Raw genomic sequence first — 288,358 nt, forward strand, 5'->3', positions numbered from 1 at the left:
TTCTGTGACTTGCTTTTTTGACTTAACATGTCTTGAAGGTCTATCTGTCAGTATATGTAACTCTATCTCATTGTGTTAAACTGCAGGTCAATATTGTGGTAAATATACATATGTATATGTTCATTTAGACATTTCCCTATTTATAGATATTTAGGTGATTTCTGATTTTTTGCTATAACAAATAATGCTATAGGTATTAGTGCTTAGTCTCCAAAGATGGCTCTCAATAAAGTACACCTCCAGGTTTTCATGTCCTTACAAAGTCCCCTCCCACACTGACTCTGACATTGTGACGTACTGTACCCAATAGAATGCAGGGGAATTGGTGCTGTAATAGCTCTAGGATTAAGCCTTAGGAAAGACTGGCAGCTTTCACTTCTGTGGTCTTTGGAGCTGGCCTCAGTGTAAGAAGTCCAATACCCTTCTGAACAGAGAGAGGCCATCTTACAGAGGCCTTGGAGAAGGACATACCCCACACTTCCCCTGGAGACAGAGGCCAAGTGGAAGAACACAAAGGTGCCAGACATGTAAGTGAAGAAGCCACCTTGGATGTTTAATCCAGTTGAGCCTTCAGTGTCCTACACCCCAATGGAAAATCATCCAGCTGAGCTCAGTCAGACCCATAGAACCTTGAGGGCTAATCATGAATTGCTGCTTTAAGCTATTAAGTGTTGGGGTTTATTAAGTGTTTTAAGCTATTAAGTGTTTAAGCTATCTATGTGGCAAGAGATAAGTGAAATTCTGTAATAAACAGTACAACTCCCCTCCTTAACTCTGTATACAGAGAACTAAATGGCTAGGTCATAAGGCACACACATCAAATTTTAATAAATCCTGCTGAGTTAACCTTCAAAATGGCTGAATACCACCATGATTGGGAGTATCATTTTCTCCTAAAGTGCTTGCCAGATCAAAAATGAGATTTTAGGGCTTCCCTGGTGGCGCAGTGGCTGGGAGTCCGCCTGCCGATGCAGGGGACGCGGGTTTGTGTCCCGGTCTGGGAAGATCCCGCATGGCGCAGAGCGGCTGGGCCCGTGAACTGTGGCCGCTGGGCCTGCGTGTCCGGAGCCTGTGCTCCGCGGAGGGAGAGGCCACAACAGTGAGACGCCCGCGTACCGCAGGAAAAAAAAAATGAGATTTTACTTCATTTTGCATTTCTCTGATTATTAGTCAGTTAAATGTTTTTCTTTATGTCATGAAGAACCTAGGGGTAAGACAGGAATAAAGACACAGAACTACTAGAGAACGGACTTGAGGATATGGGGAGGGGGAAGGGTGAGCTGTGACAAAGCGAGAGAGAGGCATGGACATATATACACTACCAAACGTAAGGTAGATAGCTAGTGGGAAGCAGCCACATAGCACAGGGAGATCAGCTCGGTGCTTTGTGACCGCCTGGAGGGGTGGGATAGAGAGGGTGGGAGGGAGGGAGACACAAGAGATATGGGAACATATGTATATGTATAACTGATTCACTTTGTTATAAAGCAGAAACTAACACACCATTGTAAAGCAATTATACCCCAATAAAGATGTTAAAAAAATGTTTGTTTTTCTTTGTGTACTGGCCATTTATGTTGACTTTTCTGTTAACTGCCTGTTATAGGAGAGACCATCAGGATTGTCTGCAGTACTTCTCTCACAATTACCCTCCTAAGGCGATTCTCTGCCTCAACTTCCCAGGGTTTCCAGGTACTATTGACATTGGTATGTAACTCCAGCTGACAGACAAGGTATTTGTCTTGCTGCCTTGGCAAGGCCACTGTCATGTCCACAAGAGCCCCATTGTCATACATTCAGGTGGGTATCACTGATGCCCTCCCAAAGTCTCAGTGAAAAAGGAGAATGGGGCTTCCCTGGTGGCGCAGTGGTTGAGAGTCTGCCTGCCAATGCAGGGGACGCGGGTTCGTGCCCCGGTCCGGGAAGATCCCATATGCCGTGGAGCGGCTGGGACCGTGAACCATGGCCGCTGAGCCTGGGCGTCCGGAGCCTGTGCTCCGCAACGGGAGAGGCCACAACAGTGAGAGGCCCGCGTACCGCAAAAAAAAAAAAAAAAAAAAAAAAGGAGAATGGCTGTGTGCCATTCTGGGATGATGAGAGACTGCACACTGTATACATCATCCTGCTGTTGGTCTTCTGAACTGTGAGGGAATTATGACCCTCAGCTCCTGTTCCAGCCACAGCACCCCATCAGCTCACATTTGAGGACTGCCTAATCCCAGAGACAGCCACCACATCTTTCAGCACTGAAGTACCAGGGTGGTTTCATTTGCATCTCTGTTAGACCTGTAACACCTTGTGGGAGGGGTTGCAGAGCACCCATCACATCTAGCACCAGAGTACCAGGATTTCCTAAGTATGAAAACACTGCTCCCTCCAAGGGGCTGCACGCTGCTACTCTACTCGCCTAAAGTTGGAAGATCAAGTCTTTCCCGGAAGCTCTGAATCTCGCTCTGATGACAGCCCTTGGAGTGGATCCAGTTCTGGTTCTCCTCCCCGCCTCCCAGAAAGCAAGATCATCCACATGGATGAAGCAATCACTGAACTAGCACTCACTCCCTCATGGAGGAGAAGGCACTGTGGTCTTCTTCGTCTAACACAGGAAATGTGTGTGTGTGTGTGTGTGTGTGTGTGTGTGTGTGTGTATTTCATCTAGTTTAGATACTTTTATATTGGACAATCTTGTGTTATGTTTAATACTTTTATAATTAATAGTAAGTAATTTGAAAGGACTACCTCTGGGCTGCACCCATTTATTACATTATATTAGCGTCCTGGGACTGTTGTAACAAACCACCAGGACAGGGTGGTTTAAACAAGAAGTTATCGTCTCATAGTTCTGGAGGCCCAAGTCTAAGATCAAGGTGTCAGCCAGACCAGGATCCCTCTGAAGGCCTCACTCCAGCTTCCTTGGCTGTGGCAACATAACTCCAATCTCCCCAGTATGTCTTCCCTCTCTACATGTCTGGCCCTCTGTCCAAATTTCCCCTTTTTAGAAGGACACTGTCATACTGTATTAGGGTCCACACTGATGACCTCTTCTTAACTTGATCATCTGAAAAGATCCTATTTCTAAGTAAGATCACAGTCACAGGTACTAGTGGCTGGAATTAGTACTTCACCATCTTTTAGGGGACACAATTCAACCCATAACATACACCAAAACCAATGGGCTGAATGTAAGACAGCTGAATGTAGGTCTTAGGCTTCCAGAAGCTTGAACTAGTGGAATCAGGACAATTTTCTATGTATTCCAGAGACTCTGTTACATAGGAGAGGAGCTGGATATATAAGCACAGACAATAAGACTAATAACTGTTGGCTCATAAGGGATAGAGATTCTACATTTGCTTTTTTTTTTTGTGGTACGCGGGCCTCTCACTGTTGCAGCCTCTCCTGTTGTGGAGCACAGGCTCTGGACGCGCAGGCTCAGCGGCCATAGCTCACGGGCCCAGCCACTCCACGGCATGTGGGATCTTCCCGGACAGGGGCACGAACCCGTGTCCCCTACATCGGCAGGCGGACTCTCAACCACTGCGCCACCAGGGAAGCCCTCTACATTTGCTTTTAAGACTGAGAAATAAATTATTTTTAAAGGGGATTTGGAAGATATTTTAGCCATGGAATATTGTTGAACAAGAACATTAGCAATATTAGTACTTTCATCCAATAATCCTATTGTTGTGACCATGATGATTTAAATACTTCTTGGTTTTACTGACTTTTCTTTTCAAAAAAAGAATGGACTATTATTTTTAATTGCCCTGTTAGGAAAAATATTCTAACCACACGTATGGTATAATTTGGTATAATGTGGTATAACCTTTGTCTCTGGTTCCTGGCACAGAGCTCCTAGATCCCTTGAAATCTGAGTGACAGAAGTGTCTTTTGTTATTCACAACGAACCCCTCCAACCATACCTGAATTTATGTTAATGAGGTGACTGACTCTCGGAGGGGTCTAGAGAGCTTTGGGATGGGGGCTGGTCACCAGAAAGACCAACCAAGCCGTGATTAGTCACCCACTCCCAGCCCCCACCTGCCTCCCAACCCGACGTCTACAGAGGGAAGAGGGGCTGGATGTGGAGTTCAATCACCAGTGGCCAATGATTTAGTCAATCGTGCCTATGTAATGAAACATGCATAAACCCCCCCCCCACCATGAAAGGGCTTGGAAAACTTCCAAGTTAGTGAATACGTGGAGGTGCTGGGAGGGTGGTGCCCCGAGGGAGGGCATGGAAGCGCCACGCAACCCCCGTTATACCTTGCCCTATGCATCTCTTCCATCTGGCTGTTCCTGAGTTGTATGCTTTATAATAAACTGGAAATATTAATTAAAGTGCTTTCCTGAGTTCTGTGAGCCATTCTGGCAAATTATTAAACCTGAGGAGGGCGTTGTGGGAACCTCCCCGCATTGTAAGCAAGTTGGCAGAAGAGTAGGTATCTTGAGCACCCAATACCTGAGACGGGTATCTGACGTGAGGGTTTCTTATGGGACTGGGTCCCTAACCTGTGTGGTCTGATGCTAACTTCTGGTAGTGAGTGTCAGAATAGAGTCAAATCATGGGATTCCCAGTTGCTCTCTGGATCATTGAAGAATTGGTGTTGGAAAGACACCATGAAGTTGCTATCCTGGGAAGAAAAACCTTCTCAGCATGATTAAGGAGATAAAGGCTTGAGCTTCAACCAGTAGTGGGCCTTCTTGAGATGACCCCCTGCCAGGCGGGAGTCACTGCCATGCAAAATGATAAACTATAAAGGAAGAGATTAATTCCTGTCAGTCTCTTTCTGCTGCCCCCATTTCTTGACATAAAGATTGGAAATTTAAGATAAAGTTTCTTTGTTTTAATGATTGTGGTCAAGATTTAGAACTTCTAAAGCTTGTAGTTAGTGGTGGAAACTGGAATCTTTGTTTCATCGTACCTGAATCTGAGCTTTTGGGAACAAAAAAGCCTACGTAAGCTGTACGTAGACATAAATGGTTTGAGATAAAATATACTTTATAAAACCACTATAGTTTGGGAGGGATGTGTACTTTTGGGATAGATCCATAAAAAAATTATTCAGTCATTTTAAGTGTGAAATGGCAAAACTGCTAGCATTAATTTTATAAAGATTTGCTACACATTAGAGAGAAAGGCAGTAGGCTGGTAAATGAAAGAATTTATTGTTAAATCAGCGTTCAACACATCAGGGTTTTTCTGCCTTGCTTCCTCCTTCCTTCGTTCCCTCTCTCCCTCCCTCCCGTATACGCTGCTATCACATCTCAGGCATTGGTGAAAATACACCAGCCTGTTCCTTATGGAGGTTCAGATCAATAGGAAAAATCGACCTAATCATGTCAGCTTGCATCATATGGGTAAGATTATAACTGTGATGTGTGCCTGCAGGTGGGGTCCTAGGTACTCTGTCTACATAGAGCCTTGATCCATCGTGAGATGATGGTGATAGAAGGGGTGTCCCTGAGGAAGTGACAGCTGAGGGAGGAGTAAATGCTACCTAAGGGAAGGAAGTCAGGGAGAGCATGTTCCAAGCAGAAAGAACAGCTCGTGGAAAGTCCCCATGTGGAAGGGAGCCTGATGCTTTCTGTGTTTTTGAGGAAATGAGAGACCAAAATGGCTGGAAAGTAAGAGCAAAGATAGCATGGTGCAGAATGAGGCTGGGCATTTGTGTGGGGTCAGGTCCTTTACGTAACGTAAAGGTTTCAGTCTTTGACTTAAGAGCAGTAGCAAGCTATTGGGCAGCAACTTGGTTAGACTTGAGTTTGAAAGATCTTTTCATATACATGTGTGGAAAGCATACTGAAGCTGGGTGATAGTAGAAATGGGGAGACTGGTATGGAGGCTCTTATCAAGGTAAAGATGTTATTATCTTGAATTATGGTGATGGCAATGGTGATGGAGGACAGCAGACAGAAGGCATCCAGAAGGTAAAACCAATAGGATGTAGCAATGGGGTGGATGTAGGGAGGTGTCAAGGACAGGGCCTAGGTTTTTATCTTATAGAGATACATGGATACCTTTGCATGAGGGAGGAAATTTAGGAAAAAGACTAGGTTTGAGGCAGAGTTCAGGGTTTGGGGGACGTAGATCACAAGTTCAAGTTGGATAACTTTAGTTTGAGGTGCCACTGGGACAGCCAAGTGGAAATGCCAAGGAGACGGTTGAAAACGTAGGTCTGGAGGTCAGGGGAATAGTTCAGGTTGAATGTGTACATTTCGGAGTTGCCAGGCATATAGGTGGCAGCTGAAGCCATGAGCTTGGAAGAGATTTCTCATTTGGGAGTGTGGAGTGAGAAGAGAGTATGGTCTAGGACCGTGCCCAGCATAACTGCCAAGTGGAGAGGTTGAGTAACAAAGGAGAACAGGAGGAAAGCCTAAAGAAGTAGCAGTGGAACCAGGAGAGCTTGGTGTCATAAAGCCAAGGGGAAACATGTGTTTTCCAGAAGGAGTGGTCCAGGATAAAGTGCTGCAGAGAGGCTGAGAAAGAGAGAAACAAAGATGTCCATTGGGTTTCATAGTCTAGGGGTCCCAGCTGACCATGGCTGAGCTGTTTGTGTGGACTCAGTGTGGAGTGAGGAAATGGAACCATCTTGTTTTACAAGTTTTGTTATTTATCCTGTTTTGTACTTAATTTTTGTATCACATGCTGCTGTCAGAGACGTGTACAATTCGGTTGAGAATTTCCCAAGTGAAAAGAAAAATGAGCAAGTGACAATTTCACTGCACTAGTTTGCATGTGCCCCCCACAAAAGCCCAGTGGGCGGAAGGCTGTGAACTGTAGTTATCAACTTTTCACATTAGGGCAGTAAAGTTTGGTATGCTCAAACACTCCAGATTCTCACTGATTGTTTTGGTTGGAGCTAGCATCTACTGAGACTCAAAAAGCACTACCCATAAAAGCAAAGAATTGATTAAATTGAATTTCATCAAAATGAGAAACTGCTGCTTATGAAAAGACATTGTAAAAAACATTAAAAGACACATCAGAGGCTGGGAGAAAATATTATCTATGTCCAAATCTTTATCTTCCTGAAATGGGCTTATATCCAGAACATATTAAAAAAACACTTAAAACTCAAAAATAAGAAGTTAAAAGATGAGCAAAAGATTTAAGCAGACATTTCACAAAAGAAGGTATACAAATGGTCAATAGACTGTTCTTCAGATACCCCAGGACCCCTTGGTCTTGAAGCCTTCACACTGGCCCATTTCTGCACCTGGAATGCTTTCCCCCAGATATCTGCATAAAGACAGGCCTAAATAATTTGAACAGATTCCTTGCTCATGCTCTTCAAAGGGTGCCTGACTTCTTCCTGTTACTCTTGCTGGCTCACACCACGATCATTTCCTCTCCCTGTTGCCTACTGCCTGTCCTGGGGACAGCATGGCTGTGTTCAAGGTACTTGATGTGATAATCAGTTTCCTGGTATACATGCCTCCATATAGTTTCCTCCTACAACAAAGGGGTCTGGCCTGCAAAACCAACAAGATACTGTGGAAATGACTGCACATGACTTCCAAGGCTGAGTTATAAAAGACTCTGCTGCTGCCACCTGGCTCTCACTCTGGGGGAAGTCAGGCGCCATGTTGTGAGGATGCTCAAGGAGCCCTGGGGAGAGGTCTGTGTGGCCAGGAACAGAGGCTTCCTGCCCACACCCTGCATTAACTTGCCAGGCATGTGAGCAAGCCACCTTGTGAAGACCTTCCTGCCCCAGTGAAGCCTTCGGATGATGCAGCCCTGGCTGACATCCGACTGCAGCCTCATTGCAGATCCTGAACCAGGCCTAGCTAAGCCTCTCCTGAATTCTTGACCTATGGAAAGTATGTGAAATAATAAGTGTGTACTGTTTTAAGCTGTTAGGTTTGAGGGTGACTTGTAATGCAGCAATCAATAGCTAATACATGTGGGAGGGAATAAGTAGGCCCAATCTGGCTTGGGATCTAAGCCACATTCTGCCAACTATTTAGAAAATGCGTATTTCAACCCTACCCATTTATAGGTGTAAACTTATTACGTTTATCCCTCAGTTCTGAACCTGTAGAAAGGGGAGAAAGGAGGGAGTGAGGGGGGAGGTTGGGGAGAGCAGGTCAGAGTTATAGGTAGGGATACTTTGGGGAAAGAGAAATCCTGAAAAGATGATTTTTAAAAAGATTTAAGAAATTATGTGTGATATAACCCCCATTTCTGACCCCACCCAAGAAACCGTCAGCAAAAATACATGTCACTGTTTAAACTGTTGGGTCAGGTGGGGAGCCCAGTCATGTGAAAATTGCAGACAGATGGGGGGCTGAAGCATGATTAGGTCATTTCCCCAAAGTTCACACCCAGAATGTGGCAGAGCTGCTCACCCAATGGTTCTGGAAGGACAACCTCAAGCATATGCAGTGGAAAGCAAAAGGGGTGCAGGTCCATGAAAAGGACAAAGCTTTGCTGATTAACCGGTTTTTGAAGGCAAGGCTCATAGGACCTTTCTCTGCCCTCTCTGTCTGTTTTTCATTAAATCCAGAATGGACGAGTCTGGAACTCATGCTTCAAGACCAACTCTTAAAGCCTTATTTACTCTAAAAGCATCCTTGAGGGCCCCCAGGGGAAGAAAAGGGAGGAAACACCCAAAGATAAACACCTGGCAGTCCTCACAGAACACCGGGGAGAGCGGCCCGCGGTTCAGACCCGCAACAGTGGTGGCCGGAGGAGCAGCTGTCTGCGGGCCGCTGCAGCTGGATAATGATTTTACCATCTTCTCCCATTCTGCCTTGGATCCCTGGCCGCCCCTGGCCAGTCAGAGTTAGAGTCCTTCGTCTGCTTTAGGAACGAGAACTGTGTGGGATATTCCCCCAAATAGATTCGGCAGAGACAGACAGGCCTAAATAATTTGAATAGGCGTAACGGGCGGGGCTGGCTCAGTCACGTTGTCAGCAGACCACAGCAAGAGGACTTTTATTTCCTGCCATGTGTGAGGCGGTGGAAGGGCATTTCCAGGGGGCCGAGCTCAGGGGTCTGCGGGCCTGGCACCCAAGGCCGGGTCTCTCCCGAATTCACGCCAACTCGCAGGAAATGGTGTTTGAGCAAAAGCGCCAAACAAACTGTTCGATAATCAGTTAAAAGATAAATCGCACAAAACAAACAACTGAGCCCCTGGAGGTTCCGAATCCTTCCTCCAAGAGAGCAAAAACAAAGAAAATTCCTAAGTTACAAACAGGAGGGTCAGGCCTTCCAATTCCAGACCTTTGCATGTGTTAAGCAAAACCAAGAATAAGCAAGAAAATATGCTATTTGAATTGCGTTCAAAATGTCTTTTACAAGTGAAGCAAATTACTTCTGCATGTTCTGAGGCTCTGCAGAGAACAAATAGTGGCCTTTAATGGGTAAAATTACACAATTTGCTTTTAACAGTAAACCCAAAGCCGCGGTGGCTTCAGATAGCATCGCACTCCCGAGAGCTCCCTCCACGCAGCTCTACTCTTAGCAGTTTCTGAGCATTTTGGAGGGACGAAGTTGTCCCCACCGGGCGCAGCGTGGCGAGGAGGGGCCGGGAGTCCCCGGCGGGGACGCGGCCTGTTTCTTTCCTTGAACGTTCTGCTTCTCTTCCTCCCGCGCCGCCAGTTTCTGGGACTGGGTGGCTCTTTGGTTTGCCCCAGTGTAGGCTGGCGGGGCGCAGAGTCGTCCTGAGTTACAGATTTATGACCAGGCCCCCGGGGGTCCCGCCCCCTAAAGATGGGTGCCAACTGCCCCGGGCGTCTCTTCGGCGAGGGGAGCCCACCCCGAGGTTTGGCTGTACGCCCCCAAGGCTCCACCTTTGGGGCCAAGCGTCCCGAGGAGCAGGCCCGAGGGAGGGAGCGGGAGGCACGTCCGGGGACTGAGCTGCTGCCCCCGGTCCCGGCCCCCAGCTGCCCGCGCGCCCCGCCCGCCGCAGGCGTGTCCCTCCGGCAGGGGGCGCCGGCGCCGACCTCGCTCTGCCCATCGGGGCGGGCGAGCCTGGGACCCTGCCTCCCTGCTCGCCCGCGCCCGCCCCCCGCGCTTGTCCAGGCGGCCGGAGCCGAGAGGCGCATCCCGGCCGGGAGAGGAGGAGGACCACGAGTTGCTCGAAAGGGACCAACTCGCAAAGTGCCCAGGAGAAAGGGCAGCGGACGCGCGGCCGACAGGGGTGGTGGCGCCCGGACCCCGCGCCGCGCCGGTCCCAGCGCCCCGGCCCCTACGGCCCGCGGCATGGCCCGGGGCTTGGCGCTGCCGTTGCTGTGCGTCCCATCCGTCTGGGCGGCCGCCGCTCTCCTGCTCTGCGTGTCCGGGACCTCAGGTAGGACCAGCCGGTCCGCGCCTGCCTTGGCGCACCTCCTCCGTGCGCGAGTACGGGGCTCGCGGCTCGTGCGTGTTTCCCTTCCTTCGTGATTCTGCCCTGGCCGCCGCGCCGGCGCCGCTGCTCCCGAGAGAGGGGCGCCTGACTGGGCCCCTCCGCACCCGCCTCGGCCCCGTTCCCCTGCCCGCGTCCCGCCGCGCGAGGCTGCTTTTAATAAGGCGCGCTCTGGGGACGGCTAAGTGTTTCCAGAGGCCGGGGCGGGCGGCGCCGGCGCCCGCGGGGAGCCCCTAGCCGGGGGTTTATGAGGGTCGTGAGTGTGAATGCGGCCGGGCCCCGGGTCCGCAGACGTGTCCGAGGTTCTCAGCACCTTGACTCGGCCCTGCTCCCCGAGGTTCCCTTCCAGGGCTCCTGGCCCGCGGCGCCCCCCTCTGCGCCGAGGTCTCCCCAGGGCGGGCGCCGCGGTGGGACAAGGCTCGGGGAAGGGGGCTCCCTATCCCCGCCGCTTGGTTGAAAGGGGATTTGGCTTCCCTTTTGTTGGCCCCTCACCCCCTCCCCCACCGCCGGGAGGTGGCCGAAGCGGCATTTCCTGTGCCTGGGGTCCCCGGGCGGCCTTTCGGCTGATGGGGACCTGGCCTCCTTCGGGCAGGCTGGAGGGGCGGGCCCGGCTCCCGGGTTGCGTTTTCCTCGAGGGTCGAGCGATCTTGGGCGGCGTGGACCCCGGGGCGCCCAAGAGCTGCCGCCAGGTTCTGGGGGAACCTGGGGGGACCGGCCTAGGGGGCCAAGCCGTCCCGATCCCCGGGGCACCCCTGGCCTGCACCCCTCGCCAGATTCCCGCACCCTGCCGCGGCGGGGGAAGGCGGCGGGGCCTCCAGGTTTGGAGGCTGAGGGGGTTCGCCTCACGTCCCAGAAATCCGTGAGCCTCCCCTTACACGTGAGTGGGTCTCAGTGTCTCCACTCCACGCATTGCTTCCTCCCCCCCACCCCCCGCTCCATTTCTGTAGGAAGGTGAGAGTTAGGCAACAGGCGCGAGAAGGGGGCTCAGCTCTTCTCGTATCCTGCTGCCAGCTGCGCGCTCCAGGGACCAGTCCTCAGATTTAGGAATGCTGGGCAGCCTTTCCTGGGGGGCGTTTGGGTTTAAGCAAGGGCCGATTACGTCACACATCCCTTGTTACTTGATTTGGGAAGGGGGTTTGCATTTATGTCGCTGCTCCTTAAAGCATAAGCCGCTCAGGGTGCAATGTGCAATGGTAGGTAAACCAGACCTTCTAAGTCAGTCTTTGGGGTTTTAACAACATCCCTGTGGGTTTCTGAACCCCTCACCCCGCTAGAATCCCTCTCGCCTTTCGAGTCTGGGGATGCATTTGCTGCGCTGTGGGAGGGGAAAGAGGGGGCTTATCCTGGCGACTCGACGTGCTTTTGCACAGCGTTTGCGTGGTGGCCTCGTGGGGGTTAATTGCCCTGCAAAAGCCTACCTTGTAAACTTATGCCTGGCGGCGGTTTAAGTTGCATTTGTCAGGGAAGAGTTGGAGGTGGGTGATGTGAGAAAAGGTGATGGGTCTGTTGCTTAAATAAAGGTTGTAAGAAGACTGGAAAGACTGCTCGCATTTTAAAACAGCAGAGTAGTTTAAACATTGCCGTCGTTTACAGTCGAGTTTAAGAAATCTCTGAGGAACGAAGCCATCCAATATCATTTTCATTAATTTTTGAACCCTGTGTGGAGGTAATTTTCTTTTTCCAGTAAAATAATAGTAATCTCTATAGGGGAGGGAGTAGGGAAGCTGTTTATAATTCTTTTCCTTCTGGAATGCTAGGCTAGCTGGAAATTCAAAGAATATGATCATATTCAAAACTATGAATACAATTTTATGATTACAGGAGATTCGAGTGTTTGGCATCTTTTCTGCTGTAAAGAAGAATCCCTGTAATTTGAGTGTATTTTATACACAAAACATAAGTTACTATGTAAAAACATGGAAAAGTTATTCTAAAAGGATTTATAAGTTCTACATTTTTATAGAAGACTCTGTTCCTTAACGAGACAAATACCTGATTTGGGACCGTGTGCCCCGCCTGAGTAGGTTAGGCTGGGAGTTTTGGGGTCCCCCACCCCAATTTTGACAGTGCAGTGTTTACTTCTGGCCCAGATCCCTGGAGTGATGGTGGTAATAAATAATGATAGTGATCCATTTGGAAGTAAGTAAATGAAAACATCTTGAATAAGAAGACTTTATGGAAAAAGAAAAGTTTTTATATACTCTATAGTAAGGAAGCATGTTTTTCTTATTATGGCTGTGTACTAAGCAAAGAAGAATCACACATTTGAAAATTTTCAATGTTTAACAGTGAGAGCAAGTTTAACCCTCACGTCTACTTGATAAAAATGCCATCTGGAGAAAATGACCACCACTGACCCTGTGTAACGTTCCTGTGAGCTGCTGTGCTAAACTGTTTATAAAAATGGCGTTAGGTGACCGAGGGGCTCTAGTCAGTGAGGCTGAACTCTTGATTAGTAAAGCAAGTCATAGTTAGAAAACTTAACAAGAAATCTGCTTAATATTTTGCAAGCAGAAAAGCAACATGGGTTTAAAATGGTGCGTTTACCAAGAGTAGTTTTTGGTGAGTGATCTGCAGATTTACGAGGCAATGTGAAATAACATTTGTATTATTATTGCTAAACCGTTTTTGTATTGTTTGGTCAAAATACCGCCGTAATTATTGTTTGTATGTCAGTCTCTGTTATGGTGTGATTTGTAGTGAATTACTTGTTCCCTGAGAACGTTTTGTCTCTTTAGCCTCGGTTTAACCTCTGAGACATTTAAGCCTGGCAGAGTTTGGGTTTAATGCCTATCCTTTGGAATCTTTTTCTGAGATCAATGGGATAGAAATGCCGGAGTAGGGGAACAGCCCGTCTGACAGGTAGGGAAGATTAATCCCCTAAAGGGGGATTTCTACAGCAAGGTTTCAGCCAGAGAAGTGGCGCTCCTTTAAAATGCATTCCACGGGAGGCCAGGATGTGGAAAGTTATCATTATCATTGAAATGGAAACTGGGTGTGAAAGCCTTGGCCTCCCTAATCTGCAGAACTCTTGACTACTCTGATTAAAAAGTGTAGGAAATTTGTGTACTCTGTAACTCTTTTCCCAGGGAGAGCTGTAATTATACAATTCCAAGTTGTCAGGGAAAAGAAAGTGGGCTACTGTTATCTGAACCCATCTTCTAAAATGCTCGTTGATGTCAGGGGCCTTTTGGTGTTTATCTCGTCCATTCCCTGGGAACCTGGAGGGGAACCGGCAGCATCCTGTGCTTACCACCTGGAGAAGGGCTGGGCTGCGGACCTTTGGGTTTACCCTGCTGTGCCCTACGGGGAGCTCCCTATGGGCTGTGACATATTTCTGTTCATGGTGAAGAAAGTTGTCATTAAGATATTTTCTTCTTTGGGGACCTGTGGTGACTGCCAGGTGGACTCCATGAATACCATACGTGGAAGGTGTCAAAAGCAGAGTAACCAGGGGGGATTTGCTTTGCAGAGGAAGCGTTACCGGTTAAGTCTGGATTTTCCATGGCCAATAGTAGTTTCGTGAAAGGACAGTTGGGCTGAAAGGACTGGTTTTGAAAACATCGCTTCTCAGTGACTCTGGGTTCTTTGGTTTTGTATTGTTGGACTGCATCACTGTAACAGAAACACTAGGAGTTCGGTGGGTAGTGCGGGCTTCTTGAGTTTTGAAGTAAAAATCTAAGCAACAAGAGTAGCTCTGGCTCACTAATTATGGCTGCAACTGGCTGGGGTTTGTACCAGCCTCCTTTTTCTAGTATGTATTTATTTGGTTTTGCCGAGGAGCTTGCCAAGTTGGAAATGAGGGTGGGACAGCTCTGCTTGCATGTGCTGTTGTCTAAAATACGTCTGGGGTGTGATCTGTTTAAAATCATATTAGCAGAGTGGCCAAGGAATTGTTGAACATTAGGAAGGCTTTTCAAAAATAAGGAATTGCGTCGGTGTGGTTTGTGTTATTTTGGGGATTTCTGGGTTTTTTTTTTTTTTCCCTCAAGTTCTATCTCTGAAAGAACCAAAAAAAAAAAAAAAAAAAATCAAAAGCCAAAGGGAAGGAAATAATTACAGAAAAATTTAGCCTAATTAGACTAAGTGGCTTGTCCTCCAGAAAGTCTTAAGTTCCAGTGGGATGTGGTGTGTGTGTGTCTTTAATTGTCACTGGAATGAGCTTCAGTAAGCACTCTGTCACTTTTGAGATGTTATCCGGGGAGAATGTGGCTGCTTCTTCAAATCCTCCTGGAGTGGGGGAGGGTTTTCCCCAAGTCCCCAAAGCTGCCAGCCTAATAGTTTCCACACACCCAGTGCCCTCCTGGAGGGCTAGTTAACCCAGCGCGCACTTAAATGACAGAAATCCTCATGGTAGACTTGTGCTGTGGAGTATAGTAGCCGCTAGGCACATGCAGCTATCTAGGTTAAAATTAATTAAACTGAACTGAACCGAAAGATTCATTTCCTCCACCGCACCAGCTGCATTTCAGTGGCCGCGTATGGCGGCGGCTCAGATGGCCCAGGTACGTAGAGGACATTTCCAGCATTGCAGGAAGCTCTGTGGGCCACTCTCCTGTTTGTCCAGGGTCTGTGTGTTGGTCACTGTTGCTTCAGGAACAGTGTTGTGGAGTCCAGAGCCAAAGAGGAGCTTCGCCTTGTTTGCTTAAGAGTTCTGTTTGTTGACTGTGGGAGATTTGAAGGCAAAAATGAAATGGATTGACTCTAATCGGTGGAACTAGAGGGCCCTGCCCCAAGAGGGGCTTAGCAGAGGTGTAATGATGACCAAGGCAGTAAAACCTTAGCGTATATGCTTGCATACTGCACAGTGCTGATATGAGGGAAATGTTAGCTTTAAAGAATTTGCATGTGAGGGGCTAAACGAGATTATGTGAACACGTGTGTGCACACTCACGTATGTGTTCGCGTGTTTGGGAGAGGGCACACCATGGCTTCAGTGCCATTAAAAAAGCACATGCAATGGTGATAGTGACGACTGTTTCCTCAGATTAGGCTGTCTGACGAAATGGGAGATCTTCAAGTGGTGAAAGGAAACAAATGTCACTGGAAGAAGGTTTAAAGTGCAGATTCAAAAGAATCCCAGCACAAGAAAGGCGAAGGAAACCTGCCCCGTGCCTGGCACATTGGGGGCATGCAAAAGCAGTTTCCCACGTGGGGAACGAAATCACAGTAGGGGAGGAAGAGGGAATGGGGAGATGACATCTGAGGCCATACTTATGGACGAATTCACAGTCCAATCTGAACTGAGTCTTACATGCATCAGATATGATTTGCCAAAGACTTCCTGGAGCAAGCATATCTGTGATAACGCCTGTTAGCGGCCAACCCTCGCAAGATCTTCTCCTTTACCTCTGGTAACCCGCCATGTGGGATGTGGTGGAATGTGTTTGTGGAATGTGTTTGCAGACCGGAAAGGGCTGAGAGAGGAGGGCAGATGTGGGAAGAGGCAGTAGGAACCAAGAGCAGCCAGAGCACCGTCCACAGAGAAGGGGAAATCGTGTGGAGTCAAGAGTCTGAGGATCTTAGCTCCCAGGCAAATGCAGGATGTGATGCGATAAGCAGGGCAAGGCATGGCGAGCTGCAGCCACGTTTTTGGAGGATAATTTGGCAGCAGCCGGGGGTGGGGGTGGGAAAGCTAAGAGGGTAGTGGTTGCACCCAAGAAAGGAGGTGCATGAAGAATCAAGGGGCTTGGTCTTGGATTTGTTGGGGGAATTCCCAGGAATTCCTGGGAGGAGCATCCTGGGAGAAAACTGATGCAGAAGGGAAAGTTCAGTCATTCCTTAGGGGTCTGGAGCAGGGATGCACACAACATTTTGGCTCCTGGAAGACAATGGGCATTGGGAAGGAGAATGAGTAGGATTTGTGGGATGATGAGGAATTGAGTGAGGACTTAAGAGTTCCATCTAAAATAGGGAGCAGCCCACAAATGAATGGCAAGACGGGTGTAGGAAGGGAGTGAGGGGTCACAGGCTGAGAATGCTTTTAGGCACAACCTCTGGGTCATATTCAGTTAAGTGTCCACCTTGCTGTCCTTTTGTAGGACGTTATTTTATGTTTTCAACTCTTATAGAACATTTGGAAATAACATATGGAAATTGGGAATTTTCCTCCCAACAGTGAAATAACTCCCAGGTCACCATAGTCTTTGTATAACATTGGATACGTTTCTAGAGGAGCTTAAAGTCTACAGGAAGAGTGGTGACAAGGGGGGGCTCTGTCTTAAGTGAACATGAGATGTGGAGGGAGGGCAGGAGTGGAGGGACTGGCTGGTTGTGCATCTGCTTATTTTGCAAAAAGAAACACGGAAAGGGGAAACCATAAAGTGACACCTCAGATCTTTTCTTAATTAAGGGAAAATATGCATAAAAGAGACCTTTTAAGCCATTTTTAAGTGTACAGTTCACTAGCATTAAGTATCTTCACACTGTTGTGCCACCGTTGCTACCATCCATCTCCAGAACTGTTTTCATTCCCCAGACTGAAACTCTGCCCCCATTCAACAACAACTCCCCATTCCCTCTTCCAGCCCTGGCAGTCACCATTCTACTTTCCATCTCTATGAATTTGACTATTATAGTATCTCAAATAAATGGAATTATATTATTTGTCCTTTTGTAACTGTCTTCTTTCACTTAACATAGTCTTTTCAAGGTTCATCTGTATTGTAACATGTGTTACTACTTTTTTAAGGCTGAATAATACTCCATTATACACACACGTGTGTGTGTGTGTATACATACCATGCATGTACCACATTCTGTTTTTCAGCTTTTTCTGTCTTTCAGTTGACATTTGGGTTGTTTCCTCCTTTTGGCTCTTGTGAATAGTGCTGTTATGAACATGGTACACAGATATCTGTTCAAGTCCTTGCTTTCAGTTCTTTTGGATGTACACCCAGAAGTGGAATTGCTGGATCATATGGTCGTTCTATGTTTAACTTTTTGGGTAACCGCCATACTGTCAACATTTGTTATTTTCTGTTTTATTGATAACAGTCATCAAAATGAGTGTGAAGTGGTTTTAATCTCATTGTGGTTTTGATTTGCATTTTTCTAATGATTAGTGACGTTGAGCATTTTTTCATGTCATTTGTATACATTTCATGGCCATTTGTATATCTTCTTTGGATATGTCTGTTCAAATCCTTTGCTCATTTTTTAATCATATTGTTTGGGTTGTCTTGGTTGAGTTGTAGGAGTTCTATGTGTTCTAGATATTAACTCCTTATCAGATATATGATTTACACATATTTTCTTCCATTCTGTGGGTTGCTTTTACACTCTGTTGATAATGTCTTTTGATGCACAAAAGTTTTTAATTTTAATGAATCAATTTATGTTTTCTTTTTTTTTTTTGGTTTTACCTGTGGTTTTGGTGTCATATCCAGGAAATCATTGCTAAGGTCAATGTCATGAAGCTTTTCCACTATGCTTTTTTTCTGAAAGTTTTTAGTTTTAGCTTTTTTTAGGTCCTTGATCCATTTGGAGTTAATTTTTATAGATGGTGTAAGGTAAGGGTCCAGCTTCATTATTTTGAATGTAGACATACAGTTTTCCCAGCACCCTTTGTTGAAAAGTTTGTTCTTTATTCATTGAATAGTCTTGGCATCCTTGTCATTTGCTACATATGTAGAGTTTATTTCTGGGCTCTCTATTCCATTGGTCTATGTGTCTGCTCTTAAGCCAGTGTTTTGATTATTGCAGCTTTGTAGTATGTTTTGAGATCAGGAAGTATGAGTGTTCCAACTTTGTTTTTTGAGATCAGGAAGTATGAGTGTTCCAACTTCGTTTTCTTTTTCTAGACTGTTTTGGCTATTTGGGATCCCTTGAAATTCCATATGAATTTTAGGATAGATTTTCTATTTCTACAAAAAGCGTCACTGGGATTTTGATAAAGATTGCACTGAATCTGTACATTGCTTTGGATAGTACGGACCTCTTAACAAGTCTTCTAGTCCACAAACACAGGCTGTCTTTCCTTTTATTTAGATGTTCTTTAATTTCTCTCAACAATTTTTCAGTGTACAAGTCTTTTATCCACTTGATTGAATTTATTCTTAGTATTTTATTCTTTTTGATGCTTTGTGGATGGAAATGCTTTCTTAATTTCATTTTTGGATTGATTTTTTTTAGTGTATAATAGTGCAGCTGATTTTTGCCTGTTGATTTTGTATCCTGCAAATTAGTTTAATTAGTTCAAATAGATTAGTTTAAATAGTTTAATTAGCTTAAATTAGTTTAAATAGTTTAATTAGCTCAAATTAGCTCAAATAGAATTTTTGTGTATCTGTATGTAGGATCATGCCATCTGTGAACAGAGATAATTTTACTTCTTTCTTTCCAACTTTGGATGCCTTTATTTCTTTTTAAATTTTTGTCTAATTGCTCTATCTAGAACTTCCAATATTATATTTAATAGAAGTGGTGAAAGCAGACATCCTTGTCTTGTTCCTGATCTTAGAGAAAAAGCTTTCAGTTTTTCACCATTGAGTATGAAGTTAGCTGTAGGCTTATCATATATGGCCCTTACTATGTTAAGATAGTTTCTTTCCATTCTTAGTTCATTCTGACATATTTTTGTATGAACATGTTAATGTTCTACATGTTCAAAAAATAAAATTAAATCACTGAAAATGGCAGGAAACTAAAGCTGAATACAAACAAGTAAGTCCAACTATAAAAGAAACCTGTTGGGTGGGCCAAGAAGTGCCTTCGGTTTTTTAAGTAAAAATAAAGGACACATTTTTCATTTTCACCAAGAACTTTATTGAACAGCACATTCACCCTTTTGTTCCACTACCATCTGCCATTTTTCAGGCAACTGCATAATTCCATCTTCCCAAAACTTTTTATCTTTTTGAGCAAAGAACTGTTCCAGGTACCTTTTACAGCCTTCCAGGGAATTGAAATTTTTTCCATTAAGAGAACTTTGTAAAGACTGAAATAAATGGAAATCCAAAGGTGCAATGTCTGATGAATACAGCAGATGAATCAAAACTTCCAGCCAAGCTGTAACAGTTTTTGCCTGGTCATCAAAGAAACATGGGGTCTTACATTATCCTGATGGAAAATTTTTTTTTTTTTTTGACTAATTCTGGATGCTTTTCGTGGAGTGCCACTTTCAGTTGGTCTGATTGGGAGCAGTACTTGTTGGAATTAATCGTTTGGTTTTCCGGAAGGAGCTCATAATAGAGGACTCCCTTCCAATCCCACCAGAAACACAACATCACCTTCTTTGGATGAAGACTGGCCTTTGGTGTGGTTGGTGGTGGTTCATTTCTCTTGCCTCATGATCTCTTCTGTTCCATGTTGTTGTACAGTATGTACTTTTCATCGCCTGTCACAATTTGTTTCAAAAACAGAACATTTTCATTACGTTTAAGTAGAGAATCGCATGGGGAAATACGGTCAAGAAGGTTTTTTTCACTTAACTTATGTGGAACACAAACATCAAAGTGATTCACATAACCAAGCTGGTGCAAATGATTTTCAATGCCGGATTTGGATATTTTGAGTATGTTGGCTATTTCCCGAGTGGTATAACATTCATTGTTCTCAGTTTATGTCTCGATTTGGTCACCATCAACTTCAGCTGGTCCAGTTGACCGTGGAGCATTGTCCAGCGAGAAATCTGCAGCACGAAACTTCGCAAACCACTTTTGACACATTCGATCAGTCACAGCACCTTCTCCATACACTTCACAAATCTTTTTTTGCATTTCAGTTGCATTTTTACCTTTCTTGAAATAATAAAGCAGGGACTTCCCTGGTGGTCCAGTGGTAAAAAATCCACCTTTCAATGCAGGGGACACGGGCTCCATCCCTGGTCGGGGAACTAATATCCCACATGCTGCGGGGCAACTAAGCATGCTTACCACAACTACTGAGCTCGCACACGTCAACTAGAGAGCCCGTGTGCCACAGACTACAGAGCCTATGTGCTCTGGAGCCTGTGCCACAACTAGAGAAGAGAAAACCCGCACGCCACAGCTAGAGAGAAGCCTGTACGCCTCAATGAAGATCCCACGTGCTGAAAGGAAGATAGGGCCAGGATAGGTAAAAATATAAGATGAGCCAGGAGCGTAATCTTATGATAGAAAGTGAACAGAAACAATGGGAACATATCAAATGTACAGTTGCCAGCTTGGAGGCGTTCCAGCGGTCAAATCTCCAACAGGTTAAGTGTCAAATAAATAAGGACAAGCATGGATTATACGTGGAACAAAATAGGAATCTATGATTCAACACCGATAAGTAAATAAGTACAATTGCCCCTCTGTATCTGTGGATTCTGCATCCTCGAATTCAACCAACCATGGATCAAAAATATTTAAAAAATTCTAGAAAGTTCCAAAAAGCAGAACCTGCATTTTCTGCACACTGGCAACTATTTACATAGCATTTACATTGTATTTACAGCCTTTTACATAACATCTGCATTGTATCAGTTGTTATAAGTCATCTAGACATGATGTAAAGTATACGGGAGGATGTGTGTGTAGGTAATATGCAAATCCTACTGCCATTTTGTATAAAGGACTTGAGCATCCTTGGATTTTGGTATTTGCAGGGGGTTGGGGGTAGTGGGGTGGCCCTGGAACAATCCCCCACAGATACTGAGAGACAACTATATAGTTAAATACATGCATTATTTTCCTAGGGCCGCTGTAATAAAGTACTACAAACTGGGTGACTTAAAACAACAAAAATTGTTTTTCTCACAGTTTTGGAGCCTGCAAGTCCAAAATCAAGGTGTCAGCAGTCCATGCTCCCTCCGAAGGCCCTGAGGGAGAATACTTTTTTCCCTCTTTCAGTTCCTGGTGGCTCCCATTGTCCCTTGGCTGTGGCAGCATCACTCCAATCTCTACACCATCTTCACATGCCCTTCTTTCCTAGATGTCTCTCTGTGTCCATTCCTCTTCTTATAAGGGACAGCAGTTATTGGATTTAGGCCCACTTTAAATCCAGGATGATTTCATCTTGAGATCCTTAACTCATTACTTCTGCAAAAACTATTTTCAAATAAGGTCACATTTGAAGTTTTGGATGGATATGAATTTTGGGGGACACTATTTAACCCACTACATTACATAAATGAACAGAATAGAGAGGGAACAGAGGGTACTTCCATACAGTAAAATGCAGGCTAATAAAATTGAGGTGACTTTAAAAAATTATGATTTGCAGCAATAATTGTGCAAATTCATTTGGGCGATGAATGTTGAATGCAATTAAATGGGGCCATGTTTGATGGGGAGCAGGGAATGTCCATGGCTCAGAGTATTTCCCCACAGAGCCTTTATTTGCAAGGGGACAATTAGCAGCTACAGACTGGAGAAAGCAGACGTCATCTAACTCTGTGACCAAGGCTTACATCACCACTGTGGGCAGGTGGACATAGTCCTTCCAACAAGGGCATTGATTAGCCTGCATTCCAGCTGGGGATGCAGAACCTGAGTCTCATGGTGACAAAAACCAGCAAGCCCGGGCTTCCCTGGTGGCGCAGTGGTTGAGAATCTGCCTGCTAATGCAGGGGACACGGGTTCGAGCCCTGGTCTGGGAGGATCCCACATGCCGCGGAGTAACTAGGCCCGTGAGCCATGGCCGCTGAGCCTGCGCGTCTGGAGCTTGTGCTCCGCAACAAGAGAGGCGGCGATAGTGAGAGGCCCGCGCACCACGATGAAGAGTGGCCCCCGCTTGCCACAACTAGATAAAGCCCTCACACAGAAACGACAACGCAACACAGCAAAAATAAATAAATTAATTAATAAACTCCTACCCCCAACATCAAAAAAAAAGAAAGAAAAGTTAACTCTACAGGCAAGAAAAACCAATCCTTCCTAAAAAAAAAAAAAAAAAAAAAAACCCCAGCAAGCCCAAATGGAGGGGCATTTTATTAAACAACTGGCCTGTAGTAGAAAACCTCAGTGTCGTGAAGGGAAAAAAACAGCCAAGAAACAGGTCCAGCTTAAAGGAGACGACAGGAGGAGACAAGTAAATGCAGAGTGTGATTCTGGACAGGACTGGGTTAGAGTGAAAACTGATGTGCACATCATTGGAACCTCTGATGAAATTGGAATATGGAGGTAAAGTATTTAAAAGTGTTGTCAAAGTTCACTTTCCTGAGTTTGTCAATTTACAGAGATACCGTAAGAGGACATCTTTGGTCTTAGGAAGTATGTACTCAGTGTTAAGGGGTAAAAAGCATGATGTCTGCAACCTACTCTCAGACAGTTCAGAATAAAAAAACAGTGTGACTATGGAGACAGAAAAGTGAAGTATATGGGTGAAATGTGAAAAATACGTGAATCTGGGTAATGAGTATGGAGCAGTTTCATGTATGAATCTTCCAACTTTTAGGTAAATTTGAAATTATTTCAAAATAAAGGACTAAAATCATGTTAATTGATACAAATGTATGACTGTAGCCAGTGGAATCAACAATAGAGTTGAGCATATTCTCTTAAGAGAAAGACTCAAATAGTTATAATTTTATGGGAAATGGTGTCAGACCTCATCCAGGGATGGGGCAGGGCAGGTTCCATGTGCCTTTCAGGCCAGACAGAGTTTCATCAAGGAATGAAGACAATTATAGGACAGATGAGGGGGTCTGTATCCAGAATACATAAAGAAGTCATAAATAAAGAAAGTAAATGTTCCAGTTAAAAGAGGGACACAGAGTACAGCAGGCAGTTTGCAGAAAAACAAATACAAACAGCCCAAAACTTAAGAGTTTGGCCTTAGGATTCAAGAAAATGCAAATTATGAGGCAGTTATCCCAATGTTCTTCTGACTGAGCTTTGCCTGAAGTCAGAAGTGGGTATTAAGTAGCAGGTTAGTAATGATGCGGGGAGGGTGGGTGGCACAGTGGTGTGTAAGCTACCACTTTGAGGGCTGTGTGACATTTAAAATACACATATTCTGTGGTCTGCTCTAAAAAAATACATGCATGCCTGAGAGGCATCCTGTTCACAGCTCCACCATTTCTAATAGTGAAAGTTGGAAATATCAACATGCCTTTTAATGGGAGCCAAATAATCGAACCGGCACCATGTCTCAATTGTGGATTATTGTACAGCGGCTAAAATGAAGATGGAAATCTGTGGATGTCAACGGAGGGAGAGTTCAAAGCAAGATTCTGGATAAGGAGAAAATCAAGTTGCACAGGGATATGTGCTGCATGGGATTGATCTAAAAATCCCACCTCCCTCCCCCATTTCTGCGGATATAACGGTCTCTAGAATAAGGTCTCCAATCTACACGTCAGACTGACAACAGTGGTTACCCTGGGAGAGATGGGAAGACATAGGAATCTTCAGGATCTTTGATTCCATCATATCTCCTGTGCTAGGGATTACTTTACTGGATCCTGTCTTTTAGCTCCTGGGGGATGACATTTATGTCTACACATTAACATACATTAGCAGGAACTGTTACACAATGACCTCCTCCCTCCCATCATCTTTCCCTTTGCTTTGTGAAAAGTTCTTGTCCAGCTCTGGCCAGAGGGGAAGGTGAAGGGAAAACATGGAAAGTCAGTTTGTTGAGGACATTGTGGAAGTTCGTAGGTAATTCATAAGCTCTTCAGGGGTGCATGTTGATCTTTGGGGTGTTCTATGAGCGGGTAAAGAAATGGAAGTTTGGGGATGCAGGAAACTCACGTCAGTTAGTTCTCTGAGTTGTCAGATTCTCTTGGCTTTACAAATATTTGATCCAAATTCCATCCTGAACATATTTAACGGTTTTAGAGCTGTCATGAAGAATACCCCTAAGGTCGCTTCATACCAGCCCCGTGGTGTGTCAGTGGGCATCTTTGGGTCGCTTGTTTTGGTGCAGATAGGAGCAGCCGTCTCTGTTTAAGCCTAGAATCCTGAGTTTGCTCCGAGCGCTGCTGAAATACTTTTCCTTTGTGTAAATGCCCACAAGAGTCAGAATTTTCTTGATATTCTGAAACTAAAGCAAAACACAAGAAATATAAAAGGACGTTGAGGTAGAAATATGATTGGAGCTGTCTTTCAAAATGTACAGTTTCAAGTTTTTATGGCTATTAAGATGAAGTTCGTTGCTTTCACTTAATGACTGTATTATAAAGAGAATATTATACAGTTACAGGTTGAATAGTGTTTTCCCCCAAAAGATACAGTGTTGGAGTCCTAACCCCCAGTACTTCAGAATGTGACCTTATTTGGAGATAGGGTCTTTACAGAGGTAACCAAGTTAAATTGAGGTCATTAGGGTGGGCCCTAATCCAATATGACTGGTATCCTTATAAAAAGAGGAAATTTGGACACAGCCCTACGTACACAGAGGGAAGACCATGTGAGGACACAGGCAGAAGGTGGCTGTCTGCAAGCCAAGGAGAGAGCCCTCAGGAGAAACAACCCTACCCGCACCTTGATCTTAGACTTCCAGCCTCCAGAACTGTGGGAAGATGAATGTCTGTAGTTTAAGCCCCCTAGCCTGTGGTGCTTTGTTAAGGCAGGCTGAGCTGACTCATACATACACATCTGCACGTACCTGCGTGCTAATCAAGTACGGCTTTCTATTGATCTTCTTTTCGGAGCATCTGCATTGGAATTTATTTGATAAAAATGTTCCACTGCTAACGGACACTCCTGTCAATGAGCCCATCGCGCCTGGGGTGGTAGCTAACTGGCTTGACCCCACAACTGGTTAGTATTGTGGTCAGGGGTCAGTGTTACCAGGCCCAGCATGGACTGCAGTCAGGGTGCCTGTCTATGCCTATGGCCTGACTCAGGCGAGTCCCTTGGCATCAGAGGGCAAGTCCTGGAAAGCTTTTTGTCTGGGGCTGCTGCTCTGGACAGCGCTGCGGCCAGGCCTGTGTGGCCTCTGGAGCACCTCTGTGTAACCAGCCCTGTGTCCAGGCCTGCTCTGTGGACGTCACTGGTCCCCTTCACCTTCCTCCAGCTGCTGGCCTGGCTGTCAAGAGAGGCTTTAATGGGGACCTCCCGGAGGTCAGAGCAGAGAGAGGTGGCCCGTTGAGGCCCTGAGATCCCAGGCACCCATCCTTTGTTTCCCTTGGGGGAACCTGGGTAACAGTGAAAACAAAATTCATCAAAAGCATACATCCTCAGGCACCGGGATGGTGTGGCTGTCAGCATGGGTGATTTATCTGGCCTGGAAGCCTTTGAAGCAGGAGGTGATTGGACTCCCTGAAGGCTGGCCCCGTGGGAAGGGCCTGGAAGTGCCAAATGGAGAGGAAGGAGCAAGTGGGTCCAGAGGGCTGGTGAGGGAGGGAGCCCTTGGAAGTGTATTTCTCTGTCCTTCGGATCAGAGGCTCCTTCCTTCACCCTTGTCCTGTTCCAGAGCACAGGGGTAGCTCTGGAGGCTGCAGGAAGATCCTGTGGACAGAAAAAAGCGTTGACTTTGTGCTGGCCCTAAACTCTGAAAACTTTGCCAAGGGGGACCCCCAGGCTGCTCCCCAGTAGCTTTTTGGAGACCTCAGACAGGGGCGCAGCGGGATGAGGCCAGCTGCTTCCCGGAGAGGCACCTGGTGTAGGCACCGTTGGGTGTTAGAGAGCGGGGGGCACGCATGGAGCTGTGCAGAGGATGAGAGTTAGCAATGAGCACACGTAGGGGTGTCAGCCTGCACCAAGTGGCTGCTGGGGCTTCTGATCGGAAGGCAGCTTTATAAGAAGGAGCCCAGAGGATGCCTTCTTGAGTGGAAACAAGAGGTGTAATTCTGATATAACCTTCTGATTGTATCAGTAATGGTCAAGCACATAATTGTTTCATTGTGAAGATTCAGCTAACTTTTTTGACATGTACATACTAGGTTTCCTTCACTATTTGCTAACTTCAGTATGTCTTTCTCATTTTATTTTAGAAGAAGGAAAATCCTTTGTTTAGCAAGGCAGAGAGAGCCCAGGCACAATTAACCTCTAATTAGTGAATTGTTTTCAGAGTTCAGATAAGGTTCACCTACTTTTTTTTTTTTTTTTGGCTGCTCTAAACTTTGAGCCCATTTATTTTCTTTCTCTAAAAAAAAAATAATAATTAAGAAAAAACCCCAAGATAGTCACGTTTCTTCTAGTTGACTAACCACAAATTTCTATGGGGTCTAAAAGCCAAGCTGATTCAAAACAAAACAAAGGGAAAGAGGGAAAGCCAAGTATGGGTATAAGTAGATCTGCCTGGGATTAAGTTTTTAAAAATGCTCTTTATAATTCCTTTTTTCCCCATCGGTGGAATGGGGCCTGCCCTGAGTTTTGGGTGTGTGTGGGGCGTGGGTTGTCCTCATGATACTGAGGGAACTTTGGCTTCGGCCCAATTGTCTTTTTATAATTGAAGGTATTTATTCAAAAAATCACTATGTGAAAACTCCCACAAAACAATACTATATACTTTCTATCTTTTCTGTGAGCAAATACTTATAAGAGGGCCCTCCTGGCACTTGGGTGTGATTCAAAGGGACTTCATGTAGCTTCCTCTGGGTTGTTTTCATTTTATTATTATTTTTTACATTAAACATTTTTCAATTGGCCCCACCGCGCCACGCCGCGTGGCTTGTGAGGATCTTAGCTCCCGGGCCAGGGATGGAACCCGGACCCCTGCAGAGGAAGTGTGGAGTCCTAACCACCGGACTTCCAGGGAATTCCCTATTTTCATTTTAAATCAGGGGAATGCATTTATTCCTTGATTAAGTAATAATCACGAAAAACAAAAAACCCAGTAACAAATGCTTATGGCTTGAAAAACAAAACTGAGAAGGTGTAAAATGAGAAGAGCCTGTCACTTCTCACCCTACCCCTGCCACTCTCTCCCCTGCAAAGGTCCCAGATAATCTCAGCCCACAGTCTTTGTACTTCTTTCCAGACATTTCCTAGGCTCATGTGCTTGTCGGTGCATCTCTCTTGTTAATTTTTTTTTAAAATTGTGGTAAAAGGCACATAACATGAAAGTAAGCATTTTGAAGTGCACAATTCAGTAGCATTTTGTACATTCACTTTATTGTGCAATCATCACCCATATCTAGTTCCAGAACACTTCCATCACCCCCTACTTTAGCAGTGACGCCTCACTCCCCTCCCTCAGTCTCTTGTAACCATTACTCTACTTACTGTCTCTCTGGATTTACCTATTCTGGAAATTTCATATAAACAGAATCATACATGCTGTGGCTTTGTATCTGGCTTCTTTCACTGAGCATAATGTTTCCAAGGCTCATCCTTGTCGTAGCATCCTTGATTTATTTTTATATATATATATATATATATATATATATATATATATTTAACATCTTTATTGGAGTATAATTGCTTTACAATGAATTTGTTTTTATATACAATGAAATTATACCATGCATACTGAACTGAGGTTTGGTGTTTTCACATAACAATAGTTCTTACAAATCTTTCCATCTTAGCGCACGCTGTGCACCTCATTTTTAAAAATCTTTGCTAATATCTGTCATTTGGATACACATCATTAATTTCACTGGTCTCCTATGGATGGATACTTCTGATTTTTAGCTATTACAGAAAACAGTGCTGCAGGGAACATCTGTACATACATTTTTTGTTCTTCTATACTGTGTGTATCTGTAGAGTCAGTTCTCAGAAGTGAATTTTTTTTGTCGAAGGTATTGATATAGATTTTTGATAGATTCTACAAGGTTAGCTTCCAGAAGGTGGCAGCAATTTATGTGACAGCAAAAGTGTGTGAACTTCTCTGGTGTTTCCAAGCCCTGACCAACTCTGGAAATTATCAGGAATTTTAATCTTAGTAAGTCTTCAACAGAGAAATGGCATGTTAATTCTTTCTGTTGACATTTAAAAAATTGTCCATGAGGCTGAATGTTTAATAAGTCATTTATTCATTTTTTTTCTGGGAAATAAATGTTTGCTTTCTCTACTACTTTTCTACTAATTGGTCTCAATTGTTTCACTGATTTCTAAGACTATTTAGCTGTATTCCAGATCATATGAAAAGATTTTTTCTCAGGTTATCCTTTGACGTTGCTTATGATTGTTTCCATGCAGAAAGTTTTATTGAGTCAAACTAAGCTAGCTTTTATTTTATGTATTTTGAGTTTTGAGTCAGACATTGGAATCTCTTTTCCATTCCAAGATTATTTTAAAAAATTAACCTTTTTGAGGGGGAGTTTTAGGACTTTTTTTTGGGTTAAATCTTTCATTCACATGGAATTTAGATCCAACTTTAGTTGTTCTCCTCAGGAAAATGAGTTGCCCTGAACTCCTTTATTGAATAATCTGTTCCTTTTCAATTACTGGAAAAGCAGCCTTTTTTTTGGTATTATAAATTCCATGTTTGTTTGGTGTTATTTCCGGATCATTCAGTGTCTGTCCTGCTTTTAATTAATTACCATAGCTTTATAAGTTTTAATATTTAGTAGAATTAGTCTGTCCCTTTGCACATTTCCCCCAGAACTGTCCTGGCTATTCACACTTAGTTTTCTACATGAATCTTAGAACAATTAACATTGTTAATTATAAGTAAGGCAAGTTCTTAAGGGTATGAATTTTCTTATGAGTGTAGCTTTGGATACAGCTTTTAGATTGTGTTACATGTTGCATAATGTTTTAGTTGTTATTTTCCAGATAGTCTTTAATCTCAGTTTTTATTTTCTCTGTGATTCAAAAGTTAAGAAGAACATTTCATACTTCTAGGGACTCATTTTGTAGTTTCATTGCATTTTGTTTATACAGAGTGTGGTCTACTGTATTTGGGTGTTGGGGAATTTGATGGTTTTTAATGGCTTAAAATATGGTTATTATTTGTTATGTACAGTGGGGACTTAGATGTAATCTCAGTTTAGAGCAACCTCATTGATTATGTAATTTCATTTTTCTTTATCTTTACTTACTTTTTTTTTCTTTATTTGCCTAAGGCAAAGAAGTGAATTCAGTATCCTATGCTATTATTTCTGTCTATCTCTCTAATTTTACTTCAGTTTTTGTGTTTTAGACACTGTGTTATTTGCTACATATATCATGAAAGTTCCTCATCGAGGATTGTAACCTTAATAATTTAAAAGTGTCCCTTTTGCTTTTTGCTTCTAATTAAATCATGTACATTAATATTATGTAATTTTTTTGTTCTTAATTATGGCATTTGTCTAGTAAGTCTTTGTTTCTAAAGATGTTTCTGCTTCCTCATTGTTTGGTTTTAGATAGATATTTTATTTTATTTTATTTTATTTTATTTATTTATTTTGTTTGTGGTATGTGGGCCTCTCACTGTTGTGGCCTCTCCCGTTGTGGGGCACAGGCTCCGGACACGCAGGCTCAGCGGCCATGGCTCACAGGCGTAGCCGTTCCGCGGCATGTGGGATCTTCCCTGTCCAGGGCACGAACCCGTGTCCCCTGCTTCAGCAGGCGAACTCTCAACCACTGCGCCACCAGGGAAGCCCTAGATAGATATTTTAAATATTGATATAATGGATAGCTTTATTTGGGTTTTGATCCTGATTGTTTTTTTCTTCTAGATAATAAGTGTTCCTCAGTCATATTTATTGAGATATGGCCTTAAATCTATTGCCTTTTTTGGGTTATATCTTCTACTTCTATTTCCTTTTTCTCTCCCTTTTGTTTGATTTGTTTTCTTTGACTTTTCTGTAACATAGCTATCTAAATCCAAGTTACTAGAAGGTAAAAAATAAAAAGAAGGGCAAAGATGTACCAGGAAAATATTATGAATTCTTGAACTTGAGTGATTTTACCAGTTTGTGCCCCGACAATGGCTGATCTGTTTCCATTTTTCTTGGGACCCATTGTGCAAATAAATTGTCTTCCTTTATTTCAGTTCATTTTCATCTGTTATACCTTTGAATATATTTTTTTGTTTGCTATATTCTCTGGGACAACACTCGTGGGTATATTGTGTCTCAGCTTCTGTAGTCAGCAGCTCTACCCTTTTTCCCCTCAACTCCCTCTATGTGATTTTCAGCCTTGCCCGTGAGATGGACTCACTGATGGAGCTCTTCATTTGTCTATAGTGAGATCCATGTCAGGTACCAACGTTTCCAGTGACTCTAATGAGAATCTCTGCTTTTCTGGGGAGCCTTTCTCCGAGGCCCTATGGGTGGCTTTTCTGCCCAGGCATCCATCACTGTTGAACCCAAAGTGGTGTCCACTTCAGGATCTGCCCCCCAAATTCTGTGGAATGAACAGGTTCAGTGAGCAAGGTTTCATCTCTGACCGGCACTCCTAGTATAGGATTACTGTTATTCCAAGTTTGAGTTCCTGTGGATTGCCTGTCCGTAGATTTGCCGACTTCTAAGCAACTTAGTTATGTGTGAGCATTTGGGGGCAGGGAATAATCATGGAGAGGGAATTGGGAATTGAGGCTTGTGCAGAAACGAGTCACAAGGTCAAGAAGTGGGTATTTATGCCAAGCACCAAAAGCAAGCAAGCGCATGCATGTGCACACAGACCAGAGGCCGAGAGCATCTCTGGAGACCTGGCTCAGTGAGCCCCCCTGCCCTGGGTGAGGATGGAGCACACCTGGTTGGGGGGGGCTTTGGTCTCATTTGTGGAAGGCTGTATCTTGGGGCAATTCGTTCCTGAGGGCTGTTGTCAGTTAACGTCTGCAAGATGAACAGATGTTAGGTGCTACGAGGGTATCCTTTTCCAGAAAACAGGAACCCCATGGTAGGGATTGTCTCAGTTTGGTCCCTGGACCAGAAGCACCAGCAGCACCTGGAATGCATTAGGAATGTGAGTTCTTGGACCTGCCCCAGAACCTTCCGAATCAAAAGCTCTGAGCTGGGGCTCAAAAGTCTGTGTGTTAACAAGCCCTGCAGGGCCTTCTGAGGCATGCTAAGGTTTGAGAACCACCAGTTGTGATTCCTGTAGCGGGCCTGGGACAGGGGCACGCTGGCAGAGGCCACTAGCCTTGAGGGTGTCACTCAGCACCAAGGGATTAAAACTGACGTCAGCTTCCTTCTGCCTTTTCCTCCTTCTGCCCCACGGCAGGGACCGGGCAGTCCCCAGCCTGACTGCAGAATTCCTGGGGTTTCAGATGGGACAAAGAAGAAAGGAAAAGGGGCTCTGTGGTCAGCACCTACCACAGAGGAGCAAAGCCCTCACCCCAAGATGCCCCTGGGGGCATGGAGTGCCAGGCCATTTGTCCACAGTGCGTGTGGGCAGCGGGGCAGCGGTTTGGGGAGAACTGGAGGGGATTATGATCAGTCAGTATGGCCAAGAAGCATTGCAGGGAAAAATTAAGGGTGTCAGCATATAGTGGATCGAAGTGTGGCCTGCAGTGGGAATGTGTGAGAGCAGACCCTCCTGCAAAATCTGGGGGAGAGGAAGGCACCCATGTACCCAGAGGCTGTCCTCAGCTCTCTCAGTGGGAGTCACATAGGGCAGTTCATCTGACACTTTTGCCACCTACAGAGTCCTAGGGTCCCTCCATCTCTGTGTCCACAGGGGCCTGACTCGCCCAAATTGTAAGGGTATACCTGTTGGATAGGTATACAGTCCAGAAAATGTACTCCTTTGTATGTATGTTGTTTTTAACGAGCCACAAATTTATAAGTGCTTTGATAAAATTGTAGGTCAGGGTTAAAGTATTAAAGTCACTGCTGTCCACTTGAAATAAATTATAAGACATTGGTTACTTAGGAAGAATATAATATTTGTGGTCCTCCCGTGTGCCATCTTCAATGCTTTTAGTGTAAATTTTAGAAAGAAAACGTTCAGATCTTTTCCCCAGCCTGGGGTCTCCATAACTGTTTTCCTCCCCAAGACCTAAATTCACTAGCTGCAAATTCTCTTATTTTGGACATTTCTGGAATGTAATTTCAGGATGCCTGGGGTGTGCATTGTTCTGTAGCTCCTCTGTCCAGTAGGTAGCCACTAATCGCGTATGGCTACTTAATTTAAAGTCATTAAAATTCAGATTACAGACGGAGTTCCTCAGCCAAGCATTAGTGCTAAGCAGCTGCAGGTGGCTGGTGGCTACTGGCTACCGTGGTGGGTAACGCAGATACAGAGCATCATTATCACCACGGAGATTTCTGCTGGCTTCTGTACTGTGTCCTCTTGTTGCCATCGTTTTAACCAGCCAGTCATTGAACACCTGCTGTATGCCAGGAGCTGCTAATTTGTTGATTTATTCAACAACATATACTGGGCATCTCTGTAAGACATTCCCTTTTACTGTTATTATTAGTGGGTTTTTTTTTTTTTTTTTTTTTTTAAGTTGGAAAAAGCCTTTGACGTGAAGGAGTGGCTTTATGTGAAGGTGGAGGTGTCTTGGGCAAGAGTGCTTGCTGGGACTGAGGGAGGTCATGCCCACAGAGCCCTGGAGAGGTGGGCCCGTGGGGGACAGTGTTTGGAGGGACTGAGGGCTGTTCCCCAGGAAGGAGGGGTGGGACCGGGCTGTGCAGCTTAGCCACAGGGCTGGTTTGCCCAGCTAGCTGGGAGAAGAAACACTAACACAGGTGAGTCGACAGGCTTTGGAAAAGATTCCCATCCAATGGTTTTTAAAACATTATTTAAGTCTACTTAACATAAAACATTTAGTATGGACATCACACAGTTAATATTTAAACTGTTTCTCACTGGATTGCAAAGAAGAAGATGCGATCTGTTGGAGAAGTCGGTGTGGATTCCCACAGTCACATTTCCTTCACACAGACCATTTTCAGCTCTCCTGGGTACACCTAGGAGTAGGATTGTGGTGCAAGTCCAATAGGCATCTGATGCTGGCTAATGTTTGCAGCATCTGGCTGATTTCAGTCTTAGCTGGTTCTATATTTTAGCTGCTAAGGAAGTACTTTATATAAAACCTCAAACCTCAATTATTTTTTCCTGAGAATTTGTTTTAATTTTAACTTACACATTTCAGTTTAAGCCATTAAATTTTTAAAAATGTTAAAGCCTAATTATTCTGTTTTTCAAAACTTTTTTTTCTTCTAGTTTTATTGAGATGTAATTGACATGCAGCACCGTGTGAGTGTAAGGTGTACAGGGTAATGATTTGACAATCATTTCGTAAATTTAGCAAATATGCATCATCTCATATAGATACAAAATTAAAGACATGGAAAAAATATTTTCCCTTGTGAGCATTCTTAAGATTTATTCTCTTAACTTTCATATGTAACGTACAGCACTGTTAATTATATTTATCATGTTGTAAGTTACATCCCTGGTACTTATTTATCTTATAACTGGAAATTTATACCTTTTGACTGCCTTCAACCAATTCCCTCTCCCCCCACCCCTGCCACTGGTAACCACAAATCTGATCTCTTTTTCTATGAGTTCGTTTTTTTTTTTTTTTTTTTTTTTTTGCGGTACGCGGGCCTCTCACTGTTGTGGCCTCTCCCGTTGCGGAGCACAGGCTGCGGATGCGCAGGCTCAGCGGCCATGGCTCACGGGCCCAGCCGCTCTGCGGCATGTGGGATCCTCCCGGACCGGGGCACGAACCTGTGTCCCCTGCATCGGCAGGCGGACTCTCAACCACTGTACCACCAGTGAAGCCCAAGTTCGTTTGTTTTTGAAGTATATTTGGCCTACAACACTGTTAGTGATTCGATATTTCTGTGCATTTTAAAATGATCACCATGGTAAGTCTAGTTATGATATGTCACCATACAAAGATATTACATAGTTACTGACCCTGTTCCCCACACTGTACATTTCATACCCATGACACATTTATTTTGCAACTGGACTCAAACTTCTATTTTGTTACAGACCAATGAGGCACATCCCTTGGCTGATTGCGGCCACAGTAATTGAATTATGTTCACTTCACATCTCTCCTTGGTGCCTTTACTGGGGTTCCACTTCCCATTTTGTCTTTGGTATGTTCCCTTTGAACATACCATCTACTTGATCTATTAATGATGTGTTTGTTTTTTGTCTGCTTCCCAGCCCGAGGGCAGAGATCCTCCTTCCCTTTGTTGATGTATCCCCCAGGGTCCTGGAAGGGCATCTGAAGCATAGTGGGTGTTCAGGACATGCCTGCTGAGTGAAGATGTCAGCTTCCTCCACTGAGCTCTGCCCCTTCTCCCCTCTCTGCACTCTCATGCGGGAGGATAAAGCACAGTGCTTATTCTCGAATACATACAAAGGCCTTAAGTTAAAGAAAAAAAATGTACATCGTAGTCCCAGAGTTTTCGAGTCAGACAGTATGCTCTATATCAATATTTGGGTCCTAATAAAATCTCATATTTAATTCACTAAGGATTAGATTCTTTTCTAACATTTTACGAGTTACTCCAAAGGGGAAAGAAATATCTCTTCAAACTTTAATTTAACACAGTGTCTTCTTAGGGGTTGTGGATTTCTGGGCGCTGGGGAGGGCCTTTGGTTACTTGCAGACAGTCGGGATAGGTGGCCTCGGTGGGGCAGATGTAGGGGGGGCGGTGCTTGGCTGCTCAGAGCAGTCCCAGCCAGCTCGTCAAACACGTTGCAGAAAAAGGCACGGTTGGAGCTGACAGTCGGTTCTTCTCTCCCTCGATTCCACCCCGTAGTGCACAACAGACACTCTAAGGGGTGCAGAAGAACCTTTCCAGTGAGGTCAGAGGAAGCAGAATCTAAGACTTGGGGGGGGGCCTGGGTCCACCCCTTCCACCTTCCCACCTCCACCTGGTGGGCTTAAAGACCTGTGCATGCTGGTGGAAGCAGCTGGAATGAGAATTTGTGTCGCCAGCTGTCAAAGGGAACACGTTTGTCTGGAGACTTGGCTAAATTGGTATTGTAGGAACCCAGGTTCATGTTTGGTAAGAAGAAAAAAAATTAAATGAGGCCATTAAACATGTGAAATGATCCTCTGAGATTTTTCAGTGACATTAATACTGGAAGTGAGGTGGAGGGTTGGAGGGGGAGGAATAATATTTGGAAGGCTATAAATCTCGGGTTAGTTGTTCAGATAGTCCTGTGCTCAGAGACAGAGAGGGATCTGTGGGTTTATTGAACCGTTATTTTTACAAGCTGGCCTTTGCTTTAATATGAATTTATACTGGTATTGGTATAAATTCTTTAAATATATTGGTATTTAAAGAAAGAATGGACTCAGAGAAAATAGGCTCATGTACAAATCCAGAGCACATCATGTTACACAGTTTGGCTGAGGAATTTTGATTGCCTGAGAAATCAGCTGTTTAAAAGCAAGGGATCTTGTGTAAAAATCCTAATTATGTTAGTAGCTATAAGGAACACTTATGAGTGCCCGTTTAAGAGCAAAGTGTTGCCTTGGGCACGTGAAGAAGTTTGTTCACAATGTAGTATTTGTCCTTAGAGATTTTCCAATGTATTTGGGAAGCTGGCCTACATACATTTTAAAATGATGTAAAATCCTAGACAGCGATTGTGTCAAGAGGAGGGGGCTGGAAAATCAGGTCAGCAGGGGATGTAGACTCCAGAAAGTGACCACTGTGGTGTCTAGGGGAGATCTGGGTATGGGATCTAGGGGAGATCTGGGTATGGGATCTAGGGGAGGTCTGGGGATGGGATCTAGGGGAGGTCTGGGGATGGGATCTAGGGGAGGTCTGGCGATGGGATCTAGGGGATGTCTGGGGATGGGATCTAGGGGAGATCTGGGTATGGGATCTAAGGGAGATCTGGGGATGGGACATAGGGGAGGTCTGGGGATGGGACATAGGGGAGGTCTGGGGATGGGATCTAAGGGAGATCTGGGGATGGGACATAGGGGAGGTCTGGGGATGGGATCTAGGGGAAGTCTGGGGATGGTATCTAGGGAAGATCTGGGAATCGACAGAAGCTCAGTGTACAGGCCTGACAAGGGCCAGAGAAGGCTAATTGCTAATTCTGCCCTGTTTGTTCCCTCAGCTTCATTCATCTGTAATGAAAGCAGTTTTTGCTACATTTAAGCAAGCCTCTTGGATTTGACCAGAAATTATGTGCTCAGGACATTTGCAGGTGCTTCTTGCCCCTTTTATTTCAACAACAGAATTATTGAGATGATAGAGTACACATACCATAAAATTCCCTTTCAGCATGTGCAAGTCACTGTTTTTTAGGATAGTCTCAAAATTGTCCAGCCACCACGACTATCGGATTGCAGAACGGTCCATAGCGTGTGCCTGTTTTGACGAGATAGAGGAGGTTGTACCATACAAGATTGACTGCCTCGGACCATTTTCAACCTACAAAGATGGCAATCTCCTATGTTCCAGTTTTCAAACATTGTCTTAAAAGAGTTTCTCCTGAAAGCTAGCATAAGATTTTTCCTCCATCTTAAACTACCCTAAAAATGTTTGGGCATCAGGAACCCTGTGTGTGGAGAAGAGTTAAAGGGGATTTATGGGCAGCCCACTCTTGGGCCACCCTCAGGCCCTTGAAGTCTGTCACATGGGAGAACTTGCCCAATGGCTCTGTGTGCTTTGGCTTCTAAGGGAAACAGTAGTAGGGGGACAGTAGGGTCACTGGGAGGAGGGATTGCGACACAGATTTCAGCTTGATACAGCAATGAGATTTCTAGGTATAAAGCTGCCTAACCAACCAGCTCTGTGCTGTGTCCTGTCATCGCTGGGTGAGCTTGAGCTGAGATGGGGGATGCCTGGGCTGGGGCACAGGTGGGAGGTTCCCCCACTGGCCTCTCTGGCTTCTTCTCACCTGTCCAGGTGCTCTCCTGAGCACCCCACATGGGAAGCGCCCTCAGCATCCTCAACCTGCAGGAACCACCTCTTCTGTCCAAGAAGCCCCCCACATTTGCCTGGTCAGTGCTGCTCCCAGAAGATGCCAGTTTCATTGTGTCTGTGTCCTCATCTGGGGTCCCCCAGGCTGAGGATGGTGTGACCCCACTCTGGGCCCTGGCTCCCCTGCTGGACCAGAAGCTCCCTGGGGACAGGTCTGTGGCCACCTTTCTCATTGCTGCACCCCTGGCCCCCTCTACGGTGGGCCCAGGTCCCAAGGTTTTCAGTGTCAGAAGAAATGATGGGACTTGCCTTGTAAGCAGGTGTGAGAGTGTGCACACAGATATGTGTGTGTGTGTGTTTTATTTTGTGTATATCCAAAGGAAAATAATTCTATTAGGTTACAATGAATGGTATGAAATCACTGCCTTTGTGGGTTGAAAATGGCTGAACATTGAGTGATAGCAGACAATCTGAAAAGGCTATGCACGTATCCCAACCATATGATGTTCTGGAAAAGGCAAAACTATGGCAACAGTAAAAAGATAAGTGGTTGTCAGGGGTTAGGGAGGAATGGAGGGATGAATTTTAAGGGAATTTTTAGGGCAGTGAAACTGCTCTGTATGATACTATAATGGCAGGTACATGACTCGGACATTGGTTAAAACCCCTATAACTTTCTAACAAAAAAGAGTGAACCCTATTGTAACTATGGACTTTAGTTAATCATATTTTATCAGTATCGTTTCACTAATTGTAACAAATGTACCACAGGTTGAATAGGAGCCGTTTTTATGATTCAACCTTCCCTCTGTTAGATTCTTCTTAATAATAGTAATAGCTTTATAGGATTCATATGTCATAGAAGTTTAAAAGTATACAATTCAGTGGTTTTTAGTATATTCACAGAGCTGTGCGTCCATCACCACAGCCAATTTTAGAACATTTTCATAGCTCTGAAAAGAAACCCTGCACCTCCGGCCCTGAGCCATCTGCTTTCTGTCTCTATGGATCTACCTGTTTGGGATAGTTTCATGTAAGTGGAATCATACAATAGGTGGCCTTTTATGACTGGCTTCTTTCGTTCAGCATTATGTTTTCAAGGCTCATTCGTGTCATACATCGTATCAGTACTTCATTCCTTTTTAAGATTAAATTCTTTATTTAAGAGCAGTTTTAAATTTACAGAAAAAATGCCAAGATAGTCCAGAGAGTTCCCATATACCTCACACTCCATTTCCCTAATTATTAACATCTTACACAAGACTAGTTCATTTCTCAAAATTAGTGAATCAGACTGAAGTCCATAACTGTATTTGTATTTCTTAGTTTGTACCTAATGACCTTTTTCTGTTCTAGGATTCTACCTTCCGTTTAGTTGTCAGGTCTCCTTAGGCTCCTCTTGGCTGTGACAGTTTCTGAGACTTGTTTTATTTTATTTTTTTAAATTTTTATTTTTTTTGCGGTATGCGGGCCTCTCACTGTTGTGGCCTCTCCCGTTGCGGAGCACAGGCTCCGGATGCGCAGGCTCAGCGGCCATGGCTCACGGGCCCAGCCGCTCCGCGGCATGTGGGATCTTCCCGGACCAGGGCATGAACCCGTGTCCCCTGCATCGGCAGGCGGACTCTCAACCACTGCGCCACCAGGGAAGCCCCTGAGACTTGTTTTAGATGACCATGACAGTTTTGAGGAGTACTGTTTGGGTAGTTTGTAGAGTGCCCCTCAATTGAGGTGTGTCTGCTGTTTTTCGTATAATTAGACTGGGTTTGTGGGTTTGGGGAGGAAAACCACAGAGGTTAGGTGCACGCATCCTATTAAGGGACCACGCTATCACCATGCCTCGTTACTGATGCCGTCCACCTGGCTCACCACTCTTTCCTTGTTGTTGCTGAATGTATTCCATTGTATGGAAGTATCACTGTTTATTTATCAGCTGATGGACATTTGATGTATTTCCACTTTTTGGCTATTGAGAATCATGCTGCTATGAACATTTATGTACCAGCTTTTGTGTGAACACACATTTCCCGTTCTTTTGGGTATCTACCTGGGAGTGGAATTGTGGGGTCATATGGTAATTCTATGTTGAACATTTTGAGGAACCTCCAGACCGTTTTCCGTAGTGTCTACACCATTTTACATCCCCACTGGCAGTGTCTGAGGGTCCCAGCTTCTCCACATTCTCATCATCACTTGTTATTGCCTGTCTTTTTGATAGATTCTGTTGTTGTTTAAGAGACCCAGTCTAACTCCTTGAACTTACCTCTGGGCATTTTCTTAGTGTCACATGCGTCTTCCATGCTGCAGAGTTTAGCTGGCCCATCTATCTTGCAGCTCAGAAGCAGCAGAGAGTTGGGTCTGTGCCTGCTGTGGAAGAAGGTGGGGGGCGGGTAGGCAGGTATTGGGTACTCAGGCCCTCCTGGGCAGCTTTCTAGTGTTTTTAGCTCATCTGTTTTAGCACAGAGGGCTCTTTGAATCAAAGGTCCAGGAGGTTGGCATGCCACTGCCTCTGATGGTGAGGGCGCAGGCCTTCCCCCCTGCTGCATAATGAGCAGTGCCATTAGCCTCAGCATTAATTATACTTCCCCAGAAAACCTCTCTCTTGGTAGCTTCTCCCCAGGTATCTTCTTCCCTCAAGAATCTGGGCTTTGGGTTCTTTTTCCTGAGTAGATTTTTAGATAGCAGTGGCTCAAGAGTTTAGAAACGTACAGACCAGTGGAGGGGGGACATGACAGCATGAAAGACAGCACACAGATTCCGTTTGCAGAGGGAATTTGAAATCCACGCCAGACCAAAAACGGCTGAGCTAAAGTGTTGCTCTTAAACTGTTCAAGAGAGTAGGAGGAATGCAGTGGGGTCAGGAGGAAATTAATGACCGTCGACGGATGGTTGGTGATGAAACAGATAAGCGACACTTGAATAAACACGGGGAATTAATTTTGGAGCCACTGGGAAGAAGTAAAGCTAAAGAATTATGGAAGACACAGTGTCTTGTGGTTTTATTTGTTCCCCGAGACTCAGAGGCGGCAGATATTTTCCATCTAAGCATGGGAAAACCTTGAGCAAAGTGAAGCTTTGTTCTTTTTAAAGACCTTGAGAGGGTCTTTCTACCATGCTGGGGGGCACCTGAGTTTTTTTCCCTCCTTTGCCTGTTTTCTTGTGAGAAAGCAGTAGTTCAGTGCCATTTATATAATGAGGTTTCACATTCTAAAGGAGTGTTGCTAAATTTCTCTTCTTTTTTTTAGTTGATTAATTTATTAATTTATTTTTAATTAATTATTTATTATTTATTTTTGGCTGTGTTGGGTCTTCGTTGCTGCACGCGGGCTTTCTCTAGTTGCGGAGAGCGGGGGCTACCCTTCGTTGCAGTGTGTGTGCTTCTCATTGCGGTGGCTTCTCGCTGCGGAGCACGGGCTCTAGCCACGCGGGCTTCAGTAGTTGTGGCTCGCGGGCTCTAGAGCACAGGCTCAGTAGCCATGGCGCACGGGCTTAGTTGCTTCGTGGCATGTGGGATCTTCCCGGACCAGGGCTCGAACCTGCCTACATTGGCAGGCAGATTCTTAACCACTGCACCACCAGGGGAGCCCTAAGTTTCTCTTCTTAAAAATTTTATGAAATACTGGGCGTCAGGGCATGGGAAAGGCCCCCAAGTAATTGTCACTTATTTGGATGTTTTGCTTGAGATCTGAATTACCATGAGGAAAACCGTGACCATAATGCAAACAGATGAGATCAGCTGGCTCATAGTTACAATTTTTATTTTAAAGAAGGGTTTTTGGATTTGAAGTCTAGTGAATGTTGGCATTTGGGTGGAGGAAGGGTAGTGAGGAAACAGGTGAGGGGCAGGTGACTGGAGGCCACGGTCCCTCAGGTGACCAGTTGAGACTTTGGGGAGGGGGCAGGGAAGCAGTGAGATGGGGCTGGCTGCTGACTGAGCACAGGCAGGGCATTGCACATCGGAAATACTTGTCTAGATTAAAGAATTCATCGACAGAAAAGTCATGGAAGCTTCCCCTGAACAAAATTAGCTAACAGGACTTAAAATTCTTCTGAGATTATTCATGACTTCAAGTTTCTAATTTCATTCCAGAGTTATGGACATCTGGCAAGACCATGGAAGAATTCCAGGTGCCAAAATGATTAGTGGCCAAGGAAACCCATTTCCATGATTTGATCAAGTCAGCAGTGGCTCCTAGGAAGAGTCACCTTGCCCTTCTGAGTGGAGCCAGTTGTAGCCAAGCCATGACTTCACATCCATCCCAGAGGCCACTGGGCACAGTCCTTTGTGAGACTGAGCTCTAAGAGCCTCTGTTCACAGATGCTGTGATATGACTGAGGAAGAGACATTAAGGATTGCCAGACACTCAGTTCTAGAACCTAAGCTAGCAGCCTGCCCTTTACATCTCCTGCCTCACTTCCCCAAAGGGAAACAGAAATGTACTCAACTCCTCCCCTGAGGGTGCCAAAAAGATGGATTCTAGTTAGAAGGAGCCACCTACGGCGGACCACGTGTGCAGGCCGTCTGTTGGGGGCCACATGTGGCAGTCAGAGTCCTGTATTCAGTTCAGGATCCTGTGTGAGGTGGAGGGTGTGGAACCTTGGATTCGTCCTTCTCTGTCACAAAGGGGCCGACACAGGCTGACTGCTGAACTGGTGTTGAGACCTCAGCACCTGGAAATACCAGCTGTAGAAAGCCACTGCTGCTGTTGCTAGGATGGTGGCCCCTGGGTTTGAACGGCCAGTTGCTGACCCTAGAAGCAGTCCTGATGTCAGATGCTACACTAGGGGGATGGGGATGTTCTGACATGGGTGGTGGAGCCTCCTGTGGAGGTAAAAGTTGGCCGATTGGCTTTTAAGTGGTGGTCTTGAGTAGACTTGTGATGTTTTAATCCAGAAACCAGCAAAAGAAGCAGAAAGATTAAGCCCTATGTGAGGGCTTCCCCGACCTTCCCTGAGGCCTTCCTTGTTCACCTTCTTGCAGCCAGTGTTCAGGTGTCCTGGAGCTGGCTGAGGCTCTGAGCTCAGACACAGTCCATGGTCCACCTGACCACTAGTCATGGTTGGCCAAGACCTGTCATGGCAATCACAATCTTCTTTGCTAGTAATTGGTCTGGGGCCAGTCCATCTCCTGGTTCTGACCAATGAGATGTGAGGGAAGGCGGGGCTTCTTCCAGGAATAAGGAGAGTCTGTTGGAGAAGGCCTTTGGCCACTGCCCCTCCTTCACTGCTGATAGCTGGTGTGATCCCTGGAGCTGCCATCTGTGACTATGAAGTATCCAACAAGAGGGTGGAAAGCTCATTGCTAAACATGATGGGATGGACAGATAGAACCTTAGGCCTCTATGATGTCACTGGATCCCTCCCTGAAGACCTCTTCCTAAGTAAAGACCCTTATGGTTAGGATTTTTTGTCATACTTAGAGTCCCAAACATCCTAACTCCTGGACACAAATATAGATTTGTATTGTATGCATATCTCTCAGGAATTCAGTTTCATTCTGGTGATTGATTTGCTGAACAAAATTGAACTGAGCTTTTTTTGGAGGCTTAACCTCTCTGCAGATACATTTGGGATATTGTCATGTTATGTTTGGTAGGAAAAATAAAGTTTATGAAGCTATAAGCCTTACCTAATGAGCTAAAATGAGGCTAGTTGGTGGCTGAGTTCTTAGCTCTTGAACTTGAAGGTGACTTGATTCTGCAGAGCTCTGTCTGCAGCTTCCCTCTTTCCTAGGGCCCGGCTGTGGTCGAGGCCTGCTCTGACGACGTAAACACACAGGTAGGCACCTGGGCTGGTGGCAGTGGTGGCATTAAGTACATTCACATTGTTGTGCCAGCATCACCACCATCCATCTCCAGAACTCTTCTCAGCTTGTAAACTGAAACTCTAAACGATTAAACACTAACTTCCCGTTCCCCCCTCCCCTCAGCCCCTGGCACCCACTGTTCTACCTTTAGTCTCTGTGACTATTTAAGTTACCTCATATGTAAAAGCTTTATGAAAATCAGATTTCTTTTTTTTTTTTTAACATCTTTATTGGGGTATAATTACTTTACAATGGTGTGTTAGTTTCTGCTTTATAACAAAGTGAATCAGTTATACATATACATATGTTCCCATATCTCTTCCCTCTTGCGTCTCCCTCCCTCCCACCCTCCCTAGAAAATCAGATTTCTTAAACTCTCAAGACTTGTGAAAGCATTACTGGCCAGCACAGAGTAGGATTTGGGGATAGCTTGGGAAAGAAATGGGGGTTAGCTTCCTGGGAAGCAGAGCTCATGACCTTGGGGGAATTTTTATAGAGCAAGAAGTGGGCATTGCATTTGCCTGATATAGTCATTCTGAGTTGAGTCTCTGCCTCTCACTGTTATTCAGAACTTTCCTTGGGCATTTTAATTCTTGCCTTCCCTTTGCCAACTAGAGGTAATTAGCTTCCTCTCAACTGATGTCATCTTTTTAAGTAATAGTGGGTCCTGGGGCAGCTATTGGTAATTGTCTTCCCCTTGGTCAGCTTTGGCCATTGAGTCTCTAGAAGGCAGATGAAAAGTTCTAGTGAATTCTCTCATCTCACGCAACATAGAATTCCATGTCCTTTTCATTGACTTGAAAGGCTGGGATCTTTTTGTAGAGAGAAAAGAGACTAATCTTTCCAGTGTGATTCATTCCAAAGAATAAAAGTCTGCTCAGCCTGTATCAAGTGACGATCCTCGTTACCAACGCATTTGAAGGCTTTCTATCATATAGTGTCATCTGATAGATTTTTGTAGTCAATTTAAATTTTAATAAATGTTATCAATTTTTCCCTTAAAAAGATGTACCATTTTATATTCTTTGCTGGCTTATTACTTAATTAGTTATGTCCATTTTTATGATCTTATGAAAATATTAACTAAAGATCTAATTACTGTATTCACTAATACAATATAGAAATACAATATTAAAGAAATATTATATTTAAACATTGCTTAAAGAATAGAGTTATAACTGATAAATCAAGAAGATCCTAAATTTTTACCTATTGCTTGTTTGATGGATTTAATAATTTTTTTCTGAAAAATTTATTCTTCACATTCTTTCAAATACATTGATTTTTTTTTTTAAAGAATCAAGGGTTATCTTTTTTTTTCTATTATTTTTGTCTGTGTTGGGTCATCGTTGCTATGCGCAGGCTTTCTTTAGTTGTGGCGAGCGGGCGTTACTCTTTGTTGCGGTGCGTGGGCTTCTTATTGCGGTGGCTTCTCTTGTTGCAGAGCATGGGCTCTAGGCACACGGGCTTCAGTAGTTGTGGCACGTGGGCTTCAGTAGTTGTGGCTCACGGGTTCTAGAGCACAGGCTCAATAGTTGTGGCACGCGGGCTTAGTTGCTCTGCGGCATCGGGGATCTTCCCGGACCAGGGCTCGAACCCGTGTCCCCTGCATTGGCAGGCAGATTCTTAACCACTGTGCCACCAGGGAAGTCCTTGATTTTTGTTTTGACTTTAGAAGAAGGTGCATCCTAGCAGGAGAATACACACGCACACATGCGCATGCACACACAAATACTTTTATTTTGAAGTAAGTTTGGATGTATAGAAAGGTTGCAAAAATAGGGCAGTTCCCTTAACTCTTCACCCAGCTTTCCCCAATGTTAATATCATATGTTGAGGTGCACATTTATCAAAACTAGGAAATTAACTTGGTGTGATACTGTTAATTGAGCCACAGACCATATTTGAATCTTGAAGTTTTCTCATTAATGTTTGCTTTTGGTCTGGGATCCAATCCAGGATTCCACATTTCATTTGATTCACACCTTTCTTTCTTCTTTTTCAGTCTGTCATAGTTCCTCAGTACTGCCTTGTTTTTCTTGACCTTCACACTTTAGAAGAGCACTGGTCAGTACTTTTGTAGAATGTCTTTCAGTTTGGGTTGGTCTGTTTTCTTATGCTTAGATTCAGGTGATATATTTTTGGCAGGAAGAAGACAGAAGTGATGATGTATTATATCAGTAGGTGTGTTATGTCCACATGTTCCTCTGGTGGGGAAGTTAGCATGATCACTTGGTTAAGGTCGTGTGAGCCAGATCTCTCCGCTGTACAGTTTCTATTTTTTTCCTTTTTTATTAGTACATATCTTGCAGGGAGATACTTTGTGAGTATGTAAAAATCCTGTTTCTCGTCATGGTTTGTCCAATGATTTTAATAGCCAAAATAATTCCTGTGGTTTTCGATCAAGTGGCTTTGTATTTCCATCATCCGTTCTACATTTAGCAATTGGAATATCTACTTTCAGAGAGAGCTTGTGTTTAGAGCACTGAGTTTTGTCTATTTTTCAAAGGAGCAGGTGACAGGGTTGGGTGGAGTCATAGTGATGAGACCAGCAAGGGTTAGTTCCTTCCTTTGTCCCAGATATGTATTTGAAAACATCATCTATAGTGAGTGCATAATAGTATTCTTAAATACTAACAAAATGAAGAATAAAAAATCATATGATCATCTCAATAGATGCAGAAAAAGCATTTGAAATAATTCAACATTCATTCAGGATAAGAACTTTCAATGAAGTGAGTATAGAGGGAACATATATTAACATTATAAAGGCCATTTGTGACAAGGCCACAGCTGACATCATACATGCTCAACACTGAAAAACTGAAAGCTTTTCCTTTAAGAGCAGAACAAGACAAAGATGCCCACTCTCTCCACTTTTATTCAACATTAGTATTGGAAGAGATAGAACAATTAGTCAAGAAAAAGAAATGAAAGGGATCCAAATTGGAAAGAGAGAAGTAAAACTGTCACTGTTTTCAGATGACATGATATTATATACAGGAAACCCTGAAGACTCTACCACAAACTGTTAGAACTAATAAATTCAGTAAAGTTACAGGATACAAAATCAGTGTACAAAAATCTGTTGCCTTTCTATACCCTACTAACAAACTCTTAGAAAGAGAAATTAAGGGAACAATTCCATTTACAATTGGATCAAAAAGAATAAAATACCCAGGAATAAATTTAACCAAGGAGGTAAAGGACCTATATATTGAAAACGTTAAAGAAATCGAAGAAGACACAAATAAATAGAAAGATAGTCCATTTTCATGGATTGGAAGAAGCAATATTGTTAAAATGTCCATACTCCCCAAAGCGATTTACAAATTTCAGTGGCATTTTTCACAGGAATAGAACAAACGGTTCTAAAATTTGTATGGAACCATGAAAGACTCTGAATAGTCAAAGAAATTTTGAGAAAGAAGAACAAAGCATGAATATATGCCCTGATTTCAAATGATATTACTGTAGTAATTAAAACAGTGTGGTATTGGCATAAAAACAGACATAGATCAATGGAACACAGTAGGGAGCCAGAAATGAACCCATGCATATATGGCCAATTAATTGACAACAAAGGAGCCAAGAATATACAATGGGGAAAGGACAGTCTTTTCAATAAATGATGCAGGGGGGCTTCCCTGGCGGCGCAGTGGTTGAGAGTCCGCCTGCCAATGCAGGGGACACGGGTTCGTGTCCTGGTCCGGGAAGATCTCACATGCCGTGGAGCGGCTGGGCCCGTGAGCCATGGCTGCTGAGCCTGCGCGTCAGGAGCCTGTGCTTCGCAATGGGAGAGGCCACAACAGTGAGAGACCCATGTAATACAAAAATAAATAAATAAATAAATAAATGAATGATGCAGGGAAAATTGGATAGCCTCATGCAAAAGAATGAAATTGGACCACTCACTTACACCATACTCCCAAATTAAGAGAAAATGGAATAAAGACTTGAACTTAAGACCTGAAACCATAAAGCTCCTAGAAGAAAATATAGGTGGTAAACAGTTTGACATAAATCTTGGCTATGATTTTTTTGAATCTGATACTAAAAGCAAAAGCAACAGAAGCAAAAATAAACAAATGGGGCTACATAGAACTGAAAAGCTCTGCCAAAGGAAACTATCAGCAAAATGAAAAGGAAACATACTGAGCGGGAAAAAATATTTGCAAATCATATATCTGATAAGGGGCTAATACCCAAAATATATAAAGAACTCATACAACTCAACAGCAAAAACCCAAATAGTCCGATTAAAAAATGGACAGAAAATCTGAATAGACATTTTTCGGAAGAAGTCATACAGATGGCCAGCATGTACATGAGAAGATGCTCTACATCATTAATCATCAGGGAAATGCAAATCACAATGAGATATATCACTTCACACCTGTCAGAATGGCCATTATCAAAAAGACAACAAATAACAAGTATTGGCGAGGATGTGGAGAAAAGGGGAACCTGTGCACTGTTGGTGGGAATGTAAATTGGTGCAACCACTATGGAAAACAGTATAGAGGTTCCTCAAAAAATTAAAAACAGAACTACCATATGATCCAGTAATTCCACAAATTACTTTACTTTGGATAAAGTAATTTCTTTATCCAAAGAAAATGAAAACACTGATTTGAAAGGTATATGCAGCCCCACGGTCCTTGCCTCATTATTTATGATAGCCAAGATATGGAGACAACCTAAATGTCCAATGATGGATGAATGGATAAAGAAATTTATTCACACACTCACATACATATATATATATATATATATATATGTATATATATGCATATATATATACACATACATATATGTTATTTAGCCATAAAAAAGAATGAATTTTTGCCATTTGTGACAACGTGGATGGACCGAGAGGCCATTATGCTAAGTGAAATAAATCAGAGAAAAATAAATACCATATGATCACTCTTCTATGTGGAATCTAAAATAAATAAATAGTTAGATAGGTAGATAGAGCCAAGCTCATAGCTACAGAGAACAGATTGGTGGTTGCTAGACACAGGGGGTGGAAGGTGGGAGAAATGGTGAGTTTTTTTTTAGTTTAAATAAACTGAATAAAATTATTTTCTTTTGTCCTGTTTTAATTTGCTTCTATTGTGCTGTATCATTAAAAGGGTCACATATTTTATGCATTAAACATAAAGCCAAATTTCTTTGAATATGGGCATCTCTCTGTATTCAAAGCTATTTCTTAAACGTGTGTTCCCACATGTGAAGCTAATAGGTCCTCACCATATTTTGGGGGTGCAGATATTAGCAGTCATAATAATAGGTCCAGGTATTTTGAAGTGGTGTGATTAATCTGACCAGATGGCCTCTAGCACACATTCATCAATCTGCTCTCCAGTTAGCAGTGTCTGTTAGCAGTGTCTCCAGTTAGCATAAAGCTTAAAAAAAAAAAAAAAAAAGCAGATGATTTGAAGTAAAAAAGCACAGTATTTCTTTTCTTTTGAAAGAAATAAAGTTTTTTCAAGGGATCAAAATCCACAGATGGGACAGGAGGGAAAAACCAGGTCTGAGATACAGTTAATTCATGTGTGTCTGAGAGACAGAAGTAGGCGAGGATACCTGTCGAGAGTTTGGTCTTCATTCTCGTTTCCCAATCAGTGGGGATAAACCTCTTCTTTCGGCAAAGAAGAGGAGCTTCCCTGGTTTCTGAACTGGGAACCAATGTGTACAGCCTCATGTATACTGTTGTCATCTGCTTGTTTGGGCCACTTCCCTGCGAGCACTGGCCAAGGAAGCAGCAGCTGTGTGGAGGGACTGGACCCTGGCCCCCGGGGTCGAGGGTGTACAGACTTGACTCTACCCTGGTGGGAGAAGCACACCCAGGCCCAGGATTTGAAGACAGATTGCAGGATAGGAAAAGCAGTTAACAAGCAATTTAAAATTTCTCTTCTGAAAGAAATTCTATAGGTTGTTTTTGGCAAAGTGGCGTGTTGCGTTAGGCTCCGTGGACTCTGGTGCTCTGTAAGTTAAAGAGGTTGGAGTCATTGTGGTTTCTTCTTAAATTCCTCTTGTTGGCTTGATGCCGCCAGCAGCTGGATCCACCATGATGTGCTAATTTGGGGGGATGGAAGAGAAACTTTCCCTCCTGGTCAGCAGATTCCAACTGCCCAAGGTGTCAGCTTTATGGGTTTCCATAATGAAATTGTAAGGGGGTTGATTTCTAGGAATTTGAGTCATTTTTCTTAATTGGCATCTTCCACTTGAAACTCAGGGCTGTTTCTTTTGGCTCTATTGAGTGTTTTAAAATCTCGGTGGGGCTCATTTTGGATAATCTCTTAATGGCATTAATTTTATTTGTTATTCATATCATTAGTAATCAATTTTGAAGGAACAGTGGAGGGATGTTTAATTTATTTTAAGCATCTTTCTTTGGGACTAATATTGTTTATTTCCCCATGGTAATGATGTCCTCTGGATTCCTATGTAAACACCCCTTCCATAGGGTAAGTACCAGCACCGACCTACCTCACAGGGTCATTGTCTTGGGGCTTAAATGATTTAATAGTTATAAAACCCTTCGGGCCATACTTGGCTTGCAGAGTGTGAGATTGGTGCTTTTTAAGATAACTTCTATAGAGCCTGTTTGTGCTTTTTGTTAAAAAGTTGTTAAAACCTATATTTTCCCTAGCTAAATATTCTTTTTGAAAAACTGTCTTTGTTCCCATTGTTGGGAGACGTTTTGGTGGATGTTTTCCATAGATCCATTGCTACAACAGGTCTCGCACTGGATGTGCCGGGGATGCCTCAGAGGCTACAACTCCAAAAGCAAACTTGTCATCAGCCTCCTTTGGGGTCTACCAGCCTGTCCTTCAAGGCACGGAGTGTCCCCTCCATTCCTCTTGTGACCAAGACAGAAGCCAGGGAGTTGCTCCCGACTCCTCCCTCTCTTCACATCTCTCCTCTTCCTCCCCAGTTGATAAAACAGCCATGTGTTAGTTTCAGTTCCAGACTAATTGTGGATTCCCCTCTCTGTCTTATCCCTCTCACCCAGCCTGTCTTTGCCTGCCACCTCTGCTGTGGGTGCCACTGAAATCTGCGCAGCATCCTCAGATTTATTTCATGGTGTCCTTACTGTAAACTACAGGGTGCTCTTCAGGCTCCTCCTGGTGTGCACAGGTGACTCACACGGCTGTAGAGATGTGGGCAGAGATGCCGCCTCTCCACAGGCACTTTGAGGTGCCTTTCAACAGAGCCTCGCTGACATCCAGGCTGCTGCAGAATTCAGGACTGGCTTCTAGAAGCAGTGAGGGTAACCAGGCTCCTTTGTCATGCCCTCTCTTCAGGCTGCACTCCTGGTGGCGGGTCTTATCTCCCTCCGCCTGTGATGCCTCATTTAAAAGCAGTGCACAGGAGCTTTTAGGATGGTGGCTGGCTTTATTTCAGGGTGGACGGACCTCCATGCTTGTTTCTGCTCTCTTCAGCCTGGTGACCCTCCGTTCTGACCCTCCTCATTTTGTCTTCACTGCACACATTTGGAGGGAGCCCTCTGAGACTGTCATTGATCGGAAGAGGCCAGTTTCTGGGAAAACAACAAAATTTAGGGTGGAAACCAGAAACTTCTCTGAGAGAAAAAAACAAAGGCCACCCATGCTTTGTAAGGCCCCACCCATGAACCCTGGTATTAATTAATTAATTTTGATCGGAGTATGGTTGCTTTACATTGTTGTGTTAGCCTCCACTGCACAACAAAATGAATCAGCCATACACATACAGATATCCCCTCCCTTTTGGACTTTCCTCCCATTTAGGTTACCACAGTGCATTAGGTAGAGTTCCCTCGGTATTTAGAAGTATCTTTACAAAATCTAGAATCTGCGGTTTTCAGGTACATAACCTAGCATGTGTCTGTGTAAGGAGCTGCTTAATTCCCCGTTTATTAACCTGGAAGGGGGATGGGCCCTTGAACCTGTTTCCCCATTGTATCCCAAATGCCCAGATGCGTGGAAGACACTTCATAACTAGTCTCGGGTTTTAAAAAAATCTTAAAATTTTTTTAATCGTGGTAAATTATATATAACATAAACTTGACCATTTTAACCATGCAGCTCAAGCAGTGAAACAGTTCAGTGGTATTAAGTACACTCCTACTGCTGTGCAACCGTCACCACCATCCACGCAAAGAACTTCTTTTCATCCTCCCAAACTGAAACACTGCCCCCATTAAACACCAATTCCCCGTTCCTCCCTTTCCCCAGGCCCTGGCAACCACCATGCTACTTTCTGTCTCTGAATTTGTCTACTCTCTATACTTCATTTTTTAAAAATTGAAGTATAGTTGATTTACAGTGTTGTGTTTGTACTTCATATAAACGGAATCAGGCGGTACTTGTCCATTAGTGATGGGCTTATTTCACTCAGCATAATGTGTTCAAAAATCATCCATGCTGTAGCATGTGCAGACTTTCCTTCCTTATTAAGGCTTAGTGTTCCATTGCAAGTGTAAACCTCATTTTGTTTATCCATTCATCTGTCCACGGACACTTGGGTTGCTTCCACCTTTTGCCTATTGTAAATAATGCTCCTGTGAACACGGGTGTGCAAATACCCCTCTGAGACCTTGCCTTCTGTTCTTTCGCTCTCAATTCTTTTCAGTACCCGGAAGTGGAATCTCTGCATCGTAGGGGAATCCTATTTTTAATTTTTCATCGTGGAGTTTTTGCATCGTGACATTTGCAGTCTCCAAGGAAGTTATTTGTCATTACAGTTTAGTTTCATCACAAATCCCAGATGTTTCCTGAAAGCCAGACTCTTTCTTTCCCTTTACTCTGAGACTTTGCCCCGCCCCCACTGGGGGCAGTGTGTGTGGGGTGTCCAGGGCTCCCTGGATGCATCCTAAGCCTGGGGGCGGGGGTGGCCCCCAATCCTGCACTGAAGAGGCTGGTAGGAGGTAAGAGGCTCACAGTTCATTTCACTCCATTCGTGGGTCCATTTAGCACATGAGACGATGACTTCTATTTAAGGAATGGAAGCTGCCCCTTTAGACATTAAAGTGTGTGGTGTGTTGGCTGAGGAGGCCCGCAGTATAGCTCTTTAGAGTGTGGTTTTCTCAGAAAGATGGCTTAATTGATTCATTTTTGATCCCTTCTGTTTTCAAATCCCCTTTCTCAGCTCTTTATTTTTTGGTTCCTCAATTTGCAGAATCTCAGGTCACTTATGGATTAATAAGGTGATGCCCTGAAAGAACTTGGGCTGGGCAGCCGCACAAATCCTCGTGCCCGGGGAGTGCAGGAGAGTCCGTTCTTCCCTTCCTTTCCTTGTGGATTTTGGAGAAATTCTTTGCATCCATTTGTGTTTGGGAAGGGCATTCCCATGTGTGTCAGCTCCTGTGACACAGGCACTGTCCCACTGGTCATGCAAGGAGGGGCCTGGGGGCTGTGGCACCGCTCGGCTGGGAGAAAAAATGCACGCTGGCTCCTGAGAATGTGAGGCTTGACCCCCTTGTAGGGAGTTTGTAAATAAATGGCTTCCTGTCTAGGGTTTAAAGATAATTATGCAGATTTCTCACTTGATGAGGTTTTATTTGCTGCTGTGATTCAGCCCCTGCCGGTTTATCTCCCTTGATTTTAAAAATAGATGAGATCCAATGGGGAGTTGTTGTGAATGGGACAGAGTTTCAGTTCTGCAAGATACAAAAGTTCTGGAGACGGAGGGTGGTGATGGTTGCACAGATCTGTGAATGTACTTAATGCCACTGAACTATGCACTGAAAAATGGTTAAGATGGAACATTTATGTCATGTGTTTACCACAATTTAAAAAATATATTTTTAAAAAAGCCTGGAAGCTTGAGTGCACTGGGCTGGATGGAAAATGTGTACAGCTGAAGCCCGGACAGTTTGTTAACAATCTTCTGTGCTCCTCAGACTGTCAGGGAAAGAACTGGTTGGGTTTTTTCCCCAATCATTGCAAATTGGTGCTTTTCTAAAACATAACAGAAAGAATTAATAGAAAAATAAAGACAAAGCAATTAGATGAAATTCATTTAATAATGCAAAGATCATATGACCATAACTGAAAGAAAAAAACAATAAAATAAATAAAATCTAAGGGATTTTCCTAAACTCCGTGAAGGAAGCTGGGAGAGACTGTCAGTCTTCATCTCGGCAGGTCAGACACCGAGGACCATCCCTGGCTGCAGTTAGGTGGTCCCTTGTCTGGAGGAGGGACTGTACATGTGATCTCGACCTGGTGATTTCTGTGGCACCTGCCACCACATGCCGGTGGGAAGGCTGCTCAGGGTTTGGGGGGAGTACACGTGCTGAGCCATCCTCGAGGGGTTCTTTTCCTCCAGATGCACAGACTCTCAAAGGTTACGATGCACAGACCTTGTTCTGTTGGTCAAGAAAGAATTTTCCTTATAAAATGCAAGTTTGTCATGGCTGACATCCCAGGTCGGCACCCAGGACCTGAAATGTCAGTCTGCAACTCATAACCCGTGCCCCAGAGCCACCTGCAGCCCGGGGACATACAGGCTCCCTTGAACTCAGCCCCTGCAGTCCAGGCCAGAGGGGTGCCCAGGATGGCTGCCATCTGTGGGCATCACACGCATCTCCTGCAGCCAGAGCTGAGGTCACTGCTGGGACAGCAGGAGCTTCAGGGACAACTGACGCCTCTCTGGGGTTGGTGTGGTTTAAAAACCCTCCCCTGAATTTAGCAGTATTATGCCTGCTCAGCAATTATTACTGTTTTTTTTTTTATTTAAAAGAATTCTCTTCAAATGAGCAGTGTTTCTGCCTCTTCATTAATAATAGTTTCTCAAAACCAGCAATTCAGTGTTGCACATAAATCTAGCCTGTAATTTTCTACATTTTCTTTAATATGCAATCTTCTACTGGGATCTAGGATTTCCCAGGAGTGCTTCTACTCTTGGCTCTTAAAAGAAAAGAAGAGTATGCTGGTCGGCTCCCTTTCTTCATTCTTGGACTGTCTCCCCCATTTCTTCATATTTGCCTTCATTTCCATTTTCTTTTCTGAAAAGTGTGCTGTTTCGCTCCCTCTTCTCCTCCCCTTGTTCATCTACCATGTGGAGCAAGGGCTTGTGGTCTTTTAAAAAAAAAAATTGGAGGTGTGTGTGTGTCCGTGCACATGTGCATGTGTGTATGTGCACGTGTGGACGTGCATTCTGCAGCCGTGAGCGCAGTGCAGTCCCAGGTAGCAGATGGTATTGAAGGCGGTGAGTAATAAGCAGTTTGATTTTTCCCTTCTGGAGGCTCTGCCTTGTTAGCTTGGAAGCAGGGGCTCTTAAAGCCATAGTTGGCATCAGAAATGAGGAGCCATCCCATGGCTGGCTGGGGTATCTGGTTTTGGAGACAGGACACTGTTAGGCTGGAAGGGCGCCGCAGCATGCCTGGTTGCCCTCCATCCTCGCCTTCCTGTAAGGCTGGTGGCTACTCTCCTCACGCAGATAGGGGGTCCCCCTGCTCTCATATCTCAAGGGCAGCCCCAGGTGGTCAGCACTCTGCCTAGACCCCTGCCAGTCTCTGCCTCCGTCTCCTTGCTGGGAAACGGAAGGGGTAACGACTTTTCTCCAAGGTGAGGGCATGTCTAGTTTTGTCCCAGGTCCTGCCACTCAATTCTAGACGGAGGTCTAGAGGAAGTCGGTGCCCCTGCCCCAGGCTGAACCCGCCTGATGGAACATTCTTGGACCCTGGTGACTCATGGGCATCCTTGGGTCGAGTGATGGCAGAGTGAAGTTGGGAGGGCTCTCGGGTTCTGACCTGGGGAATCTCCTCACCCCAGTATCCTGTCGTTCTCCTGACTCTCAATAAGGCTCAGGGTTCACATGAGGCTGCCACTCACACAGGTAGGGCAGTGCTGCCTGGGCTTGTGGATGGTTCACCTCTTATTTCCTCTGAATATGTACAGCCACTCTCCTTTAAACATAGTTCAACCATCATCTGATTGTGTTTTTGAAAACCAAAGGGATTTTTTTCCAATCAATAAACATTTATTTATTTAACCCCCCTTTTCCCCTGTGGTATCAGTTGATATTTCTCCTCTTTTTTTAATTATTTTATTATTATTTTTTGATATTTCTCCTCCTTGATTTCTTATTTTATTTGAGTCCTCTCTCTTTTCTTCTTGGTGGGATTAGTAGATACAAACTAATATCTATATCTCTCTCTATATATATATAGATAGATAGATAGATAGATAGGTAAACAACAAGGTCCTACCGTATAGCCCAGGGAACTATATGCAATATCTTGTAATAAATTATAATGGAAAAAATATGAAAAAGAAAATAAATATATCTGAATCACTTTGCCATACACCAGAAACTAACACAACATTGTAAATCAACTATAATTCAATAAAGAAATAAAATAAACATTTATTGGGCCCGTACTATGTGCCAGACTCTGTCTTAGGAGCTGGGGATATAGCAGTGAATAAAATAAGGCAAGTCCTCGCTCTCGTGGTGTATCCACTCTAGCGCCAGGCCCTTCGTGGGTCAGGAGGAAGCCAACGCTTCCTGCCTACCCAGGACCCTGCCCAGCCGCCCCCCTTACAGCCCCACCTTGGCCCCGCTAGGCAGTGCTCGCGCAGATGCTGACCTTGTGTTTGAAACAGAACAGATGGGCCACCTTCCTCTTAGGACACTTGTCTACCCCATTGTTGACCGAGGAAGGGGCCTGAGCTGGTAGGAAGCCAGGCTCTGGTGGCCACCACACACACTCACCAGCCCAGTTAGTTTCCACTCTTAAGCCCCCTAGACACTCTCATATTTGCCCCAACCCCCAATTCCTGCCCATCGCTCCCCTTCAGAATTGTGTGTTGAGAATGTGCAATAGCCCTTTAAATGCATAAAACAAGCGTGGGCCTTAATTGCCATATACTTCCTAGTTACCCTTAGTCTCAGGCATTTTTATAAGCTCCTGGTAAACTTGCTCTGGAAACCGACCAAGTCCGTTGTGAGCCCCCTTTGTCTGCAGGGCTGCTCGTGTTCTCGCTGAGCCCAGGGGGACCCGGATGACCAGGGGGACCGGGCAACTGTGCCTGCTGGGCGAGTGCTGCCTTGCCTGACACTGAGAATGTGGGGAAAACCCATTTCTGGGGAAGGAGCCGATTTGCTGGCTGCAGGGAGAAAGTTGTTATCTTTACAGAGAATACTTAGGTTGACATGTTTGTTCTGACCTGTGCCGTAGAAGAATTTGGAGACGTGGACCTGGGCTTCATTCTGACTTGAGAAAGTATGGAATGACCTCTTGGGGTACATTTGTTTGGGGGAGCTTGTGTTGCAGAAGTGAAAGGGTGCCCCGGGGTAGGAAGGACTGAACCAGACCCCCTTCTCTTGGCTTTCAGGGCCGGGAGGGTCCGCAGTCCAGCATCCACGTAGGCTGGCTGGGAGTCAGGCCTGCCCTTGGGTCCTTCCAGGCAGGAGCACGGAAAGATCTGATTGCTCTTTGAAGTGGCGGTTTTTCTTTTCCTCGAATTCACACTTTAGGGGAGAATATTCTTTTCGTTGTTTTTATTTTTGAGTGTATGGCCTTTTTCCTTTTTAAAAAAATGACGGTAAAATGACACACCATAAAATTAACCGTTTAAATCATTTTAAGTGTACTGTTTGGTGGCATTAAGTACATTCGCATTGTTGTGCGGTCATCATCACCATCCATCTCCAGAACGCTTTTCATGTTGCAAAACTGAAAAACTGTTCCTGTTAAACCAACTCCCCATTCCCCCTCCAGCCCGTGGCACCTACCATACTACTTTCTGTCTCTATGAATTTGACTGCTCTAGATTGCTCATGTGAGTGGACTCATACAGTATGTGCCTTTTTGTGACTGGCTTGTTTCACTCAGCATAATGCCCTCTGGGTTCATCTGTGTTGTAGCATTGTCAAAATTTCATTCCTGAAATTTTTCATTATGAAAAATTTCATACGGTTTTTAAACAGTCATTTTTTTTTTGCCAGTGCCGATAAATGTTCATATATTAATTCTACTCTGATGAGCCAGGTTCATGTTAAAATAGTTCCAACATGTTCTTTTGTTGTTACTGATGGGCTGGTGTGTCAGTGAGGGCAGCCCCGCCCATGGGGTCTGGTGAGGGTGGGGCCCTGGACCTTATGCCCTGACCCACAAGCAGTTAGGAGGCCCCAGGACATGTGGCCCCCATCAGGAACTGCTTTTGGAGATACGCTTCTAGTGAGGGTTGCTGTAGGCTGAGGGAGGAGGGGCTGGGGGCACGGGAAGGCCTGGCTTTGTGGCTCTGGCAAGTCAGGTGGGCCCGCTGGAGAGCTGATACTGGAAGGAAAGAAAGCAAAGGGCTCTAAGAGGGAGGGGAAGGTTTACTTCCTTTGGGGATAAGTCAGGAGAGAACATTGAACATTTTGCATTGGCTTGATGCTTTCTCCCATGTAGGAAAGAATTAGATAAAGAAAACACAAGGAAAACTTTTGGAATGATTGCTTCTCCGTCCTTCTCCATTTTTGTGTGTATCCCAATCTCTTAGTTGTTTGCAGAGTATGTAGGATGCCAGTCAACCACGTTGGGATTGCTTCCCCCATGACCCTGGGAGGCAGATTCCCCAGTTTGGAGGAGATCCTGTCCTGTTCAGGTCTTGGCATTATCATTTGTCCTGGAGGAGAAAGCACAGAAGGCCTTGGAGTTGGGATTTTGAGCTGGGTGGAGCCCTTGTGAGTTATTTATCGCCCTGAGCCTCAGATTCTGCATCGGCAAAATGGGCATGACAACCCCATTATGTGGATTAAAGTGTTGGGACTTGTTGACTGAATTGAGGGAGGTACTTTGTGCAAATGGTCTTTTTTCAAGTGCCTTTAGCGCTCTTGGCCTGATTCTCTAGACCCAGGTAGTGGCACCTGGCACAGGTACAGATGGCCTCTTTCACGCAGGAGCTTTGGAAGAATAAACCAAGCTCCTCCTATGCCTCAGGTTTAGAAACGTCAGAGCACTTTTATTTTTAACCCTCTGCAGAAGGAGATAATGTACTGAGCCAACATTTGAAATTACACGAGATAATGTACTGAGCCAACATTAGAAATGACACGGAGCTTTTCCGCCTGTTGGAGAACCTAGAACATAGCTCTAAATTGGGGGGAAATTAAGCCAGTGAGGTCATTGAAGGTTTGGTTACATTTGAAGCAACTTTTAAACTGTCTCTCCTTAGTTGCATGTGTTTTATGACTTCCCAGAGAGATCTGAAACATGCCCACAAACTGTTAGCATGCAGGTTTACATTTCCAGTGGATATGGTTGGATAAAGTATAGTTTATACTGGATATACTACATAATTTATCTATTTATATACACCATGTATTTTACACCATCCCTATTTATAGTATAGTTTTGCATTTCAGATGGGTATAGTTGGGCAGAGAAGCAAAAAAATTTGATGCTACAATTCCTGTTTCTTTAACTGAATTACAAGAGAAAGATTAGAGAAATCATAGGCGATGGTGTCGAGAGCCCTGTGATCAGCCTCTGTGTGATCAATAAGGCAGAGGGGCTCATGGTGCAGCTTCCCAGCTTGTACAGGGAAAACCCTGTAGCTTTTCTTTCTCGTCTGCCCGGAAAAGGAATTTACAATCTAGTACCTGATTAAACTGTGTTTTTTAATTTCAAGAGTTCTGCTTCTTAGTTGCTCTTTAATTAATAACGGATTCCTTTCTTAAAAAAACACATGTGCATTCTTGACTTAAAAGTTTTTTTGCGGAGATCGAGCAGCTAGCTGGAGCGCGGAGCGTGAGTGAGGGAGCAGAGCAGCCTGCCCGCCCGCCGCCGCCTCCCCTCCGTAAGCAGGAGCCCGGGCCGGGGCCCGGCACGCAACCCCAGCCCCTCCCTCGTCGTCAGGCCGCGAGGGCAGCGCGCGCGAGCCAGGGGGAGGGAAAGCGAGCGAGCGCCGGGAGGAGGCGGCCGGACCGAGCGAGCGCCCGCGCGTGTGGCGTGAGGGGAAGCCGCTGCCCGCCCCCTTCGCCTTCCCTTCTCTCCCCCTCCCCGCTCCCCCCCCGACCGCGGAGAGCACCATGTCGGCGCCGGCGGCCAAAGTCAGTAAAAAGGAGCTCAACTCCAACCACGACGGGGCCGACGAGACCTCAGAAAAAGAACAGCAAGAAGCAATTGAACATATTGATGAAGTACAAAATGAAATAGACAGACTTAACGAACAAGCCAGTGAGGAGATTTTGAAAGTAGAACAGAAATATAACAAACTCCGCCAACCGTTTTTTCAGAAGAGGTCGGAATTGATCGCCAAAATCCCAAATTTTTGGGTAACAACATTTGTTAACCATCCACAAGTGTCGGCACTGCTTGGGGAGGAGGATGAAGAGGCGCTGCATTATTTGACAAGAGTTGAAGTGACAGAATTTGAAGATATTAAATCAGGTTACAGAATAGATTTTTATTTTGATGAAAACCCTTACTTTGAAAATAAAGTTCTCTCCAAAGAATTTCATCTGAATGAGAGTGGTGATCCATCTTCAAAGTCCACTGAAATCAAATGGAAATCCGGAAAGGATTTGACAAAACGTTCAAGTCAAACTCAGAATAAAGCCAGCAGGAAGAGACAGCATGAGGAACCAGAAAGCTTCTTCACCTGGTTTACTGATCATTCTGATGCAGGTGCAGATGAGTTAGGAGAGGTCATCAAAGATGATATTTGGCCAAATCCATTACAGTACTACTTGGTTCCAGACATGGATGATGAGGAGGGGGAAGGAGAAGAAGATGATGATGATGATGAAGAGGAAGAAGGATTGGAAGATATTGATGAAGAAGGGGATGAGGATGAAGGTGAAGAAGATGAAGATGATGATGAGGGGGAGGAAGGAGAGGAAGATGAAGGAGAAGATGACTAATGGAACACTGATGGATTCCAACCTTCCTTTTTTAATTTTCTCCAGTCCCTGGGAGCAAGTTGCAGTCTTTTTTTTTTTTTTTTCTCCTTCTCCTCTTGTGCTCAGTTGCCCTGTTTTTGAGGTCTCTTTTCTCCTTTATACCATGGCTCACAACTTATTTTGGGGGGAAATACCTTGAGCAGAATTCAGTGGGAAAAGAATCTCTACCCTTTTCTGTTCCAAATTCATTTTTATCCCTTCCTGTCTCAACAAAAACTTTATGGAATCAACACCATCATGCTCTGTGGGAAAAAAGAAAAACCTTCTGCTCCCTTAGCTCTGCTGGAAGCTGGAGGGTGCTAGGCCCCTGTGTAGTAGTGCATAGAATTCTAGCTTTTTTCCTCCTTTCTCTGTATATTGGGCTCAGAGATTACACTGTGTCTCTATGTGAATATGGACAGTTAGCATTTACCAACATGTATCTGTCTACTTTCTCTTGTTTAAAAAAAGAAAAAAAAAAACTTAAAAAAATGGGGTTATAGAAGGTCAGCAAAGGGTGGGTTTGAGATGTTTGGGTGGGTTAAGTGGGCATTTTGACAACATGGCTTCTCCTTTGGCATGTTTAATTGTGATGTTTAACGGACATCCTTGCAGTTTAAGATGACACTTTTAAAATAAAATTCTCTCCTAATGATGACTTGAGCCCTGCCACTCGATGGGAGAATCAGCAGAACCTGTAGGATCTTATTTGCAATTGACATTCTCTATTGTAATTTTGTTCCTGTTTATTTTTAAATTTTTCTTTTTGTTTCACTGGAAAGGAAAGATGATGCTCAGTTTTAAACGTTAAAAGTGTACAAGTTGCTTTGTTACAATAAAACTAAATGTGTACACAAAAAAAAAAAAAAAAAAAAAGTTTTTTTGCCTCCAAGAGGGGATTTATGTTCCTCTGTTATCACAGAATCGAGGTGCAAAGTGGGTGCAGTTGTAGTGACAATTTGGGGACCGTGGTTTTACGAGAGAGACAACGGCTGGTGAGAGGGACCTCCCTATCCCCGGCCCTCCCTAGCCTCCATCCCATCCGAGACTCATCATAGGCACTCGGCAAAATGGGCCCCAGATCTCGAAGCAGCTGTGTCTTCCGGCCATGGGGTGCCTCAGCCTGCACAGAGCTAGGAGCCCCTGGGGAAGCGGGGTGCAGCCGTGCCACACAAGCTCTCCTCAGGGGGTCTGTGGCCAGACCTGATGGCGCTGCTCAGCCCTGCCATCTTACCATTTTCTAGGGGATGCTGGCATCTCGATGACCTGTTGGCCTCTGTCACCACTTCAGCACACTTCTTTCTTGTTCTTCAAGTCTGCATGGTGCGGGGCCTCTAGGCCCTGGGGCCCTGTTGCACACATGTCCTCATCTCAGCTCTGTGTGTCTTCCGGCATCTGGAGCCCAGGCGGATAAAGTGCTGAGGCCAGTTTCCTCCTCTCCAACTGTCTGTTGCTCAGACTGACTAATCTCCGTGGTCGAGAACCGCCGGGTTAGGGGCTGGATGCTTTTGGTCCCTAGGTACTTAGAGGTTAATGTTTCACTAAGTTATCAAGGCTGCATTCACAGGTCACTAAAGATTCTATACCTCTGTAAGCTTAATTCCCTCACTCTTGGTTTCCTGGTGTGTGGGTGTGCGTGTATGTGAGTGTGTACCGCATGCCTGTAATGTGTATGTGTGTACATGAGTGTTTGTGTGGTTTCCTGGTGTGTGTGTTTGGCATGTGTGTGGCTGTGAGTGCGTGTGTGTATATTTGTATGTGTGTGTGTGTATTTGTGTGTGTGTGTGTGTAGTTTCCTGGAGTTTGCGTGTGAGTTCGCGTGTGTACGTGTGTGTATGTGTGTGCAGTTTCCTGGCCTGTGACTGTGTTGGGGTCGAGGTGTCGCTGGGTAAAGGCAGAGTTTTGGGGACCCTTTGGGGGACCTGGTCTCAGGTGGATACCTTAGCCCCTCCTCCTCTCCCCTCCCTGAACGGGAGAGGGTCTTCCCAGCCGCCACACCACCACCACCCAGTCCTGCCTGTCCTGGCTTCTCTGCTTCTAAGGAGGCCTGTTTCCCAGGGGTAACCTAACCATTTACACTCGTGTGCACCTGACCATGGGGCAGGGAGGGCGAGTTGCACACGGGCACGGGCATGGGCAGGAGGAGGCCTAGCCTCTGGTCACACGTGCAGTGAGCGCCTCAGCCCAAGACCCTGCTCTTCCCGTTGCACTCAGATGTTTACAGAACCCCAGCTCCATCCCCCCCAGCCATGGCGCATGAGCCCTCTTAGCTGCCTCCTTCATTCCAGTGGTTCCTTCTCCACTGTCACCTGCACCCCAGGCCTTCCTGGTGGCACTTACCGCCCAGGTCTTCTCTCACAGCACGTGTGCTCTCATGGACTGATTTTGGGGGATGCGAGTGTCCCACCCGCTGACTCGGCCACAAATCCCGGAGGGAGCTGAATGGGACGAGCCCTCCTGGTGTGGCCTGGGCGGCTCCTGGCAGCTGTGTTGCCTGGACACACGGAGAATGAGTGACAGGGCTGCCTTCTCAGCTGCCCTCCTTGTTCAGAAAGCTGCCCCTGCTGTTGCTTCTTGAGCAGCACAGAGCGACCAGGGGCAAGACAAGGGCAAGGTGCCTTGGGGCATATGGTATGCGGGGGTCCCAGCCCTCCCCCAGCCTCCTAGAGGCCTTGGGTGGAGGCAGGACAGCGTTGGCCCTACCAGGGGAGGCCAGTTAGGTGCTGGTCCCCTGCGGTCTCTGCTAGCTGACCAGAAGCTCCGCCCTGAGAGGGGGAGTAAATTCAGCTTTGTAAACAGGACTGTGTCCTTTTAAACTGATGCAGGAATTTGTGAGTTAAGGGCACCTGGGTGAATGGTCCGCTTGCCAGTAGGTCCCTGGCCCAGACACCCTGGTAAAAGGGTGTCTTGCATTGTTCTGCTACACAGGTGAGTGTTCGTCACACCCAGCCGTGGGTCCACATTGTCACATGTAAATTACACCTCAGTAAAGTTGATGTGAACCAAAGTGTGGGCTCTCTGGGACCTCTCCAGCGTCAGATCCTGGCTCTTTCCACGTGTTTTGGGCAGGTCATTTAATATCCTGGGTCCCACTGTCCACCCGTAAAAGGGAACACCACTTCTTCCCTCACAGGGGTGTGAACAGGTCGCGCACCAGCACACTGCTGGCCTCTGGTGTTGTCCGGGTGACCGCTGTCATTGCTTGGGGTCTTTGAGTCGGCCATGGTCACTCTTCCTCTGAGGGAAGCTTGGAATGGACCATTTGTGGAGAAGAAACTCACCAAATGCACACAGATAATCATTTGGGACATGCTTTCCAGAAGTAGTGACCATGATGGTGAGGCCCAAGGGGTCCAAGGGTCTGGGGACCCAGCCGTGGTTGGGTGTCCATTTGGCCTGTCTGTCACGTTTGCTCCATCTTCAGGCATCTCCAGTCTCACCCTTTGTGGCTCCCAGGCATCAGGGCTGCTCCCTTCGTAACACAGTGATGCAGCCTAGGACGCTCTCAGAGGCTGATCCGTCTTCAGGGTGGGAACTCTGGGTGTCCCAGCTGGGTCCACCCCTAGGATTCCTGCCTGGCCCCTCTCTCGGAGCCTTGGAGTCGACGTCCCAGGCCTCGAATGTTTTCACCTAGAAGGAGTGGTGAGGTTCTGAATGAGCTGGTCTCTGCAGAGTCCCTCCCAGGCAGGACCCAACAACTACCCAGCCCAGGTGCTCCCACCTCTGGGCTCTGGGGAAGCCTGTTGTCTGCCCACTGTGGGCTTCTCAAGCTCACCCCACATCCAGGCCTCCGCACCTTTGGCCAGGTAGTTCCCTCCACCTGGAACACCTTCAAAATCCTGCTTTTGCTGGACTGAGTTCTGCTCCATATGACTTCCTGCTTTCATTTCATGAAAATTTCCTGAAGTGATGGAATTTTGCACTACTTTTTAGGGGGGCCCAGCTGTGGGACTATTTATACCATTTATTAGCTCCAAGAAGTCTGCAGTGCCTTAGAGTAGGGTATGCCAGGAGATCTCGGTTACCTTCCTCCCTCTATGCAAATGGGATGAGACTGTCTACCCTGGATCCCTGTGCGATTATTTTGACCTCAAACAAGAGATCGTATTTGGATGCACTTTGAAAATTAAGTAGTATAGTTTTAATTGCTAATATTAATAATTAGCTTGACTCTCAAGTCTAATGGGACTTGAAAACTCCTCACTTCCCACTTAATGTGGGGGTATTGATTCTGATCACAGCACCTTGCTGGGCTGGGTGGGGGCTCCCCCAGTGCCCTCATCATGTCCAGGGTATACCCAGCTCCCGGTGCCAAATATAACTGACAAGAAAGAGGAACTTTTGTGGAGCAGAAACACACCCCCATCTCTCCCACAGCTCATGCTCCCTCTTTAAATGAGCTGTGTTACCCCAGGAGAGGGTCTGAGGAGAGCAGTGGAGGGCGGCGGAGCCCAGCAGTGTTTGCTGGGGCCTGGCCAAGTGGAAAGTGGGCCCGTCAGGAATGATTAAAGAGCCCAGTGTTAGAAAAGAACAAGCCTTTATGTTGGTGGTAAAATGATTAGGAAGTAATAAGAAAAATGCAGGTTTGGACAGAACATTGTTTTGTTTAATCAGTTCTAAGTCCAAAAGAAAAAAGAAAGGACCCTTAGAAGTCATTTAAAAAGAGATTACCACATACACGTGAATGTTTTTTCCACCTAGCTTACAGGTTTAAACTTTAGAGGGAAGGGGCCAGACAAGTCTCTATTCCTGGTTGTGTTCTTCATTCCTCAATCAGATGAGACAGTCTCTATAATGGGAACTGGAATCAGAGGGTAAGTGAGAAACAGACTGGTGTGAGAAGAAGATGTCACCTGGTGCTTACAGTTCTGTCTGCTGCACAAAATCCAGATGGATCAGATTGTCCCAGAAGCTGAAGGGAGAAACCTGGAGTTTGATCACCTTGCAAGGAGAAATGGGAGCTGAAGGAGAGTGAATTCTGTTGGTTTTAAAGTAGTGTTGTTTCTGAAGATAAACCTGATGACAGAATCGTGGAGGAGCAGGGGGTCCAAGGTTCTGTCAGAGACAAAGTCAAGTACTATGAATATGCCCAGGGGAGCAGCACTGGCAGAGCCTAACAGGGTAGCCTGATGCTGCTTTTTCTTATAGACTACAGGATATAGACTGCTTGAGTGTTGCTTCTCGAGGGAGGAAGGCAGACAGATTTGAGGAAACCTTTTTAATAATGAATCCTAATTTCACTTGGATCCTTTGGATTTTGTTATTGCTTGCAACACTGTGTCATTTGTAAAAACTGGAGGCTACTTGAATATTCTTAAGTGATTTGACAAGGGTTAATACTTTACTGATATGCTAGCAGTCTCAGAGCTTCCCTGGTGAGAAGCACTGGCACAGGGCTGTTGTAGATGGACAGGGCTTCTCTCCATCACCAAATGCCTGAATCATCAAGTAAAGGAAGAGTGTTTTTTTGTTTGTTTGTTTTAGGTGCCTTTATATTTTAGAGCAGTTTTAGGTTCACAGCAAAACTGAGGGGAAGGTACAGAGATTTTTCATATACCTCTTGCTCTCACTTATACATAGCCTTCCCCATTGTGAACATCCCTCATCAGAGTGGTACATTTGTTACAATTGATGAACCTGCATCGACACATCACAAAGTCTGTAGTTTACATTAGGGTTCACTCTTGGTGCTTCACATTCTCTGGTTTAGGAAAATGTGTAATGACATGTATCCACCATTATAGTATCATATAGAATAGTTTTGCTGCCCTAAAAATCTTCTGTGCTCCACCTATTCATTCCACCCCCATCCCCAACACCTGGCAACCACTGAACTTCTTACATTCTCCATAGTTTTGCCTTTTCCAGAATGTCATAGAGTTGGAATCATACAGTATGTAGCCTTTCAAATTGGCTTCTTTCACTTAGTGACATGTATTTAAGTTTCCCCCATGTCTTTTCTTGTCTTGATAGCTCATTTCTTTTTAGTGCTGAGTAATGTGCCGTTGTCTGGATGGACCATAGTTTATCTGTCCTTTTACCTACTGGAGGATACTTTGGTTGCCTCCAAGTTTTGGCAATCATGAATAAAACTGCTATAAACATCTGTGTGCAGGTTTTTGTGGGGACGCGAGTTTTCAATTCATTTGGTAAGGTACCAAGGAGCGTGATTGCAGGATCGACTGGTAAGAGTATGTTCAATTTTTTAAAAAACTGTCAAACTGTCTTCCAAAGTGGCCAGACCATTTTGCATTCCCACCAGCAATTAATGACTGCTCCTACTGTACCACATCTTTGCAGCATTTGGTGCTGTCAGTGTTTTGCAGTCAAATGCTCTACCCCTGAGCTATACCCCCTGCCTGTTTTGGATAGGAAGAGTTTTCAGTGAAGACTGAATATCCTAAAGGGACTGGAAAGGACAGACTTTCTTTTCCTCCCCAGGAATCACAGTGGAAATGCTCGGGACATCCAGTGTTTCTCACCAGGTTCCTGGGCATATTTTGGGTACGTACAAGGTCCCTATGAACACTTCCAAGTTTTGTGCTTTTCTGTTCAGTGGCAATCTCATCTAAAATTGGTGCTAACCAGTTTAAAAATGACCATATTGTGATGTGAGTGGAGATCAGATGAGCCTGAGTGAGGCACACTGTGCAAATGAAATGAAGGTAGAAAATGAGGGGCAGAAACTCTGGAATGTATAAGGAAGTACTTTCATGGTAGAGGGAGTGGCTGGTGCAAAGGACCTGAGGCTGGAACAAGCTTGGAGTGTTCGAGGAGCAGCCAGCATGACTGGAGGTGGGTGCTGGGGGAGTAGTGCCAGGGCTCCTAGGGCCTTGCAGCCCACAGTGGGGATTTACATTTCATTCTGCGTGTACTGGGAAGCTTTTGAGACTCTTTGTGCAAAAGAACGTTGTTACCTTGTTTTATGTTAAAACACACCCTCCCAAAGGTCAGCCGGAAGATGGAGCTCAGTCCTCAGCATCTGGCTTCATGGCTAGGCCTTTCTGCAGGTGGTGGACAGGACGCTAAGGTGCCCGCAAGCTTCTTGCTCCAGCCTCCCAGCCTGTGACTGTGATGGATCTCTCTTTCGTCACTAGGTTATATTATGTGACACAGTTGACTTTAAGAAAGGGAGATTATCCGTCTGGCCTGGCCACGTCACATGAGACCCACCTGGGCCTACAGGGCAGATAGGAAATCAGAATTTGAACTGTGAGAAGGATTTGGTGTGTGTGTCTGGCTTTGAAGATGGAGGGGTGCCTGTGACAAGGAACGTGGGTGGCTTCTAGAAGCTGAGAGCGGCCCCCCAGACGACAGCCAGCAAGGGAATGGGAGCCTCTGTCCTACAGACCCAAGGAATGAAATCAGAGGACAACCCAAGTGAGCCCAGAGGCGCTAGAAAGGAACACAGGCCTCGTTAACAACTTGATTTCAGCTTTGTAAGACCCTGAGCTGAGAACCTGCAGTGCCGTGCTTGGACCTCTCATCTACACAACTGTAAGCTCATTAGTGAGTGGTGTTTTAAGCCTCTAAATTTGTGGAACTTTGTTGTGCAGCAATTGAAATATACTGAACACAGATGCAAAAATCCTATGTAGAATTTAGCAGATAAGACCTGGCAATATGTTAAAAGAGCAATAATAAAAATAGTTTATCCTAGGAATTCTAGGATGATTTGACATTAAAAAATCCACATTTACAGAGTAGAGGGAAAAGTAATCTCAATGGATGCTACAAATGCTTGTGCTAAATTTCAGAATTCTTTGCTGATGAAACAATTAACAGAGTAGGCTTAGATAACTCAATAAAAGGAATCTTTTAGAAACCATGCAGTGAGTATTACGTTTCAAGTACAACATTTGAACGTCAGAGACAAGAAATGGATGTCTGCTATCATTGTTATTCTGCAGTGCTGTTTGGGAAGTCCCAGCCAACATGATAATTGGAAAAAATGAGAGAAAGCTGTCATTTGTAGGTTATATAAATGTTGGCTCTGGAAAATTCAAGAGACTCAACTGACAAGTATTAAAACTAAGGAGAGTACTAGGCGAGGTGACAGGATATGAGTTAACAGAAAACCCATTGGCTTCCTGATGCATCATGAGTGACGCTATTAGAACAAAACCAAAAACTGTAAAACACCTAGAAATAAGTCCAGTAGGAAAAGTGCAACATCCATGAGAAGAAAACCACAAACGTTCTTAACAGACCCCAAAAGAAGATCCAAATGAAAGGAGAAACTGCGTTATTATCTAGGAAGTCTCAGTTTTGTTCAAATATCAGTGCCCCAACAGATACTCTATAAATTAGTGCATTGTTAATCAACATCAAAAGCCTTTTTCATCAAACTCAATGAGCTGATTCTAAAATTCATGTAGAAGTACAAAACCTAAAAGCAATCAAGATCATTTTGAAAATTAGCAATAAAAGTTGGGAGGTTATCTTACTAGATATCAAAACCTAGTCTAAGGCTGTAATAATAGGAATTGTGTGATGTTGGCATAGGAATAGACAAGGGCTATGGGCTGAATTGTGTTGCCCCTGAAATTCATATGTTGAAGTTCTAACACCCAGGACCTCATAATCTGACTGTATTTGGAGGTAGGGTCTTCAAAGAGGTGGCTAAGTTAAAATGAGATCATTAGGGTTGGACCCTAATCCAGTGTGACTGGTGTCCTTATGAGAAGAGGAAATCGGGACACATAAACACACAGAGAGAAGCCCATGTGAGGACACAGGGAGAAGACTGCCATCTGCAAGCAAAGGAGAGAGGCCTCAGGAGAAATCAACCCTGCTCATGCCTTAATCTTGGACTTCCGGCCTCCAGAACTGTGAGAAAATGAATTTCTGTTTTTTAAGCCCAGCAGACCATAGGACTTTGTTACAACAGTCCTAGAAAACTAATACAACAACCAAATAAGAAAACTGAAGAATCTAGAAACTGAACCATGTCTGTGTGAACTAAATTTAATATAAAGATGTTGGGCCGCTGGGTATTCATTTGGGGGAGAATAGCTCTACCCTCACCATTCACAAAAATTAATTTCAGATGGAATAGTCATCCAAAAAGTTGAAGAAGTGCATATAAGAGGTTAAGTTTGTAGTCTTACTCTGGAAAGTCTTCTTAGTGAAGAAAAAAAGACAAAAAGCTACGTGGGAGAAGATTCCAACATTCTTTATGTGAAACATTATCATTCCATAGTGAAGATATCTTTAAGTGAGTGATTTCTTCTTTTATTTTCCTGAGAAAATCTTCCACTTTCAAGCCTGATGCAGTGGGCTCTTGTTCTGGAAAAAGGAGGCCAGGCTAAATGGGAAGGGTGGTGGGACCCTGGTTGGGAGGGTGGAGGTTTCACGCAGTGCTGTGAGGGGTGAGGGGCTTTGTTCGAGAACCACTAACATCCAGGCACGTTTACTGCCAGGCCACATTCATGGTACAGCCAGTGTCGGCGTTTCCTCATAAGTCCTCATTTTAAACCATGTGTGTCAGGCATTGAATCGTGATGTTTACCCCAAAACATACAAGAAAAATGGCTCTGGATTGAGGGGATCCTATTTCTGTTGGAAGAGCCGTGGCATCGTGTTAATGGACTCAATGTGTGTGAACATCCGTCTCTGAACAACATTCATTTGTGCTCAGTATCTTTTTAGGCCTGTGAGGCCCAACTGTGTTCTGTGAGTTGTACTTACAAAGTTGGTTCAGAAGATCTGGATCGAGGGGTGAGCACACACAGGGGTTTGGGGGAACCCCTGGCAGAACCTTGGGAGGCTGGAGCACTTGGGCTTGCTTTCTGGATGGGGGTGCAGAGAAACCAGTGCTGGTTCTAACAGCTTGTCATGAGAGAGGTCTTGAAGGGTGCGGGGGCACACCGCCCCGAGGAGAGACATGGCACCGTCGTCCCAAAGGACAGGCTCCCTGCTTGAGGTTGAGCACAGCTCCCGGGGGAGAGGATCTCTGCTCACAGATGTGTCCTTGCCCGTCCTGTCCGCGTTCCCAGATGTGGCCTTTGAATTGCTCTCTGGCCCCTGATTTTCTCTTCTGGCTTTTCTTCCAGGAAACTGAGGAAAAAAGTTTGTTTCCATTTTCTAAGAAAAGAACAATCTGGGAAAAGACCGACAGACCTACTCTGGGCTTTCACTGCTCACACAGCTGAAGTCATTGTCTCCCCACCCCGACTCGGGGTGCAGCCTGACCAGCCAGCTTAGGGAGCAGAGCCAGCCAGGCCTGTCTGCCCTGCCTTGGGCTGGCTGGCTTGGAGCCCTGGCTGTGGGAATGGTGACTCCCACCCCAATATCCATCCAATATTCTCAGGGGCTCAAGCCAGAATTATTCTGGAGCCTGTCCTATGTGAGGGGGTTTCCTGTGTGGGTCAGCCATAAAACACCCATTTCACACTCTGTAGGCCCCTTAAAGAGGCGAGGTACATGAATGCAGATTTTAAAGTTAAGTGCTATGTTTTCGGACCTCAAGAAATTTCTGAGTCAGCCTTTCTGAAGCCCATCTCTGGGCCCAGTCTCAGGGAATCAGCATGTTCTGTGCAGTGTTCGAGTCTGACGTTGGCCATGATGTTTGTAGTAAGCCTGTCTTCTGGTCTGTTGCATGCACTGGTCGGTGTGGGTGGCTAGGAGGCATCGCAGAGAGGTGGGGCGTCTGTCCAAAATCTTGGAGCAGCAGTTACAGAGCTCAGGCCTCCTGACCCAGCCACGCCAAGCACATCAGCTACATATCGGGACATGTCTCAGTTCTCCATGGGATGACTTGCATGATGTAGCTTTGAGACGGTGACCTTCACGGTTGTGTCCAGCTGCAGACCTGATGTGCTGGGCGGCCCAGCAGTTTGCCTGACCCCTGTGGCTTGGGCGTGGGCCCACCATTGCCAGCTTCAGCCCTGCAGGCAGGGGCTTCGTACTTAGCATCAGGTGTTAACAGGCTCAGGAAGTGCCCTGGGACCATTGAGTCACTCCGCCAGTCTTGCTGGAGAGCTTTCAAAGTTTAGTATTGGCTAGGCACGGGGGAACGAAGCGCCCATCTCTCTTTTATTACATGGTCTCTCTTCCAGACGGCGTTACCTGTGATGGATTGTTTTTCGGAGGAGTTGTTCAGACCCAGTGAGAGCGCAAACTAAAATGGACAGTTAATGTTAAAAAGTGGAAAAAGAAGCCCAGCAAGCCACTTGGTGACAGCCTGTGGGCAAAGAGTAGTGGGTAGGGGCTTGGCCTGGAGCACACAGCTCTTCCCATAAACGCTGGGAGCCAGAGACGCCTTGGCCACGAGGAGGCCCTTTTCTGTCTCTGGGCTGCAGTGACTCCTCTCCTGGTGGCCAATGGTTCCTCCTTGTTAATTTAGCCTTTATTTTCATGGCCAGGCACGCATCTTGTCCTGCTGTTTCTGAGCAGTGGCCTCGGCCTTGACCAGCCTCCTAGAGAGCAGTGTGGTCCAGCATGCCTGGGCAGGAAGGGAGAACTGTTTACTTCTGTTTCACCCCATCCCAACACTGCCACACTTGTGACAGTGTAGACAGAGACGTTAAGCAAAGAGGGAGCCTTAAGAGTGTCTACTGCTAGCTGGCTACAGAGCTAGTATCAACAGGTGTTTCATCACGTCTCCTGGAGGGGTGTCAGCATGGGGGGAGGGGAAGGAGGTTGATTACTGCCCAGGTATTTCCCTGGATACAGCACGCTTCCTTCCCATGGGTCAGTGTGGTTTGTGGTTCATTGTTCATACCTCTAAATCTGTGTGAATATCCACATTCCCCTCTACCTAAATCAATGGAACTAAAAAATATTAATAGGCAGCTCACCTATGAGGAAACCTTCAAAAGACTCATAACCCTGGAAACGCAAGTTAAAACCTCGAAGAGGTACCACTTTGCCCCTGTCAGAGACAAAAAAAATGAAGTCTGACAATTCCAAGTGTGGGCAAAAATATGCTGTGAGAGAAGAAACTGGCAGAGGGAGTTGATTTGTTTTCAGAAAGAAGGATGTTTTTTATTTAAAATAGTACGCAGCATATTCTGATGTTAAGATCTTTTTAAAAAAATTTTTATTGGAGTATAGTTGCTTTACAGTGTTGTGTTAGTTTCTGTTAAACAGTAAAGTGAATTAGTTATATGTATACATATATCCTCTCTTTTTTAGATTTCCTCCCCATTTAGGTCCCCACAGATCACTGAGTAGAATTCCCTGTGCTAAATAGTAGGTTCTCATTAGTTATCTTTTTTATACATAGTGGTATATATATGTCAATCCCAGTCTCCCAATTTGTCCCATCCCCTGCTTCCCCCCTTGGTAACCGTAAGCTTGTTCTCTACATCTGTGACTCTATTTCTGCTTTGCCATAAGTTCATCTGTACCATTTTTCTAGATTCCACATATAAGCGATAATAGACGATATTTGTTTCTTTCTGACTTACGTCACTCTGTATGACAGTCTCTAGGTCTATCCACGTCTCTGCAAATGGCACTATTTTGTTCATTTTTATGGCTGAGTAATATTCCATTGTGTGTGTGTGTGTGTGTGTGTGTGTGTGTGTGTGTGTGTATACACCACATCTTCTTTATCCATTCCTCTGTCGATGGACATGTAGGTTGCTTCCATGACCTGGCTATTGTAAATAGTGCTGCAGTGAACATCGGGGTGCGTGCATCCTTTCAAATTCTGGTTTTCTAATATTAAGATCTTTATTGACCTGGTTATATTTGACCTAATCTGATGTAGGTGAAATATTTGTGTCTGTATTCTTCTATCCTTTTCCTTGTGTAACATGAGTATTTTTGATTTGTAAGCTTCTAAATAAACAGAATTGCTATCTTAATAACAATCTGTGAAATACAAAATATTTTCTCTTCAGATTACAACCTCACATTTTCTCTGTTAAGTCATTAAATTCTGTGGATAATTATGTGGATAAATTACAAATTATAAATAGGTTATTTTACCCGCTTCTTAAAATGAATGTGCATATTTGGATTAGCATGTCTTATTCTTAGTCTCCTTTTAGTTTTATTTTTTTCTGACTAGCCCCTGCTTTTTTATTATTTTTATTTAAAAACTTTTTTATTGTGGTATAGTTGATTTACAATGTTGTGTTAGTTTCAGGTGCACAGCAAAGTGATTCAGTTATACATATATATATTCTTTCATATATGTATTCTTTTTCAGATTCTTTTCCATTATAGGTTATTACAAGATATTGAATATAGTTCTCTGGGCTATATAGTATGTCCTTATTGGTTATCTATATCAGGCAGCTGAGCCCCAGCTGGAAAAGTTGGATCCTGCCACACCATGAGGCAGGTACCAAAGAAACCCTCACACAGGGCGAAAGGGAACCGCAGCGGGGGTATTCACAAAAACTGCAGACAACTCAGATGGTTACAAATTGTGATGTATTTATTGAGTGGAGCCACAGGTTCTAACATGGATGGCTCTCACAGCATAGCTTGAGTAGGAAAAGCCAGTTGTAAGAGGATCCAAATGGCCCGATTCTATTTATGTAAAAGTTAAATCTATGCAAAGCAATCTTATATGTTGCTTTGGGATAAATGCATATATGGTAAAAGCGTAAAGCTATTTATGAGAATACTAAAATAATATAAATTCAGGATAGTGGGGGCCTTTGTAAGGGGATTGAGAAAGGAATAGGACTGTAATTTGGCTGTTGTATTATTCATTCACTTTTTCTGGATACATCTGAAGTAGTACCTCTAAATTACTCCAAACGTGAAAAACAAATGAACCCCGAAGACTGTGAATAATCGCATGTTAGAAATGGAACTCTGATCTTCCCTCAGTGTGCCCTGTGCCTGGGATGGGAGATTGTCCCCTGAAGCAAAACCCTTACCCAGCGGGTCCTGCTCGGCCTTGCCTTTGTGGGACTCTTCTGGGGAGCCAGAGACGTTAAAAGCTGTTTTGCTCCAGATGCTTGAAGAGGTTGAATTTCCTTAAGATCCTGGGACCCTGGATAAAAGAAAGGCGGGCTGTCTCTCCTGTTGTCAGGGGAGCCCCTCTTGGGTCTGTTTTTATATATTCATAGGATCCTCTCCTGCAGGGCTTTTAAATGGTGAGTAATGGGTTCATGACCCTTGGTGAGAAGAAAGATAACCCCAGCAGGTAATATTATCTTTTCCTTTCATCTGCTAATCTCCCTGCTGCCGGCCAAACACCCCAGAGTGCTGGGTCTCTGTGCTCTCCAGAACCCTGCAATTACACCCTTTGCCACTCACCCCTCCCCCCCGAAGCTGGAAAACCTGATTTTCCTAAGGAGAAAAGAAAAGAAACCTCATCCTGGGAACGGAATTTGGTTTGTATTTCCAGAGAAGCATGGGGTGGTCAGGGATCACTTCCTAACCCTCCTGCATAGCCCCCGGAGCAGGAAATCGGAAGACCTTTGTCTCAGCGTTGGGTGGTGGTGGGGGAGGCAGCTGCTCCCATCCTGGCCCCCCTGCCCAGACGCCGAGGTGTAGATAGTCTGAGGTGTAGACGGAGTCCGTGGTGTACATGTCATCATTCCAGCCCAGGTCAGCCTGGACTTCTGTCGCACCCTCAAAGTGGGGAGGGGGAAGGATTGCTAGGAATGATAGGAGTTTTCTTTACGGAAAATTTCCGACTCCTACAGAAGTAGAGGGAGTAGCACCCCTCTAGCACCACCCTCCCTCCCCGTGGACCCCACCCCCTCACTGACTCCAATAATAATAGTCTATTCACACCTCCATTCTCTCCCCTTCTGCTCTTTGAATTCATTTCATTCATACTTAAACGTCTTATTATGTGTCTTAAACAGATAAGGACTCCTTGACAAAGGAACTGCATTCTGCCATTATCACACTTGAAACAGTGAACAATTGTTTCATAAAATAAAATATGCAATCAGTGTTCGCATTTCACTGTTGATTTCATGATTATTTTATTTTTTATTGTTCAACCAGGATTGAAATAAGGTCTTACACCTTGCAAATGGTAGATTGACTTAAACACATTAAATTAAATCTCACTAATGGAGACAATCACAAGCTGGGCGGGGAGGGGCTTTGGAGGTTTCATGTTGGAATTACATTGTGGTAACTCTCCCCTTCCTTTCTGATCCCAGCCTTGCCCAGGCATCTAGCCCTGTCCTTTAATTCCATCCTATGTCATACTCACCTGGTGCAGCAAGGCAGGCATGGGGTCACACTCTGCTTCTGGCCACCGAGAAGCCCCTCCCCTGCCACCCCAAGGGTGGGATGAAGGGATCGTGAAGCACTTTAAGGAGGACAAGTGGTCATCCTGATGTGACAGCCTGTGTTGGGCTTGATGACACAGGAAGTCTGTGGAGGCTGGTTCATTCCTGTGGAGGAGGTCCGCGAGTGGGCCTCCAGAACCAGAGACCACTCCCCCCAAACTTTTGCAGAGGCTGTCTTGTTTGTTTTGTTTTTAACCTCTCCGAGGCCCTCTGCTGCCCCCCCCACCCCACCCCCCCCCCCACCCCCCCCCCCCCCCCCCCCGCCCCAGTCCCTTTGTTTTCCGGCCACCTGTAGGCCATGCTGCTGTTTGGAAACCGGGCTCTCTCCCTGGGTCTGGCTAACAAATGGGAGAGAGCTGGGGTACAGAGGCTCGCGCCTTTCAGTGGGGGAAAGTGGAGGTAGAGAGGGCTGCCAGCTTAATCACCTTGGGTTCTGGACTCCTGAGCTCAAAGGCACGTTAGCTTTCTTGGTAGAAGGCTTAGTGAGCTCTGCCAGGTAACACAGAAAATTCTGAGTTAGGGCAATAAAGTGTTTCCTACATTGTCTCGCCCACCAATTAATCACCTTCTCAGCACACGAAATCGATGACTTAATTTAGAAAATATGGTTTCAAAAAGTTGGTCCCAAAGGTTCTTTGGACTAAATTCAGTGCATGTTAATATCTCTCCAGATTATATCCTGACTTTCATTTAATTAAAAAAAAAAGGACTCAAAAGTTTTGCCAAACTGGAAATGGAAGCGTGCTCTGTGGATGCATAGATCAGTCTTGGACGTGCTTGGCAGTCCGAGGGACGCTTTAGCTGCTGCTCAAGCCAAAAATCCAATAGAGGAACGAGTTTGTTAGATAATTGTCAGATCAGGGAGAAGACTGAGATAAAGCCCTGCAGCATTAATATTCTGACAGTGTTAAAAACTGTCAGGAAAACAGTCATGGTGAATGGAAAATGTACAATATAGAAGCTGTGTGTACCTAGAAGGCCTGCCTTTTTTTTTAAAGGTGATCAAGGATAAGTGGAGAGTAAGTAATCCTCTTTGTAGGTCAATTAGGTAAATTGCACCTGAGTTCTCCCCCAGTGATTCCTGGAGGGGTGACTGTCTGTCACACACACATCACTGTGAGGTGGAATCCGAAATGCTAGCGCAAAGGGCCTCGACCAGGGTGTTTCTGCTTGTGTTTATTTGGATTTAGTTGGGCAGAAACTGACATGTGGACAGGTGAGGCAGGCTTTATTGGATGGTGTTGAATGAGGAACGATGGAACTGAATTGAAAAGCACTGACAGACAGAGTAGTGAAAAGAAGGGGAAAAGAAAGGGATTAGGGCTTAAGCACCTCAACTTCCCAGATCGAGATTCCTCTGGCGATTCTTCCAGTTTCCTTTTGGTTGAGTGGCATGGTGGTTCTAGCTACCCGTGGGCTGGTGAGTGTTTTTTCTCTCTGGTTTTTTCCTCATGTGGCTTTGGCAGTGACCATAACATGCTTCCCAAGACACACATGTACCCTGGCAAGAACCGTGTTGGTGTGACATCCCCTGAGATTTTACCCCCAGCTGGGACTGGGGTGGCATCTCCTTAGGAGAAGGGACTTTGGCGGGATTTCCGCTCAAGCGAGTGCTTTGTTAAAATTGACCCAGCAACTTCCAGAGGCAAGGGCAGTGCGAGGTAGTTGTGGCTGCCAGAACACAGAGCAAAGGGAGCTTTCCTGTTGGGAGTGAGAGGATTCTAGTCCTCACGTGTCTCATTCTGAGGCCGCTTGTAGGTGAAATCGTATGGAGCAGCAGTGCCCAATAGAATTTTCTGCCATGATGAAAACATGCGACATTCATGGTGTCCAAAATAGTAGCCACCAGCCACGTGGCTATTGAGCACTTGAAATGTGACTAGTGCAGCTAAGGAACTAAGTTTCTAATTGTATTACTTGATTTTAATTAATTTAGATTTAAAGAGCCCCATGTGGCTAGTGGCTTCCATCCTGGATGGTGCTGTGTTGAGATCCAGCTCCCTTTCACCTTTAAACATTTTATATTATCATGCAAAATAGTATAGAAAATGTGAGTGTACAGTGTGAAGAGTGATAAAATGAGCAGTTGGGTACCTACCACCCACTTTAAGAAACTGAGCTTCATTCTCGGTTCCTAAGAAGTGTTCTGGGTCCCATCGGTTTCCTAGGTAACGATTGTCCTCTTATTCTGTGCTAATTGTAATTTTACCATATAGTAGTGTGTACCCCTGGATTAGTTTGCTAGAGCTGCCATAACAAAGTGCTTGGGAGGCTTAAACAACAAAGATTTATTTCCTTATAGTTCTGGAAGCTGAAGTCCAAGATCAAGGTGTGCTCAGGGTTGTTTCTCCTGAGGCCTCTCTCCTTGGCTTGCAGAGGGCTGTCTTCTCCCTGTGTCCTCACTTGGTCCTCCCTGTGTGTGTGTGTCTGTGTCCTAATTTCCTCTTGCAGGGACACTAGTCATACTGGATTAGGGCCCGCTTCAACCACTGCATGCAAACTTAATTACTTCTTTGAAGACCCTATCTCCAACCGTAATCACCTTCTCAGGTATTGGAGGTTAGGAATTTTAGGGGGGATACGGTTAAGTCCCTAACACCCCCTAAATGGCATATGGCTTAGTTTTGCTTGTTTTTGACATTTATATAAGTAGAGGCATGTTATGGATGCTTTTGCTGCCTGCTTTTTTCACTCAGCATTTTCATTGCCTCTTCGTGGTCACTTAGAGACCAACTTACAACTCTCTTGGGGTGTGGTTGCCTTGGTAATGGGCCAGTTCTTTGGGCTGAGGGATCAGTTCTGGGTTCTCTTTCGGGGTTGAACGGGCCAGAACCAAACCTTACTTGCTGTAGAATCAGTAGGCTTCTGCCCTGGATTGACAAGGAGAGGTGGCTCCGCCCGGAGCCTTGCACCCCCTCTGCCCAACTAGATGGGGACACACTGATGCCCAGCCTAGGAGAGGCTACTGCCCTCCTGGCCCATTAATAGAACTTTCTTCCCAGCCTCTGCTTTAGAATTTTAGTCTCTCTTTTTTTAATTTTTATTGGAGTATAGTTGATTTACAGTTTTGTGTTAGTCTCTGCTGTACAGCAAAGTGAATCAGTTATACATATGTACATATATTCCACTCTTTTTTAGATTCTTTTCCTATATAGGCCATTACAGAGTATTGAGTAGAGTTTCTGTGCTATATAGTAGGTCCTTATTAGTTATCTATTTTATATATACTAGTGTGTATATGTCAGTCCCAATCTCCCAGTTTATCACACCCTCCTCCTTACCCGCTGGTAACCATAAATTTGTTTTCTACATCTGTGACTCTGTTTCTGTTTTGTAAATAGGTTCATTTGTAACCTTTTTTTTGGATTCCACGTACAAGCGATATCATATGATATGTGTCTTTCTCTGGCTGACTTAATTCACTCAGTATGACAGTGATCTCTTAACACCTCTCCCCAGCATCCCCCCGCCCCTCCCCCCTTTTCATCCTCTCTTCACCCCGCAAAGCTCCTTGTCCTCTAGGGACTTTCCTTAGAAGCCCTTTTTCTTTGCAATATTCCCACATGGCCTTGTTTTTGCTCTTTGATAATGGCCTTGGCTGACAAGGCTTAACAGCCCAGTGGTGCTCACCCGCCTCCTAAATTTTTCACCTATAAAATGGGTGCATGTATGTCAATATTTGGAAGGAAAGTAGTATAAAGAAGAAAACAAATTATTTGTAATTACGCCACTGGAGATAATGCACTCTTAAAAATTTTGGAGTATTTACTTCCATTTTTCACACATTTGTAATCATATCAATGTGCTTTCATTACATGAACATTTTTTCTTCTTGCCTATTTAGTCTTTTTATAACCACCACTTTTAATGGTTGCATATTATCTAATCAAGTATGATATTCCTATCAAGCACTCCAATGTGTTTAGTCGTGTAGAGTTTTTTTTGTTTGTTTGTGTTTTTTTTTTTTTTTTTTTTTTTTTTACGGTACGCGGGCCTCTCACTGTTGTGGCCTCTCCTGTTGCGGAGCACGGGCTCCAGACGCGCAGGCTCAGCGGCCACGGCTCACGGGCCCAGCCGCTCCGTGGCATGTGGGATCTTCCCAGACTGGGGCACGAACCCGTGTCCCCTGCAACGGCAGGCGGACTCTCAACCACTGCACCACCAGGGAAGCCCGTGTAGAGTTTTTTGATTTTTCCATATTATATGTACGAAGTTCAGAGCTTACTGGAAAGTTGCAGGTACAGTACACAGAACATTTTTCCCCTGAACCATTTGAAAGTAAGTGGCTGACAGGATGCATCATCACCCCAAATACCTTAGTGTGTATTTCCTACAAACAAGGACATTCTTATATGTAATCCTAATTTTACCACCATCAACATCAAGAAATTAGTATTGATAACATAATTACCATCAGATCCCATCCAGGGCACTTTCACTGGCGGTCCCAGGGATGTCCTTTGCACAGAAGAATCCAGTTCAGGATCACATGCTGCATTTGGTCTCTTCCAGTCTGGGACATTCCTCAGCCTGTTCTTGATCTTTGCAATCTTGACACTTGCGAACAGAACAGCGCACTTTTGTAGAAAGTCCCACAGTTTGGGTTTATCAGGGTTTATATATTCGGCAGGACTAATGTAGACGTGATGTTATGTATATCTTTCTCACTGCCTTCTATCAGATGGCACGTAGGTCCAATCTGTCCCTGACTGATGAGGTTCACTGATGAGGTGGCATCTGCCAGGCTCTCCCTTTGAAATCGATCAGTATTTGGTATTTGGTGGGGAGGTACTTTGAAACCATCTTGTTCTTCATCAGACTCTCACTTTATTCATTAGTTTACTTATGTTAGTATGTTTTATTCAGTGGATTATCATCCTGCCATGGGAGCTTGTGATTATTGTGTCATTACCTAATGTGAATGTGTCTACAACCGCAAACACTTTAAGTGTATTTATTACTATATTAGCTTGCTAGGGCTGCTATTACAAAGTACCACACACAGGGTGGCTTAAACACCCGAAATTTATTTCCTCACGGTTCTGGAGACTGGAAGTCTGGGATCAAGGTGTCGGCAGGGTGATTTTTCTGAGGCTTCTGTCCTTGGCTTGTAGATGGCCATCTTCCCTGGCATGTGTATCTGTGTCCAAAATTCCCCTTTTATAAGGACACCAGTCAGATTGGATTGGAACCCACCCTAATGACTTTATTTTTATCTTAATCACCTCTTTAAAGACCCTTTCTCCAAAAACAGTCACATTCAGAAGTACTGGGGGTTAGGGCTTCAACGTATGAATTTTGGGGACACCATTCAGCCCAAAGCAGTTATTAACTGGGCTTTTTTTTTGTATTGACGTTCTATCTGGCCAACATTTGCTATGATGAAATACTCAGTTTTGCCCTCCTTAACCTTGCTAAGAATCTTCTCAGACAATGTGAGTGCAAACAGAGACAAAGGCTCTGAGTTGAAGAGGAGTCGCGGGCAAGGGCAGGGGTTGGAAACTAAACCCTCCATAGTCCTTGTCTAAGTTAGCAGGACTCTCTTCATACTTGGTGAGGTCTTCACTTAGTCTTTGGGGCCCAGGCTTTGGTCATGCCCCAGGGCTTTCCTAGGATTTGTTTTTTGGTAGGCATGTTCTGACCATCATAAATGCCTGACTGTACATCAGAAGAGATCAAAGATTTGTGGATACTTAAAGAAAGCTGAAGTTGTTGCCTCTGCAGAGTGGGGGGATGGGTGGCTGGGGGTAGGAGTGGAAGAAGACCTTACTTTCCATTTCTTTATAACTTTTGAATGTTGATACGTTTCGTGTGTATGTATATATATCTCTTATTCAGAAAATACATAACTAAATTTATCTTAAAAAAAAAAGGAAGTAGAGTGGTAAAGAGGGTCAGTTCCTCTTCTCATGGCCTTATCCTTTGTCCTTAAATTTAGAAGGATGTTGTCACTTTCCCCACTGCTCCTGTGGCCCAGGATGCTGGGATTCCCCATCTCCTTTCCTGGAACAGAGCCCAAGTCCCATTCCCTGGTGACGTGAGTGAATATATGCCACGTATTAAGAGTTCCTTTTTGATCAATTTCCATGACCTTTGGGGGTGCCTTTCTTTTGCATTTGTCTTTTTAAGAAAACTGGAGTTTTGCAGGAGTATTCTAGAAACATGGTTGGCTTTTAATTTTGTCCTCTAGAAAGTGAGAACCCTTCTCACATTTATGCTTCTTAGAAGATGGTGGGCCACAGTTTGTTTGAAGCCTCTGAGTGGTGTTGCAAAGAGACTAATTTGCCACATTCATTCAAAAAAAAAGGGTATCAAGCCCAAGAGAGTCCTGAATGTGTAATGAGGAGCTTCTCGGAAGGTTGACAATGAATAAACAGACTCTGTCCTTAGGGAACCCATGTTTTACAGGAGGAGCCAAGCAAGTGAATAATTGTTCAGTTTGGTAGATGCTATGAGGTGGTTGGGTCTGTACGAAATACCAGTTGATGACCTATAAATAAAGGACCTGCTTCTGCCAGGTGAGGCCAGGAGAGCTTTGTGGAGAGGATGTGGCCTCTGGAGCTGACGGTGAGGGGCAAGTCATTTTCACAGGTGGAGGAGAAGAAGAGCCGTGGAGGTGTGAAAGAACACAGGACCTTGAACCCGAGGAGGGGAGGGGCTATCATGGTCTGTTGAGGCAAGATTCATTCATTCTTACTACCCTCCACCACCCCGTCCTATAATGGTCTATAGAATAAGAGAATTGAATGAATGGGCACAGTTACAGTGCACTGTGGTATTTTTCTAGCCAGAAAGGGATTTCTCAGATACTGTAAATATTCCATTTGTTGGAGAAAACCAGAGGTGGTACTGGGGCCCTGTGAAGTTCTAAACACTCTGGAAATCTTGTTAAAGCTAGAGGCTTAAACAAATTAAGGGGTCTCCATCCTTAAAGTCTTTCTTTGTTAGCTTCCTTTTGATGAGAAAATAATTGATTATCTTTGGGGATAATAATACCTTGAGTTATTTATAGTCCTTCTCCTTGGGGAGCTCTGGGACAGTTTGCAATGCAATCTAATTATAAATCTTACAACCTCCTACTGAGGTAAGAGGCAAGTATTATTACCCCTTTGGCCCCTTTCCCCTCCTGTTTTTAGTTTAAATCTAACCCTGGGAGATGAAGCGACTTGCCTAAATATAATGTAGTCTGTCAATGGACATAACAGGAATAACTGGTATATAAAAAACTCCAGCTGCAAAATGATTTGATAATGTCATTTGCTATGGTTATTCAGAATTACTAAGAGACTGAATAAGAAACGAGTGAACGTAATAGAGTTATCTGGCAACACTTAATATGTTTCCTGGAAATTGAGTTTTTTGCAAACATCTAGGTGATAATTTTGCCTTTATACGTATCTCTTCTTTTCCTGACACAGTAGTCTTTGTCTGACCTTCTTGGTCCTTTATGGTCACAAAAACCCTCAATCCCCTGGAGAGCTTATTCTGTGTCTTTCTGTCTCCTGTCAGTCTAGGCTGGATACCTGACATAGGGATGGGCATGCTCCCCACACCAGGCATCCATGGGACTTCCTGGTCTTCTTCTTCTTTCAGGAAGTGTGGATGAAACCTTGAGTGTGTGGTGGTGAGTGAGGTTGGAAGGAGAGTGAAGAGAGGCATGGGAAGATGAGATAGGAACTTTCTAAGAAATGGTATGTCAATGGTAAGTTTTCTGAGTCCTTGTAAGTTACACACACACACACACACACACACACACGATAGTTTGACGGATATCATTCTCAGTTGGATGTCATGTTCCCTGGAACATCACCCACAGTTGCCTAGCACACTGTGCTGCCTTCTGAGAGGTCCACTGCCACTTGCAGCCTGATTTCTTCTCTGGTGACTCGTTTTTGCTTGGAGAGATTTGACGATCTTCTGTTTATCCTTGGTGTTCTGAAATTTCATGATGGTATATTGTACATGTCTTTTACATTAGTATTAGGTGAACAACAGCATGGTTTGTTGTTCTGAGTGCTGGCTTGGCTCTTTTAATATGGATACCTGAGTCTTTCAGCTTGAGAATGTTCTTTGTATTTTTTTTAATCCCCTGCTCCATTTTTTTTTTTCTGTTTTATCGTTCTAAAACTCCCCCTTTCCTTTTTGCTCTCCTTGTGAAATTTCAGCTTTATCTTCCAGTTCTTCCACTGAATTTTGCTTTTAACTTGGGCATCATATTTTAATTTCCAGTAGCTCCTCCTTCTCTAATGATTCCTATTTCATTGTTTTCCGGTAATTTTCAAAGAATCCAATACCATCTCTCTACTGTCTCCAAAAGTTTAGTTTTCTTTCTTTTGACTCCTCTGGAGTCATTTGTTTGTTTGTGCTCTTATCTTGGTACCTCTTTTTCAAAATGGGGGCTTTCTTCAAATGTGTGGTGATTCTTCGTTGATTCCTGATTAAAGCGGTAACATGATTTGTGGGGCCCATTTACCAATATGGATGGGTGGACTCACTTCAGGTTAAGTGTCAGGGGCTGGGTACTTTACAAGATGTACAAGTCTGTTCCTAGGTGGTCTGTTTTGCTTTACTCTTGAATGACTGGCACACCCTTTTTCTTTGGTCCCCTGTGGGGATTAGAAGAAAGATAAGAAATGGATACCTGAGCGCCAGGCCTGCTCTGGGTTCAGATGGGAAAGGCTTGTGGGCCCAGTAGGGATGAGAGTTGATGGTTTGGGTTTCTGCTTGTCCATCTATAGATTTGCAGTCCTGCTGTTATTTCACCCTTGCCTTGCTCTTGGATAAACTTGGTCAGTATTTCTGAATTCTGAGTCTTTCTACGCCTGTGCTAGCCACTTGGACCCCCTTTATACTGTTTTATTTTTCAGTTGCATCCCCCCTAGCTCCCCTAGGCTTTGGGTCCTCCTACCTGTTGTACCATGAGTCTGCTGACTTGCTTTCTTCTATAAATTTATGGAGCTCTCTCACCTCCTGTGATCTTTCTCTTCTTCTCTTTGTGGTTATGTGTTTATACCTTATTTTGTCTCATTCTTATTACTTTGTGGGGCTTTTAGAAAGGAAAACAGAAAAGCATGAGGTCAATCCAGCATTTTTTCACTTCTGGTTGCAATAATTTGAGAAGCACTGCAATTGGCCTCTCCTATTTTCTACTGACTCTTAAACATAAGAAAATGAACCAGTTACTTTCTTAAGGGCACTTGGTGATTCCTTGAAAAGAATTTACATTTCTACACCTTTCTCAAGTGGATTGAGTACTCTACTAGGATTTCTACATATACTTCTTGTTGCCAGATATTTGTTACTTCTGATTGAGTCAAATTCTTATCCATTTAGAAAGTTGGTATCAACAAAAATATGAAAGGCTTTGGAGAATATCTATAGGCATTACACTGATAGCATTGCATATTGAAATTAGAATAGAAATCTGCTTACCATCTGCTGCCAGGACTTGTAATTGGGTGGGCTAATCAAAAAAAAGTCTTTTAAAATTAGTGAAACATATGAAAATAATAATCAATGTATTAAACATTGTATTCCACTTAAATCACATAAATATACATGAAGCCACCAGTGTTTTGATGTAAGCCAAGGTCTTTTGCGAGGGTCACCTGATAGGAGTCCTCAGTTGTCTTCCTTGCATAGGCTACATCCAAGGTTTTGAGTTTGGTTTCTTTAGAAATGAAATGAAAACTGAAAGAAACCTGTGAAGCAGGCCGAGGTCAGATGTTTATAATATCTTCTTAGTCATTTATAGTTTTATCTTCCACACCTCATTCTAAAATAGTTTTTATTCATTGTATTGAGTCCTTTCAAAACCAACTGAGCTTTCCTAGAGAGAACTCTTTTTACCCTCATATTTCCTCATAAATATTACATATTTAAATAATATTTAATTATGTATTTTAATGACCATAAGTGCCACTGACATAAGCAGGCCTGAGAACAGATGTGATTGAGTCCTGGCGAGGGTGTGTGTCACTTCATGGAGCAAAAGTGGAGTCTGGACTTGCTGTGATTGGTCAGTGTGTTTCACAGGGGCCATGAAGAACCTCCCCTGACTCCCAGAGGAGTTGACTTAGTAGAAGTTGCTCGAGAGCCTTTTGCTGGAACAATCCTGCTGGGAAGCAGATTGATTTTCCACCATCAGAGAGGAAATGAAGAGTCTTCTCTCTTTCTCTGAGTGTAAGCCCAAATTTAATGGTTCCTGGAGGGCCTTTTTGGGAGCGGGGCTTTGGCAGCCCCCTTCCAGGTGGCTATCATTCCTGCATGTCCTGACTTGATTTTCTATGGACAGACACTGAATTACGGCTGTAAGTCTTTGTTGAAGCAAAAGAAGCCCAACTCCCCCAGCCAATCCAACAGACCACCAGATGGAAAAGCCTTTAATGTACTCTGGTAGACACTCTCCTTTTAAAATCTATCTCCAAGGAGAAGTGAAAGTTAATTTGTCAAAGGTAATTTACAACCTGAATTTTCAGAGGAGAAAAAGTTTCCCTGAAGGCATCTCTTTATGGGAGAATTTGGATGTAGAATGAGACGTTGGACTCTGGTATTCAGCTGCTCAGCGCTGGATAAATTACAGTGCTGTCAATGCAGCAATATTTATTGCTCTGGGTACAGTATGTTACTGTAGAGGTGGTATGTTCATCTGCCCTGGTTAAAATGCACTTCAGATGTCCCTGGGACTGTAACAAAGAGGCCTTATTGCACCCTGTGTTCCCTTGGTGGCATTATGGTGTTATTGCCAAACACTTTCACTGGCTGACAAGGGGGATATGGGCCAGAGGCACACAAGCAGTAGTAAATGAGTCAATTTGCAGTTTTCATAAATGCAAAATGATGGGATTGGGGCAGTGCGAGGAGTGGGTAAAAACCAACCTTTATGATGTTTCATCCAGAGGAAGGAACCAGACCCACAGGGCCAGGAGTCATGGGGACCAGCCTTATCCCATTGCTGTCAAAATTGGAGGAAAGTACGATGATGATGATAAAATGAAAATGTTAAGTCTCCGTGAACTTTAAGAACTTTTGAAGAACTGTACTCACGTTCTCCTTCAGAGTCAAAAACGTGAATTAAGGGGACATTGGGTCTGTGGACCTTTGTGGGTATAGTTCCTTAGTTTTAGGCAAAGCACCCCAAGGTGCTTTAATTTTTCTCACTGTGAACAGGACCATACTGTCCAGGTCCCTTTCTGTCCCCCAACGTGTGTTGTTACTTTGGCTGTGGGCCATACCTTCCTAATTTATATTGAGGGACTGCTAAAGGAGTTCTTATTCTGTATATTTTTATATCTCTAGGCCAGCCTCCTGGAATACATAGTAAAATGCAGGCCCTGTGTTTTGACAGTTGACAGTGCTGCCTGTTGAGCACCATGTAGTATGAGGGGGCCCATGGAATACACCGATCTTTAAGCACAGCAGCCCAAGAGGAGGAGTTGGGAAATGCTGAAATGAAAGAAGAGTTAACTTACTAGCAACCTTACAAAAGTCTGACTTGACAAAAATAGAGTTGATTCTGGCCATGTGTAAATGCTGCCTGATCCCCCCTCAAGGCCGAGCAGGAGAGGGAGGAAGAGTTGTTGGGTGTATTGGAAATCCGACATCTGTTGGAAAAAAAAAAGTAGCTTTCCTTGAGTGATGCAATTATTCATAATTAACGTAACCGGACGGATCAAAGGGTGAATAGTGCCAACCTGAAGCTATAGCTCCAAATGCATTTACCTCCAAATGAGGGAGCCAGGTCAGAAAACTTTTCACCCCCCATAGACTCACTTTAATTATACCAAAGATGGGGAATCTCTTTTATGCTGATGCTGACTTTTCCCAGAAAGCATGAATGAATGAATGAATAAATAATTAGAAAGAAAGAAAGAGCAAATGAGGTTAAATAGACAATGTAAACTTCTTTATTTAGAATTATTTATGGAGAAAATGAAATTCTTCCACAGATCTGTTTTGGTTATCTGTTGCTGTATAACAAAACACTCCACAACTTACAGGCTTAAACCTGTAGTTTATTATTATGCTACCCAGTTCTGTGGGTTGACAGGGTTCCTACTTGGGGTCTTTTGTGAGGCTGTGGTAAGGTGTCATCTGGGGCTGCAGTCTCATCAGAAGGTTCAGTTGGGCTGATCATCCAAGATGGTGCACTGACATGGCAGGTGGTTGATGCTGATTTTTGGCTCAGAGCTCAGGGGACCTCTTGTCCTGAGCTCCCATATGTAACATCTTCATATGACTTGGCCTTCTCATGGTGTGGCAGCCAGTGTCCAAGAAGGACTCTCCCAAGAGTGAGTGTTCTAAGGACAGAAAGTGGAATCTGGCTAGTTACAGGCTTCATACAGACTGGCATATGGTCATTTCCTGTCTATACTATGGGTCAAAGCAATGCCAAGGCCCACCTGGATTTTGGAGGGTGGGCCCTCCAAAAGATAGGCATATACACATTTGTATTATTACAGTACACAACCACATTCTTCAAGTCTGCAGGCTGATTCATTCATTGATTCATCAGACATTTATCTAGTGCATGTTGCGTGATGTATCAGGACCAATAAGTGACAAGATGGAAGAATGATAGAAAGAGAGAGTAAAAGACACAGATAATGGTTTAGATAGAGAAAAACAAACAGTGATATATCAATCAGACAGCTGCTCTACACATGGAGGGAACGCAATGCATAAACAGAGAAAATGAGACTCTCCAGGGCAGAGGCAGAGGGGAGAGCTGCATACTAGAGTCGAGGAGGGGCAGCACAGCACAGACCATCTCAAGTTGTACTTTCTTACCTCTGAAGAAAATAGTGGACTCTCACCCTGTGAGCCATGTTGAAACAACCAGGAGTTTCTGTGGTCAGGAGAGTTCTTAAATCTGGATGTTAGTGCCTCTCTCTGGAAGGTGCCACTTTAAAGAGTAATTTGATTTACCTGTGGAACAATACTATTTTTAATGTTTGTATTAACAATATTTACAACTGTATTTTTACTTAATATGAACTCTGCTAATAGCATTCTGGAAACTAAAGGATGATCATGAGTGGAGTTTTCTTGCTCCTGTGAGTGTCATCAGAATAAATATTTTCCCCAGGTATATAAAAATATTATACACACTTACTCAGACTCTCCTTAAAAATCAGTTCCAAATCTGTGGCTAAGGGCCATTTGCAGGCTGCATGGAATAATGCAGTCCAGATTGGTTGAAATGTAAGGGCGTTTTTTGTTTCTTTTGACGTCTGCATTTTCAGCATTCAGTATTTTATTCAACATTAAAAAATCATTTTTGATCCTGAGTTGCTTTCAACATCACAAGGACAGATATATTTGTATAACCACCACCAAAATCAGGATACAGAACAGTTCCAGCGCTCCCCAAACTTCCTTGAGGTACCCCTTTATAGTTGCTCCTCCCCCCACCCAAAAGCTTTGGCAACCACTGATCTCTTTGTTCTCTGTCCTATATTTTGTCTTTTCAAGAATGTCAGGTAGTAGAATCATAAAGTATTTAACCCTCTGAGTCAGCATAATGCCTTTGTGATTCACCCACGTTGTTTCAGGTATCAATAGTTCATTACTTTTTACTGCTGAGCAATAGTCCATTGTAGGGGTGAAGCATAATTTGCTTGTCCATTCACCTGTTGAAGGGCATTTGCGTTACTTCTAGTTTTGATGGTCATAAATAGAGCTGCTTTAATATTCATGTACCGGTTTTTGTGAGACCATGAGCTTTCATTTCTCTATAGTAAATGCTAGGCGTGGAATTGCTGTGTCGTATGATGTGTATGTTCAATTTTTTAAGAAACTACTAAATTGTTTTTCAGAGTGCCTGTAACTTTTTTTTTTTAACATCTTTATTGGGGTATAATTGCTTTACAATGGTGTGTTAGTTTCTGCTTTATAACAAAGTGAATCAGTTATACATATGTTCCCATATCTCTTCCCTCTTGCGTCTCCCTCCCTCCCACCTTCCCTATCCCACCCCTCCAGGTGGTCACAAAGCACGGAGCTGATATCCCGGTGCTATGCGGCTGCTTCCCACTAGCTATCTATGGCTGTACCATTTTGCATTGTCACCATGAATGTAGGAAGGTTTCAGTTTACCAGTTTTATTCTTCTTCCTTCATTCTTGATCATCCAAGTTTTTCTTCGGATATTAACTCTCTTCTGTATGAAGTACTTCCTTTAGTAGTTCTTTTACTGCCAGTCTGCTGACAATAAATTCTATTAGTTTTTCTGCATTTCAAAATATTCTAAAACCTTCATTCTGCAAATATGTTTTCGCTGAGGAGGTGTAGAATTCTGGGTTGATAGTTTGCTTCTTTGAACACTTTAATATCTGTTCCACATCCTTCTGACCTCCATTATTTTTAATGAGAAATCTGCAGCCATTAATGTAGCTGTTCCTTTAAAATAAATAATTTGTTGTTTTTCTCTGATTGCTTTTAAGATTCTTTTCTCTTTGTCCATGTTTTTAGGGTTTTTTTTTTAGTGGTTTGATTATTATATGTTTGAGTGTAGATTTCTTTGGGTTTATTTTTTGTGGGGTTCACTGAGTTTCTTTGTTTTGTGGGTTTACATTTTTTGCCACATTTAGGAAGTTCCTAGCCATGATTTTTTCCATTTCCTTCTGGGACTCTGATGATACAAATGTTAGACTATTTATTTTGTCTCACAAGTCTGTGAGGGTTTGTTCATTTATTTCTCAATCTTTTTTCTCTTTTTGTCCAGATTCTATAATTTTTATTGACACCTCTCTATCATCTCCATACTAGTTATAATCTCATCCAGTGAGATTTTCTTCCATTTATTGTATGTTTTTTACTCTAAAATTTCCTTTTTTTTTTATACCTTCAATTTCTTTGCCGAGACATTCCTTCTTTCTTTTGGTTTCCAAAGTGCTTATTCCTTATTGGAGCATTTTTATAGTAGTTGTATTAAAGTTTCTGCCAGATAATTCCAGCATCTATGTCACCTTGTTTTTAATGTCTGTTGATTTTATTTTCCTGGTTCTCTGTATGTTGAGTACTTTTGGATTGCATCATGGAGATTTAACTTATTGTATTTTGGCTACGAGACTCTTGAGTGTTGTTTAGCCCCTATGGGGAATATTGATACTGATGTAACAGGCAGTTGATCCGTTTGGTTCAGTCTGCAAACTCCCAACAGCCTTCTGTATTTGTGGTTCCAGTGACAGTTCTGCTTTCAAAGCCTTTGTAGTGCTATTTGGATCTGTCTTGCATGTGTGCCAGGCTGTGGCCAGTCTGGGACCTGAGTGGTGTTCTATTTTTCAGTTCTATTCTAACATCTGTTTAGGGTCAAATCCACACATGCACAGCTCATGGGTGGTCTCAGGAGTTTATAAACAACTTTAAGGGATCACTTTTCTGAATTTTTTCCTCCCGTGGCCTCCCTTGTACTTTCTGATTCCTTGGAACGTCCATTTTAAGTCCCCTGGCACAAAACTTTGTGCTTTAGTTACATGTTCTGCTCCATACCCACCTTGACTATGCTTATGTCCAGGGCTAAGCAGTTGGAGGACAGAAAGAGAAAAAGGCAATGAGTCTGACCACTGCTTGGGACCCCAACTCCTCTAATTGCAGAAGTAGGTTCTTCTCCTTCTGTATTTTAGGCTCCTGCAGTCACCTGTTGCTACCTGCAGTACTACCTCCATATCACCCCATGGGGCTGGGGGTGCAAGAGAGTGAAAAAAGGAAGAAAATATTAAAGAAAAAGCTGGGCTGCTCTCTGTGCTCTTCTAGTAGGGAAGGATATATAGACCCGACTTATGATGGTTTGACTTATGATTTTTCAACTTTACAATGTTGCGAAAATGATACTCATTCAGTAGTAACCATACTTCGAATTTTAAATTTTGATTTTTTTCCTGGGCTAGCAATATGCAGTACAATATTGTCTTGTGATGCTGGACAGCAGCAGTGAGACACAGCTCCCAGTCAGCCATGCAATTGCAAAGGTAAACAGCTGATACATTTACGGCCATTCTGCACCCGAATGACCATTCTGTTTTTCACTTTCATTATAGTATTCAATAAATTACATGAGATATTCAACTCTGTATTATAAAATAGGGTTTGTGTTAGATAATTTTGCCCAACTGTAGGCTAATGTGTTTTGAGCACGTTTACGGTAGGCTAGGCTAAGCTAGGGTGCTTAGTAGATTAGGTGTATTAAATGCATTTTCAATTTCTATAGTTTTTTCAACTTAAGGTGGGTTTATAGGGATATAATCCCATGGTAAGTCGAGGAAGATCTGTACTTATCTTTATACTCCTCAAGAAGAGCTAGAAGGTGTCTCCTGGCACTTTCTTCTGTGCTGATGCCCATATGTGATTCTTTGGCTGTTAAATTCAGGTCTGCGAGTACTGCAGAAGCCCCAACCAGCTGTTCCCTGCATTTATTCAGTGGGAGAGACAGGTACAGTGTGCTTACACCATCTTGTCCAGAACCACAACCTTTAAGGTGTTTTGATCATGGTAAATAATTTGCAGATTTTATTTTCTTTTTTGTCTTAAAACACAATAGCACCAACTTCATTTTGAGGAGGATTTGCAGATTTCAGTTTGTTTCGAGATCCTATCCAGTTTTTCTTCCAAGGCACTGGTTTCTTAGATTTCTGTAAGTCCTGTCCCATAGAACTTTTGGGGATGATAGAAGTATTCCATGTCTGTGCATGGTAGCCATTCGCCTCACGCGGCTCTTAACCACTTGGGATGTGGTTGGTGAGACTAACTGAATTTTAAATCTTCTTTAATTTTAGTTAACTTAAATTTCAGTAGCCTCATATGGCTACTGAAGGAGCCCTATAGTGTCTCCTTTACTGTGCAATGCAGCCCTAAAACATGCAGCTGGCAAGCCTGGATTTGGGTCCAAGGAAAGGACCTCTCTATTTCTTGCTTTGTTAGTTCATATGAAAGCATCTTTGTTGTGACTCCACTATTGTAATACAACACCTAGCTGGAGTGTTTTGATTTAGGTAATTTGGGAAGTGGCTATTTTTCAACATACGTTGCTAAGCTTGGGTAGTGTCTGTGTTTGAGGCATATCCTGTGGAGCCACTTAAAGAAAAACATCTTCTGTATTATATTTTTGGGCGTGGGGCTCTATTGTACAGCTCTGGTAACTCAGCTGTTCCCCTTCATTTAGAAGTCACCTTAGGCCAGATGACCTGGCCCCCCGAAGAAGCCAGCATTTTTCACTGTACCCCCAACCCACGCTTCCAACTGAAAACCAAAGTAGAACTTAGTGATCTCATAATTGTGTTTAAAATAAACTCGTGTCTTGGGCCCATATTTTGAAATATTATCATGTCTTTGTTTAATTTTTTTAAGGAATGACAAAGGACTGACCTGCAAAAACGTACCTCTTTCTAGCTTAGTGCTTATATTTACCAAGTTGCTTTCTGGTTGCTTTGTGTGCTTTTTTAAAAATGGAAGGGCTCTTCTGCCCTCCCTAATTTTACTCCTGCAAAGTCAGCGTTTTGGTATTCTGATTTGGAAAGAGGTAAAGAGGAGGAAAGTTAATGTGATTAAAGTCACATTATTTTTCAGTTAAGAAAAAAGGCTTCGCAGATGAGTCGTTTGATTCCATGATTCTCTAATTGGGGGACTGTTCTCCAAAGCTGAGGTGTCACTTACAGAGAGGTGTCACTGTCAGTCGCAGGAAGAGCCTGCTGGTTGGAAGTGTGCAAACTGCCTATTTACTGGGGGTGATGGGCTTAAGAACAGTGAGTGCCTTCATGTGGGTTTTCCTTTTGTTGTCCTATGAAAGAGCTGGTGGAGATCTTTTAAGCATTTTATTAGCATCTAGAATTACTGTATTTGAAAACTATACTAAAAAAAAAAAGCTTTTGTCTTAGCTCTTACCTTGGGAATGTTGTAGATCACAGAACTGAGTCAAAGACTTCGCTGTTGGGGGAGAGTATTTTGCAAAGCACACAGATTCCTGGCTAAGGGAAATACTGTGGCCGTGTGAATTTCCCTTTTGAGGAATGCTATGGCTAAAGTGATGTAAATGAACTTTATCTTTAGGAACCACCATCTTCCACCTTCAGAGCAGACAGAAGGAAGATATATTGGAGTGTATCATCAGGAGAAATAAGACATAGTACATTTGGATTTACCGAGTTCTGTTTATCTGTTCCTTTTTCTTTGTTCAGTTATGATGAAAAGGATCTATTTTTTAAATAACTTGTTGTGTAAAATGAGCACATCCTGAATATATCCCAGCCTCATCGACTCCTCTGGCATGTCCTCATGAACATAGGAAACAGATTCTTGGGACTTCTGTTTGGAAGGACCAACTGTGTGTGTGACCACGCTGTAAAGTGGGCCAATGTACTGTAGACCCTCTTAATTCATGTGACTTTCACAGTCCAGGCGGGTGCCTTCCACACACTTTGATCTCTGGTGGTGTTTCCCTGCAAACTTTGGCACGAGAATCATAACGTCTCTAAGTCATAATTAAGATTGTATGACAGGACTGGAGGGTCCCCCCTCCCCTTTGCAATTGACGGTGCTTCCTTATTCCCCCCCCCCACCCCCCCCCCCCCCCCCCCGCCCCGGTACTCCCCATGCCCATGGTTCTGGTTCTCAGCTGCCAGGGGAGGGGTAGAGAGGGGACCGAGGGTGGTTTGTCGACTCAGAGGGAAACGTAGATTTTTCTCCATTGCCTTGTTCTGGTCAAAACTACCGATATCTGTGTCAGAAACAAGAGGACCCCTTTCCCAGCGCAGTCGTCTGATAATATAACATAAGTGCTGGGTCTTTCAGGTTGAGTTTAACTTCTAGGGAACACAGAGGTGTGTGGTGGAAAGGAAAATTGGCTGTACACAAGGATAAGGTTGGAAACCTTGCACATTGAAGGGATTCAGGAGTTCATCCCCCAAACTGAGTCTACCTCCACCTTTTCCTGAAACGACCTTATTTTCCACTTCTTTTCTGCTTATTGTCTGAGCCTTTCCTTTTTCCCTTCCCATTTCCAGCATCTCCAAATTAGTCATTCTTATTGATGCACGTTTATTGAGACATAATTCACATACAAATGCAACTCATCATTTAAAGTGTACAATTCAATGATTTTTAGTATATTCTCAGAGTTGTGCAACCATCTCCACACTCAGTTTTAGAACTTTTCATCACTTCAAAAAGAAATGTTTCCTTTAGCTATCATCCCTCTCTGCCCATCCCCCCACCCACCTCCCAATCCCCAGCCCTAACTGCTCACTAACGTACTTCTGTCTCTATAGATTTGTCTTTTCTGGACATTTCATATAAATAGAATCATAAAATATGTAGCCTTTTTGTCTGGCTTTTTTTCCCCCACTTAGCGTCATGTTTTCAAGATTCATTCATGCTGTAGCATATATCAGAACTTCATTCCTTTTAATGGCTGGATAATATTCCATTGTATGGACATACCACATTTTTTCAGTATATGGACATTTAGGTTGTTTCTGCTTTTTGACTATTATGAATAATACTGCTGTGAACATTCCTGTGCAAGTTTTTGTGTGGACATATGTTTTCATTTCTCTTGGGTATATACCTAGGAGTGGAATTACTGGGTCATGTGGTAACTCTATGTTTAACATTTTGAAGGACTGCCAGCCTATTTTCCACTGCAACTGCACCATTTTATATTCCCATCAGCAGTATATGAGGGTTCTAGTTTCTCCATATCCTTGCCAGCATTTGTTATTATATATCTTTTTGCTTATAATTATCCTAGTAGGTGTGAATTAGTATTACCTTGTGATTTTGCTTTTAATTTCATGGATGGTTAATGATGTTGAACATCTTTTCATGTACTTATCTGTCATTTGTGTATTATCGTTGGAGAAATGACTATTCAGACCCTCTGACCATGTTTGGATCGAGTTACTTGTCTTTTGTATTAGTCAGCTTGGCCTGCCATAACAAAATACCACAGAATGGGTGGCTTAAACAATAGAAATTGATTTCTCACAGTGCTGGAGGCTGGGAGTCCAAGATCAAGGTGCTGGCATTGTGGGTTCCTGATGAGGATTTGGATCTTCTTGGCTTGTGGACAGCCACCTTCTCACTGTGTCCTTACATGGCAGAGACAGCAAGCTCTGGTGTCTCTTCCTCTTCTTATAAGGACACATCCCTCATGACCTCATCCGAACTGAATTACCTTCAAAAGTCCTCACGTCCCAATTCCATCACACTGAGTGTTAGGACTTCAATATGTGAATTTGCAGTGGGGGTAGGGCATACACATATAACAGTCTTCTTTATATATTCTAGACACAAGTTCCTCATCAAATATGTAATTTGTAAATATATTCTCCCATTTTGTGAGTCTTTTCACTTTCTTGATGAAGTCCATTGAAGCACAAAAGTTTTTAATATAGATGCGGTCCAATTTACGTATTTCTCATTGTTGCTTTCTTTTTGGTTTCATATCTTAGAAACCATTGTCTAGCTCAAGGTCATGAGGATTTGCACCTGTGATTTCTTCTAAGTGTTTTATAGTTCTAGCTCTTATAATTATTTTGTTTCATGATTGATTTTGAGTTAAGTTTTATGTATTTTGTGAGGAAGTGGTTCAACTCCGTTCTTTTGCATGTGGCTATCCAGTTGTCCCAGCACCAGGTGAATTGTCATGGTGGCCTTGGCAAAAATCAGTTGACCACAATGTGAAGGTTTATTTCTGCACTTTGAATTCTGTTCCATTGATCTATACATCTATCCTATGCCAACACCACACTGTCTCAGTTACAGGGACATGTGAGGCTTCCAACTTCGTTGCTCTATTTCAAGATAGTTTTGGTGTTCTGGGTCCCTTGCATTTCCATATGAATTTTGATGGAAGCTGGTCAATTTCTGCAAAAAACACCAGTCAGGATATTGGTAGGGATTGTGTTCAATCTATAGAAAAACTTAGGGAGGATTCCTATCCTAATACTGTTTTCCAATCCATGAGCATGGGATGTTTTTCCATTTATTTAGATCGTCTGTCATTTCTTTCAACAATATTTTGTAGTTTTCAGGCTTTAAATGTGTACTAAGCATTTAAGGTTTTGGATACTGTTATAAATGGAATTGCTCTCTTAATTTCATTTGCAGATTATTTATTGCTAGTGCATAGAAATACAATTGCTTTTTGTATATTAGTTTTTGTATTTATATTTTATAAATTGATCATCAGAATGCTGATAGATGGGTTAAATATCTCCCCTCTCAAGCTGGCTCTTTTCTCTGACTCCTCTGTTCCTGGTAAGGTCCCTTCATTCGTCCAGAGAGTAGGAGGAAACTCTAGGTGGGATTTGACTTCTTTCCTAATCAAGGAGTCAATGGAAGTTCCCCTCTCCTGCTTTGCTTCTGCAGGAACCCGCTCACAGGGAGGAGAGTGGGCTTGACTCCTTACCCTTTCCCTCTCCCAGACGTTGAAGTTCTCTGTAAGCTGGTCAGGGGTCCACTTTTCCAGAAACCCCTCTTGGGAAAGGCCTGAGACCCTGAGCCTTTCCTGGGGTGTAGGGGGGTGTCTCCTTCTTCCATCCGGTGTCTTCTTAAACCATCCCAGTAGATCACAGAACTTTCCCAGAGAAAGGCCTCCTGCCCCGCAGCTGTTCTGGATAGCATCCTAGGCCTGCAGAACCACACTTGCCCTAGTGCCCCTCAAGAGTGGGTTGGCGCTGGGGGTGTTTGGATCTTCTTGGTGCGGTTTTCTTTGTGATGCTCCCACCTGCTGGAGCTGTGCACACCTGCTGGAGCTCAAACACGCATCCAGATTTTACGTTGAATATTGCCAAAATGCTCTTTCTTGAAAATGCTGACTTGCCCTTTCTTTTAGCGTCCCTTTAAAAAAATATTCATAATGTTGAACACTTCAAAGTGGACTTTGAAATGTGTGCTGCTTACTACTTTAAGTTCTGTCTTCCCCACTCCCCAGTCTTTTAACAATGGGTGCTGTTTACTCAGCTATCAGACCTTCAAGATGGCCTTTCTGAAGTGTTAGTTTGGTGTAACAGTCAAGTAGGTGGGGTGTGTGTTCTGATTACCTGGATATAATAGATATACATCAAAAGCTTTACAATATCTTACTGTATTCCTTATAAGATTGCAAAGACGGAATTTTATCAGCAAGGTATGAAAATGCAGTTACAGATTTTTAAAAAAGTCTGTTGTGGCTCAGACTTTCAAATGCTCTGTCCAGTCAGGGCTGAGTTACCCCCCTGTTGGGACCTTCATGTTCCTCAGTCTTCACCTGGGGCAGGGTCAGCACTGGATCTCCTTGTGGGTCACCAAATTTCTCCTTGACTGACCTGCCCCAGCCTGGCCTTGGCCTTGGACCCAGGGCTGTAGGCTCCTGAGCCCCCTGCGTCTCTGGCCTCTCTAGCATCTGTCCTTCATCTCTCCTCAGTGGTGACACTGGGAGGCAGCACTGTGTCCTTCGCAGTGCTCACCATAGTTGTGTGTTTAGGAGGTGGACACTGGGACCTACCCAGTGGTTCTGTCCCTCACTAGCTGTGTGATCTTGGGCAAGTTATTCAACCTTTCTGTGCTACAGTTTCCTTACCTGTAAGGCGAGATGCTGGCACTAGCCTCAAAGGGTCATTGTGAAGGTAAATGAATTGGAACGAGTCAGTGGTTAGGACAGGCATGCTGTGGGGAGGCCTTGCGGAAACACTAAGTGCTCTTGTTATCATTACTGCCTGTGAGCAAAAAATGTGTTCTTCAGGGAAGTCATAAAATCGCTCTCTTATTTGTTTTGAATGTAAATGGACTTTGTTTTTAGAGCAGTTTTAGGGTCACAGATACTTTGTGTGGAAGGTTCAGAGATTTCCCATATACCTCCCGGCCCACCGCCTACAGTCTCCTCCACCATCAATATCCCCACCAGGCTGGTGTATTACAGTCGATGAACCTACAGTGACACATCATCACTCAAAGCCCATAGTTTACATTAGGCTTCGCTCTTGGTGGTGTGCATTCTGTGGATTTCGATAAATGTATAAAGACATGTATCCATCATTACGGTATCATACAGAGTAGTTTCGCTGCCCTAAAAATGCTGTGCTTCACCTGTTAACCCCTTACCCACGACCCCTGGCAATCACTGATCTTTTACTATCTCTATAATTTTACCTTTTCCAGAATGTCCTATCGTTGAAATCATACAGTACGTAGCCTTTTCAGATTGGCTTCTTTTACTTAGTAATGTACATTTTAGTTTCCTCCTTGTGTTTTCATGGCTGGATAGTTCATTTCGTTTTATGCTGAATAATATTCAGTTGTGTGAATGGCTCTATTGTTTTTTAAACCAGTACTTTGCCTCTGTATGAATAAGACCTGCTCTACAGAGTGGTGGTTCTCAACCTTTAGCCTGGAGGCTTGTTAAATACAGATTGTTCAGTCCTGCCCTCAGTGTATTGGATTCTGTAGGTCTGGGGGAGGGGCTGAGATTACGCATTTCTAAGGACTTCCTGAGGCTGCTGCTGGTGGCAGGCACTTTGGGAGCCAGTGCTCTGTAGGCTGTATGAACACAGACACATAACCATGAATGTGTTCAAACGTGTGCACACGTACCTGTGCAGGTGTGCGTGCATGTGTGTGAATGTGTACATGTACATACGTGTATGCAAGTGCAGTTGCGTGTGTGTGCATGTGAGTGCGTGTGCGTCCTTTTCCATTGCCCAGGGGGGCTGCTGACAGTCGCCGCCCTCCCCGGGTCAGCCCTGGCGGGTACAGGAGCCCAGGTTGGGGGCTGTAGGAAAACAGGTCCTCCCCTTAGGTACGGCCTAGGTGGACGTTGTCTTTGCTCCCCAGTGCCGCCATCAAGTAGGGCTCAGACTGCCTTTGTTTTCTCTTCCTGTGCAGGATTAGGGCTGGGTTCTGAGTGGGAACCAGCCTTCGTTTGTATTTACTGGGCTTGGCGGCTACACGCTGGCTTCCTCTGAAATCCAGAGGATCTGTGGGCGTAGCATCTACCCCCCTTTTCCACATTCACCCCTTTATTTTCTCATGTTCATTTCAACAGGATTTATGCTTGATTAAGTTACTCTCTTTTATCATAATTAAAGAAAAATGTGGTGGGAGAGCCCTCCAAACTCCACTCAATGAAAACCAGATTGTTGAACCTGCAGGGAAACAAGGACGGCCCCGTGCATCCGGCGCCCGGCCGGGAACCGGCCTCCAGAGGGACAGATCGGCCGCAGTGGGGATGTGCCTGCCTGGTGCTGCCCGGGATGACCCAAGGCCATGGGCACAGCAGTCTATCAACCCACCGGCCCCAGCCCTGCCCCGAGGCACTATGCCCACGGTGTTAACTCAGTCACAGTGAGCCGCCTGTGTGCCACAGCCCAGCTCATAAAGACCCTTCCCCGTGGGGCCCGCCAGCCCCCTTCTGTGTCCGCGTGGACGTTTGTGAAGAGCGTGCTTCTAGCTGACTCAGAGCTGGCCAGGCTGACTCATACAGGTGACACTGCAAGGGTCGCGATGCCACCTGGGAGGTCACAAAGCCCTCACTTCTTGCAGGGACCAGGAGCTAAGGGGTCCCTGAGAACTTGGCTGAGCGAGGTCAAGACTGCCAGGTGGGATGGTCTCGCAGCAGAAGGGAAGACGAGCTTGCTGACGCTCATGAAATGGCTTCTGTGATCTGTGTGGGGTGCTTAGAACACTGAGACACAGAGCCCTGAAGTCCCAGACCTACAGAGCCAGACGCGGGGAGGAGAGGGGCGTGCCTGAGGAGGGGTGATGGTCACCAGTGAAGTCAGGAGCAGGGTTGGGGGCTGTGGTCCAGTCCCCATTCTGCCACAACCACGCAAGAGTGTGCCCTGGGCCCCCTGACTGAGGGGCCGTTTTAGGGGCCAGGTGTGAGCATGCGTTCTGGAGCCTCGCAGCCTGAGCCCCAACCCTGGCCCTGACACTTACCCGTAGGCTGAGCCTGGGTGAGTGCCTTCAGCAGAGAATGGCTGATTTTCTTCCTCTGTCTACTGTGGATAATAAAAATAATACCCATCGCGGGGAGTCGTGGCAGTGATTGAATGAGTGAAGCGCTCAGAACAGCAGGCACCCATCATATGTTGGGAATTATCACTGTTGTTATGGGATGCCTGTTTTAGGGCTGTGAGACCCCAGACTGCGGCATTATATCAGTCAGCTCGGGCTGCCACGAAAGGTACCACAGACTGGGCAGCTTAAACGACAGACATTTTTTGTCTGAGTTCTGGAGGCTGGAAATCAAATTATCAGCAGGGCTGGTTCCTTCTGAGGCCTCTCTCCGTGCCTTGTAGACCCTTCTCCCTGCGTCCTCAACCTGGTCGTCCCTCTGTGCGTGTCTGTGTAAACAGGGTCTGCCTCTGGACCGGGGAGGAGGCCTGGGTCAGTGTCCAGGGAAGGGCGATACAGGGAGCGGGGAAGGATGTCGGGTTTGTCTTAGCCAATGCTCCCTGCGCACTACACGTGCTGGCACTGGCACGCAGTGCCTCCGCCCTGATGCAGCTGACAGTTCTGGGGTCCCGTCCACCTGTTAGCCTGAGACCCGCCTACCTCTTAGACCTTCCCCTGCCATCTGGTTGCAGGAAACTCGTGGGAGTGCAGTCACAACTTCTGAGGGAAGGTGCCCATTCCAGTGCTGTGGGAGACGAACCTTCTCCCTTTCCTTTCTTAAGGAGGGAATCCCTGCCAGCCTGAGTGTTTGGACTTCAGGGTCTGCATGACATTCTGACCATGGCCCGGGGCCTGGCGGAGATGTAGGGTGGCCTGAATACCATGCCCTGGGGCAGAAGGCCTCTCTGGATTGAGTCCTGTCCAACAGCTCAACTCTGCACACAGGGACGTTCTCCGTGTCTTGGTCCAGAAGCACCAGCGGGGAAAAAAGGCCCAGGGATTTTTATTGAGCCTTCTGGGAACATTGCTCTCTCGTCACATGTGAGAATGGGGTTGACTTTAAGATAAATTTTTAGTAATCTAGTAGGAGCTTCCTGGACCCAGAGGACAGCTGACAGCACTTCAGAACTGAGGGGCCAATGTAAGTGAGGGCCCAGCTGCCTCCTACCTGGTAGAAAGGTAAGCCCTCCTTTGGGGGATGGGAGAGTGGGTGATAACTTACTTTTAAAAGCAGTTGAGCTCAATTTTGTGTTCTCAAGGAAGGAATGGTAACTTGAGGATAATTCTGTTCTTCTGAAAACAAGGTTTTAAGTATTTTAGAAATATCAGTTGTGATTATAACCTATTAATATGTGTTTTCATTTGCCTCTTCTAAAATATTTGAGTCATCACTACTAATTACAGTTTTTAAAATAAAGCCTTTGCTAGTTCTTGTTGGAGGCCACAGAGGATCAAGTGCCTTTAGATTATGAAACTTGCAATTCTGTCATGTGACTTGGGTTCCTTAAAAGAGGACGCTTGATCTTAATTTCTTGATTTAAATAATCGGGAAGTGATATGAAGCCAGATCACCTTCACTGAGAGATTAAAGTGAAGAAAAATCATCGCTTTATTACTCTGCAGTCAAGACTTTGCAAATGAGTAGCATCTTCATACAGAATGTCAGTAGCCACAGAGCATATATGTGACAAGGAAAGTGCAAGGCCAGTAATTATGTAGTAGCCAGTGTTGCCAGTTGGTATCTGCCCTGCCTCCCTCCCATGTCACGCAGGCTGCTGACTCCAAGCCCTTGCGACTCTGCCCTAGGCCTTTTCTGGCCAAAGTCACCCTGGCCCACAGATAAGGTGCCCTGGAGGTGTGGGGAGCTAGCACATACACCCGGCCTCCAGCAGCCCTCCACCAGCAATGACCAGGACCTAGTAAAGAAATATGCCAACTGCCTTACCCATTAGGTGGGTCAGTTCCGTCATGTATGATTGCACAGCCTCCAGGGGTGTAACCTGCTCATCATCTCACCTGGGTGGGCTTCCATCTGGTCTCCCTCTTTCCTACTCCACTACCAGGATGTGATACAACCGATATAGATTTGGTCTATGCATCTGGTTCCTGACACAGAGCTCCTAAAACCTGGGTCATGTCCTGAGTGACAGGGGTGCTAGGAGCATCTTTTGTTCCAGTATTTGGTCTTTGAACCCATTTCCTGATACAGAGCTCCTAAATCCCTTGGAATTTCCTGGGTGATAGGAGCATCTTTTGTTCCAATGAGGTGACTTGTGGTGGGCTCCTGGATAGCTTCAGGATGAGGGCTGGTCACCAGGAACACCAAGCGGTGATTAGAAGTTTGGAAATTGCAGCCTCACCCCCACCCCCTGGGGAGAGGACAGGGGCTAGAGATTGAGTTCGTGATTTATCCTGCCGACAAGATGAATCCTCCCTAAAAATCCCTGAACTACAGGGTTTGGAGAGCTTCTGGGTTGATGCACAAATCCATGTGCTATGAGGGTGGCATACCCCAACTCCATGGGGACAGAAGCTCCTAGGCTCAGGTCCCTTCTGGACCTCACCCTACGTGCCTCTCTTCCTCTGGTTGTTCACCTGTATTCTGTATAATACACTGGTAAATGTGAGTAAATATTTCCCTGAGTTTTGCGAGTGGTTCTAGCATATTATCAAGTCTGAGGGGAGGGTTGTAGAACCCCTGGCTTTGCAGCCAAGTTGGACAGAAGCGTGGCTACCCAGGGGACCCAATACTTGCGACTGGCAGTCTGAAGTGAGGGTATCTTGCGGAGTCTCTAGGCAGATGATGTGAGAATTGAATTAAATATGGGACACCCGGTTGGTGTCCAGAGAGTTGGAGAATTAGTTGATGGGGGGAAGATACCCCCCACACATTCTGTGTCGGAAGTATTGTGAGTAGAGAAACAGTTTTCCCTTACAGGGCCGCCTGGGGTCATTCCCCAAATACACCACTTGCCCTCAAATTCTTGTCTCTGAGTTGGCTTCTCGAGAAACCCAACGTACAATAGAAACTGCAGATTTTGGCTAGGAGGTACCTTGTTCATCCGCATGTCAAAAAATCCTTGTTTTGCTCACATTTACCCTTTCTATCATCTTCTATGTCTCTGTCCTTTTACATATTCAATATGGGCCCCACGGCACTGCCAGACCGAAATGCATATTAATGCGTGGAATTTGACAGAACTCGGCTGTTCACGCTTTCCTGACACAGTATCAGTTCATGTGTCATTGATTCATGTGACAGAATGTCGAGTGGGACACTTCCTGTCCTCTTGAATCAGCAACCAGGACCCCGGGCTGAGGATAGATGGGGGAGGACCTAGGGGTGGTCACCACTCTGCAGAGCTCCTGAGTGGGCCCTGCCACCCCTAACGCTACGCCCCCCTGAGTCTCCTGCTTCTGATGATTAGAGGGTAGTGGAGGGAAGGAAGGTGGACTGCCGTGTCTTCGGTTTTGTCACTGTGTCACTTGTCTGCAAAGTTCATCCATGTGGATGGCTCACCTGACATCCTGATGTCTGGGGCCTGGACTTACTCATCTCCAGGGACCCTGTCCTTCATCTACCCCAGGTGCTGACACCTCTGAAGCTGTCTTATCTGAGAAAAGCCTCCTTTCCTTCTGCCTCACAGGAGCTTCTGGCTCACCCTACCTATTCATGGCATGGTCACCACTTACCTGTTCACTGAGTGACCACCATCCTACCTGTTTATGGCACATGGTCACCTTTCAGTACTCTTTCTCCAGGTCTTCACACTTGTGCCCTCTGCTTTTAGTCCTGGCATCATCTGGTGAGACCCAGCCCTGGAGGAGCCCAGCTGACTGTAGTCTTTGAGACAGCTGGAGGGCATCCCACAGGGTAGCGTGGTCAACCCCATTTGCTGGTGATCAGTGCCCCCAGCTGGGCTGTCACGCTTTAGCAGACTCACCGTTGGCTTGAGAGCTCATCCTCCTGTGCTCCCCAAAGTTTAACCATTGACTCAACCAGCATTTCTCAAGTGCCCTGAAGGAGCTCATATTCAAGAGGGAGTGAGAAAGGCAATAAGCAGGTGGACAAATAGTAGGCGGTGTGAAATGATGTGCTGCAAATCAAGCAGGCTGTTGTGATGGGTGACTGAGACCAGCTTCACTTTGATGGTAGAAATCTCCCTTTCCTTTCATCTCTTCAGGCGTTCCTGCCTTTTAATTCACAGACACTAAAGAAAGCTTTAGAAGGGAAATCCCTCCAGTTCTTGGTCTACATCCTACCAGCATCCTGTCCTCTCTCTTCCTATTAGGACAGGAGTGATTTCTTTTCTTTTTTGAAGGACAGTTCCTCCACTTACTTCATGGCTCCATCCCTTTCTGCCTTCTTATGGACCCTCATGTCTTCTTGCATTGATTTCATTTGTTTATAACCCTGCCCTTTCAACTGAATTCTTCTCACCTCCTTTTAGATGTGCTCACATTTCCTGCATTTGGGGATAAAATTCTCCCTACCACACCTCTTCAAGGAAATCATCCCATATTATTGGGATATAAATCATCACGATATACCTTGAATTTACTCCCCCTCCACCTCCTGGGATGGAATTAGTTACTTTACTTCCCATCACACGTGGGATGGTTGTATGATAGTCATATCCACTATTGTGAGAGGTGAAACTAGTGTCAAGAACACTAGGAGGTTGTAAAGAGGCTAATTTCTCCAAGACAAAGTTAAATGTAGCAAACAATAAGTATACTTTTTTTTTTTTTTTTTTTTTTTTTCGGGTACGCGGGCCTCTCACTGTTGTGGCCTCTCCCGTTGCGGAACACAGGCTCCGGGTGCGCAGTCTCAGCGGCCATGGCTCACGGGCCCAGCCGCTCCGAGGCATGTGGGATCTTCCCGGACCGGGGCATGAACCCGTGTCCCCTGCATCGGTAGGCGGACTCTCGACCACTGCGCCACCAGGGAAGCCCCTAAGTATACATTTTTTAAGTGATAAAACTGAAACTAATTGCAGTTGGTTCAATTTTCTATGTATAGAAAATGCAAGGAATTCAGTTGAACATCTTAGAACTAATAAGGGGAAATATGGCAAGTTGGCTGGATTCAGGATCAACTTAGAAACATCAGTATCATTTTTGTTTACTTGCAGAAAACTATGAGAACACGGGATGGGAAATAATCCTGTTCACAGTAGCAACAAAACCAATCAGATACCCAGGAATCACCTTAGTAAGAAATGTGCAACAGCTCTGACTTCACTGAAGGGTATGAAAGATTAAAAGAACTGGAAAGGGAAATCCATTTGTTTGAATGGGACATCAGTGCTCTTGAAATTAACATATTAACTTAATGCAGTTCTATTTAGTACCCTGGTAAGTTATTTTATAGAATTTGGCTTGCTGTTTCTAAAATCTGTGTAGAATTGAAAATTAGTAAGAAGAGCCAAGGTAATTTTGAAAAAGAAAACCTAATGAGATCCTTGCTCTATCTGATATCACAATGTGTTATAGTGATTAACTAGACAAATAGATCAAAGGAAGAGAATAATCAATTAACAGACCCATGGAATATATGGAAATTTATTAGACGATAAACGTGCCTTTTCAAATGAGTGGGGGAAATAATGATTTTTTAAATAAATAGTGTTGAAATAATTGAATGTGCCTTTGGGAAAATATCATATGAGACACCTTCTTTACACCAGTCACCAAAAAAACGATATGAGAATTTGTTTATGACAAGTAGGGAATTCGTAAGTCAATGAAGACCATAATAGAACGATTGAGAAATCTTCATAAGAAGCTTTATTGGGCAAAGGATATGAAAAAAGGAATTTATAGAAAAGAATATAAAAATAGCCAGTAAATTTAGAAAAAATGCTTATCCTCAGTAGTTGTATTATTTTCTTATTGCTGCTGTAATAAGTACCATAAACTTAGTAGCTTAAAGCAACACAGATCTATTCTTTTTTTTTTTCCCAATAGATTTATTTATTTATTTATTTATGGCTGCATTGGGTCTTCGTTGCTGTCTGCGGGCTTTCTCTAGTTGCAGCGAGCGGGGGCTGCTCTTCGTTGCAGTGCGCGGGCTTCTCATTGTGCTGGCTTCTCTTGTTGCAGAGCACGGGTTCTAGGCATGCAGGCTTCAGTAGTTGTGGCACGCGGCCTCAGTAGTTGTGGCTTGGGGACTCTAGAGTGCAGGCTCAGTAATTGTGGCACGCGGGCTTAGTTGCTCCACGGCATGTGGGATCTTCCCGGACCAGGGCTCAAACCCGTGTCCCCTGCATTGGCAGGCAGGCTCAACCACTGTGCCACCAGGGAAGCCCCAGATCTATTCTTTTTTAGTTCTGGAGGTCAGATATTAAAATGGATCAGTGTGTGCTGTGCTCCTGCTGGAGTCTCCAGGGGAGAATCGGTTTCCTTGCCTTTTCTGCTTCTAGAGTCTCCCACATTCGTTGGCTTGTGGCCCCTTCCTCCATCTTCAAAGCCAGCAGTAGAGCATCTTCCAGTCTCTCTCCCTCTGGTTCATCGTCTCACATTGCCTTTTTTAACCCTCTTATCTCCCTCTTGTAAGGATCCTGATTATGACACTGGACACCCCCAGATAATCCAGGATCATCTCCCCATCTCAAGATCCTTAATTTAATCCCTTTTGCCATGTAAGGTAACATATTCATAGGTTCTGGGGATTAGGCTGTGGACATCTTTGGTGGGCCATTATTCCATCTACTACACTAGTACTAGGAAACATAAAATAAGTTATGATCTTTAGCCATCATTTTGGCAAGGTTTAAAGAGTTCACTAAGGGCTAGTGAGGGTGTGGGGAAATGGGCATTTTGATAAACTGGAGTATAGATTGGTGCCTCCATTTTGGAGGGCAATGAGCCATGTTTCTTAAAATCAGCACCGTGTATCCCCATGGACTTGGGCTTGCCTTCCAGACTCACTGAGCCTGGAGCACAGAGGAGCATGTACGGGATATTCATGGCAGTGCTGTTGAGGAGAGAGAAGAAGAAACATTAACTGTTTATTGTTTTGGACATGGTAAAAAAGCAAGAACAAACTCACAAACATGGCATATTCATATTAGGGAATATTATACATCCCCTATGAATGAAATGGAAAATTGGAGGTGGCTCTAACCTCAAAGGTCATGGCTCAGTGAACAGAAATCATATGCAAAGTAGCATGTGTACAGTGATGCTATTTAGGGGAAGAACTACACTCAAAACAACATATTTCTATAGGTAGAGAAAAACTTGGAAGCATAAAGCACAAACTGGTTGTGTCTGGGGAGATGGGCTTGAGTGGACTTCATTCAGCTTTATCTACCAGCGTGACTTGGGGTGGGCAGCGTATTCACATACTCCTTGAATAGTGTAAAAGAAAGTTAGAAAAACAAGGGCATCTTCTTTGAAGCAAAAGGTCAAATATTCTGTGGTGATCACCCAGCAGTGTGGGTTCTTGAAGACAGTGAACTTGGTCCTTGGACTATGGGTTCTTCGTGAACTCGGCTGTGTGGCTGGGGTGGGGACCCAGGCTGGAGCTACAGCTCTTTGTAGCGGGTGGGTTTCCTTGCAAACATTAGTCCTAACTGCCGGGTTGAAGAGCAGAGCCTGGAAGCACTTGGTCACGCTCAGAGATTTGCATTGCGTTTTCTCACCGCCAATACCAGCTGGCTCGTCCGTTGAGGTATTTTTCATGTCGAAATTTATCTCCGTCTCCTGGGTCCCTGCGGCTGGTCTCTTGTTCTCTTTCCCTGCCCTGGGACTCTCAGCATTGACATCAAGAGAAGCCTGGGAGTGCTGCGTGACTGTGCTGGGGATGAGAAGGGGAGGTCATGTCATGGGCACGGTTTCTCTGATGCTCCTGAAATCACATGAAATCACAGTAAGGTTGACCGAAGTGATCTCCTTGCGCAGTGAGCAGCCGTCCTATAATCAGCTGTGTCTCCTTGAATGTGGACACGTGGGTGAGCTTGTGGACGGTGGTGGCTGTGGACTTGAATTCTCAGTTCTCAAGGGTAGAGTGTTAAGACTTCTGATTTCCCTAGAAAAGAATACTTCTTAGAGTTGCAACTGCTTTAAAAGTCTTGGAACACAAAAGTATTACATAATGCGTTTCTTTCCTTCATGTATTATTTGGAGATTATTATAAAAATGTCCTCAACTGTAGGCCAACACGAGTCCACATGATATTATGGACTACAGCCTTATGTCCTGCTGTTATTGAGATAATAACTCTTCAGGGAGACTGGTGAGGAGAGTGGATGGCCACCCTGAGCAGAGGCCCCATGTATCCGAGTCCGCATCTCCTCGAGTCTCGGGATGGGCAGACACACAGATGTCCACCCCTTTCTGAAAAGCCAGCAGAGTTTCGATACAGCCTACCCCGCTGGTTTAATTACCTGAGCCACCTCGCTCTTAATCTTGACCTTCGGGGGGATTCTCAGGAAAGAGCCCTTCTCCGGGCTTCTTGAATGGCATTTTCCCTTGATCGTGAACACCGACATGCATCCATTAATGGAAAGAGAAATCAAGAAATAGAATCAAACCAACACATTTCCGTGTTTTATTTTCCATAAAACACATCTGCCCGTTCACTGTGAGAAGACTCGAGTATCACTGGTTTTGTACCCCAGGTGATAAACCTCAGGTTTCTGCTTGCTCTGAATGATTCCACAATAGAAATAACTTTTTCTTTAAAAGACTCATCTGTTTTACATTTTGAGGCAGTTTCGACACTGCTTGGGGGGGCGGGGGTGCTAGCCTAGGAGTTCTGCTGAAGCCAGTGCCTATGTACTTCCCATGCTGGAGAGTGAGTCTGTGTGCTTCTTTCAAGATCAAAGACCGACTTGCGTCCAGCTGAGCGGAACTTGAGCTCTGGGGAGTGTAGTTTTTGGTGGCGGCAAAGACATGAAGGATGTCTTCCTGCTCAGCAGCAGCCCCTCGGATGGAAGGAGCAGGGTCCACCCTGTGCAGGGGGTATTCTCACCTGATCTTCCACCCCCACTCTCAGCACACCTGACAAGGAAAGGAGAAAAGCAGCTCTGGAGGACAGATGCGATTTAGCAGAGTTGGGTCTTGTCTGTTCAGACTTATGTTTAAAGACTGGACTTGTTGCTTTGTTTGTTGCCTCTCACATAGTCTCCTCTGGCGTCCTTGGAGGCTGCCTACAAGGGGGTGCTGTGGATGGAATGTCTGCCTCCCCAAATCCACATGTTGAAGCCCCGACCCCCACTGTGATAGTATTGGGAGATGGGGCCTTTGGGAGGTGATTAGGTTTAGATGAGGTCATGTGAGTGGGGTCCCTGCAATGGGATTAGTGCCCTTAAGAGAAGAGGAAGAGACAACAGAGCTCTCTCTCCATCATGAGAAGACAGCTGTATGGAAGCCAGGAAGAGAGTTCTCACCAGGAACTGAATCTACCAGCACCTTGGTCTTGGACTGCCAGACTCCAGAACTGTGAGAAGTAAATGTTGTTCAAGCTGCCTATCTATGATTTCTGTTATGGCAGCCTGAGCTGACTGAGAGAGGGGGAAATAGGTTTGGGAGCCCCTTGCAGGGGCACATTTGGGCTTCTAAGTGGTGTGAAACACAGCCTTCCATTTTGGGCTGTGTTGCAGAGAGGCATAGGGTCACAGGTACTTAGCAAATATTAAGTACTTAGCAATAGATTGGTCCCTGAAATGACCTCTTGGAGCTCAGAGAGACGGTAGCCCTGCCTGCTGAGGTTAACACAGGCCTCCGGATGAATGAGAGGGCCCAGGAGGGAGGCACAGTGGCCTCCCACAGCGGTCAGGTACGGTGCCTCCACCACTGGAGCCCTTGGCGTAGAGCCCATCTGGGTGGGACAATGCTCCCTTCCAGGGCCCAGCACACCCCTGCTGTTCACAGGGCTGGCTCTTGCTGACACCTTGAAACTCATCCCATTTGTCTGTTCTGGGGCCTGGGCTCATGGGGCCCATTGGGCCATAGTAACCCCCGTATACTTTTGGGAAGGAAGGGGGCATGCCCACTTCAAGTTCAGACTCTTGCATAGCTTCTGCCTCCTTGCCTGGACTCACCTCCCACCTTCTCCATTCCCTGCTCCGACCCCATGACATTTTGTATCTTGGTGCTTTTGCACATGCTCTTCCCTCAGCTTGTGCTGCCCTTCCCTCCATCTCCTGGGAAGTCCACTAGGCTCTGCCCCATGGCACCTGCACGCTGTGTGCTATGGTTGGCCTGGTATCTGAAGGGCACTTTTTCTTCAGCAGGTCTTTATGCACTTTGACCCATAGTTTCTGCCACATTAGTTATGTCCCCAGACTAGTTGATATTTGGATCATAGGATTTCCAGGGCAAGGTATCTCATCTTCCTTAGAAAGCAGGGGAGCAAAAACTACAAAGACACTCCCGATCCCGAAGACTTCCAGTGGTGGTCTCAGGAGCTCTGGCTTCAAAGGAGGTTCAGCCACGGAGGGGACAGCAAGACTTGAAACCGAAGCCCCACACCCACGTGAATAGAGCAGATCCATCATGTGTTTTTTTTTTTAAATTTTTATTGAAATATAGTTGATTTACAATGTTGTGTTAGTTTCAGGTGTGCAGCACAGTGATTCAGTTATACATATGTATGTATACTCATTTTTAGATTCTTTTCCATTATAGGTTATTACAATATTGAGTCAAGTTCCCTGTGCTATACAGTAGGTCCTTGTTGTTTATTTTATATACAGTAGTGTGTATATTTTAATCCCATCCTCCTAATTTATTTCTCCTCCACCCCTTTCCCTTTTGGTAACCATAAGTTTGTTTTCCATGTCTGTGAGTGTCTTTCTGTTTTGTAAATAAGTTTCTTTGTATCATTTTTTTAGATTCCACATATAAGCAATATCATATGATATTTGTCTTTCTGTCTGACTTACTTTACTTAGTATGATAATCTTTAGGTTCATCCATGTTACTGCAAATGGCATTATTTCATTCTTTTTTTATGGCTGAGTCATATTCCATTGTATATATGTACCACATCTTCTTTATCCATTCATCTGTTGATAGACATTTAGGTTGTTTCTGTGCCTTGGCTATTGTAAATGGTGTTGCTGTGAACATTGGGGTGCATGTGTCTTTTCGAATTAGAGTTTTCTTTGGATAACTGCCCAGGAGTGGGATTGCAGGATAATATGGTAGCTCTGTTTTTAACTTTTTAAGGAACCTCCATACTGTTCTCCATAGTGGCTGCACCAATTTACATTCCCACCAACGTGTAGGAGGGTTTCAGATCCATCACATGTTGAATAGTGAGGTTTGACTTGAGATTTCCTGTAAGGAGAGGGTTTTACTGCTGAGAGAAAGTCTGTGTCAGTCAGCTTGGGCTGCTATAATAAAACACCACAGAGCTGGCAGCTTAAACAAGTGACATTTATTCCTCATAGCTCTAGAGGCTGGATGTCCCAGATCAAGGTGCCAGCATGGTTGTGTTCTGGTGAGGGCCCTCTTTCTGGCTTGCAGACGTCCTCCTTCTCACTGTGTCCTCACATGGCAGAGAGCTCTGGTGTCTCTTCCTCTTCTTGTAAAGGGCACAGTCCTATGGGATCAGGGCCCCATCCTGCAGGCTCATTTAACCTTTATCACCTCCTCACAGGCCCAATCTCCAAATACAGGGACACTGGGGGCTAGAGCTTCAACATATGGATTTTCGGGGGGACACAGCCCAGCTCATAGCAAAGTCAAAATCCACTATACAGCATTCTTACTTTTAAGACAAAGAGTCTGAGTCTTAACTTGATCCAGCTACTCCAGATATGACCAGTGGGCCTAGGCCTAGGCTCCTGTCACCTCTACCACCCTGGTGAGCTGTTTTCATAATTGCCCAGCCTGGAGCAGTTCTCAGAGACTGACTGTGCCAGCTCACTGCGGTCACTTCTTTTGCCACTCGCTTCTTAGGGCTGCTTGTCGTGGTGCAGTCTGTATTTGTCGACATACACCAAGATGTGCTCCTAAAATGGGTGTGTTTTACTGTGTGTAAATTATACCCCAGTATAGTTGATTTAAGAATCCTTCATTGTGACATTATTTTGTATTTGATTTTAGGATAAAATAGATATTTATATGTGGACTAATTTTTAAAATTTTGAATGAGTTTAAAACCTTCAGAAGAGTTATAAGAATGAGACAAAGAACTTTTATTCCTCCTGACCCTCCCAAGAGCAAGCTGCAGGTATAATGCCTTCTGACATTGTTTGGAGACATCTAATATAGAAGAAGCTGTATGTGTTTTAAAAAGTCTGATGTATGTAGTTCTTGCACTTTGTGCTTTAAATTAAGAGCATTTGCTTTATTTTGTTAACATAAAAGAATCCTTCTTTGGTGGTTGTATGTTCATTTGAATCTACCCCATCAGAGTTTTGGGTTAGCACTGGAAGTATACTCATCAGGAATTCCTGTATGTTTGTCAAGTGGGTGAGCTTTGAGTAAGAATTAAATTGTGATGAGAAGAAAGATGGATGGATATTTCCATGAACGTCCTCTGGGTTCAACACTGCTTTGAGCAGAATTGGCCTCAGGGTCACCGACCTGAGGGGAGGCCTGGCCGTGTAGCCCTGGCTGCTAGCCGCCCAGAAGAGATTCCCAGGAGAGTCAGGGCCTGGCTCCCCCGAGACTAGCTCTGACTCTGGGCTCGCAGGCTGGACACCAGAGGTGAGGGATGCTGGGGACACAGTGTCCAGAGCCCCCCACCTTGTGTCCTCGTGTTGCTGGACAGAGGGCCATGGATGAGAAAGTGATCCTTGTCCCGTCTTGAGCACCTTGGAAGTGGGAGGGCAACTGCATGTCTTCGAGAGGGCAGAGAATCAGGAATCATCCCTCTACTGGCAGACCACGGGAAATTCCCCTAGTTTTGATTAGATTCATAATTTTAAAGTGTGTCATGGATGCATCTTGCTTTGTCTAGCAATATTTCGCAAACCATGAAATGGTTGCTTTAAATCAGGACACATGTGTGAAAAATGCAGGAATTATTCCTTCCCCCTTCTCCCTCCAGCCCTGACCCACGGGGGAGACGGCTGAGGTTATGGAAATGAATTCCTAAATGCGGCCTTTTGGGCCCCAGTGATTTCACTTGGGTTCTGGTTTTCCTTTCAACCTTCCCAACCATGCAGGTTCTGGTGGCAAAGAGCTGTAGTCCAGACACAGAGAGAAACTGCAATGTTGCAGACAGCCTGAGGATCTCGAGTAAAACCGCAGCGTGTGTGACAGCGATTGGCAGAGAGGGAAGCGTGGAAGCGCCCTGGGCAAGGAACAAGTGCCCGTCTGTGGAAGGAGCACAGCCCGGAGCGCACAGCGCCTTCCTGGAGGAGGCCTGGGACTTGCCAACAGTGTTTCTTTGTGCTCTGGGCTCCCGGGACTAACAGCCTGAAGCTGGTAGCTAGAAGTCTAGCCACCAGGCAGTGGTTTAAATCAAAATAATCACTTTAAGAAACGGTAGGGAGCTTAGCTGGAGAACCATTTCCTCTGCCCCGAAATGCTAAAAACACGTTCTGATTTATGCTGTTGGCTCTGGGCAGCTCACTGAAACGTTCAGAGTAACGCTGACCCCTCCCCTCTTCCTCCCCCTCTCCGGGGATGAAAAACATTTCAGAGGGAGAGTTTGCGGAAGGCCTTTAGTGCCAGAGAGTGGCTGTTGAAAGGACGCAGGTCTGCAGGGAGGAGGCCGTGGGGCGAGATGTGTGGCCAGCCGGCTGGGAAGTGCATGCTGAGACTTGCTTCGTTTTCTTCTGAACTGAGAGTTCTAGGAAGATGTGCTCTGCCTCTCTAACTCGACGGGGTTCCTTGAATTTGATGTTGGAGACTCTCATTCCTTAAGCAGGGGCGGCGCCAGCCTCTCAGGGCGCATGCTGGCTGAGGCTTCGTGGTGAGGGTGGCCCTGCACCTCGTGACCCCACCTCCGTGTCCAGTTCTGGGCTTGACTCAGTGCTCCCCCGGGGGTGACGTCACGGCTACTTCTCTCCACGGGGGGTGAAGTCGTCTGAATTTCTTACGTCAAGCAGGTGTGGATTTGGGGCTGGAGGCTCATTTCCTCCCCGTGGTGGCAGGTAGGCAAGCGCCACACCAATGGGGTGGAGGGGCTGTGTGACCTCCTGGGCCCCCGTCTCATCCTTGGTCCAGCACGAGCCTTCTGCTCTCCTCCCCTTAGGTGGGGTCTAGTCTGTTGGCTTGTGGTTTTTATCCAGGGAACACATGCTGCCTGTGCTCAGCGCGAGTCAGATCTGGTACCTTCTTTCAGACAGCTCCGTCAGTGGGCAGGGATGACCTCCCGGGCCAAGTGGACTCTGCCAGGTATCTTGGCGAGGCTGGGGTTTCTAGGAACAGGGGCAGGAAGAGAGAAGAAGGATGGTGATGGGTGTTCCAGGCTCCCATGTGCCCTGTGGATTTATGACATACAGACATTGACTCACATGTAGAAAGACACAGCCTTGTGGGGCGGGGGCGGGGATGCATCTATGGACACAGTAATCGCTAAGTGGGAGCAAGCTTATGGAATGGGGCGGAGCCCTGTAGGGGAAGTCCATTTCCTCCCAAGAAAGTAGGGAATTTCAGTAATAACATCCCCTCTACCCCAATCTAGAGCAGCATTTCTTACAGGGGCTATGGGCTTCCAGGATGTATTATGTGGGGTATTAAGAGCAATCAGTAAGTCTAGAATAAATGGGTTGTCTTGATGGGGCCATGTGGGCCTTTGACCCACTCCTGCACCCCTGCCTCTCCCCGGGAAAGTGTGGAGTGCCCCCCTCGGATGGGAACCGGGTGTGTCCCCGGGCCTGTGGTCAGGGTCTTTCCACCAGTCCACTGGCCGCTTCCTAGGCCCCAGCCATCCTCTGTTTGTTCCCAGATTCCCTGGGTAACTGCAGCTGCTCACTCCAGTTCTGACACATTTGTGCTCACGTAAACACAGTCAGGATGGTCCCACTCTCACCCCAGGTGGTTCTCTTTCAAATTCATATTCTCCCCACAAATGTTCCTCAGCATCGATCAGGAAAGCATGTCCGGAAAAAGCCTTCTTGGAGGGGAGGGTGGGTTCCACCAGTGGGTAGGTGGGCACCTCGGTCCAAGGGACGGGAAGAAACGGGCCATGAGAAGATGCTGCCCCACTGACTGGGGGGCTGGGAGCCCGAGATAACTCGGTGACATCCACGCCTTTTCCCTCCAGCCACGTGTGGGTAACTCGGGGGCCCTACAGACCGAGTAGACACATGGCTGGCAGCACAGGGCCCTGGGGTCCAGGGGTTGGGGTGGCAGTGAGAGCATGGCACCTCTGCCCTCCCTTGAGGCGCTGGGCCCTCCCGGTCTCCTCACTCGAAACCCTGCTGGGTACTGGGTCCGTGTCCCCTCCCAGCTCCATCCTGGGCCCCTCAAGGGGGAATGAAAATGTTGAAATGTTCAGAACTGACTGGGCAGAATGGGCTGTTTCTCCTTGTTGTCTTGGATTCAGGAAGCTGCAGGCGATTAGAACTAAGCTGGCTGTGTGTCCTTAGGTGACAAGGAAGGAGAGGGAGATGGTGGGGACAATTGTGGCTTGAAGCTGGGCCAGCTCAGCACGGCCCCAGGTGGGTTTCTCCTGCAGGAGACTCGCGTGCAGGGTTGGGAGCGGGCATCCGAGCGCCAGCCTGTGGGCATGAGCCCCAGTGTTCTCAGCTGACATGTGGGATAACATTGGGGTCACCAGGATTATATGAGATGACATCAGTTCTGGCGTTTGGCACACAGGCCATATGCACTGGCCGTTCCTGAAATGTGTAGCAGCAAGAGTCATAACTACAGGAGATATTCAGAGGGTTTAGGTTTGAGAATTTGGAGGAGGAAGAAGATTAAGAAATCCTTCGTGGGCTCCCCTGGTGGCGCAGTGGTTGAGAGTCCACCTGCCGATGCGGGTGATGCGGGTTTGTGCCCCAGTCCGGGAAGATCCCAAATGCCGCGGAGCGGCTGGGCCCGTGAGCCATGGCCGCTGAGCCTGCGCGTCCGGAGCCTGTGCTCCGCAACGGGAGAGGCCACAGCACCGAGAGGCCCGCATACCGCAAAAAAAAAAAAGAAATCCTTCCCAACACCCACCATCCATCTTGCGAAAAAACTTGTTTTATGACAGTCTCTCCTCTCTGTGCTTTTCTTCACCTTTTGTTTATTCGTTCCTACCCTCTCTCTTCTGTGTTCAGCACTGGCTGAGCAGATTTGGACTGCACTGGGGTGCGGGTCCATGGCCTGTTAACGAGCATAGGGCGAGAGGCCTGGCCCAGCGGGGACATTACTGCCGGGCCTTGGAGAAGGTGCCCTATCCTCTCTTTGGGAAACACAGACAGAGATGCTCTGAGATGACTGGTGCCAGGTTCTGGACAGAAGGTGGAGGAAAATGCACAAGCTTCTGGCGGTTGAGGTGCCCTTAATGTAAGAAGAGAAAGTTCAAGAAGAGGCAGCCTGGTGGGGATGGCATCAGGGCTTCTCCTGGGCCGAGGAGGAGCTGCCAAGGAGCTGGAACTCCAAGGGCCTTGAATGCCAGTAGCTTTGGAATCTGAAGAGTGGAGGAGCCACTGGCCATTTGGAGAGCTCAGGCGGTGATCTGGGGGCCGAGGGGAGGAGGGAGGCCACATAGGAGCCCCCTACACAATGCTCTTGTGGGGAAATAAATAGGGACGTTTGCAGATGTCCCTGCAGACCCACATCCGCTCTCATATTTAGATCACCTACCTAGCAGGTGAATTTAAAATCTTATCACTTTAAATAAACCAACGAGCACAGTCTTTTAAAATTAACTTCCTTGAAGAGCTTCTGACCTCAGCTGGTCCTGGCGGGGACCACCTTAGGGCCTGTAACTGGGTTCCAAAGTTGGACCTGCCCTACATTCTGAGCCCTAGGGAATTTATTCACATCTGTTGGGTGGACGAGCTTCTAAAAAGCATTGATGCCCCAAAGAGAAACATGTAGCTTAGAAGATTGCTTTACATCACCAAGGCTTTTTGTGAGCAATTGAAAGAAATGTGCTTGTGGAGAAAGAGGAATATGGTTCACGTTGCATCTTAAAATAAAAGGTAGTGGGGAGTAGGAAATTTTATTACACCTATCTTGATCTCCAGGTAGTGTTGTGGCATCAGCTGAGAAAAGTGGCTTCAAGCCCCTGATGCCACTCCAGACAAACAGATACACACAGACAGACAGAGACACAGAAGCAGATACATATACTTACATAGGCACACAGGCAGACACATACTGACACAGACACACACTGACACACAGACTCATATATCAGAGAGACACACAGACATACAAATGTCGCAGGCCCTGGTCTGGCCACACTGGCTATTGGAGGAGGTGTTTTGGTAAAGACAAAGTAAGCCTAACAGCTCTCCGCTCCCCCATGAAACCCTTCATCTTGTCAGATCACTAAGTTTACTCCTAGTCTCCCGTCATCGTCGTCTGCGTTGTCAGCTGTGTGCAGCGACACAGAGGGCCTTGGGCCTGTGCAGTGTGAGCGCCAAGTATCTTTATTTTAACGTCCTTTTGACTCTTTGCCCAGGATCAGTTATGAGGTTTTCCTTTCAACCAAAGTGAAATGTGTCCACTTTCCCTTCAGAGATCACAAAGAAACCTTCTCTCTGGTTTCTGCTGAAGCAGACATCCACCGTATGCTGAAAAACGATTTTCTTGTTCCTTGTGCTCTTTTATTGAAAACTCCAGAGTGGAGCATTTGCTTTTATGAATGCTGGGTTTCAAGAAAATTCATAACATCTGTAATGGGTAAGTGCGTAAACACACAATGCCTGTTTTACTCTTTTAAAAGGCCCTGGTAAGATCGATCACATTTTCTGAACGCTTGGGGTCTCTGGCCCCAGAGCCCAGCTCCTCCCCCTCCGGAGAGGATGCAGCCATGCTGTGGGTGACTTCCTGTGCATCCAGTTGGGGAACAGGCCCTGGGCTGCAGCATACCAGCTCAGAAATGGGGCATTTTTGAATTCGAAGTCCTAAATCAGAGTGGAACCGCCCCTGGGTTTTGATCTGTCAGTGTTTTTTGTCTTGTTTTATGAAAAGGTGAGTTATGATGAAGGCAGATGAGGTAGAGGGCTGCAGAGCAGGGGGACTAGGTGGTTCTGGAATGTTCTGGGTGCTAGGAGAGGGGGGAGTCACTGCAGACATGGGGGGAGGGTGGTTGCAGGCCACCCCATGGCCAGGAGGCACCCTTGGGGATAGAGGGGCTGTTCCAGAGGGGTTTAGAGGAGAGGCCTTGAAGCTCAGTTCTGCATAGCTTGGGCCTCCCGACCAGTGGGAGCTCCCGATGGGTTCGCTCACCCTCATACCTCCTCTCTGGGCTTCAGGCTAATCCAAACTTTTGGTTTGGGTGGCTTGCTCTGTCCCCAGATGGCTTCGTATCGCCTGGTTGAATTTGCCTTTATGAGCTCTCAGGCATAGCTGAGCTTTTCAAAAGGATACTCTTTTCCTCTCTTATGAGTTGCAGTGGACATATCTTTCAGGGTCCAAAGGGAGAATTATACACATCAGGTGTGCTCAGGTTAAGGAATATGCTAAAGATGTTAACTGCCTCATAAACTGTAAATCTCAAAATAAACTCGTGAACAAGGCAGGAAAAGCTCCAGGTCAACATGCTTACATGAAACAAGTCTTGTGAGGGCAGTGGGAGTATGGATCATTTCTGTTTTTCCTAGAATGTGTATTTAATGTGGCAGTTTGACAATGAAAGCTATCATTTGAGTTTGTGTTTTCTTACACGTTCCAGTCAGAATGTGTCAGCAGGTGGCACGTTACATCTCTTCCTCTTTAACTTCTACTTTGTAGTTCAAAGTCAAGGTGGGGGAACATAAATTAAACCTACAACAGTGCTTAAAAATTATATTTTTTCCTACTTGCCAAATGTGTGTAAATCAAATCTAAGAACCCTGAGCCTTAAGAAAATTTCTTGTGCACAAGTGGAATCTTTCCTCTCCTTTTAAAACAGTTTTAACATCTTGAAAATGAGACAGCTGGGAAATAAACAATTTATGAGGAGGCTTTGAGAATAACTGCTGACCCTTTAATTGATCGGCCCCCTCCCCAAACCCCTCAAGATCTCTCACCTTTGGGTAATGCTCATAAAACATGCAGGGGTGGAGGGGTTTGTTGTTAATATGGCCAGGTTTTTGTTTTTGTTTTTACTTCCCCTCTTACCTATAATATTTGGTGATTTTTTTAACTGTTATAAATTATGGTTTCATTGTAGTGGATGTGATCTCATTATATATATATATTTTAAGACCAGGAAACACTGCCGAAGAGAAATTCTTAAGGAAAGATTTAAAAACGTGTGTGTGTGTGTGTGTGTATATATATAATTTTTTTAAATCTGAAATGAACTTTTAAAATAGTTTTTCTTGGACACACATTCCTTAAAGAAAAATGACTTATGGATTTCCTTCTGATGGTTCTCTAATCCAATAATCTTAAACTATTGTAACTTCTTTCCTTTGGAAATAAACATTGACCAAAGTTGCAAACAAAAATCACCCCAATTTAAAATATTGCATTAGTCCAGTGCATTAGAGCAGACACACTGAAACCAGGGACAGGGCTCAGGTGGCCCGAGGTGTCCTCACCTGGCACCTGGGCTGGGAGGCTGGAACCCCAGACTCACAGACAAGGTCTCTTCCCAGGCGCAGGGGAGCCTGGGGGCAGGTGGTGTCTCACCTGGTGGTTCTGGCTCCTCAGGGGAGTGCTCTGGGAGACCGGAAGCCGAGGTGGCCAGGCTCATGAGACCTGCGCCTGGGAGTGGCATGGCACCACTTCCGCCTTATTCTTTGCGTCACATGGCCACGGAGCCCACCCTGATCCTCCCAAGGGGAGGTGGGAGAGGACCAGGGCATTTGTTCCACCTTCATTCAGCCCACCATGCTTCCCCACCTGGGACGCCTGTGATTCTCCCTTTGGATCATCTCAGTGGTCATCATCTTCAGCGTTTGCTGAACCCGCCTGCATGCCCAGAGGCTCTGAGTTCATTGGTCTGGGATGTAGTCTGGGAATATGTATCGTTTTAAAGTCCTCTCAGGTAGTTCTGAAGTGTGGCCAAGGTTAAGAGCCACTGTCATGATTGAATAGAAGTAGGCGTTTGGTATGCAAGTTGATGCACATAGTAGGGCCTTAGTAAATACCTGCTAGTGGGGTGGATTTTCCTAAGGTAGCTGCTTGGGCAGTGGGTGGATTGTTATGGAGATGACCGGCAGATTCAGAAGGCCTGCATGCAACTTGGGGCTGTTGATGTGGACCATTTTTAAAGTCTTTATTGAATTTGTTACAATATTGCTTCTGTTTTATGTTTCGGTTTTTTGGCTGCAAGGCATGTGGGAACTTAGCTCCCCAACCAGGAATCAAACCTGCATCCCCTGCGTTGGAAGACGACGTCTCAACCACTGGACCATCAGGGAAGTCCCAGAGTTGGTTTTTTAAAACTGACAAACAATGTAGGTGGCAGAAGGATGCAGAAAAGTAGGGAAGTGATTACTACAAAGCATTGTCATAGCATCGAGAAGTAGTCACCTTTGAGAGGGGAAGGACACACAGAGGAGACATCCGTGGAGAGTATTTTTGTAGCGTCTTTTTTTTTGCAGTATGTGGGCCTCTCACTGTTGTGGCCTCTCCCATTGCGGAGCACAGGCTCCGGACGTGCAGGCTCAGCGGCCATGGCTCACGGGCCCAGCCGCTCCGCAGCATGTGGGATCTTCCCGGACAGGGGCACGAACCCATGTCCCCTGCATCGGCAGGCGGACTCTCAACCGCTGCGCCACCAGGGAAGCCCTGTAGCGTCTTCTTGAAAAACAGGTTTCACAAGGCATCCTTCCTAGGCTGGTGGGTGGTTTTGCCCCTGCGGGGTCAGGCTCAGTTCCCACAGGTGTGTCCTTCTGCTTCCTCCCGCAGTGGCAGGTACTTTCATCTGCAGGCCTTTCATTCCCCTGCCTCTGTGCATCTTTCTGCAGAGACGCTGTTCACTGTTACTTAAAGATCTTACCGAAAGATGCCCAGCACCGGTGCTGTAGGCTCCTGAGTCCATGGCTGTGAGTTAGGAGTGTTACTGGGAATATCTTTCCTGGTCGGTGATGGGGGAGCCACGGAGAGACCTGTCTGGCACTCTAACCTGAAGCGTGCCAGGGCATCCCCAGTGGTCCTGGGCCTGCTGCTGCTGCCTTTTCAGGATATGGAATGAGGGCTGGGGCTGTGGGTGTGTGGAGAGAGTGATGGAACCCTTATACTGATGCCACTATCCAGTGAAATTACAGATGTCTTAAAGAAGCCACTGAAATCGGAGTATTTTACGAAGACAGGACAAGGCTATTTGTTACACATTTGGTAAACAAGGCACATCTTTGTTTTTGTTAGCAAGCAGCTCTCTTTGAAGCAGCCGGTTGGCTGGGCTGGTGAAAAATGGTTGGAGAAGAGGGAGGCATTGGCAGAGCAAGGCTTGTCGGCTGCTTCCAGCAGGAGGGTGGTGTGAAGACCGAAGGGACCTTGTTTCTGGAGGGCCTTCGGGCATCTTAAATTCTGTCACCGTGTGTTTAGACCTGTGCGGGCCCCGGCCCTCCTCCTGGCGCACCCGTTTGCCTGACGCTTGTGCTCAGACATAAGGCAGAGCACATTCTTGGGCTGGACTGAAAAAGCAATCATTTCCTGGCAGAGGGCTTGGTCCAGTTATAAAGTGGCCTCCCTAGAGCAGAGCCCACGCTATCGGGTTTTTATTAGGGCTGTGTTTATCTTGAGCCCTGTGAGAGTCAGAGCCGTTACTCCAGCGGAACTTTTAGGCGAACCTTCGGGCTGAGTCTGATGGACCTCATCTCCCTTCCTTTCAGGACTCAAGAAAAGTTTTTCTCGGCCTTAAAATCACATGGGCTTTCACTTAGGACCCATAGCTTTTGAGAAGGCTTTAAAACTTCAATTCCACTTCAGTTTTTCATTTTGGAATTTTAAGTGTTTGGATAGATGGGTCCATTACCCAACGTCATGGGGTTTTTGGGGGCTGGAACATAAATCTCGCCGACATTTGCTTTGCTTGGCTTTAAAGAGCCGTCCTGCTGACGTGTGCTGGGGGACGTTTTCTCCCCATTACTCCGTGTGTGAGGCTTGGCCGAGAGGTCTTCCACTTCCTCTAGAGTTAGATGTAACGAAAATTCAGACAGGGCACACGCCAGGACCGAGTGAGGATTCACATTTGCTCTGTGGCTGGATTAAAAAATGAAGCACTAAACACAATGGCCCTTCAAGCAGGGCTGGCTTTAAGAACTCGCAGCCCTCCAGTGAGCTGCGGGTGGTAGGTCCAAACTGGGGGAATGCTGGTCCTGGTGGCGGCAGAGGAGCTGATGAAGTGAGGCTTCTGGACGTCTGGGGGTGCGGGGGTGGGGAGAGGTGTGCCCTGGAGGCCTGCCTGCTCTGGCTCCCACACCCACTGCCCCCATTCCCGTTCCCTGAGCCAGGGCTGTGCCTGTCTCTCTGAGTAACAAGATTTACAAGTTTTTGTCATGGAAATCAATTTGCAACCTGAGATGGATTTTTTACTTTCCATTCATCAGCTGCAATGGAGCCTGGATGAAATTTATAGCCCTGCAGTCCAGGAGGATGGACCTGTCCCTCTCCTTGCCTTCTTGGACAGTTCCTGACCTCAGCCACCAATGCCTGAGGCTGGGGGCGAGACCGCGGGGAGGAATCATGCTCACAACTGCCTTGGATTTTCCAAAAGCTGGGCTGGGAAAAAGCGGTTCTAATCAGTGCAGCCTATGCAGCAGGGCCCAAGGAGTTCACTCGCAGCTCATGGGGAGGAGGGAACTTGAGCTCGCCCTCCCTGCAGAGTGCACCCGGGGAAGGCTAACAGGGTGGGAGTCGACGAGGGTGGTGGTCGGGTCACACGGGGTCTGCAGGCCAGGGTGGGACTTGGGCTGTTCTCCTAGTGAAGGGGAGGCACCAAGAGATGTGCACAGAGCGTACGTGTGGGTACCACTGCGGGGACCGGAGATTCCAAGCACTTGGAAGATGTGACCTCCCTGTACTGGGAGGGGGAGTGGTTGTTGAGGCAGGGGGCTGTGATGTGGGCTTGGTGCATGTGCCCACCTCCCCTGTTCCTCTTCTGGGCTATTGTGGGGTCTGGGGGAGACTCCACCTGTGGAATCTAGAGGTGCTGAGGGGCTCCTAACGGGAAAGCTGTTTGCAGCAGGGCCCCGAGGGCTAGCACTGCACCTCTTCTCGGGGACCTCTCCTCACCCATCCTGGGAGCCCTTTTTCCACTGAGGTTCAGGCCTGCAGGAGGCGCCTGTCCTCCCCCAAGATGGAGATCCCATTTCTGTTTCTCTTGTTTTGGAGTGCTTTGGGGTTCAGTCAGGGTTCAACAAGAGAAACAGAACGAGTATGAAGAGCTTTATCATGAGGAATTGGCCTGTGGCACCACGAGGCAAGTTGGAGACGCATCGTCGGGCAGCCCGCGTGGAAGGGCTGGACTCTGGCTCCGGCTGCTGCCCACACACGGCGGAATGCCTTCCTCCTCAGGGGACACCCCACCCTGCCCAGAGTCTGGTCAGCTGATCATCCAGGCCCACCGAGATCTTCTAGAGTGACTCCCTTCCTTAAAGCCAGCTGGTGATGGACGTTAATCACATACAACTCATACCTTCCTCTTTGATGTAATGGCCAGGCTGTGGCCAGCACGTGGATCCGGCCATCACAGGGGCAAGGGGTGTGAGAGGGGATCACATCTCTTTTCTCTGCCATCTTAATGCTTTGTTTAACATGTCATTGATGTTTTTTAAAAAATTTATCAGTGCTTTCATCTGTAGCTGACTCAAAGTTTAAATTTTAAAGTAGAAAATAGTACCAATGTCAATCTAAAGAAAGACCCCCCTCCTGGAAAGACATGGACCGGCAGCCCGCTGTGTCCTGGGCACCGTGTGCGCCTCTTTTGGGCTCTCTCCATTCTTCATCTGAGTTCTGCAAGGTCAGCGTTGTGGTGACCGGTCAGGATCACCAAGTGGTCAGCTCAAAAGTCCAAACAAGACGGAAGCCCTGCTCCCAGCCCCGTGTGGGCATCTTAGGTCTGCGGAGTCTTGAGTCAGGGACGTGATCGGTTTGTACTTGGCGTCACACAGATCATCTTTTTACAGGGATGGGAGGTGGGGCCATCCTCTCTGTTGCTACAAGCCTGGTTTGCAGTTCCTTTGCCTGCTTTTCTTAAAGGGAGCAATCTTATATAAGTGCACAGCCGCCTCTAAGAAATAGTAGCATGAAATCCTTGATTCATTCCAACCAGACTCTCCTGGTTCCTTCCAGGAAGTCATTTGATTCATCCATCCCCCAAACTGCACTTCCTGCTCCCATTCTTTTTCTTTAAAACAAACTTATGTTGCAAAACTAATAATATGAATTAAAACAAAATTTCAAATCCAAAACAATGCGTCATGTTAATTCTAACCTTTCCATTTCTCAAAGACCAAATGTAGTTACTGGTAACAGTTCGGAGTCTATCTTTCCAACCTTTTTCCTCTGTATACAAACTGTGTGTGTGTGTGTGTGTGTGTGTGTGTGTGTGTGTGTATTTAAAAAAATGTTCATATTAACTTTTTTCAGGAAACTCTTTCTTCCCTTAATACTGTAACATACACATCGTTTACTTCAAGGATTGGTTGTATAATTCTTTCTTATTCTTTTTAGTGGCTGCAAAATAAACTAGAAGCTCCATTTCCTGTGTTAATAAACTGACGGTTGCCCATGGCACGGCAGCACCGGAGGCTGCTGGCTTCCTCTCCCCTAAGTCTCCACATACCTGCTTCCACAGTGGGGCTGTGTATTTTTAGCCGAGAGTCTTCCTAAACCTGCTTATGGGAGCCTTGTTTGTTATCACACATACATAATTATGTAACTCAATGTAACTGTAACCCAATGGGATACAGTATGCAAAGAAAGGAAAACTCAAGGTGAATGCTCTGAAAATACAGAATGAGAAAAACTTGTTAAAACTTAGCTGTTGATTTAGATATGTCATAATGAAAATTGATTAGGGTTTTGTATTCAGTTTCATAGGTGTATGTCAACATGTCACTTTTAAGAAAACCAAACCAGGAAATAGATGATATATTTATGAAGAAATTAATGTAAACAAAAATCAGTAGATTTTTCACTCCCAAGAAAGGGCCTGGGCTCTGCATCAGTAGGTTGATTAATGATGGTTCATTTCTGTGTTTTAGGCTAAATTAAACTATTTATTGTAGGGGTACATCACTTTTTATGATTTCCCCACTTCATGTCATTGGCTTCCGTTAATCAACCATCTATAAATCACAATCACGTTGGTAAGAATGTGTCACCTGACCGGTATTCCAGAATATGGCTGTGCCTTCATTTCATCACTCCCTGCTCTAATTATTTAAATTTTTCTTTCACGTGGTTCCTGGTACACGGAAATACTCACGGATTATGCCTGAGCTTCCTGCCTGCTGTGAAATGCCTGTGTTTAATTACAGATGTGCATGTAAATGTGGCCCTATGTTTACAAGGATGGCCCAGAGTGTTAATTCATTTGTCTCCCTCCAAATGCACTGCAGGGAAGTGACCGCACTTGCAGTGTAGTTTATTTAGAGATGGGACAGTGTGACAATGGTTAGTTAATGTATACTTACGCTATATCTTGAGGTCATTTGAAAGTGGAATTCTCCCTCCTTCTCAGCTTGTATTTACTTTCTGAGGTCTATAATCATTTAGACACTATAAATAGGGAGATTATGACATACCCGAAAGGCTTTTAAGAAAATTAATCACACGTTTCTCATTTTACAAAACTGTAGGAAACTAGAGATGATAGAAGGATACCTTTTTATAATGTTAATTAATATCTATGCCAAACTGAAAACAAACATTAGTGGCGTAACCTAGATATTCTCATTAATATCAAGGCCGGTTAAAAAAGACTTAGGTGACGTCACTCTGTAAGTCTTGCCAACGTATTAAGACATGAAACAGAAACAAGGGGAGATTTATGGATCGTACAAGGTGTAGCTATTGTTTTTACGAGACTGTGTATCTTAAAAATCCTAGTAAATAGACGAAAAACTTTTTAGAATTAGTGAATTCATTGATATAGTTGGAAAAAATATATTGGAAAATCTTTCCTGTGTATCACCAAAAATCAGAAGCTGTATGGGGGACAAATTCTACTGCAAAAAGCAAAACCAGATAAACTATACCATCATATCATCAAAAAATGTGTAGATTCTATTGAAGTAACCTAAAAACTTTACCAAAGGATATGAAGTCATGTTAGAATAATGAAAATTTAAAAAGGCCAATAGTTTATTCATGCTCTAGAAGACTAACTGTTTTAAAGATGTCAGTTCTTTTCGGAGTAGCACACATTTAAAATAATCTCAGTCTACATCCCAGTGGGACTTTAAGGTGGGGGACACTGGATAAAATGACTCCAGGGATTATCTGGGAGAATAAAGAAATGGTTAAATTGCCGAGAAAGTTTTGAATATGGAAAGTGATAGAAGAAGATCTTTACTATGTTTAATAATATGTTGTAAACCTGCAGATGCCGAAACGGTATGGTGCTACCTCAAATGATGACTAATAGGAGGGTAGGCAAAGGACACTAGTAAATTCACAGAAGAAAAATACTAATGGGGGGCTTCCCTGGTGGCGCAGTGGTTGAGAGTCCGCCTGCCGATGCAGGGGACACGGGTTCGTGCTCCAGTCCGGGAAGATCCCACATGCCGCAGAGCGGCTGGGCCCGTGAGCCATGGCCGCTGAGCCTGCGCGTCTGGAGCCTGTGCTCCACAACGGGAGAGGACACAACAGTGAGAGGCCCGCGTGTCGTAAAAAAAAAAAAACAAAACTAATGGGGGTACAGAAATGTCAATCAGAATCCTTCAAAATTCAGAAAGATATTAAGCTTAATGATGAGCTACTTTTGGCTATCAAATTGTAAAAAGTCGTAGAAAATTAGAGTTTTATGCACTGCTGATAAACGTGTAGATTGGACCAGTCTTTGACCCAGTACTCTCACTTCTAGGAATCCTTCCTGAGAATATGGGGAGAGAAACAAAGGTTTACAGATGGGGATGTTTATCATAGCTTTATTTGGTCCAGCTGATGATGAGAACCAGCGTTCGGTAGCTGTAGAAGAGTTAAGTAAACTTGGTAAGCTACCTAGAGAAATGTTTCGTAGATGTTTTTAAAAAATCACATTTTCAGAGAATAATTAATAGTACAGCAAAATCTTCATGATACAGTGTTATCTATAATGATATGGAAACAATTTTACAATGTAATATTCATCTGTTCAACTAAGACGTATAGAATGCTTAATATGCACCAGGAAGTGCCCCAAACTCCCAGGATCTGTCTGAATTATGTAGCAGGATTCCCTTCCTTATAGGGTAAAGAGTCCAGGGAGGAATATAATAATGTAATATTATCAGTGATATTAATAACAAAAAGCTCAGTTTGGGAACTAACTCTAACCTTGTAACAAAAAGTGTTTGTATCCGTATGTAGAGTGTGTCTAGTTTGGGAAGCCAGAAAGAAAGGCACCCAAATTTTAATACTGGCTTTGTCTGGGTCAGAGTACGACAGGTGATATTTTTGTTCTTTCCTTATGCTTTCCCAAATTTTTTATAAAAGCTGACTTAGATTTTTAGTAATCAGAACAAAGTTAAAAAAGAATCACCGCCCCCCCCCAAGGCTCCCTTTCTCAAAGTACACACGCAGTAGTGATTTACAGACACAGTAATTGTTGCTTATTCTCATTTACAAAAGGTCGTTTGCTGAACCCATGAATTGACCACTGGATTCTGCCCAACATGTTACTCTGTACAGTTGCACGGTCATGGAATTTAACCATGATATACTCTGGGTTTTTCTCTGGGTTTTTTGTTTGTTTGTTTGTTTAGGAACACGTTGGTTATAACACAAATAAAGATGTGGGTACGTCAGCGTTAAAAATAGCATGAAATTAGAAATGGGGCCTGGAGAGTATGGGGGACACAGACTGTACAAAAATAAAATAATAAGGTCAGTGTGGGTGGACTGCTTACTGCTGTTCTGTGTCCTGCCCTCATGCGTTTCACCTTGTGAGGCATCTTCCCCCTTTTACGGACGGCCTGGGGCCTGCATGCTCCCTGGGAGCGTCTGTCACCCAGTTCATACTTGGCCGAACCGGGATTTGAAGCTAGGGAGCAAAACCATAAGACACCTACAACAACGACGTCAGCATTCCCTCCGGAAAAGCAGTTATTTCCCAGTAGCTGGGGGCCAGAACCTTCCCGGTTTTCCACCCCGTTAGACTTTCATAGAAATCACGAGGGAGAGGACCTGAAAGGATCTGTCCCTCATGCCTGTGGGTCACAGCTGACTAATTGAGCCATAATGCCTGTCACTGGTGTATTTGCTAAAGCAGGGACCTTCTCTTTCTTTTCTCTGCTCGGAAATCAGAGTGTTTGTCTAAGTCAGCAGTTTGTGGCCATGGAGAAAATCTGAGGATTCTCTCTGTGGCTTTGCTAAATTGATGCTTCTCCGTTCACAGTCCAATTCAAAAGTCCTGTGATATAGAAAAATCTGCCATGTGATTGGTGGCCCCAGTCCTTGGCAGATGCTTCCTAAAAGATGGGATTTGGGATGTTTCCTCAACCCCACCCCACCCCCTGCCTCCACTCCCAGGACTCAGGCAGGATATCCCTGTAGAAATCTCTGTAAATAATTTGGGCGGTGGCAGCTCTCCAGATCTTCTAAGGGATCGTTTCTCGGATACTTTGCTTTCTGTTTCACGTTTTCACCCCAGAGTCCTTAGAGGCGAGTTAAATGTGAGCGGGTACCTACTGGTTGCAAGTTTGAAAGGTCTGACCCCTCCACACCGGATACCCAGGGTGGGAATGGGGCCTGGGCCTGTCCCGAACTCAGCGTCTCACACCTCACAGCATCTGCTGTTGTCTGGGGGCAAGTGGCCCAAGAACAGTTTTTAATATATTGCTGGTGCCGAGTCTTCCAGGATTACGAAGGCTTTCTTCCACATCCGGGGAGGCGGGCTTGTTTGAAGGGCTTCTGTGTATTACAGACTCGTTGCCAGTGGTGTAAACAGATGTGTGTGTTTTTCTTATTGTCCCCCATGTCTGAAAAGATACATGTTATTTGTCACTGGCTTCCGTAAGGCCACAAAGAAACATTCAGCGGCTCAGCCATGTGGCCTGTCTGACTTGGGCACAGGACTGAGCCCAGAGCTCCCTCTTCCCTTCATTTGCTGGAGGCCAGAGGACTGGGCTGCCCTGTGGGCAGTGTTCTTCACTAGGTTAAGGGGCCTTGTTTTGGCAGAGAAGAAATTACCGCTGGCAAGAGGCCTTGCTGGGCCCTCCCCTCCTGCCATGGCGGGCTGCTTCCTAATCGCAAACACATGGGCTAGTTGGAGAGAGCGGGGACAGATTTCAGGTCCTGCCTGGTGAGAGCTGTGTCTGTTTCACCCGATGCCCTGTTTCTCTTCAAGGGAACTGGGGCACCACATACCAGGGACAGCGGACAGCTGCCTTGGCTGGGCTGGGCCCTCCCAAATGTGCCTGCCTCGAATGTTTTTGGTGTAAGTTGGTGAACATTTCAGTTATCCTCTATTTCCTCCTGCATTTTTAGGGAATGATTTTGAAGACGTTTCCCCTTTTCTTTCTCTTGGTATGAACGTACTTGCTGTTATAAATAGACTTCTTGAATGCAGAGTGTCCCGCAGAGGGATGCCCTCCATGCACGTTCCTGGCTTTTAGCCAAGTTCTGTTTCCCTCAGGGATTGGCAGGGACCCCATCTCCCAGTGCACAGGCGTCCCCGGGGTGGCTGGTGTCGCTGTGCTCAGGAGCCTGGCTTAGAGTGGGGAGGCTCCCTGCGGTTACAGCAGAGGGTTGTGGGAACCTCACAGGCTCATATCAGACCCACCTGCTTTCAGTGCCCACTTCCTTGTGGCCCTGCCATCTGGTCACCTTCCTGAGGTCTGATCTTGCTGCAGAATTCCAGCATCAGTGTCTCTCCTGCAGGGGGTCATGATGATGACAGAGAGCAAATGAAGTAGAGTCTGCTTTGAGCTCATAGCTCATTGTGAGAGACCAGCTTTCTAAGAGCTGGGCCTGAGAACCTGAGGGCAGCGGGGAGAGAGTGGCCACAAGCCGTGGGGGTCTTAGAGGAGCTGCCACAAATCCAGCGTGTACAGAATTTCAAGGAATTCAGGAGACTGAGAAATCTCGTGCATCGGGAACTTTGGGGGTGTTGCATATCCGGGCTTTCCCTGAGAACCTGACCTAAGTGAGCAGAATCCTGTTGATTCATCACTACCCTGCCACTGTGGGCCTCTTTATTTTCCATCACCTTTTGATGCTAAAAGTTTTCAAGTATGTAAAAAAGTTGAAAGATAGTACGGCAGACACACATAAACTCTCTACCCACATTCGACAGCCAGTGATGTTTCTTGCTCTTTCTCTCTGCCCCCAGCACATGCATTTTATAAAAATTGTTTGCAGGGGTGTGCTGGCTCCTCCCCATGGGTCTTTTCAGCTCTTCTTGCCTCTCAGACTTCTTTAAACACCTGTGTCTGTTCTGCTGAGCTCCACGTACCCCTCGGTTTCCCTCAAGGAAGCTGGACCCACCCTGAGCCATCCTGAGTTCCAGCCCCTGACCCTATGCCGCTTGGACTGTGCTCAGCTGGGCCAGCCGTCCCAGGAGCACCCAAAGAGCAGGTGCTGCTGCTGGGGACCTGATTGAGAACGTGCAAGTGGACGACTCCTGCCCAGGCTCTAGGTGGGCAGTGCCTGGGTCTCACCTTGTCCTGGGATGCGTGTGCAGGTGGCTGCCGTCTCCATGGTAAAGGCTGATGCGTTGGCTGCATGGCTTCAGAGGGTCTGCATCTCAATCCTGTCACATTTCTACCGTGTCACTCCAGGACACAGCAGGATCTCACAGGTAGCCGAGGCAGCTCGATGCCATCCTGCTCGTGAGGATACCTCAAAGGGGGCCTGCTCCAGCCTTATCTGCCTTGATTGTTCCCAGGGACTGAAGCTTTAAGGGTGCAGAGCAAGGGAACTTTGTTTTCTGATTTCTTGGGCCAGGATCCATGCCTTCTGTTTTGCAGACAAGACTCCAGGAGCCTGTATCACGTGGCTGGGGTAGAGTGAGAACTGGGCTCCTTGGGTGATGGTGGGAATCCAACGGCCACACCGTACTGGGCTGCCTTGGGGCCGAGTGCGTGTGTGCACGTGTGGCACTCAGCACAGGGCTGGGTCGGGAGATGCTGAGTAATGATGCCAACCGTGCTAGTGTGTGGGCTGCCGGAGCTACTGGGGTCCTTGCCGGAGAATGAGATGTGCGGGTCTCCCCCGCGGAGAAGTTTGGGTCTCAGAGTGAACGGCTGAGCCAAGCTTATGCTTGAGGGGCTGGGAGACCGAGGGTTGGACACAGGCAGGTTGGCCTGTGTCCAAATGAGTGGACCGTGGAGGGTGGGGTGACAGGAGCTGTGACCAGAGGGGCAGCCGGACCTGCGGGGGCTGCTGAGGGCGCAGGCTGCTAGGAGATCAGGCAGTGGGCGTGGAAAGGAGATCAGGACGGTGCCAAACGCAGAGCACTGGTCCATGGTGGAGGGGAAGCATTTCTCAACTGAAGGGGAAGTTGGGCAATAATAACAAGCAGTAGGAGAGCCTGTCACGTGCTATGTGGGTCGGCTCGGGCTGCTGTAATGAAGCAGCACAGACCGAGCGGCTTGAACACCAGACACTCACTGTCTCACAGCTCTGGGGGCCAGACGTCAGAGGTTAAGTGTCCACAGGGTTGGTTTCTTCAGGGGCCCCTCTCCCCGCTGGCTTGCAGGCGGCTCTCATATCCTTGTATCTTCACATCATCTTCCCTCTGTGTGTCTGTCTCCAAGTCTCCCCTGTTTATAAGGGCTCTGGTCATATTGGACTAGGGCCCACCCTAACGACCTCATTTTAACTTGATGACCTCTGTAAAGGCCCTCTCTCCGAATTAGGGTCAGCTTCTGAGATGTTGGGGGTTAGGGCTTGAGCATATGAGTTTGAGGAACACAGTTCAACCCAAACACGTAGGTAGATTGTAAAGCCCTGGGCTACATAATAACCCATTGTGCCTACATGGACGTGGGGGTGGGGGTGAGGGGAAAGGAGCTTGGTGACGGACCCTCCCCATGAATGGATTGCAGCTGCTCCCGTGACTGTCACTCTTGGGACGGTGTTGAAGCCACCATGCCTGTTCTCAACTCTGGGCTGGGGACAGGACCACCGGGCTCTTTTCTGGGTCTCCAGGACACCTCCCTGCAGTGAGTTCTGGGCATTCTTCCTTACCGGTAGCATGTTAGGCCATTCCCAGGGAACACCTCCAAATTTGCTTTTTCCAACAGTTTTCACCTGCTGTGGCCAAAAAGGGCAAGCAGGCACTCCGCTTTTCTTGGGTCAGTCGGAGGATGGCTATGCGGCTGCTTGGGCAGGCACCCTCTGTGGTTAGAATTTCTGAACTATTATTTCTTATTCTCTTATTGATAGGTTTTCTTGCATAGCTATTAATAAGTGGCAAAATCTAAATAAAATTTAGAGGTCAACCCCCTGGTCGACGGCAGTCGTTTCTCTTCCATTTCTCTGTGGGTCGATCCGCTGCGTGTTGCTTTTCAGGTGCCTCCACTGGGAAACATACTCCTTCCTTCCCTCTCACTGTCACCACCCCCGTGTTTTCCCTCCTGGCTTTTCTTTCTGTGTCCATCCTCTAAATGCCAAGGCCCAGGGCCGGCACTGCTCCCTTCCTCAGCAGATCCTCGCCCTCAGCATCTTTTGGAAGCCGAGAGTTCCCAGACACCCACCTCTAGTCCAGACCAGGTCACAGCAAGGTTTTCCTTTCCCTGTGAGAGTCTCCTTCGGGTCATCTCGGTGTCTCCAGACCACTTCCCTGAAATTGCTTTTGCTGCCCAGGAGGGGCTGCATGGCACTTGTAGGTATCAGGAGCTAAGAGCCTGTGGACTGGAGAGGCTGGCCTTTTGAAGGGAAGGACAGAGACCCTCGGCATAATGGGTTCTATCTGGAGGGGAAGAGGAGGGAGGGAAGGGGGTGTTGGTTTGGGGGTGGATTGCCAGGAGAGCCAGGGTCCGACTGGAAGCCTGGAGCATTTGTGCAAAAATCCCAAAGTGGAGAATAATACACATTCCAGCCCTGGTACCCCCAGGTACCACAAGTGGCCCAGGTGTGTGAACACGATGGAGGTGGCCTGGCTGAAATGCTGGCTGCCCGACCCAGCGAAACAGAACCTCAGAGGACAAAACTGGAGCGAAGGGGATAATGGTAGCAGTTTATATGGTCCAGTGTGATCCCATTTGCACAGAACACTTCCAAATCTGTTCTGTCTTTTCAGCCCTGGCAGCATGTACTGGAATTTCCTTGGGACCCAGTCCCAGAGGTTCTGATTTCATTGCTCTCTGTGGGGCCCTGGCGTTGATCTTGCTCAAATTCCCCAGCTTATTGCAACATGCAGGCAGCCCTCTTCTGATCTCATCTACTCCCCTGCCTTTTACATGAAGAACCTGGGGCTTAAGTAGCTCAACAGGCCCGTCCAGAGCCAACCCCTAATTGGTGGCTGGCTCAGCTGTGCTGGTATCGACTTCCCAAAGGTGAGGCGATGGAACCCAGGTCAGGCACGCAGACCTAAGGATGAGAGTCGTCTTTGCAAGTTTTTTTCTTTTTACATAAAAATTAACATGAATTTTGTATTATCCTCTGTTGCATTTCCATGTTTGCTTTGATATTTTAAATCTCCCCCCAAGTTTTGAGTTAAAAAAACAACCCACTGTCTGGGAAGAGGGGCTTGTTTACCCTGTGGCTCCTGACTCATCTCGCTGCAGCCATATACACAGGCAAGTACACACACACATACAGAGACCAGAGACATACACATACATAGACACACATAGACACTCAACACAGACATATATACATACACATACAGACATGGACATGCACACAAACACACAGAGGCATACATACGAATACATAGACATTCACAGGCACACAGAGACACATATACAGACATATACACACAGACACACATATAGACACACAGACTCACGCACAGACTTCACCACTCACTGCCTAGGGGCCTCTCTGGGAGGAGACCGAGAAGCATGGCCATTCTCTGTACTGATAACCCTGCGAGGTGCCCAGTGGGTGGAGGAATCAGAAGCTTGGCAACAATATGGAAGAAGACGGGCAGTGACTGAGGCTTCTGTAATTGTTTTGTTCCTGTGCTTTTAAAATTCTTGCCCCAGTAAAGGCATAAACTGTGCTTCAATGGGGAATTAAGCCCTGGGCCATGGCATCCTCACCTCCCCGGCACCCCAGTCCTCTGCTCCTTGTTCTTCCCTTGCCTACCTGTCTGTGGGCTGCATTAGAAGCTGGTCGACTCATCCTCCAGGCTCACCCCTGGCCTAGTTGATTGCCCAGTGGTGGGCATTTCACCAGAGGTGGACTGTCAGGCTCCTCGCTGGAGTTGAGGTAGGGAAGGAGGGGTGACTTCTTTAGCGTCTGCTTGGGCAGAGCTGTGGGAGCACTGGGGATTATGTTTTCTTCATGGAGCAGAAAAAGACAGGCACCATCCTTCAAGAGCAGATTCGAATAAGCACACAGAGAAGAGCAGAGAGGAGAGGCAGACAGGAGATTCTGCATGCCCGGCAGGTCCTATTTCCAGAACAGGATGCTCTGCTGTTCATAGGTAGGGAAATGACCCAGAGTCCACAAGTCAGAGTTTGCTGGAGTTGACCTACATTGAGTTGATGCATCCACTGCAACTAAGAAAGACCAGAGTTCATTCTCCTGCAGCTCTGGGTAGGTCGGGTCACCACTTTGGTCAGTATTTTGTGTTTCTAAGCTGTTCTGGTCCATTTGACCTGCTTTAACAAAATACCCCAGACTGGGTGGCTTGCAAACAACTGACATTTATTTCTCACACTTCTTGGGGCTGGAAGTCTGAGGCCAGGCTGCTGGCAGGGTCAGGTTCTGATGAGCACCATCTTCCAGGTTACAGACTGCTGACCTCTTGCTGTGTCCTCAAGTGGTGGAAGGAGCCAGGGAGCTCCGTGTGGTCTCTTTTATAAGGGCACTAATGCCACTCAGGGGGGCCCCACCGTCATGACTGAAGCACCTCCCAAAGGCCCCACTTCCTAATACCACCACATGGGGGTTAGGTATCAACACATGAATTTTGATGGGACACAGACATTCAGACCATAGTGCAAGTCCGCTGGGGCAGTTGCTAAGTGCCCCTAAGTTCTGCCCCATTCTTTCTGTTTTCTTCTGCATAAAAGGGTTAAGCTTATCTATAACCAGAATAGGCAATTGTTCCAGATCCTTCTACAGGGAGCCACAGTAGCTTTCTTTGTAATAAATTCTTCCTTCTTCTACCCCAGAGGGCTCTGTTAGGAAGGATTCAGGCTTTCAGTGTAGCCGGTTGTCCAGGCAATTAGGGTGGCTCAGTGGGGGAAGGCTGGCAACACCACGTAGCGGGTGAGTGACTGTGATGGAGGAAGGAGGCTCGTGGGGTCTCTGGCCTTTTGTTCCAGTTAAAGATGTTAGGAGAGATGCTAGTGCACAGGGAGTGCTGTTAAGAAAAGTTGAGTGTTTCTGCCTGATGTGAATGAAAAAATTTAGCTGTGCATATCAAAGAATAGAAATCTGTCATCTTAAAAGTCACTAATTTATAGTTATGTGACACAGATTTGAGTAATTAGAGGATTTGATCACCAAGCATGTGAAACCTATACAAATGTTGGTCGACATTCTTGGAAAGAAGTCAAACTCTGAGACTGTTTGAGCGAGTCATGACTCTTTAAAGGTTGCCACAAGCTGAATTGATTTAGTTTGGCAGAAACTACAAAAACAAACATGGAGTTTAGAAAAGCAAAGGCTCATGTGATCACAGCTCTGGCCCCTGAGAAAAGGAAATGCTTCATAAATTGCACCGTGGACCCGCTCGCCTAGGCTCCCTCTCCCCCACCTGATAATTTTAAGATCATCTGGAACAGCTATAAACAAAAGCTGGAGACACTGAAAGAGCCTCGGCGGCCCCTCCCCCTCCCCTCTCCTCCTGCTTTCTCTCCCCCCTCTGTTAACAGCCCGCTGGGCTTGTGGTTTCTTTCTGCTTTTACTCCCTAAGTAAATCTTCGTCGTGGTAGTTAAATGCGGCCTTGATTGTCTTCCGTTCCCATGGATACCAGACGGGGCCTTGGCTTGGCAAGATGGTCATGGGCCAGCCTGATTCAGAGCGGCCATGGCGCTGCATCCCTGGGCGTCAACGTCTGGACCACGGGGACCGGACCAAGGGAGGCCCCTTCTTGGGGCTGGGCTGGCGCCTGCTTGGTATGCAGAGGTAGAGTGACAGTTGCCAGGGTGCGAAGCATCTTCTCTGGCTCCTTCTGGTACCATCTCTTCTCAGACACGTCCACACGCCCCGAGGCCACAGTTACGCTGGTCCTGATGTGGCCTCACGCATTTATGGTGAGCATGTGATCCCGTCAGTTAGCCATGGGGCAGCGTGGCCCTGCGAGTCTGGGCAACCACCACGACCTCTGGATGCCACGGAAGACGTCCTGCAGTGCTAGAGGCAGTTCACTGTCCTGGACTGAAGCTGGGGAGGTGGGGAAATGAACCTACCCAGGTCTGCGCCCACAGCTGGGTCCAAACATCCCTCCCCGCAGCTCCACCTCAGAAGTGAAGTTGGCCAAGACTGAGGCCAAGGGCCTTGCCAGCACCAACCTTCGAGGGTATGTTGCCTGTAGTGTTTGAAGTGGGGGTGTCAGCTCTCCCCACTGCTTGAGGGAAGGAATTGTCCAGAAGGCAGGCAGGGCAGGGGGTGCCAGAGGCCATGGGGCTCCCTCCCAGGAATCCATGTCTCCTTCAGAAATGCATGGTAGCTTCAGAGTAATCCAAAAACAGGTCATCAGTGAAAATATACTTTGTCAGGTTTTCAGGATAGTTAAGATAACATCCACTTAAAATAGCACAACTTGCTAGTGAATGGTGATGAGTATTTCTCAAATTCCATTTACAAGTGTCTTTTCTTTTTGAAGCTGGGCTCAAAACCAGTAACGAACGGTAAATGACAGTCCTTGCCCTCCTCTCTGACGTCCTTGCTTCTTTAGCTCACGTTTAAATCCTCTGTGGATTGTCACGTCCTTTCGCTTGAAATATACAGAACCCACCAATTCTGGAGGGGACTGGAGACAATTAACAGCTAAAAAATAAGCAAGGGGATTTCGGATAGAGGCAAAGGCAATGAAGACAATAACATGAGAAGATAAGACTGAGTGATGGGGGCGGGGGGAGCAGGGGGAAGCCCAGGGGAGGTGGGCATGGAAGGCCTGTCTGAGAAGGAGCTCTGCATGGGAGCCAGGCTGATGAAACACATGTCCATGTCTTAGGGCAGGAAAGAGCTTTGGTGGACCAGGACCAGCAGGGAGATCAATAGCTACTCTGGAAGGAGGAGGCCTGGCAGAGTGAACACTGGCCTTTGCAAGGGATGGTGAGGATTTGGGCCTTTAACTGAAGTGGGTTGGGTGCCCCCTTGGAGGGTATGAAGCAATGAGGTGAGGTGATAGAGTTTATCTTTTTTTTTTTGCGGTATGCGGGCCTCTCACTGCTGTGGCCTCTCCTGTTGCGGAGCACAGGCTCCGGACGCGCAGGCTCAGAGGCCATGGCTCACGGGCCCAGCTGCTCCTTGGCACGTGGGATCCTCCCGGACCGGGACACGAACCCGTGTCCCCTGCATCGGCAGGCGGACTCTCAACCACTGCGCCACCAGGGAAGCCCGAGTTTATCTTTCGAACGGACCCTTCTGGCTGCGGGCAAACAGCTGGGTGTGTGTGCTATGGTGGTTGAATGTGGAAGTAGGGAGCCTGGGTGGAGGTCAGAACAAGGATGGTGGGGGCTGGTATTAGGGTGGGGACAGGGGAGGAGGAGAGAAGGAACTGGCTTCTGACCTGTTCTGGGGGTAAAACTTGACTCCTGACTTAATGACTGCCAGCAGCAAGGTGGTGACTGGTGTTTGCCTTGAGCTACTGGGTCCGAGGTGGGGCTGTTTACTGAGGAGGGTTTTCTAAGATGGGCAAACCACAGGCACGGGGGTTCTACAAGGCTGTCTGTATGGGTGACCGTGAGCACACTTAAGAGAATGGCCATGGAAAGCATATTTAAGGGCAGCCCCTCCCCCATTGCTAGTTGTTGCCTTTACCTTGCTGTGGTTGTTAGGTTTTTGAGACATACTTATCTTCTAGACATCTGGGCATTGCCTAGGGAGTTGATGATTTCCTCCTAATCAATTAAAAAGGGCCTCCAGACCTACTCTGCATTGCAGAGTGGTCTTTTTAAATTTCTTTGGCATCCCATCAAATAGTTTTGGTTTGCAGGGAATTTACACGAAGACCATCAGTTTCTAGAAGGTTGACAGTTGAAGTGCTGTCACAGCTCCCATCAAAAATACCCCTCGATAGCCAGCAGGCAATTTCTGAGCTAAGAACAGTATTTACTCTGTTTATTTGAGGATTAGTGCAAATCCTGTAATTCCCTATGACCCTGTCAAAGCAAGAGGAGCTTGATTTAATGCCTCAGTCTTGAGCAAAATGCACTCATTTTACCTGTAAATATTTAATGTTCTCTTTTAAGCACCTTTTCAGACATATGTATTCTAATTGCCTTAAAGTTTATTTTTCAAACCATGTGATAACTTTAATTATGAATGAAAATGCCTGTGGTTTCTTTGCTACTGAGTGGGAGCTATACTGCTCTGTAATAACTGCTTATCAGAGAAAAATCATTTTATATAGGCCATGAATCCGTAAAACGGCATGCTGGAAGCCATTGATCATTTTAAAACGCAATGCATATCATTTAGTATGGAAAAGGGTATTTGACATTATTGGATTTCTTTCTTGAAACATCATCTGTAACCATGAACTTTTTCATGAACCCATTACATAAGTAGACTTTCACGATTCACTAGAAGAGTTAAATTGCCTGTATTCGGTGATCTTGACTTAGAACCATTATCATTTTTCTGCATCCTGTTTTTTGAGGGGGTAATGAGGGGGCACTCTGCTGGTGGCAAACATTTGACCAGATCCTTTGCAGGAACAGCTCATTTGTCAGCTCTGCCCGTGCCTGGCCAAGGGAAGCGGAGGTTTGTCGCTGAATGTGTTGGTTCCGTGGGCTGATGAGAAGAGAGCTGCCCAGTGAGTTTAGCAAGTAGAAGCCAGCAGAGCCTGTATTTGAACTCGGTTTTCTTTGTTTTGTTTTTTAAATTCCAAAGCCTAAGTTCTCATTTTACAGCCATACTGTAGATGAGTGTTAATCAATACACTCCATTTTCTTGGGAGTTGAGTTGTTTTCCCACCACTGTTCAGATCCTTGAAAGGTGGGAAGGAACCCTGTCGCTTTTATCTTACAGAGAAGGAATTAGGAGCATGGAGGGAGCCCCTAAATCTTGCGGGGAACTGAAAGTAACTTTAAAAAAATGTGGTCCAAAGTGCAGTTTTTGTTTTAATATCCAGAAGTCAGCTTGTGGGCAGCGCTGCAGTCCCTGAGGGAGAACCCAGGAGGGTGATGAGAATCGAGGGTGACTGTCATGCCATGGCCCTTGGGAGGCCTCCCAGCCATGACCTGGCCCCCAGGGCCTGTGGCATCTGCAGGCCTTGTGTCCCGTCTCCTCACCAGAGTGGGCAGAGGGCTACATTAGAGGCCAGAGTATATGCAGGCTTTGGGAGTAGTTTTCTGTTCTCTAGGTGGCTGACAGAGCTGGGCTGTTGGCCTCCAGAGATGGAAGATGCCTTCCAAGAGTAGAAGTATGCCAAGGTTTCTTTCGCTTTGATTTTTTTTTCCTTGAACATTTTTCTTCCTGACAGAACATCTTATTTTGCAATTTCTTTTCTTTTTGGAGAGGAAATGCAGTACCATTCAGAATTGTCACTGAGTGCCTGCCATGTCCAGCAGGTTCTCAGATCTCTTGTTCTGCCATCTTCAAGTTTTTCCAGTGCATTCTGGTCATTTCTGGTGTCCAAGGGCCTTCTCTTCACTTCGGTTTGGGGAAGCCTCCCATTCCTGGGCCGTGAATGCTCTCTCCTGAGAAGTGCATGGTTATGATGGGAAGTCTTTGGAAAGGGAGATCCAGAAAGGCTGTTCAGAAAACTTTCTAGAGTGGCCCTGAACTTGTACTGAATGGCGCAGTGCAACCTAAGAGATGGGGCACGACAGAGCCTTCTGGAAGGCTGCTCTGGGCTCCCGGGCCACAGAGTTGGGTTTCTGTGGCGGGATGTTTTTTGGCATCCCTTTGCTGTGTGGTTACTCCAGAAAGCAGGCCACACAATGTAGGCCTATTTACAATTCACAAAGACCCTTTCTCGCATCATAATTTCCCTGCTGCCCATTTATTTGGCTCCTTTAAGCGTGTACGTTCTGAGTGGTGCTCCACAGACGGCCTCCCCACCTCAAGCCAGGCGCGCCAGCCCTAAACAATATGGTTACTGTTTAAGCAACCGATGTAAATAATGAGCACCTCCATTACCGAGAGTATAAATACATTGAGACAAGTAAGAGTTCTGTAGAGTGAAAGTTTAGGTTATGCGAAAACATCAACAGCTGTAATTTGTAGGCCCTTGTAGAGAGAGGGGTGTGAGTGATATAAACTGGAGAAAGCCGACGTTTCGTTTATGTATATTTTGTCATTGTGCCAGGAGGTCAACTTTGTTACATTTCTTTTGCTGTGAATTCATCTTGAGGGGGCAGCACCTGCCAGAAAAAAATGTTTTGGCCAAAAGTAAACGTTGCATATTCGGTTAGGTGGCTTGTGTTAAGGAGTGTCCTGGCAAGGCTGGGCCGGGCCTGACTGTCAGCTTTGTACGGGGAGCTGCAGTTGGTTTGCTCCTCTTTTCCTGGTGCTGAAAAAAATAATTAAAGGCCAACCACAAAGCCATGTGATTAAGGTGAATTCAACAGTAAGTAGACAGAGGTATTGGGTTGGCCCAAAAGTTTGTTCGGGTTTCTTGTAAGATGTTACACGTGACAAAGGACCCCAATGTTGGCTCCAAGTACCAAACCTGATGTTTCTCTGCTTTCGGAGCACAGGAGGCTGGTCTGTGTAAGCCAGTACAGTGTTGGCGGGGCTTCTCTTGGTGAATGGGTAGAGTGAAGTCTTCCTCTTTTAATTTTTTGGCCAAAACTGTAACTTGACTATAAAATTAAGTAGTTTTTGTTTTTTTTTTTTTACAATGAGAAACAGGCGAGGCAGAGAGTCACTTGGGTGTGAGGGATGACTGGGTTTTCTCCTCACCGATGCACAGTTCATGCATGTGAACCGGCTCCAAACCAAGGCATGTTTGAGAGGGTCCCAGTGTGGGAGACCACCACACACGTGTGCATGCCTGACCCTCAGAGGTGCTGATTCTGCCTTACGTTTGGAAATGACATTTGTGTTGATTTTCACAGTCACTGTGAATTCGTGGATTAGCTTCTGAGACCTTCCCTGACACCCCAAACGCTCAGCCCAGCGTGGGGCCTTGAGGACATATTTGTATTATGATCACCTATTTGGGAAGATGTACAGATCGGGTGATCTCAACTAGCTATTTGCTAACTCTGTTCCTTTTCTTCCATGTCTCCACTTCCAGGAGAGGACCCACTGATTCATTCCACACGCACATATACACACACACACAGCTGAAGGGATTGTCTAAATTTTAGTAGAAATGAGAATTGAGTGAACTGAACGCCAGGCAGGCCAAACCAGAGTCCAGAGTCAGAGGGAGGTGGGTGCTTGAAGGTATGGGGAATTCCCCTAGCAGCAAGGCCCTGTTTTAAAATATGTCTGGGATTTGTTTTAATCATGTCTGGTAAATACACAGGCTTAGAAATGATTGCCATGAAGCGAGAAGTTTTTGTCCTCATGGAGCCCTAGAAACAGGAGGTGAGCCACACAGGGCCACACAGGAAAGCACCAGGGTCTGGCAGGAGGCAGAGGGGAAAGTGGGCAGGAGCTTTTTTTTTTTTTTTAATAAATTTATTTATTTATGTGTTTATTCCTGGCTGCGTTGGATCTACGTTGCTGCGCGCGGGCTTTCTCTAGTTGCAGTGAGCGGGGCCTACTCTTCATTGTGGTGCGCAGGCTTCTCATTGCGGTGGCTTCTCTTGTTGCGGAGCACGGGCTCTAGGTGCGTGGGCTCAGTAGTTGTGGCTTCTGGGCTTAAGTTACTCTGCGGCATGTGGGATCTTCCTGGACCAGGGATCGAACCTGTGTCACCTGCACTGGCAGGCCTATTCTTAACCACTGCACCACCAGGGAAGTCACAGGAACTTTTAATGTGGTTTTCACAGGAAGAAATGGGCGAAGCAGGGTGAGCAGGCTAAGCAGGTGTAAGGTGTAGGGGCTGCCCTAGGTGTCTGGTCCAGCCCTGGGGTGGTGAGGGCAGATGTTGAGGGTGTGGGAGCCTTGCTTGGTTTGCATATTGTCCAGCCCAGGGCATGGGGGTGGGGGGACAGCCTCTCCAGGGTCAGCAAGACCTCAGATGTCAGAAATATAGAAAATAAAAAGGAGTGATTAATATAGTCCCTTCCTCAGGGAGACCCCAGGTAGAGAAGGGCTGGAGGAAGGACCTGGGGGAAGCAGCCAGCTTTCCACAGGGCCTGAGCACAGACTCCCAGCCACACCCAGGTCCATGCATGGTCCAGGTGCCCTGGAGGGCATCCCCAGGGTCAGCATTCCTACCATTCCCCATGTGACTGCCCCACGGGGGACTGGTTGGGGGGCTAAAAGCGGTGCAGTGCTGGGCAGGGGATTCTGTAGGCTCTTGAGGGACAGTGCGGGATGAAGTGGATCAGTGTGGGTGAGTGTGTCCTTTTCCACCCTGAATTCTACACTGAAGCCACTGCCCCAGCATCACCAGTCCTCCCAGCCACCCCTCCTTCACCCCGAAGGCAAAAGGGATGGTGAATGCTTCTCTCCTGCTTGTCACTGAGCTCAGTTGAACTTCACTAGCTCCGTAGTCCTTGATGTGAACCCACACGTTGTACTTCTGCCGGGAAAAGAGCTGAGTGACGCGCCCAACACCAGCGGTCCTCACCTTCCCCTGAGAAGCTCTACATGAACATCTTGTATGTTTGTTCTATGAGAAGATAGCCCCTTCATTCATAGTCCATTACCTGTTAAATTGCCAAATCATAAACCTGTGTGCAAAGATATTGATTACAGCCTCGCTTGCAGTAGCAAAACAGCCACATGGAAACAAAGTGGATGCACAGCTCCAGGGGAAGCAAATCCTGGTGCATTCATACCGTGGACCTGCATTCATACTGTGACTGTCAGTTGCTGCTAAAAAAATGGAGTAGAGCTCTGTCGATAGCTGATACTTCTGGAGAAGAGAATGGAAGGATGCTCACCAAACTGTGCAGTGGTTACCAGATTATTTGGAATGAAAATGTGAGCCAAGGAGGAGTGGAGATGTATGTCTCTGTATCTATCTATCTATGTAGATATAGATAGATATACATGTATAGATATATACACATACAGATACATATATATAGATAGATATGTTGCTATCTGAGGATATATAACTATGTATATATGTTACCACAGAAATTCACTTTATTTGGAGTTTTAAGTTTATTTATTGGATTTATTTGGATATTTTAGTTGGATCACAGAAATGTCTTACCATACTGGGCGTCAGAGTTTATTTACTTTACATGTATGTGATACTTATGCAGAGAAAAAACAAGCAACATCATTGTGAGAAGAAAAAGTGGTGAGAAAAATTTCAAACCACACGTTGCCAGCAGACTCTTTAACTGTGTGCACCCAGCTTGACACACACAAGGCAGAGAGATGGTCCAGGTAGTTATGAGATTGTGATGGCTCTTCGGTGCATCTTAGTGCATCCCCCTGCCTTTTACACTACTATGGTTCTGGACAAACAAGTCATCTGGGGATGTTGTGCTTTCTCTTTTCTTGAACTTGAGATGCCATAGTCTCACATTTGCATGTGCTGGAAACCGGTGCCCAAGGCGGCAGCTTGGGGGACGGGCTCATGCTCTGTTGTTTACTTCCTGTGGGTCTTACCTTCAAGTCTCCCAGGCTAGGGGAACTGAGTATGCAATTCTATGGGAAACGGGCTTCATCATTCACACTCCACTATGCAAATAGTTTATATGCTGTTGTCATTAAAGGCCCTGACTTCGGAATTCTAATTGGACCTCAGAAACGTATTACCCGATGGGGTCTCAGCATTCCTTACCTGTCTGCATCCTCGTCCTAAGAAGGAGCTGATGGGCATAGTGTGGAAAGTTGGGGCTGTTGATTCTGCGTGTAGCAGGACTTTAGACTCACCCTCAGGCTGCTTCCTGTTGACTTAAAAAAAAAACTATGGAGTGAACAGCCTCGGGGGCGCTGTAAGACTGTGGCAGGGCTCGGGATTCAGCCCAGCACCCCCTCCCCCTTCCACCATCTTCACTGTGTACTTTTTCCCACCTGGTCCAGGCCTTTCTGTATCTGTCCACATGGTTTCTCTGTGCCCCACCCAGCCTGCCTCCCAGGCTCATCACCCTCCCCCCTCCCCCCCCTACCCACCCCCGCAGAGGACCAGCCACCTTACAGGCAGGGTTTTATGGACCTTGGTGCTGAGCAAGAGCTGCAGGAGGGTGGGGCTCCTATGTGGACATCCTGCACCTCTAGGCCCCTGCAGTGTCACGCTTGGGATTCGCTGAGTAAACGAAGGAATCCAGGTTCTTGTTATTGTGGGTGGGATCTTACAACAGCCTGGAGTCTGTCCTTGGAGGTACCTGTGAGTTTCCTTCACCTACATAAGTGGCTAGGTCCTCTGCCCGGCAGGTGTAAGAAGGACCAGCTCTGAGATCGTGCAACAGGGGAAAGAGGATCCCTGGATGGCACTCTTCCTCTACTTCAAGTACCCTCTTTCCATGCGGAGTAAGGGCTAAAAGCAGATTATAAAGTTTTACAGGAGTTACAGCCTGGTGAGAGTGAGCAGGGGCTGCCCAGCAGGAGAGGACCGGCCTGCTCTTTGCTCTCCTACAGGAGATGAATGCCACCCCCCAGACAGTGGCAGTGGTCTCCTGTCTGCACCTCCACCTTGCTAGCACTTAGCAACTTCTCTTCTTTTTAAAAGATACTGTGTTCATTTGCTAGGGCTGCAGGAACAAAGCGCCAGAGCCAGGGGGCTTAAACAACTGATGTTTATCCTCTCACAGCCCTGGAGGCTAGAAGTCCCAGATCAAGGTGCGGGTGGGGTCCGTTCCTTCTGAGAGGCCTCTCTTGTTGGTTTGTAGACAACCACCTTCTCCCTCTCTTCACATGGTCTTCCCTCCGTGTGTGTCTATGTCCTAATCTCTTCTTATAAGGACACTAGTCATGTTGGATTAGGACCCACCCTAAAAACCTCATTTTACCATAATCACCTCGTTAAAGACCCTACCTCCACATGCAGTTCCATTCTGAGGTGCTGGGAATTAGGACTTCAACACGTGGGTTTGGGAACACAGTTCAGCCCGTAACAGATGCCAACCTGAGAGAGCAGGAGAGTGAGGCTCACACTACCTTGTGGCAGACTGAATGCTTGTCCAGGGTGAGAAGTCCTGGACTTCTAAGGGTTGGGCTTCTTTGGCCTCACCTTCTGTTGTCCCCACCACTAACACTTTGGAGAGGGCTCTGGCCAAGGTGGGGGCCTCCCTCCTCCCTGTGCAAAGTGGCCAGGCCATGTGGGGCTTAGGTAGCCCTGTTCAGCTCAAACATACTATGCCCACCCCACCCCCTCACCTCCCCACTCCTCCCAGGAGAAGTGAGGTCATTGCCAAGGCCAGTCCTCACAGGGACCTTGTTCCATGTGTGTGCCCCGCATGACAAACAGTACTGGTCAGGCGATTCCAGCCTTCCTGGACACTCTGGCCCTGCTGTGCCCTCCATCACCTCCTAAGCCTGTGCTGTGAGCACAGAGAGTGTGGTCCCCGCTTTCCAGGCCACCCATGATGCAGGTCACAGGGCACCACGTGGCAGCCTTCATTCCTGGGCACACAAACTTCTGTCGGGAGTGCCTGGGAGGCACCTTGTGTTAATGCCCTGTTGGAGGTTGAATTTACCCACGTGTTAGCCATCTGTGGGCTGCAGGATGTCACATGTCAGGGCTTCCTCCTCCTGGTGTGGCTGCACCAGGGCTTAACGTGAAGTACACGGTGGCCTGGGGCTGGGGCACGCCTCTGCCTGGAACGTGCCAGAGTGCAGAGCAGGGAGGGGCTTCAAGTGTGGCTGTGTGTCTCGGCTTCTCCTGTAGAACTGTTCGACCGTGTATCACAGGTAAGTAATACCTGTGAAAACATCTGCTTAAGCATCATGCAAATCCACACCTGTCAATCCGGCAGGCCCTTCGGGTCTTTCCAGTCGCTTCTAAGAAGGCATTTGCCTTCTCATGCTTCTCATGTTTGTGACAGATACCCTTGTACATGAATGCTTTGGGATGAGCTTGGTTTTCACTGTGAAATAGGTAGGGTGGCTGTGAAACTTTCCCAGAGAGGTGGGAACGGGTGCCAAAACACTCTTGAACTTCAGGAAATCATTGTGCCCCATTCCAGATTCTGTCACCGGGCAGCCTCAGCAATGATGGTGGAAAGGCTCTGCCCAGAGTGGTGGGTGTGGCAGCCTCGCGAGGTGGGAGGGGGTCACCTTGTGCCGCTCCCTTGCATTTGGTCATGTCAAGGGGGGGAGCCCAGCTGTCTCCTTGACTGACTGTTGCCAGGAGTTAACAGCACAGCTTGGTTGGTGTTTTTCCTCTTGGTGCATAGTATCAGTTTTAACTAAATTGCCACGCATTGGGTGTCTGAGAGAGGCACACATTGTCAGTTACAGCTGTCCTTACTTTAGACACTGTTTGGGGTCAGGAATGTGTTAAAGCCAATTCCTAGTGATGTTACTCCCATTCCATTAAAGGCTAGCGTTAGCCCTTGGGATGTCACAGTGGGGTTCACGGAAGCTCCTGGGCCTGGTCCGGGGGCACATGTGCTTTCAGACACACGCAGTAGTGAGGATGCCCACGACCTTTGCCCTCCCTTGCTGCCCACCAGTCCTCAGAAACCACATATCAGTGGGTTGTTAGAAGTGAATCGCGCCGGCAGGCTGCTGACCAGGATTTGGTTCTGGCCCAGGACTACCCCCTTAGAACAAGCTGCAGACAGCCTGGCTCCTCCCTTTTATAGCCCCCTCCGCCCCCTTCCCCCACCTCCCCCTTCTACCCCTCCCCTTCCCCTCCTCCCTTCCTTTTTCTCTCTGGAGTTGGGAGGGGGTCAGTGGTTTGTCAAAAGGGATCCAGAGACCTGTGAAGCAAAATCGTCGCTTTTGCCAGAAGAGTGACTGAAAGTGCGTGTGGTTGCTTATAAAGAAGCAGAAATAATAGGAAGCAGAGAAAAGCAGGCGCCCGATTATTGCTCATAGGTCACAATGACAGAGGGCAGAGGAACAGCCCACAGATCCTAGCCTCGAAGGACCATAAGCTCTATGTGGTTTATGAGCAAAATGATAGGTTTCGTACCAACATTCCCACTGAGCAGATTAGCTGCATTTTTTTTTCAGAGAATGTCGGCATAAAAGAATACCTGCCAAGGAGGGAGGGAAGAAGGAAGGGACTTGTAGACAATCTGGGGACCCCTGAAGGAAGCAAACCATTGAGATGGCAAGAAGGTGTTGAGATTCTCAGGAGTGCCTGAACCTGTCTTCCTCTTAGGGCATGTGCAGTTTCTAAGTGAGAGAGAGCCCTGAGATTCAAGTGAAGAAATAGTGTTACACCAGTGGATTCTTTTAAAGGAGTTGTCATTTCTGTAAATGGACCTGAATTGAGCATCCAAGTCACAGATCCTGTGTCTGGTGTGGCTCCAGTGACATGACCGTGGGCAGAATGTCCAGAGCAGCTGTGGCTGATGTGTGGTCCCTGGACCCGCAGCATCAGCATCAACTGGAAACTTGCTGGAATTGCAGATTCCTGGGCTCCACCCCAGACCGGCTGAGCAGGAAACCTGGGGGTGGACCCAGTGCTCTTTCAACAGGCCCCCAGGTGATTCTGATGCTGGCTCAGGTTTCAGATCCACTGGGCAAAGGGGGTTGCCCCGCTGTCCAGGGACAGCCTGTAGGGCCACGTGGGGACCTGCAGCGCCTCTCCCTGGCAGCCATTGGCGTCACCCGGGGAGCTTGGGCTGCAGCCTGATCGTAGGATATAAAAATCCCCTGTGGTTCTGGAGTGCCCCCAGGGTGGAGAACCAGCTCTTCCCAGTTGTGTGGGGCACTTCTCCATTAGAGGTGCTCCATCATTAGGTCAGAATGTGAACTGGCTCCATGGCCCAGGCAGGTGGTCTTCCTGGCTGTTTCTTGAGCTCTGCTTTCTCTGTATGAGATGCAGAAGGGCAGATGATGGATGTTCAGATGACTAACTCACCAGTGAGGCATTTAGGAGTTCTGAAATATGAAACCACTTTTCATGTCTTTTCAGGGAAGAAGATGTAAGCCGTCTCGTTTGTCAGCAAGTATTCCACAAACTTGAAAAGTGGCCTTTCGCATCCACTCAGCACACCGAGATGTTTCATGTGCTGATGATGTGAGGTTTGGGGCCGCAGCTGGAACAGGGTGTCCTGTGCCCGGCCACCTGAGGGAGCTCTGTCTGTGTGTGACATGTGATATGTCCCGTGTTGGGGACCACTGGAACAGAATCCTTCCTCAGTCCCCCCACGTGGTGCAGCAGCTCTGCTTAGCTGCTCAGACCACAGCCTGTCTCCTCATGTTTAGAGCAGAGTTTTGTCTGGTTTCTCTTGCCCTGCCCCCTAAATATTCTGGATATCGAATATGGCACGGGTCTTACCCCAAGTTCTGTTCTCCTGCTGTCCCTCTCATTGGGAAGCAGGTGTTTGCGTTTTTGGTTTTGGTAAGCTCCAGCTTTCTGTACCAGGCCCTGAGCTAGGTGCTGGGGTGAGGTGCTCAGCAAGTGGTTGGGAAGATTTGGTGGTCTGAATTCATGTGTCGGGCGTAAGCAGAAATCTCTCTCTCTTTTTTTTTAAGAGAGTTACTTTAAAATTGCTTAATGTGTATCTTCCTTTACACTTTCGTTTTTGGTGGCCTTGTTATCATCTGAACGGTTTCAGGTAGAAGTCAGTGGAGTCTTCTATGCAGATAAATCCAGCTCCTAGGATCAGAGGCCCCACCTCTCAGCATAACTGTTCCCACACCAGCTGTCAATGGGAAGACCTGGCGAAACCTTGGCGTGACCTCCTGTGGATTTGGATAAATTGCTTACTTCCTCTTTACCTCAGTTTACCTGTCCAAAGCATGGATATAATAATGACTACTTCATGGGGTCATTGAAAGGAATAAAAAAGATAATATTGTAAAATTCTTAATACATTCCCTAGCGTGCGATAAGTATTCAGCAAATGAGAAGCTTAGTAGTTGCTGATGGAGTTAGAGGTGGATTCCTTGCTTATGATGCAGTGAGAGCTGTCAGTTGAAAAAGTAGATTAAATCAGGAAACATTCAAAAGACTCCTACTTCGCACATTTAATTTTAACTCATTATGTGCGTTAATTTACTGATACTTTAATTGAGGGGAGCTCTGCATAAGTGCCATGTCATCCTTCTCTCATCAACCACACCCAAAGCACATTTTCAGTGATTTCCAGCTTTTGATTTCTTTAAAATGAAGTAAAAACTCCTAGATATTTAGAATGTGCAGAATCCTAATAGATTTTCACCCCCACCAATGTTTTATAGTTGTCATGTGCACAAGTACCTGATTATTTTTTAAGCAGACACCTTTATTTATTTCCTAAAGTATTCATCTTAGTTTTTCTAACAACAACTTTCTTCTTGTTAACAGTTCTGTGTCATCACATTTAGTAATAGTTAACTAAGTAGCACAGTATAATAACATTACAATGGGCATAAACAGGTTTGGTCCAAAGAAGACATACAGATGGCCAATAGCCACATGAAAGGATGCTCAACATCACTAACTAGAGAAATGCAAATCAAAACTACAGTGAGGTACCACCTCACGCCAGTCAAAATGGTCATCATTAAAAGTCTATAAATAGTAAGTGCTGGAGAGGGTGTGGAGAAAAGGGAACCCTCCTACACTGTTGGTGGGAATGTAAATTGGTGCAGCCACTATGGAAAACAATGTGGAGTTTCCTCAAAAAACTAAAAATAGAGTTAACATATGATCCAGCAGTCCCACTCCTGAGCATGTACCCAGACAAAACTATAATTGGAAAAGATACATGCACCCCTGTGTTCATAGCAGCACTATTCACAATAGCCAAAACATGGAAGCAACCTAAATGTCCATCGACAGATGAATGGATAAAGAAGATTTATGTGGTACATATATACAATGGCATATTACTCAGCCATAATAAAGAATGAAATAATGTAACAACATGGATGGACCTAGAGATTATCATACTAAGTGAAGTAAGTCAGAAGGAGAAAGACAAATACCATATGATATCACTTGTATGTGGAATCTAAAATATGACACAAATGAACATATCTATGAAACAGAAACAGACTAGACATAGTCTCTAGACATAGAGAACGGACTTGTGGTTGCCAAGGGGGAGGAAGGTGAAGGGAGGGATGGAGTGGGAGTTTGGGATTAGCAGATACAAACTATTACCTATTGAATGGATAGACGACAAGGTCCTACTGTATAGCACAGGGAACTATATTCAATATCCTGTGATAAACCATAATGGAAAAGAATATGAAAAAAGAATATACATATGTATAACAATCACTTTGCTGTACAGCAGAAATTAACACAACATTGTAAATCAACTATACTTCAATTAAAAAAAAAACAGGTTAGGGACAGCAGCTGACCCTTGGTGGCGTAGGGCTTGGCTGGTGCAAGCGGGGACACTGAGAGGACCAGGCACCAGCCAGGGGTGGAACTCAGGCATCCAACTATTGGCGCCTTCTCAGAAAAAGTGGAGAGGATCTTATGGCAAATCAGCCCGGGCTTGTTTGGCAATAGACATACTTCTGTCATATTATCATAAAGTACAGTGATCTCATTGACCTCCCCCATCAGGTCTAAATGGAATTTGTCCTTCTCCCTCTCCAAACCACCACTGCATCTTCTCCCTAATTCTGTTCATAAATCACTGCTGGGCCCTTTCTCAACTCCCTGCACTCAGACACTTAGTCACAGAGCAGCTGGTTCTACCACTGAAATGCACATAATAGGCAATTTTACTTTTTAACATCCAATAAAACTGAACCCTGTACTGAATTCCACCAGGGTCTCAGCGGCCTCAGTATAGTTATTGTGGGGTGATGTGTGCTCCTCGGCAGTGCGTATGTGTTGTGCTTTCCCATTAGTTCTATCCCAAGAAGAATGTTAGCTGAGGATAATGTGTACCTTTATCCTTTCAGGGTGGACAGTATTGATGATGGGATGGGATTCAGTTGAACGTTTCAATGGATTTTCATCATCTCATCTCTTTTCCTTCTTCATTCAACTCACAGAATGCTTCCCGTGGAGGTGAAAGGTGTGTGTGTGTGTGTGTGCGCACGTGCTCACATGCCCTCGTGAGTGCTGCTTTCCCTGAAGACACAGCCAGAGCACGTTGGTGTTTCTTCCTCTGCTGCCCCCTTTGCTTGTGTCTGCATTTTGGATTTCCAGTTCTCATGCCAAGGGCGTGTGACTGTCTAGTCAGGAGTTGCAGCTTCTCTGGGCTTCTGGCTTGAGGTGAGAATGGAGAGTATCATTTAGGGGCGGAGGGAGAGAGGGAGGGGAGCTAAATTTGATGGAGGACGAGGGCAGATGGGAGAAGGTGGACCTCAGGGGCAGCTCCAGCTCTGCCACTGACTACCTTGGGCTGCCTTTGGATCCTCACCTGTGTACCTGGGTCCCAGGTGGGGGGACTAATGCCGGATGAGGAGCCTCTCAGGTTTGCTTCTCTTTCCTCCTGCAACTCAGTGCCTGGGAAGGGGGTGGATAATCAAAGCATGTCATCCCATGACCCTTGTCAGCCTAGTGTGGGTGTTCCGAGATCAGTGTTGGTGCTGTGTGACTGTCTGTGTGGTGGCAGCAGGCCTGTGTGTGTGCTGTGTGTCACAGTGTGTGCCAGGGATACCGACAGAAGGATTCTGAGGGGACTGGAGAGCAGTCACGTGGCTTTTGAAGACCAGAAGCCCTTTAATAGGTTGTAGCGATTAAACACTATTCATGTATTACTGTGAAGTACTCTGGATAAGTAAGAGCTCTTTTGTGAGAAACAGGAGGATTAAGGGCGCATACCTTATTCCTGCAGAGCATTTGGTTTAAGCTTTTAAATCATAAAAGAAAGAAAAAGGAATTTTCCCGAGGTGGGTAAAATACTAACAGAGAAGGCTGGATAATGCAAATGAAGCTTTCAAGTGATCCAGTTCGTTAAAATAGAGGAAAACAACTCAAAAGTCGAGGGCTAAAGGAATTTAACAGCTGTTTTCATTCATACTTCTCATCTCCAGAGCTCGGGACTGCAACCCTACTCTTAATCCATTGCTGTAGTTTCATCCCTAAAGATTTGCTTTTGGTGGTGGATTCCAGGACCTGGGGTGGCCTGGGAACTTTGGGGATGTCTTCAGGAATCAGCTCCCTGCAAGAGCGGGCTGAAATGCAAAGCAACGGCTTGAAGGCAGGCCCAGGAGCACAGGTAATTAGGGGTTTTAGGCACTGGGAATTAGGCTCTTGCCAAACTGCCACATCCTGACGCGGAGACGTGAGTGGCCTTTCTGTCTCTGTGCCCAGGCTGGGAGAGAGCCTTGGTCCTCTCTGCCTGTTACTTCCTGTGGGCCAGCCGCCAGGGTGGAAGCCATGGGCCCTGGGAGGCCCGCAGCTGGGCCACAGGTTAAGAAGAGGCTGCCAAGCAAAGGCCCTCCAAGGACATCTAGGTGACTTTGCAGCTGTAGGGGCAGGGCTTTGCCAAGACAGCTCCTGGGTTATAATGACGTGTAAATTGGCCCAGTTTCAACTCAGGCGGTTGTAGGAAGACAGAGGACAGAGCAGGCAAAGGCAATGTTGACCTAAACAAAGAGGTAGACTGACGCCAGCTCAAAATTGTCAAAAAGATGAGTTTCTTTGGGAACAGCAGAGGAATTGCAGTTTGGCACACAAATGCCACAGCAAGCTACAGACGAGTCCGCTGAGGGTTTGGGGTAGGCTGTATTTAAGGGCAGGGAATGTAAAGAGGAGAGAATTCAGAGTCAGTTAAAATCAAAAAACAAACAGAGACTGGCTTGGAAGTTCCCCGAGCAGACAAAACCAGTCCAGTCATACAAACAGGGTTCAATACAGCTTAGTTTTCCAAGACCAACTCGACGTGGGTCACTTTCTTGTTGGTGTCTCTGGAAACAGTAAGCAAAACTTCCCGAGTTTGGTGATAGGAGGCAACCCCTGATCAACTCCCTATCATTTAGAAAACGGATAGAATCTACCTATTTATCTATCTACCTATCTATAAATAAATAATGTATCAAAATATAAATATAGAAATAAATCAGGCATTTCCGAGAAGTCAGCCCCTCATCCCTTCAGTTTTGTTTTCTTAGGGCACAAGGGTGAGATTTTCCAGTTTAGAATAAAAATCTTTCACAAGACAAAGATGTTATTAAGTGCTTTCCACCATGATCACTGAGTTAGGCAAGGCTCACAGTGGGGTCCAGCCCTGCTCCGCACGCTTGCAGAGGTGGGTGCAGTTGGTATTGTTCCCATTTCCAGATGTGCAGACTGAGCCACAAGGAGCTCTCCTGACATCAGACGTTTAGAAATGAGTGTGTTTCTGGTGGTGGTAGCCTCCATGGGGTCAGTCAATTAAAAATAAAATCTAAAATGTTTTCACCCAGAGAAGAGATCCCAAACAGTGTATGACATGGGCCCTGAAGCCCACTCCCTGACTCGGGGAGATTCTAAAGGCATCTGTGAAGCCTTTAGTCAGAATAATTCTTGAAAGTGACTGAGGCTCCATGGAAAGTACAGATCACTTAGCTTTGTGTGCAAGGCTCCAGACGGTCCTGAGTGGATACACATTCATGTTCACCCAGGTGTGGCGTGTGGTCCCACAGAGGACATGGCATGTAGGGCGTTTCTCCACTTGGAGCCTTCTATGTGGGTGTCCCTCCAGCAGCCCATTGGGTCCTTCTCTGGAGTTCTCATCTAGCTTGCGTGGATTTTTTTTTTAATTGTGATTAAAAACACAACATAAAATTTAGCATCTTAACCATTTCTGAGTGTACAGTTCAGTCGTGTTAAGTATATTCACATTGTTGTGCAACCAGCTTCCAAAACATTTTCATTTTGCAAAACTGAAACCCCTTAAACAACTCCCCATTTTCCCCTTCCCTGGCCCTTGGGAACCATCTTTCTACTTTCTGTTTCTATGGATTTGATTGCTCTAGATACTTCACAGGAATCATATAATATTTGTCTTTCTGTGACTGGTTTATTTCACTTAACATGATGTCCTCATGTTATCTATGTTGTAGCGTGTGTCAGAATTTCCTTTTTAAGGCTGAATAATGTTTTGTTGTATGGATGTACTACATTTTGTTTATCCATTCATCCATTGATGGACACTTGGGTTGCCTCTACCTTTTGGCTATTGTGAATAATGCTCCTGTGAACACAGGTGTACAAATATCCCTTCAAGACCCTGCTTTCAGAAGTGGAATTGCTGGATCGTATAGCAATTATATTTTCAATTTTTTGTAGAACCACCATATTGTTTTCCACAGCAACTGTACCATTTTACATTCCCACCAACAGTGCACAAGGGTTCCAATTTCTCACATCCTCGCCAAAACCTGTTATTTTCTGTCAAGTGGTATTTCGTGGTTTTGCTTGCATTTCTCTAATGATTAGTGATCTTTGCATGTGTCTGTTGACCATTTGTGTATCTTCTTTGGAGAAATGCCTATTTTTGTTCTTTGCCCATTTTCTGGTCAGTTCCTTCAAGTCTTCATGAGTCAGCGTCCCTGCATGGCCCTGGAACACTCTGAGCTTTTTCCCTGAGTCATTGCTCCGGGTGGTCCCTTCGCTTCCCTGGTGGTCAGGGAAATCAGGAAAACCTCACATTCTTTCCACCTGGGCTCTCCTGGCACACATCGCCCACTCGGGCTGGACTCAGTCCATTTCCCATGGGCAAAAGGGGAAGTGTTTCTGGCGCTATTTCATAGATGTTCTGTGAGCCCTTCCCTCTCTATTGCCTCTCTCCCTTCTTTCTCTCTTTGCCAAGCACCATAGTTGAAGTTGCCTGTGTTTTGATGGCCTTTGAAGAAGCTACACAGCACAGAGAAAGTGCTGCCCTTACATCCTTGGGCTAAAAAAGTAGTTTCTTCTGCTCCTGGGTGAGTCTCAGCAGGGGTCTCAAACTTAAATGCCTGCAGGGCTCAGGTGGGTAATATAAATGCCGATTGTGTGCTCCACCTAAAACCCTCCAAATTAAGGGAAGGTTTATTTGTGATGGGCTTTGTTGACCAGTCAAAGGACCTGATGACAGCTGCCAGTCTTTTTTTTTTTTTATAACGTCTTTATTGGAGTATAATTGCTTTACAATGGTATGTTAGTTTCTGCTATATAACAGAGTGAATCAGCTATATGTATACATCTATCCCCATATCCCCTCCCTCTTTCGTCTCCCACCCACCCTCCCTATCCCACCCCTCTAGGTGGTCACAAAGCACTGAGCTGATCTCCCTGTGCTATGCAGCTGCTTCCCACTAGCTATCTATTTTACGTTTGGCAGTGTATATATGTCAGTGCTACTTTCTCACTTCGTCCCAGCTTACCTTCCCCCTCACCGTGTCCTCAAGTCCATTCTCTACGTCTGCATCTTTATTCCTGTCCTGCCCCTAGGTTCGTGAGAACCATTCTTTTTTTTCTTAGATTCCATATATATGTGCTAGCATATGGTATTTGTTTTTCTCTTTCTGACTTACTTCACTCTGTATGACAGACTCTAGGTCCATCCACCTCACTACAAATAACTCAATTTGGCTTCTTTTTATGGCTGAGTAATATTCCATTGTATATATGCGCCACATCTTCTTTATCCATTCATCTGTTGATGGACACTTAGGTTGCTTCCATGTCCTGGCTATTGTAAATAGTGCTGCAGTGAACAGTGTGGTACATGACTCTTTTTTTATGGTTATGGTTTCCTCAGGGTATATGCCCAGTAGTGGGATTGCTGGGTCATATGGTATTTCTAGTTTTAGTTTTTTAAGGAACCTCCATACTGTTCTCCATAGTGGCTATATAAATTTACATTCCCACCAACAGTGGAGGAGGGTTCCCTTTTCTCTGCACCCTCTCCAGCATTTGAGCTGCCAGTCTTAACTTCCGGTTACCTGAAAGGGCATCCTGGGGCACAGCCCTCTCTGCCTGGAAGCCAAGACCTCATTGCTCTTAGTGGCCCACACACCAGCAGCATCACATCGCCTGGGAGCTGTTTGGAATGCAAAAGCCTGGGCCCCGCCCCACAGAGTCAGAATCTGCACTTAAAAAGCTCTTTGGGTGGTTTGTATGCTCATTAAAGTATGAGAGGGCTGGTCCAAAGGGATTACCTCAGAGTAGACACTCGGGCTCCTGGCTGCTACCCAGAGAATGGAAACTTAATGTTCACACAAAAACCTGTCTACAGATGTTCTTAGCACTTTATTTGAAATAGCCCAAAACTGGAAATAGCGCAGATGTCCTTCAGTGAATGAATGGATAAACCAACTGTGGTCCACCCATACCATGGAATACTGTTTTTCAAAAAAGAGGAAATAACTATCTCTACAGGCACCAAATTAGATGACTCTCAAAGGCATTCTGTTGAGTGAAAGGAGCCAGTTTCAAAAAGTTATGTAGGGGAGGAAAAAAACTTCTTCTACTCTCATAGATTCGGTGACTGGAGCCTGGGAATTAAACTGACAGAAGGCAACAGGAGAAAAGGCATACTGACTTTACTGATGTTGACATTTTTATGTGCACGATGACATCACAGAAAAAAAGTGAAAACTCAAAGATTGGTCAGGCTTGGGTTGTTATATACCATATAAACAAAGGATGATAAATTGTGGAGACATGATTAGACAAAGGAAAGCGGTTTGGGTTTCTAGGGGTGGTAGATTGTGAGGAAGTGACTAGGAAATATATGTGGGAAACCAATGGTAGGTAAGGGTTATTTAGTAAGATTTGTTTATGCAGATTCATCTTGGTGCCACCTGTATCTATGGTGACAAGGGTTGTTCTTCCCTTCATGGTCTGAGAGATGGGGACAGCTTCACAAAGAGAAATATATGTCCTGCTTTTAGGCAGATGGGGAGGGCAGAGAGCTCTTCCTGTCTCTGCTGTTTCCCAGTTATCTTCAGCTCAAAATAATTCTTATGCCAAAGTGGCATATTTGGGGGTGGCATCTTCTAATCCCCTTCAGGTACATACTGTGTGATTCCATTTTTCTCAAAAAGATACAACTATAGTGATGGAGAAAAAAGTCTGGTGTGTGTGCGTGTGTGTGTATGGTGTGGTGTGGGTGTGACTGTAGAGGGAGAGCATGAGAAGAGTTTTTTGGGTGATGAGACTCTTTTATAAATTGACTGTGGTTGTGATGAAATGAATCTATTGTGTTAAAATGCATAGACCTGGACACCAAAAGACAAAAGTCAGTGAAAATGCAAACAAAACAAAAACCAAAACCCAGTGCTTCAATGAATAACCATGTCCACGTATCATTTCACATACACGTGAGTTCATTTTGTAGGACACATTTCCTACAGGTGGAATTGTTGGGTCACAGGTATGTGCCTTTGTTAGTGTCAGATCTAGGTCACGGTCCTGTGTGGAGTTTGTCCCAGTTATACACCTCCTGCCGTGTCTCCACCCTCCCTCAGCCTGGCCTGGCCATTGGGTGACGTAGCCTCGTGGTCTTTGCCAGGTGATGGGGAAAACCATCACAGTTTTTTTTTTTTTTTTTTTTTTTTTTTTTGCGGTATGTGGATCTCTCACTGTTGTGGCCTCTCCTGTTGTGGAGCACAGGCTCCGGACGCGCAGGCTCAGCGGCCATGGCTCACGGACCCAGCCGCTCCGCGGCATATGGGATCCTCCTGGACCGGGGCACGAACCCGTGTCCCCTGCATCGGCAGGCGGACTCTCAACCACTGTGCCGCCAGGGAAGTCCCCATCACAGTTTTTAAATGTCAGGTGAGCTTTGTTTTGTGGGCCACTCACAGGACGGAGACAGACAAGTGGACCATCATTTTCTGGGATGGTTTTCTACGGCAAAGGTTCATCCATTTGACCTTCAGGTCAACTGAAAGAACTAACTCCTTTCAGCAGCCTGTCAGCAGTAGTTTAGCTCTTTTTGTGCGCTTGTCATTCAGGACTTGGTGGTGGAGCCCCAAGGCCCCGCCACCCCTTAGGACCTGGCGACACTCCACCTGTCAGCAGGTAAGATGGCTTCGGGGATTTTGGACAAATCACAGCAGCACTGGATCTCTGGCTTCTTTTTCCAGTCCATCTTTTTCTAGCCCTCCTGCACACCACAGGGGCCCTCACCTCTGACAGGCTTCTCCGGTTGGCCTGTTCGCCCCTCCAGTGCCTTCCCCAGCGGATGCTGCCTCTTCTCCCCGTGTGGGGCAGCAGCATGGCTTGCGAGAGCACCGTTTCTGTCCTCAACGAGGAGAGCGTATCCACTCCGGGAGGCTTGCTGTCATCTTTCCCTCATGACAGCTGCCATCTAGACTTTCTCAGGGTCTCTCTAATTCACTTCCCCTTTTAGCACAAAGCCTTGGGGACAGTCACGTCCAAAAGGAGCTTGGAGAGAGGATAACCTGAAAGCTTTTCAGGCCATATCCGGCACCTTACGGGGTGCTTCCTGTGTTTAGGCCATCCTCAGCATCCTCAGGGAACGCACCCTGGGGAGGCAGAGCTGCGTGGGGACCCCATGGCTGCCTAACCTCCTCTAAGGGATGTGTCTGTGCTCAGTAGACTTGTCATAGATGCCTGGGCCCAGTTTATCTAAACTCTTCTGTGCTTTACGTTCTTTACACGTGAGAGTAAAGATGGGAGGAGCAGCGAGGCGGGTGGGAGTATGATCCAGTTTCCTGTGTAGGCTGCTGGTGTGCAGAGTTTCAGGAGCTGCCTCATTGGATGCCTTGGTCCGACATCTCCATTTTGGCCAAACTTAACCCTCCAGGATGGAGAGATTCCAGACCTTTACTCCCCTCGACTTTTACATGGTGTTAGACTTGGCGTCTGTTTTGGTGCCTATTTTAAACAGGGCTGTGGCCCGTTATGAGCTCCTTACCGTTGGCAAGCCAGTGCACCTGGAAGAAAGGCTTGTTTGCGTAAATAACGAGTCTCTTTGGAAACATGGCTGTGAACTTTACGGTGGCCTAGTCACGAAGTATGAAACCAGCTTGGAAAGAGTTTGCAGGTTGGGGTTGTGTGTTGGAGCTGGTGTGTCCACAGCGTGAGCCCCTGGCCCCTTCGCCTCCTTCTGTGTCTCCTTCACTGTCCAGCCTGCGTTGCAGTCTCACTGACCTTCCTTCTGTTTCATGTTTGCATTTTTATTGCAGTGGGAAAACACAGGAAGGTGAGAACACAAAGTTTTTCCTGCCCTTGTGTAAGGACACGTTTCCTCCAGTAGTTCCAATATCTGGGTAACTCAAGTCTCTGTAGCCAGCAGTACCGTCCCCACCTTTGTCTGTAACCATAGCTGGGGTACCAAGAGGGGGCTAGCCCGTGGGTGCTGTATAACACACTGATGATGGCAACATCTGCAATGATGTCACTGTCTGAGAAGCCAAATGATTATGAGAAACAAATAGAAACATGGCCAGTGTCACAGAGAAGGAAAGCGAGGCCCCAAGATTGGTCCTGCCCGCTCCTTCCCTTCTCAGTTACCACCTCTCGCTGCTGAGGGGCCCCAGGTCAGGAATACCTGTTGCTGGGTGCTGGTGCTGGGTACTGGTGTGGGTGCTGGTTCTGGTGCTGTGCTGGGTATTGGTGCTGGTGCTGGCACCAGGTACCGTATGGCCGTCTCATGGAGGAAGGAGCCGTGACCTTGGCCTAGAAGGCATTCACGGTGACCCACAGGCTTCGCCTGGCCTCAGGCGATATCTCCCAACTGAGTTGGAAGAGGAGGAAGAATTAGAAAAAGGATGACAGATGGAAAAAGAGAGTAAGCATTTATTTACTTACTGATTTTTGTTAACATCTTTATTGGAGTATAATTGCTTTACAATGGTGTGTTAGTTTATGCTATATAACAAAGTGAATCAGTTATACGTATACATATGTTCCCATGTCTCTTCCCTCTTGCATCTCCCTCCCTCCCACCCTCCCTATCCCACCCCTCTAGGTGGTCACAAACCACCTAGCTGATCTCCCTGTGCTACACGGCTACTTCCCACTAGCTATCCACTTTACGTTTGGTAGTGTATATATGTCCATGCCACTGTCTCACTTTGTCACAGCTTACCCTTCCCCCTCCCCATATCCTCAAGTCCATTCTCTAGTAGGTCTGTGTCTTTATTCCCGTCTTACCCCTAGGTTCTTCATGACCTTTTTTTTTTTTTTTCTTAGATTCCATATATAAAACTGCAAATAGAACTACCATACGACCCAGCAATCTCACTACTGGGCATATACCCTGAGAAAACCATAATTCAAAAAGAGTCATGGACCAAGAGTAAGCATTTATTGACTTCTGTGTAAGGCATGCAAAACACAGTCTGAGAAGTTCGGCATGAGTCTCGTCAAATCGGCACCCCAGACAGTGAGGCCTCCTTACTTGCCATCCTGCATTTAGGGAGATGGAGTTGCCTGTGAGCCATTTCTCTTGCCCCCGGTTCAAAGCTCATAAGTGGCAGGGGCAGGATTTGCATGGGCGTCTGACTGTAAGGTTGGGCTTTTCTAAGGCACCAGCATCTTTTGAGGGCTCAGTTTCTGTATGTGGAATGGGAACAAGGATGAGCAAGGCTGGATGAGATTTTCTCTAAATTTTATTTCAGCTCTCAGGCTTGCTGACTCAAGACTGAGAACCTGCAGGAAAATAGAAGGTAGCCTGGAGTTGAGCAGAGCTTCTCAGCATCACACTGTTGACATTTGGGGCCCAGTAAATCTTGCGGTGGTGGCTGCCCTGTGCGTTGAGGATGTTCAGCAGCGTCCCTGGCCTCGACCCCTTAGACGTCAAGGGTGGCCCCCATCTGACAGTCAAAAATGTCTCCAGGTGCTGCCAGATGTCCCCTGGGGGCAAAATCCATTTTATCCACTGAGAACTACTAGAGTAAAGGAAAGATATAACCTCTGGAAGGGTGGAAAGGGAATTGGGATGGGAAACAGAAAAGAGGTTCGTTACAACTTCCTCTACCCCTCGCACATGAGGGCCTCCAAAATGAAAAGGAAAAATACAAAGTTATCGTGAGAGAGGAGGGGTGTGTGTGTGTGTATGCGTATGTGTGTGTATTTGGGGGTGTGTGTGTGTGAGAGAGAGAGAGGAATTGATCTTTTAACTTGATTGTTCTGTTTGAAAAATTCTTCATAAGCAGATCTACCCCCTAAAATGTGTTTTGTTCATGTGAAATTAACCACGGAAGAGCAGGGAGGGGATTTTATTTTCTCTGGCTTGCAGTCTCTCTCTCCTTCCTGTATCCCAAAGTCTACCTAGCCTCACAGATACATTATGAGAAGAAATAGGATTTCCTCTGAGTTATGCTTGAGGAAAGTAGAACACAGGGCTAGATTTGATAGGAGGCATCTTGTGCTCCCATTTTCCTGGACAAGGAAGGAGAGCCAGGGATGTCAGGCCCCATCTGTGTGCTAGGGGATGTGTCAGCCTACCTTGTTCTCTTCATCAGGTCACATTTTCCTCCAAATCCAACGGTTTAAGATTACTGTGAGTGTAAAGCTGTGAGGATGGAGCTGTGGGGATCCCCTGAGTCCCTGAGTCATGTGTGTGTGACTGTTTCCTGGGTGTCCTGCATGTGTACCTTCATGTGTATTTCTGTGATAATGATGGAGAGAGAGGTTCCCTGGTGCCATTTGGTTGTTAAAGCAAAAGTGCTTTAAAAATACCAAGCTGAGAGACACCTGGGGCCTCTAGAGACAGAAAAGGCAAGTCACCCCAGTGGTAATTACCCATGACATTATTCCATGATTGATTAGTTTAGGGCTTCTGGCTGTGAAAATAAAAAAGCCTCAAAGAAAAGCCTGAAACAACCATGATTTATGAGTTTAAGAGTCTCAATTAGGTAAAACAATGTATTGAAAAATGTCCCTTTTTATAGGGGCAGGGGAAATAAGTAGTGTCTGGTGATATGATTGCTAACTTAATTCTTTCAATAAATTCTTTCCTTAGAGGAAAAGCTTAGAAAAGACAAAGACATTAATTTATAGAAAAGAATCACAGTTGGCAATTATGTGCATTTTTATGATAACCACTAGCAATGGTTTATATTGCTTTAATCTGTTCAATATTAATACTACAATATGCTGACTATAAAATACAAATGTGTACATTGATGTTGCAGAATCCTTCCTTTTTTGTTGAAGAAGTTAGACATCATGCAGTGGTATCCACTGCAGTGGAAGATATTCAGGAAATAGAATATAAAGGCTCTATCTTCAAGTTGTTTCAAATGCATGGGGGAGGGGCATGCAGGGAAATTCTCAGTACAGCTTCATCCCTTTTTGTGCAGTAGATATTTTGTTATAGAATTTGTTAAATTGTTAACATTCTTTTAAAAAACCAAAGAATTTCCAATGTGAAGTATTTTGTTTTACTCTAAAAAAAATAAGGTGTTTTTTTTTGTTTTTGAAAAGGAGAAGGCTGAGTGTACTAAAACAATTCAGACACAGGCTCACCCTGTTTCCCCCTCCAAAGTGATCTGTTTCTTATGTAGCTTCAGCAACTGTAAATAGGTCAGCAGCCTGTGTGTGATCAGGAGTGGCTGTGTACAGTCAGTTTTATCTTGCTTTGCTCACACCTGAGTCTGTCTTCATCATCTTTCTGCATCTTATACACAGATTTACTTCATGCTGCAATCCCAAAATACAGACATTTAAAATTCTTTATCAATGATTGGGGGTGACCATAGGAGCTCATAGGGTCCTTTGAGGGTAAGAAAAATAATCCATGAGAGGGGGTTTGGCACCCAGCACCGGTTAAGGGCTTAAAACTTGTGACAATTGCTGTCATTATTATTTATGTACCATGTTTATTATTACCAATTACATGTAACCATTCTGTGTCAAACCAATACTGGCTCGATCAGTATTTGGGTATCTCCCATCTTCTGCTGTGACAGCAAGGGCTGGAACAAGCATCCTTAGAGTTGTGACTTTGCACCTGTAGAGTACCTGGAGGATAAACTCCTGACTGTGGAATTGCTGCACAGGGACCTGATTGGTTTGGGGAGATGGACCCCTGCTGTGGCAGAGATTCTGAGGAACTCTGCATGCCCTAGGCCAGACAAGGAGTGCCTGCTTCCTTTCCTTTCCAATGTGACACGTGAACATAAGTCTCCCATTTCAGTTCACCTCTGTTAACACTGTGGTGTTGAGTCTTTTCATAGACTTATTAGCCATTTGAATTTATTTGCAGACTCTCATGTTCTTCAGCGCTCCGTATTCTTGAGCAAATACTTGACTCTTGGTTTCATATTTTATGCTTAAGTCTTTGATCAGCCACAATTTACTTTTTCATGAAAGGTTACAGAGTTGCAGCTTTCAGTGACTGTCCTATCCCAACCAGTTGTGGATTCCTTCCCATTTAGTTGAAAAACCGCCTGTTTCTAATCGCCGTTTCCATATATACTTGGGTCATTTCTGGATTCTCAAATTCCATGTGCTAGTGGGAATAGACAGCTCTCCAAAGAAGATATGCTGTATTTTGTTGAGAACTTTTACATCTGTATTCATAAGAGATATTGATGTTTAGTTTTGTTTTCTTGTGACATGTTTTTCTGGTTTTGTATCAGGGTAATACTGTCTCATAGATTGGTTTGGAAAGTCTCCCCTCCTCGGTTTTCTGAGTCTGTGAAGGATTGGTATTAAGTCTTCTCAAAATGTATGGTAGAATACACCAGAGAAGTCATCTGGTCTTATGCTTTTTCTCTGTGGGAAGTTTTTTGATTACTAATCAAATCTCTTTACTTGTTATAGGTCTATTCAGATTTTCTCTTTCTTCTTGAGTTAGTTTCAGTACTTACGTTTCTGTAGGGATTTGTCAATTTCATCGACATTCTCTAATTTGTTGGCACACAATTGTTTGTGTTTTTATTTATTTATTATTTTTAATTTTATTTATTTATTTAATTTAATTTAATTTTTTTTTTTTGGCTACATTGGGTCTTTGTTGCTGTGTCCGGGCTTTCTCTAGTTGCGGCAGGCGGGGGCTACTCTTCGTTGCGGTGCGCGGGCTTCTCATTGTGGTGGCTTCTCTTGTTGCGGAGCACCGGCTCTAGGCGTGCAGGCCTCAGCAGTTGTGGCACACGGGCTCAGCAGTCATGGCTTGTGGGCTCCAGAGCACAGGCTCAGCAGCCATGGCGCACACAGGCCCAGCTGCTCCACGGCATGTGGGATCCTCCCGGATCAGGGCTCGAACCCGTGTCCCCTGCATTGGCAGGCGGACTCTCAACCACTGCGCCACCAGGGAAGCCCTCTTCAAAGTCTTTTGTTGCTGCTGTGGTTTTGTTTTTGTTTCATTTTGGATATTGTTGGTGTTTTTTCTATTACTGTTCATTTGTTTGCAGCTTTCCTTTACTAATTCTGAAGTTTCTGTATTCCCTCTAATGTATGACCACCAAGTTATGTATTATTTTTTAAGTTATTTTCTTTTTTTTAAACCACTTTATAGAGGTATGATTGACATTCAAAAAGCTGTACATATTTAATATATACAACTTGCTAAGTTTGGAGAGAAGTATAAGCCCACAAAACCATCACCACAATCTATATGCCATAAACATGTCCATCTCCTCCACAAGTTTCCTCGTGCCCTCTTTATTTATTGTTGTGGTTATAATTATTGTTATTGTGTATGTGTGTGGTCAGAACACTTAACATAGATCTCTTACATTTTTAGAGCTTGATTCCTAGGGATGACATGTGAGTCAGTATAGTTGTGTGATTAGCCAGCCACTGGCCATGATATTTTCTTGCACTTTTGGCCCAGGGGATCTTGTGAGAAGGCATGCCATCAAACATCAGCCTTAGCTGTCACTTCTTTTTTTAAAAAATTTTTTATTGGAGTATAGTTGATTTACATTGTCGTGTTAGTTTCAGGTGTACATTAGCCGTCAGTTCTTGTTTGCACCAGAGATGAGGGACTCGTGTCTTCTCCTTTTGCAGGTCTTCCTTGGGCATGTGCATAGCCTTCCATGTGTGCATAGCCTTTTTGACCCTGGAAATACATCGGCGCTTTTGAAGTGCCCTGAAGTCCTCTAGTTCTCCTGGATTTCCTTTTAAATCCAGGCTGGGCTCAAGTTTACCGCAGTTGTAGTCACAGCATTAGGCAGCTGAAGTGTTGCCAGCAGCTTGTTGTTGTTTGCATAACGCTCCAGGGACAGACACCACCTGCCACCCTCCCCACGACCCCAGGCCAGCCCAGCTCTGAGTCAAACCTAGAGATTTCCCAGAGTGCTGCAAGTCCAGACAAAATAGTGACTATGGGATGGCACTTTGAACAGAGCTTCAAAAGCTTCAGATCTGCTGGCCACCTGCAGGACTGCTGGAGAGGGAGAGAAGATGGTCACAGCCCACGTTAAACCAGCACAGCCCTGCCATCTTGCTAAGGTTCCATTACTTCTCTTGGATAGATGATTTTTCAGTTCATTCTGTGGCTCTGGTTCATTATCTGAGTTCTTAAATGGTTGGTTTTAGTTGTTTAGCCTGCATTTTTGAAATGATGAAAGTGAGTTCATCAATATCCTCATGCCGCCACTCTGGAAGTTGATTCTCCAGTACCTTCCCCTGTGAGTCTGGCCCCTTCACTTAGCCAGATGCATGTGAGATGCACCCACTGTGAGGTGTGTATCAACAGTTGGCCCTTTTTATGTTTGAGTAGCACATGGTATGGTTTTAAAATTGTAAAAGCTTCTTTTTATTCATTTGGAGTTGTAAAGATGCATGTGTTCATTTAAAAGGGCATGTTGTCAGAGAGACTGTGGAATGTGGGCCTGGTGGCGCTCCTTGGGGCACTGCCAGGAATCTCAGGTCTGAGCGCCTTCGAGCAGGGCAGTGTTCTCTAGTGGTTTGGAGGAGCAGCCCGTCCCCGGGCAGCAGAGTTGCGGCACCATCGTCTGCCTCTGGGAAGAGGAACTGACATGATGTAGGAGGAGGTGCTGGTGGGGTGGGTACTACCCGTGCTTGGAGCAGGTATGAGCTCCATCCCTCAAACTGTGAGGTGAAACTCGGGACTTCTCCTCACACATGAGCGTGATGGTCCCAGGACACTGCCCGTGTTTGTTTATTCCTCACATGGTCATGGAGTGCCTCCTGCATGCTGGGGTTCCAGGTGGTGAACACTAGATGGTCACCCAGAGCCTGGCCTCATGGAGGCCACCCTCTTCTGATGTGAGAGAGACACAGACAGGGCAGGCCACGTGTGGGCCCTAGATGCTTTCAATACGGACTTTCAGGGGAGGCCTTGTTTATGAGCGAAGCTTGGAGCAGAGGAAGTAAGGGGTGAGCCTACAGGGGGGGTCTGGGGAAGAGTTTTCCAGGCAGAGGGAAAAGGAAATGCAAACCCCAGAGGGAAAAGGAGCTGGAACTGTTCCTGGAGAGTGAAGGGGAAAGGCGTTGAGGTGAGGTCAGGAGTGTGTGTGTGTGTGTGTGTGTGTGTGTGTGTGTGTGTGTGTGTGTGTGTGTGTGTGCAGGCATGCACGCTCACATGTGGAGGGGCTGGAGAAGGGGCTCTGGCTGCTCCTCTGAGGAGGTGGAAGGTGCTGGAAGTTGTTGAGCACAGAAGCATTCATTCATTCACCAAATGAGAAACTACCGACTGTGCTCCAGGTGCTGGGGATAGAGCAGTGAGCAGACAGGCAGAAACCCCTGCTCCCAGGAAGAGGAGACAGAGACATAAACTAATGAATAAATCGTCTCTTGGAAGTGCTAAGGGGAAAAGAAAAATGGGAAGCAGGTTAAGTGGCAGGACTGTGTGCACAAATGTGGAGGGAAGTGTTTGAATAACATCCCGCCAGGCCTTGTCCCAGGAGGTAGCATTATATGAGAGAGATGAAAATAGAAGCAACGTGGTAAGCTTTGTGTAAGTATAATATACATAGATAAAAGTGCATAAATCTCCACATCACTAGACCATGCCAGCAGCCTCTCAGAAACCCATCCCCTGCTCCTTCCCGGCCATCACCCCCAACGTCACCAGCCTTCTGACCTCCATCCCTGCAGATGCCTCTGCCCATTTATGAACGTGGTATAAGTGGGATCATACAATACAGGGTCTTTTGTATGTGTATTTTCTTCCACTCAGCCTCAGGCTTTTGTGATTCGCCCTGCTGTCTCAGGCGATGGTATTTGAAGCTCCTTTTAGAGGTGCAAGTGTGTCTGCTGCTTGGAGAGCAGTGGGGGGGGGGGGGAGGGTTGGGGGGGCTGTCATGTGATCCAGCAGAGCTGGAGCTACTGGGACTGGGTGTGAGCAGGGAGGTGTGAGGAGCGTCGCATTCTGATGTATTTTGAAGATAGAGCAAACAGCATTTCTTGTTGGATTGCACGTGGGGTATGAGAGGAAAGGGAGTCAGAGATAACCAGGATGTGTGGCCTTAGCTCGTGGAAGGCTGAAGTCAGAGTTTAGGGAGGCTGGTGACTGCAGGGGAGCGGTCTGTGGAGGAAAGCTGGGTTTGTGTTTGGACAAGCTGAGCGTGACGTGTCTATTAGATGTGCAAGCGGAGACGTGAGCTGGTCCTCCCGTTTCTGAGCCTGGCTTTTTGTGGAGAGGTCAGGCTCGGAAAGGTGTGATGGGGAGTTGTGGGCGTTTTGCTGTCGTTGAAAGCCAGGTCATCGAGGGGACAGGTACAGAAAGAGAGGGGAAGCTTTTGCAGGCCCAGCTCTGGGGCACTCCAGCATTTACGGGGCCAGAGACAAGGAGACATTCGCAAGAGAGACTGAAGCAGGAGAGGATCCAAACGTGGAGGGTCAAGTGAAGGGAGTCGTGCGGATGTGTGCATCGTATAAAGTGGGCAGCCCTGTGTAAACGTGGAGCAGAATCATTACCAAAAATGGTCAGACAGACTGCTCCAGATCCCACGACACATTCCCTCTGGGCCTGCCATGCCGCTCTTTGGGAAGAGTGGTGGTGATGTAAATATTATGAGAAAGAAGGAATGCCAGCCTGAGAGGAGGGGCTCTGGGAAGATGCCACGGCTGCTGATGGAAACTTAGGGAGATGAAGCTCAGAGGACAGCGGTGTCCCCAACTGAAGCCATGAGGGGACACCTTCAGAACGAAGGAGTCGGGATGCTAGAGTCATTAGGAAGTTGTTGGCGGATCCTTTCAGTATGTGGGCAAGCCCACCCCCGACACCTCTGTACTTAGTCCAGACCCCCTGTTTATTCTTTCTCATCAAGGCTTTCTCTGTCTCTGTCAGCCTGTTCCATGCAGTTGCAAAAGTCACTTTCAAATCAGCATTAAGTATAAAGAAGCTTTGAAGATAAGTAACACTACCTGTTATGGGTTGATTTGTGTCCCCCCAAAATAGATATAATGGAGTCCTAACCCCCAGTATCTCAGAATGTTACCTTATTTGGAGATAGTGTCTTTACAGAATTAAATTAAAATGAGGTCACTGGGGTGGGCCTCTAGCCACTGTGACTGGTGTCTACGCATAGAGGAAAGACCATGTGAAGGCACAGGGAGAAGCTGGCCACCTACAAGCCAAGGAGAGAGGCTGCAAGAGACACAACCCTGCCAACACTTTGATCTTGGATTTCCGGCCTCCAGAACCGTTGTTTAAGCCACCCAGGCTGTGGCACTTCGTTAGGGCAGCCCTAGCAAACTCATACAGGAGCTACCTTTAAGAAAATCACTGCTGGGCTTCCCTGGTGGCGCAGTGGTTGAGAGTCCGCCTGCCAATGCAGGGGACACGGGTTCGTGCCCCGGTCCGGGAAGATCCCACATGCCACGGAGCGGCTGGGCCTGTGAGCCATGGCCGCTGAGCCTGCACGTCCGGAGCCTGTGCTCCGCAACGGGAGAGGCCACAGCAGTGAGAGGCCCGCGTACCGCAAAAAAAAAAAAGGAAAATTACTGCTGTCATCTTTGATTATAACAGATGTATATCCTTGTTTGTTTCCAAGAGCTCCAAGTGATCACTGCCAACAAATCTTCTGATTTCAAATATGCCAACTGGTCGAGCTGCTCTGGGGATGAGTGCAACTTCAGGCTACATAGGCTGGACATAGACTCATGGCTGAAAGAGGCTGCAAACCTTCAGAATCCCTTCCCTCTGGGTCTCATCCACTCCACCCTGAGATTTCTCCAGGCAACCCTGGATTCCAAGGCTGTTGCACCTGTAGCTGAGGAGTTTAAAACTCTCCCTGAAGCAAACAGAAAGTAACTTGCAGCATTATCATGGGACAATAGGCAGTTTCTTTTTCTAATAAGGGTTTTTCTTTAAAAAAAAAAAGATCTTTTCCCTCCTTACCTTTTTTTTAAAAAAAATAAATTATTTATTTGTTTATTTTTGGCTGCATTGGGTCTTCGTTGCTGCACACGGGCTTTCTCTAGTTGCGACGAGCGGGGGCTACTTTTCATTGCAGTGCGCAGCCTTCTTGCAGTGGCTTCTCTTGTTGTGGAGCGCAGGCTCTAGGGACGTGGGCTTCAGTAGTTGTGGCTTGCGGGTTCAGTAGTTGTGGCTTGCGGGCTCTAGAGCACAGGCTCAGTAGTTGGGCGCACGGGCTTAGTTGCTCTGCAGCATGTGGGATCTTTCTGGACCAGGGCTCGAACCCATGTACCCTGCATTGGCAGGCGGATTCTTAACCGGTGCGCCACCAGGGAAGTCCCCTCCTTACCTTCCAGAGGTTCAACACCTTCCAGAGGTTCAAGGTGAAAAAGTGATTCCTTGTGTTCATGGGAATAATTGATACTCAAAAGAGTCTTCTGTGAAACCAAGTGGAAAGAGAATGAGCTCGGAGTACTTACCCAACATTTTTGTTTGCTCCTCTTCTGTTGGTTTTGCAGAAACCGGCAGTAACAAGCAGGCGCATCAGTGGCATCAGGCCCCGGAGCTCGTGTTGCAGAGAAGGGTGTCAGGGTCTCGCCCTTTCAGCTGCATCTGTTATGGGTGGTGTCTCCCGGCCTCCCAGCTCTGCCAGGCCCCGTGCCACCGCGGCCAGGGGCTGTAGGTGTTGGGAAAGAGAGAGGTCAGTGAAAGGCCCCAATTCAGCCTCCTGAGCAGCTTCACTCCCCCTTCAACCGACTATACACTTGGCCCTTGACAGTGGGACCTTTGTTGGGGGTTCTGGGGGGCTGTCTGTGACAGAGGTAGGAAAAGCGTTATGACAGCAATATTGGAGGGCATTGGGCCTGTGCCTGGACTCTTTTGGGGGTTTGATATTTTTGCTGTGGAAGTAGAATCAAAGTGAAGGTTAAATTGGTGAGAGACACTGGTCACTCCATTTTCAGGCTGTTGGATTTAACTTTGTATTTCCAGAGCAGAGTTAGGTCAGCCCCTTAAGGAATGTAGACCCAGAGGCTAATATTTGCTCAACTCCAAGTTCAAAATAACGAAATGAAAAATTACAGACTGTTAAGACTACTGCCGATTAGATACTGGCAGCTCACCTTGAACGCCGTGTGGTTTTCTAGCTGGCAGTTGAGACACACGGTGTGACGTTTTAGTAAGCGCATTCCCAGAAACATTATCGAGTCTCTTTACTATGGACATACTTTCTCTGGCCCAGTTCCCAGGCTAATGGACTCACCTTTTAGGATTCTATACTCTGCTCCTTTCCAGTTATTCATTCTTTTCCTTAAATTGTTGCGTTTCCAGCATCACGGATGTTTTCAGTTTGACGTGTTGCTGAGCTAAGTGATTGTTCTGGAACACATTATGGCCGTTTCCAGTTGCCAGTGGATGTGCTGACTTTTCATGCAGCACAGCTCATCATAAAATCCATGCTTGCCCTTCCAGAGGCTCCTGGCCTGCCGCACGGTCCTCCCTTCCAGGCTGTGGTCTTTTACCCATGTGCCCTGACTGCTGTTCGTTCTCATATTCTGGAAATTACACCGTCATTAAGGACGACCAAATCCAAGAATGCAAAGCTTTGGTGAATGAAATACCATCACTAATTAAAAGGAGGCTGCTTTGAAGTTGTCCGAATAGGCCAGAGACTGCATATAATTAAATCACAAGTGTACTGATTCACATCAACAGGTAGAGATTAATGGGTGAATAGTCTGAATAACAAAACATTTTTTAAGAGAAACACAAATCAAAAACAGAGTAGCACATGTACTCAAATCCAAGGGTGTGGGTTGAACTTCATTAGTGAACTCTCTCTTAATCAAATGTCTCTGCTCTTAATGAGAGAGCTGTATTTTAAGACCAGAGAAGGAGCCTGGAAATCAGAACAGACCCACTTGTACTTTGCAGATATAAATTTCTCTTACCTGACTGATGCCTTAAATCAAGATGTCACATTAGAGGCCTGTGTTGAGAGAAGGTCTGTAGGAGATATTGTTTGGCTGAGGCACGGTTTCTAATTACTCAGAATTTGCACCCATTTGGGCCGGCCGTGCATTTCCAGCTATTGCGGGCTTGTGGGAAACCCTGATTTTTTAACCAGCCCAGCGACATCAACAATGCATCCTTCCATCTGGTCTTTCTTCAGACACCAATTGGTTCAGCCCTGAATATACGGGACAGTGATAAGTGCTGCTAAGAATACATGCTAAGTATCAGGTTAGGAGCCAGTATCACCATGCCATGACAATTAACGTAAAATTTAGCTCAAAACCCGATATTCTCAAAAGTGATTTAATTGCTGAGCATTCACTGTTATGCTGTTGAATCTTTGAATAAACTGTATCAGATTCTGTGAATCTGTGTCACGCGGTTAATGTTCATGCCTGGCTTGCACCATTAAGGCTGTTTGGAGATAGGATCTTTCCTACAGCTCTTCTTTACTTGTGAGCCTTGGTTAAGTGCTTGACCAGTGTGGAAGAATGTTTAATTGTTCTTCAATAAACTTTTTACTGTGTGAAGATAGGGCAGAGGTTTGCATATTCCTCGTACTCTGCTTCCTCTTAGTGTTAAATCTTACATTAGTGTGGTACCTTTGTCACAGCGGATATGCCAAGATCAACGCATTATTCTTTACTAAAATCCATACTATTCATCTTTCTTTGGACTTTTGGATATCTTTTTTTTTGTTCTAGGATCCCACTCTGGTTACCACATTGTAGTTAGTCTTTGCTCTAGGTTTTAAAGTGTAATTTTGACATGGATGAAAGTATACACTTAATGTATCATTGCCTGGCAACCAGCCACACTTAAATTTTTCCATATTAAATGCTCTCCTTTCTTTTTTATAAATGATGGGTAATTTTTTTTTTCCGGTACCCGGGCCTCTCACCGTTGTGGCCTTTCCCGTTGCGGAGCACAGGCTCCAGACGCGCAGGCTCAACGACCATGGCTCACGGGTCCAGCCGCTCCGCGGCATGTGGGATCCTCCCGGACCGGGGCACGAACCCGTGTCCCCTGCATCGGCAGGTGGACTCTCAACCACTGCGCCACCAGGGAAGCCCAATGCTCTCCTTTCTTTAAACATCAAAAAACTAATAAAGAGTTAATGATCACTACCTGACTGATGCTATCAAAGGTTTGAGTTTTCTGGTAGCTTTACATTGTCGCCCTATGTGTTGTTTTACAGTGAAGATCACTCACATCCAATGGAAAAGGTTAGAGCATCATGAATTCACATTTTTTTAAATAAGTTTATTTTTTTTAATTCATTTTTATTTTTGCCTGCGTTGGGTCTTTGTTGCTGCACACGGGCTTTTCTCTAGTTGTGAGGAGCGGGGGCTACTCTTCGTTGCAGCACGTGGACTTCTCATTGCAGTGGGCTCTCCCGCCGCGGAGCACGGGCTCCAGGCGCGCGGGCCTCAGTAGTTGTGGCGCACGGGCTTAGTTGCTCTGCGGCATGTGGGATCTTCCCGGACCAGGGCTCGAACCCATGTCCCCCGCATTGGCAGGTGATTCTTAACAACTGCACCACCAAGGAAGCCCCCATGAATTCACATTCTTCATGGACTCGTGTGGTGTTAGTACAACTTTTAGTATTTTACCAAAACGAAGGACATGTAGATTTACTCCAAGTAATAGCCTAGTTTTCAGAAAACAATAATTAAGTCCTGAGGAGTTAGGGCAGCCAATTCCTCCCAGAACCTTTTCTCTCTTTAGGTCTTCCCCATCTCCAGTCAGCCAGCTGGGGTGAGAGTACCGGCATCAGGTAAACCCAAGGGGACCTTTGTGTAAAGAAACACTCAGGACAACCATGTGGGAGATCTGACTGGACTCTCACCACCTTGGACTAATCGCTGACTGAACTGGGCTGGCAGTAATTGCCAAGGTGGGTTATGGGGTGAAGAAGGTGGATAGAGGTCATTCGTCCAGCCCTGGTGACCTGCAGAAGAACGTGCTAGTCGGGGAGAAAGCAGACGACACGAGTTCCCAATGCTGCATTCATTTTGGTGGCCCCTGAACTCGCAGTGATGAAATCCTTCCTTAGTCCTTCTTGTCACGAGCCATGTCTTATCTACAGCAGGAATGTGAACGTGTGCTGGTCTCTTCCAAGTGAGACTTTCAGCTCCTAAACCATCATATCTTTGGATAAATAATCCTAGTTGTCTAGCTTTCCATAGTTCTCTGTCTTTCATCCTTTAGTCATCACTGTGTCTCCCATTCATCCTCCACATCCTGTCTACTTGGGCAGCCAAAACCTCCCCACAGGGTCTGGGCAGTAGCCTGATGTGCTGATGTAGCATTTAATGGCCTTTGCTAATCACCTAGTACAGTGTGCTTCTCTCTAGCCTTCTTTTTTTTTCTCTCTCTTTTTGGGCATGAAATTTTAAAAACCTAATAAAATTAATATTTGTTCAAAAACCCACATATTGTATGATTCCATTTATATAAAACGGCCCAAACAGATAAATCCATAGAGACAAAAAGCAGGTTAGTGGTTACAGGGTCTGGGGGAGGTGAGATTCCGGGGGACTGCTAATGGGAACAAGGTTACTTTTGGAGGTGATAAAATATTGCAGAATTACATAGTGGAGATGGTTGAACAACTTTGTGAATATATTAAAAACCACTTGATTATAGACTTTAAAATGTGGACTTTTGTGGTATGTGAATTATGTCAGTTAAAAGCTTGATGCTTGTTCATTGTAAAGATGTTGAAAAATAAAAGAGGACATTTAAATTACCTATGTAATTTCAGATAAGTAGTAGTGGCACTTTGATGCGTGGGTGGCAGTTTTGTTGTTTCTGTTTTATGTTTGTTTCATTTTTTTTTCCTTTCGGTTGTTCTTGACCCTTTTAGGGCCAGGAGAAATCCTGTTGGAATCTGCCAAGGCACTAGACCCTGGTCTCACTTGTCCCCATACCCCAGGTTCACATTTGCCCCTGTTACATTTTGCTTGTAAATTTTAGGAGGTGCAGCATCTTGAGTAAAGATGGCTGTTCTGCACTGTAGGAGAATGAAGACTCTTAACTTCAGAATGTAAATACTGCCCTTATTTCTCAGGAAGCAACAATAGGGCCTAGTTTTGCTGGAACTTAAGGTGTCAGTTCTAAGGACCGAAGTGATTGGATATCGTGAATTTATTCACACATTTGGCTTGCAGAGGAAATGGGCAGGATCTCAGCCACTGTGTGCTTTCACATCTAAGTCCCAAAGCTTGGGGTCCCTGATATTAGCCTGGTGGGCTACTTGAAACTTACCTGTTTTTCCAAATATGTAGATGGTGCTCTCTTGCTCAAATGCCCAAGCTAAATTTTACCTAGGGTAAAAATGAAGGCTGAGGAGAAACAAAAAATCAAATTCCAGCATATGTGCTGACCAGGGCAATGTATTCAGGGAGAATCTCAGCACTTCTAATGTCGAGAACAACTTTGCATGTCTCTGTGGGGGTGACATCTGCTCATGAGTCAACAGAAGCATTTGGATCACCTCCGGCTCTTCTCCCATGAAGAGTGCGCATGTCCACACCCCGGCTGGGATGCTCATGAAAATACTTATGCTTCCAAACTAAAAGCTGCCTTGGAAGAGCCAGGAGCCTTGTGCCCAGTGGAATTGGGCTAATGGCGCTTATTTTTCTTCAGAGTGTATATTTATTTGACTGTTTTACACCATTTGTCAATTTCTAAGCAGTTAATAATTTTTATGCCTCTTTCAGATATGTGTATATAGTACAAGTGTGTTTGATTTCCTGTGGTCTCTCTACATTTAAACAGTGCTGAGTGATGGTATGTGTAACATGCCAATTTAAAATTTCAAACCTCAACTGAACTGCGTTGATTGGCTTACATAGCTCATGCTTGTCCCTGTCCTGTAGCAGCCCCAGATTCTGTCTAGGTTTTAGTGCTAGGACCATTAGCCCTCAATAGAGATGCAGCATCTGATGTCCTCCAGCTGTTTACAATCCATTGAGGAAAATTAAAACATATGCAACTATTAATTCAGAGAATGATGTGATTGCCACCGGAGAGGTGTACAGTTTGTTTTGGTTTGTTTTGTTTTTAATATTTATTAACTTATTTGGCTGCGTCGGGTCTTAGTTGAGGCATGCGGGATCCTCCACTGTGGCGCGCGGGCTCTTCGTTGCAGTGCTCAGGCTTCTCTCTAGTTGTGGCATGCGGGCTCTAGAGCCCATGGGCTTAGTTACCCCGGGCATGTGGGATCTTAGTTCCCTGACCAGGGATCAAACCCGAGTACCCTGCATTGGAAGGTGGATTCTTAACCACTGTACCACCAGGGAAGTCTCTTGGGGCATAGTTTTAAAAGGTGTTACTTCTGAATGGTTGATCAAGGACATTTTATGAAAGATGGTACGGGTGCATGGCTTCTGACGGGTGGGTAAGTTTGGACTGGGAGTGATAGAAAGGACTCTACCATAATTGAATGTGAAAAGCCATGGGCCCATTCAGAAATAATGTCTCCTGTTGGTTGCTTGGGAACTGGGCCTGAATTCTAAGGGCATTGCAAGCTGATGCGTCGCCTCGAGTGTCCTGTGACTTAGGAACAAGCGGGTAGAGAGGATCAGCTTAGACACACGGGTACCCTTAAGTGTAAACCGGCCAGTGTTTGTTTAGCTAAATAATTTGAAGAGTCTTGCGTACCTGGTTCTGCCTGAAAATCACTTGTACTGCACTTTTAGACACCAGTTTTTCTGAGCAAGGCCTCATCTTAAGCGGGATCTGAAGTGTCCGGGGGCTTTGTTAGTTCTCGTCTCTCATTTGAGAGGCAAGTGGGGTGACCCAATATTGAATTATAAACTGCCTTTAATAATTTTTTTTAAATGTGGTAAATACACATAACATAAAATTTACCATCTTGACCATTTTCAGTGCACAATTCAGTGGCTTCAAGTACATTCGCATTGTTGTAAAACCATCCCATTATCCAGCCTCAGAACTTCCTCATCTTCCCAAAAGGGAACTCTGTCCCTATTAAACAAACACTAACTGCCCATTCTGCCTCCCCACAATCCCTGTGACCCACTATTCTACTTTCTTTGAATTTCACTACTCTAGGTATCTCATTAATCATATAGTATTTGTTTTTCTGTGTCAGGCTATTTCACTCGGCATAATGTCTTCAAGTTTCATCCATGTTGTAACGCGTGTCAGGATATCCTTCTTTCTAAGCTGCATCATTTTCCATCGTATGTGTGTCCCACTCTTTGATAGGCTTTGATGCTATAAACCCAGATTCATCCAGATGTGTTGTCAGAGTCACCCTTGACTTCGCCATTTCTACCCCCACCTCCAACCAGTGCGACCCAGTCAAGGCCAAGGTATGGGGTGAAAGTCTTGAAAGTAAACTGCGTTGGGATATTGAGAAGGGTCTCTATGAGGCCCCATACGGTTTCTAGGTCATCAGTCACACCTGCCCACCCTTCCCCGGCATTCCAGGACGGGGGACCCATGACTCTGTGTTGTATTCCCACTTGAACAGACCAGATCTGTTCTTGCCATTGGTGTTTATGATTTTGGAGGTGGCTGCTCCCTCTGACACAGCCTCTGAGATGTGGGGTTGCAATTGCCATAAGGATCAGAAACTTCTGTCCCTACAGTTATGGGTAGATCAGTCCTTGGCTGCTGGCTGCCGGTGGGTCTGGGGGCCGGGAGGGGAATGAGCTGCTGAAGAAACCCTCCAATTCTGAATTTATTCAGAATTACCAGGGGCCTCTATTTGGAGGGCCACCTGCTGACTCTGGCTCCAGAGTGTTTAATTTTGACAGCCCGTGTTTTAATCTCTCTCTCTTTCCCTTAATGAAACTTCAGCCACATGTTTGCTTCCTCTGTATGTGCTGCAAAGCATTTGCATTTTGCTGTTCTTGGGATAAAGCAAGAATCACTTTTGCTGTTGTATCAAATCTGATGCTAGAAAAGTCCTCTGGAAGCTACCATAACGCCTTATCCCTCTAGGTTTTCTATACAGTGGGGAGTTTTGCTGAAACATTATTGTCTCTGCAGGAGAAGCAGAGTAAAGGTCCTGAAGGGAAATCTCAGTAATGTGTGTGCTGTGCTCTTTTTGCACAGGGCAAGCAGAGGTTCCCGACCCGAATGACCCTTTGGGACAACTGGATGGACACGACAGCCCTATTCCAACTCTAAAAGGTAAATTTTGAAGTGCTCTTTGAATGCAAGGGTTCGAAAGTGTTTTCATAGTACCATGTAGAGGGGCTCACAGTGCCATTCTACTCAAGGCCTGGCCGGATGAAATGGATGGTCAGGGTCCCCTGTGGCCCAGTGCTGCCCCATGGCTGGGTGTGAAGTCGAATCCAGCCTCTGTATCCCAACACTGAATCAAATCTCGGAGACAGAGTTTTGGGTGAAGTAGAAAAGAATACATTTATTGCTTTGCCAGGCAGAGGGGGTCACAGCAGGCTAATGCCCTCAAAACTGTGTGTCCCAACCTGGAGGGGGTAGTGAGGAGTTTTATATAATGGTTCAAAGAGGGCGTGATCAGCTTGTGGGCATTCTTCTGACTGGTTGGTGGTGAGGTAAGTGGGAGTCAGCATCATCAACCTTCTGGTTCTAACTGGTCTGGGGTCTACATGCTTGTGAGCAGCATACCTTTCACTTCTCCCACCAGGTGGGGGTTTCAGTTTCTGCAAAACAGCTCAAAGATATTGTTATGTGTATCCCTTGAGGGGGAACCAGGACCCTGCCCCAAGGCTGCACTATTGTTTCTTGACTGTTCCTCCCTTGTCTCCACATCCTCTCCCTTCCCTGATTAGCAACTGTTGGAACTGCCCATTGGAACTCAGGGAAGGGCATGGAGGCTGAATGAAGCCTATGTCCTGTAATCAAGAAATGGGGGGCACAGGCTTTTGTGCCCAGGAACCCCACAGGGTCCTGCTTAGTATCCGTGCAGTGGTCTGCCTCCCTCCACATCTGTGTCTCTTGACACAGTTGTGAGGGTGCTGAGGGCTGGTTGGAGCTAGTCAGAAGCCTGTGGGTGGGTGGGAGATAGAGGGCAGGGGTAGACAGATCGCCACTGGAGGGAGGAAGGGGCTTTGGGGATGTTTCGTGGGCCTGAGTGGAGCCTTAAGAGCCGGACTCCTGGCTTGACCACGAAGTCTCCTGAGGACAAGTGGCCGTCTTCTGGGCTTATTGTCGAGGTGTAATTGTCCAGACTAAGGGGCATCTCAGGGCGGGCAGGTGGCCCTCCTGCAAAGGATCACCAAAGACCATGTTCTTTGTCTTGTTGCTCCGGGCTTTCCCAGAGGTCACTGTAAGGGTTACTGTTCACTTGGCACTCTTTGTTGGCATCTTAGATTTGTAGAGTCGATAGACGCCATTTCCTGTGATGCAGCCCAGTCACTTGAAGAAGTGACGATTTTCCTTCTTTATCCGCTGTCACCATATTGCCTTAGCTTATTGCCTCAGTCAGCTTGAGCTGCCACAACAAAACACCACAGACTGGATGGCTTAATCAACAGATATTTATTCCTCACAGTCCCGGAGGCTGGAAGTCTAAGATCAAGGTGCTGGCATGGCCAGGTCCTAGTGAGGGCACTCTTCCTGGTTTGTAGGCAGTGCAATCTTGCTGTGTCCTCACAGGGAGAGAGAGCGGGCTCTGGTTTCTTCCTGTCTTATAAAGATTCGGATCCCTTCCTGGGGGCCCCACCCTTATGACCTCATTTTAACCCTAATTACTTCCCAATGGCCTCTCCTTCAAATACTGTCACACACATGGGGTTAGGGCTTCAACATGTGAATATGGGGGGGACACAGTTCAGTGTATAACAATTAACGATTAAAACAACCACTTCATTTCTGTTTAATTTCTTTTTTTAAGCATTATTCGGAACCCAGAAATCCATATTAGTTTCTCAGCCCCTTGCACATTGAAGGTCCCTGTGTTCCCTCAGGAATGTGTTCACCTCCACGTGTCCAAGGCTGGGTCTCCTGGGGATTGAGCAGCAATGACTCAAGTCCACCAGTCTCAGCCGAGTTGACCAGATGTCCCTCTGTGTCCTGAAAGGGCCTCTTGGGGTCACACAGGGAGCTGCTCCCTTCTGGCCTCGGAACAGTCGTTTAAATCAACAGAAATAGAGTCACAGATGTAGAAAACAAATGTATGGTTACCAGGGGCGAAAGGGGGTGGGAGGGATAAATTGGGAGATTGGGATTGACATATACACACTACTATATATAAAATAGGTAACTAATAAGGACCCATTTTATAGCACAGGGAACTCTACTCAATACTCTGTAATGACCTACATGGGAATAGAATCTAAAAATGAGTGGATATATGTATATGTGTAACTGATTTACTTTGCTGTACACCTGAACTAACACGACACTGTAAATCAACTATACTCCAGTTAAAAAAAAAAAGAGTGCGTGGATCTGCATGCTGTTCGTAGCACCTGGTGTCTGGAGGCTCCTTGACAGGGATTTTCCTCTTTAGTATGTTATGCAGTAAATACACAAGTTAGTTTCCTCAGTCGACCGCCTCCTACAGTCCTACTTTGGTCGCTGTGACCTTGCTTGTTAGGGAAGAGCCTCTACTGGGACAAGGATGTGTTCCCCAGGCAGACAAGACCTGGTCTCTGGAAGCTTGTGTACAATGCTGGGCCTCAGGGGAGGTTTCTTAGGAAGAAAGATACTTTTTGATGGTTAGATTCTGAAATCACTTCTCACAAGTGTGACTGAGCTCAAAATCGAGACAGCCCACACAGATTTCCTGACTGCTCCGTACCAGGTACCGTGTGAGGCTGGGCACAACTGGTGATCAAAACAAGTGTGTCTCTGCCTCTCAGAGTTTACTGGACTGGGGAATTGGCATCGTAAGGGAAAACTGTTAAGTTATAAAACTAGGAGTTGTGAGGAGTAGTCTGAAGGAAGAAATGAGGGTGTGGTGAACTGGAAGGAAAGGAAAGGATGTCTTGGTTTAAGGAAAGGATGTTGTGCTGAGGTCTGAACATCTGACATTCGCTAAAAGAAGGTGGGGGGAGGGTGTGTCTGGGGCCAAGGCAGAAGCCTGTGAAAAGACCTTGAGGCCAAGAGGACTCGGTGTCCTGGGGCAGCTGGGAGAAGGTGGGGGCTTATGGGCTGGGGGAGCTGAGGTTGGAGAGGTTTTTGGGTCCAGTACCATGGCCATCAGCCATGTGTGGGTCTTTAAATTTAAGTCAATTAAAATTACATAAAATTGACTCCAGTTCCTTGGTCTTACTAGCTATATTTCAAGTGTTCAGGGGCCACCTGTGGCTAGAAGCCACCATGATATGGGCAGTACAGATCTAGAGCATTCCATTATCAAGGAAAGTTCTGTTGGGCAGCCCTAGGAGAGCGTGCACAGCTGTTTAGATGGCAGGAGAAAGCTCTATTTCATTGTAAGAGACGCCCTTCATTCTGGAAAGCCTGGGACGTGGTGTAACCTGATTTACTGTCTGTGAAGATCTCCCTGGCAGCTCTGGAGGATGATGGAGGGGAAGTAGAGGGGAATTAGGAGGAAGGTGTGGCTAAATAAGTGGACGAGCCACAGTAACAGCCTAAAATCCAACCTGCAGTCATTCCGTGGACGCTAATATTCCCTTGGGAAAACGTGCTCTGGGGCTGTGTTTAGATGTGCAGACCTCTCCCTCCAGGCAGAGCGGGCCCTCCTTGTGGGCATGGGCTGGGGTGTGCAGGGGCCGGGAAGGAGTGCTGCACTGGCCACTGCTGTTCTTCAAGCCGAGTGTTCACAGCTGCCCTAAAGAAGGCAGAAGCAGCCGCTGGACTCCTGGTCCACTTGGTTGGAAGATGCATTTGCTAATCGAGGTGCTGAATGACCATGGGCTGAACGGTCCTAGAAACTTTATCGCCAACTAGCCGTAAGCTCCAAACATCAATTAGTCAGCTTCAGTGGCTTGGGTGGGATTCCTTGACCTCCTTTTTGGTATTCGAGCAACTTCTCCAGCCTAGAACAGGATGCTTTCTAACGTCCTCTGCTTCGTTGGGATTGGGTTGCCTCTCGATTTCGTTAACCCACTTGTGATTGTGTTACAACTCTGTGCACATCAGTGTGTGTGCAGGGCTGAGGGGAGTTTCAGTTAGAGTTTGGAAGCTTCTCCAGGGCACAGAAATACCAATTGCAGAAGTTAACTTGTCAAGCGGGTGTGCATGTGTGTGTACACGTGTCTGTGAGCATGTGTGCACGCTTGTAAAAAGGCAATAAAAAAGGATGCAGAGGACCACAGCAAGCTGGGCCCCTTTTCTGTAGTGGCAGCACCGGGTAGTGAAGCATGGTGAGTGCAGCGGTCCGTGCTTGGCTTGGCCAGAAGACAGGCCTGGATTGAGTGGCGCTCCACCATCCTGTTGGGGTCCGGGCACTGCTCTCAGCCACATCTCACCCCCAGCCACTGGAGGGATGGAAGGGGTATAGCTCTCACCCAAAAAGCAGTGGCTGGGTGCTGAGGCCGTTTGTCGTTATCACAGTTATGATTTTCAGTGTGTCCATCAGTTTCTAAGCATCGAGACCACAACAGCCCCTCAGGGACAGGAGCCTGGTGAATGGCCCCCCAGGGAGACCCAGGGGCCTCAGTTATTCCCTTGCAACACAATTCTCTAGTCCTGTCGTGCGATTTTACTTCCTTATGGGTTATGGCTCTTGCACAAACGAAGACTCAATCCACTCTTCCTTTCTGATCCTCCGACCTCCTTTTCGCACCCTCAGTGACTGAAGGAACTGGCCTGGCAATGCCAAATTTATTATTCCGCGCATTTTTTTGTTTAAAGAGCTTCAGGGAGCATTACTACTTGGCCACATTTGGCTTAAATCATATATTAAAAAATAATAATAGCCGAATGGACTGTATGAGCCATTTCTTTAACCCAGTTACCATTTATGATGCCCACGCATCTGTAAAATTGCAGGCAGGTGGAAACGGCCAGCGGGCCAGTCTGTCACCAAGCAAAACAGGATCTGAGAATTAGTTACAAGCGTAAAAAGCATTTGAGTTCAAATGCACTGGGCCAAGATTGAGCACTTAACATATAATTGGTGGTTGGTATTCAGAGAGAGAGAGAGAGATCCCAGAGTCTAGAAGGAAAAAATGAATACAAAAGACACTGTGATTTACAGCTGAAACGTTTGCCTGAAATTTCTGTATTCCAAAGTACTGTCACTGTTAGGACTGAAGGCTTACGACTCCGGTTATAGCGATATTTAACAGGAGTTTTATATTCTTTGCTATATTAGACACACTATTTATTATTATATACTTACAAAAGTGTGCATTTGGCCTAGAAACCATTTGCTCTTTTGTTCCAAGGCTGTATTTTAAATGCATATGTAACACATCTCTGGTTTTGTAAAATCAGTACTTTGGAATGTGTGTGGGAAGTGGATCATTTCTGAGAGCCCGGACAGGTGGTACTCATCTTGTTCGTCCTGCAACCTCCAAAAATAGACTCGCTTGCTTGTGTCTCCTGTCTTAGGAGGAGGACTACTCATCATCCCCACTGAAACCAGAAGGGGAATTCCTGACTCTCCCCACTTGAGGATGTGTTGCAATGAGAGGTGATCTGTAGGGCATTCTAAATCACAGGGCCGGAGTCGATGCCTTACTCACCAGGCTGCCCCCTGCTATTTGTGACACGCTGTGCAGCAGTGCTGAACTAAAATTTCCTGGGACAGAGAAAAAAAAGCCATCAACAGAGTTCACCATGTTGGCATGAAGACGATGCCTGATATCTGTTTACTGGGTGCCTGGTTCCCGATTCACATAGGACACAAGGATTGATTAGCATATATGTTGGGTGCATTTCTGTTTTATTCTGGAACTCTTGATGTGTGTGTGAATGTGTGTGTCAGTGTTTCCTGCAGTTTACTAGAGAGTGAGGGTCTCCAGGGCTGACGGGGGTAAACTTGAAAACAGCACCCTGCTTGCAGACACAGTTAGCGTTAAGTCTGTGGCTGGAAACTTGGTACCTCCCCTCTGGGTGTCCCCTGGCTGGTCATGGAAACCTGGGGCTCCCCCAGACAGTGAGCGGAGGGCCTAAAATGTTGCCCCACTTCCTCTGGACAGATGTAACATGGGTTTCCAGGCTCTGATCCCTGGCCACTCTCGAGGTGAAGGCTGCTCGTTGAGCTCCCCTGACCCTCCTGCCGGCTGTGAATTTGCAGAGCCCATTGGGCTGCCCGGGATCTGGACAAACTCAGCCATGTTGGGAGAAAGCCTCAACCTACAGATGAGAGATTTCGAAATGTACACAGTCATGTTGTCCGGGGCGGATTGGGTGGCACGGGAGCTCGTACACGTGCACGGGAGCCCACTCTGGGGAGGGCGGGGACACAGCCTGCTTCCAGGAGCATGAGGCCAGTCTCTGCCTCCAAGCCTTCCTCTCTGCTTCTTCTTCTCATGTCCTCCACTCACTCTCCCAGGGTAGCTGCTGGAGACCTGCACGTCAGCTGGGATGTAGTCACGGCAACTGGTGGCCATTGTCTGGCCGGACCATCCATTGTTGTCCCTATTGAAGGTGACAGAGAGGCAGTCATTCTTCTTCAGCCCACTGAGTTTGAACACCAAACTGCAGGGAGCTTGCTCATGTGTGCTTGTCTAACGTCTGTCTCAGGTGTGTGCGTCTCTGTGTGTGTGTGTGTGTGTGTGTGTGTGTGTGTGTGTGTGTGTGTGTTTCTCTCCCTATGACCCACCCCTGATATGCACCAAGTCCTATGTACTCCCAGCCACATGGTTTTTGTGTGTGCTTCTCTCTCTCTGAGCCTGCCGGTGCCTGCATCTGGTTTTCTGGGTCTGGGTCTGTCTTCCTATGCCTGAACCCTCCAAGTGTGTTTGTGTGTGTGTGTGTGTGTGTGTGTGTGTGTGTGTGTGTGTGTGAATGTATCTGTGTCCCTGTCCCTTTGAAAGGATGTGGGTGTCACCCTGTTTGTCAAATGGTCTCCTTCCTTCTCCCTCTCTTCTGCTTTTATTCCTCAATCCCTCGAGCCCCCTGCAGTATTTTCCAAGGGCTGTCATAACAAAGGACCACAAACTAGGTTCCTTAAGCAACAGAAATTTATTCTCACAGTTGTGGAGGCCAGAAGTCCAAAATGAAGGTGTTGGCAGGGTTAGCGCTTTCTGGAGGCTCTGAGGGAGGAACCGTCCATGTCTCTTAGCTTCTGGCACTGCCTGCAGTCCATGCAATTCCTGGGTTTGGGGCCGCATTACTCCAATCTCTGCCTCTGTTTTCACGTGATCTTCTCTGTGTCTGTATCCAAATGTCCCTCTTTAAAGGACACCAGCCTTTGGATTAGGGCCCACCCATATGTCCTCATCTCAGTTTGATTACATCTGCGATGACTCAATTTCCAGGTAAGGTCACATTCACAGGTTCCAGCACCACTATCTCACTGGGGGACACAGTTCAACCCACAGCACCCTGTTCTCCGCCAAACACTGTTACTTACTTTTCTCTGTCTCTCAGGTCCTTTAATTTCATTTCCCCCTGTTTTTCTCATTTTCTCTGATTTCCATCCTTTCTAGTCTCACAGCCTCCTCTGACCCTGTTGCTCCCCCTGGTAAGCTCCCCTCCTCCAACTCTTTCTGCTGCTGGTTCCGTGCAGACCGCTAGACAGCTCAGCGGGAAGGTCTGAGCCCCTGCCACTGCCCCCGACGGATTTATTGGCCTGTAAATACTTCCTTCTTGGAAGAGCAGCTTTGTCCTCTGCGCCGGCTCTCAGGGTCCCCTCATCACCTGCCCTTCTAGGCAGGTTGTTTTATTTCCCACCAATCAAAGCCCTGTGACCTCATGACCCTAGTACACATGGCTCTCCTTATCTCCTCCCAGGCTAGTCAGTGTGATCTGGTAAACAAGCAGATCCTCAAACACCTTAGTCATTTGACCAAGTTGGTGAATATGTGGACGGTCAGTTGGTGTAAAAAAAAAAAAATCGTTAATCATTGATCTGACTGTGAGGTCAGGAGTGGTGTCCACTGGAAACAGGTTCTTTGTTACCTCTGCCTTTAGTATGTTTTCATGCTTGGACTAAGCTCCACTGTGTAGAGTTTAGGGGCAAGCAGAGAGCTGGCCTGGGCATCAGGGAGATGGAATGCATTAGCATCAGTTGTTGAAGTGACCCTGCTGTGAGGAAGGGGAACCTCCCTTGCATAATCAAAAGGGAAGACTTCTGTTCTCCTCTCTTAACGCTGTGGCGGGCTGACCGGATCCAAGGTAGCAGAATTTGCGGTCGCCTATGCCTAGCTCCTCCTGGCCTGTTCAGTTGCGTCTGGAGAGGTTTGGGGCAACTCTAAAGGAAGACTTTGTGAGCTAGAGGAGAACTTAGCAATGGCCAGTACAAATGCCATATTTCACACGGAAAGGAAATGAAGCTGAGAGGTGAAAAACTGGCTGGTAATTGAACACCAAGGGAGAAAGCAATATTGTGCTTAGTCTTCATAGAATTTTCTTTCTACTTTCATTTCGGCCTCCAGAGAATGAATGATGGTTGTAATGGTGGACCAAACTAACTTGGCCTCCCTCAGACTTAAATTACATACAAGTGCTCAATAAAATATTCATAAAAGATGTAAATGCTTAGATGAACTTGCAAGAGAGATGGAGAAATGCCCAGGAGCCAGGAATAGGAAGGAAACAAAATTATGATAGCCCTGGACTGCCAAGGCAGGAACCACCCAGGTGGTTCCACTTTGTTTATAGCCATGGAGAACGGCACAGTTTTCCTGGGAAAAAGTTTAACTGAGACAAAGAGTTGGACTCTGCAGGTGTTGTGCAACTGTTATGACATGAGCTTTCCAATGGTGAGCTCTTCAGCAGTGTCACCTTGTGGCCACGGGGCAGATGGGGATGCATCCCTGGGCTTCAGAGTAGAACGAGCACCAATAAGACGAGGACACTTTGGCAAAAGATGGTGCAGGCAAAGGGTAGCTACAGACAAATCAATCTTCAGTGTTTTGACGCTGGAATAGCTTTCCCTAGAGAGGATACCCAGAAGTAGAAAATCCTGATTTTGAGATTACATGAAATAACTAAACATGCTAAAGTTACTGATTTCCCTGGAATTGGATGTATTACATTTCCTTCAATCAGGAGAAATAAGGGGTTGAGAAAAAAAATCAAGTTTGGTTTTAGAAAAATGAAGGAATTTACATTTTTTATGCCTTAATATAAGGCCTATGAAATATCACCCCTGCTGTAGAAACTATTCTGCTAGGCTTAGTTACATCAGAAGCCTTGGGTTTCAATATCATGCCAGAAGGCAGCCCATGAGGCAGAGATCAGAGATGTTGTAGATTAGGCACCGTGGCTAAGTCCTAGGAGACCTAAGGAAACAGGGGGGAGTTTTCATTCATTAGCCCAGGAGGGTGAGAAGAGGGCTTGCCTGAAGCCTGGTTCGAGGTGGGAAACACAGAAGGCTTTCCCATGAGATATCAGACTTGGATCCACACATCAGGAAACCACATTTACATTTACCAGAATGTTGTGGGGGAACCCTGAGCCCAAGAATCAACGTGAACATTTGACACTGCCTGTTACAGGAACCCAGTCCTAAAGGGATGCCCACAGAAAAACCAGCCCTGCAGGGGAAAATTACAAAGTACACTCAGAGAGGCCCAGGATGAGTGATGAGCTAGTAAACAATGAAGCCAGAAGGATTAAAGATAAAGGAAGAAAAAGCAGTGGTGGGTTTGAAAAGGAACCAAAGAGACCTTCTAGAAATGAAAAATTTAGTAGACGAAATGAGAAAACTTGATGGACAGTAGACTGTGCTTAGCTAAAGATTCTAAAAGGACAGGAAATATAAAAGTAGGTGAATAGTTTGGAGGAATCACATAAAGAAATTCAGCATATATCAAGAAGGAGATTTCAAAGGAGACATAAAGGGGAAGGGAGAAACGATATTTCATGAGATACTGGTAGAGAATTTCACAGAATTGATGGAAGGCATGATGTTGGAAATGGCACGGAGGCCCGTTGAGGCTAAAATAAAACTAAATTCACAGCTAGTGACACTTCGAAACGGCAAAGACAAGGGGAAATATGAAAAGTAGCCGAAGAGGGGAAAGGTCAGATTACCCACAAAGGAACAGCAGAACTTGTAACAAAACCACAAAAGACAGAGGACAGTACTGTAATTGTCAGTCTAGAATTCTGTACCCAGCTAAGCTATTATTCAAGTGTGAAAGTAACAGGTAATTTTCGACCAAGAGTAAGAGTGTTTATAACCTCAGTCCTTTACCCAAAGAGCGGATGAGAATCAGGAAGAGCTCGGTTGAACCAGGAGGAAGGAGTGAGATGCAGGCAGACTTGGCAAGGAAAGAAGTTGGTAACCAGGTTGGCAAATCTAAAGAAATACTGTTAGTAAAAATCATCAGTAATAATGACCCCGGGGGATGTACAAATGGAGTGTAACTAAACACTGGGAAGCAATGACTCAAAGCTCTGGTGTCTGGGGGGTGATGGTAGCTCACAGCATTTCAAGGTGCTTGTATTTGGTTGTATTGGGGAGACTTTGTCAAATTAGGTATGCCTATAAAAAGTAGTAAAGCTAGCCACTTAAGCCTAACTTTCAAACAAGTAATGGGAGAATAAAGAAAAAAAATGAGTAGAAAATAGGAAGAGAGAATTAAGAAGCAAAATTAACACTTTAAAAATAAACCCATCAGTTAAGAAACTCATAAGGTTAACACATACAGACTTATAAATTAACATGTTAAATTATACGTTGTTTACAAGATTCATGTCTAGTATATAAACATAAAAATCATTAAAAAAATAAAAATACAGAGTAGGACTACATTAACCAAAAGTACTCTGAAATAGGTACATTGCCATCAAACTAAATGGTGTTTTAGACACAGAAGCCTTACATAGTGATGTAAAGACTAGACGATATAATAAACTGGGAGTTTATTGCACCCAGCAACATAGTTTCCAATGTATAAGCAAAACCTCAGAGAATTATTAATGGCTATTTGCCATATACAGTATCAAATTAACACATATCTCATTGAAGCTAATAGATAAGTATAAGTATTAAAAATTTGAGCAACAAATTGACAAGCTTAATCTATTGGGCATATATAAACACCTGCATTGAGCAATTAGGGAAAACACATTCTTACCAATCAAATGTGGGACATTTTAGGAATTGACTCTGCACTAGGCTGTAAAGCAAATCTCTCTTTTTTTTTTTTGATGTTTCATTTTCTGTTTATTCCTTGAAATCGTGGTGTTTGTGCAAGCAAATCTCAGTGGTATCAAAGAATTATCATCACACAGACTATGTTTTGTGACAACAGTGCAATTAAAGCACACCTTTAATAACTCAACCAAGAAAAATTATAAATTACAAGATAACTGGGGTCTGACCAACCACATGGAGATTAAATAAAATAATTTATTTGGTGGCTAAATAAGAACTTGAAAAATTCATATTTAATGCATACATTAGAAAAGGAAAAAGATAGAAAATTTATTAGGAGAAGTTAGGAGTATAAAGATTTGAATAGACAGCTACAGAAGGAGAGCCTCAAGGACTGGTAAACCTTCCTAAAGACTCTTGAGCTCATGAGGAATCCTTAAGATACAACCTAAAACAACAGCACTGTTTCATGTCCAAAATATTGGCAAACATTTGAAAGCCCCCAAACACCAAATGCTGGCAAAGTTGTAGGAGAAATACTTTAACTCAGGCACTTTTGAGACCTACATCAATGAAAGATTTCAAGGCCCTATGACTTATCACTAATGCATCCAGGTGGATACATGTACAAGTTGAGGTGTATAAAGATGGTCATTAAACACTGTTTGTATTAGCAAAAATGTGGAAACGATTTACTGCTCCAGAATTGGGAAATGGATAAAGAAATTGTGGTTTGTTTGTACAGTAGAATATTATACAGTAATTAAAATAAATGAACTACAGCAACATAGGTAAATCCCAAGCTGACTCTGAGTGGAAAAAAGCAACTAGCAAAGATGATCTTTCAGAGAAAATTCTAAAAATATAAAATAATACAAATATGAATTGGAATAGTGTAGTTCTCTGGAGAGGAAAGGACAAATAGGGAAGGGTGTGCTTTAGTTACATTCCAGAATGTCTTATTTTTTAAGTGTTGTAAGTCAAATATGGTAAAATATTTGCGTAAAATCTTGATGTTGTGTACATGGGTACTACTATGTTAATATCTGTATTTTTCTCTGCAATATTTCAGTATTAAAAATTGTTAGCTCAGGGCTTCCCTGGTGGCACAGTGGTTGAGAGTCCGCCTGCCATTGCAGGGGATGCAGGTTTATGCCCCGGTCTGGGAAGATCCCACATGCCGTGGAGCGGCTGGGCCCGTGAGCCATGGCCGCTGAGCCTGTGCGTCCGGAGCCTGTGCTCCTCTCCAAATTGTTAACTCAAAAATAATTAATATTGAAGAGAAGGCAAGAGGAGATAGGAGCAGTATGAACTTTGGAAGCAAAAAGGCTATATTATTGTTATTTGAAGAAAATCTACATAGAAAATCTAAGACAACTCAGAAACTCTTATAACTAAGGTAGTTCAGTAAAGTGGCAAGATAAAAGAAAAATATACATAAGGGACAGAATAATGGCCTCCCAAAAATGTCCACGTCCTAAGTCCTGGAACTCAGAGCATGTCACCTTTCACGGAACAGGGACTTGGCAGGTGGGACTAAGGTCAGGATTTTGAGATGGGAAATGATCCTGGATGATCCAGGTGGGCCAATGTAATTACAGAGGTCCTTATAAGAGAGGGACAGGAGGGTCAGTCACTCAACAGAGATGTGATGATGGAAACAGAAGTTGGAGTGATACAAGGAAGGCACCATGGGCCAGGGCATGCAGGTGGCCTCCAGAAGCCAGGAAAGACAAGGAGAAAGACTCTCCCAGAGCCTCCAGAAGGAATACAGCCCTGCTGACACATTGATTTTCGGACCTCCGACCTGCAGAACTGTATGTTAGTAAATTTGTGTTGTCTCATGCTGTTTGTGCTAACATGTTACAGCAACAACAGGAAATTAGTACGACACGTAGAAATATAATAGTTTTCCTATAATAAATGCAGTTCTCTCTCCATCATCCTATCCCAGTTTTTAAATGGAACTTATCAGAATGGAAGAGAAATAGCCGTGGAATTGAGAAACTCGCCCCTCCGTCAAAGTAACGTTTGTTATTCTTGATGTCAAAATGTATTTCAGTCATCATAATTTAACGCATGTGACTTTGACATAGCAACAGGCCAAGATCAGTGGGGTGGGGGGCAAGGTTAGAAATGAATAGAGGCAGCTGGGAATACCCTCTGTGGAGGTGACTTTCTGGCAGAGAATTGACTTATGAGAAATAGAAAAGATCAGAGGACTAGGGGTTCTTGGCTGACTGTACCATGAGGGATCAGTTGGGTGTGTTTTAGGAAGAACAAGGGACCCCCCCTCCCTTCCAGTGGGGGAGAATGGGGAAAGGGAAAGAATATTCCAGAAGCCTTGATACCATGGGTATAAATTAGCTTTTCTTCATTATCTGTCTTTCTGATTTCTTCCTGAAGGCTCACTTTTACTCACCTGCCTAGGGAGGGAGCTATGAATGTATGAAGTTACCATGTTATCAACCCATAGTTTTGGTCTCTCTGAGCTTCCTGCAGAGCATGAAGGAGGCTGATTCAAGACCTAAGTCAGGACATGGGTGCCGTCTGCGGACATCCTGCCCTTTTGTCCATTCCCAGCTGGACAGGCCTCCTATATGCCATTGCACTCAGAACCTCCCCAGGTATTCTTTCCAGTCCTACCGTGCCCTCCAGCGATTCTTCTCAGTGTTGTTTCAGGTCTGCTCTAAGTTCATTCTTGGATGGGTTTCGTTCACTGGAATTGTTGCTTTTCTTTCTCCTCAGCGCTTCAGAGCAGGGACTCTTAGCTCGGGCTGCACACTTAAGAGTTTTGACAAATTGCGCAGCTGGATATATATTTTAAGCTTCCAGGTGACCCCAATGTGAAGACACTGTTGAACCCCACTAGTTTAGACGGTGTAGGATCGAGAAGAGTTGGCAAGAACTCCCCATGTGGACTAGATCACTTCACTAGATTCTCCTTTGTTTTTTGTAGACTGAGGAAGGTGTGGCTTCAGGAGTGAGTGTTCATCTGGTTGAGAGTGAAGGGAATCTGGATAAATTGGGGAGGAAATCAGTGGAAGGCTTACCCCGGGATCTGAGCAAAACTGAGGGTGGTTGCCAGCACTCTGGGAAGGATGCTTTCAAGAGAGTGGTCCCCCTCCCCTTTGCCTGACACCTCCACCTCCCCTCTACCTGCTTGTCCGTGATTTGTTCACCTGGTCTTACCTTGCCCATCCCTCCTCAGCAGGCATTTCCTGACCCCAGGACTACACTTGTAATGCTGTGCAACCATTACTGCCCTCTAGTTCCAGACATTTCATTACCCCAAAGTGAGACCCCGTACCCATTAAGAGTCACTCCCTTATTTCCCTTCCCCCAGCCTCTGGCAACCACTAATCTGTTTTCTGTCTCTGGATTTACCTATTCTGTACATTTCACGTAAACAGAAATAGCCAAGAGTGCTTTAAAATTTAAGTCAACTGTGTAAGATGCTTGATTCCAGCACCTGTGGATTTCTTTAGTCCTTGTTAGCTAGTGTTGATAACGCATCGGAAAGGGAAATACCAGCACCATCTCTGGATTAAGCCTAATAGATGGTTTCACAGCGCCCTACCCGGTGGGACAAGGTTAACATCAGGGCTGTCTGTGCCCACATGGCGCACAGACCAGGCACGAGCCCATCTGCCCTATTCTGCATTTCTCAGAAAGGAGCCTTCCTGAGGGACACGGAAAGACTAAGTCTAAACCGCTGTCAATTTGTCAGTCGGGTGTAGGAGAAGCTGTTGGTGGGAACAGTGAAGAAGAACTCCACGTTTCCGTACCCATTCGATGTAAAAAAGATATTCTTGAAAAGAAGTAGACACTAAGGGTCTATATTTAGAGTAACTGGACAGTCCTGGACTCTCCCCAGGTTTCCTTCTAAGTTGTACAAAAGGAGCTGTCTCCTTAACTTTCTCCTGTGCTTCCCTCCCCTTCTTCCCTTTCTTCCCTTTCTAGACAAATGTTGTTTCCATGTTGAAGAAGATCCTTCTATATCTTTCAAGATTTTTAGCCGATCGATGGCGACGTCCCAAGTTGATGTATGCAAATGGAGGAAAGCGGTAGCAGGACTACTCTCAAGCCAGTCCCCCAAATGGATGAGATAAGAGCCAGCAGCGACCACCCTGTCTCGGCCCTCAGAACCCCTGGACCTGCTCCTTTTAGGTTTTTGCTAGTCAGCTTGGAGACACAGATCCTTACCCTCTGCCTTTACACGAAGCCATTACCTGTGTCTCCCAGGAAGCCATGGTTTGTCAAAGGCCTTTGGAAAAACTGTCATCAGGGTAGAGATGAGAATTATAATTAAACTTAGGCCAGGAAGAAGAGATCATGGTGATGTAATCTGTCATTTGCTATTTTAAATTATAATTTGATGACTATTTTATATGCCCTACTGTGCATTTTAGTGTTACGAGACCTTAATGAAGCATTTGAATCTTAAGCAACTTGTAAGTGCTTGGGCTCTGGCCAGAACATAGTGAAACAATGTGTTCGCTGTAATCTGGGCAACCCGGATTATACCAAGTAACTGCTTCAGAATGTCAAATCAGGTCTCATTTTGTTTTCAAAGATGCCGGGTCTAGTGCAGGAGCGTCAGGAATGCAGGTCTCTCCAAGTTGAGCTTGTGCTGTTAATGAACAGCCCTGACATCCAAGATATCACCCTGCTTGATTCAGCCTCTTTTCAAGGTGTTTGTCATCGACATTTTAGTTACCTCCCAGCTTTGTGTCATCAGTAAGGTTTCTCTTCCTCAACTTGAGTGCACTGAGAAAGGGGTTGGCTAGCAGAGAATCAAGGTAGAACCTAATGATGTTGTTAATAATATTCATAAATAGTAATCAGTACTACTTAGTGACACCTCTCTAGACCGATATCTATCCACTCTCCCCTGTGAAGGAAAACTGTCCCTTCATCTTGAAATTCACAACCTCCCACCTCCTCAGCTATCTCCTATCACCCAACATCTGAGCCATCACTCATCCTGTGAAACTTATCCCCAGGGTCCACTAGAAATCCTATAATTTTTCATCCAATTAAATCAGTAATACAGATATGTGCCATCTTTCAATGTTTCACTTCATTAAAACAGAAAAAAAGAATAGGGACCAACCAGAAATCAAGCCAAAAGATTTAGAACTTGAATAGGCTTTATAGGCTTTTTTGATTGCTCTATTATCTTGGTTTTGTCTGTAGTAAGTTCATCTCCTGATGATTGATTGTCTTGTCTGTCTAGCCTTAGTGGGTTTTTTTAGTGTTGGAATTTTAGTGTGCATGTTTACCTTGACAGAGGGTATCCCCCAGCCCCTGACCTCCTACACCACACACACACACACACACACACACACACACACACACACACACACACCCCTACCCCTCCCCACCGCTGTCTGCCTTACTTCCTCTTGTTCCCAGTGGCCTTTGTCACCAGCTGAGAAGCTCTTGCCTGTGGTTGAACTGGAACCCCACGTTCCTGGGCAGTGTTTCCATCCCCACTAGCTCTGTATTTCAGGTACTTTTACGCCCTGTTTTCCTTCCTGTGCGCGAGCCCTGGACGGCTTCTTCCTACTCCTGCCCTGGGTGCAGTGGGCAGCAACACTCAACCTTGTTATTTTTGTTCTGTTCAGACCAATGATTTGCTTGTTTTTGAGGCTATCTCTGTTTTGTCACATGCTTTCTTTTCCTACTTTCCTTATTGTGGCTTGTGCTTGATGGTGTGGTAGAGGGAGGATGGACTCTCTGAATATGAATTTGCATCATAAATTTAGTGAGATTAGATTTAGTGCTTTCAAAAAGAAGTAAAGTTGATTCTCATTACTTGCAGATTCCATATTTGCAAGTTTGCTTATTACCTAAAATGTATTTTTAACCGCCAAATCAGTTCTCACAGTACTTTCATGGTCATTCATAGACATGCCCAGAGCAGTGAAAAGTTTGAATTGCCCAGTGCACACATGCACACATTCCCAGCTGAGCCTGAACAAAATGACACTCTGCCTAATGTCCCAACTCGTACTGTAAACAAATGTCCTTTTCGTGATCTGTTTAGTCCCATGTTTTTTGCATTTTTGTACTTTTTGTTGGTAATTTGCCATTTAAAATGCCCCCAATAATGGTGCTGAAGTGCTGTCTGGTGTCCTAAGCACGAGATGTGCCTTATGGAGAAAGCATGTGTGTTAGATAAGCTTCTTTCAGACACAAGTTATTGGTCTGTTGGTCGTGAGATCAATGTTAATGAATCAACAATACTTACTAAATAAGGTGTCTTTAAACAAAGCACAGTAAAACAAGGTTCTTTATTGATCGGTTGATTAGAATGCTGTGACCAGAGGCTCACAGGAACCTAACCCTGTGTTTCCCCAGGAGCAGTGAGTCCGTATTCTCTCATTCAGTGTTTGAGGCAACATTCTAGAACAAAATTACCCCAAATAACGAGAATGGGCTATACCTATGTGAGAGAAAAATCAAAACCTTCCCCAAGCAGTTCCAAGAAGGAGCCCCAGGCAGCCTTCTCTCCCAGCCCTCACGGACGTTTGCTCCTCTCTGACTGTTCTCCTTTGCAGGGTACTTTCTGAATTTTCTGGAGCCGGTTAACAATATCACCATAGTCCAAGGCCAGACAGCGATTCTGCACTGCAAGGTGGCCGGAAACCCGCCGCCCAGCGTGCGGTGGCTGAAGAACGACGCCCCGGTTGTGCAGGAGCCCCGGCGCATCATCATCCGCAAGACGGAATACGGTTCTCGGCTGCGGATCCAGGACCTGGACACGACGGACACCGGCTACTACCAGTGCGTGGCCACCAATGGGGTGAAGACCATCACCGCCACTGGCGTCCTGTTCGTGCGGCTCGGTGAGTGGGGACAGTCCCCGGTGTGTTGCTTATCAGATAGGAATGTCCCCAGCCACCGAGCAGCAGATTAATTTGCGGTTTGAAGCTGAACACACACAAGTCAGCAGAGAGGAAATCAGTAAAACCCTTCCCTGAGGTCTTTCCCATTGTGCACGAGATCCTGGCTTAACCTGTTACCCATTTACTAGTAATAAAAGAAAATAGACGCAGATGGAGAGGTCTGTAAACCTGGAGTGCAGAACATAATCTCAGGCAGGCTATGTGTCAGGAGGTCACCCCACGGGGACCACGCACTTCATCCTTGGCCACATCCTTGAAGTGGCCACGCACACTTCAAGCCCAGGCAATCCAGACAGGCACCCACCCACCCACAGAAACCCAGCCCGGCCCAGAGGATGGGCAGGGAGCAGAGCGTGAGGACAATTTTGTACTCTTGTGCTTGTCACAGGTGGCATGAAGCAATTAAATGGCAGGCAGGAATATGTCCCTTTTATCCCAGTTCTGTGGAGGTCCCTGCAATGCCCCAGCCATTCTGTCACCAGTAAGACAGATCTTGTGAAACAAGTTTAGATGAGAAGAGAGAAAAGACAGCAAAAACTCCCAAAATATCTCCTGACATTTCTGCATCAACACAGAGCACCCCTTCCATCCTTGGTGGTTTCCCCCATCCTTGGCGTATAATATTGGGCAGGGGCAGAGCTGGAGGCCGAAGACAGCTCACCACAAATGAGCACCCTGAGCTGCGGTTGCCTTTACCACGGGCTGGATTGGAAAAAAAAATTATTCCAAATCATGAAGTATTAATAACTTGTCTTTTTTCTTTTCCTTTAGGTCCAACACACAGCCCAAATCATAACTTTCAGTAAGTATTTGCTTTCCTCAAACCATTTTCTCATTCTTTGTGGGCTTCCGTTATATAAGAACCCCGGCTTTAAATCGGGCAAACACATGTTTCTGCTGAATTTGCTAGAAGTTGGCTGGACTTCACACAAGGATGGCAATGTGCTTGCTTTTGGATGGAAAACGGTTATATTTTCCATGTTGAGTGTTAGGGAAAAAGTCATAAAAGCAGGCATAGTTAGTTGTTATCAGAGATCGTGACCTTGCAGGGCAACTGGAGGCAGTATAAGTGTACAGACCAGGTTGCCGGGGCTGCCAGGACCCTGGTGTCCTGGACACATTTAAAACAGAGAGGCAGTTACCCTGAAGTCCCAGCGCCACCTTAACTGCATCGCCAGCTGCAGTCTACAAAATGTGTGCTCGTCAAGCCTCGGGGAACCTCCACCATAGGCGGGGTCTCAGACGCACTTCAGAGCTGGGGAGACTGAGGCTCAGAGCCTGGCTCAGGGGTCTTCACCCACCTGCGGGCAGGTTCTGGCTGTGAACTCAGGCCTCTTGTTTCCCGGTGTAGCATCTTTTCTCCTCCGGACCTCACACATCCATGAGAATCACTCTTTTCAGCGCCTGTGTTCGAGGTTAGCCATGGCTGTTGGATTCCTCATTTACTCTTCAGGCATATCAGAAAGCCTTTGCTTCACGTCTGAAAGTTCTGAGCAGTGGTGCAGACGCTGTGCTGGTCAGCCAAGCAGTGTTTGCTTCTCTGTGTCCCCCTGCTGCCTCATAAACCCTGGCCATTGGGGTGCGGTGGGTGGGCAGGGGCCCCTCTTAGCTTACATCAGGTGCCACTTGCAGAAGGCAGATTTTTGAGAACTTTCTGTGCTGAGCCATAGTGTCCAAGCATTTCTCCTTAATAATCATTCATGCATAGAGTGAGAAAAGAAGAAATTGTATCCAGGGCACATCTGTGAGGCTTTCGAAAAGGTATAAGTTATTCAAAAGTTGAATTCTTATTTTCGTTTATATCTTATGTTGTCTATTTATGTATAATTTAAGTAAATATTATATAATATATAATATATTGCAAAATATATACATAAATAATTTACATATAATTATAATTTATTAAATATATAAATATCAAATATACTTATATTTAATTTTATATACAATTAAAATTTTTTTCTATGTTTTTTAAAAATTTATTTTATCGAAGTATAATTGATTTACAATGTTGTGTTAGCTTACATTTTACTGTGCTAGCCTATCTTTCCATCCGTTTCCATTCATCAGTTGTCTTCTTTCTTTTATTCATTTCATAATAATTTGCAGATATTTGTACACTTATCCTGAAATATTTTGGATATCATTATGGATTATGATATCATTTAGAAATATTATGGAAATCATTAACAAGAGTTCAACATCTGTGTACTTACTTACTATTCTTGTTTCTTCTTTTTGAGTTAAAACTTACATACAGGGCTTCCCTGGTGGCGCAGTGGTTGAGAGTCCACCTGCCGATGCAGGGGACATGAGTTCGTTCCCCGATCCGGGAAGATCCCACATGCCGCAAAGCGGCTGGGCCCATGAGCCATGGCCACTGGGCCTGCGCGTCCGGAGCCTGTGCTCCGCAACGGGAGAGGCCACAACAGTGAGAGGCCCGCGTACTGCCAAAAAAAAAAAAAAAAAACCTGATACAATGAAATGCACAGATCTTAAGTATTCTATTAATAAGGTCCAAACAATGCAAAAACCTCTGCAATCTAAACCGTTATCCAGGCACAGAACATTCCTATCACTCTAGAAAGTTCCATCATGCAACTTCCTGGTCACTACCCCTCCTCCCCAGGCAACAACTGTTCTGATTTTTTTCTACCATGAGCTAGCTTTACGTGTTTTAGAACTTCATGGAAATGAAGTCCTACAGTACATAGCCACCTGAGCCTGGTTTCCTTCACTTGACATGGTTCTCTCGAGAGTCATCCATGCTGTACATGTTTCACTAGTCTGCTGCTATTCATTGCCGAATAGTGTGCCCTTGTGTGACTGGATCAGTTAGTTTTTCCTTGATAGACACCTGAGCAGGTTGCATCTTTTGACATTGATGAATAAGCTGCTATGGATAGTCTCATACAAGTTTTTTGTGGACATGTATTTTCATTTCTGCTAGGTAAATACCTAGGGTCAAAGTTCTGGCTTATAGGGTATGTGTGTGCTGAGTTTTGTAAGAAATACCAGACCTTTTCCTAAGGTGATTGTACCACTCTGTACTCCCACCAGCAGGTAGGAAAGTTATGGTCACTGCATTGTTTGCCAGCATTTGATCTGGTTGGTCTTTCGAAGTTGAGCCATTCTGATGTGTATGTAGTGGTTCAAGTGATCTATATGTCATTCTGACTTCTTAAAAAAGTAGTTTTTATTAGTCATTTTAAATTTTCATACAAAAGCATTTAAGACAGTAAAGTTTCCTCTGAATACCATTTTGGCTACATCTTTTTCCCCTCCAGGCAACATAAGCTTTTGTTTTTTGTTATTTTCTGATTTTTGTTGTATTATTATCAGTGAATTTGGGATGTATTTTACAGTTGGTAGTTGGTTGAGATTTTCTTTGTGGCCAATTTGATATGGTAAATTTTTGTGACTATTTCCTGTTGTTTCAAAAAATAAATGTGCTCTGATGGTAGCCAGTACACAATATTTCTATTCATGTATTAAATCACATATGTTAAGTGTGTTATTAAAAGTGTCTATATTTTTTGTTCACATTGGTTACAGATATCTGAAAATATATGAAAGTTGTCTATACTCATTTCGGATTTGCCAATTTCTATCAGTTTTCTATTTTTTTTAATTTTGAGTTTATGTTCTTAAATACCTCCAGGTTTGAGACTATATAGCTTTTGTTTTGTCTTGTTTTTAAGTTTCTTTTGAGGCTTTTTGCCTTGAATTCGATTTTGCCTAGCAATAATATTGCTCCACCTACTTTCTTTTTATTTGCACTTGCTAGAAAGCTGTTTTACTATTCCTATCCCACTTTTTGCCCTCAACCTTTTTGTGTTCTGTTTTATGTAGGTCTCTTGTAAATAGCATATAAGTGCAGTTTTTTTAGGGGTGGGTGAGGAGGGATCTGGAAGTCCAGGTTAATACATGTAGGTTAAGTTCATTTTAACAAATATACAATACTCCATTCTGTGAGTCAGTCTCACTTTAATTGTCCATGTGTTTACTCAGTGAAGGTTAGTTGTTTTCACTGATGCAGACCATCTTATGTAAACATCTTTCCATGTCTACTTGTCCCAGTGGGCAAGAGTCCTCCAGCAATAGAAGTCTGGGAGTGGAATTGCAGGTATTCACTTCCCACCTCTACCATGTATGGTCAGATTGCCTTCCAAAGTGATAAAGGACTTCATAGTCCCACCAGCAAAGCATGAGTTCTTATTTCCCCATGTTTTCCAGCCCGTGGTATTATCAGAACTCAAAATTTTGCCAATATCTTGGGTGTCAATTGTAAGTTATAGTAATTTTACATTAGATTTCACCAGTACACAGTGAAGTTGAACATATTTGTATTGGTTTAATAACCATTGGATTGCCAGTTCAAGTACAGTCCATTCTTATTTATAGACTCAATACTTGCAAATTTTCTTACTCAGTACAACTTCTTTGTAACCCCCAAATCAGTACTCAGGATGTTTCCATGGTCACTCATGGATATGCACCAACAGTGAAAAATTTGAGTTGCCCAGTGCATGCGTTCCCAGCTGAGGTCTGCCATCTTGTTTCACCTCTCCTGCTGTGCACATGTCCTTTTCTGGGTCTGTTTACATTTTGTGCTTTTCGTTGGTGATTTTGCTGTTTAGAATGGCCCCAAGCACAGTGCTGAAGTGCAGTCTTATGTTCCTAAGCACCAGAAGGCTGTGATGTGCCTTGTGGAGGAAATATGTTAGATAAGCTTCATTCAAGCATGGGTTACAGTGCTGTTGGCCCCAAGCTTAGTATTAATGAATCACCAACCACATTAAATAACACATCTTTAAACAGAAACACACATAAAACAAGGTTATGTATTGATTGGTTGATGAAAATGTTATGACCACAGACTTGCAGAAAAGTATCTATTTGCCTTAGGAACAATGGCTCGGTATTTGCTAATTCAGTGTTTGTGGCAACTTTATAGAAAATGACTGTCACAGATAACCAGAGCCGACTGTATTTTGTCCATTTTTCATTAGGATGTTTGTCTTTTTCATATTGATTTGCAAGAGTTTTTTTTTTTTGCAGGAGTTTTAAAATATATTCTAGATATAATTTTTACACAGTTTCTACTCCATCTAGAATTGATTTTTATGCTGGTAGCAGCTAGGGTTCTACTGTAATACTTTCCTATCTCAATGGCCTAGTGCCTTGGCATCATCTAATGAATAGCCCCATCTGTAATCATTAAATTTAATGTCACTTCTGTCATCTGTGAAATTTCTATACATGCGGATCTGCTTCTAGGCTCTCTATTCTGTTCTAGTAACTTTTGTGCCTGGAAAAATACCACAATATTCTAACACTATATCTTTGTAATATATCTTGCTATATGTAGAGAAATATTTTCGCTTATTGCTATGGATTAAATTGTGTCCCCCACCAAATTCAGATATTGAAGCTTTAACCCCCCTTCATGGGACTGTATTGAAGATAGGGCCTTTAAGTAGGTAATTAAGGTTAAATGAGGTCTTAAGGGTGGGTCCCTGATCTGATAGGGCTGGTGTCCTTATAAGAAGAGGAAGATACATCAGAGATTGCTGTCTCTCCTTTCTGCCATGTGGGGACACAGCGAGAAGGTGGCCGTCTGAAAGCTGGGAACTAAATAGGGTTGCACTTTGATATTGAACTTAACCTCCAGAACTGTGAGAAGTCAATGTCTGTTGTTTAAGCCCTCCAGTCTGTGGTATGGTATTTGTTATGGCAGCCTGAGCTGGCTAATACAGCTACCTTATTACTATACCATTTTTCTAAATTATCTTAACTGTTATCTTTTATTCTTCCATATGAATTTTATCAGTTTGTATTTTTATTGGAATTGCACAGAAGTTTGATTTTTACAGTTACTTTTTCAGATACAAAGGTGATTGTGTAGTTTTTCTCCTTTCAACGTATTAATATTACGGTATGTAATAGAGTTCCTATTACTAGGTAGCTTCACAGTTCTAGACTGAAATACACTTTGTCAGGGTGAGGTATTCTTTTAATATTGTGCTGAATTGATCTGCTAACTTTGTGTTGGCAGATGACCTGCTTTGTTCAGATACTTCGTAGCCTAAGGCACCTGCCCATTGACGGTTGTCTTTTTTGTGACCATGATTTTTTTCTGCCCATTGACTGTAATTATGTTTCAGCAGACTCACCTTCAACTCCTTTATGATATCTCTGGAAGTTGACCAGAACAAAGACAAAAAGAAGGAATATCAGTGGGTTTAAAATAGAATTACCCACAAGTTCTCCGTTTTCGTCTCTGGAATATCACTAGCTTATCCAATTTTCCTGAGAAAATGCACAGCAGTTAAAGCTCTTTCATTGCTGGTCTGGTGGTATATCCTGTACCTGCAAATGGAGAGTTGCAACAGTGAATAATCATACAGCCCTGGTTGATCCCTGTGTACAGCATGTCAGCATGGCGACACGCCGAGGTTGGTTCTGAACCGTGAACAGGGATGGTTGTGATGACTCATCCCCTCCAGGCTCTTTGCTCTCTTCCTCACACATCCACACACAGGGTCACCAGCAGTGTTGGTGGATATCGGTTTGTGTGTATTGAAGGAGGTGGGGGGTAGGGTGGAAATCCTCAGAGGTTAAGGGATTTATTACCATTAAAACATTGTTTTTCCTTCCATCCATTTGAAGGCGGGGTGAGGAGGGTGTGTGTATGGAGAACAAAAGCTTCAAGGACAGGCTGTCTCTCCGCAGACATAGGTTCAAAGACAGGGTGATTATAGCTTACTCAGGTAGCAGTTTTGGTAATGCGAGGGGATTAATGTGAGGCTGTGTGTGTCACATTTCATGTATGGGTATCATTTCTAGCTACTCTTTTAAAAAGTGGTTTATTTTCACGATGATAGACACATACGTACACTGGTGGGGTAGCCTGGTGGTACCAGAGTTGGGTGAAGGCGTCGGGGTGCTCCCTGAAGCGTGAGCATCAGGGCTTCCATGTTTCCTGTGTTGGTTGTCCTAGGCTATCCTGATGGCTCACAAGTAAATGCACGCATAATGTGCTTCAACGAACGTCTGCTTAAAGGAAAATGTGTTGTTTTTTGGGCAGTTAAAAGTTACGTTAATTATTGGCTGCTGGGAAATCACTTTCCTTGAGGCCATGTCTGAGCCCTTCTTGCTTCACGACTTGCAGGTAATTCCAAGGTTTCAGCCCTTCTCCACCCATAAGCTCATGACCCTGACATCTCCACTTCCAAGTCTGACTTATCTCCCCATCTCCAGGCCCCCCAGTTCAGCCCCATGGTGGGCGTCTCCAGGCGGATGACTCACAGGCATCTCACAATTTGCATGTCTAAATGGAACTCAGCCATCTTCTACCTCAAACTCCTTCCATTGCTCTTTGGGAAATTGTCATAAGCCTAGTTCAAACTTTATCCTAATTATAGGAAAATAGCACTATTAAAAAAACCCTGAAACTGCCAACTGACTAGCCAGTAATTAAAACTGACTTCAGGAGAAACCAAGCTGCCTTACTGACAAGTTGGTAAAAGTAAATTAACTTAGACAGAAGGCTAACATTTAGCATTTGATGTTAAATTCATTAAACCACCAACCTAATGAAATTGAGTTGGAAGGGGGAGAGAAGCCAACCTAATTTTTTCTCCATGACTTCTTGTTGTGATAGGTTCTTTTTTCTGGAAAAGTAACTCCCCTTAAATCCCATAGTGCAGAACTTGAATAAAAGATAGAAACTGAATTCATTTTAAGATTATATGATACAGGCAATAAGTGGCTAAACACAGTCATGGTTAAAGTAATTAGAGACTACACACACATTCTTTTAAATTCAGATCATATAGTGACACAAATGAAAATGTTTGTGCTTTAGCAGTAATAATACTAGCACTTGATGGTAGCAGTACATTCAATGCTCCCACTAAGTCTTTTTGTTTTCAGTTGAACTCATGTATCAGCTATGATGCCCTATTATACATGAATTAGAGCTTTTTATACACCAACCTCCAAATTCACCCGAAGTCACCAATCTTCCAAGGTTGATGTGAGAGGGACCAGCCCCCTGAACATGACAGAAGAGAAAAACGTTTACTTGCCAATGAACTATTAGTGTTGGAGACACTGTTTCTCTGCCTCTGGGCGTCTCATGTGATCCTAGCCTTAGAGATGGCCGTTGCAAAAGCCAGTGCTTCTAAAAGGTTTTGCTGACTTGGGTTTTTATGACATGAATGTTAGTGTTGGCTTTATGAATGAATTTGCTCTGTTCACATTTTTGCCCATCAAATATGACATCAGTATAATTGCATGCAGGAGTATTTCATATCAAAAGTAGGGAGGAATAAAGTATGATGTCTGATTTTCAAGGAAATCATTCATTCATTTATTTAACAAATTTATACCGAGGGCCAGCTATGTGCCAGGCCCTGTTCAAGTTATTGGGGGTCCAACAATGAATGAAACAGACAAAAACTAAAAACTCCTGCCTTGTGCCACTTACCTTTTCCTGGGAGACTCTTATTTCTGGCTTCTTCTACAAAATATAATATCTGAAAAATACTTTATGTGGTTTATTCCTTTTTGTTGATGACAATTATTCTGTTGTATGAAGATACTACAATGTATTATCTGTTGATGGACATTTGGACTTCCAATTTGGAGCAATTATAAATAGACTGCTATGAATATTTAATTTGGGGGAACATGTTTTCATTTTTCTAGAATAAATCCTAGGTGTAAGATTGCTCAGTCAGTTGGTATGTGTATATATAAACTGTATAAGAAATTGCCAAATTCTTCCCCAAAGTGATCTTTCCATTTTATACTGCCACCAGCAAAGTATGAGAGTTCCAGTTGCTCCACATCCATACCAACATTTGATATTCTCAGTCATTTAATTGTAGCCATTCTAATGTCTTGCATCGTGATGATTCATGGTGTTTTAATTACATTTCTTCAGTCACTAAAAATGGGGCCATCTTCTAAGGATGCACTTTTGTGAAGTATCTGTTAGGCCTTTTGTCCAATTTTTACTGTGTTGTTTGTCTTCCTGTTGAGTTATGGGAGTTCTTTATATTTTCTGTATACAGTTTCTTTGTCAGATATTATAAGGTGTTTTCTGCCAGCTTGTGGTTTGCCTTTTTAATTTTCTTAATGCTGTCTTTTGCTGATCAGGAAATTTTAATTTTGGTAAATCTAATTTATCATTTTTTCTTTTATGTATCATGTCTAAGAAATCTTTGCTTTCGCCTACCTCAGTACTATAAAGGTATTCTCCTGTGATTCCTTCTATAAGCATTTTAATTTTAGCTTTTATGTTTAGGTCTATGATCCATCTTCAAAACAATTTTTGTGTATGGTATGAGTTAATGCGTTTAAGTTCATCTTTTTCCATACAAATATCCAGTTGTTCCAGCATCATTTTTGAAAAGACTGTTCTGTCTCCCTTGAATGTGTTAGTGCCTTTATTGAAAATCACTTGACTACATGTGAAGATATATTTTGGAATTCTGTTATGTTCTATTGATCTATCCTTACACTCCAATACCACATTGTCTTAATAACTGCAATATTACAGTAAGTCTTAAAATCAAGGGGTGTAAACTTTCCATCATTCTTCTTCTCTTTCATGATTGTTTTGGCTACTCTAGTACCTTTACATTTCCATTTAAATTCTAGATTGTTTGTCAGTTTCTACCACAGTGCCTACTGGGCTGTTTTTAACTTTTGATTTTGAAATAACTTCAGACTTATAAAAAAGTCACAGGAATAGTAATAAGTAATCCCATATGTCTTTACCCAGGTTTACCAGTTTTTTGTCATTCTGCCATATTTGACTTATCATTCCCTCTATGCCTGTTTGCAACTATTATTGTTTTCTGAACCATATGAGAGTAGGTTGCATTCATTACACCCCTTTGCCCTTTAACACTTCAGTGTATATTCCCTAAGACCAACAGTGTTTCCTTACAGAACGACAGCTTCAGCTTCAGGATGTATGTCTTTGAATTGCCATTCATACTCCAATTTCTTTCATTGTCCCAGTAATGCTTTTTAGATCTCCCCGCCCCTGGGTACAGCTCCTTACCATGTTGCTTTAGTCCCCTTTACTCTGCAACAGTTCCTGGACCTTTCATGACACTGAGATGTTTGATAAGTGCAGAACGGTTATTGTGTAGAATATCTCTAAATTTGAGTTTGGCTGATGTTCACTCATGATTAGAATCTGGTTATGCATTTTTGACTGAAATAATGTAAGTGATATTTCCTTCTCAGGGTATCACATCTGGAGGTACATGATGTCAGTTTGCCCCTTATTGGTGACGTTAATTTTTCTCACTTGGTTAAGATCTGTTTTCTCATTATACAGTTATTTTTCTTTTTGTAGTAAAAGGTAATTTGCGGGGAAATCCTGCTAGGATTTTGATGGGGTGATATTGCACTTTGGGAACATTGACTTCTTTAAACTATTGAGTGTTCCAATCTATGAACATGGTATGTATTTCTATTTATTTGGGTTTTCTTTCCTTTCTCTCTGCAGTGTTTCAAAGTTTTAAGTGTGGAAGTCTTGTACATATTAGGTTTATTTCTAAGTATTTAACTATTTTAAGTGTATAATTCAGAGATATTAAGCACAATCACATTGTTGTGCAATCAGCACCACATCCCTCTCCAGAACACTTTCATCTTCCCAAACTGAAACTCTGTATCCATTAAACAATAACGCCCCATTCTTTCCGCCCCCAGCCCTTGACAACCACCATTCTACTTTCTATGAATTTGACTACTCCTCTGTGTATTTTTAATATTATTGTAAATGATATTTTTAAAAAATTTCATTTGCTAATTGGTGCTCAAATATAAAAATATAATTGATTATATTGTCCTTATCTTGTGGCTTTACTAAATCCGTATTAATTTTTGTAATTTTTTAATATATTCATTAGAATTTTCTATGTAAATTATGATATCTATGAGTGAAGACAGTTTTATTTCTTCCTTTCTAATCTGTAAGCCATTTATCTATCTACCATCCCCTATATATCTATCTATCTCCTTATTGTAATGGTTAGGACTTCCATGGCGATGTTGGGTAGAAGAGGTAAGAGCAGATATCTTTGTCTTGTTTCTATATCTAAGGGGAAAATGTTCCTTATTTCACCATTAAGTAAGAAATTCATTGTAGGTTTCTCATAGATGCCCTTTTTATTAGATTGACAGTTATTTTCTTTGTTGAAAGTTTTGATAATGAATGAGTGTTGGTTTTGTCAATTGCTTTTTTTAAAAAATATTAACTGAGATTATTACATGGTTTCTCTCTTTAGCTCTGTATTTTCAGTGATTGTTTTTTAAATGCTGAAGTAACTTTGTACTCCTGGGTTGACCCAGTTTGGTCCATTACTCATTTCTATATTGTCTTTTTATTTTGCTGGGTCCAGTTTGCTGTTGTTTAGTGGAGCATGTTACCATTTTGATCAGGGGGCATATTGGCTTATAATGTCCATGGAACAGACTTGTCAGCTTTTTATATCAAGTTTATGTTTGCCTCATAAAATGAACTAGAAAGTGTCTCTTACTCCTTTATTTTCTAAAAGAGTTTGTGTAAAATTGCTGATGTTTCTTCCTTAAATATTAGACAGAATTCACCAGTTTCTATTATTTGGGGCTGGAGTTTTAATCATGGGAAGGTTTTTGACTACAACTCCAAGTTCTCTAAGAGATTTAGGGCTATTCTGAGGTTTTATTCCTATTTATACTAATTTTGGTATATTGCCATTTGTCATTTTTTCTAAGTTGTTGGTTATATATATCTGTGTTCATTTATTATCTTTAACATCTCTAGAGTCTTTGGTGAGCCCCCTTGTGCATTCCTGATATTGGTAATGTGTGTTTTCTCTTTTATTAATCATTTTTTCTAGGTGTTACCAACTTGGTTAATTTTTTGAAGAATCAACTTTTGGCTTTATTGATTTTTTTATTGTTTGTTTTCTATTTTATTGATTTCTGCTCTCATCATTAATATTTTTTTTCTAATTACTGCAGGTTTAACTTGACACTCTTTTTCCAGCTTTTTAAGGTGTAAAATCTCATCTAATTTAAGCATTTAAAGCTATAAAGGTGTCTCTTAATTACTCTTTTAGCTTCATCCCACAATTTGGGGTATCCTGTTTTCATTTCTCATATGTTATATATTCTCATTCCATTTAAAATGCCATTTAATTTTTCTTGCATTTTCTTTTTTGAGCCCAAAGGTTATTTAGAAGTGTGCTATTTAATTTCCAAATAGTTCAAGAGTTTCTAAATATATTTTTGTTATTGATTTCTAATTTAATTTTGTGTGATCAGAAATTTATGGTTTCAATTTTTTAACATATTGTGAGTTATTTTATGGAGAGCATATGGTCTGTCTGGGTGAACGTGCTATGTACACTGACATGTGTATGCTGTCTTGTTGAGTATATTGTTCTAGATGTCCATTGGGTCAAGGGGGTGGTTAATATTTCTGTTGTTTCTTCGCTTATTTTTTTTGTTTAGTTCAGTTAATTGCTGAGAGTCAGGTACTAACATTTCCAACTATAATTATGGATTTTTCTGTTTTGTCCTCTAGTTCTGTCAATTCTTGTTTATATATTTTGAAGCTCTGATATTAGGTGCATTCATATTATGTCTTTTTGCTTAATAGACCCTTTTATTTGAAAGAAGTTTTTGCTGAGTATGGAATCCAGGTTCACAGTTCATTTTCTCTGCTAGTGCCTTGAAGCTGTCATTCCCTTGTCTTCTGTTTTGCTTTGTTTCTGATGAGGAGTCAGCCATTATTTTTTATCTCCCCCCTTTTCTATTTATCCTAGGTTTTTAGCAAGTTGATTGTGACATCAGCAGGTGTGGTTTCCTTTGTATTTATTCTGCTTGCTTTTCACTGATCTTCCTTGGTTGGTGTGTTACTACTGTATTTTAATGAAATTTGGGGAAATTTTGGCCATCATTTCTTCAAACCTTTTTCCCAACTCCGTGCATCTCTCCCCTCCTCTTAGGATTTGATTGTACATAAGTTAGACCTCCTGTACTTTCCTATAGCTTACTAAGGCTGTTTAATTTTTGGTAAATCTTCTTGTCTCTCTTTGTTTCAGTTTGGAAACTTTCCATTGACCTGTCAAGTTTACCAATTTTTTTTCCTAGCTTTATCCAATCTTTTGTTAATATCATACCATGAATGTTTTATTGGAGATTCTATGTTTTAGTTCTTCCAGTGGATTCTTTTACAGTTTCCATCTCTCCTGCAATCACCCATATCTTCATTATGGTTTCTTCTGTGCATTGTTTACCATACTTATATTTCCTTAAAGTGCTGGTCTTCTAAGTCTAACATCTGGGTTTATTTCTCTTGACAATGGGTTATATTTCCCTGTTTCTTTACATGCCTGGTAATTTTTTATTGTACACCAGTCGTTTGTACATTTATTGTACACCATACATTGTGGTTTATACTCTAGGTTTTGTTACCTTCCTCTGAAGAGTGTTTTGTTACTGCAGCTTCTTACGTTACTGGCAGATCACCTGAAGCTTATGGAGTTTATCACTTTTTGTTGAAGCTGTTGCTTCCTCTGCTTCACTCAAGCAGGAAGCCTGTTTATTGCAGACAGACCCTCTCATAATAAGAATAATAATTATGAAATCGTTTAACCACTTTTAACAAAAAAACTGTTTGGGGAAAATGTTACCTTCCTACACAACGTGTAACTACATTTGAGTTTTGGTATTGATTACTTTTCAACCTCAAAGGAGCCTACTTTCCTTTAAAGGTTATTCATTATTTATAACAAGGAATTTTTCTAAGGTTTTCTTCAAACCAGTTTTTGTTTGCAGCTGGTACCATTGCAGGGAAGGTGCTGACTGGCCCCACCATCTCCTCAGCCGTTTGTGAAGAAGCACTTTCTATCACAATATGATGGCTCCTTTCTCTGTTTCCTCCCAATCTCCTACTCCTTTCCCATTGCTTTTCCCCCCCGATATTGTAGTAATTCTCTCTCTTTCTCTCTCTCTCTCTCTCTCTCCCTCTCTCCTCTTTTACCATGAACTTGTTGGTATACAAGTTACTTCTTCATCTGTGTTATTAGTGCCTGGCAGCATTAGGAATGGAGGAGATTTCCAAAATTGAGTTTCTATCACATTGATGTTCTGAGATTTGGTGAGCATGCTTGTTTCACTTGTGTGGTTTAAAGGATTTTATAGAAGTCAGCTTCTGTGTCAGCACTTTTCTTTAGTCTCTGAGTGACCAGTTTTACAGACTTACTCCAGCTCTGTCACTCTTCAGAGGTCCTAAACAATGCCAGGTGAAGATAAGACATAATTCTGTTTGAAACTGAAAAGTAATTCCCACTTGTTTTCTCAAAATTCAGAAACCAGAAAGATGTCATTGTCCAACCATTTCTGTTTGCGTTTTTGGACATTCTCTAAAATTCAGATTAGAAGCCCACTGAGATGAGTAAGCTGTGAACACGATGTGATGGCCTTGAGCCCCTTCTCAGCGTGTCTTCCCTGCACCCTTGCTGCTCCCCCATCCTGTGGGCACCTGGCCAGGGAGAAGCCCACAGTGAGGGACTAGGCTTTGTATTCCTTGACTCTTGAGGCAGAGAAGAGAAATTGCTTACTCTTGTGGGGGTCACCCAAGGGACTAACTGAATCAAATCTCATACCCTAGGTGGGCTGACGTTAATAAGAACGTGCGCATCTTCATGCTTTTCCTGGCATAGCAGGCAAGTGACCTAAACCCAGCCTGCAAACGGGGACACAGAGCTCACACACCGGGGCAGAGTTGACTTGCACTTGTGTTTGTGTATTTGGCAAGTGTAACATTGGTTTTAGTTTAATCAGCAGTTAACTCCAGCTCACAAAGGGTGAGAGAGGGGTGGGTTGTGTGTGTATTGTTAGCACATGTGCTTGCTTATTTAAACGATATTTAAGGAATCCTTGACCCAAAGAAATAATGGCCGGTGAGCTTGAGAGAAAGGGTATCCGGCTCTTACTGACACCAGAATCTCCTGTTTTACATTATTTATGGCTCCAGGTTCTTTTCTTTTCTTTTCTTTTCTTTTTGTGGTACGCGGGCCTCTCACTGTTGTGGCCTCTCCCGTTGCGGAGCACAGGCTCCGGACGCGCAGGCTCAGCGGCCATGGCCCACGGGCCCAGCCGCTCCGCGGCATGTGGGATCCTCCCGGACCGGGGCACGAACCCGTGTCCCCTGCATCGGCAGGCGGACTCTCAACCACTGCGCCACCAGGGAAGCCCAGGTTCTTTTCTTTGAAAAAGAAATTTTCTTCAGGGGCTGAGAAGACAGCAGAGGAGGGAGAGAGCCAGAGGTGGCTGAAGAGACTGTGTCCTGCCAGACCCTTTGTCTCCACTGTTACGAGTGTTCAGACTTTACATTTGTGAGAAAGCTAAGACAGGGATTCTTAAAGTCCATTTGGTTAAATTGGACACAACCCCGATTTCGTTTGGGGATGGTCCAAATCAATGTAGGGTGGATGACAAGTGTTAGGCTTATGGCAGGTGGCAGATTTGCTAGAAAACAAGTGACTTAATTACAGGCCTGAGGCACTTTGCCGAAACTTGTCCTGGGAGCTCCCGGCCCCTCTCCTTTGCTCCCCAGCAGACGGCAGCCCTAATATATGTGCTTTGGCCCACTTTTACTATCTCCTTGGAGCATCCTCAGGGCCACTTTAAAGAGCACCTAGGTGCTTAGAATGACTGATTTTATTGGCCAAAGGCAGGACTAACAGGTTTTACCGAGAATAATTTAGCACAGACTCCAAGGGGACATGTGCAGGCTGTTCCCTACAGGCTGGGGGGAAGGTCAGGCTGCAGGGCAAGTGGGAGGGCTGTGCTTTTGAGAGTCTCCCTCTCTGTCCCCCGTATTTATACATGTGGTCTGCGCTGTGGAGCAGTGGCGAGGTCACCACTCCTCTGTGGTGTAATTAGCACATCTCGCTGTACAAACTCTTTAAGGCCCTGCCTGACTTTTCGGAATCCTCTCCATTGCTTTCCTCTGTTTCAAAGAATTCTCTCCTACAGTTTAACAGAACACAGTTTCTGAATGAACATCATTTTCATAAAAGCGTCGCTTGCAAACAACGGAAGTTAATAGGGGTGTAATGTTTCTGATGTAGTTTAAGACTATGATGAAACATGTTAATCGTTAATATCCTGCATGTATTTGAACATAGGCGTGAGCACGTACCCACCCATGTGTACACTTCACATTTATAATCCGTCTTTCATACTCAACTTCCTTTGTTCCATCCCCCCTGACCTTAAAGAGGCTGGATTTTTTTTTAAGTTAATAGACTTTATATTTAGAGCAATTTTAGGCTTACAGAAAAATTGAACAGAAAGTACAGAGAGATATCATGTTCCGGTTCCCCACATCTGTACATAGAGTTACCCCTATCAGTAACATCTTATGTCAGTGTGTGGTGCATTTGTTATAGTTAGTGAGCCTATGTTGATACATTATTATTAGCTAAAGTCTATAGTTTACGTTACAATTCACTCTTGGTGTTGCGTATTCTCTGGGTTTGCACAAATGTATAATGACATGTTTCTGCCATTGTAGTAGCATACAGAGTAGTTGCACTGTGCTAAAAATCTCTGTTCTCCTGTTCACCAACCCTCCCCCCACCCTTTGGCATTCACTGGTCTTTATACTGCTCCATAATTTTGCTTTTTCTAGAATGTCATAAAGTTGGGATCATACAGTATGCATGCAGCCTTTCCAGATTGGCTTCTTTCACTTAGTAATGTGCATTTAAGTTTGCTCTGTGTCTTCTCATGTCTTTTCTCGATAGCTCATTTCTTTTCAGTGCTGAGTAATATTACATTGTACTACAGTTTATCCATTCACGGTGGAGATTTTGGTTGCTTCCAAGTTTGGGCAGTTATGGATTAAGCTGCAAACATGCATGTGCAAGTTTTTGTGTGGACAGAAGTTTTCAATTCGTTTGGGTAAATGCCAAGGGACAAGATGGCTAGATCATCAGATGCTGAATTTAAAAAGAAAAGAAAAAAATCGGGGATATTTGACACCTTCCAGTGCACTTACAGACCATGTGTTTTTTACCAGAGACGACTACCATGAGGATGGATTCTGCCAGCCTTACCGGGGAATCGCCTGTGCACGTTTCATTGGGAACCGGACCATTTATGTGGACTCTCTCCAGATGCAGGGGGAGATTGAAAACCGAATCACAGGTAGGAGCACAGACCTTTGTTCTGAGACAGTGAGCACACACGCAGCTGCCTGTCGCCACGCTGGTGTGTTTTCAGTCCCACTTGGGTGTTTTGTTGGTTATGACCTTGGACAGTGAGTCCCTGTGCCCTGCCTCCTGCAAGAGAAAGTCAGAGGCCTTTTTCAGAAGCAGTTGCAATTACCACCGCGGTTTATCCTAAAATGTTCCCATTTATATATGAAAATTAGCAAGTACAGTCTGCTTAGAATGTGCCAACACACTGAATTAAGTCAACCACGTGGGTCCGAAGCCCTGCATTGTCTTGTCCTCACCGCGTGGCCAGGCCAGCACCTGCCACATTCATTCTCGGTTCTACTTTTCCTGACTCTTTTGCCTTCTTGGAGTTACACTTGACTAAACGGTACCCGGGCCTGATTTTAGCTGTTGGAGACAGAGGTTCCAGGCCATCGGCTGTGCCTGGGGACACTGCAGTGAACTCAGACCCCCGTAGGCCCCCAGTTTCCAGGCATAGCCAGGTCTTTGGGTACGTGCTCCGTTGTGTGAGAAATGGAGCAGATCATTTAGGAGTGAAGCTGCTCGTTCTCCGTCATTTTAGAAGTTACTGTCTCTGGTTGGTTGTTAGTCCTCACATTGATGTCAAGGACTTCCTGGGGGAAAGCCCTTGAGAAGTGAGAAAATGAATTAGACCAAGGCCCCAAAAAGCCCCCCTCCGCCTCTCTCTGCTCTCCCCACAAGCCCAAACGTTTTCTCTCCAGACTCTATAAGGAACAAGGAGGATCTTGTGAAGATGGCAGGTGTCCCCGTTGAACTACATCCTCTGCACAGTGGTTCTTGACCCCGGCCAACCTGCGATGTGGGGCTCCCGGTGATTCTGGAGGGATTTGTGGAGGGGCTGGCAAAGCACTGCCCTGGTAAGGGCACAAAGGAGGTCCCCAGGTAGAAACTCACATAGGTGACACTGATGTTCTTCTAAGTTTTAGGTCAACCCTGGCTTTGCATTTCACCCACAGTCTGGAGGGTCTAAGGTCACGGTCACAGAGGGGCCTGCCTGGCCCATTGTTACAGAGCCCCCTGAGGACAGGGCCAGGTGTCCAATGAGAATGGAAGGGCAGTAATGGGACCTGGAGATCTTGGAAGGTGCTATCTTGTTCCAATGGGAGAATCTTTTATAATTGTTGGTATCTCTCATTGGAAAAGCTTCTTATGCCATTTAAAGCAGAACTTCTCAAACTTTCTGACCACAACGTACAGTATCAATAAAAAGTGTGTTTTACATCGTGACTTAGTCTACACATACCTCTACTTCACAGAACTGAAATGGGCTACAGGAAACAACATTTGCCCTGAACAAAGGCAGTGAGTGCACTGTGATTTTTCTCTTCAGTTTTATTTCATTAAAGAAAAAAGTTGGTTCCAGCCTTAATGCGAACCATGCCCTCTGACATCCTCTGTTCCATTCTAGTCATCTTTTAAAATGCTACCCGCAGACTCCAGAATTAATTTTATATCCCAGTAATTGGCAAACACTGATTCAAGGCACAAGATTGTCTCTCAATTATTTCTTCAGGAATTATTTAAAGGATTAACAAATCAGATGTCTAAGCAGACTCATTTTTATAGTAGTTTTTAGGTACAAGTTTAGAATGAGGGTTCTCTACATTTGTGTATTTTTGAAAAAATAAACGTGAAGTTGCTCTAGACTGACTGACTTGAGGTTTAGAGACTGCATTGGTCGTGGAGATAGTCTATTTGGAGAGCGTGCTTGTCAGAACTCATTCCAGGGACTCTGGAAGCTTCCCAGGAATGGGCCCCAGAGAACCGTCAGAGTGATGTGCTGGGTGTAAACAAAAACGGGGACGTGATGGTTGGACCTCCTCGGTGCCTAGAACCATCTTTCAGAAATAAGCCCTCACATGATAGGTTCTGGGGCGGGGTAGGAGAAATCCTAAAAGGGTCAGCCTTCACATCCTATCAGTTGGTACCCCAAAAGCAATGCCATGTTTGGCTTTCTTAGGTCTTTCCCTGCCTGGGGGTCAGGTCCAACACTGGCAACAACCCTCTTGGTAGTCAGTTGCCAGCTCCCGTGATGGGACTGAACTGGGTTCAAACTTGGTTTGTCAGCTAACTCCAAGAGACCCTGCACCTTAACCTCTTACCTCTCCATTCCTCAATTTTAATATTGTCCACAAGGGACCAGAAGACTAAGGATGATGTGAGCAGCACACTACAGAGTGCCTGGAACCCAGCGCTGCGTGCAGCGCATGGACCCAGCCTGTTACCAGACCCTCATGGACCATTCACCTCACGTGCTATTTTATTGGCTCCATGTGGGCTTTCATTCCCCAAAGTGTGGCCTCGACAGATCACTTGACAGATAAAGATCCAGGCCCAGAAAGGACTGAGTGACTTGACAACCCTGTAGTAAATGACAGGGCAGGGCCAGAACTGGGCTCCTATGCCAGCTCATCTAACCCAATGCCTGCCATGGGTGGCTGGTGGGTCCTTGGGGTGGGGGTGGGGGGCGTGGGGGGGCGGTGTGGGGAATGGGTGCCAGCAGCGCCACCTGCTGGCCACAGTGGGCATGGCACTACAAGTCATGGGTGGAGCTGGGGTGTCCCAGGAACTAAATTCCAACCTCTCTGGTTTCCTCCTCCCCATCTCAGCAGGGTGTGTAGACAGAGGCGCCTCTTTTCCTCCAGCTGTCCAAGATCAGATCCTTATAAGCAGGTCCTTCATAGGTCAGAGTGGGGTGGGCCTTCTGGCGTGGGCATGTATGGGGCAACTGATGCTTTCCTTTGAACCCTGACTGCCACAGCCCTGAGGAGAGCGCCTGGAGTGCACGCCTTCCCTCCTGCCACTGGCAGCTCTGCTCCCGCTCACCTGCCTAGACTTTGTATCTGAAGCTCCCACCCCCTTCCCTTCTCCACATCAGGTGTCAGGTTCTTCCCATCAGGCTCCATCTTGTGACATCTTGCCCCTAAAAAGCAAGCCAGCCCACCCTGGCTCCAGACTCTCCTGCGACAGCCTGCTTCTCTGCTCTCCTTTATCACAAAGCCCTGCCCCTCTCCCCACTCAGAACCTCCTCCAGCAGTTTCTTGGCTCTCCCCAGACTCCACCTGAGGGACTCCCCTGTACCCCCATTTGTCATCTTATTCCCCCTTAGGCTGCATGTCCCAGGGTGGATCGTTCGTCTTTCTGGCACACTATCTCCACCCCCTGGCCAGGCCTCCCCTCTTCTCACAGGCCCTGAGATGTCAGGAAGACCCAGGCTTGGTCCTTGTGCCTCTGCTCCAATCTCTCCTTCTAGAAGCCACTCAGCCCACAGCTTTACCTACCGCCATGTGCTTGCAGAGCCAGTTCATAGCAGGACCTTAGGAAGTGGCTTTGGGTCTGATAACAGAATCTTCCTGTCATGGAAGTAGCATCTAGGTGGATGAGATCTGGGGCCTAGTTTTCTTTCTTTCTTGTCTCGCTTTTGATGTTTGTAAATGAAGCCCTGGCACCAGGGACCTTCTTTGTCTGGTGCAAACCTGGGCGGCCTATGTGCTCCCTGGGGCCCTGCTCTTGTGAGAGCCTCTCGCGGCTGGCAGAAGGCAAGGCGGAGGGCGGGGGGCGGCGGGGCATGGACGAGATGGGGGCCACGGGCGCCGGGCAGGGTGGGTGGGACCAGGGGCCCTGGGAAGAGTGGGGAGCCAGGGCTGGAGATGAAACCAGGGGCGCCGGGCAGGGGTTGCCGGGCAGATGTTGGTCCCAGGCAGGGCCCAGCCCACCCTAACGCCAGCCTCGCCGCCTCCGCAGCTGCCTTCACCATGATCGGCACCTCCACGCACCTGTCGGACCAGTGCTCGCAGTTCGCCATCCCGTCCTTCTGCCACTTCGTGTTCCCGCTGTGCGACGCGCGCTCCCGGGCGCCCAAGCCGCGCGAGCTGTGCCGGGACGAGTGCGAGGTGCTGGAGAGCGACCTATGCCGCCAGGAGTACACGATTGCGCGCTCCAACCCGCTCATCCTCATGCGGCTGCAGCTGCCCAAGTGCGAGGCATTGCCCATGCCCGAGAGCCCGGACGCAGCCAACTGCATGCGCATCGGCATCCCGGCCGAGAGGCTGGGCCGCTGTGAGTCTGTGCCCGCCCCCGAGGCCGGGGTCCTGCCTCTTAAGAGCCTGGGGACCCCATTCCATCCGGGGAAGTCTCACAGACCGGCCCCCATTCCGGTAGGGCAGTTGCGGGGTGGGGACTCGCCGTTGTCCAGTTCCAGTTGCACAGCCCTCCTGGCCCTGCCTGCTTGTGGGTCCCCAGTAAGTCACTCTACCCTGATGAGCCACAAACTTGGCTTCTCTAAGACGGGAGGACTTTCTGCACCTGCCCCCAAAGCTGTGAGGAGCTTTGGGGGAGGCAGGGGCCGCTTCCAAGACTGCCTTGTGGTGCACAAGCATCTCTCAGCAGCTGACTAGGATTGTGGCCCTCCTTGAGGGGAGGGGACCCAGGGAAGCGGTCGCCTCCCTCCCAGGCTTGGGAAATATTCACTTCCTTGGCGAAGCCAGGGTTCCCGAGGGCGGCAGGGCTCCTCACCAGGGCAGTCAGAGCCTGGTCTACAGACCCACTGCACCGTCCAAATCCTGGTTGCCAGGCTGACTCCATGGGACCTCAGGCAAGTTGCTTAAATATGAGTTTCCTCATATTACACGGGGATGATAACTACTGACCTCAGCAGCTGGAATGTAGATTAAATGAATTAGTATTTAAAAAGTTCTTAGAACAGTGCCTGCACACGGCAAGCACGGTGTAACCGGTGTTCAACAAACACACACCCCAGGTGTGGCTCAGAGGCCCTGGGTCCCCCTGGTCCCAGAGTGGAGTGAGCCTGGGGCTCTGTGCACAGGAGGTTGAGCCGCGTCCTCACTGAGGCTGGGGAGCCAGGCCTGGGAGTTTCTCTTCCCTGCTGCGTCGTTTGGTTTTGCTTCTAGTGCAAGTGAACGTGAGGCTGGGGTTGACATCGTCATTGTGGAATGGGGGTGCCTCGTGAGTCCAAAGGTGTTTCAGGGCCACAGAGTAACTTCTGACCAGTTGTTTCCCCATATGTGTACCTGGTGCACCCGCCCATTAAATTTGTGGGCTTGGGACTGTATTCAGTCATCACGTCTAATGCTGCTTTCCTTGGAAGTGATGTCAAACTCTTCGGTCTTTTGGAAATTTCAATGTGGGTACATCCAGGCAAAGTGGCTTTGTTGTTCCTTTTTGGAATAGTTGAAGAAGGGTGCTCCCTGGACCCCCAGAGGAGGGCGGCTTCCTCTTAATTTTGGGGCCTCCTGACGCATCTTCTTTCTCAGACCATCAGTGCTACAACGGCTCAGGCACGGATTACAGAGGGACGGCAAGCACCACCAAGTCGGGACACCAGTGCCAGCCGTGGGCCCTGCAGCATCCCCACAGCCACCACCTGACCAGCGCCGACTTCCCCGAGCTCGGAGGAGGGCACGCCTACTGCCGGAACCCTGGAGGGCAGATGGAAGGCCCCTGGTGCTTCACGCAGAATAAAAACGTACGCATGGAACTGTGTGACGTACCCTCTTGTAGTATGTATTCTCTCTCTCTTTTTTTTTTAAAGTGTTGACTGTGGGGTGTACTTTGTGATGATGTGGAACCGGGAGGCTGATAGCTCTGGGAGCCCCCTGCCCACACCGAGTTTCACCACCATGATTATTTGTTTTAAATAAAGCTGTTGCTGGTTGTAAAAGTAGCATCTCGTCATCATAGGACGTTTTAAATTATAGAAAAGTCTGAAGAAGAATGTGTAAATCACCTCTAATTTTACCACTCAGCAGAGACTACTGTTTACACTTGGGGGCCCTTCTGTCAGCCCTCTTTCCATGTGTGGTCCTGGGATATTCAGTTTGGCCTCTTGTTTCCCAGTGAACATTGTCATGCATTTCCCACTATTAGTGGAAATGCTTCCCATTACTATTACAACCAGCTTCTCAGACCAGCATCTGTAGTTGGGGCACAAGGCCTCCTGCGTGCCCTCCCTCGCCTCCCACTCTGCTCAGCTTTTACACAGAGACTCAGCAGAGTGAGGAGAAAATAGAACTTAAATCTCTTAACTGTTTTCCCTGCAATTTCTGTCTTAAATTATGACTAGGAGAAAAGTTTGTAGTTCATGGTTGCACATTTTACAGAAATCATTATCTCTGTGCAGGAATAAATTTTAAGAATGAAAAGTTTGGTAAATAGATTATAGTAAAGTTATTCAATGGAATGCTACAGTTGTTTAAAAAAATTTCCTGCAAGGAAGGATGTTCATATTGACCTGTTAAGGGAAAGAAGCAAGCTAGAGGGCAATAGCTGTGTTATGTCTTTTTGGTTTCTCTTTCTTCCTGTTCTTCTCTCTGTCCCTCTGTCTCTCTCTGTCTTTCTTTCATCCTCCTCCTCTCCCTCCCTTCCCTTTCCTTTCCCTCTCACTTTCCCTCCTTCCTCCCTTCCTCTTTCTTTCTTTCTGATAAAAGAAACAAAATGAGTGAAGGGTATGTGAGTGAGCACATATATGCACCTATATTTCATGGAAGAAGTTTTGCAAAGATAAACATCCTACTTTCAGCAGTGATTTCCCATGACCTACAGATATGTTAAAGCATAAGATGTTTTTACAATGAGCAGTTTTTATTTTTGTAATTAAAAATGAATCAAATCATAAAGAGAAATATGTATGTTCTTTGACCTGGCAATGCCATAGGAATCTTATATTGCAGAAATATTTGCACTTAAAGGGCAGAAATGCAAGGATATTTGTTGCAGAATCACTTTTAACAGCTAAATGACAAACAGAGTAATTGTTTACCAACAAGGGGTTGGATGATAATTGAAGTACATCCGTACCTTGGGACAGTGTGCAGCTCTTGCAGAGTGCCTAGTGCTGTCTGTTCTGTGAGAAACGTGGCCTGAGGTATATTATTCTGCCACAAAACCAGGAGCAGGAAAACATGGGTGATGTGATTCCATTTAAAATTCTGTTTTTAAAAATTATATGAAACTGCTGCTTCTCTATGTCAGATTAGTTGAATATTGGTTATTTCATGTTCAACTTAAATATATACATAAAAAATTAAGTGAATACCAACCTATTAACAGTAGTATATATAACCTTTGGTGAAATTAGTTATTAGGAACATTCACTTTTCTCTAATGCTGTCAATAGAATTATTAATAAGCATGTGTTCTGTTGGTGATTTTTAAAAGGTAATGATAAAAGTTAATGGTTTACAAACCTATGGATGGTGGTCACATCTCTCACCTTGGCCTGAGGATCCTGGAATCTCCCCTTAGCCCTAATTGTGAAAAATGACCCAGAATCCCCACTGCCCCTGGGTCTTCTAAAATATCTGCCTCCGGGGTGGGGTCAGGAGAGTTGTGTGTGTGGTTGTATTTGATTTTTATCTTCTTTTGGAGGCTGGGGGGCAAGACTGGCTTTGGGACAAGGCTTCTTTACTATGGTGGTGGTAGTGGTGATTTTTAGAACTGAATTAGCTCTTTTGGGGGACCACATGGACCAGAAATCACGTGTTTGCTTTTACATGGAAAGCTCATTACCCACTGGTCATAGGGAGGCCCAAGTCCCATGTGATTATTCACAAGGTTTAGGTGAAAACTGTTGTGGGGAGAGGGGCCTTTTGGAGGACTTGCCTTCCACATCACAGAGCAGAAGCCTCAACTCTCCCTCAGAGGGCAGCGCTGCCCACAGGGTTCCTGGCCGTCCTTTTAGCCTTGCAGCCTGGGGCCCTCTGTGCTTTTCTGTAAATCCTGTAGGGGGAGACAGAGCGTTGCTCTTCACCGTGGAAAAAAATGAAGGAAAAACACTTGGAACTGCTGCAAATTGTTAGGTCAAACTCATTGGCTACCAGTGCTCTTTTAAATCAAATGCATTTTTAATTATTGTCTTAAAAGAATATGGGTTCATTGTACAAGAATGTGAAAACCCTAAAATGTTGAATGAAGAAAAGGATCATTTCTAATGCCAGTATCCAGTTTCCTTCACTGAGGACAAGCATGTCCCATGTGTTTCATCGAGTTTAGTAGAGATGAAAAGTCAGAGCACCTATTTCCAACGGTATTCAAATTAGAAGGGAATGTGATGGTGGTGTTTGCTACTGTAAGCCCTTTAGAGTTCATTTATTAACTTTTTTTTTTTTTTTGCGGTATGCGGGCCTTTCACTGTTGTGGCCTCTCCCGTTGCGGAGCACAGGCTCTGGACGCGCAGGCTCAGCGGCCATGGCTCACAGGCCCAGCCGCTCTGCGGCATGTGGGATCTTCCCGGACCGGGGCACGAATCTGTGTCCCCTGCATCGGCAGGCGGACTCTCAATCACTGCGCCACCAGGGAAGCCCTAGAGTTCGTTTATTTTTTGAGCTCCGTATTCCTCTTTGTTTCCACGGTGGGCAGTTCTAGATTGTGTCTCACAAATGTTTAGCGGGATGTGTGTTTTTGGGTACATTACTTTTTTTGAGGTTTGGCTTATAATTTTGTCCCTTTGTGAAACTTACCCTGATTATCTACTTGTGCTTGAATATTTTAGTTGGAGGTGGGAGTGGGATGGTGGAGAACTTCAGGTTGCAAACAGGGATGTTTTCAGAAAACTCATGGAACGCCTTGCTGTTCACAGGCCCCCAAGACAGCAGCAGGATGGGAATTCTGTACATCTTGGTTCCGAGCATCGCCATTCCCCTGGTCATCGCATGCCTTTTCTTCTTGGTCTGCATGTGCCGGAATAAACAGAAGGCTTCTTCCTCCACGCCCCAGAGGCGGCAGCTGATGGCCTCACCCAGCCAGGACGTGGAAATGCCTCTCATCAGCCAGCACAAGCAGGTCTCTGTGCCCCCGTATTTAAAGAGGCAGCTCTCCCAGGCCTAACCTCTACCTGGAGATTCTTAATTTGCTTGATACACAGCACATAATTCTTTTAAACTGCTCTTCATTTTGTCGTTTCTTCTCTAAAATATACCAGGACGTTTGTGTCCTTAGGGGGTGTATGGAAGGTGTGTTTGGACTTCACTGTTCTCCCTCGATGGAGACCAGCCATTTTAGCATGGGCCCGAATGAGGTGCCCTCACTTTGCTGTGCTTCAGCTGTCCCCACAGGAGGACACACAAAAGAAGGGCTCAGATCACCCCCACCACTAGAGGGTCAACATGGTATTTTTAAGGGATGATGGCCAGTTTTCTGGTCAGTTTGGGTTTGGGTTGGTTTTGCTTTGTTTTGTTTTACAGGGAAGGACACAGCAACAGTCCTGTAGTGGTGGTAGGGGAGCAGACCACCCCCAACCTGAGTTCTTAGGGTAGCGAGAACACACTGAAATGTATCACAGGAAGAGGTCTCTCCCAGCCCACCTAGCTTCAGTGAAGGGGCGTTTACATTACTTGCAAGTTTTGGGGGAAAACCATTTCCATCCAGGCTCTGAAGAGGGAGAAGGTGGACTCATTCTGCTCAGTAGCCAGGAGTCACGGAGGGTTTGCTGTGGGTGAAGGGCTGGCAGGTGAGGGCACAGATTCCCTTGGGTTCAGAGAGCCTCCGAGGACGGGGGCCAGGCACACAGAAGGGATGGGAAGTTGTAGAGGCTGAGACGCAAGGTTCAAATCGATTTCACCTGTGTGGTGCTTCTGTCCGGTGGCATCCACTGGAGAATCTAATCGAGAGGAAGCGGCAAAACAGGCCCTTGGAGGCACATCTGGAGAACAGCTGGCCTGGACTCTAAAAATGACTCAGATCGGGGGAAGCACACCTCAGGGTTCGAGGGAAATAGACATTGCATCTTGTTGTGATGAACAGTGGTGGCTGGGCCTGTCGGTGGGCGCATAGCAGGGAACATCAGGAAGGTCCCTAAGTGGGGGACACAGCTGGGAGGACAGCCGGAGTTCAGCATGGCTGGGGTGTGTAGACAGGTGTGCGCACACACACACCCTCACACATATAGTCTGCAATGTGGGGACATTGGGTGGGGACATTGTTTGGGTGTCCCCCAATGTCCCCATTCTTTGGGTGGGGACATTGTTTGCAGCCTGGTTGGGACCCTGTTGAAGGTTTCAGGCAGCCTCATGGTGTCGGAGCACATTTAAGAGCAGAGAGCATTGTGCGGGGCAGGCTGAGCCTGGGCCGGGTGGGACTGGCGGGTCCTCTGCAAGCCCAGGCTGGGGGGCGGCTCTAGGACTACCGCCCCCCAGAACGCCCTCCCAGCTGTTCAGCTCTGCCTCCTCGCATCTCGGTGGCAGAAATGTTTCACCAGAGCTTTTCTTCTTGGCAGGCCAAACTCAAGGAGATCAGCTTGTCCACGGTGAGGTTCATGGAGGAGCTCGGGGAGGACCGGTTCGGCAAGGTCTATAAAGGGCATCTGTTCGGCCCGGCGCCAGGCGAGCAGACCCAGGCCGTGGCCATCAAGACGCTGAAGGACAAAGCGGAGGGGCCGCTCCGGGAGGAGTTCCGGCACGAGGCCCTGCTGCGGGCACGGCTGCAGCACCCCAACATTGTCTGCCTGCTGGGCGTGGTGACCAAGGACCAGCCCCTCAGCATGATCTTCAGCTACTGCTCGCACGGCGACCTGCACGAGTTCCTGGTCATGCGCTCGCCGCACTCGGACGTGGGCAGCACAGACGACGACCGCACGGTGAAGTCCGCCCTGGAGCCCCCCGACTTCGTGCACGTGGTGGCGCAGATTGCCGCGGGCATGGAGTACCTGTCCAGCCACCACGTGATCCACAAGGACCTGGCCACCCGCAACGTCCTCGTGTACGACAAGCTGACCGTGAAGATCTCGGACTTGGGGCTCTTCCGCGAAGTGTACTCGGCTGACTACTACAAGCTGACGGGGAGCGCGCTGCTGCCCATCCGCTGGATGTCTCCCGAGGCCATCATGTACGGCAAGTTCTCTGTGGACTCGGACATCTGGTCCTACGGCGTGGTCCTGTGGGAGGTGTTCAGCTACGGCCTGCAGCCCTACTGCGGCCACTCCAACCAGGACGTGGTGGAGATGGTCCGGAGCCGGCAGGTGCTGCCCTGCCCCGACGACTGCCCCGCCTGGGTGTACGCGCTGATGATCGAGTGCTGGCACGAGTTCCCCAGCCGGCGGCCCCGCTTCAAGGACATCCACAGCCGGCTGCGGGCCTGGGGCAACCTGTCTACCTACAACAGCTCGGGGCAGACCTCAGGCGCCAGCAACGTCACGCAGACCAGCTCCCTGAGCACCAGCCCCGTCAGCAACGTCAGCAACACCCGCTACGGGGGCCCCAAGCAGAAGGCCCAGCCCTTCCCGCAGCCCCAGTTCATCCCCATGAAGGGCCAGATCAGACCCATGGTACCCCCTCCCCAGCTCTACATCCCCGTCAATGGGTACCAGCCCGTGCCGGCCTACGGGGCCTACCTGCCCAACTTTTACCCGGTCCAGATCCCGATGCAGATGGCCCCGCAGCAGGTGCCCCCCCAGATGGTGCCCAAGCCTGGCTCCCACCACAGTGGCAGCGGCTCCACCAGCACGGGGTACGTCACCACCGCGCCCTCCAACACGTCCGTGGCAGACAGGGCAGCCCTGCTCTCGGAGGGCACTGAGGACACGCAGAATGTCCCGGAAGACGTGGCCCAGAGCCCCGTGCAGGAAGCAGAGGAGGAGGAGGACGGCTCCGTCCCCGAGACCGAGCTGCTGGGAGACAATGACACTCTGCAGATGGACGAGTCTGAGGTCCAGCTGGAAGCCTGAGGACAACAGGGCCGCGGGGCGCTTGGCAGGAGACTTGGGCCTCCCTGAGGAGCGCGCCCCGGGTACCAGTGGGCTGGAGTGCAGTCTCCCTGGGCGAAGTCCTCCTCTGTCGTCCTCTCGTGCACAGAGCAGCTCTGTGCCCACCTGCTTGGTTGGAGAGTCTTGTAGCCAATGGCTCCTGACAAGGCAGGGGTGGTAGGTAACCCAGCAGGACGCATGGTGACCCCCAGTGCCACCTACATTCCCCTGGAGGTCAGTCGGCCGTGAGCAGTGCCTGTGCTTTGAAGGAAATTAGGTGGCATCTTCCCTCCATATTGCATAGGGATTGAATATTTCCAAACATTGGGAAAACAGGTCTGCAAAAAGGCAGTGAGATGGGACTTCGGGCTTTGCGATGCCCAGCGACTGGGCTGCTGCATGAGGATGGAGGAGGCTGTTTTTCTCTCTGCTACCCGCCCCCCCCCCCCACCGCCCACCAGTAACAGTCTCTCTTCAGCCACCAAAGATTAGTGGGAACAGGACGCGTTCGCCTGCCACCTGTCAGAGTCTGAGGAGAAAGGGGCTCCTGGAATGGGAGTTCCGTATTAAAATGAAATGTGCCTTAAAAGAAACCCACACAATTTTGTACTTCTGTGAAATGATTTTAATTATCCTGCATGTGTATTTTGCCCAGTTTTCTGGAATTCAAGGGAAAGTGTTTTTGGGGTTTGGAATGTTACAAAGGAGACAATATTGTACAGAGCACAGTATTGTTATTTTTTTCTTTTTTTTTTTTAGAATCCTGTACAGACCTTAAATGTAATTTATATGGTTTTTGTATGCCATTTTCATTGAAGAATTTTGAGCTTAAAATAATGACTTCGTAATTTAACTGTTTACGTGACCCACATTGGGATGCCACCTGATTGTATTTTGGTTTGCTTGTGTTTGTACCACATGTAAGCGAGGTCAGTTCATTTCAGAGCTCCTATGAGAGAAGGTGCACAGGTACACTGCATCCGACACACGGGGTAGAGCGCACTTGTATAACTCCCACACCTGGTGTATCCAATAAAGAAAACCAGAAGGTTCAGTCTGCCCTCTGCAGGTCCTGAGGACATCAGGCAGCGGGAGGTGCTGGACGACGGAGACGCCCAACGGTGATGATTTGGGCTGAGGTTTAGGGCGCTCATCCAGGACCAGCGACTCCATTTGAATGTGGATATACGTTGACAGATAAAGGATGGGAACAAGTTGCATTGCTTTTCTCGGTAAGGTCTGTGGTAGGGATTAGCTGCAGATGACGTGAAGATGGTCTTTTGTTTTAAACCTCTCTCCTCCTGAGGTTCCAGAGCCCCTGCCATTTTTAGACCTGGGGTCTGGCTCTTCCCAAGGCCCTGGAGCAGGGCTGGAGGGGGAGAGAGCGAAGGAGATTGGGCCTCCTTCACCACCTGCTCAGAGCTGCCTGCATCCCCTCGTTGGCTGGCAGCGTGGCCAGCTGAGTCCAGGTACGTCTGGACCAGGGTCAACTGCGGGGTCAGTGGCTCCAGGGCTTCCAGTCAGGAGAGGGGCTGGGTGAGTCCTGGGGATGCTTCTGCCAGCCAGCCAATGGCCTTTGCTGCCCCTCGGGCACGTCCCTGTCTCCCAGCATGGCCTGGTTGGTTTTCCGTGTTTAATGGAATAGGTCCATAACCCTGGTCCAGGCAAGACTCAGGTAGGAATTCGCTTCACATCCGCAGGCATTGGTTCTTTAGCCTGCATCAGAACATCCTGCAAGGCTTGTTGCAAAATGAGCACTGCCCTCCCCGCTCCCAGGCAAGTCTGGGTTGGACCAAGAAAGTACATTTCTAACAAGAGCCCAGAGGGTCCTGATGGTGAAAGCCCCTTAAGCAGAGCATCATTTGATCTTACCCCCTGGGTCTCCCTGGCTCTCCAGCACATCAGGTCGTCTTGTACACCCCTTGCTCTTCTGCCTTATCATAATGCTGCTGACAGGTAGAGCCCCACACACAAACAAATAAAACGTCTCAGTGTGTATCCTAAAATCAGGAGGGACTCTTCCCTGCTCGGTAGAAGGAAGTAATGTGAATGACTGGGAGCCCCTCGGAGCCCCTCTACCAGCAAGTGTGGTCTGGATTGCATATTCAAAGAACTCAGGGTTACACGGAGCTTCTTCTCATTTCCGCTGATCTGAAAGAGGAACTTCAGTTTATCTCTAATTTGGTACACCTGATGGTTTAACTGTTGAGTCGAGACCTAAGAGTAAACACTGGGAAATAGCCCTCTGGCTGCTCCCTCTGCAGATGCCGTCTGGGAGGTGGGCGGCCACTTCAGTTTCCGATCACTCAGCCCCAAGACTTGAACGTCGTGCTCGGGGCCACGGACAGAACCGCAGAATGAGCAGCAGCGATTCTGCAGAGAGACACGGGGTTTTTTGGCAGAGTTGGGGGAGGTTTTGATTTGGAGGATTTTTTGGCTAGAAATAACACGTGTTTGTTACAGCTCATTCTAATTGTAAAATCTTTAGGAAGATGCATCTTTAGGAAGATGCATCTTTAGGAAGATTATTGAGGCTTTAAAGTTGATGCAGTTGAACAAAAGTGACTTAATTGGCATGTTCCAGAACAACTGATTTTAGAGCTAAGCTGCATGATTCAGATAAATGTCACTCATACCTTCTACCCAGCCGCATGCCTGTCCCTGTTTATACCCACAAGAGGGAGATTTTCACACCTATTCAGTAAAGTCACCTAAGTGTAATTAGTTTTAATCAAGCCATACAAAGCCACAAACACCTTGTACACTCCTTATACCTTTTGGTATACAATAGTTGTTGTGAAACAGAGCGCTGGCAAACTTTTCTCTGCTAATATTAGGATATTTCACTCAATGTTACAGTTCTATAATGCTTCCTACTAAATTAAGACAAACCTCTTGGGTCTCTCAACAGGGAAACACTTGTTTAAAAGTGTTCACTTTGGGTGAATTCCACCTCACAATTCAGTGTTGGTAGCTACTTTCAGACAGTTACTTTCAGACAGTTTGTGAGTTTCTGACGGGAACACTGAAAATCTTTTTTGAGATGAACTTTTCAGGAGGAGGATGTGTCAAAGTAAGCAGTGTCAGAGGACCTTCTCACAACCTGGCTACTGGAAATCAACGTGACCTTTCCAAGATCAGACTTGTTCCCAGCTCACCCCCTTGTTTTCCTTCATCAGTCCCCAAAGTAGTAGAGACTATAAGTGTTTTTTGGCCTGGGACTTAGTGGTTGCTCAGTAATTAGCTTTTTTTTTTTTTTTTTTTTTTTGCCTATTATGTACAAATTTATTTTCAAAGGGCCAAATTTCTTTTCTCACAGTAATACGTTACCTATACATTTAGCCACATTTATCAAATAAATAGATCTCTTCAGCATAATTGCTTTGAATTATACCTTAATTTAAAAAATTTTTTAAAAATTTATACACAGTATAATTTACCCTTTTTAATGTACAGTTCAAGTTCTGACAAATACCTGTGGTTGTAATTACCACCAGAAACACGATACAGAACAGTTCCAAGCATAATTTCCTTTTAAATGTCAATTAATCAACAAGTACTTATTGACTACTGACGTGTCCAGTGGTTACTGGTCAGTCTTTGCAGATAGCAGTTTGCTGTGGATCACTGTCATCAAGGTGTCACTCCTCTTTACTTAGTAGACAACCAAACTTCCTAATGCTCTTGTCTCTCCCTGGCTCTCAAACAGTTCAAAGCCTGGGCTCAACACTATCTTCCAGGATGACACCTTGCAGTTCTTCTTCACTCCACTGGACCAACATCCATTCATTTGCTCCCTTCACAGCCCTATGACAGGTCGTATCTCCCAGTAATTAGCTTTTGAAATAAGAGTAATGTTTTCTTTAGGTGGAGGAGGGCTGGATTTAGGCTACCTGACACTCACCCTGAGAAGAACATGAGCCTGAGTGTTAGGTGTTTACACTTAAGACCATAGATCTTTTGTAGCACTGTATTTCTTTTTCAGTTTTATTTCAATCGTTTAGTTATTGTATAGCTCATACATTCCTATAGTTCAGAGTCACAGTGGGAAGTTCCTCGCCCATCCCCAGCTATCCCACCTCCAAATGTATTACTGTGGATCCTCTGTTTTTTAATGCATATCTAAGAATACTTGCCAATGTGTTCTTATATTTATCCCATTTTTTAAACGTTAAGAGGTAACCTTCCCTACAAATTGCTTTCTGCTGTACTTTTTTTTCACATAACTGTGTATCTTGGGGGTCTTTGCGTGTCAGTGGATGGGAGCTTGTCTGCTGGAGGAGTTCTTTCCTAGCAGTGGCCCTGCGAGCAAGTGAGGGCAGGAGTTGTAAGGGGGCAGAGGTCACCACAGTGCCTGCCCACAGGGCTCTGGAGGGCTGCTGGGGTGAGGTGGACGAGGGGGGGCTATGACCAACACACGTGGCTCAGCTCTAATGTGTGTTATTTGAAAGATAGGGCACGTCAACATTTTTAACTCATTAGTATTGTTTTTTCACTAATTTGTCCTGCTTATTCTCTTTCCCAGTCTGAAGTGCTGAGGTTTTAGTGGAAAATATTGCCCCCAGACAGAGCCGTAGACTCAAACCAGCCCTTGTGTGTTGGAAGGTGTCGGGGAAATATGCAAGTACCCAGGCGAGAAATGGGGCCAAATGACCACTTCTTTGGAATTCCAGAAGGCAACTACAACCCCCGCCCCCTGCCCCAGGATGGCAACTGCCACACACACACACAAGCACACACGCACACACACACCCTGGCCCAGGATGGCAAGTGACACACACACACACACACACACACCCTGGCCCAGGATGGCAACTGCCACACACACACACAAGCACACACGCACACACACACCCTGGCCCAGGATGGCAAGTGACACACACACACACACACACACACCCTGGCCCAGGAGGCAACTGCCACACACACACACACACACACCCTGGCCCAGGAGGAACTGCCACACACACCCTGGCCCAGGATGGCAACAACAACCCCCCCATGGCAATTAAAACTCCTCCCACCCCAGGAGGACAACTCACCCCCCACCCCAACCCAGGTCACGACTGCATCCACCAGGGAGCTAAGTTCGGGTGATATTAACGGTATTTCTCAGGTCTAGATGGAAAGTGGGAAGGAGACAGCGTCCAGACAGGTAAAGGAGAATTCAGGGGAGGGAGAGGCAGCCCGGCCCCTCCCTGTGCTCCTGTGGCCCCCATTTGTGACAGTTCCATGTTGAACAGGTTTAAACAGTCATCTTATTGTCAGTTTTTGCTGCATCTTATATTTTGATTGTCTCCTCACCATGGGATCTTTACTGGAAAACTGCACTAAAGCAGTTTGGGGGAAAGCTAGTCTAAACTAATAATGTAGAACCATAGAATTTTTTTAGGGAAATTCACCATTACTTTGAAATATGCAGAATAATCCAAATTAGTCTATAGGAGCCCAAGGAAAAGACTGAAGAGACTAACATGCAAATTGCCTGAAAGGTGGTTTTTGTGTTCAGGAAGCATCCTCCTGCTAGCTGACTTCCAGTCTCAATTTGATGGCCAGATTTTCCCACAAATAATGCAAAGGTGTACTTTAGCCACAGCACTAAATTAGTCAGAGAGTCTGAACGATTTACAGGCTGGGAATAGCCAGGCATTCTAACCTGCAGATAGACCACCTGAAAGGCCAGCCATGGGTCCTTGCACGTCTGGCCACTATCTTGTTTCCAGTCTCTTATGCACTGCACCCTCATGCATCTAACCCCAGAAGACCCCCAGCATTTTGTAACAAGGGCCCCAGAGAAGGCACTTTCCTTTCCTTCAGGTAGAGATCTTGGAGGTCACTTAGTCTCCACTGGTTATCTTAGAGAAGACTGAGCCACTGCTTTTTTCTTTAGCAGCTTAACTGTGCTATAATTTACTTCCGTAAAATTCACCCATCCGAAGTGTACAATTCAGTGATTTTTTTTTTTAGTAAATTTGTGAAGTGTGTTGCCTTCACCCCAGTCTAATTTACAACATTTTCATCACTTCCTCAGCCCTGGGCAATCTGCTCTGTTTTCTGTCTGAATGGATTTGCTTTTTCTGGACATTTCATAGAAGTGGAATTATACAATATGTAGCATTTTGCTTCTGGCTTCTTTCACTTAGCAGAATGTTTTCAAGGTTCATCCAAGCTGTAGCATGCATCAGAAGCTCATTTTATTGCTGAATAGTATTCCATTGTATGGATAAACCACATTTTGCTTATCCATTCGTCCCTTGATGGATTTGGACTTATTCATTTGGGGGCTATTATGAATAATGCTGCTATGAACATTGCATATGTTCGTATGTGGACATATGTTTTCATTCTCTTGGGTAGATTCCTAGGAGTGAAATTGCTGGGTCATATGCAAAAATCATTGATCTCTTTAAGAAATTTCCAAACTATTTTCCAAAGTGGTTGCACCATTTTACCTTCCCTCCAGCAATGAATGAGGACTCCATCTTCTCCACATGCTCTCCAACACTTGCTATCATGTGATTTGTTGTCATTAGAGCCATCAACTTTTAAGACTATCAAAAGAAGACATTACTTACATGAAAAGATCGAGGTTGCAGACAAGTTTTATGAACCGTTCATCAAATCTCACCAGATGCCCTTCACTTAATTGTTCTTATAGCCATTCAACAAATATTTCTTGAACATGTACCATTAGCTAAATTCAGTGGTGAATGAGATAGGAAACATCATCCCCACTTCCTCAGGAGGAAGTTTATTAAACAAGAAACACTGTAATAACAGGCTAAGTCTTCCATGGGTAGCAGTATTTTCTGTGCAATGAGGCCTCGGGCAGAGACCAGCTGTGTCAACTGAAGGGGATCACACAAGCATCACTAGATTGGGTCCCAGCGTTTGCAACTAACAACGGACAGAAATGCCTCCTTCATCATGGGCACACTGGCAGGGTTGGTACCCACTGTCTTCTAGAGCTTGTGTGACTGGAGTGTTTCTTTGGAGGCTTTACCTCCATCTGGAGATCTCAACATTTCCTGGGTCTCGGAACATGTTGGCAGGGCCATACCCTGGTGCCCAAGACCTCCTAGACCTGCCTGTGAACATGGGTGGGGAAAAGTACATGTTCATTTTCACTAACCTCTAACTGAAATGTAGCATTTCCTCTTACTGCAAATGTAGGAATAAACCCCAAACGTGTTCAGCGTGCTCATGGCTGCTCACCATGAGTTCTTTTCACATCACATTGCAAATGCCACATCACTACTCCAAGATGACACCCATTATGGGGCCTGCTGCAAAATCTTGCTACCAAGTTAATAGAGAAGCACATATATTACAATTTTTTTTTCAATATTTTGATAATTTCAATATGGATGTTTTCTTCGTAATTTGAGTCTTTTATTTTCTGCATTAAAACCCTACATTCAGAGAAAGGACCCAAATGCCAAAGGGTCCATCTGTGATGCAGAAAGATAAGAAGAAGATGCCGTCTTTATGGCTCCTCTTCTGAGACCACCCACTGCGTGCCTAGTGCCCTGCTCCTCCCAGGATGCAGTTCTTCTCTGGGTGGGAGGTGGAGGGATGCTGCCTGCAGACTGAGCAACCACTTTTTTTCCTTTTTTTTTTTTTCAATTTTATTTATTTATTTGTTTATTTATTTGGGGCTGCGTTGGGTTTTCGTTGCTGCCCGCAGGCTTTCTCTAGTTGTGACCTCCCCCAGAACCCGGGGGTCCCCCTGCTTGCACTCACTCATCAACACCCGCCTTTCCCACTTGCATCCCGGCTCCACTGCTTTGGTCCAGGTGAGATGGAGCGGCGGTGGCAGGGTACTGTACCACCACCTGCCTTCCTACTTTCTCATGCTGTTTCAACAGTGCACATCAAGAAGAAACAGCGACACAGAGAACCAGGAACAATGTCTCCCTAGCCCAGTGGGAGCGCAAACTGGTTCTATGTTTTTTTCAGAGTAAATAGCAATATTGTTGCTTTTTCAAGTCTACAGGGGCTCACAGGCTCCGGCAACATAATAGCTGTTCTCTCCGAACCCCCCAACATCCCTGGAGGGGGTGGAGGAGACTTGGGTTCCTGGAGGCTCCATCTGCCAGGCCAGTGTCTCACCAGGGAGAGCAACCACTTTTTTTCCTTTTTTTTTTTTTTCAATTTTATTTATTGATTTGTTTATTTATTTTGGGCTGCGTTGGGTCTTCGTTGCTGCCTGCAGGCTTTCTCTAGTTGTGGCCAGCAGGGGCTATTCTTCGTTGCGGTGGGTGGGTTTCTCATTGCAGTAGCTTGCCTCGTTACAGAGCACAGACTCAAGGTGTGCAGGCTTCGGTAGTTGCAGCACATGAGCTCAGTAGTTGTGGTTCGAGGGCTCTAGAGCGCAGGCTCGGTAGCTGTGGTGCCTGGGCTTAGTTGCTCCGCAACATGTGGGATCTTCCCGAACCCTAACCTGTGTCCCCTGCATTGGCAGGCGGATTCTTAACCACTGTGCCACCAGGGAAGCCCTCCTTTTTTCCTTCAGATAAATGTTCTTCAAATTTTGATTATTATCCCATAAGGGTAAATTTCTAGTTCCTTAAAATAGCTCTTTCAGTATGGATTTCCTTAACATAAGAAATGTCACATTTCTTCCAGTCAACTAAAAACACACACACACACACACACACACACACACACACACACACACAACATGGGAGTTATGAGTTAACTTTTATTTGGGGCAAAAAGAGGACTATAACCCAGGAGACAGCATCTCAGAAAGCCCTGAGAAACTGCTCCAAAGAGGTAGGGGGGAGGTCAGTGTTATATGTGATTTTAGTGAAGGGGGAGCACATGCAGTCAAGCACACATTTGGGGTGAGGCTTGGCGCTCCTCAGGAGGAGCGGACGTCACCGTTAGCGATTTTAGTGCTTTTCTGGATACGAGGAGATGCAAGAATTGGGCTCGTAAAATCCTCTCCTGAAAACATCTAACTATCTGAAGACCTGTTCTTCCAGTTTTTCCCAGAGCACAGAGTGTCTCATTCCTGATCTCCACCCTGAACTCCTTTCAGGGAGTGTTGAAGTTCAGCAGCTACAGTGGCTCACGATTTAATCCTTGTCGAGGTAGAGGGCAAGCGCCAATTTGTAGTCAGCTTTCCCTACGAAATACAATCTGCCATGTTCACTTTATGAGGTACAGTGATCTGATAAGAGGTTGATTATGTAGGTGCTATAAAGATGAAAATTCATTGCATAGGTTGTATTCTCAATAAATTTTATTAACTTGATTATACCTTGGGGGCATTTTTTGCCAAATTAGCATAAAAACCTGAAATGTGCAAGGAAACTAGAGTGTCTATTAGAGAAGTTCTGCTTTTTGCTATACTGCAGTTAACACAGCTATTTAGAATAGCAGTTATGGACTTAGTTGTGGGTGAAACACTCTGTTGCAAATGCAAATGTGCAATGTTACTGATTGGGCCACAGAAATCACAAGGAGATACTTACTCTCCAAACTGATCCAAGGGGAGATCATTAGATTAATTTGTTGACAAATGCTGATGGAAGCCTGCTGTGCCCCCGCTGCAGGGATCAGGCAGAGAACCATGTAGATAAACCCAGCAACAAACTACATTCTCTAATGTCTGTGATGCTCAGTTCTCTGACGAAAACACAGCATGGGGAGGGGAGATTCCTTGGCAGGAGTGGGTAGTTTAAGAAATCTGGTCTTTACTCACCAAATGTGCCTCTGAAAAATACTGTGACCAAGAATGATCTAAGTCTTCAAAGTTCCTTTTCTTGTGGCCAGAGATGGTTTTTTTCACCCTCTTTAACTGGAAACAAAACCATGCAGGTATAGCAACATAGGCTTATGCAAGAGAGAATAACGAAAAACAGAGACATACACTCTCACTACTAAAAAATTGCATCCCTCTGAACAGTGTGAATTTCCAGTTCACGAGGTTAGCATCTCAGGATCATGGAGAGTGGGAGAAAGAAACAGGTGGCAAGTCATTTGATTTTTATGGGGACAAGAAGTCCATATTCCCCCACATGATTAGCTGTGCAAGAATGTTACGTCCTTAGATCAGAACTCTGTGCCCCCCAGGGCAGCTGAGCTGGGAGCAGGTTCCAGCCTGGGGGTGTCCTCAGCCTCTCTCAGTCCTCAGCCCCCAAACAGAAGTGGTGTAACTCTGACAAATGCCACTAGAGGCCACTAGAAAATGAATTCTAATTAATTAATCCATTGAGATCCTTATCTCTCTTTGCCTAAACATAATTTTAGTCCACAGTCAGAAAAAAGGGCAGGACAGCTGTTTGGTGCACCAATTTAAAGGGGGGCGGCATAAATCTAAATCAATGGAGAAAATTGTGCCCCAGGTGCCCTCATTACCCACCTGGAAAGGCAGGGTCTCAGGAGGTCAAGTCCCAGGGCAGGGGTTTTCTCCTCTGTTTTATTCACTGCTGTGTCCCCAGCTAGAGTAGGTGGGGGGCGGGGGGTGGGGTGCTGGGTGACTTTTAGGCTTTGCTGGGCAGGATCATAGAATGGAATTGCTGTAGACAAAAGAATGCAGATGAGGCCATTTTCCCTATGATGCCCAGCATGGCCCTCGGTAAGGTGTCTAAAGACTTCTCTTCCCATCAAGTGTCAGGACAGACTGTAGTGAGGACCCAGAGCTTTAATCTAATTTGTAACCTTTACTAAGAAGTCACTTCAGGATGTGTTCCAGCACGGGGGGGGGAGGGGGGGGAAATCAAGAGAAAGGATGACATGGGAAGTAGCAAGAAGGCCTCCTAAAATTGCTTTCCCAAATTTCATAATTCAAAGTGTCTGCTGTCTCCCCCGCACCATCCTTCCCTCCCTTCCTTCCCCTCCCCATTGGCTTTGAGTCTCTAAGGTGGCCTGATACCACACATGCACATGTGCACACACTCACACACGTGCGCGTGCAACTCCATTCACCTCCAGGAATGTCATTCTTTGCCTAGTGACTGATTTTCTTTCTAAAAATCCTCATGGCAAATTTCTAGTGAGATTGTCCAACTCTAGATTTTTTTAGTACTAAGCTATTTCTAAATGCAATTATAAGAATGCAGAGAACACTCTCGTGCACAAAATCGTGACTGGCCACCATGCGTGGTGGAGAGAAGCCCTAGGTGAGTGGCTGCCTCACCATCCCCTGCAGGGCTCTTGTTGAGCTACATGATCTGTGTGTCCTCCCCCTCTTTTCTCTGGGTCCACTTGCCTTCGCCTCTCCAGTCTGGTCTATTCTGACACCCTTCTGCTTTCTTCTACCCCACACTGATTGCCTTCTCACAATATCTGTGCCTAGGGATGGAACCTGGGGAACACATTTTCACATTTCACCAGAAACCCCTCTCTTCTTGACTTGAAGCACTGCCAAGTAATAAAGCTGTCATTCACAAGTCTCCATGGCCAGAGGTCTTGGTCCAGATCTGTGTGAATTCAAATGCACACACATTGTTGAAACAAGACTAGGACAAATGCCTTGAAACTAAAGTATTGAGATTTTCAGAGCGACCTCCCCACACCAAGGGAAAATGTCTATATTAGTCTTCATTCCGATTAAAATGTAGAATGCCTGTATTGATGTAGGAGATGGGGCGCATGTTGAATGCTGGCGTTCCTTCAGAAGTTATCCCCTCGGTGACTTATGTTGCTAAAAGGCAGGTGATCATCCAAACACAGGCAGGAGTGTCCACTGTGTTCCTTGGGCAGTGATCCTCAGCCCACTCAGCCTTCCCCCCGGCAAGGTGAAGTGATTGTCTGAGGTCAAAAAGATTGAATAAAAACGCAAAGGAAAAGAGACTGGAGTCACTGTGAATGTGAAATACAGTGAGAGTTAAGGCCAAAAGAACTCAAAGAGAAAATGAGGGGGTCCGTGGAAAATGTCAGGGAAGCCACAGATGTGTATACACCAGGCATGGCAGATAAATACACAGAGCAACAAGTCCCAGGAATAAACAGCCGTTGTGGGAACAGTCAATGCATCTTTTTTTTTTTTGCGGTATGTGGGCCTCTCACTGTTGTGGCCTCTCCCATTGCAGAGCACAGGCTCTGGACGCGCAGGCTCGGCGGCCATGGCTCACGGGCCCAGCCGCTCCACGGCATGTGGGATCTTCCCGGACCGGGGCACGAACCCGTGTCCTCTGCATCGGCAGGTGGACTCTCAACCACTGCGCCACCAGGGAAGCCCGTAAATGCATCTTTTAGAAACTGAAAGAGCAAGTCAGAAAAACATAAGAAAACACAGGAGCATGTTAGTAGCACAATCCCAAGCTTGAGGGAATGGACTTGAAAACTTTGTTCCCTATGCAATGTGTCATCTTAGGGCACATTGCAATGATCAATCCATGTGCTTGACAACAAAGTCCACCTGAACACAATTCCCAAAGGAGAGATGTCACAGGCTCTATTCTCTGACCATCTGACCACAATCCCAGAAAGCTAAAGATGGCCATCATCTTCTGATATCAAAGGCATTGAGAACTGATTTTGTTTCTTACCTGGTGAGAAAATCAGACTCACTGAGGCCTGGAACCCCACTGTCCATGGATATGCATTCTGCCACTGTGCCCTGCCGGCAGACTGCCCACGCCTGGATGTCTGCCTTCCCTGTGGGCACCATCATTTCACTGTTTATTGGCCTTTCCACAACGAAGAAGGAATGAAGTTTTGAAACAATCATGCCCACAAAAGTCTGGGTTTTTTCTTTCTTTTGTCAGAAGCAAGTTTGTAGCTGTTGATTCCCACTGATTCCCCCACCCACAGCTTTAGTGATTGTAACATCCTGTAACAGAGCCACAGCAGCAGGTAGGATGGTCCCCAGGACACACAAGAAAGCGTTTCACTTCTTTCTGCCTGTATCACAGAAACAATCCGGTTAAGTAATAGGGAGAAGGGTGACCTAGGAGAACCTTAAATACAGGCCTGCCTGGGTTTAAGAAAATCAGAGGCCAAGGAGCAAGTTTCCTCCCCTCCCTTTCTTGCACAAACGCTGGTTCCTAAGGAAAGATTATTCTTAGGAGTGAGGGGATGGGTCAAGTAAACATTGCCCTATGAAACATAAATATCACCTATCTCTTTTTCCTGGTAACAAAATTTAATGGACATATTTTTAGTGTTGGATAGTTTGTTCAGCCCATGTTATGGAGCCCATCTGATAAAACTGCTCACAGCATATCATGCTCTTCAATATTATTTTTTCTCATGGAGAAACTAAATTACACTTGGGTTAAATCAGACTTTCTTTAAGTTTTTTTAAATTTACTTTTCTTCTTTCTACCCAGTGCCCTGCCTCCCCAGCCCCGCAACCAGGTGTGGATCGGGCCCTGAACCAAAGAGTCAGGGTATCTACACCATTTTTACTAGGAAACTGATGAAATTGGGGTGGAGTAGAGAGACAGGAAAAGGGTGAGACAGGATGAGCTTCTGAGGAGAAACTGTTGTGTTATCTCACCTCGCTCTCCCAAAAATCCGCACAGGGAGGTCGTACTGTTACCACTTTGCAATTGGGGAAACTGAGGTCCCGGGAAATCAAACAACCCAAAGTGCAGGGTAGTAGGAAGCAGGTGTTTGAACCAGGGTCGTGACATGTGCCTGGGGAGTGGGAACAGGAGGGTGCCGCGGCCAGGCCGGGCTTCAACCCCTGGGGTGACATCCGAGGGCCTGGGATCCCCACTGGAGATCTTCCCACAGGGAGGTGCAATCAGGGCGTGGGGTCACGGGGAGGGGGCACCTGCGAAATGTTCTCAGGGCTGGGGACCGCGTGGGGGGCGCAGGACTCCTCTCGGGGGCGGCACCCCACCCCAATCCCGTGCTGCAGGACCCACCCACTCACCGGCCCGAGGGATGCTTGGCTGAAGGACCTCTCGGGGCTCCGAGACAGATCACGATGGCCCCCGGGGGGCGGCGGGGGTCTGTGCAGGGCGGGTCCCCAGGGAATGAGCCACACCCAGGGGTCCTTGGCCACAGAGATTTCGGCCAACTTATTTTCTCTCCGTCAGTTACTTAATATTAATTTAACTGGAAACCCATACAGGCCAGTCACCGGACATGCAACGACCTCAGCCTCAACAACCACGTGACTGCAACTGCGTGGGAGACCCGAACCCAGTCTACCCCAGATTCAGGAGCAAAACAGGTGCGTGTGGGGTTGTAACTGCTCTCTTTGGCTGGCTGCTGGACAGCAGGCTAGAACTGGAATAATCGGGGGAGATGTTTGGCTTTGGCAAGGATGGGGTTGCTGTTGACTGAGATGGGACGTCAGTGAGCTGGGGTTCGAAGTGTCCCGTTCCACTCTAGTCGCCCGGGACCCTCCTCCGCCTGTCCTTCCCCATCCGTGGTCCTAAGGACCCTCTGTATGGGGTCTGCCCAGCTGCAGAGCCACACCAGGTGCCACTGGGGCCTGCCCTGGAGCTTCCCTGTCGCTGCAGAGATGACCACATATATGCAGCCCCTATGAGCAGGGACATTACCACACTCTGGGAGGATACAGCAACTGGGGGAAATGGATGCTGGCAGACCCATAGTTTGCATTCTCCCCTGCAGAACAGATTCTCCTGAGGTCCTAGAGACGTGTCCTGAGACATATGTGCAGATGTTCCCAACTGATTGGGCGTGGAGCCAGCAGTGCTAGCTTAGTCACTCGCTGTCTCATGCGTGCTCTTCCTTCACCCCTGTCTCCATAGTTGCCTCCTGCTGTGTCTCCTAGGGACCCCAGTGTAGACACATGCCTGATGGATATTCCGTTGGAGGTGTTGACCGAGGCAGTTAGACATTCAAGCTTGGAATTCGGGGGGGGATTCTGGGCTGGAAATATACATTTGGGAGCCAACAGCACACAGATGGCACCCCAAGCCATGACACTAGAGGGAGTGTAGATTAAAAATGGAAGAGACTGAGGTGATCCCTGGAGCACCCCATTGGTTAAGGGTCCCAGAGAAGAGGTGGAGGAGTGTCATGAAGGTGGGAGAAGGACTGAAAGGATGACCGTGCCGAATCTGCCGCTGAGGGCCCCCAGGCCTCTCACTGTGCGCAGTCTGTGAGGCCACCGCCAGAGGAGGTCTCCACGGATGTGTGGAGGGAGAGGCAGAGGGGTCAAGGGCAAACTGGAAGAAGTGAAGGACCACGGCTGTGGGCAACGAATCCTTTAACAAAGTCTCGCAGTCCACGGAGACAAGTTGTATGCTACTCTGATGCTCTTTTTTCTTTTAATAATCTCTTTTTTCTTTCTGGATGCTTCTAAGATTTTTTCCCTTGTTCTTCTAATTCACCAATTTCCTCAGGCTAGAGCCATATGTATTGGTTTTCTACAGCTGCCAACACAAAGTGCCACAGGCTGGGTTGGTCCTTCAACAAGAATTCGTTTCCTCACACTTCTGGAGGCTGGAAGTCTGAGATCAAGGTGGTGGCAGGGTTGCTTCCTTCTGAGAGCCATGAGGAAAGGATCTGTTCTAGGTCTCTCCCCTTGGCCTGTAGGTGGCCTTCTTTTCCCTCTGTCTTCACATCATCTTCCCTCCATTTGTATCTGTATCTGGGTCCAAAATTTTCCCTTTTCCTGAGGATACCAGTCATATTGGCTCACCCTACTGCCCTATGACCTCGTAATTAACTTAGGTTACATCTGCAACGACCCTATTTCCAAGTAAGGTCACATTCTGAGGTTCTTGGAGTTAGGACTTTAACATATAAATTTGTAGGGGACACAATTCAACCCATAATGCTGAGCATGTGTCTTTTTAAAAAAATATGAGTATTAATATTGCTTAGGACGAATCAGCCCTGCCAGTTGTTGGTCTGATTCTTCATTCAGATCAGAGAATTTTTTCCTGTTTGCTTAAATAGCTCTTCTCCACATTTCCTTTTGCTTCTCGAATTCTTTCTTGTCACACGTTCCATCTCCTCGAGTCTGTCCTCCGAGTCTCTTATCTTTCTCATGATTTCCCTCTTTGTATTTTCGCTTTATGTTCTGAGATAGTCGTTCTGCTTGGTCTTTTATGGAAGATCCGAACAAATACATGAACATTCCTGTATTGAATTTTGAAAATCATGTCTTTGCAAATTCATTTTATGCTTTTGGTGAAGTTCCTTGAGGATTCTTACCAGAGTGTGGATAACGTTCTCACCTGATTCTTCCAGTTCTGTCTGCCCAAGTGGGAGGCACCAGTTTGACATGGTTGCCATCTTGGCTTCTTCCCCCTGGTGGTTGAGACCTCGGCGGTGAGTATCTCCTCTCCTCCCTCTTCTACGTCTCGTGACTACATCTCATCAACCGTCAGGAAGAACTGCAAGAAACTCGTAAGCAACGACAAACCTGTGTGCGCTAGAAGGCAAAAAACTTCTGGTCTCATAGGGCGGCAGTCGACAAACTGCCACGCACAGGGGCAAACCACTAAGCTCTCCTATCTTCCCAGGGGTAGGAGTAGCTCTGTCCCCACAACAGAGACAGAATCAATTTCGGCTCTCCAGGCGACTCCCTGCCCAGCTGGATGGGCACCCCATGCAGATTCTGTAGGAGAAGGCAGCTTCTGAGATGCGATCCCTCCCGTGGGAGTTCGCTGGTCCCTGCTGGCTGAGCATCAGGGGATGGTGGACGCCTGGTCTTTGCTCCAGATCTCCAGGCAAGGCAAGACCCCTCTGCTGGGGCTTCCCTGGTGGTGCAGTGGTTGAGAGTCTACCTGCCGATGCAGGGGACGCGGGTTCGTGCCCCGGTCCGGGAGGATCCCACATGCTGCTAAGCGGCTGGGCTCGTGAGCCATGGCCGCTGAGCCTGTGCGTCCGGAGCCTGTGCTCCGCGACGGGAAGAGGCCACAACGGTGAGAGGCCCGCATACCGCAAAAAAAAAAAAAAAAAGATACCTCTGCTGTTGATTCCTTCAGAACCATCCTACCATGTATTTCTTTTCTCCTGTGGAACCCCTGATCTAACATGTGGCCTCGGATCCACCAGCTCCTTGTTCTGCTGTGTCCACCCCAGAGGCAGTTGGGAGAAATACGTCAGATATACAAGCACAACTTGCCAGCTACCTGTAACCTTGCTTCCGCAGTTTAGGAAATAATTGTTGGCTGTTTCCCCAGTATCCATTCCCCACCTCTCCTTCCCACTATCCCTGAGCTTCAGTTTGGAAATCCATGTGGTTCTAGAGAAGCTGGCTCTGCGCTTGGCTTCAGGAGTGGAGCCATGGCCCTGGGCTAAGCAGTCACAGTGAAGTCAGTTCAGGGATGGGCCTGTGTTCTAAACTAGACCAACCAGCTTAAGGGCTTGCCAGAAATGCTGGGAGAAAGACTCTCCTCTCATCCTCCCTGATGAATGTGATCAAAAAAGTGTGGAGCCCCAGGAACTGCTCTCAAGAATTTTGAGGTCAAAATAGAAGCCATTTTATGTTGAATCAGCAGTGTGAAGATGGAGCTGGAAGACTCAAAGAGACAAGTTCTTGGTGGCATTATTAAGCCCAGATCCATCTTTTAATGTCCAGATTCATATATTCCCTAATGAAGTACCACTTCTGTAGCACAGTATATCATATGTATGGATAACACGTATACATATGGGTAACATCGGAAGAAGTCTGTTTCCAGAGTACTTTCTTCACTGTAGAGCATAAGACAGAGGAATGTCATCTTTTTGTTGTGCCTCTGAGTTGCTTGTAAGGCCACATCGCCAGTGCTCTTTTCCCTCACTCCTGATTGCGATCTCAGAAGGAATTTGGACACTCAGGGGGTCACACGCCTAGACAATCCATCAGCAAATATTTGATTTCTAAGCAGCTGACTTTTATCTGTAAAATGAGATTATTTTTTTCTTAATACATAGGGTAGGGTAATGCAGTCTTAAGGAATTGCGTCATGTCTACTCTTATTCATTTATTCATTTATTATCTATTATTCTTTTGGAACTTCCCAGCATTTCTTAACTTAGTCGTGAAGCTCAGCACTGCAGTCTTCTGAATTGTTGAGCCGTGTGCCCAGTCTTCAGAATTGACACGGGGGAATTATTGTGATCAGATGGATGGTATATCTTGGATTAGTCCTAGTTTTGTTTTCTGAAATATTATGTACTTAAGATAATTGCTGTTTTTCCTTTTTTTACTTTATACATTTTGGGAAAGAGATGTGATGACCGCTGTGGTGGACAGGCCTAAGTGCCCCTCCCCCCATGATCCCACCTGCTGGTGTGCACACTTCTGTGTGATCCCCTCCCTCTGAGCACGGGCAAGACCTCAGGCTTGCTTCAGCTGAAATCTGGCCAAGTTGGTGGGGTGTCACTGTGATGAGGGCACATTGTATAAGACTCTTGTTGCTTGCAGACTTGCTCTAGTCTCTCTTGCCATTGCTAGCTTTGAAGAAGCGAGCTGCTGTGAGTCCTACAACTGCAAGGAAGGAAACCCTGCCAACAGCCCAAGGGAGCTTCCCCAATCATGCGTCTGATGAGAACTTGTCCCTGGTCTCCGTGCTGACTACATACAGCCTGTGACTCCTAGGCAAGGACCCAGCTCAGAGTGCCTGGACTCCTGGCCCAGAGAAACTGAGATAATTAATGTGTGTTGTCTTCTAGCTGCCAGGAAGTAACATAGTGGTTGTTTTGTAGCCGTAAAAAACTAATACATTAACTTACAGATTCTTCCTGAAAGTCACTTCTCTGGCTAGTGCATAAAGTTGGTTGGAGTGTTCCAACCAATTCCACTGAGTTTGTATTTCTCCAGATGAGAGATATGAGAATGTTTATATTAACTTTCTCCCACCTTAGAAGTGGTTCTAAAATATATAACATTTCTACTTCTCCTGCCTGCATTCTACATGCTCTCAAAGTCAGAGTACTTGAGCCAAGCTGACAGTTTGAGGAGCGAGGGGCTGGCTCTTTCCAGCTCACTGTGTGTTCCTAGCTTCCAGTGAGGGCCTGGCACTCGGCAGGCTCAATACATATTTGCTGAATAAATAGGCAAATGAACAGACGTTTGTCGTCATATTCTTCTTACTGTTACCTCATTCTCTGTCTCAGGCTCTGTGGTAAGCATTTTATCTACATCTCCCTGAATCATTAAAATAGCCTGTTAAGCAAGTGGTGTCACTCACGTTTTACAAGTGCGGAAGCTGACTTTTAGAGTTTAGTGATTGCCCAAGATTGGAGGGAGATTGAGTGGCAGTGCTGGGGGCAGGCCTGCTCTACTGAAAACATATTTTAAAACACATACACACACATATGTATATATACACATACATATATATCTATTATCTATCTATCTATCTATCTATCATCTATCTATCTATATCTATCTATCTATATATATCTATCTATCATCATCTATATATCATCTATTTGTCTAAATTTTTAGTAAAATTATTGAAATTCTCTTTTATCTACACTGAACACTTCCCACTACAGGGATTTCAGTTTGTGAAGCTTAGTCCTGCTTCTCCCGTCTCCTGCGCCTCCCTCCGTCGGCTGTAGGTGGCGCTTGAGTTCTTGTCAACTGTCTGGTTTTCCTTAGAAATGTCTGTATTTACTCCTGGCATCCTGGGCTCTTCGGAGAGCTTATTTTCTCACAATTAATACAGATGGTGGTCTCATTATGGCCGATTCTTCATCTGTGAATTATTTAGTGTAAGGAGAAGTGCTCGCACATGCTTAATTTTCTAATAGCGATTTAGAAACCTCTGTACCAGCCACGAAGAGGGAAATGGGAGAAGCTGAAAGGCTTTTTACAAATCTGTGATTTTCCTGGTGAATGAAGGTAACCAGGGATGAGATTTCGCATTTACGGAGTGCTTACTCTGTGACTTTAAATGACTTACTTCGCCTCATTAATCTTATAACATCCTTGTGAGGGAGGTACTATTATGATGCTTCTCCCAAATTAGAGGAAACAGATCCAGAGAGTGAAAATATTCTAAAGAAAGGGAAGGATTGAGGGTAGATTTAATACCCGAGGCTGCTCCCACCAGGGTCCTAGACTAGCCTTGTCCCCCACATAAACACGGGAAAGATAGAAGGGGGCAAAGACCTCCTTGGAGAACTTTCATTGTTATGGCTTGTTTCCTTTATACAAAAGTCAACAAGAGCGAACCACAAAGCAACGGAGATGAACTCAAAACTCATTTTGGACAGTGCAATCTAACGAACCATGTGACCTGTGGCCTCCATGGTACAGATGTCCACACCTGTGGTCAGATCTACCCCTGTTGTGGGAGGAAGGTGGGTGGGGAGTAGTAGTGGCACACCCTGGAGGTGGGTGCTGGTGCCTTTGTGGGATGCACGTGATGAGTTAGTTGGGCACGAGGGGAGAGGGGAAGGAGGGTGTCACAGGGCTCGCTGTTGTTGTAAATGATTTCTATGCCATTTTAAAGCACTAACCCTAGAAAATATTAGATGAATTGGGTTTCAACTTAAGCCAATAGGATTTGAAATGTAAGTTTTTGTAGTTGATACCCATCTAAACTAAATAGATCTGAACTCTGGTTTCTGTAGGGTTCCAGGCAAGGGGCTATTTAGTAGGAGGAAAAGCCAAAGATAGACCTTTCCTACGAAGCTAAAGGGAGAGCGACTGCCTTTCCTAATTCATCCAATTCAGTGAGTTGTTTGGGCTGCCAGGAAAGCTGATGCTGGCCACTCCCTCTTCTGGCATCACATAACTACAATCAGTCAGTTCTAGGACATTTAGAAATTTACCAGGAGATGGAGTCTTTTTTTCATTAAACCCATGTACTTGCCAGAGCAAACAGAGGTCATAATACAATGATGAGCCAAACACTACGAATTGAATTACACTAATTTTAGTTGTAATAAAACCACAAGCTGTCCTTTGGATTGGGGTAGAAGAACCTTATGATTAACTTGTTAGGTGTGAAGTAAGAGGCCTCTGACCATGGTCTTTATCAAGTATCCGGATGTGATATGTTGCCCTCAGATTTTTAATCACTCTCATATGAGGCTGTGGATTACTTACTAAGTAGTTACTTTAGTTACGAAAGAGTCTAAGTGATGTTGTTAAATTAGCTTTAAACACTTGTTTAGCTGAATGACTTACCCAGAACACTTTTTAAGCTCCCAGATTCGACCATGGATGGACTTCTAACCGCTCCTTTTCCAGAACAGGTGGCTTAGCACTCCTTTCTCATGGAACCTATCCAGATGTTTTTTGTCTCAACAATGCTTGATGGGATACCAACACCCACCTCTTTATCTAGCATATTGAAGGTAAGGCTTGTGTTACCAGCATTTAGTTCATATTTAGAAACTGCCCAGTCCATATTGATGGTTTAAATTTTGAGACAAGTTTAATAATATAGCCCAAAGGATAAATAGACCTCATGTCCATCTAGTCCTTTGCCTCAGGAGATCTTTCCTATATGCTTATTAGGGTGTAAGAGGAAATGGCTTACTAAAATTCATAAGTGGGGCAGTGGGAATACAGTTGGATATTTAAAACCCTTTATTCCATTGCTTTTCTGGAAGCATACAGAGCCCTACAGACTATTTTTTTAATTACTCATCAAATATTTTGTAGGTGTATTTAATAATTATCCAGGTGACTCTGCTAGATACTTATTTAGAATGCAGCAACCAAACAGGGGCTGTGTTCTCTGGAGCTTGCAGCCTCGCAGGGAGGCCGTCCATCAACAAGCACAGGGTGCAGGAAAGTTAGTGACAGAGGGAGCTCTGGGGGTCTGCGGGACAAAAAGAGACGAGTAGTCCAGAGTTAGAACTGGATTCCTCAGAAAGAGGAGGAATTATCCAGACAGGGTGGGAGAGCCTGCCGCTGCTTCGGACCAGCCCAAGCAAAGACTCCAAGGTGTGAGGGGGAAAGAAGGTAAGCCCAGTTGGGATACAGCAGCCAAGAAAGCAAGTCTGGAGAAGGGAGCAGAGAGACTCTGCAGCCAGGAGAGCCAGGGTCAGGAGTTGGACGTGACCCTCAGCAGTGGGAAGAGTCCTTGAGGCTTTTTAAGCACAGGAATGACCTGGTCACACTCATGCCAGGAGGAGCCGGGAGGTTTTCCTGAATATATTCTCCAGGAGAATATATTGCCCCATCTCAGGCCCGTCTTATCTCTTGCTTTACATTTTTTTTTCTTGCTTTACATTTTGTTCTTTGACTATAACTGCTATTCACAGAAGAGGTTTGCTGCATCATCGCCAAGGTGGTATAACTCCGTGTGCTGGTCAGCTGCGGTGGTCATAATGAAGTGCCACAGACTGCTGGCTCACACAGCAGACATTTATTTCTCACCGTCCTGCAGCCTGGGAGTCTGAGATCCAGGTGTCAGCAGGGCTGGCATCTCCTTGGCTTGTAGATGGATGTTTTCTGTCTTCACACGGTCTTCCCTCTGTACCTATTTGGGTCCTAATTTCCTCATCTTTTAAGGACACCAGTCATATTGGATTAGGGTCCAGCCATATGACCTCATTTTAACTTAATTACCTCAGAAAAGACCCTGTCGCTGCATACAGTCATATTCGTAGCTACTAGGGCTTAGGACTTCAACATATGAATTTGGTGGTGGGAGTGGGGGGCGGGGGTGGGGCGGCGGAGAGCACAGTTCGGCTCATAACACCCACTTAAGTAAAACGCTTTTCACAAGATTTTACTTCAAAAGAATTTTGAAGCAAAGGAGCCAACAAATTTTCTCTTGAGACTTTGGGAGCTCAACCAGTCAAATTTAATTGAATGCATTTACCAGTAAGTTAAGTGCATCTGTACGCTATGTACAATAGGAAAGCCTATTGTCACTAAATCTATGTAATTGAATCACAAAAGATGGCTTCCTCCTGCTCCCCCAGCACTTAACCCTCCCCATCAGATTCTTTTATCCTTTTCCAGTAAGGAAAAAAGAGAACTCTTTCGGGAATGTTTACATTATACCTTTAAACAAAAAGGAGGGAAATTAAGCGTTGTAAATTCTGGCCATGTTACATGTCAGTGTGAAATGATTTTCTCTGGCTAGACTTTACTCCACTTGTAACCACGAGTCCCGGAGTTGGAATGCATGGTGGGAGAAGAAAAAGAGAGACCCATCAACACTATGACATATTTTTGACAGTAAGGATGGCCTTACTTAAAAAGCCCTCAGTGCTTTTGGTTGAGTTTAAAAGTCCCACTTTGCCTTAGATACTTCTCCTCCTTCCTATTTTACTGTGATTTATAACATACTCTCTTACATAAAAATTACCCTCCTGACCAGAAATTCTTCATTCTGACATCTGTCCAAAACTGTTTCTTCTGCAACTTGCAGTCATACTACTTGTTTTAATATCACCACCTCCTTCTTCTTGCTGTCACATTCTTGCAGAAAAGGCAAGTGAAAGAAAACATTCCTCCTCGGAGCTCAGGAAATGCAGTAGAAAAATCTCTGTCGAGTGATTTGCTATATTTATGGAACCAATAGAAAACAAAAACAAGACATGTAATACAATCAGAAAACTCCAGTTTGCTCTAGTTTTTAAAGTCTTGGTCTGCTTTCTCAAGAAGGAGAGCGAGCGAGAGCCAGAGTTTATAGATTCGTTACCGAGAGGGACAGCCCATGCAATGATCAACTTAAAGACTTCTCATTTAAAAGCAGTAAGATGAGAAAGTCTAGACCAAATGACCCAGTTAGCATAGTATATACTTTCAGGAGTTCATAACTCTACCACTATGGTGGAAAATTGGGAAAAACTGAATTTTCTATCACAGAGTAGAGTGGTGTGGTAGAAAAGAAAAATTACTGATGAGGAAAGATATTGAGGTAAAACTTCATGACTAAACTATTATGTACAAAGTAGAAGGCCTCTGATCTTGGAATATTAATTAAGTATCCAGGGCTGATATGTTAACCTAAGGTGTTTAATAGCTCTGATATGAGACCATGGATTATTTACAGTTTAGTTACTATAAATTATAAATGATTGGATCATAGAGTCACCCTACATTTAATGTAACCCCAGTGGGAATTTTGAAACAAAATTTAACAAGTTTATCCCAAACATTTTCTGAAAGAGCAAAACATAATGCCAATATAGTTTTGAAAAATAAGGAAAAATAGAGATTGCTTTTCCTTACCAGAAGCAAAACATACTATTAGAGACTTCTTCTAGGGAAATGGCATAGATGTACATTTCCTTATTCCTCACTGTAAGTACAACTAAAAACCCTAGAAATCATATGTAAAACCAATATAAGAATACTCTACTTGGTAGAGGGAAGAAAGCAGACTGTTTAAGGATCTTTGGACCCAAGGAATAACACCATAGTGAGTTCCCTGGGTTTTCTTTTCCCTTCATGTATGCTCAGACTGAATATTGAAGAAGGTCAGCAACCAGTAAACACCAATGTATACAGGACAAAAAAGGTTCTCCCAAAAGACTGCTCCCTCTAGTCAAAGAACCAAGAAAGGGGCAGCCTAGCAAGACAGAAAACTTTTAGACAATGACTGCTCTGTTCCATCCAAAGACCACAGAAAAAGCTGTGACCCCACCTCCACACTCACAGCTGGCTGAGTGGAGAGCCTAGACTTGCACCCTTGACAGGCCAATAAGGTGTTCCAACTTCCCACTGGAGTGGTGTCAGACAAGGCAGAGTGAGGAATTGGGACTTTCATTCATATTGGGTGGTAACAAGCCCTTCTCCTGTATTCTATGGTGTCTGTGGGGATCACATGGCAGGTTGGACTTGCATCCCTACTCAAGGTGTACCTCTTCTTCTTGCAGGGGTGATGTTGGTGGAGATCTAGTGGAGTTTCAGGACTTTCACCACACACTAGCAGTCCAAAGGCCATCCTCCCAGCAGTGTCAGTGGAGACCTCCCTCCAGCAACAATGGTATCAGTAGAGGCCTAGTTGGGAGCCTGAAATTCTGCACCTGTTTAACAGTCCAGTAGTACCTAGGAATTCCTCCCCTTCCAAAGTCAATAGAGACGAATTGGAAACCTAGACTTCTACCCCATCTGGCAATAACAAGGTGATGCTTCACCTCCACTTCACCCATCAGAGTCGTATAAGAAGAGGCCTGCTAAAACACAGGTTTAAATGAGATGTCTCATAATGTAGTACCCACAAGGTCCAGGTCTCAATCAAAACCACTTGACACTGCACTGTGTCTGACCTTATTGTGGGTAACAAATACTATTTCTGAGTTTACAGCAAGAACATCTGTGGGCTCAGTGACTCACCTGGTGTCTCCAAGAACACAGCCCAGATCCTCAAGATAGGTATCACCTTCATAGCACCTGAGTACAAGGAGCATGACTTCTGAATGCCTTTCAAGTTCCTGATGCCTCTACTTGACTGGGTGATCATGGCTGGCTATGTTGCTGCTCTCAACATTGCCATCAGAGGCCAAACAAAGCTGAAGGTCATCTGGATGAAGAACAAGATGCGAGTTGGCGAAGATTCCAAGTTCCTGATGACCAACTACCAGGGGGTCGTGATGCTGAACATCCACCACTCATCCCCCTTTGACTTGGAGACTAACCCCTGTTGGGCCATCAGTGAGCTTGGGGAGGTCCCAGCCAAGTGCATGCTGGACATCTGAGTGCTGCAGTGAAGTTCTGTCTTCCACCTGCCAAGATATTTGGCTGCTAAGTCCTAACCTGGACTTTCCCAAACACGTTTCCCTTTCTGGAGTTATCAATGAGAAGATAATAGTCTTGTTTTGAAACAAACAAATGAACAAAATAAAACAAAAAACCCACTTGACATATAAAAACCAGGAAGGTCTGGTTTGAATGAAAAAAAAAAATCTACAGACACCAATGCCAAGATGGAACAAATATAGAATTATCTGACCAGGATTTTAAAGTGGACATCATAAAAATTCTCCAACAAGAAATTATAAACAGTCTTGAAATTAATGAAAAAAATAGAAAGTCTCATGTTGTACAAATGAAGTTAATACAACATTATGTCAATTATACCTCCAAGAAAGAGAAAGTCTTACCAAAGGAATAGATGATATAAAGAACCAAATGGAAATTTCAGAACTAAAATATATAAGGACTAAAATTTAAAAACTCAATTGGTGGGCTTAACAACAGAATAGAGAGGAAAGAGGAAAGAAACTTGGAGATGCAATGATAGAAATTATCCAGTTTCAACAACAGAGAGAAAATAGACTGAAGTAACAATTAGCAGAGCCTTATGGACATGTGGGACTATAGTAAAAGATATAACATTCATGCCATTTGAATCCCAAAAGAAGAGGAGAAAGATAGTGGGGCTGAAAAAATTTTCAAAGAAATAATGGCTAAAAAATACTTATATTTGACGCAAAAAACCCCATTAGGCTACAGATTAATGAAGTTAAGTATACCCCAAATATATAAACTCAAAGAAACCCCCTTAAGGACACATCACAGTCAAACTTCTAAAACTTAAAAACAAGGAAAAAGTCTTAAAAGTAGTCAGGGAAAAATGACACATTACCTATAAGGGAAAAATGATTTAAATGACAGTGGATTTCTCATCAGAAAGCAGAAAGGCCAGAAAGAAATGGCATAACATTTTTAATGTGCTGAAAAAACCTTTTAAACCCAAGAATTCCATATGCAGCAAAAATATCCTTTAAGAACGAAGGTGAAATAAGGATAATCTTAGATGAATGAAAACTGAGAGAATTTGTTGTCACCCGAAAATAATGGTTTAAGGAAGTTCTCTAAAAAGAAAAGAAATAATAAAAACAATCTTGGAAAATCAAGAAAGAGAGGAAAACATGGTAAGAGCAAATGTATGTATAATACAATAGACTTTCCTTCTTGAGTTTTCTAAATTATGTTTGATGAAGCAAAAGGTATGTGGTTCTCAATGTATACAGAGGAAATATTTAAAACAATTATATTCTAAATTGTGGAGGGTAAAGGGATATAAAGGGAAGTAATTTTTCTTCACTTTGCTTGAATTGGTAAGATGTCAACAATGATAGACTTTGATAAGTCATGAATATGTAATATAATACCAAGAGCAACCACTGAAAAAACAAAAAAGAGACACAAATTGCTATAAATGAATAAATAAAAATAAAAATTGAATTCTAAAAATGGCCAAGTAACCCAAGAAATGTTGGGAAAACAGAGAATGCAAAAAGGAAAGAAAAATCCAGAAAAATAAAACGACAGACTTAAGTCTTAACATTGTAATAATTATATTAAATTAAATTAAATGTAAATGTTCTAAATAAACCAATTAAAAGATATAGATTGACAAAGTGGATTAAAAAAACTTGACCCAACTATACACTGTCCATAGTAACGATATACAAAGGTTGAAAGTAAAAGGATGGAAAAAATATACAATAAAATATTAATCTAAAGAAAGCAGAAGTGGCTATATTAACATCAGATAAAGTGGACTTTAGAACAAAGAAAATTACTGAAGCTAGAAAGAAATTTTACATATGATAAGAGAGTCAATCCACATAGAAATGTAGCAATTTCAAATGTGAATAACCCAAACAAAAGGACCGCAAAATATACAAAGCAAAACCAGATAAAATTGGAGGGAGAAACACAAGTCCACATTTAAAGCTGGGGACTTCAAAACTTCTCTCTCAAGAGTTGAAAAAAACTAGATATAAAAACAGCAAAGATATGGAACTCAATAGCATCATCAACAAATAGGATCTAATCAACATTTATAGAACACTCCACTGAACAACAGCAGAATATACACACATACTTTACAAGATCCCACAGAACATATACCAAGATAGATCCCATCCTGGGCCATAAAGTAAACAAATTTAAAAGAATTGAAATCATGCAGAGTATGTTCTCTGACCATTGTAGGATTAAAGTAGAAATAAACAACAGAAAGATAACTGGAAATTATCTTTTGGAAGTACTTTTCTCCAAGTGTGTGGAGAGACATTTGGAACATAAACAATACACTTATAAATTATCCATGGGTCAAAGAGGGAGTCTCAGAAAAATTTAAAAATACACTGAAGGAAGTTGAAATCACATCTTATCAACATTTGTTGGACACAAGTAAAACAGTGCTGAGAGGGAAACTTATAACACTACATGTTTATATAAGAAAGAAATGAGTAAAATTCTCAAATGAATAAGGTAAGCTGCCACCTTAAATAACTAAAAAAAAAAAAAAAAAAAAAAAAAAAAAAAGAGAGAGAGAAAATTAACCCAAAGCAAGCAGAAGGAAGGAAATAATAAAGATAAGAGCAGAAAGCAATATAATTATGAGCAGAAAAACAATAGAGAAAATCAATGAAACAAAAGACTGGTTCCTTGAAAAGATCAATAAAATTGACAAGCCTCTAGCAAAACTGACAAAGACACAAATTATTGCTATCAGGAATGAAATAGTGCTTCATGACAGATGCTACAGACATCAGGATAATGAGGAAATGCTATGAACAACTGCACATGCATAAATTTGACAACTTAGATGAAAAGGACCAATTCCTCTAAAAGTAAACTGCCACAATTCACCTAATATGAAATAGATCATTGAATAGCCACTTAACAATTGACAACTGAATTTGTAATTAAAAAGCTCCTGAAAAAGAATTCTCCAGGCTTAGGTGACTTCCCTGAAAATTTCACCAAGAGTTTAAAGAAGGATATCACCAATTCTACACAATATCTTCCAGAAAATAGAAGAGAAGGAAACACTTCCATCTTATCCAATGAAGCAAATATTATCCAAATAACAAAACCAGGGATAGTATAAAAACAAAGAAAGAAAAAGAAAGAAAGAAAACTATAGACCAATATCTTCATGAAGATGCAGAAATTCTTTTTCTTTCATGTACTGAATCTTTTATTTTTATTTATTTTTTTATTGAGATGTAGTTGATGTACAATATTATGTTTCAGGTGTACCACATAGTTATTCACAATTCTGAAGGTTATATTCCATTTATAATTATTATAAAATATTGGCTATATTCCCTGTGTTGTACAATATATCCTTGTAACTTATTTATTTTATACATAGTAATTTTTACCTCTTAATCCCCACCCATATCTTGCCCCTCCCCCTTTGCCCTTCCCCACTGATAACCACTAGTTTGGTCTCTATATCTGTAATCTCTTTCTCTTTTGCTATATTCCCTAGTTTGTTTTATTAAGAAGCAGAAATTTTTAATGAAGTATTAGCAAATAGAATTCACCAATGTGTAAAAAGAATTACACAGCATGTCCAAGGTATGCAAGGCTGGTTCAATAATCAAAAGTCAATCAATGTAATCTACTGTATTTACAGGTTAAAGCAGAAAAATTACATTATCATATCAATTGATGAAGAAAAAAGCATTTGAATAATTTGACACTCATTCGTGAAAAAGACTCTCAGAAAATTAAGAATAGAGGAGAACTTCCTCAACTTGACAAAGAACATGTACAAAAATTCTAAAAATTATACCTATCAGTATAATTAGCTAAAAATCATACCTAACAGTGAAAGGCTAACTGTTTTCCTTCTATGATCAAGAACAAGGCAAGGATGTTCACTCTCACTGCTTCTATTCAACATTGTACTGGAAGTTCTAGGCAATGTAATAAGGCAAGAAAAAGAAATAATAGTCATATAGATCAGAAAGAAAGACATAAAACTACTTCTATTTGCAGATAATATGATAGTCTGTGTTCTTAGAAAGTCCCAGGGAAAATACAAACAAAGAAACAAACAAATAAATAAAAGTCCCCAGAGCCCTAGAACTAAAAAATGAGTTCAGCAAATTGAAGGGTAGAAGATCAACATACAAAAATCAGATTTATTTCTATATACTAGCAATGAACATGTGGAAACTATACAATTTACGCTCACTCGAAGAATAATAAAACACTTAGGTGTAAATCTAAGAAAACATGTATGGGACATATATATAGAAAAGTACAAAGGGCTTATGGAATATATAAACAAATGGAAGACTCAACATAGAAAGGAGGTTAATTCTTCTCAGATTGATACATGGGTTTAACACAAAATTCCAGAAAGATGTTTTTATGGATATAGACAATATTATTCTAAAATCTATATGTAAAGGCAAAGGAAATGGAATAGCTAAAACAATTCTGACAAAGAAGAATAAAGAATAAAAGAAAAGAGAAGAATAAAGTGGGAGCAATCACTCTACCCAATTTCTTGATTACTACAGCTTATTATGAAGCTGTAGTAATTAAGACTATGTGGTATAGGAAGAAGGATGAACACATAAATCAGTGGAACAAAATAGTGGACCCTTAAATCTTCCCAAAATTATGGCCAACTGATTTTTGACAGAGTTGCAAAAGCAATTTGATAGAAGAAGGATAGTCTTTTCTACAGATAGTGTGGAGCAATTGTATATCCACAGGCAAAAATTAAAAAAGAGCCTCGACCTAAACCTCGTATCTCATGCAAAAATTCACTCAAAATGGATCAAAGATTTTAAAATAAAACATAACGCTTTCAGAAAAAAAAATATGAAAAAAATCTTTGGGACCTAGAATTTGGTGAAGAGTTTGTCATGACATCAAAAGCATGTTCTATAAAAGAAAAAAAAAAAATTAGACTTCATCAAAAATTAAACCTTTTTTTTTTTTGCAAAAGACCCTGCTAAAAGTGTGGAAATACAATGGGATGAAATATTTGCCAACCAAATATCTGACCAAGGACTCATCTAGAATAATAAAGAGTCATCAGACATCAACTTTTAAACAATAATCGGATTAGAAAATGGGCAAAAGACATGAAGAGGATATGTGGATAGCAAATAAGCCCTTGAAAAGATATTCAGCACTTGAAAAGATTCAGCACTTGAAAAACATTTTCCTTAAGGGAATACAAATTAAGACTGCAATGAAATTACCTATACATCCATTAGACAGGTTAAAACAAACAAACAAAAAATTAGTGATACCTTTAAATTCTGGCAAGGAAGCAGAGAAACTGGATTTCTCATGCATTGCTGGTGGGAATGTGAAATGGTACAGCCACTCTAGAAAATAGTTTTGGAGTTTCTTAGAAAATTAAACATACACTTGCCAAACAATCCAGCAGTTTCACTCTTGAACATTTATCTCAGATCAATGAAAACTTAAGTCCACAGAAAAACCTGTAAATAATTGTTCATAGCAGCTTTATTTGTAATAGCCAAAAGGTGGAAACAACCACAATGTCCCTTAATGGATGAATTGTTAAGCAAACTGTGATCCATTATACATGGAATGGACTATTGATACACATGGCAGCATAGATGGCTCTCAAGGGCATTATGCTGAGCAAAGAACTACTCTCAGAAGGTCACATACTGTACGATTCCATTTATACAGCATTCTTGAAAAAACAAAGTTATAGAGATCCAAAATAGATTAGTGGTTGCCAAGGGTTAGAGATGATGGGGAGGGAATGGGGGGTGGGTGTGACTACAAAGGGTTGCACAAGGAAGATTTTTGTGATGATGGAATACTTTTGTATCTTAATGGCGCTTGTAGTTATACAGATTTGCACATAGGATAAAATGACATGGAACTATATACACATACACTGTACCATGTCAACTTCCTTCTTCTGATACTGTGCTATAATTATGTAAGATGTAACCACTGGGAAAAATGGGAAGGGTACATGGGCCTTCTCTCTACTATATACGCAACTTCTTGTGATCTATAATTATGTATTTTAAAAGCTCCAAAAATAACAAAATATAAAGTTACACTAATTAAAACAGTGTGGTAGAAACCAAAGGATCAAAAGACCAGAACAGAGTCCAAAAACTCAAACAAGTAAATATGGAAATTTGGTACAGTTTAATGGTGGCATTTCAAATCAGTGTGGAAAATATAGATTATTTAATTAAGAAAATTGGCAATCTAAAACAAAACAAATTAGATCTATATGCCAAGTTATAAAGAAATTCCAGAAAGGTTCAAGAACTAAAATCATATTTATCAATAGTAGGAAACATGCATAATCTTTGTAATATTCAAGTGGAAATAGTTTTTCTAAGCATGATGTGGAATTTAGAACCTAATGAAGGATAACAGACTTGATGCTTAGAAATAATACATTTTTATTCAGTAAGCTGTACCATAAATAAAACAAGACTTATGACAAATTTGGAGAATGTATTTGGAACACAACAATGAATAATACGTAAAATGCTCCTGTTAATGAGAAAGAGAATACGTAATGTAAAAATAGACCAAGGAAATAAACAGAGAAGAAAAAAATCAAAATGCCAAACAATATATGGAGAGAAGTTCAGCCTTACTAATAATCAATGAAATACAAATGGATATATTAATGAAATGTCATAAAATATTGATCATATCAGCAATAATTTGAAACAACTCATTACACTTTGCGTTCTGAAGATTGAGGAAATGGGCACTCAATAGAAAGTTCCTGGATAGTGTCACTATTTGGGCTACACTTTGGCAATAGTTATAAAAATTTAAATATGATGACTCGTAGATTCAGCAGCTCAAATGGTAGCTATTTATGTTATAGAATTACTTGGGCAGTAGTAACAACATGTTTGAAGAGGAAGTATTGGCAGCATTGTTTGGAATTGTCCAAAGTTAGAACCACTTTAATGTCTTACTTAATAGTCAATTGGTTTAATAAAAAGTAGTATATCCATATGTTGGAATATTGAGCAAATTTTAAAAATAGTGACTCAGAACTATATGTATTAAAAATACTTAAAAATGTAGAAAGGAAGCAGTAAGTGAAACGAATTTTAGAGAATGAGAAGTAATTTAAGCTTCTACCACATATACTGGCAATTATGTGTATATTTATACATTCATAGAATAGTTATAAAAGGATACAGAAAAATTGATAGAAACTTTCTAGAGAAAACTGTGGGATGGGGAATTTAGGAAGATTCATTCTTTTCTTTAATGTACTTTTAATTTGTATTAAAGTGCTATAGATATGTTGCTTAAAATGTCAAGCAGGACTGCAGGGTTTATAACGAAACCAGTCCTAGGTGTGGATTAAAGGTCTCCAGCTAAAAATAATTTGAAAAGGAAGAATCATCATGAAGAGAGAAAATAGGTGACACTGAAAATGAAAGAGAAGAAAACATAAATTAGGCCAATTGATGAATCCACACATAAGTGTAGTTATACATTTCTCTTCCTACTTTGTGATTCTTATGAGCACAACTCTGTAGAAACTTTGCTGATGTTTCCAAAGTAATGGACCATATGTATTGATTTAAGAGAAAACAAGACCAAGAAAAGACAGTGGGTAAGATCGTCTCCCTGGTGTAAGAAGGACCTTAGTGGGTTTGACAAAGGACATCAGCAAGAGATTGTGTATTCTTTCAGCTGTTCTAGTAAATGGTAGTAACTCATCATCCCTTCCTTGGATGGAGACAGGTCAGTGTATGATTGTGATGTCACCAAACTTCCCCCAGGACAGCAAGGGCTGGCTAGACCCTCCACCTGGTTTCTGTGGTTTCACAAACCTGCCGTACAAAATGGTGACACATGGAATGTTTGGTGCCCAAAACAACATGGTGGGATAGACTCTATTCCCTACGCTTATATTGGATAGACTCTATTCCCTACATCCCAGAATTCCTGCTTAGTTCAGATTACTAATCTTTTCGCATGGTTCTGGGGACTTCCAAGCATGCAGTTTTCTCCTAGTATTTTATGACTTTCTTTTACGTTAACAAGCAGCAGTGTTTTCTTTGTGGAATTAGACTCCACAAAAATATCTTTGCAAGCAGATTTGTGTCTTGATAACAATCTGTTGATTAACTTGGCTGCAGAATGCTGATGGAGTGTGTGAATCTCTGGGAAGGCTTCCAGCAGATACATATCAGTGTAATTAAATTCTTCCAGAATTTTACAACTGTCAGGGGGTGATGTTTTACCATTCTGATACCCATTCTGGCTTCAGCTTGAAAGGCTGTGTGTGTGTGTGTGTGTGTGTGTGTGTCTTTTGCAGCTGTTCAAGTGCTATGTTCACACTCAGCCCTCTACACCCAGTTTTTTTGGTGGGTGCCCCGCCAAGATACAGAAACCTCATTTCTGAGGGATACCGGGCTTACTCTGCTCATCCTCCTTTCCTTAAAGATCCTTCTGTGCTTTGTCCAAAGGTGACAACAGTAGGCATAAGTAGAGTATAAGAAGTGGAGGGGAAGGGCATAGGTTTTGGAATTAAACAGAGACATATTTTAATCCTGGCACAGCTATTTACAAATTCTGCGGCAGAATCTCTGTTTCCTCCTGTGTCAAATGGAGCAACAATATTTTAATGGGAGACTGTTTTAGTCAGGGTTCTCTAAAGAAACAGAACCAATAGGATGCGTATGTGTAGATATATAGAAAGAGATTTATTACAGGGAATTGGCTCACTTGATTTTGGAAGCTGCTAAGTCCCATGAGCTGCAGGATGAGTGAACAAACTGGAGACACAGGAAGCTGATAGCTTCGCTCTAGTCTTAAGGCTGCCAGGTTCAAGACCCACGAAGGTCCGATGTTTCAGTCAGAGCAGGAAAAAGCCAATGTCTCAGTTCAAAGGCAGTCAAGCAGGAGGAAATACCTTTTACTTAGGGGTGGGTCAGTCTTTTTGTTCTCTTTAGGCCTTCAACTGATTAGATGAGGCCTATCTACGTTGGGGAAGGCCATCTACTTTACTCAGTTTACCAATTTAAATGGTATACTTATCCAAAAACACCCTTATAGATGCACCTGGAATAATGTTTGACCAAATATCTGAGCACCCTGCGGTCCAGTCAAGTTAATTATTAAAATGAACCATCACAGAGACTTTTGAGAGCTAAAAGTTAATATTTGGGAAGTGCTTTAGTAGAGGAACATAGACATGTGGGGCTTAGAAAATTCTTAATAAATGGTTGCTGAAATAAAAAGAAATGTTTTACATTATTGGATCATTTGATTTCCTTAACAACCTAAGGAGCTGAGTGGTGCAGAGTTATTTGCCTGCTCTTAGAGAAGAGGAAATCAAGGCATCAGTCGGGTGTACTACTTGGCCAGGATTTTATAGAACATACCAATGCTGGTGCCTTTGGGTTAGGGTGGGGCAGGTGCAGAGCACTGCATATAAAGACTAGGAGTGTGAGTGAGTGCAAGGGTAGGAGAGTGGCATGTGCACTAAGCCAGTGGCATGTGTGGAGTGCTCCAGACTCTGGGACCTACAAAAACCTTTGAGGGATGAGGAAACAGAGTCAGTGAGATAGCTGAAGTACTCTTTAATGCCCCTCATCAATCTCTTTGTGAGTGAGTCTGAGAGTTGATTACTGAACATGGTAAATCCTCTTCATAAAAGAAGTAGGAGCACTGACGTGACTCAGTGTCCATGAGTGACAAGCAGTTGGGAAGTGGAGAAGACACAAGACTATTTAGATTCCCTACCTTAGAATTTCTGATAATTCTACCTGTGTGAGACAGCAGTCTAACTTTGCACGTCTCATGAACCACAGACTCTGGGGATTGAAAGAGATCTTAACGTTAATCCAGGGCAACTACAAATAATTCCATAGCCACATACTATACCTGACATTACTGTGTTTTGAGGTTTGTTAGACATTTTCAGGTATATTATCCAGGATGATTCGAACACACATCACAGCAGGAGGTTGTAAGTGACTTGCTCAAGGTCTTACCACTATTTAGAGAAGAGCTAAGACACAGGCTCCAAAGACTTTCCAGTCTCTCCAAACCTGAGGATGGGGAACACCTACATTTCAAACAGTATAACACATTATAACAGATATCTCCTTGTGTTGAAATTGTTTTCACCCATTTCTCATCTATTTACTGTAAGTTTTTTATTTGAAATATGTGTTTGTGTCTCTTCTGTTGGCAACTCATAAAACAGGACTAAATCTCTCTTCCAGAGGTCAGTGCTTCACAAATTTAAAGCCAGCTCCCATATGCCCCGAATGCTCTCCTTTCTACTCCCCTTTTCCAGGCTACAACTCCCAGTTCAATGTGCCCCCAACTCCCAACAAGGGAGCTAACCCCTCACTTCCTAGTTGCTTTGCTTGAGACACCACTCAGTAATTCCTCTACAAACTGAATCCTTCCAACAGCCATGGTGCTCTGGGAAGGACTTAACCTTCAGAGTAGAACATGTGTTGTCCTTGGAACCCCTCACCCCAGGCCCTAGCAGACTGAAAAATGCAAATGATTAGCAATACCAGCTCATGTAGGCAGAGGCACTCACTCTGTCTCCACTTCCACTCACTCCTTGGGTTTTGCTCAACCTCCAATGCTTTCACTAATTTTGGCTCTTGGTTTGGAGGCCACTGGACCCTACACTTCTTCTCTTTTTTATTTTATTTTATTTTATTTTTTTTTTTTTAACATCTTTATTGGGGTATAATTGCTTTACAGTGGTGTGTTAGTTTCTGCTTTATAACAAAGTGAAGCAGTTATACATATACATATGTTCCCATATCTCTTCCCTCTTGCGTCTCCCTCCCTCCCACCCTCCCTATCCCACCCCTCCAGGCTGTCACAAAGCACCGAGCCAATATCCCTGTGCCATGCGGCTGCTTCCCACTAGCTATCTACCTTACTACGTTTGTTAGTGTGTATATGTCCATGACTCTCTCTCGCCCCGTCACAGCTCACCCTTCCCCCTCCCCATAACCTCAAGTCCGTTCTCTAGGAGGTCTGCGTCTTTATTCCTGCCTTACCCCTAGGTTCTTCATGACATTTTTTTTTTCTTAAATTCCATATATATGTGTTAGCATACGGTATTTGTCTTTTTCTTTCTGACTTACTTCACTGTGTATGACAGACTCTAGGTCTATCCACCTCATTACAAATAGCTCAATTTCGTTTCTTTTTATGGCTGAGTAATATTCCTTTGTATATATTTGGTCTTCCCTCTTCCCTCCGCTTGGTAGGTGGGTTTGAACATCACCATCATCTCCTTGGTGCAGACAGGGCTATCCCAGGGAGTGAGAATGGGAGAATGCACCCATGTAGGAACTGTGGCCATCTTTATTCCAGGTGTGCTAACTTTTTACACTCTATGACCACGTTAGCTTTATTGAAGAGCTATTGATATTGAGTTTACTGTCAACTAAGCCCATCTCGCAGTCTTCCTTCACATATTCAGTTTTGTATTGTGCTATTAATTTCTTGGATCCAAGTATAGGACTGCACATTTACTCCTATTACATTTTCCTTTGTAACATATACCCTTCATCCTACAGTTTAAGGTATTCTTGGACTCCAATCCTGTCATCATTAATGTTCACCTTTTCCGAAGCTTCCAGTCATTCATTAAGCTGAATTTAAATTTAAAAGGTGCCCTATCATCCTTTCTTTCTTCTTCTCTTTAAGTTTTGAAATCATTTCTTATTTCCCTCTCCCCTTGTTCACATAATCATGAAGGTATCTATGGCAACATTTTACTTCTCTTACATGCATGCACACACACACATATACACACTTTTTCTTTATTAGGGGGTTTAAGAGTAGATGTTGAAGGAGATCCACGAGTAACTAGCCCTGGTCAAGTTTTACCAGGAAATTCAGCTATTAATAGGATTGTGGAGCCCCACTGGAGACCCACCAAGGCTCACAAACCTCCAAGGCCCAGTCCCTTGGGTAATCTCACAAGCGTAGGAAAGCGCTGGGGACTCCACCATGTGAAAATGAAACTCAAAATCAAGGGAGGCTGTTCCAAGTCAACCAGTCAAGAATATGACAAAAAAAAGATGTAGAAGTGAAAATTTTCCAATGAATGGCAAAGATTCTAGATGTGGGATTTAGCAACGCATTTATATTTGGGTTGCTGAGAAATCCAATCAAGGAGGCAGTGTATGACAAATTTTGCTTGAATTTGTGATGTGGGACAGAGACAGCAGCCCCTGCCACAAAGGATCCCAGGAGAAGAATGTGGCTTACCCAAGGCCTAGGACAGAATGCCTGCTAGTTTCTAATATAAGAATGACCCAGTTTGAGGATTTCAACATTCATTTTAAAATAGATTTAAATTTAATGTTAATGTGGGAGCACTTCACGGATGTATTTTATCTCTGTATAATTATCTTCACCAAATGCCTCCTGGAAGTCCCTATTGCACATGGAGTGAATTAGCACTGTTTCCCCATCATTCAGTCCACAAATATGAAATATTTCTAGTAGTTAATATACAATCATATTTTATAACATATAGTATATAATAAAATGTGATATATGACATGTAATATATCAAGGACTGCAAACTATGACCCATGGGCTGGCCACCTGCTTTTGTAAAGTTTTATTTGAACATAGCCACATTCATTTATTTACATATTGTTTATGGCTGCTTTTGCTACAATAACAGAGATAAGTAGTGACAACATAGGTTGTACATCCCACAAGCCCCAAATATTTACTTTCTATCCCTTTAAGATAAAGTTTGCCCAATCCAATAATATATAATATAATATATAGTAGACGGCACAATGTACTAATAGAGAATATGCCACATGTACTATATATTAATATAATATTCCATATATGCCAATATATATGATCATAAGTCATATTTAATCATTATATTTGTCCAAAGTTTGAGAATAAGGTATTTGGTGGTTTGTACAATTAAACCATTAAAACCTTTTTCTAATTTCGAGTGTTTGTCATGTTAGAAAATCTGAAAATTGTCCCGTGGGGCTGGCTAGAATACACAGAAACTGTTCTACAGAAATAATGATGGATACAGCAATTACCAAACACAATTCTAGTTGAGGTTTCTTCCTGTTTTCCAAATAAATCATTAACAGATGGAGTTACTTCTAAGGCTGGGCCTCATCAAAGACAATGGTTCAAATTGGGGTTGAGTGACTGATTTTCAGACCCTTTCAGAGAACGTACACATTGGCATGAACTCAAGAAATTTGAGTTTTGTGGCCCAGACAGGGAAACAGCTTTGGGGTCTAGAGCATTCAAAAGCTAATTTTGAGGGCTATGGTATAAAAGTCCAAATGTGCTGAACAGATGTATGGAGCTTTTGCACTGTGTGCACTTCTCGAACCCATGTAGTTGCCTATGTTTTGCTCGTTGGCCCTCTTTACTGCAGAGTACCAGGGTAGAGTCGATATTATGCAGGCTTTATCCTACAAGATGGCATATGAAGTCGGGTCATTACGCATGTAGCACCCTTGTTGTGTGCAGAGGCTTTATTTCCTGCCCTCAGACTGCAGTGGACAGGTGTGCCTTGGCATTTCTAAGTCTCACAAGGGCCTTTCACTCTAACCTAAGCAGTTGAGGCAGGGCCTTGGTTAACATGTGTGAACAGAGTACATAAGCTTGGCAGAATCGTACACCTCTTTCTGTTTGTTGACAAAGAGACATTGCATAGTCTTACTGGAGCCACACAATGCTCATCTGATGCATATGAATATTCATTGAACACCCAGGAATTAAATTATAAAGGCATCTGTTACACTATGAGGGACTTAACTGCTACACTGGGCACTTCTTTTTTTTTTTTTTTTTTCGGTACGCGGGTCTCTCACTGTTGTGGCCTCTCCCTTTGCGGAGCACAGGCTCCGAATGTGCAGGCTCAGCGGCCATGGCTCACGGGCCCAGCCGCTCCACGACATGTGGGATCTTCCCAGACCGGGGCACGAACTCATGTCCCCTGCAACGGCAGGCTGCCTCTCAACCACTGCGCCACCAGGGAAGCCCTGGGCACTTCTTATTTATTTGGAACATCCACAGAGAAACTTTCATCTGAATAAGACAATAAACTTCTTAGTGTACCTCTGCTGAACTCAAATGATTAAATTCCACTAGCATGGAGGTAGGCATGGCTGGCAGTCTACACACTCCCTCTGATCAGCAAGGTGGTGACATCTCAGAAGTTGGTGGTGTTTCCCTTCCCTCCCTATTCACTCATTTACCCACCTTCCCTGCTTCTCTCCTCCCCTCTTACAACCCTGATTCTTTTAGAAAATGAATTCATATAGGGTTAGTGATGCATTGGTGGCCTCGTGGCCTGGGGATTTGCCTATTAACAGAGGGGCAGAGTTAGAAAGCTTTTATTGGGAAAGATTTCTCTGGGCACCCCAGCTTTTCTTGACAGAACATCTCCTGCAGGAGGAACCATGTCCACTCCACCTCAGTATGCCTTAGTGCTTTCCAAAATGCCTCTTTCAGGATTTTTGCAGCTGGACCACAATACATGTGGTCAACATAAGGAGGGTACTGCGTTAGCCTCATCGCAGGCAATGCTGTCTGTGAATGTTAGGTGTGAAAATCTAGTTACATATATTTTAATACATCCTTATTTCCTACCAGTGGCGATAGTGCCATGGTTGGTAGCTGCTGCTATTGGATACCCTCTGGGAAATGGGCACCTGCATCCTTATGAGTCTATCTGAGGATGCGGGGTGGGGGGAACGGTGAAGTGAAGTATCACATGGAGCCTGACTGTGGGTGGAGTGGGCACTGTCATTAGTGGAGAGCCAGGACAAAACAGACAGTGGAGGAGGATTCTCTAATTACCTGTGGACTTTTCTCTCTATTACTAATTAATTTTCCTCCAAATCGGGCATCACCAGGCTCTCGCTCACTGAGAGAAGAGCTAAGTCCCTGCCATGCGCTCTCACACCACTGGCAAGGGCATCAGAGAGCTGGCACAAGTCGAGGCATTAGCCTCGCAGATCGGTTCTGGCACAACTTGTCTACCTTGTGAGGCTTATAATGCCACTGACGTTTCGAAAATCTCTTGAGCTTTGTTGTGCTGCTGTTATCCCGTCATCCCTCGGGGGCAGTGTGTCATCTGCTAATTATTTCCAGAAACTCATTATTCTCATTCTGCTGTGATGTAAGGAGGGAGGGGGGCCTCTCCACCTGGAGGTGGCCCAGGACGACAGCTAGTGGAGTCGGGAGTGATCCAACCTGTTGGCTCTGTGGTCTCACTTTGTTTTCATATCCGGTGAGCGCTGTTTGTTTATTGACTTGGTGGATTTGGAAACTACTCTTCTTCCCACAGGTGCTGACAGCCTCAGTGGTGCAGAGGTGAGCATCTCCTGTGTGGAGAACGTAGCCCTAGTCTCCTAAAGCTGGAACATGAGTCAGCTTTTGCCAAGATGCTGGGGTTGACACACAGACTTTGTTAGAACGGTTCCTAAAACCTGGGGCTGATCCAGTTCATCTACACAGTCCTGGTTCGTGCCTGTCATCCTAGAGTAATAACTAACAGTGCTCCTTTCCACTCCCAAGGGTGTCCCGTTTGAACTTCACATCCTATGGTTACCTGCTAATAGGCAGTCTTCTGAGTGGTTTTTGAGCAGGTGAGCGTATATGTGTTGAGACATGAGGAAAACCAAAGACTCTGTACTCATCTACAAGTGTGTAGTAGTTCCAGCATTAAATTCCCTCCTGGGATGGGGAAACTTTCGATCTTGAAAGTTTTGCATTCAAAGGAGTGGGTGAAGGAGTTAGATTAGTGAACTACTCACTTCCAGCTGTCCACACAGTATATTAACTCATTTAGTCCTCAAAGGAATACTGGGATTATTACTGAACCCAGTTTACTACTGAGAAAAGAAGTTAGAGGTTGTCCCGAAGGTACAAAATAAGTGGGAAGACAGGGATTTGAACTTGGGTATGTCTGCTTTAAAGGACAGACCTGTCCATGATGCCAGATTCACTAAGAAGACAGGTAGCCAAGCAAGCCAAGATCAGCTAAACCTCAGAGGGTTATCACGGGAAAGGGGTAAAGCCAGTTCTTCCGGTGTGGAGTATTGTGGAAAGAGACAGAGATGGAGAAGGGAAGGGAACAACAGGACCAAAATTTCAGAGAGGAGAGTTATTTGAGGGAGATAAGTCAGAAGCTGCCTATTTAGGATGTTCTCAGGCCCACACTGCTGGACCGTGGACATTAAAATAACTAAAATAGTGTCTGACTGGGGACCTTAAGAGAAGGGTCACTGAGACAGGGTGAAGTGACCTTATACATAAAAGTGGAGCAGGTTCCCTGGCTCCAGGAATAAATGGCCTGTGGTTGAGGACAGGACCATGCTCCCTGCAGAGCATGAGTGAGGGAGAGAAAAGTACTCCTACACAGAACTGAGTCTCTGTCAGGCAGGAAGAAGGAAAAGCTGATGTTGGAAAGGGGGATACTGATGTTAGGGAGGGGAAATTGATGATGGGAAGATGAAATTGATGATGAAAAAGAGAAATTGATGTTGGGACAGGGAAATTGATGCTGGGAGTTAAATTGATAATGGGAATTGGAAATTGAGATGGAAAGGAGAAATTGATGTTGCCAAGAGGAAATCAAAGATGGAAAGGGGAGGGGCTTCCCTGGTGGTCCCATGGTTAAGAATCTGCCTTCCAATGCAGGAGACGTGGGTTCGATATCTGGTCATGGAACTAGGAACCCACATCCCATGGGGCAACTAAGGCTGTGCGCTGCAACTACTGAGCCTGTGTGCTCTAGAGCAGGTGTGCTACAACTAGAGAGAAGCCTGCATGCTACAACTAAGACCAGACACAGCCAAATAATAAATATTAAAAAAAAAAAAGATGGAAAGGGGAAATTGATGATGGAAAGGGGAAGTTGATGGGAAGGAGAAATGACGATTGGGAGGGGAAGTAGATGTTGGGAAGGCCAATATTTGCCTCATCCTTCAAAAACAGTGCTTGTTTGCAGGCGTTGGTCCATGGCCAACCCCTCAGTGCTTGCCCCTCCATCCAAGTTAGTCATGCCAGCTTGGAATTTCATAAGGTTTAGGCTTGATCAAGGCCATGATGGAGCAAGGTAGTAAGCAGAGAGCAATGTTTCAATATCACTTAGAATTGAGTAGATATTAAAGTACCACTAACCTTCCTTGATTAACTTTTGCTTCATGGTGTCATGAAATTTATGTTTCCCTACAATTACAAGAAAACAAGGCCTAGTGCAGAAGAGAGAGCTAGCCCTAAGTTTGGTAGGTCATGACACTGCAGTGGCCTGTCATCTTCCTGTTCCATATCTGCACTTACTGCAGCTCAGCAGTGTTTCCTCTACTAGCTTTGTTTTCTCAGACTCTGAGAGCATTTTATTTCACATTTTCTTGTAGACTAAAATTTCCCTCTAGTTCCACGTCCCTTGAGTCTGATGGCTTTGCTTCTCACTGAGAAGTGGATGCACCATCAACCCCCTCCCCCTCTTAATACTCATCATTGAGTCCTCAGACTTTGTCTCAAAAACAGATTTTGAATCCATTTACTTCTCTCTATCACATAATTACCACCTTCCCAAAGTCACCATCACCTCTCACCTGCCTAACCACAGAGCTTCCTGATAGATTTACCTACTTTCATTCCAGTCTTTCTCCTATCCATTCTCCTAAAAGGAATCATCTTTTGCAAAATATAAACCAAATCATGTCACTGTCCTGTCAAATATGCTTCCATTTCTCCCTGCTTTTACCATTCCCTCTGTATAACTTTCAGTATATATGGGAAAATTTATAGCACTAAAGACCTCTATTAGAAAAAAAGAAAGTTCACAGATTAACAATCTGAGCTTTCACTTCAAGAAACCATAAAAAGAACAAAATAAACCCAAAGCAAGCAGAAAGAGGTAAATAATAAAGATGAGAGAAGAAATCAATAAAATTGTAAATAGAAAGATAATGGATAAAATACACTCAAAAGCTAATTTTATGAAACCATCAATAAGAGGTCTTTCATGCTATAAATTTTCCTGTATATACTGCTTTAGTTGCATTGCAAAGATTTTTAATATGGCAATTTTATTTTCATTCAGTTCAATGTATTTTCCAATTTCCTTTGAGACTTTCTCTTTGAATCACAGATTATGTAAAAGCTATATAATTTTAATTTCCAAAGTTCAGAGATTTTCTTATTATCTTTCTGCTATTTAATTCTGGTTTACTTCCATTATGGTCAGAGAACATAAATGTGTTAAATTTTGTTTTATAGGCCAGAATACACTTTATTTAAATAAATATTCTGCATGTGCTTGAAAAGAATATATATTCTGCTAATGTTAAGTGAAGTGTTTTATAACTGTTAATTAGATTCCATTGGTTGATGGTGTTATTCAGTTCGTATATGGCCTTGCTGATTTTCCATCTAGGTATTGTATCTATTATTGAGAGACAGGTGTTGAAGACCACAGTCATAATTGTGTATTTGTCTATATTTTCAGGTCTGTCAGTTTTTACTTTATGCATTTTGAAGCTCTGTTGTTTGGTGCATACATATTTAGGATTGTCCTACCTTGTTGGTAAATCAATCATTCTGTCATTATGTAATGTCCCTCTTTATCCTCAGTAGGTTTCTTTGTTCCAAAGGCTACTTGGTCTGACATTAATATAGACACTCTTGGTTTCTTTTTATTAGTATTTTCTTGGTATATATTTTTCATCCTTTTACCTTTAACATATTATACAATTATATTTGAAGTGATTTTCCTGCAGATAGCATATAGTTAACTCAAATTTTAAAAATCCATTCTGATAATCTCTACCTTCTAATTGAGATGTTCACAATTTACATTTAATGTAATTATTGCTATGCTAGGACTTAGGCTGTCTATCTTATTATTTGTTTTCTGTTTGTTCTGTCTGTTTTTCATTGTGCTGTTTACCATTTTCTGACTTTCTGTGGATGGCCTGAGCATTTTTTTAGTATTTCATTATAATTCAGCAATAGTTTTTGGCTATTTATCTTTATTTAGTGTGTGTGTGTATACACTCCAGAGATTAAAAATCTATCTTGATATGTTACAGTTTTCTAGTATCAATATTTAACTACTTTCAATGGAATGTAGAAACTTCCATTCCCTTCTGATGATATAATTTTCTTAAATATTGCCTTTCACACATGGGCTACTCAGGGGTATGCCCAGGACTTTACACCCAGATTAAAAGATTGCTTTCCTTAACTCCCCCTCACCCACTGACTCTACCACAACTTTACTGTTGTTCATAACAAGACAGGGTTATTTGACCATAACCCACTTAACAGTCTCTGTGGCCACTCTGCCTGGTGGGAGAGGCTGAGGGCAACCACCTCTGCTTGTGTTCCCTTAGTATAGTGAGAAGATTATCAGCATGGTTCCTCTCCACTGTCTCTGTGGCTGATGTATCAGGTGTGTATGGGAGATGCATCATCTCTTTGCTGATGTTCACTTAGTGTCGGGTAGTAACAGTCACTAGGACCCCGCTTCCACCATTTCTACCTGAGGGGGAGGGATGCTATCATTGCTTGTGTTAGTGCAGGGGCAGGGATGGTTGACAACACTCCACCCTAGAGTCTCCACAAGCTCAGGGCAGGTGGGAAATGTTTGACTTCCTTCATGATGTTTGCCTTGAGTAGAGGAGGTATAGTCTATGTGGTTCCATCCTGCAGGGCTGTCCTATTCCCAGCCTTTGGCTGGAGATAGTAGGTTTCCTTGGGGCTTATTTATTTCCTTAAAATTTTTTTGGTCTGTGCCCATTCGTGATTCTGGGTTGCAGAATCAACCCAGGTTTGTATAGCACCTGGATCAATATATAGAGAGAAAGTAAAAAACTCCCTAGGAACTCATCATCAGGTTGTCCTTGGAGTCCTGGGGTTTATAGCCAGTCTCTTCTACTTTCAGTCTCCTGACAGTTGTTTTATGCATCTTATCCAGAGTTTTTAGTTTTAATTAGCAGGAGGAACAGGGTGGAATGTACTTACTCCATTTTGTCTGGAACAAGAAACTCCTCCCTTTTACTTTTGTTGATAAAATCTTAACACACTTTTGATGACCACCTTAAACCCAAGGATATACTGGTTTTAATTAATGTTCTCGCTCTTGAACTCTTAAAGTCCTTTACTATGTGTCATGCAATGCAACACATAATTATACGCCACATGCTGGTTCATTCATGTTTCATGGTCTTATCTCCATGTGGGAGTTATGAGATCTCTTCTCTAGCCTCAGAGTGCTTGTCACAATTTGAGGCTCAAGATTGGTATGGATATTTGTATTTCTTGGATGAATTAATTAGAACTCTAGAACAAATATGCTTCCTTGGAAGCCAGACTGCATTCTACCTAGTAATAGTTGTAGTATCTTGAATAATTTACTTATCTCTTTGAGCTCTGGTTTCCTCATTTGTAAAATAGTTTCACTAATATCTTTATCCCAGAAGATAATATTGTGAGAATTGAGTCAAAATATGCCTTGTCAACTATGATGAAACACAGTTGCTCAACATATTTTCCTTTTTCTTCTTGCCTTCTTTGTTTTGTGGCAACCCATCCTTAATTTCATAAAAGGAAAGTAATAGAAGCTGACAGGCAAAGAAGGAAACTCCAAAGGCATCCTTTTTCTATCTTTGTTGGGCTGACTCGAGTCCAAAAAATTGACTCTCCTTAGCTTGTGTCCCAGTGTAAGCTCTTTTTCCTTGGCTTATAATTGAACCTCCCTCATTATTGAAGTGCCAACATTCAAACCTTCAGAAGATTGCTCCATGTAGCATCTGGCTCAAACGCACAAGCACAGTGTGCCCACCCTCTATGCAAACATTCTGGACTTTTCCACAAGCACCCAGTAAAAGTGGGCCTGGCGGATTTAAAAAAAGCAGCTGGATTATGTAGTGAGGCAGAGAGTGGAAAAAGGCTAAAACAGTGAGTTGTGAGAGCTACTGTCATTGGCTCCTAGAGTCTGGGAGGCCCTATATGTTTCTCCTGAGAACCAGTACTTGGTAAGTGTGGCTGCAGTGCAGTCTAAGCAGCCTGTGTCCCCAAAGGGCCTGGTGTTGCCACATTGGTAAAAGTGTGTGGTGAAAGGGAAGCGGGTCAGGTCTAGGCGGGACACTGACTTCAGGTCTCTAATGGGGCAGAAGGGCATGATTAAGGGAAGGAAAACTTGTGAAGGGAGGAAAATTAGTAAAACCAGTTGATGAATTTTATTGAGAATACCAAGAAAGGTATCCATGAAAGATAAAGTTTATCTGGGAAGATTTTGAGGAGACTGTGAGGATTTGCAGGTGGGTAGGATGGGGACTTTTAAGGAGGATGGCCTTAAATTGTTGAAAAGAAAATCAAAGCGGTGCATTACAGAATTCTGGGGCAGGAGTGCGTGCGCTGGCTTGGCAGAGAAGAGACAGTGCCCTCTGTTGATGCAGCAGAATGAAGCTGACTGGGTCTCAACTACATATTTTAGATCTAGCTTTGAAACTTGTGAGAGGCAAGGCAAGAATGAATTTGGTACCCCTTGAACTGGGAGATCTGTGTAGCTTTAGAGACATTAAGCTGGTCCTGAAATATGGTGTTTAGATTTTCAAAATGGTCCATTGCCAATTTTTCTTCATTCAATACTTGTTTTTTCCTGGAAGGAAAACCAGTGCCTTCCCTGGGAACACACCACCACCCCCCGCCCACCTCCTGATGCACATACACACACACACACACACACACACAAACACGCAAGCACACACTACAGAAAATTTAAAGCTATGGTTCCCATAGTTGTTATAACTGTCACGTTTTATAACCAGCTCACATGTATGTTATGGTTGATGAAGAGCAAATGCTCTGCATTTTAACATCCCTATGCAAGTGTGCAATGTGTGTGGCTTATTGATGACCACTGAGGGAATTCCTGATTTGTTATTTCTAGGCATCTATGATTGTAACACTGATGTGATACAATTTTCTCTGCTTAATTTCCCTGGTGTGCTTGTAATTATTGATTTACCAAGTGAAAGAATTCTCATTTCAGGAGGCAGTCATTACTTCAGCTAATCCTGTCTTGGCTCAGGACCTGATAAACTGTCCTTTATACCTTCGGAGGCCTGTATTCCTTTCTCCTGGGCACTGCCCCCAAGGAGCAGCAGTATTTGTGTGCGAGCTTATGGTCCCAGGATTGCATACACAACACACGATCTATTTGTTTGTGTGTTTCTGCAGTATTTTAATTAATCTCCAGTTTATTGTGTAAAGCTGTATGCTACTTATAGCTGTACACCACAATGTTTAAAATAAGATAGTATGATCCCTAGGCCAAAGATGAGCACCCTCGCCACTACACTGCACTGTAATCAGCCTTCTTTCACACCAACAGTTTTCAAAGTAGGATCTGCAGCCCAACAATTTCAGTCATCTGGGAAGTTTTACGTGCTAATTCTTGAGTCAACCCCAGACCTATTGAGTTGGAAACTCAGTGATGTGTGTTTGAACAAGTGGCCAGTCTATACTTTAGCTGATTCTGCTTTTGCTGTGAAGCTGGACAGTGGAACCAAGGCTCTCTGTGCTGTCGTGTGTTCCTCCAAGGCCCACTCAGCTCTCAGAGCCTCATTCTTTCCTCCTGGGCAGGATTCTGAGCCTTGCTTATCTGACAAGTGCTGCTAACACCTCCTTCTTAACTGACACCACTTCTTCCCTAAAAGAGTCTCTTGGCTCCTTTTCTTCTCAGTCAGCTACTTGGAGCCCCCTGTGTCCTTCTGACCCCCTGACACATGGTCCACATAGGGAAGGCCCCGAGGCAGTGACCACCCTATTTGACAAGCACAACACAGCTTGAGTTTTGCCTTCCACGGACCTTCTGTGATTTATTTCATGGGGGTAAACCTGCCCTGCCCCTGGAGAACTTGAGCAGCTCCCATGACTTTTACACACTTTTACCTCGACTTGGACATCAGAATGTCTTTTCTGGAACAAGGATAAAGCCCTGGACCTGGATGTGGTTGATCTTCTGCCAAGTTCACTGAGAGGAGTGGGGTAGGGTGGGCACTGTTTCCCTTTCTTTCCCACTCAGCCCGTGGCCCTACCAGCTGCCCACCCTGCCCCATGCAGGCTGATGGTGCAGATGGAGAGGGTGAGGAAATTCACCGTGACCTGGTGGGATCTTAGTCTGGTGGGAGCTACCACTAACTGCTTGAGTGGGTTACTTTTGAGTTCTTTTGTGGGGCGCTGTGGAAATCACGGGGGTCCTCAGAGGCCCCTGTCTGGCATCTCTGAAGACTTTCTCTCCTTGAGGTGATCAGTAGCTTGGCAGCCTAAGTTCACCCAGCCCTGGTTTTCCTGGCTTTCACCTCGTATGACCTAATCTGGTGGGTCCATGGCCCCTTCTAGTAGGTTCTTTTAGGCAGGACTGACAAAGGCCCTGGCCAATACTCTAACACTGCATTCCCCTCCAGTTCTTGACAATCATGCCCCTTGGGATCCCACCTCCCTCTTCTCTGGCTGAGTATAAGGCATTTCTTCTCAGATGTGGCAGGCAATTGCTTTTCTTCCAACCCCACAGCTGATACACAATCTGTCTCCTCATTGTCCTAATTTCCCTGGGCAAGAATCACACTCCATTCCAGTATGTGTCCCAAGATCACACAATTTTGCCCTGAGTGAAAGAGGCAGGGCCTACTCTCCTCCAGGGCTCAAACCTTCCAAGGCTCTCTCAAATCGTTCCCATAAAATCTTTATCCAGTGCTCTTTCCTCCTTGAAGAGGAGGGGCTCAAGAATTGTGCAACTGGCTCTGAACCACCTCTTTTGAAAATCTAGATCTGTGTCTGGATCCTGATTTGTAATTTTAAGTCTGTTGTGTCTTGGTGCTCTCATGTTCCTCTCCTTACACAGCTTGAGATCTGTAGTGTGTCTTCCCATGACTACTTCCACAACTCTACTTACTGGAGCAGGTTTTATTTTCCAAAGTTGGCTCCAACCACCCTCCTGTTGCACAGGATCTTCTGCAAGGTGACCCTGACCCTACTCCTATGGGGGTGGGAGGAGTGTCTACTTCCCTGTAAACAGGCAGTCTAATGAATTTACGTGACTTCTGAGGTTAGGTATGAAGGTGATAGAGTTTCTATCTGGTTCTCTTGGAGGTCTGAGCTGCCAGGTTGGAAGGCCAAGCCTCCATGCTGTGAGAATGATCAGGACACATGTAGAAGCCATGCATAGTTATTCTGGCTGACAGTCTCAGGGGAAGTGCTGGCTGACTGCAGCATCAACTGCTAGACCTGTCCAGAATTTTTGTCTCCAGGTGATTCCTGAGCCCATCCACGGAGTAACTCCCCACTTTCTGGTCCTCCGATTTGAGTCACCAGAAATGGTGGGTGAAGAAAGGTGCTTGACAGTGCCCTTTCTGAAAGTGCCCGTAGAATCAGTGAGTGTAATATAATTGTTTTCTAAGCCACTAAGTTTTGGGATAATTTGTTACACAGCAATAGAAATTGATATCCTTACCATCTGTGTATCAATGTCCTTGACTCTCCCTCTGGAGCTCAGATTCCTCAGAAGTCCAGAGCCCAGGCACAGGAACCCTCCTCAAATTCCAACCTCTTCCTTTTATTCCCCCAGCCTTCGACTGGATGTTGCTTCTTTATGGTACTGTAGAGTTCTCTTTTTGCCATTTCAGTTGTCTAGTTAAGTACTTTTTAACTTACTTAACAATTCTTTACATGGAATTCTCTCTATTCAAATAATGGCTCTAGCTTCTGTCTCCTGATTAGAATTTGACAAATATTAACAATAGGTAGATTCTATTTGTTACACTGGGTAAAGGAAATCAGCATTTTTATTTCATTGAAATATTTTTAAAATGACAAACATTTAGAGAAGTTGTAAGTACAATACAAAGAAATTATTTTTATTTTCCTGAGTCACTTGATGGTACGTTGTTAATATGTTGCCTGATTACACCCGAATACTTTAGCATGTATTTTCTATGAACAAGGACATTCTCCTACATAACCATGATAGAGCCATCAAAATCAGGAAATTAACATTGATATATTACAAGCTTCTAATCAAGAGCTTAATTCAAATTTCACCAATTGTCCAAATAATGTTCTCTATAGCAAAAGTATCCAGTTCAGGACCTGTGTCACATTTTTAGTCTGCAATGATTCCTCCTTCCTTGATTTTCATGACCTTGAAACTTCTGAAATTATGTTGCAAAATGTCCCTCAGTTTGGGTTTGTCTGACATTTTCCCATACTCTGTTTCAAGTGTTGCATTTTTGGCAATAATACCACAGAAGTGATGCTGTGTTCTCATTGTATGCTAGCAGGTGACATATCATTTTGATTTGCCCCATTACTTATAGTGATCACTTGGATCTCTTGAGTAAACTGGTGTCTGCCACACTTTATCACTATAAAGAACTATTATTCCTTTTGTAATTAATAGTATCTTTCAGGGAGGTACTTTGGAACTATGGAAATATCCTATTCCTCAACATCCAATTTTTTCATCTATTCACTTCTATCTCTATGTATTCAGGGTTTCCTTTTTTATTCACTGGGTTATTATTTATTTTGATGTTATTATTTATTTTGATGACCAAATTGTCCTAGATTTAATCAGTGAGAGCCCCTTTAATCTGGCTTCTGTGATCTTTTGTTAAAATTCCATTGTGTTTTGGGCTTCCCTGGTGGTGCAGTGGTTGAGAATCTGCCTGCTAATGCAGGGGACACGGGTTTGAGCCCTGGTCTGGGAGGATCCCATATGTCGCGGAGCAGCTGGGCCCGTGAGCCACAACTACTGAGTCTATGTGTCTGGAGCCTGTGCTCCGCAACAAGAGAGGCTGCGATAGTGAGAGGCCCACGCACCACGACGAAGCATGGTCCCTACTTGCCACAACTAGAGAAAGCCCTCACACAGAAACGAAGACCCAACACAGCAAAAATAAATTAATTAATTAATAAACTTCTACCCCCAACCTCTTAAAAAAAAATTCTATTGTGTTTTGATCATTTCATTCTTTTCTGACAGAAGAAATATTCTAGGTTCATTTTGTTCTTTCCCTGCCCTAGCACTACAATCAACCATTTCTACAAGGATCCCAGGACTGTTTCAGTGGAGAATAATGTTTAGATACCAAGATCTGTGTTCTAGATATGCTCATTGCTTCTGAGGTATTGCAGCTCCCAGGTGTTTTCAATTGTGAGAACTAAGGAATATATGCATGTATGCCTTTACATGTCCGTATATCTATCTATCTATCTATCTATCTATCTATCTATCTATCTATGTACCTACCTACATATCTATCTGCTTACTTACCTACCTATGTATTGAAAAGCATGGATTTGTCCTGATATCTCCAATTCCAATGGAGAACCAGAGGGTTCATTCTAAATTTTTCCCTTTCCATATTTTAACTCCCTTCTCTGACAGTGGGAAACTAGGCTGACATTATTCTTAATATATTTATTTGGTCAATTTCACTGTAAATAACCACTCTTCAACCACAACTTCTACCTCCTATCCTGTGTGAACAGTCTCTTCGTTCCACACAGTCACCCAGAGTATTAGTCTGCTAGGACTGCCATAAAAAAAAGCTACAGACTGGGGACTTGAACAACAGAAACTTATTTGCTCACAGTTCTGGGGGCTAGAAGTCTGAGATTGAGGTGTCAGCAGAGTTGGTTCAGAGTTCTTCTGAGGCCTGTATTTTGACTTGCAGGTGGCAGTCTTCTCCCTCTGTCTCCACATGATATGCCTTCTGTGCATGTCTGTGTCCAAATCTCCTCTTCTTATAAAGAGACCAGTCTTTATAAGACTGGAGTAGGGGCCACCTAGTGGCCCTAGGTCACTTAATTATCTCTTTAAAAATCTTGTCTCCAAATACAGTCTGATTCTGAGGTACAGTGTTTAGGAACGGAACACGTGAATTTAGGGAAACACTTTTCAGCTCATAACACCACCTCTCCCTCAAAGATACTCTCTTCCCTGCCTGTGCCCCAACTCCCTGCACCAGATTTGCCCTCTAATACCAGCCCCCATGGGTAACATCCTCACTCTCTTTGGGCTGTAACACTCATTCGGGGCTTGTTCCCTGCTGCATGCCATCCCACACTGCTTGGTCTCTGTCTCCTGAATGGCAATATTGATGCCTTTCCAACCCCCTAGAGCTCCAAAATTTGTTTTGGGCCACTGTGTTTCTCTTTGCACCTCCCCACCCAGTGTAGATGATACCTTGCTGACTCCACCTACTGAAGTTAGGACTGGATTGTTCAGGAAAGGAGGTGAAGGAAAGGGAAGGAAAGAGAAAAGAAATGAAAGAAAGGGGAATAATGGGGTTTTGTGTCATAGATTGGGTAGTCCAGAAGCGGACGGTGAGACAAGTTTGCAGTGCAAGATGTTTACTTGGAATCATAATCTGTGGAATGAAAGGGAGAGCAAAATTGGGCAGAGGATGTTGTTGAACTGGGATGCAGATCCTATAAATCCTTAGTCAATCCACTGGGGATCCCTGGAGCAGATGCTGCTTATTCGGTCCCACATTTGTCTTCATTTTCTAGCCCTATTTGATGAAGGGATCTGTACTCACAGGAAGGGTGTGACCACAGAGAATACAGTTGAGGCAGACTTCCCACAGATGGGCAGCAGATCCTTCCTTGAGGGAGATTTGAGTGGTACATCTCTAGATCTACAAAATTTTGTTTGTTATTAATGATTTCTATTCCTTTTCTGCAGCTTCTTGCTGGAGATTTTAAACTACGATACTTTTTTTCAGCGAGTAAAAATCAATCCAAAGAATTCCATTTTCAGTAATGGAATGATAAAATAGTTAATCCTCTTGTAGATTGGGATTTAAAAGCTAGAAACAACTTAAAAGGCAACAATTTGAATGCAGAAAATGGAGTAAATTTAACCTTGAAACAAAGGATCAGCGCTTACATAGCCTTTTCCATGATGGTACTCTCCAGTCTACCTGGCACTGGGTTGCCAGAACTCAAACAGAGACCTACATTCTTACTGGCTTGAGGTGTCAGAGGACCGAGGGGCTGTCAGAGCAGCTGGAATTGGGCAGTCACAGAGGGAACCCCCCCATATCTGCATATAAACTCCCATAAAATCCTTAACTTACCCCAGAATTGCGTGCATGGGTGGTGAGAACTCAACTGGGACCAGCAGAAAACGACATCTGGAAGTCTGAAAGATCAGGGTGGGCTTTCTCTGCTGCAGCTGAGACAAAGCTTAGGGTTTGAGTGCTATCTAGTTTGAGCGGTTAGTGGACACCTTAGTCTTTTCATTGAAACCCCAGAAAAGCCTAAAAATAAAGGGCAAAAACAGAACAGACCTGTCTTATAAAGTGTAAGGCCAAACTACATAGAGAATCAAACTGATATACTCATGCAATAAAAAAGTCAAGTAATAAAAAAAAAACTACCAGAACAGACAACAATATATACGAATCTTAAAACCATAAAAGAAAGCCAGACACAAGAGTACTCACTGTATATTTTCCTTAATATGAAGTTTGAGGACAGGCTAGAAGATATGATCATAGAAATCAGAACACTAGCCTGTATGAAATGGAGACTGACCTGGGGGAGGATGGAAAGGTTTACTATCTTCAATGGAGTGGTGGTTCATGGGTGTATGTATTTGTCAAAACTCATCAAATTAGGGGCTTCCCTGGTGGCGCAGTGGTTGAGAGTCCGCCTGCCATTGCAGGGGATGCGGGTTCGTGCCCAGGTCCGGGAAGATCCCATATGCCGCGGAGCAGCTGGGCCCGTGAGCCATGGCCGCTGAGCCTGTGCTCTGCAACGGGAGAGGCCACAACAGTGAGAGGCCCACGTACCGCAAAAAAAAAAAAACAACACAAAAAACCCCAAAAAACTCATCAAATTATACACTAATATCTTTGTATATTAATGAAAGATCAACTCAAACCTAATAAAATAATGAAGAAGTCTTCTTCTGCTTCCCTTTATGTTGTTATAGAATATGATCGCCTCACGTGCAGTGTACTGAGTTCTTGAAATATAGTTAGTACTGCAGAGGATAATTTAAAAAAGATCATTTCTTATTAACCACATTCTAAACTATTGTTTCTCTTTTCATCTTGACCCATTAAATCCAAAATCAAAAAATGGTGTTTGGGGCTTAATTATTTGTATGATATTGAGAAATATCTTTTCAACAGTTCTTCAAATAAGTGGAGTACTATCTAAAGGATTCTCATAAAACTACTTTTAAAAAACCCAAATAATTCTTGCCTCTTGATTTTGGAGCAATGGTAGGAGTAAAGGTTAAGAATTAATTCCAAGAGAACTCCTATTTTCCATCTACTCACTCACTCTTGGGAGTCTTACCCCAGCCCATAGTTTTTGCTCTACCTTTTGGCTGATTACTCAGATTCTTTGCCTGAATTCTTCACCTCTGACTAACTTCTGACTTGATAATGTAACCTCAATGTCTGATAAGCATCCAAAACCCAAATTTAAACCATAACTCTTATTTCTGCTCATCCACTTAGATCACACCCATGGGGCAAAAACAAATACCCTTTTCTCTCCTAGAAATTTTTTCTCATGTTTTGCAAGCCCCAATTGAAGATTCATCCCTGTGTCATCCTTTCCCCCTCAATCTTCCCAGGGAAACGTCTCTTGGTTCTGCTGGTTCTGTCTCCAACCTATACCCTAAATATCTCCATTTCTAGCAGTGCCATCGATGTCCCCCAATTACAAGGCATTACTTCCCATCATCTAGGTTTCTGCACAGCTTCCTCCCCAGTCTCTCAGCAGTTTGTTCCCAGTAGTTTGTCTACTCCATGACAGTGATCATTCGGAAGTAAAAGTTAGTAAAAGTTATGTTGGGTGACTTCCCAGCTTATACCACTTCAGTGGTGCTCCAAATTGCACTTAGAATAAAATTGAAATTCCTTACCGTGGTCTGGAAGGTGCTGAGTGATTGAGCCCCACTCAATCTCCAGCTCCATCCTTATACCTCACACCAAGCCCACCATCCTCTGGCCACTCTGGCTTTCTCTCTATCCTAGAACATACTAAACTCATCCCTCCCTTGCCTGCCACAAGGCTGGTTCCTTCTCACACTTCCAGTCCAGCTCATGTCCACCTTCTCTGTTGCATGAACTTGTTTATTTCCTATAAAACACTTGGTCAATATACACATAGTGAATATAAGAAGTGAATATAAATATATGGCTTGCTCCTTTCATTAGAAGTTGAAATCCTTAAGGAGAGGGACCCTGTTTGTCTTATTCTCTTATTCTCTCTTATTCTTTTCTGTACCCTGATCACTTATTGTAGTGCTTGACAAGTAGACAGTGATCAATAATAATTCAGTGAGTAAATAAAATGACATAGTCCCTGCCAACAAGAAGGTTATAGCATACTGGGACACCCCTAAACACATCAACTATGCTTACTTTTGTGTACTCACTTTCAGATTTGACTTTCTGCATATATAATGTTTTACATAGATTAAATAATTGAGAATGTATAATTTGGGGCTTCTGAAAATATATTACAATGAACACCTTTCAACGGCCCTACAAAATTTTAGTCTTCATAAGTATTATGTTATTATATATTAATTTCTAATAATTATTACTTTTAAATGATTGCATAATGGTTTGCTTACTGGATGTACCCCAATTTACATCTGGATATTTATAGTGTATCTAATACAACAAATTACTTTTCTCTCTCACACAGTTCCTCACCCACAAGGTGGAGATAGTACTGATTCTTACTTTAAGGCATTGCTTTGAGGATTAAAGAAGGTATCGCATGTAAACCTATTAGTAGAATATCTGGCATACAATAAAGTGCTCAATACAAATATTTAAATTACTATCATTACTTTTATTCATATTGACATTATACTATATGACATGAACCTTTGTGCCTATATCTTCTATTTTTATCCAATCTGACCTTTGCTGTCTTTTAATTGGAATGTTAACATTTAATATAATTATTATTGTGGTTAGATTTAAGCCTGTCATTTTACTATTTGTTTTCTATTTGTGCTCTGTGTTTTTGTTTCTATATTCTTCCCTTTGTACTTTATGTTGAAGTAATTAAACATTATTTTAAGGACTTCCCTGGTGGTCCAGTTGTTAAGACTCTGTGCTCCCAATGCAGGGAGCCTGGGTTCGACCTCTGGTCAGGGAACTAGATCCTGCATGTTGCAACTAAGAGCCTACGTGCAGTAACTAAGACCTGTTGCAACCAAAAAAATAAATTATTAAAAAAATTCTTTTTTAATATTTTAAATTCTATTTTAATTTACCTTTTTACATTTTAGATATACCTCTTGCATTTTTAGAAGTAATATGCATTCTTAAGTTTTACAGTCTACTTGCAGTTAATATTGTATCATTCCACACAATATTTTAAAAAATCTAAGTGTCTACTCCCACCCCTGTTCTTTAAGTTATACTTATCACATGTGTTTTATCTATATACATTAACGCTAAACTAAAAATATAATTTTTACATTAAGCCAACAAATAGTCTTTTATATTTGCCTACAAATTTACCATTTCTGGAGCTCCTTATTTCCCCCCATGAAGATCAGAGTTTCCATATGATGGTCTTCCTATTCAACTTGAAAATTTTCCTTTAGGAAATTTTGTAGTAATCGTTTGCTGGTAATGACTTATTTTCATTTTAATTTTTAATCTGAATATACCATTGTTTTTGCTTAACATAGAATTTTTTTCTTTTTATTTTAACATCTTTATTAGAGTATTATTGCTTTACAATGGTGTGCTAGTTTCTGCTTTATAACAAAGTGAATCAGCTATACATATACATATATCCCCACATCTCTTCCCTCTTGCGTCTACTTCCCACCCTCCCTATCTCAGTGATCACAAAGCACTGAGCTGATCTCCCTGTTCTATGTGGCTGCTTCCCACTAGCTATCTATTTTACGTTTGGTAGTGTATATATGTCCATGCCACTCTCTCACTTCGTCCCAGATTACCCTTCCCCCTACCCATGTCAAGTCCATTCTCTACGTCTGTGTCTTTATTCCTGTCTTGCCCCTAGGTTTTTCATAACCATTTTATTTTATTTTATTTTTTAGATTCCATATATATGTGTTAGCATACAGTATTTGCTATTCTTTTTCTGACTTACTTCACTATGTATGACAGAATCTAGGTCTATCCACCTCACTACAAATAATTCAATTTTGTTTTTTTTTATAGCTGAGTAATATTCCATTGTATATATATGTGACACATCTTCATCTGTTGCTGGACACTTAGGTTGCTTCCATGTCCTGCCTATTCTAAATAGACCTGCAATGAACATTGTGGTACATGACACTTTTTGAATTATGGTTTTCTCAAGGTATATGCCCAGTAGTGGGATTGCTGGGTCATATGGTAGTTCTATTTCTAGTTTTTAAAGAAACTCCGTACATTCTCCATAGTGGCTGTATCAATTTACATTCCCACCAACGGTGCAAAAGGGATCCCTTTTCTCCACACCTTCAGCATTTATTGTTTGTAGATTTTTTGATGATGGCCATTCTGACTGCTGTGAGGTGATACCTCATTGTAGTTTTGATTTGAAATTCTCTGATAATTAATGATGTTGAGCATTCTTTCATGTGTTTGTTGGCAATCTGTGTATCTTCCTTGGAGAAATGTCTGTTTAGGTCTTCTCCCCATTTTTGGATTGTTTTCCTTTGTTTTTTTTGATACTTAGCTGCATGAGCTGCTTGTAAATTTTGGAGATTAATCCTTTTTCAGTTGTTTCATTAGCAAATATTTTCTCCCATTCTGAGGGTTGTCTTTTTGTCTTGTTTATGGTTTCCTTTGCTGTGCAAAAGCTTTTCAGTTTCAATAGGTCCCATTTGTTTATTTTTGTTTTTATTTCCATTTCTCTAGGAGGTGGGTCAAAAAGGATCTTGCTGTAATTTACATCATAGACTGTTCTGCCTACGTTTTCCTCTAAGAATTTTATAGTGTCTGGCCTTACATTTAGGTCTTTAATCCATTTTGAGTTTATTTTTGTGTATGGTGTTAGGGACTGTTCTGATTTCATTCTTTTACATGTACCTGTCCTGTTTCCCCAGCACCACTTATGGAAGAGGCTGTCTTTTCTCCATTGTATATTCTTGCTTCCTTTATCAAAAATAAGGTGATCATGTGTGTGTGGGTTATTCTCTGGGCCTTCTATCCTGTTCCATTGATCTATACTTCTGTTTCTGTGCCAGTACCATACTGTCTTGATTACTGTAGCTTTGTAGTATAGTCTGAAGTCAGGGAGCCTGACTCCTCCAGCTCCGTTTTTCTTCCTCAAGATTGCCTTGGCTATTTGGGGTCCTTTGCGTTTCCATACAAATTGTGAAATTTTTTGTTCTAGTTCTGTGAAAAATGCCAATGGTAGTTTGATAGGGATTGCATTGAACCTGTAGATTGCTTTGGATAGTACAGTCATTTTCACAATGTTGCTTCTTACAATCCAAGAGCATGGTATATCTCTCCATCTGTTTGTATCATCTTTAATTTCTTTCATCAGTGTCTTATAGTTTTCTTCATACAGGTTCTTTGTCTCCTTAGGTAGGTTTATTCCTAGGTCTTTTATTCTTTTTGTTGCAATGGTAAATGGGAGTGTTTCCTTGATTTCTCTTTCAGATTTTTCATCATTAGTGTATAGGACAGCAAGAGATTTCTGTGCATTAATTTTGTATCCTGAAACTTTATCAAATTCATTGATTAGCTCTAGTAGTTTTCTGGTAGCATCTTTGGGATTCTCTATATATAGTTATCATGTCATCTGCAAATGGTGACAGCTTTACTTCTTCTTTTTCAATTTGGATTCCTTTTATTTCTTTTTCTTCTCTGATTGCTGTGGCTAAAACTTCCAAAACTATGTTGAATAATCGTGGTGAGAGTGGGCAACCTTGCCTTGTTCCTGATCTTACTGGAAATGTTTCAGGTTTTCACCTTTGAGAATGATGTTGGCTGTGGGTTTGTCATATATGGCCTTTATTTTGTTGTGGTAACTTCCCTCTATGCCTATTTTCTGGAGGGTTTTTCTCATAAATGGGTGTTGAATTTTGTCAAAAGATTTTTCTGCATCTACTCAGATGATCGTATGGTTTTTCTCCTTCAGTTTGTTAATATGGTGTATCACATTGATTGATTTGCGTATACTGAAGAATCCTTGCATTTCTGGGATAAACCCCACTTGATCATGGTGTGTGATCCTTTTAATGTGCTGTTGGATTCTGTTTGCTAGTATTTTGTTGAGGATTTTTGCATCTATGCTCATCAGTGACATTGGCCTGTAGTTTTCTTTCTTTGTGACATCTTTGTCTGGTATTGGTATCAGGGTGATAGTAACCTCATAGAATGACACTGGGAGTGTTCCTCCTTCTACTATATTTTGGAAGAGTTTGAGAAGGATAGGTGTTATATCTTCTTTAATTGTTTGATAGAATTCGCCTGTGAAGCCATCAGGTCCTGGGCTTTTGTTTGTTTGAAGATTGTTAATCACAGTTTCAATTTCAGTGCTTGTGATTGGTCTGTTTATATATTCTATTTCTTCCTGGTTCAGTCTTGGAAGGTTGTGCTTTTCTAAGAATTTGTTCATTTCTTCCAGGTTGCCCATTTTATTGGCATAGAGTTTCTTGTAGTAATCTCTCATGATCCTTGGTTTTTCTGCAGTGTCAGTTGTTACTTCTCCTTTTTCATTTCTAATTCTATTGATTTGAGTCTTCTCCCTTTTTTTCTTACTGAGTCTGGCTAAGGGTTTACCAATTTTTTTTTTTTTTTTGTGGTACGCGGGCCTCTCACTGTTGTGTCCTCTCCCATTGCGGAGCACAGGCTCTGGACGCGCAGGCTCAGCTGCCATGGCTCACGGGCCCAGCCACTCTGCGGCATGTGGGATCTTCCCGGACCAGGGCACGAACCCGTGTCCCCTGCATCGGCAGGCAGACTTGCAACCACTGTGCCACCAGGGAAGCCCTATCAATTTTTTTTGTATCTTCTCAAAGAACCAGCTTAAAGTTTTATTGATCTTTGCTATTGTTTCCTTCATTTCTTTTTCATTTATTTCTGATCTGATGTTTATAATTTCTTTCCTTCTGCTAATTTTGGGGTTTTTTTGTTCTTCTTTCTCTAATTGCTTTAGGTGTAAGGTTAGGTTGTTAACTTGAGATGTTTCTTGTTTGTTGAGGTAGAATTGTATTGTTATAAACTTCCCTCTTAGAATTGCTTTTACTGCATCCATAGGTTTTGGGTCATCATGTTTTCATTGTCATTTGTTTCTAGGTATTTTTTGATTTCCTCTTTGATTTTTTCAGTGATCTCCTGGTTATTAAGTAGTGTATTGTTTAGCTTCCATGTGTTTTTATTTTTTACAGATTTTTTCCTGTAATTGATATGTAGTCTCATAGTGTTGTGGTTAGAAAAGATACTTGATATTATTTCAATTTTCTTAAATTTACCAGGCTTGATTTGTGACCCAAGGTATGATCTACCCTGGAGAATGTTTCAGGAGCACTTGAGAAGAAAGTGTATTCTATTGTTTTCGGATGGAATGTCCTATAAATATCAATTAAGTCCATCTTGTTTAATGTATCATTTAAAGCTTTGTTTCCTGATTTATTTTCATTTTGGATGATCTATCCATTGGTGAAAGTGGGGTGTTAAAGTCCTCTAGTATTATTGGGTTACTGTTGATTTCCGCTTTTATGGCTGTTAGCACTTGCCTTATGTATTGAAGTGCTCCTATTGGGTGCCTAAGTATTTACGATTGTTATATCTTCTTCTTGGATTGATTCCTTGATCATTATGTAGTGTCCTTCTTTGTCTCTTGTAATAGTCTTTATTTTAATGTCTATTTTGTCTGATATGAGAATTACTACTCCAGCTTTCTTTTGATTTCAATTTGCATGAAATATATTTTTCCATCCCATCACTTTCAGTCTGTATGTGTCCCTAGGTCTGAAGTGGGTCTCTTGGAAGTTTGTGCTTTTCTAAGAATTTGTTCTTACACCTAAAGCATAGACAGCATATATATGGAATTTTTTTAAATTCCATTCAGCCAGTCTATGTCTTTTGGTTGGAGGACTTAATCCATTTACATTTAAGGTAATTATCGATATGTATGTTCTTATTACCATTTTCTTAATTGTTTTGGGTTTCTTATTGTAGGTCTTTTCCTTCTCTTGTGTTTCCTGCCTAGAGAAGTTCCTTTAGCCTTTGTTGTAAACCTGGTTTGGTGGTGCTGAATTCTCTTAGCTTTTGTTTGTCAGTAAAGGTTTTAATTTTTCCATTGAATCTGAATGAGATCCTTGCTGGGTAGAGTAATCTTAGTTGTACGTTTTTCCCTTTCATCACTTTAAATATGTCCTGCCACTCTCTTCTGGCTTGTAGAGTTTCTACTGAAAGATCGGCTGTTAAACTTGTGGGGATTCCCTTGTATGTTATTTGTTGCTTTTCCCATGCTGCTTTTAATATTTTTTCTTTGTTTTTAATTTTTGATAGTTTATTAATTTGTGTTGTGGTGTGTTCCTCCTTGGATTTATCCTCTATGGGACTCTCTGTGCTTCCTGGACTTGATTAACTATTTCCTTTCCCATATTAGGGAAAATTTCAACTATAATCTCTTCAAATATTTTCTCAGTCCTTTTCTTTTTCTGTTCTTCTTCTAGGACCCCTATAATTTGAATGTTGTTGCGTTTAACGTTATCCCAGTGGTCTCTGAGACTGTCCTGAATTCTTTTCATTCCTTTTTCTTTATTCTGCTCTGCAGTAGTTATTTCCACTATTTTATCTTCCATGTCACTTATCTGTTCTTCTTCCTCAGTTATTCTGGTATTGATTCCTTCTGGATAATTTTAAATTTCATATATTATTTTGTTCATCATTGTTTTTTTTACTCTTTAGTTCTTCTAGGTCCTTGGTAAACATTTCTTGTATTTTCTCCATTCTATTTCCAAGATTTTGGATCATCCTTACTACCATTACTCTGAAATCTTTTTCAGGTAAACTGCCTATTTCCTCTTCATTTGTTTGGTCTGTTGGGTTTTTACCTTGCTCCTCATCTGCTGTGTGGTCCTCTCTTAATTTTGCTTATCTTACTGTGTTTGTGGTCTCCTTTTTGCAGGCTGCATGTTCATAGTTCCTGTTGTTTTTGGAGTCTTCCCCCAGTAGCTAAGGTTGGTTTAGTGGGTTGTGTAGACTTCCTGGTGGAAGGGACTAGTGCCTGTGTTCTGGTGGATGAGGCTGGATGTTGCCTTTCTTGTGGGCAGGACCACATCTGGTGGTGTGTTTTGGGGTGTCTGTGACCTTATTTTCATTTTAGGCAGCCTCTCTGCTAATGGATAGGGGTGTGTTCCTGTCTTGCTAGTTGTTTGGCATAGGGTGTCCAGCACTGTAGCTTGCTGGCTGTTGAGTGGAGCTGGGTCTTAGTGTTGAGATGGAGATCTCTTGGAGAGCTCTCACCATTTGATATTACATGGAGCCAAAGGTCTCCGGTGGACCAATGTCCTGAACTCGCCTCTCTCACCTCAGAGGTACAGGCCTGACAACCGGCTGGAGCACCAAGACCCTGTAAGCCACACTGTTCAGAAGAAAAGGGAGAAAAAAATGAATGAAAGAAAGAAAAAAATAAAGCTATTAAAATAAAAAATTATTAATAATAAAAAATTAAAAAGTAATAAAATCATAAAAAAGAAAGAAAGAAAGAAATAAGTGAGATACCAAACCAAAAAATAAATCCACCAATGATAACAAGCAGTAAAAACTATACTAAAAAACAAAACAATACAAGTAAATGGACAGAGAGAACCCTAGGACAAATGGTAAAAGCAAAGCTATACAGACAAAATCACACAAAGAAGCATACACATGCACACTCACAAAAAGAGAAACAGAAAAAATATATATATCATTGCTCCCAAAGTCCACCACCTAAATTTCGGGATGATTTGCATCTACTCAGGTATTCCACAGATGCAGGGTACACCACGTTGATTGTGGAGATTTAATCTGCTGCTCCTGAGGCTGCTGGGAGAAATTTCCCTTTCTGTTCTTTGTTCACACAGCTCCTGGTGTTCAGCTTTGGATTTGGCCCTGCCTCTACGTGTAGGTCACCTGAGGGTGTCTGTTCTTTGCTCAGAGAAGATGGAGTTAAAGGAGCAGCTGATTGGGGGGCTCTGGCTCACTCAGGCCAGGGGGAGGGAGGGGTA

The 288,358-nt window shown here is 44.7% G+C and overlaps 2 protein-coding genes across 5 annotated transcripts; both read left to right on the plus strand.

Annotated features, from left to right (window-relative positions):
* Window positions 1–9,960: 9,960 nt before the first annotated feature.
* On the plus strand, window positions 9,961–225,404 carry ROR2 (receptor tyrosine kinase like orphan receptor 2). 4 transcript variants are annotated; one of them, XR_004526910.2, is made up of 9 exons: window positions 9,961–10,295; window positions 177,588–177,665; window positions 195,213–195,500; window positions 196,332–196,362; window positions 212,671–212,798; window positions 216,596–216,910; window positions 218,125–218,336; window positions 221,448–221,650; window positions 223,083–223,218. XR_004526910.2 is itself a non-coding variant. In XM_033857741.2 (9 exons), the coding sequence occupies exons 1-9, from the start codon at window positions 10,208–10,210 to the stop codon at window positions 224,526–224,528; spliced, it is 2,823 nt and encodes a 940-aa protein (XP_033713632.1). In that variant the 5' UTR covers window positions 9,965–10,207; the 3' UTR covers window positions 224,529–225,404. The 4 variants fall into 4 exon arrangements, 3 of the variants coding, with proteins under 3 accessions (XP_073661975.1, XP_033713632.1, XP_073661974.1); XM_033857741.2 differs by having other exon boundaries at window positions 9,965–10,295; window positions 218,125–218,370; window positions 223,083–225,404; XM_073805873.1 differs by lacking the exon at window positions 9,961–10,295 and adding an exon at window positions 182,982–183,063 and having other exon boundaries at window positions 177,612–177,665; window positions 218,125–218,370; window positions 223,083–225,404.
* LOC117312561 (protein SET) lies at window positions 58,466–59,932 on the plus strand. The gene has a single exon (XM_033857742.2). It carries the CDS (start codon window positions 58,772–58,774, stop codon window positions 59,603–59,605), a length of 834 nt encoding a protein of 277 aa, XP_033713633.1. The 5' UTR covers window positions 58,466–58,771; the 3' UTR covers window positions 59,606–59,932.
* Window positions 225,405–288,358: the final 62,954 nt, after the last annotated feature.

The sequence above is a fragment of the Tursiops truncatus genome, chromosome 6, assembly GCF_011762595.2.
Source record: "Tursiops truncatus isolate mTurTru1 chromosome 6, mTurTru1.mat.Y, whole genome shotgun sequence".
In the NCBI taxonomy this organism is placed as follows: domain Eukaryota; kingdom Metazoa; phylum Chordata; class Mammalia; order Artiodactyla; family Delphinidae; genus Tursiops; species Tursiops truncatus.

Excerpts from the sequence above, each read along its gene's own strand:
- LOC117312561 (XM_033857742.2), top strand. The coding sequence starts at position 58,772 with ATGTCGGCGCCGGCGGCCAAAGTCAGTAAAAAGGAGCTCAACTCCAAC.
- ROR2 (XM_033857741.2), top strand. The coding sequence starts at position 10,208 with ATGGCCCGGGGCTTGGCGCTGCCGTTGCTGTGCGTCCCATCCGTCTGG. Across the intron at positions 177,666-195,212 it reads CCCTATTCCAACTCTAAAAG|GGTACTTTCTGAATTTTCTG; the intron begins GTAAATTTTGAA and ends TCTCCTTTGCAG. Across the intron at positions 195,501-196,331 it reads CGTCCTGTTCGTGCGGCTCG|GTCCAACACACAGCCCAAAT; the intron begins GTGAGTGGGGAC and ends CTTTTCCTTTAG.